The sequence below is a fragment of the Myodes glareolus genome, chromosome 10 (genome assembly GCF_982192425.1).
Source record: "Myodes glareolus chromosome 10, mMyoGla1.1, whole genome shotgun sequence".
NCBI lineage: Eukaryota > Metazoa > Chordata > Mammalia > Rodentia > Cricetidae > Myodes > Myodes glareolus.
The window spans coordinates 22,703,235-22,958,318 of record NC_142035.1 but is presented as its reverse complement, the minus strand read 5'-3'; the positions used below and the strand labels follow the sequence as shown (position 1 = coordinate 22,958,318).

Sequence of the window (255,084 nt, the reverse complement as noted above, 5' to 3'; positions counted from 1 at the left end):
GCTTTGCTGAGTGGAGCTTTGCGGTCTACCCCGGCTGGCGTTGTCTCCTCGCGGGGTGTGAACGTCCCCTCCTCCAACCCCTCACAATCGACCTCCCCCTACACCCGCCTCCCACCCAGATGGCTGTCAAGGTCGCCATAAGGCAACCTCTTTTATAGTACATAAGGGTAAAACGTTAGTTTCCTAATTCACTGATGGTGAAAACGCATGCAGACGAGAATAAGCAGGGGAAGTGGGAGAAGAATAAAAAGTACGATTGCCTTTTCTTTTCATTCGGTGTCACTGTTTAGATGCTTCCTCGATGGTGAAGCTTCGGAACACCCTCAGAAACTGAAGGTGGGCGAGGTTATAGAAGAAACTATTTCCCTCACCACTGTGTTGCTCTTTACTCCCTGCGTGTAGTCAAGCCATGTGTCACTATTTGCTTGTTACTTTAAAAGTATTCCTTCTTTTCCTTAGAATTTTGGCTATCCACGTGTTAATTTATTGCTTTTGTTGTTTATTAGGCTTTTATTTTGTTTGGGTTTTTTCCGATTTGGGGGTGGGGTGGGGTGGGTGATACTGTCGCAGAGGAAAAACTGCGAGGTCATTGTAAGATTTTTTTTTCCCTTTCATAGAAAAGAAAATGTTTAAAATAAAATTAAGTATCAAACCAGTCCTGAAACCTACCGACAGTTTGAGGATATAAAAGATTCAAAATGTGACACCTTGATTGGTGTAGTTGACCTTGGGCAAGTAAATTCAGCTCTCAGAGTATATATCCCATTTCCTCCTCATAAGGAAGGAGAACATAATTAGTAGCAAGGGGAAGCATGACAGTGATCAAGGCTGCAAATGTTTATATTTGAATTCCAGGTTTAGCGGGGAATGTCTATCCAGGTGATCTCTCCATGAAATGAATGAAGGCTCAGTGGGATGAAGAATAAATGATATGATGATTGAAATGCTAGAAAAACATTTTAATCATTGAAAACTTCTAGGAGGGTACTGGAGAGATGGCTCAGAGGTTAAGAGCACTGGCACTTCCAGAGGTCCTGAGTTCAATTCTCAGCAATCAAGGGTGGCTCACAACCATCTATAATGAGATCTGGTGCCGTCTTCTAGCTTGCAGGCAGAACACTGTATACATAGTGGAAAGAAAAGAAAAGAAAACTTCTCGGGGCTGGCAATGTAGCTCAGTTGTCATATTGCTTGCCTAGCATGCCTGATGGAGCATGTCTATAATTCCAGCACTTGAGAAAACAGAGACAAATCAGGCGATGGTGGTGCCTGCCTTTAATCCCAGCACTTGAGAAGCAGAGGCTGGCAGATCTCTGTGAGTTTGAAGCCAGCCTGGTCTACAAGAGCTAGTTCCAGGATAGTCAGAGTTGTTAAACAGAGAAACCATGTCTTGAAAAAAGAAAAGAAAACAGAGGCAGGGGGATCTTTGTGAGCAAGAGGTCAGCCTAGTCTATATTGGGAGATCCAGGCCAGTCAGAGTTGCATAGTAAGGCCCTATCTCAAACAAGACCTAGAGGACATGTAACCATAAAGAGGCCCAGCACTTGGGAGGCAGAGGCAGGAGAATATCTGTGAGTTCGGGGCCAGCCTGGTCTACAGAGCAAGCTCCACAACAGTCAGGACTACACAGAGAAACCTTATCTTATAGAGAGAGAGGGGGAGAGAGAGGCTTTCTCTCTCAGATATGGTAGAATACTGAGATTCCCATAGCTCCTACTGAAAGACTACACTTCCCAGCTTCCTACCCTATAAAGGTCCCTAATCCCATCTTCCTCTGTAGGCATTTTGACCATAGGGTGGGGGAGACAGAAATGGCCCCTCATATTGTGTAAACGTGGTCATGGCCTCGTCTTAGGTCAGTCTGTCTCTTTACAGCTTCCCTTAATTAACAATCCTGTCCTGGGCTGACAGTCAAGGCCAACTGTGACACTTAGTGAAAGCCTATGAAAAGGATAAACGATGCTGGAGAGAAAGCAGTTAAGGGCACTGACAACGACACAGCTACAGGGCAGGGTGACCTGATGCCCTCTCCTGACCTCCACAAGCATCACACACGCATTTGGTACACAAACTACACACAAGCAAAGCACATGTACATTAAGCATAAAAATACAATGATTTGTTCTTTAAAAGTTGAGGCTGGGATGGAGTGGTTAGAAAATTCCAGAAACTCAGCATACCAGTGGGAGTGGCAGGAAGATTAAGACTTCCAGGTGTCTGGTCAGTGGTGGAGGGCATCATTGACCCCAGCACTCCACTCTGGAGGTAGAGGCAGATGTAGAGGAGTTAGAGGCCAGCATGATCTACAGGGTGAGGTCGAAGACAGCCAGGGCTACACAGAGAAACACAGACTCAAAAGAAACAAAGAAGTCAGAGTTCCAGGTGGCTGGGCTATAGGGATATACACACGTAATTGCAGATTTGGGGTTTGAAAGCAGGAGGATAAGCAATTCCATGACAACCTCAGACGCTTGGTAAGTACACGGCCAGTTAGTATTACATGAAGAATACCCTCTCTAAAAACATAACAGGCATTTTGGTCCTGCCAAAAGGCTTCGTTCTACAATAAAGGACAGTTAAAGGATGCTTGGCCATGCCTGTAATCCCTGCCCTTAGGAGGCAGAAGCAAGAAGACCACCACAAGTTCAAGACTGACTTGCTCTACATAGCAGGATTCGGTATCCCCCCCTTCCCAAAAGAAGCACAGTTAAAATTTGTCTTTTAGAGATTAACAGATATTCACAATTGTAGGCCCATATTTTTACATGGTGTGACAGCCAGGCTCTCAGGCCATAGTTAGTATCTGGAGCAGTCACATACCCTTCCAAACAGGCTGCGGCTACCCTAACAAAAAGCTCATATGTTGCTCCTTGCTTTGTAATTATGTAGATCACCTGAGAAGAGGTGTCAATTCCAAGCTAGTGACAGAGCTACAGACATGACTTTAGTCCTGCTACCTGGAAAATAGAATGTTAATGAACTTCCACCTCAGCTTACCTTGGGGGATAAAAGGTGTTTGGATAATAAATGCGGGTAATCTTCAGGATTTGAATGAACCCTGAGACTTCCTTCTGATACTGCTGTGTGAACTGTGTCTCAATTATTCCCGTGCCTCCAAGCCTGTCCAGAAAGGGGAAAATCATTTATGTTGGGGTTTTGGACCCCAACACACAATAAGTAGTAATATTCCTTTAATCCTTTTCCTGAAATTCTATATTCTTCCATTTTATGTGTGTCACTTTGGAAAGAACACATAGCTTTACCAGTGCTAGGCATGATTTTGCCACTGCTGTAACCCCCCAACCTCATTCTCTTTATTTTACTTAGGGTCCCACATGCTAGGAATGCTCTACTACTAAATGTATGTCACCAGGCTCTCTTTTAACTTTACATTTTATATACTTTTTAAAAAGTGTATTTGCCACCTGGTGGTGGTGACACACGCCTTTGATCCCAGCACTCGGGAGGCAGAAGCAGGCCTGGTCTACAAGAGCTAGTTCCAGGGCAGACTCCAAAGCTACAGAGAAACCCTGTCTTGAAAAACCAAAAAAAAAAAAAAAAAAGAAGTGTATTTGCCCCAGGCAATGGTGGCACACACCTTTGATCCCAGCACTCCGGAGGCAGAGGCAGGTGTATCTCTGTGAGTTCGAGGCCAGCCTGGTCTACAAGCACTAGTTCCACGACAGGCCCCAAAGCCACAGAGAAACCCTGTCTCGAAAAAAACCAAAAAAAAAAAAAATTTAAAAGACTGTTATACAGAGAACTTCTATATCAAAAAACAAACAAATTTAATAAGTCATATATATATTTGAGACAGTGTCTCTCTATGTATTCTTGGCTGACCTAGAACTCAATATGTACAACAGGTTGGCCTCCAACTCACAGAGATCCACCTGTCTCTACTTCTGGGTGCTGGGACTAAAGGAGTCTCACTACCACAATCTACATGTCTGTTCCATAGAGAGCTTTCCTAAGAAGGATTTTGGGTGAATGGGTGAAATCTCCTATAGTAACTCAAGCTACCCACAGCAGAAGAGACTCAGGAGACCCAACAATAACCCACAGAGCAAAGAGACGGTCTGTTAGAGGTTGGTTGTCCTGGAACTCATTCTGTAGACCAGTATATGGCCTCAAACTCAGAGATCTGACATTACCCAATATAACTTTCTCTCCCTCCCTCATTTTATTTTTGTTTGTTTGTATGGTTGGTTTTTGTTTTGTTTTTTTTTTAAAGCAAAATTTCTCTGTAGAGCCCTGGATGTCCTAGAATTCACTCTGTAAACATGATTGGTCTGGAACTCACAGAGGCAAGCCTGCCTTTGCCTCCTGAATGCTGGAATTAAAGGTGTGCACCTCCACCACAATGCATAACTCTTAATTTTATTGGTTTGGAAATAATTTTACCTTAACCTGTAGATTTCTTACTTGCAAAGAAGAGATATTTAGGTTCTGGGAGTTTAACTCTGTTGGTTGGATGTATCCCAGTCTTACACAAAGTTCTATGTTTAATCCCTACACCAAGTAAAACCAGACTCCACGATGAAAGCCTGGATCCCAGTGTTCTGGAGATGGATGCGGGGAAGATCAAGAGTTCAAGGTCATCCTGATGCCAGCCTGGGTTGAGCTAGGTGAGACCCTGTTTCAAAAAGAGAGAAAAGAAAAGGGTGTGGTTAGAGTAGAATTTAAGGGCTGAGTCACAAAATAGCTTCAAGTCCCTTAAGTTGTTTTCTGAAGTTCAAAATAATGGTCATGAATTTAGCTCCAATGCTTGGGACAGAGAGGCGGACTGATCTCTGTGAATTCCAGGCCAACCTGGTGTAAATTGCAAGTTTCAGTCCAGACTGAGCTACAATGAGATCCTGCCTCAAAACAAACAAACAAGCAAACAAACAAACAAAAAAAACCCCTAGTGGTGGTGGCACATGCCTTTCATCCCAGCACTCCAGAGGCAGAGGCAGGTAGATCTCTGTGAGTGCGAGGCCAGCCTGGTTTACAAGAGTTAGTTCCAGGAGAGCTAGGGCTGTTACACAGAGAAACCCTGTCTCAAACCTCCCCCCCAAAAGACAAAATAATCATACTCAAAGCTGGAGAGAGGGCTCAGCAGTTAAGAGCACTTGCAGCTCTTCTAAAGGACCGAGGTTCAATTCCCAGCACCCACATAGCAGTTCACAACTGTTTGTAACTCCTGTTTCAGGGGATCTGACACCCTCATACAGACACAAACATACAGGCAAAATGCCAATGCATATAAAATAGGAACACGTTTTTAAATAAATAAATAAATAAATGAAATAGTCATTCACCATTCAGCAAACAAGACCTAGAGGGAAAACTAAGTCTCTGAGGGAAAAACATATAGAAAATATCAAAAACATCTCATCATGTGATTTTGCTTTTACACTGACAGTTTCTTTTTTATTTATTTTTTATTTCTTATTTTTGTTGTTATTATTTTGTATTTGAAGCACTAGCTTGCTTATTTGTGACAGGGTCTTAGTGTGCAGATCAGACTTCGCTCAAATGCTTGGCAATCTGCCTGTCTCAGCCTCTCTAGTGCAGGGAGTATAAACACAAGCTACCAGGTATCATCCCCTAAAGTCATTTGCTGTAAATACTCATTGGTCACCATGATAAACATCACTCTGAGTGACAGGTAAGTCTACTAGCCGAGCACTTGGGGAAGCAAGGGCAATGATCTGAGAGTTGAAGGCCTGCCTACGGTGAGTTCCAGGCTGCCTTAGCCTTGTTGGAGAGATGGCAGGGAACAGACACCTAGCAGGGTCTGTAGCACACCATCATAATCAGCACTTGGAGTTCATCAACTACATGAGGAGATTTTAGCTATACAGTTAAACTCTTTTTTATGATTTATTTATCTTTTATGTGCATTGGTGTGAAGGTGTCAGATCCCCTGGAACTGGATTTTCAGACAGTTGTGAGCTGCCATGTAGGTGCTGGGAATTGAACCTGGGTTCTCTGGAAGAGCAGTCAGTGCTCTTCACCGTTGAGCCATTTCTCCAGCCTAGTTAAACTCTTATAGTTAAACTATATAGTGAGACTTTTTATAGCCCCAAGGCGATGGACACGGCTCAGCAGTTAGGATTGCTTGGTGTTCTTGCAGAGGATTCAGGTGTTCTAGTCCCACCTCCCAAAAGGCTCACATCACAACCATGGGTAGGCATACATGTGGTACATACATTTCGTACATACAGACATGTACGAAAAATACTCTTGCACATAAATTTTTTTAAAAAAAGAATCCTGGAGAAATAGCTAGGAACATATGTTACTCTTTCAGAGAACCCCAGGATCAATTCCCAGCACTCACATGCTAGCTAACTACCATTTGTAACTCCAGTTCTGAGGGAATCAATCCAACACTCTCTTCTGGCTAACATGGACATTACACATATATGGTACAGAGACTAACATGCAGAAAATATACCCATGCACAGAAAAAAAAAAGTTAAAAACCAAAACTGAAGGTGAGTGATAGTGGCACACGCACCTTTAATCCCAGCACTCAGGAAGCAGAGGCAGGTGGATCTCTGTGAGTTTGAAGCCAGCCTGGTCTACAGAGTGAGTTTGAGCCCAGCCTGGTCTATAAGAGCTAGTTTCAGGACAGGACCCAAAGTTACTGAGTAACTGTCTCAAGAAAACATTAAAGAGCTGGGCGGTGGTAGCACACACCTTTAATCCCAGCGCTCAAGAGGCAGAGGCAGGCAGATCTCTGTGAGTTTGAGGCCAGCTTGGTCCACAAGAGCTAGTTCCAGGATAGCTAGGGCTGTTACACAGAGAAACCCTGTGTCTCGACAAACAAGCAAACAAACAAACAAAAATTTAAAATATTAACCCCCTCAAAGGAAAAGCCAAAACAAACACCTAAACTAAAACACACAAATAAACATAAAACTGGAAGTTAACATCACAGGAGAGTTTATTTTTAAAATTATTATTACTTTATATTTTTGAGTATTTTTCCTGAATGGATGGTTGTGTGTTGCATAATTCTAAAGTCTGTATATGCTGTGGTCCAATTTAGAATACACTTTGAAGGGGGCTGGAGAGATGGCTCAGTGGTTAAGAGCATTGCCTGCTCTTCCAAAGGGCCTGAGTTCAATTTCCAGTAACCACATTGTGGCTTGCAACCATCTATAAAGAGGTCTGGTGCCCTTTTCTAGCCTGCAGGCATACACACAGATAGAATACTGTATACATAATAAATAAATATTTTAAAAAAAAGAATACACTCTAAATACTTTTCTACTTTCAGCTTTCAGGCAAAAGTATGGGATTTTTTGTTGTTGTTGTTCTTTGTTTTTGTTTGTTTTTTGAGACAAGGTCTCTATGTAGCTTTGGAGCCTATCCTGGAACTTGCTCTGTAGACCAGGTTGGCCTCAAACTAACAGACATCCACCTACCTCTGCCCTCCAAGTGCTGGAATTAAAGGTGGATGCCACCACCACCTGGCTTTATATTTTATTTTTTGTAACTGGGTCTTCCTATGTAGATCTGCACTGGCCAGGAATTCTATGTAGACCAGCCTGGCTTAAATTCACAGAAATCCAACTACCTCTTCCAAGTGCTGGTTTTAAAGGGGTGAGCCACTCCCACGGCCCAGGAGACTGTAGATAGGAGCTCGGGAAACTAAAGCTGTTATTGTACAGACTGCAATTTTATTAATTTTATTTATTTTGTGCGGTGCATAGGTGGGCACTTAAATGTCAGTTCCAGGGCAACTTGTGCCAGTTTCTCCTTCCACCACATGGGTCCTAGGGAAGGGAGTCAGGTTCTTTATCCTGTGGTTTTTGAGTTTTGGTATTTTGTTTGTTTTCTAGACAGTGTTTCTCAGTGTAGCATTGGCTTTTCTGGAACTACCTTTGATGATCAGGCTGTCCTCGAACTGAGATTTGCCTACCTCTGCCTTCTAGTTCTGGGTTTAAAGGGGTGTGCCACCAGACCCAGGGACCAGTTTTTTTTTTTGACCTGGTGGGATCTCTTGTGGTTACATGGTCTAGATGTTAGAGAAACAAGTCTTCAGAAGTCAGCGGGCATAATAAACCTTTAAAATTTTCTCTTGTCTTTGGTTAATGTCTCTTGCCAGCAGATAATCAAGAATACCAGGACAGTTAACAACATTTGAAGGCTGCTTACATGGAAACAATATTACTTCTTTTTAAAGTTTTATTTAATGTACATTGGTGTGAAGGTGTCAGATCCCCTGCAACTGGATCTTCAGACAGTTGTGAGCTGCCATGTGGGTGTCGGGAATGAATCCAGGTCCTTTGTAAGAGCAGTGAGTGCTCTTAACCACTGAGCCATCTGTCCAGCCCCAACAATATTACTTTTACATATGATTTTCAATAATAGTAAAATAGCCGTGAACCATGTTTAAGGCCTGAGCATATATGCCTTGATGTGTGGCCGTATTACTTTCTCAGATACTTTCAAAGAATCTTACAAAGTAGATTAAACATGTGTTTATAGTTAATAAAAATAAAAAAATAAAGAAGCACTGCTCTTGCTCCCCTAGTCAGCCAGGGCTTCACCTCATCAGATGCAACTTATCCAGTGCACATTAGTGACTACCTATGATCTTATTTTCCCCCAAAAGAAAAGGTTCTTTTTAAAAATTATTTCTTGCAGCTGGGTGGTGGTGACGCATGCCTTTAATCCCAGCATTTGGGAGGCAGAGGCAGGAGGATCTCTGTGAGTTTAAGGCCAGCCTGATCTAGAAGAACTAGCTACAGGACAGGCTCCAAAGCTACAGAGAAACCCTGTATTGAAAAACAAACAAACAAACAAAAAAAACAAAAAAATATTTCTTGCTTTTTTTTTTTTTTTTTTTTTTGGAGGAAGGGTTTCTCAGTGCAGTTCTGATTGTCCCAGAACTTGTTTTATGGACCAAATCAGGCTAGCCTAGAACTCACAGAGATCAGTCTGCCTTTACTTCCTGAGTGCAGGGTTAAAGGAGTGTGCCACCATGCCATTCTCAAAAAAAAGAAAAGGTCATTTTGAAACCCCTTGAGAAATAATTTCAAAAGCCACAAAACACTATGGCTACCTTAACTATACTGAAAAGCTGTTCCCTATCACCTTTTAAAAACTTGTTTGTTTGTTTGTTTGTTTGTTTGAAGCCAGTGTCTCTGTGTAACTTGGAAGTCACTTGCAGACCAGATTGACCTCCGATGCAGAGATCCCCTGTCTCTGGCTCCCAAGTGCTGGGATTAAAAGTGTGCACCACTACTGCAGACTCACACATGCTCACCTGTGCTGTCTGTCTTTTCCTAAAGACCATCCCCCCCTTTTTATGAACTTGGATATGCTGATAATTTATCAATTTCAAATCTTATTTTTATTTTATCCATATGAATGTTTTGATAACATGTATATCTGTATACCATGTGTATGCCTGGTACTGTCGGAGGCCTGATCAGATCCCTTAAAAAGGAATCACAGCTGTGAGGGGCCATGTGGGTGCTGGAAGGTATCTAGGTCCTCTGTGAGAGGGGCCAGTGCCCTTAACTGCTGAGCCATCTCTCCAGAATACCCTACAAAAAGATTATTTCTCAAGTGTTCAACATCCTTAGTCCTTAAGGAAATGCAGGATGGTGCTTGCCTTTAATCCCAGCAGGTAGGTGGATCTCTGTTTCTGCGTGTGTCAGGCCCAGAGCTTCATAGTGAAAAACCTGTCTTTTTTGTTTGTTTGTTTGTTTGTTTGTTTTTTGAGATAGGATTTCTCTGTGTAGCTTTGGAACCTGTCCTGGCACTTGCTTTGTAGACCAGAATGGCTTCGAACTCACAGAGATTTGCCTGCCTTTGCCTATCAAATGTTGGGATTAAAGGTGTGTGCCACCATCGCCTGGCAGAAAACCTGTCTTTAAATAAAATGTATTCATCAAGCTTTTTTTAGAGAGAGAATAGAACTGATAGAATTATATACATATATACATACATACATACATATATATGGGATTTGTTATTCAATTAACTTATAAATTTAATTTGTAACAAATTCATAATTTAATTTATAATTTATTTAATATTCATATATGTATATGAGATTTATTAGCGTGTCTTACAGGCTATGTTTTGAGTAGTCCAACAGTGACTGTCTTCTTACAGTCTTTTTTTTTTAAATTTTATTATGTATACAATATTCTGTCTGTGTGTATGCCTGCAGGCCAGAAGAGGGCACCAGACCCCATTACAGATGGTTGTGAGCCACCATGTGGTTGCTGGGAATTGAACTCAGGACCTTTGGACGAGCTGGCAATGCTCTTAACCTCTGAGCCATCTCTCCAGCCCCCTCTTCTTACAGTCTTAAAGGTCAAGGACCTTCTAGTTGTTCAGTCCAGGAGACTGGCTGTCTCAGCAGTTCCAGTCCAATGCTGGGCTCCTAGGGGAGTCCCTGAGAGCTGCCAGGGTTTAGTCTTCCCTGGAACCCCGAAGAAGTAGTTCTAATACCACTGAGGAAACACCTTAGGAACTGGATAGATGGATTTGGCAGCGTGAGTGAGGGCAAGCAGGAACAAAGCAAAAACTTCCTTCTTCTAAGTCCAACAGAAGGTGTGGCCCAGATTCAAGATGGATCTTCTACCTCAGATAATCCAACCAAGACAAAACCCTGACAGACATGCCCAGTTACTTGGGTTTTAGTTACTATTAGGTGTAGCTGATGGTGTAATTAGCTATCAGAAAAAGAGAATAATCAAAGAAGACGTCTGAAGTTGACCCCCTGCCTTTACATGCTTGGGGACAATATGTGTGTGCACACACCCAGAGATACACCACACATTCTTGTACACAAATTGGTAGGTAAATAACTATAAAATCAAGAAGTCGGGCAGTGGTGGCACATGCTTTTAATCCCAGCAGTCGGGAGGCAGAGGCTGGTTGGTCTTTTTGTTGAAAACCAGTTTGAGCCAGGCAGTGGCAGGCAGAGCTCTGTGAGTTCAAGGTCAGGGTGGTCTACAGAGTGAGTTCTGGGACAGGCACCAAGGCTACACAGAGAAACCCTGTCTCAAAAATCCAAGCAAAACAAAACAAAACAAAACAGCTTATTCTAAACAGCAAGGTCCAGCCCATCACAGGACTACAACATAGTGAGACCCTATCACAGAAAACAAAAAACAACTTAACCTTATAGGGTGTTCTAATCTGCTCCCTTATTAGGGATCTAACCTAGTCTCAGAAAACCTGAGCAATAAACAAAGCAGAGACCCCCCCCTTTTTTTTTAGGACGTTGTATCCTAGGGGCATAAAACATGCCTTTGAGACAGATTGCTATACAACTTAGGAAAATTAAAGCTATAGGGAATGTGGACACTGAAAAATCAGAGCCTTTACCCTCAGGCATGTGGTGGGAGGATGAAAAACTCAGATCAAGGAGTGTTTCAAAAGGCCAAGTGGGCTGGGATCCACCTCCTCTGCCTCCCAAGTACTGGAATTAAAAATTTGTATAATCACAGAGGGCTTACTTACCCCATCTGTCTGTCTGTCTGTCTGTCTGTCTGTCTGTCTATCTATCTATCTATCTATCTATCTATCTATCTATCTATTCTTTTTTGTTTGTTTGTTTGTTTGTTTTCAAGACAGGGTTTCTCTGTAGCTTTGGAACCTGCCCTGGAACTAGCTCACAGAGATCTCTCCTTCCCAGTGCTGGGATTAAAGGCCCGTGCCACCACTAACTGGCCATTCATTGTTTTTCAACACAGGGTTTCTCTGATCCCAGCACTCAGGAGGCAGAGGCATGTAGAGCTCTGTAAGTTTGAGGCCAGCCTGGTTTCAGAGCAAGTTCCAGGACAGGCTCCAAAAACCACACAGAGAAACCCTGTCTTGAAAAACTAAAAATAGAAAAAAAAAAAAAAGAATAATCATTGTAGCTGGGCAGTGGTGCACGCCTTTAATCCCAGCACTTAGAAGGCAGAAGCAAGTGGATCTCTGAGTTGGAGGCCAGCCTGGCCTACAGAGTGAGTTCCAGGACAGCCAGGGCTACCCAGGGAAACCCTGTCTTGAAAAACAAACAAAAGAATAATCATCATTAGAGGAATTGTTTATTGCAGCATTGTTAAACATTTGAAATAAAATAAATGGCCCTTCTTTGCTACTTTTTCTTTTAATACTCTTTTTGTATGTTGATACTTGGTCTCTCTACATAGGACTGGCTATCCTGAAACTCACCCTGTAGACCAGGCTGGCCCTGAACTTACAGAGACTCACCTGTCTCCTAAGTGCTAAGATTAATAAGCATCACACCTAGCTTTAATGTCTTTTAAAAAATATTTAATTTGTATTTTATGTGTATGAATGTTTGCCTGCATGTATGTGCATCCTAGTGATGAAGGATCCCCTGGAACTAGAGTTTAGATGGTTGTGATCATCATGTAGGTGCTGGGAACTGGACCCTGGGTCCTCTGCAAGAGCAGCAGGTGTTTTTAAGCACTGAAGCACTGAGCCATCCCTCCATTCCCTTTGTTTTTTTTTTTTAGCCTGAGTTTTTTTTTTTTTTTTTTAGCCTGAGTGTTCTTTGTCTCATTGTACCATCAAGCTGGGCCTCGCTGGGTGGTGGCAGCGCAGCCACCAGTCTGGCAGGCGAGACCAGTCTGGTCTACTAGAGCTAGTTCCAGGACAGGCTCCAAAGCCACAGAGAAACCCTGTCTCAAAAAAAAAAAAAAACCAAACAAAAAAAAACCCCAAAAACAAAACAAACAACAACAACAACAAACAAAACAAAACAAAACAAAAGCTGGGCCTCAAAGTTGGTTAGTTTATTGTATTGTTTCATTTTGCTTCCTTTTTTCTTTTTATGACTTGCATATATGTCTGTACATCACAGATATTCTTGGTACCTTCTGAGGGCAAAATAGGACATTAGATTCCCAGGGGCTGGCAATACAGTTTTGAAACTTCATATGAGTTCTAGAAATAGAACCCAGGTCCTTTGGAAGAACAATCAAGGCTTTCAATCACTAAGCTGTTTCTCCAGGCCCATGACTTTTTGTTTTGCTTTGTTTTGTTTTTAAGACAGGGTCTCATTTTGTAGCTCTGGCTGCCGTGGAACTCACTACATAGAACAGGCAGGCTTTGAATGCTCTGCTTGCCTCTCTCTCCCTGGTGCCGGGATCAGAGACCTTAGAGCATAGTTTGTGCTCTTGGAGTGGAATGGGTAGATTTTCTCTTCTCAGCGGCTAGGAGAAGAATGTTTTCTTCCTCCTTTAGCACCCCTCCTTAGAATATTGCCAAATGCTAGAAATATAATGACATTCCATTTAGTTCTCCTCATCCTTAACTGGAGAATAGTTAAGGCTTGAAGAACTTTCCATCAACAAAGCCAAACTGGAAAGACCTCAGGGTCAGGTGAGACTCAGGTTGCCTGGGGCCAGGCACTGTGGAGCTGAAGCCCTAGGGGCTCTAGTCAGCTGCTTTTGTGGTTCTAGCTTCCTGAGTTCTCACGCTGTCTGATTGCAGAGCTGTCTTCCTGGGTCTGTTGTTGGGTGTTGGGCTGACATGATGAGTTCTGTATCTCCTACCTCTGAGAGCTAAGGAGCTTGCTTTTTTTGTTTTGATTTTTCCATCATTTTCATGACATAGTTAGTAGTCCTGAGGCTATGTACTAAAATTTGCCCAACTAAGTTTGAGAAAGATTAGTTTCCTAATTTTTGTTTGTTTCAAGACAGAGTTCTCTGTATATCCCTGGCTGTCCTGGAACTCACTCTGTAGACCAAGCTGGCCTCAAATTCCAGAGATCTGCCTGCCTTTGCCTCCAGAGTGCTAGGATTAAAGGCATGCACCACCGCTGGTTGGTAAAGTTTCTAATTTAGTATTTTGTGTTTGGTCGTTATTTGATGATTTTATTTATTTATTTAATTTTTTTCTTTTCCTTTTTTGAGACAGTTTCATTGTATAGCTCTACCTGGCCTGGAACACACTATGCCGATCAGGCTGGCCTGACTGTCTCCTGAGTTCTAGGATTAAATGTGTGGCTTACGTTTCCTAGAGATAACTTAAATAGGCTATACTCAAAATCAAGCAGGAAAACAAAAGCTCATTTGGGGCTGGGGAGATGGTTCAGTAGTTAGGAGCACTTGGTCTCTTCCGGAGGACCTGAGTTCAGTGCTCAGCATCTACAGGGGTCCAATAGCCATGGTAACTCTAGTTCCATGGGATCTGACGCCCTCTTCTGGCCTCACTGACACAGCATGCATGAAGTGCACAGACATACATGCAAGCAAGACACCAATATACATGAAATAAAAAAGAAATTTTTTTTTACAGTTTTTTTTTTTTTCGAGACAGGGTTTCTCTGTAGCTTTGGAGCCTGTCCTGGAACTAGCCCTTGTAGACCAGGTTTGGCCTCGAATTCACAGAGATCTTCCTGCCTCTGTCTCCCGAGTGCTGGGATTAAAAGTGTGCACCACCACCACCTGGCTCTTTTTTTACAATTTTAAGAATTTACAATTTGGTTTTTTCCTGTTATTAGTTGGGAGAGGTTAGTGATTATTAGTGAGTGTGTGATTGCTGGTGTCAGAACCTATAGTTGGAGTTTCTCTGGGTCTTGGTAACCAGTCTCAAATAACCATTCAGAGACTTATTATTAATTATAAATGCTCAGGCTGGTTACTAGCTAACTTTTCCATATTAAATTAATGCGTATTTCTTATCTACCCTCTGCCATATGGCTGTACCTTCTTTCAATACAGAACCTTCATCTTGCTTCTCTCTTTGCATCTCTTCTTTTTTTTTTTTTTTTGATTTTTCGAGACAGGGTTTCTCTGTAGTTTTTGGTGCCTGTCCTGGAACTAGCTCTTGTAGACCCGGCTGGCCTCAAACTCACAGGGATTCGCCTGCCTCTGCCTCCCGAGTGCTGGGATTAAAGGCGTGTGCCACCACCGCCCGGCTTCTCTTTGCATCTCTTGAGACTCCGGAGACAATGGCATTCTTCATCCCAGTATCCTCTGTCTGGCTGTCCCGCCTATATCTCCTGTCTAGCTATGGGCCAGTCAGCTCTTTTATTAAACCAATCAGAAGGTGCCTTGGCAAAGGTGCATCTTCACAGTGTACAAAAAGATTATTTCATAACAAGGGCCTGTCTATGGAAATCAGGGGAAAATTTTCCAAAGTTTGTTCTCTTCTTCCACTCAGGGTTCTGGGATCAAACTCGAGTCACCAGGCTCTCAAGATAAGCCCTGCTACCCATTGAACCACCGTGCCTTTACTTGTTCTGTTGAGAGAGTCTCATTATATAGCTGAGGTTGGTCTGGAACTCACCGACATGGCCAGGATGGATTATCTCCAGCCGCCCAACCTCCCAAAAGTAAGATAAATCAAAGTTTAGCTCTGAGGACACTTTGTTCATATCACTATCAGGATTTCTGCTGGTCAGTGTCTTTCTTCTTTTTCTTTTTCTTTTTTTAAATTTATTTAACTTTAATTTATTTGCCTTGGTGTGAATGTGTCAGAACTTCCCTGGAACTGGAGTTATAGACAGTTGTGCTTCCATGTGGGTGCTGAGAATTGAACGCAGGTCCTCTGGAAGAACAGCTAGTGCTATTAGCCACTGAGCCATCTCTCCAGCCCAACCTCCCTCTTTTGTATTTGGAAGAACTTCTATAGAGGCTGATCATTCCTCTTTCCTTGTGGCCCGCTCCCTCCACATGACCTGAAACTGCCTGCTCAACAGTGGCTCCTGGTCAAGACTTTGCTCAAAGATCGAAATCCTGTGCTGCCAAGGGCACCAGCTGCTGCCTCTGACTTGAGTCACTCGGGCTTCCTCGTTTCCCAAGCCTGCTAGCCTGTTGCTGTTCAGGACTCCCGCTATCCTTCCTACAGTCCTCATATTTGCTTATAATTACAGTAGTGTCAATGTTTGTACTTACAAAAAAATATTGTTTTTTTAAAGTTTTTCAAGACAGGGTTTCTCTGTGTAGCTCTGGTTGTCCTGGAACTTGCTTAAACTCAGAGATTCACCTACTTCTCTTTCCTGAGTCCTGGGATTAAAGGTATATACCACCACTGTCTGACAGATGAAAATAATTTTAATTTATAAATTTACATGCCGGGTGGTGGTGGCGCATGCCTTTAATCCCAGCACTCGGGAGGCAGAGGCAGGCAAATCACTGTGAGTTCGAGACCAGCCTGGTCTACAAGAGCTAGTTCCAGGACAGGCTCCAAAGCTACAGAGAAACCCTGTCTCAAAAAACCAAAAATAAATAAATAAATAAATAAATAAATAAAAAATAAAAGACTAAAAAAAAAACAAGAAAAAAAGCTTACAATTTCTCTACCAAGGTATGAAAATTCTTTAAAGTTATTATTATTATTATTATTATTATTATTATTATTATTATTGTGTGTGTGTGTGTGTGTGTTTGAATGATGTGTGAGTGCAGGCTAATTTACAGAGGTCAGAGGACAACTTTCAGGGATTGGTTCTCACCTTTCACAGTGGAATCTGAGAGTCAAATTACTATATTTTGGTTCATTAGCATCTGAGAAATTTCATTTTCCAGGCAGATGTAGTGGCTTATATATGGGAAGCTGAGGTAGGAGGATTGCCAAGAGTTCCAAATCACACCTGGTCTCTACTAATGCAGTTTAAAAAAAAGTATTCGTTTATAGCATTCTATGTTCTGTTGCTATAAAAGTCCATGAAACTACTTCCATGAAGTAGGTAATTTAAATTTGTGTTTTTCCAGGGCATGATCATTCACACTTTGGCCCCCAAAACAATCTCTTAACTTCCTTGGGCTTGAAAGCTGTGTTTTTACATGGACGATGGGCTTTAATCTCAGTACTCCAGGGGCAGAGAGATGTGGATGATTAAGGCTAACCTTGTCTATGTACTGAATTCCAGACTCGCTGCGGCTATACACTGAGACTGTTTCAAACAAACAGGAAAAACAGAGCAACAGAAAATGTGGTCTGATGAGCAAAGGCACAGGATACAGAAGGATAGATTGATAGGTTAAGGAGCATAGAGGAGTGATGTGATTAGACTTATAATTTAAGAAGCGCAAGTTTGATTGCTTCCAGTGTTAAATCAAGTCATGAGCGCCCTGTAAATAGCAATTTTAGCACTGCTTGTTGGCACTTGCTGAGTCCCACTGGGAAAACCTCTCTTTTGTTGTGTCTGCAGCTTGGACCTTGGTCCCTAGAGACAAAATACAGCTTTTTTCCCCTCCCTCAGCAGCCGGTGGAATCCTTTTGTAGGGGTGAGAGCAAAGCAAAGACAGAGGTGAGAAAGCTCAGCTGAGGACTTGAAAGAGGCAGAGCACGCAGGGCAGACTTGGATGTGTGAGACTGAGAAGGCCTGGTGACAATCGAGCTTGAAGACTTAGCTGTTCATCTGGAGAAGGGAACAAGGCGTTTTGAAAAGCCCTCGTGTGTGAAGGACGGACTGAAAAGATCACGATCTTCGTGGAGAGTGGTGACGGGAGCCTGAGGAAAGTGGGTGATTTCCAGACGCATTAAAGAGACGAATTAAGACGGCAGATGGGCAGCACCCAGGCCCCGGCTTCTAGTGACCTCAGCGGTCACGGGTGAGTGCGAACTTGGTGTTCCCGCGTCAGGGCGGTGGGCGTGGCCTGCTCGCGCTGTCGTCCCGGTGACCGGGTGGGGCGGGGCCCGGGGCGGGGCTGACGGGCCGCTGCGTCACTTGGTGGTGGCGATGGTGCGTGTGTGTAGGGGGCGGGGGATACGCTGGGCGCGTCCCCGGGGTCACGTGGTGCGCAGCGCGCACAGTCCTTCTGTCGGTTGATCCTGGAGCGGCGCAGCAGGAGCGGGGCCGTGAGGTGAGCTCGTGGTGAGGCGCGGCGACGCGAAGCCAGCTGGTTGGGGCCATGGCGGGGGCAGGCCCCGTGCCGCGCGCGCGCCGTGCGGGCGGGACCGGGGACGGAGGCCCCCGCTATTGCGGGACCCTGGCTCAGTCCCGCTCCCCGTCTGGCCCCCGATTACCCAGCCCCGGAGGGAGGCCCGGGGACCTCTGCTGCGAGCGTGGCGGGCGTGCGAGCGCCGCCCAATCACTGCGGCTGCCCGCGGGAGTGACGGCCATCACGGCCAATCAACGCGGCCCGAGGGGGCTGGGCTGCGAGGTGCGGGCCCGGGGCGCGGAACGGGGCTGTGGGGGTGGGGAGGGGTGCCGGAGCTGCACCCCCAGCTTGACCAGTGAGATTGGGGTGCATCCTAAACTGCTGCCTCTTCCGTGGGAACGCGTTTTTGTGTAGTGCCTTTCTTATCCTGCTATGGGAAGCACACCCTGTCCTCAAGACCCTGTACATGGGAGTGTCCCCTTTCTCTATAGTTTGTAAAATCTGGGCGTCGCTCCCCTTCTTTAAACGCTAGTCCTGGGTTTTTTTTTCTCAGTTTCTAACCATCCCTGAGAACGGGCTGAAGACATCCTCGCTTTTCTTTGCTCCCCTATTCTGAGGCGACACTCCCATATTCAAACCTAATTAACAGTACTCCCTTTTCAGTCTACTGATAGGTCTCTCAGAAGTCAGGTCAGTAACCAGAGTTTTGGAATACTTTTTTATATCCCACAACTCTGAGGAAAAGAATCCTTCTTTCCAAGCCCCAAAGCTGGTATGCTTTCAGAAGTTAGTAAATTTGAGGGCCAGTTTTTTTTTTTTTTTTTTTCCCGTCCTACAGTCTGAGGTGAGCATCCCTTTCCGGTTCTAGTCCAAATCCTGATGCTATGGCCCATAGTTTTCCCAGTTTCACCTATAAGGGGTTTCACTGACTTGTCCTTAAGTCTGTCCTTGGGGTTGTGATTTTTCATGTGTTCTCCAACCTAACTTGTTTCTTGGGGGAGACCCGCTTTCTTGTCTGAGAGTATGTTTACTTTCTGGACTTCAAGGTTTGAGATGCACCTCTTTTAGCAGGAAACATCATCCTGGGGGTGCAGCAAGTGACCTTTCTCTTGGATCCTTTCACTAGTAGATGGGGTCATTCTTGAGCACTCCTCCCCCATTTTCCCACCTAGTCCTTTTTTGTTGTTGTTTGGTGTGTGCCATGACATGCATGTGGCGACCACAGGACAACTTGAAGGATGTTATTTCTCTGCTTCCCCTTCGTGGGTTCTAGGAATCAACCTCAGGTGGTCATTCTTGGCTGCAATTGTCAAGCGGCCAGCTAGCCAACCCTCCTGTTTTGAGGCCAGGTCTTGCTGTGCAGCTCTCCTGGAACTCACTGTGCCACTGTGCCGTGCGGGCTGCCTTCCAATTCATGGTCCTGCTGCTGTGGCCCGGACTGAGATTACAGGTGCTTCTTCCGAGCCCCTCTTTTTTCTCTCTTTCTTTTAAGCTTTTCTGCCATTCAAGATAGTTTCACTCTTGCGTTTCCTTCCCTTTTTAGTACTTCATTCCTCTTCATGTGCTCTCCCAAGCTCTTTAGTGTGTCTCTTTGGTCTGTCTTCCTCTGTTGAGTGCATAGCTACAGAACGCTTTCTGTGCCCTCCCCGGGGCCGTTCTTTTAGTCACCCCTCCCAATCCTTTCTTCCCTGACAGGATCCCTTCCAGGCTTGCAGCTTTCATTGTTGTGAGGCCCTGTCTCACGAAGTCCAGGTTATCCCCGAATTTACTGAGTAGTCCAGGTTATCACTTATTGAGTAGTAGTTCAGTTTGACCTTGAACCCATGGGATCCCCTGCCTCAGCCTCACAAGTGTTGGGGTTCTGCAAGAATGCCTGGCTCACATGACTTTTTTTTATGTCGTTTATCTTTCTGCAAATAGAAATCCCTTTTGGTTCACTGCCTATCCAGGCATTTTTTTGGCTTCTAGTTCCTGTTGGACACTGTTTTGCTTATCTGGTGATGATAATGATTCTCCCCTCTCTTCCTCTTTGTTGGAGGTGGCCACAAGACCAGCACTTCCTGACCTGTTGCTGCAGTCAAATTATAAAGGAATCCCCTTGTAATTTTTTGGTTATTTGTAGTACTCTTTAATCTTCTGATGCTTTACTTTCTGTACGTTTCTGGTGAAGTTCTCAATAGTTTTTGTGGGTCTGACTCCTGCAATCGAGGCAGGAAATCTTGTTGCAAATTTGAGGGCTGCCTTGGCCATTTGATGAGTTCCAGACCAGCTAGGGATACATAGCCAGACCTTGTATCAAGCAAACAGATCTGAATAGGTAGGTTCTATTTTTCCTCCCTCCCCTCACAGGGTTTCTCTGTGTAGCTCTGGCTATCCTGGAACTCCTTCTGTAGACCAGGCTGACTCACACTCACAGAGATTGCTTGCCTGAGGGCTGGGATTAAAGGCATGCACCACTGCTGCTCAGTCTTCTTCCTTCCTTCCTTCCTTCCTTCCTTCCTTCCTTCCTTCCTTCCTTCCTTCCTTTCTGAGACAGGGTTTCTCTGTAGCTTTCAAGTTTGCCCTGGAACTCACTTTGTAGACCAGGCTAGCCTCGAACTCACAGAGATCCTCCTGTCTTTGCCTCTCAAGTGCTGGAATTAAAGGTATGTGCCACCACTGCCCAACTCCTCTTTTTTTTTTTTTTTTTTTTTTAACCTCCCTGTTCTGGATGAAGGCTTTAAAGATTTTTCTAGTAATGTATGCCTTGTAGCCTATAAACTACCTTCCATTAGTTCTCTATCAAGAAAAGAAGTCATAAGGGCTGACGGATATAGCTCAGTGGTGGGATACTTGCCTACCATGTGTGGAGGGCCTGGATTTGATTCTCTGCTTGAAAAACAGTATATAGCAGCCTGATGTGGTGGTGGTGGCGCCTTTAATCCCAGCACTTGGAGGCAGAGACAGGCAGATCTCTGTTAGTTTGAGGCCACCCTGGTCTACAGAGCGAGTTCCAGGGCAGCCAGAGCTGTATAGAGACTCTACCTCAAAAATGAATGAATGAATGAATGAATAGAAAGAAAAGAAAAACTGTATTTCTCTCTCTCATTCTTCTTGAATATCTGCCTGTCTTTTCTCCCAACCCCCACTTTAAAAATCTACAAACATCTGGGACATCTTGTCTCAATAGGTCCGCATCCCTAGTATTTCTTTTTTCCCCTCCAGATTTTTGCTTTTCATCCTTGAACCCCTGATTCATTTCTCCACAGCTGGAGTTTCACATGCTTAGGGGATAATGACTCCTCTGACCTTTCTTCCTTTTGGTAAGTACTTTACAGTGCAGCTGCAGGAGGCGAGGCTGGGGGAGGGCTTTGGGGTCTGAGAAGCTATACCAGTAGGACAGGGCAGGAATACAGCATTTCAAGACCCAAGTTCTGAATCTCATTTGGAAACTGGACATTTGCCAGGCACCTGCTTCCTAGGGATGCTGGGGGATTTAATGGTACCCCTGGGAACCTGTAGGAATTAATGGAGCTTGTGGGGAAGTGCCCCGAACTCGGTGTGAGAACTTGAATAAAATTGACCATTATTGTGTTTTGGAACAGCTAAGCTGCTTCAAATTTTTTGTTCATTAAAACCCTAGAACTAAGTTGTGTTATTTCAGAAAGGGAAATAAATCCTGTGTTCAGTATATTTCTTAAAAAAAAAAAAATTGGAGGTCTGTCTGAGTAGGTCGTAATAAAATATGATTGCTTACGTGAACAGGTAGTTTGTCTCTTTATTTGGCTGTTGCAGCTCTCTGTATAATGCTTTAAGTATACCCTTGAAGGGTCCTACATTCCTGCTTCTCATCTTGAATGTGCAAAGAATGGTCTACCTGTCCAAGCAGTTAAAATGCTTCTTGGATTTAGTAGGTGGGGGTGGGGTCTGAATATATGCCATTCTAGTTTTTGGATGGTGTTAAGATTAGGGAAGAACACCTTGAGTAGCTAGATCCCTATACAGCTGGAGTGCTCAATGAAAACAGAAATCCGATTGTTAACCAAATGCTAGGGTATTGCTTTCACTTTTCCCTTTGTCCAGACACCTTCTCAAAGTTGAGTCCATTGTTCTCAGACAGGATCTCGTCTTGAATTGTCTGTGCTGGGGTTGGAGATTTATACCAGTGTGTCCAATTTCTTAGTTCATGCTGGCCTTGAACTCACAGAGACCTCACCTCTGCTTCTGAAGTGCTGGGATTAGGGAGTGTGTGCCACCATGACTTGGTTTGCCCAATTTCTTTAATTTTTTTTCCCTCCGTTTTTTTCAGTTAAAAAAAAAAAAGGTTATTTTGTTTTATGTATTTGCCTGCATGTTTATATCTGTACCACATGCATGCCTAGTGCCCACAGAGGTCAAAGAGGGAATTAGATCACCTGGAACTGAAGTTACAGTCAGTTGTGAGTTGCTGTGTGACTGTTAGGAATTGAATTGGTGTCCTCTGAAAGAGCAGCCAGTACTCTTAATCCGTGAGTCATCTCTCTAGCCTCCAACCCTTCCTCCCACTTTTTGAGATAGTCTTGCTGTGTGTAGCCCAAGGCTGTCTTACCTCAAAGTCTGGTACTGTAGATAGTAGCACTGTTCCTGGCTAACCTTTAGCTTTTTAAACTGTCTACAAAATTACTGGTTTCTCTGTATATTGCCAGATTTAAGTGTGTAAATATATGTTGTTTAAAGGTGAACTTTTAAAAAATTTTTTTGGTCTTGGGTGCTGAGGTTTGAACCATGGTATTGTACATTCAAGACAAGTGTTCTTCTTCTGAGATCTCGTACCCCAAGTCTGATGGGTAATTTTTGACATGGAATCATTCTAGTAAGTACTGCATAGTCAGCTTGTTCCTGATTCCTCTCTTGTTACCGTGAGAAGGGAGTCAGGATTCCCCAGAGTCTCTGCAGTTCTCTTTGATTTTCTTTTTTTTCTTTTCTTTTTCTTTCTTTTTTTTTTTAAAGATAGGATTCCCCAGAGTCTCTGCAGTTTTCTTTTCTTTTTCTTTTTCTTTTTTTTTTAAAAGATAGGATTCCCCAGAGTTTCTGCAGTTCTCTTTGGTTTTCTTTTTTTTCTTTTCTTTTTCTTTTTTTTTAAAGATAGGATTCCCCAGAGTCTCTGCAGTTCTCTTTGGTTTTCTTTTTTTTCTTTTCTTTTTCTTTTTTTTTTTTTTTTAAAGATAGGATTCCCCAGAGTCTCTGCAGTTCTCTTTGGTTTTCTTTTTTTTCTTTTCTTTTTCTTTTTTTTTTTTTTTTTAAAGATAGGATTCCCCAGAGTCTCTGCAGTTCTCTTTGGTTTTCTTTTTTTTCTTTTCTTTTTCTTTTTTTTTTTTTAAAGATATAGTGTTTTTTTTTTTAATTTATTATGTATACAACATTCCTTCCATGTGTGCCTGCAGGCCAGAAGAGGGCGCCAGATCTCATTATAGATGGCTGTGAGCCACCATGTGGTTGCTGGGAATTGAACTCAGGACCTCTGAAAGAACAGTCAGTTCTCTTAACCTCTGAGCCATCTCTCCAGCCCCGATTTTCTGATTCTTCAAATGGACCTGAGAAAGGCCAAGCTGAAACTAGGTGCTTGGCCCTGAATGGAAGCTGCTGGTTCATCTGTAAATGCTCCAGAAGGCAGTCCTGGCGATCTGGTGACATTCTTGGATGAGCTCTTAGTTTGTGACACTCTCTCCTTGTGTTTTGGGGACATTTCTTCCCTTTAGATTTTTAAGCTAGGTTCTCTTATGTAGCCTAGACTGACTTTGAACTCCTGGTCCTTCTGCCTCTACCTCCCAGGTGCTGGAATTCTAGGCATCTGCTGCTTATGCCCAGCTCTCAGTGGGTTTTTCCGTTCTGAATCTCTTGATTCATTCGTAACTGTTTGCCTGTTAGCCTTCATGGCCCTTTTCCAGCCTGATCCTATTCCAGGCCCTAATCAGGACGAACCTGAATGACGAGACTGTTTTGTGTCCCTCATCTCCCTGTAAGCCCTCCATTCCTCACACCAATGTCAGATTATCTTCAGTGACAGATTTGATCTGGATCTGGCACTGGTCCCAGCTCTTACACTCACATGTGACCTCAGACCAATCACTTTGTGCTCTTAGGTCTAGGCTTCATTCTCCCCAACTGGACGCTGGGCAGTTGCTGATCTGTAGGGACCTTGTTTAGAAGCCCAGTTGCCTGCAGGAGCACTTAATAGCAGGTCTGATTTCCTGTACGTGCTTCTGTGGGCAGACTGCTAATGCTTTCCTTGTCTCAAGTCACTTTTGCTGGTACTGTCTTCTTTCTAGCCGAACAGCCAGCTTGTCTTAATGCCCAGTGTCAACATTCTTCTGCCTCTGTGTTTTCTTGTCAGTTGTAGGATGTATTTCATTCAGAACTACCCGATGTTCTCAAAGAAGTCTGACTTGTGTTCTCCATTCAATGATAGCTACCTGTCTGCATCACCAAGAGAGAGGCTAGGCTGATTGTTTTTCAGGCTGTAGTTTGTATTTATCCACATTTACTTGTAAATGCTTTTAAATAATGCTTATTTTAAGTGTACGCACATGTGTGTGCGTGTGCGCGTGCGTGTGCGAGTGTATGAAGTATGTGTATGTATGTGTGCATTTTTGGAATCAAGGTGGTTCTTCTATCACTTAGCACCTTTATTGTCCATTTATTTTTTTGAGGCAAGGTCTTACTATATAGACCAGGCTGGCCTCCAACTCAAGAGATTTGCCTCATCTTGCCTGGTACACACCCCTCCCCTTTTTAAAATTTTTTTTGAGACAGGGTCTTACCACATACATCTGGCTATCCTGGAACTCACAGAGATCCACCTACCTCTGCCTCCTGAGAGGTGGGATTAAAGACAAATACTTAATTTTTTCTTTTTCCCACCTCATTTATTCATTATTTTTCCATCTTAATTAAAGACATTTTTTGTGTGTGTGTTTTGCTTTCATGTATGTCTGTGTACTTTGTGTGTGCCCTCTGAGGCCAGAAGAGAGTGCGGGCTCTCCTGGAACTAGAGTTAGAGACAGTTGTGAGCTTCCGTTTGGGTGCTGGGGATTGAACCTGGGTCCTCTGGAAGAGCAGCCAGTTCTATTAACCAATGAACCATAGTTCCAGCCCTTATTTATTTTTTTGAGATGAGATCTCCCTGTGTAAGTCTGGCTTGGCCTTGAATTTGAGAGAATCTACCTATCTTTGCCTCTTAAATGCTGGGATTACAGGCATGTATCATCCTGCCTGTCTCCCTCTCCAGTCCCCCCCCCCCCCCCCAACGCGCCTTTTCCCCTTTTAATTAGCAGGGCAAGTAGCATGAAATTTTAAGGGTGAAAGGGCAATTAGCAACCAGATGGAGTGGATTGTGTTTAGAATTCCAGCACTTGGGAGGTGGAACCCAAGGGAATCAAGAATTCAAAGACGGTCTCTTGGCTGCATAACGAGGTCTGCCTAGGTAGGTTACAGGAGAATCCCAAACAACAACACAAGAAATAGTTAGTCTTTGCTTTAAGACTTGGAGGGAGTGGGTGGTAGCGCATGCCTTTTATTCCAGCAATCAGGAGATCGAGGCAAATGGATATCTGAATTCAGGTCAGTCTGGTCTACAAAGTTCCAGAACAGCTGGGCTAGACAGTAAAACCCTGTCTTGAAAAAACAAAACAAATAAAAATTAGTTCAAAACTGAATTGTAGTGCTTTTAGCTCCCCTGTTCAAAAATCAGTTACCTGATAATTTCTTCCTAGATTCTATTTATTTGTTTGTTTGTTTATTTTTAAGGCAGGGTCTCACCTTCTAGCTTTGACTGTCCTGGACCAAGCTGTCCTCCAAGGCATAGAGATCTACCAGTTCCGCCTCCTAAGTGCAGGGACTAATGAATCACCATTTTTCTGAATTTTAAAAGTGCTTAATATTGTGCTTCTGAATTTTGAAAACATACTAAGTGCAGACACCACAAACTATTCCAGAGGGCCTGGAGAGATGGCTCAGCTATTAAGAACACTGGTTGCTTTTCCAGAAGTCCTGAGTTCAATTCCCAGCAACCCTATGGTGACTCACAACCATCTAATATAGGATCTGATGCCCTCTTCTGTCATGTAGGCTTCTTGCAAACAGAACATTCATATACATAAAATACATAAATAAATAAATCTTAGAAAAAAAATGTTAAACCCTATCCCAGAACTGACACATTTACCTGAAATCCCATTGCTCCAAAGAGTGAGGCGGGGAGCTTGAGATGCAGAATGTTTAACCTTTTGACATTGCAATATGACTGACATAGTCATCTGCAAATGTATTGGGCCATATTCATAGCTATCCTGGGTTGCATCTGCCCTGTAGATATAAATTATATGTGTCTGATAGAGTTTGAGGCTCTTCTGGTGTATATATCAAGACTTTCCCTCTAAAAGAAGACAAACGGGCTGGTAAGATTGTTCAGTAAGTAAGAGTGCTTGCTGATGACCTGCGTTTGATTCCTGGAATCCATGTAAATGTGAAGGAAATTTATTCGTGCAGTCACAGATATCATATACACATGTACATAATAAAAATCCTTTCAAAAATTAGAGGAGCTGGGGGCTGGAGAGATGGCTCAGAGGTTAAGAGCACTGATTGCTCTTACTGAGGTCCTGAGTTCTATTCCCAGCAACCACATGGTGGCTCACAACCATCTACAATAAGATCTGGTACCCTCTTTGGGCCAGCAAACATACAGACAGACAGAACACTGTATTCATAATAAATAAATAAATCTTAAAAAAATAAAAAAATAAAAAAATTAGAGGAGCTGTGGGTGAAGCTTGGTGGTGTGTGCCTTTGATTCCAGCACTCCAGTGGCAAAATTAGAGTGAAGCTTGCTGTTCCGGGTATCTGTTCTACATAGGGAGTTCCAGGCCAGCCAGGGCTCCGTAGCGAGACCCTGTTTCAAAAAGAGACAGAATAACACGGCTCAGGTGGGTGGTTAATGTAGCTTGATGATAGATTACTTACTTGGGATATGGGGGTTCCTGGATGGATTCCCAGTAACACAAACAAAACTACTAGATTTCCAATGAGTCCCTTGAGAATGTCTTGATAACCATTGCTTATGGGGTCTGGAAATCAGTACTTGAAGGTGCATTTTTTTTTCTTGTTTTTTTTGTTTTTCAAGACAGGGTTTCTCTGTAGCTTTGGAGCCTGTCCTGGAACTAACTCTTATAGACCAGGCTGGCCTTGAACTCACAAAGATCTGCTTGTCTCTGCCTCCTGAGTGCTGGGATTAAAGGCATGCACCACTACCACCCGGCTTTCAAGGTGCATTTGATCTACTGATTTAGTGCCCTCACTTTTTAGGGAGGTGTATGGGGAAGATATCTGTATCTGTATATAATAATTGATGGTCCTGGGGCTGAACCCTGGAATCCTCTCATTCTTGGTAAGTGTTCTGTTACTTAAAAAGTTTTTTAAATTAGAAATAATTTTACTTATGTGTTAATTATTTATTTGTTTTTCTGAGACAAGGGATCACTATATAGCTCTGCCTATACTGGAACTTACTATATAGACTGGCCTTAAATTTACAGAGATTTTCCTGTCTGTCTTGGTTTTCAAGTATAGGGATTAGTGTGGTGTGTGCCAACATGTTCAGTGCCCCCACCTCCTTATATTAAAAAAAAATAATTTATTTGGTTTTGGGTTTTTTTTTTTGTTTTTTTGTTTTTGTTTTTGTTTTTTTTTTTTTTTTGAGACAGGGTTTCTCTGTGTAGCTTTGGAGCCTGTCCTGGAACTAGCTCCTGTAGACCAGGCTGGTCTCGAACTCAGAGATCCACCTGCCTCCTGAGTGCTGGGATTAAAGGTGTTCACTACTGCCTGGATTGGTTTTTGTTTTTTGTATGTGGGTGTTTTGCCTGCATCTATATATATGTGTGTCATGTACACACAGTGGTCGTGGAGGCCAAAAGAGGGTGTTAGATTCCCCTGGAACTGAAGTTACAGATGGCTGTGAGTTGTCATGTGGGTGTTGGGAGTTGAACCGGGGTCCTCTGGAGGAACACTGGGAAGAATACTGGCTGCTAGCACTCCCCAGTGCTATCTGTCTCTCCAGCTCCTAGCCTTTTTTTTTTGTTTGAGATGGGTTTTGTTGTGTAACTCTGACTGTGTAGTCCTCCTGCTTCAGCCTTCAGAGTACTGGGATTACACGCGTGTGTTTTATTTAGCTAGCCACTCAATTTTGATAGGTTACAAGCTTAGAGAAAGGAGGGGTGCTGCCTTTGGGCTGCTTTCTCAGGGACTGCCCCTATTTTGTCTGTTCTCAACTAACAGGGAGGTAAACTCATCAAAATCAAAACCTTTACTTGGAATAACGTTAATAGCTTTGTTGAATCTTTGCCTGGGTCTCTTCAGTTGGACCTTGGTTATTTGGCCAAATGGAACTACCAAGCTTTCAGAAGTCTTGTAAAATGTAAGAGTCTGGTGTTAGTCCCCAAGTGTAAATAGGAGGGTGTGGGAAAGGGAGGTGGTGCTTGAGTCAGTGGTCTTTGGGAAAGGACTCAGAAGTTCTGTTGGGGGAAGACTTTAAACCGAGGCCTTTGTTCCATGAGGGAACATAATCCTAGGAATTCAGGCCAACTCCTAGGTGTCTGCGGGGAGTGCATGTGAATGTCTTTTCTAGGAGAAGCATGTGATTTTGGAGGTCTCTTTCCTACATGAAAAAGGTCTAATCTTTAATTCTACTACACCTTTAATAATAGTCCTCAGGAGGCAGGCTCTGAATTTGAGGCCAGTCTGGTCTCCCTCCATAGGGAGTCCAGGCCAGCCAGGGCTGCATAGTGAGACCCTGTCTTAAAAAGACAGTGTGGTGATGTGTGTGTGTCTACAGTTGGGTGGATTAAGTTACCTTTCTTGCTTCTGTAGGTACACAGATAATTGAAATACCTAGGTGTAGTGATATTTCATTGATATTTTAATAAATAAAGCTTGCCTGAAGTTCAGAGCGTAAAACAGCCACACTGATCAGCCTTACAGATCAGACAGTGGTGACATATCTTTAATCCCAGTAGCCACACTAATTTGCCATAGAAACCGGGCAGTATTGGTGCAGTATTGGACCAGTGGGTTCCTGTTTAGAGAGTTTGAATGTAAGGAATATTTTGAAGTTATGCCAAAGTCTTGATTGACAGTAGAATCCTACAGATTGCATCAGGCATTTTTCCCCTTGGGAAATTCCCTGTGTCTTTATAGAAAGAACATTTCCATATTGAGCATACACTCTTTTCCTCTTTGTAAATTGAAGAATGGATGAATTAAGATTATTTTTATTTGTTAACTAAATGTAGCCGGGTGGTGATGGCATATGCCAATTACAGCACTTGGGATCTCTGAAGTCGAGGCTAGCCTGATTGATCTACAGAGAGTTCTAGGACAGCCATGGCTACACAGAGAAACCTCTTGAAAAACCTAAAGATAGATAGATAGACAGACAGACAGATAGCCAGGGCAACACAGAGAAACCGTATTGAAAAACCCAAAGATAATTATTCATATATATATATATATATATATATATATATGATAAAAAACCCTGAATAAAAAATATATTTTAAAATAATACTGCTTTGTTTTTTGGAGATAAGGTCTCTGTAGTCTAGGCTGGCTTGAATCTCTATGTAGCCTTGAACTGGGATCCTCCTGCTTCTGCTTCCCAAAGGCCTGTCTTAAAAAAAAAAAAAAAGTAAAGTCTCACTATGTAGTCCTGGCTTGCCTAGTACTCACCATATAGATTAGACTGGCCTTGCCTCCCAGGTGCTGCAATTAAAGACATGCCCCACCATATTTGTCTCTCCCCACCCCCCAACAAGGTTTCTCTGTAGCTTTGGAACCTGTTCCGGAATTCACTCTATAGACCAGGGCGATCTCAAATTCACAGAGTTCATCCAACCTCTGCCTCCTCCCTCCTCCTGAGTGCTGGGATTAAAGGCTTGCACCCCCTCACCACTGCTTGTCTCATATATACCTTCTTAAAAATTCCCATTTCTATGCTGATCTGATTGCAAATATTGTTATTAGTGGTAGAAAGATATTAATATTTTAAAATTCTTATTTTCTGTTCCAAAATTTGTTTTGATTTTTTCGAGACAGGGTTTCTCTGTGTAGCTTTGGAGCCTGTCATTGCACTCTCTGTAGGCCAGACTGGCCTTGAACTCAGAGAGATCCACCTGCCTCTGCCTCCCTTGTGTACTACCATTGCCTGGCTACAAATTTTTTTACATTTAATTGTTTTTGCGTTTTCTATGTGTTTGTGTTTGTGTTTGTACGTGGCACAGCACAGATGAAATGTCTTTTCTCTTCTCACCATCTGGGTTCCAGGGATCGAACTCAGATCCTTAGGCTTGACAGTAAGTGCTTTTATTCACTGAGCCATCTCACCATCTCATGTGAGACTTTTTTTTTTTTGAAAGATTTATTTATTTATTTTGTACACAGTATTTTGCCTGCATGTATGCCTGCAGGCCAGAAGAGGGCACCAGATCTCATTACAGATAGTTGGGAGCCACTATGTGGTTGCTGGGAATTGAACTCAGGACCTCTGGAAGAGCAACCAGTGCTCTTAACCATTGAACCATCTCTCCAGTCCCTCATGTGAGACCTTTTTAAAGATTAAAATTTAATTTAGTATTGTTTGAGCTAGGACCTTAACTCCGTAGCCCTGACTGACCTGGAACTTGATATGTATGTCGACCATGTGGGCCTGAAACTCACAGAGATTCCTTGGCTCTGCCTCTCCAGTGCTGGGATTACAGATATTTACCATCATACCTGGCCCTCAACTGTTCAACACCATGGAGACTTTTCAGGAGCTCCTGGAAATAATTTGATCATCTTCATTCATCAGTTTCTGCTTTATGCCTATATTATTATTTATTTTTCTCTGAAACAGGGCTTCGCAATGTAGTCTTGGTTGGTATTGAACTTTCAGTGATGCTCCTGCCTCTGCCTTCCTTTGATTTCACGCATGTGTCAAAACATCAGACTTGATGGCCTACTCTCTTTCTTTTGCTGTGCTGGGAATTGAATACAGGTCCTTGTGCACTACAGAATTCATTGAATCAAGTCTGGTCTAGAACTGAAACTTGAAATGTAGCTGAGCATAACCTTGAGCTCCTTTATTTATTTACACTTTTTGAGATATAATAAATCAGTTTCTGTAGCTCTGACTGTCTTGAAATTCACAGATATTAGCCTGCCTCTGCCTCTGGAGTGCTGGGATTAAAGTTTAGTTAAACGACTCATGAGATAGATCAAGCTGGCATTATATTCTTTGTGTTCCTTCTAGCTCAGCTTCTTTAGAACTCGGATTTTGATGGGTGCCAGAATGCCTGGCTTGCCTTTTTTTTAAGGATTAATTTTTATGTATGTGTATGTGTGCATGTTGGTGCCTGTGGAAGCTAGAAGAGGGCATTGATCTGGAGCTGGGGATACAGGTGGTTGTGATCTGTCTGATGCTGGGAACTGAACTTTGGTCCTCTAAAAAAACAGCATGTTAGTCAGGCCCCCCCCCCTTTTATTTATTTATTTAGTTTTTGTTGTTGTTTGGTTTTTCAAGACGTGGTTTCTTTGTGTAATAGCCCTGACTGTTATACAAAATTCACTCTATAGATCAGGTTGGCTTTGAACTCACAGTTTGGTCTGCTTCTGCCTCCCAAGTACTGGAATTAAAGGCATGTGCCACCATTGTCCTGCTTTATTTAGATGGTTTGTGAGACAGGGTTCTCTGTGTAGACCTGGCTGTTCTAGAACTCACTCTGTGGATTAGACTGGTCTTGAGTCCAGAGATCCACCTGCTCTGGAGTGCTGGGATTAAAGGCATATACCAACTGTATGCCGAAGTTTCTGTCTCAGGCCACTCCCAGATAGCCAACATGGAGGCTTAATATTAATTATAAATGCTTAGCCTATTGCTCATGCCTTCTCTCAGTATGGCATGTCCATCTTGCTTCTCTCTGCATCTGCTGGTGACTCCAGAGTCCTTCATCTCAGAATTCTCCTAGTCTGACTCTCCTGCCCAGCTATTGGCCAGTCAGCGTCTTTATTAAAGCAATCATAGCCACATATATCCACACAGTGTAAAGGAATATTCCACAGTATACCACCATGCTCAGCTTTATTTAGTTCCTTGAGATCACTTTATTTATATTTATTTGACGCTCACTGTGTAGTAGTGACTGCCCTGGAACTCACAGAGACCTACCTGCCTCTTCTTCTAGAGTGTTGGATTAAAGGTGTGCACCACCCTGACATACCCCCCTTCTTTCTTTAGTGCTGGAATGGGGCTCAGGATCTTGTGTAGCAAATACAAGGCAAGTGCTCTACTACTTGCTGAGGTGTGCATGCAGCTCTAGAATTCTCTGTTTCTTTTTCCTTGTTCTTTTTATGGTAAGGTCTCTGGCTACAAACTCCCTAGGTAAGAGGATGACCAGGAACTTTTTTTTTTGAGCAAGAAAAAGAGATTATTTTATATGTATCAGTGTTTTGAATGTATGTCTGTGTACTGTGTATGTGCTTGGTTCTTGCAGAAGCCAGAAGAGGGTGTTGGGGGGGGGTCTCTGAAACCTGAGTTACAGAAGGATGTGAGCTGCCATGTGGGTGCTGGAAATTGAACCCAGGTCCCCTGAAAGAGCAGCCATTGGCCTTGACCACTGTGGCATCTTTCCAGCCCTGGAAAGGAACAGATTTATTTATTTATTTATTTTTAAAAAGATTTATTTATTATGTATACTGTGTTTTGCCTGCATGTATGAATGTGTGCTACAAGAGGGTACCAGATCTCCTTATAGAGGGTTCTGAGCCACCATGTGGTTGCTGGGAATTGAACTCAGGACCTCTGCTCTTAATCTCTGAGCCATCTCTCCAGCCCAGAAACAGATTTATTAAAGAAAAGTAAGAAAATCGCCTGAGAGTGACAGATTGACAAGGGAGGAATACTAGCCCTCTGCCTTTCCTTGGTTTGAGTATAGGTGGGCCTGCATGCCTGGCTTTATTGAGTGCTGGGAATCCGACATAGGGCCTTATGTGTGCTAGGTAAGCACTCTACCAGCTGAGCTATGTTCTCAGCCCTGCAACTTGTTGTCTACTTTTCCAAAAGTAGGGTCGGGTGCCAGCAGTGTGTCTTTTTTTCATTCTTGTTTTGTTGTTCAGGGTTGGCATCAGGGGTCCTCTTTCAGCTTCCAGGGAGCCAGCACTCCAGGCTCAAGCCGCTGTTATTGACTCATGTCTCAGCTTACATTTGCTTCCTTTCTAGCACTTCACTTTTTATAGCAATTGCAGCTTTTGAACTGACTTCTCTTTATTGGCTACATTTTATTTTGAAGACTCCTTGAGGGTAAGAACTGTTCGCCTTTAGGTCTTAACTAAATCTCTGAATATATATTTGTTGAATGTGTCATTGAGTAGTTGAACTCGATCACGAGAGCAGTTATTTTTTTGGATTCTCAGGGGTGTACATCAGAGGTGAGCCTTAGAATCCTCGCTGAGAGAGTCTTCCGAGTTTTCAGAGCTCACAGGCTGCCCACGGTGGAGGAGTGCTGCTAGTGGAGGAACCCAATAGGAGGGGAGGCGCCAGAGAGGGCGCTGACAGGGTCATGGAGCTTGGTGTTTTGAATAATGCCTGCTTTTTTTTTTTTTTTTTTTTTTTTTAATGTGTGGTGATGATGCTACACGCTGGGCAGACTTTCCCAAGTTTCATCAATATTTAATTGGCTTTTTCAGGAGAATAAAAGCAGCCCTGTTGATGACTGAAAATGACAAAGCATCCACCTAACAGACGAGGAATCAGCTTTGAAGTGGGAGCCCAGTTGGAAGCTCGGGACCGTTTAAAGAACTGGTACTTTTATGTTTTTTTTTCCTGCTAATTAAAGCATTTGAGGGAGGGAGTGTCACTAGCACCGATAGAGTGGTGCCTGTGGTGTGTTCTCCGGCTTCTTCAGTCTCTGGAAGATGCAGGGAAACTTAAGTTTAGAAGACAGGTCCGTTCTTTCTCTTTCATAAGGGGGATCCCTGGGTCACACTTGTTCCCCCACCTTTTCTGTTTGATGAAGAGTTACAGGAAAGTGGAGCAGGGATTGCCCCGGGGAGAAAAGCTTTCTCACTCCTGGCTGCTTGTCTGAAAGAGGAACAGAAGCCAGATGGAGATGAGGGATGAATCTGGACAGCACCCATGTCATCACAGCCCCTCCTGTTTCCTAGGTGTGGTGTGGGTCTCCCTTCAGGATTATTAGATTGAGATGCTGAGGGTTTTGACTGCATTGCTGACTTTTGTTTGTTTTGTGTAACAAGGTGTCTGGCAACAAAGGCTGACCTTGAACTGATAGAGTAGCCTCCTAAATGCTGGAATTATAGGTCCCGGCAGCTGTGACTGACTTGCTTTAATTGCATTTTGTCCTCTGGCTGTCAGATACTTTGAATGTTCATGTCATCTATAAATGTGGTCACTGGTAATGTTGGCATCTGGTGATTATTTTAAGAGTCATATATTGAATATTTGGAGAGCATATACCTGTAGTCTCAGTAGCTGGGAGGCTAAGGTAGAAAGGTTACTGAGAACTGGAATAGAGCTAGGCATAAAGAGTTCCAGGTCAACATAAACTACAGAGTGAAATCCTGACTCCCCAAATCCAAACTAACCAGCTAAGATTCAGGTTCAGTTGGTAGAGTTGTCTAACATGCACAAAGTCCTGAGTTTGATTCCCATCACTGAATAAATAGAGGTGGAGAAGTAGAGGCGGGGGTATCAGAGGTTCAAGGTTATTTTACCTGCTGCATAGTGAATTTGAGGCAAGCTATGATTATGTGAAACCCTGCCTGAAAAGAAGAAAAAGAAAAACAGGACCGCTACAAAGATAGTTGTAGTAAGGACATCCTAGAATTTGGTTATTTCTTAGTGCTCCAAAGCACAGAAGTTTCAGAACACAAACCTTTTGAGTGTTTATAACGAGGAGCTTTAGCCCTTGTGATAGTTACCTCAGAATAGACTGACTGACTTCTGTGGTGTAGGAGGGTCAAAGGAAAAAGACTTGGCCAGAAACTGTCCATGCTGTTAGGATCAAAGACTCTAGGACTGGAGAGTGAGTTTGGTGAGAGAATGCTTGTCTAATATAGGTAAGGCCCTGGGTTCAGTCCCCAGCACCTCAGAAATAAAAGAAAATGTAGTTTGGTTGCATTTATACTGGTTGTGAACAGAATTACTGATTCTATAATTTTTTTAAATATTGGTTTCAGCTACTTATGTATTTTTTGTGTGGGGGTAGTATATGCATGTATGTGCATGTTTTCAAGTGCATTTGCTTATGTGTGCCTGTATGGTGGTCATTTGCCTGTGTATGCATGTGAAAGGAAGATTAAATGGATTCTTCTAACACTGCCCACCTTATTTTTGAGACAGTTACTCACTGCACCTGGAACTTGTTATTTTGACTCAACTGATTGGCCAGGGAGGCACCATGATCTGCCTGTCTCTTTCCCCTCCCCAAGTAATGGGTGCCGTGCCTAGTGCTGGGGATTCAAACTCAGCTCTCATGTTTGTATAGCAAGCTCTTTCTCACTGAACGATTTTCTCAGCCTTTCTGGCCACTAAGGGTAAATGGAGATTGAACCCAGGGCTTTATGTTCCAAGCCTGTGTTTCTGGTTTTGTTTGCTTTCTGCTGCTGTGATAAACACCTTGACCAGAAACAACTCAGAAAGGAAAGGCTTTCATGTCTGGATCATAGTTCATCCCTGAGAGAACCCAAGGCAGGAACTCAAGCAAGGCAGGAACCTGGAATCAGAAACTGGATGAAGCAGAGATCACAGAGGAACTCCGCTTACTGGCTTGCTCCTAGAGGCTACTTAGTTTGTTTTCTTACACACCCTGCCCAGGGATGGCATGGCCTAAGTGGGTAGGAGTGTCCTACATAAATTGTTAATCAAGAAACGTCCTCACATACTTGCCTCACAGGCCAGTCTGATGGAGGAATATTTTTGACTGAGGTTTGTTTTTCCAGATGTTGACAAAAAACTAACCAGTACAATTTTTTAAATTTGTTTTTTCTTTATTATTCTTGTGTGTGTGTGTCTAAGCTCAGGTCTGTGTACATCTGTGCATTTGCAGAAGTCAGAGGACAACTTGTGGGAGTCACTTATTTTACTGCAAGATCAGAGAAGCGCAGGTCATGGGGGATGCAGCAAGTGCTTTTATGAACTAAACCATCTTGCTGACTCTGGTTTTCACATTTTTGTTCATTTGTTTGTTTGAGACAGAGTTTCTCTAGAACTCAGAGATCTGGCTTCCTCTGTCTCCCCAGTATTGGAATTAAAGATGTTCACTACCATTTCTGGCTTTGGTTTGGCTTTTTTTTTTTTTTTTTTTTTTTTAATGAGCACATAGGTATTTTTCTGGCATGTATGTATAAATGACTGTGAGGCTGTTTGATCCCCTGGAATAGGAGTTACAGTTGTAAACTGCCATGTGGGTGCCGGGAATTGAACCCAGGTCCTCTGGAAGAGCAGCCTGTGCTTTTAACCACTGTTACCCCAGTTTTGACATTTGTTTAAGATCTGCTTTTACTGGATGTGATGATGTATGCCCATGTTTCTAATACTTAAGCAAAGACAAGAGGATCTATCAGTGGTTAAAAGCTAACCTGAGCTATCTGAGATCTTGTCTTAATAAACTATTAACCCAAAAATAAAAATGTTACTGTTAGTATTAGAGATCAAGGGATCAAGGGAAGCCTTTTTTTTTTTTTTTAAAAATTATTTATTTATTATGTATACAATATTCTGTCTGTGTGTATGCCTGCAGGCCAGAAGAGGGCACCAGACCCCATTACAGATGGTTGTGAGCCACCATGTGGTTGCTGGGAATTGAACTCAGGACCTTTGGAAGAGCAGGCAATGCTCTTAACCTCTGAGCCATCTTTCCAGCCTCCCCCCCTCCTTTTTTTTTAAAAGGGTCTGACTATTCAGGCCAGACTGGTCTTCAACTCACAGAGATCTTCCTGTCTCTGCCTCCTGAGTGCTGGGATTAAAGATATATGCCACCCTCACACCCCGGCAACATTTTAATTTTTAATTTGTAAAAAAAATCAAGATACAGATAAAACTAATTATAATTTACTTATATATCAGAATCAGTAAATGCATTTTTGTTTAATTTGCTTAAAAGTTTTTTTTTTTTTTTGAAATCAAGGTCTTATCCTCCTGCTTCAGCCTTCTGAATTCTGGAATTCATTGCTTTAAAAATATATTTATTTATCTTTAAAATTTTTAAAGTATTATTTTAAGTGTATGAGTTTTTTGGCTGCGTATCTGTCTATGTTCCACATATGTGCCTGGTGCTCAAGGAGGTCGGAAGAGAGTGGGGTCCCTTGGAACAGAGTTACAGAGAGTTGTGAGCCACTCGGTGGGTGCTGGGAATCCACGGGTCCTCTGCAGGAGCAGCCAGTTCTCTTAACTGCTGAATCAGCTCGGTTTTATTTGTGTATGTGTGTACTTGAGTGTATATGTGCAACACATGTGTGCAGGAACCTGTGGAGATCACAGAGGTGTTGTAAGTCCAGTGGTGGTGGTGTACATCTTTAATCCCAGCACTCGGGAGGCAGAGGCAGGTGAATCTCTGAGTTCAAGGCCAGCCTGGTCTACATTGTGAGTTCCAGGACAGGCACCAAAACTACACAGAGAAACCATGTCTCAAAAAACAAACAAACAAAAAGAATCAATTCCTTTTATTTGTTTGTTTGTTGTGTGTATAAGTCAAAGGACAACTTGAAGGAGTACTTTCTTTCTACTGTGTGGACGGAACTCAGTCATCATGCTTGGTGGCAGCACCTTTAATCTGTTGAGCCATCCTGTTGGCCTTTTTTAATTTTTAATTTTATTATTATTATTATTATTGTTATTATTATTATTATTATTAAATTTCTCAGCAAGGTCTTAATGTGTAATTCTGGCTGTCCTGAACTTGTGATTCTCATGTGCCATCTCCTAGGTGTTGGTATTATAAACGTGACCATTCTGTCTGGTTTATGCTGAGTGGAAGATCTAACCTAGAGTTCTGTGCATTCTAGGCAAGCACTCTACCAGCTGAGCTAATTCCCAGGCCCAGTTATTTGCTTTTAATATAGCAACCTTTATATCAGGCAGTGAATAGAATGTTCTCTTGCTTACTTTGGGTCTTAGTTAGGAGACCATTGAAGACTAAGGGGCCACTGGTGCCTAGAGTGGGCTTTTAGTGGAGTCTATTCTGTGTCAAGAGACAGCATAGGGTCTCAGGAAAAGGCAGACTGGAGCCAGGAGTAAAGCTTAATTGAATATTTGGGCACAAGCAGAATCTAAGGAAGTGGGGCGGGCGTTGTACCTGGTGTCAGTTGGTTGACTAGGTCGCTTGGGTGCAGGTGACTACTTAAAGTAAGTCCTTGCATCATGCCAGATAAGTTTACTGTCTTGTTTGCCCTTCCAAATGTCCACAGCAAGTCAGTAGAACAGCCTGTGAGCTTCAGATTATGGTTTATCACACTGTTTAAAATCCTGGTAGCTGGGTGTACACCTTTAGTTCCAGCACTCCACAGGCAGAGGCAGGTGAATAGCCGTTAGTTCCAGGATAGCTAGGCTACACAGAGAAACCCTGTCTTGAAAAACAAAAGCAAACATCTGTGTCAGGTACAATAAGAAATGGCTGTTTAGAGCAAGGTGCTCTTTATTCAGGTCTAAAATTAGCTCCCATTACTAGCTTAGTTTCCTTGGTGAAATTACTTTATTTCCCTAGTCTCAAGTTTCCATATAGGCAGAATGAGGAAATCCAGTTGATTGTTCCGTGGATTAGGTAGGATCATGCCCTAGTATCTGATTTTTTTTTTACTATTAGCAAGGAAACACAACCATAATCATCATTATTGTTTTGAGATAGGGTCTTGTACTATATAGTCCAAGCTACCTTCCAACTCACTGTGGAGATCCTCCTGCCTTTGGTGTGGTAGTGTTGTTTTTGAGATAAAATCTCACTGTAGCTCTGTTTGGCCTGGAACTCACAGAGATCTGCCTGCCTCTCCCTCCCAAGGGCTGGGGTTAAAGGTGTGTATCACCACACACAGTTTTTATTATCATCATTATTTTATTATATCGTAAGGATTTATTTATTTGTTATTTTTTATTTATTTATGTATATCGGGGTTTTGCCTGTATGTATGTGTGTTTGTGTGAGAATGCCAGATCCCCTGGAACTGGATTTTCAAACACTTGTGAATTGCCATGTGGGTGCTGGGAATAGAACCTTGGTCCTTTGGAAGAGCCACCAACCACTGAGCCATCTTAACTGCTGAGCCATCTGTTCATCCCCTATTTTGTTACCTTTTTTTATCTTGTGAGTGTGCACATGTATAGGGGGGTCAGAGGACAGTTTGTAGGAGTCATTTCTCGCCTTTTACACTGTGGGTTCTTGGCATTATGATTTTCATTGCAGGTTGGATTTCCACTTTTTAACATCTGCAAGATGCATTCTGACAGTGTTCCTTGGCCCAACATTTAAGTAGATCATTGCCTTTCAATGCTTTGGTGTAGATGGAAGTGGTTGTGCTGTGAGCTTCACGGCAGGGTCTCTGCCGGGTGGAGTGTGTGTCTTTTAAATAAGTTTAGTTGTTGTTTCTTCTCTTTCTTCCTATTCTGCCCGGGCTGGCCTAGGCTAGTCACCTTCCTGACTCAGTTTTCTGTGTGCTAGGGTTACAGTTGTGAACTATCTACTATACTTCAATAACCTATTAATTTTGACACATAGATTCTTGACAGCACTCCCCCCGCCTCCCCTGAAGAATACACATAACCCTAAAGCTTCTCACCCAGAAGGCTGAGGTGGGAAGTTGGATGTTCAATGCCGTCCTAGGCTACAGAGGAAGCTCAAGGTAGCCTGGGCTGCATAGGATTCCTTTCTCAGAAAACAGCAATAATCACCAAACCAAACCCAAAGAAGACAGAAGAGGGCTCAGCGGTTGAGCTCTTGGTTTAATCCCCAGTACAGAAAGAAAGAAATAAAGCAAGAGTGTAATTGGACAAAATTACAAATTTGCTTTAAACTTTTATGCTTGTTTTTGAGACAGGGATTCACTCTGTAGCCCTGGCTAGCCTAGAACTCATAGAGGTCCACCTGCCTCTGCCTTTGCCTCAAGTGCAGGAATTAATTAAAGGTGTGCATGGGCGTGTCTTGGTTCATTTCATAAGCCAGCCAGGGAGACATGACAGCAGAATAGCTGGTTCATGTAATGTGCTTCGTCTTAAGATCTCTGTTTTAGGATTAAGGCTTGTAGAGCTTCATTATTGTGCCAGTTGAAACTGGTCTGTGTGGGAAATCTGACTATTATAATTCCAATCTTGATTTCTTAGATCCATCTTGGTGACCTGGGACTTTACTGTGAGTGACTCCATTTTGATGTTAAGGTCAGGCTATTGGAGCCTCCTCCTGCAGTGGCTTAGTCTAAAACAATGGCCTTTTGTAACTTTGTGTAACAGATGGTGTTGACAGAGTAGAGAGAGAGTTCTCAAGACAAAGTTACCACCAGAAGAGCCTCCCCTTCCAGAAGTCTTGCTTATTATCTCTGCTCCTTGGTCCCTGCCTGCCAGCAGCCAGGGAGTTGTGCTGGCTCAGAGGCACCCACCCACAGCTGTGGTACTGGAGTCAGTTACTAGCAGAAGATGAGAATTTGATAGATGTGTTTTCAAGTCATCCGAAGGTAAACTATCTGCTTTGTTCTCTGATATCTCAGAGCTAAGGGCCTTGTATCCTGACTGCTGTGTCTGTGCCCTTAGAGAGAAAAAATTTTTTCCTCAGTACTAGAGATTAAATGCAGGGTCTCATACATGTTAGAAAATACTATACTATTGAGCTGTCCTCCATTCATCCTGTTTCTAATGTTGTAGAATTAGATAACTTATTTATAATAATTTTTCTCAGTAATCTAAGTGGTTGTTTATGGTTTTGATTTTTTTTACATTTATTTATGTGTGCGTATGTATGTGTCCATGTGTTTCACATGTGTGCGCCTTTGTGAAGGTGTGCCACAGTACACATGTGGAGTTAAGAGGACAATTTCCAGGAGTTATTCCTCTCCTACCATATGTGTCCTAGGGACCCAGCTCAGATCTCAAGTTTGGCAGCAAGTGCTCTTAACCAATTGTGCCACCTCAGTAACTCTAGAAATGAGGTAAGGGGGTTGGAGAGGTGGCTCAGTGGGTACTAGTACTGGCCGCTTTCCCCAAGGATCTAAGTTTGGTTCCCAGCAAATACTTTGAGTGGCTCACAACTGCTTGTAACTCAGTCCAAGGGGATCCTACACCCTTCTAGCCTCTGTAGGTACTGCACCTAAGTGACATATACATGTACATACACATAAACATACACATAAATAAAGACAAACCTTTTAAAAATAAATGAGGGACTAAACAAGAATCACAGAGGCAAAAAAAATTCTTCCCCAAATAACAGAGTGAGTAAGTGGTAGAGCTGGGACTTGAACCTCTGTTGATCTGACTCCAAAGGCACACTATACTTCCCAGGTGCATTCCTCTGCCTAGTTTCTGAATTTGCTTCTACTTTGCATAGGAATAAAAAGGTGGGAGGCATAAAAAATAAAAAAGTTAATTATAGTTTTCTTTCTTTTTTTTCTTTTTCTTTTATTTGGGAGGGGGGGAGGTGTTCCAAACATGGTTTCTCTGTGTAGCCCTGGCTGACCTGGAACTCCCTTTTAGACCAGACTGGCCTCAAACTGTGAGATCTTCCTGCCTCCTGAGTTCTGGAACTTAAGTTTGAGCCACCGCCACCCAGTTTAGTTATATTTTTCAATCTGTGTGACAGTAGAGCACGTGGTGAACACACAGAGGGGAACACACGCAACACATGTGGTTGGATGCTTCATGTATTAGTCTTCAGTTTAGTTTGTCTGTGTTGCTTATGCAGAGGCCTGAGTCTACCTCATCTTAGTGTGCTGTGTTAGACAGACAGCAGTGACAACGAGCGTGCTTGCAGGTTTGCTCTTGACAGGTCTGAGGCTTATTGACCCCAGTGGTTCTCCATGGGCTGTCTCATTTAGTTCTCCACAGAAATGCTAACTGTGTACTGGAGGTATTAGAGCTCACTGGTAGAGCGCGCATTTAGACTATCCAGGCCCAGGTTTCAATCTCTAGGTCTAAAATAAAGACATAAATAAAATAAAGGATTATTTGGAATTGAGGTTCAGAGGTAAAATGACTTTAGACACAAACTTCTTCTTCTTTTTTCTTTTTTTAAAAAGATTTATTTATTACATATACAGTGTTCTGCTTGCATGTATAATTGCAGGCCAGAAGAGGGAACCAGATCTCATTACAGATAGTTGTGAGCCACCATGGGGGTTACTGGGAATTGAACTCAGGACCTCTGGAAGAGCAGTCAGTGCTCTTAACCTCTGAGCCATCTCTCCAGCCCACAAACTTATTTTTTTTATACATTTTTTAAAATTGATTTTTATTGAGCTCTACATTTTTCTTTGCTTCCCTCCCTGCTTCTCCCCTTCTCCCTTCAAACCTCCCCCAAGGCCTTCATGCTCCCAGTTTACTCAGGAGATCTTGTCTTTTTCTACTTTCTACTTCCCATGTAGATTAGATCTATGTTAAGTCTCTTTTAGTGTCCTCGTTGTTGTCTAAATTCTCTGGGATTGTGGTTTGTAGGCTGGCTTTCTTTGTTTTATGTTTAAAAACCACTTATGAGTGAGAGTACATGTGATAATTGTCTTTCTGTGTCTGTGGTACTTCACTCAAAATAATGTTTTCTGGCTCCATTCATTTCCCTGCAAAATTCAAGCTGTCGTAATTTTTTCTGCTGTGTAGTACTCCATTGTGTAAATGTACCACATTTTCCTTATCCATTCTTCGGTCGAGGGGCATTTAGGTTGTTTCCAGGTTCTGACTATGACAAACAAAGCTGCTATGAACATAGTTGAGCACATGTCCTTGCGGCACGATTGAACTTCCTTTGGATATATACCCAAAAGTGGTATTATTGGGTCTTGAGGAAGGTTGTTTCCTAATTTTCTGAGAAATCACCACACTGACATCCAAAGGGCCTGTACCAGCTTGCATCCCCACCAGCAATGCAGAAGTGTTCTCTTTACCCCACAACCTCTCCAGCATAGGTTGTCATCAGTGTTTTTGATCTTGGCCATTCTTACAGGTGTAAGATGGAATCTCAGAGTTGTTTTGATTTGCATTTCTCTGATGACTAAGGATGTTGAACATTTCCTTAAGTTTCTTTCAGCCATTTTAGATTCCTTTGTTGAGAGTTCTCTGTTCAGGTCTGTACTTCATTTTTTTTATTGGATTATGTTTTTTATTGGATTATGATTATCTTTTAGTGTCCAGTTTCTTGAGTTCTTTGTATATTTTGGAAACCAGACCTCTGTCTGATGTGGGGTTAGTGACGATCTTTTCTCATTCTGTAGGCTGTCGTTTTGTCTTGTTGACCATGTCCTTTGCTTTACAGAAGCTTTTCTGTTTCAGGAGGTCCCATTTATTGTTTCTCTCAGTGTCTGTGCTGCTGGGGTTATATTTATGATGTGGTCTCCTGTGCCAATGCGTTTAAGTGTACTTCCCACTTTCCCTTCTATAAGGTTCAGTGTGGCTGGCTTTATGTTGAGGTCTTTGAACTATTTGGACTTGAGTTTTGTGCATGGTGATAGATATGGGTCTATTTTCATTTTTCTACATGTTGATATCCAGTTATGCCAGCACCACTTGTTAAATATGCTTTTTTCCATTTGATATTTTTATATTTTTTGCTTCTTTATAAAAAATCAGGTGTTCAGAGATATGTGGATTGATATCTGGGTCTTCTATTTGGTTCTATTGATCCTCCTATATCTGTTTTTATATTAATACCATGCTGTTTTAAGTACTGTAGCTCTGTAGTAGAGTTTGAAGTCAGGGATTGTGATGCCCCAGAAGTTCTTTTATTGTACAGGATTGTTTTGGCTATCCTGTGTTTTTTGCTTTTCCAAATGAAGTTGAGTACTGTTCTTTTGAGGTCTTTGAAGAATTTTGCTGGGATTTTGCTGGGCATTGCATTGAATTTAAATACAAGCTTCTTACTGTTGAGTCTAGGACTCACTTAGCTCTGTTTGACCGCAATGCTCTGGGGGCCTCATGAATTTGTTTGTAAATCACCCATGAAAGATTTTTTTTCATAATTTGGGGTCCCAAAGAAATAAAACAATTGATATTTTTACTTTTTTTGGGTCAGGAGGGGAACTGACCTCATATTTAATGAGATCCTTCTGCCTCTGCCTTCCAAGTGCTGGAATTGAAGGGATGTACCACAGCATCTGACTTGGAGTTAGTCAAACAAAACAGTTGGTGGGCAGAGGTGTAGCTTAGTGACAAGACACTTATCTGGCATGCGGGAAGCCTGGGTTTAGAGGTCTGCAGTGGGAAAAAGCAGCACACATACTAAGCTGGATGGAGTGGGTCACTCCTGAGGCAGGAGGATTGTCACAAATTCAAGACCATGTTTGGGTTATATAGTAATTTTCAGGCTAGCTTACAAGACTCTTTCTCAAGAAGTAAAATTCAATCCAAAAGAGATTCTAATTTTGGAGCTGCTGCTTCTGGGCAAATGTCTCTGTGTAGAGAGTAATTCTGCCTACCCTGCTCAGTCCCAGACTTGTGCAGATAAACTGGCTAAGTTGACAGGCTTCGATTTCTTAGTCAAGATGCTGGGTAGATGGAATAGAAAGTGCTTGCTTTGCTTGATGCTTCCCCCTGCTTCCTGTCATCTGTCAGCAGTGCACCATCTGTCCCCGCAGCAGGCTGGCCTTCCCTGTTCTCACAGTGAGGTAGCAACTCTGTCTGATGCCTTCCTGGTCCTTCTGCCACATTTTTCTCTACTGTATTTCTAGTTAAGTGCTCATAGTTTGTTTAATGTACAAAGAATTAAAAAAAAATCTGATTTTGCAATCTTTGTTTTCCTTTTTTAATTTGGTGTGTGTGTGCGCGCGTGTGCACGAGTGTGTGCACGTGCTCGCTCTCGCATGTACACAGTATCACAGCATGCATATGGAAGTCAGATTGAGTATCAGTTCTTTCCTTCCACCATGTTGGAATAGGGGCTCTCTTGTTTCTGACATTCTGCATGCTCCAGGCTAGCTAGCCTAAGAGCTTGTGAACTGTTCTTTCTCAACCTCCCACCTTACCACAGAAGTGCTGGACTTACAGATATGTCCTACCACATCTGGCATTTTTATACAGGTTCCAGGGCTCAAACTCAAATGTTCAGGTTTGTTTTAGCATTGAGCTATCTTGTCTACCATTTAGTTTCCTTTTTTCTTTAATTTTTGTTTATTAATTTTTAAAAGTTTTATGTGTATGTGTATTTTTCCCCTACATGTGAGTCTTTGCCTGCCACCCACAGAAGTAGGAAGTAGCTATCAGATCTCTTGGAAATGGAGGTACAGAAAGTTATAAGCTTTGTGTGGGTTCTGGAACTCAAACCTGGGTCCTCTAAGAGAGCATCTAATGCTCTTAACCATTTAGCCATCTCTCCAACCCCTGCTATCTCTTTTTATTAGAATTCTTTCCACTGGTCATGTTTTGGTGTGTGGTTTCTACCTCTTTTGAGAGGCAGGGTCTTACTATGTGATCAGGGTTGGTCTTGAAATAAAATTGCAATTGTCATCAGGTGGTGGTGGTGGCACATGCCCTTAATCTCATCATTCAGGAGGCAGAGGCAGGAGGATCTCTGTGAGTTCAAAGCCAATCTTGTCTGCAGAGCAAATTCCAGGACAGCCAGAGCTACAGAGAGAGACTGTCTTAAAAAACAAAAACCAAACAAAACATTGCAGTCCTCTTAGTATTCCAAGGCCTGTTATTACAGATGTGTGCTATCATGCCTGGCTTCTCTTCACTTGTTTTCTTTCTTTCTTTCTTTCTTTCTTTCTTTCTTTCTTTCTTTCTTTCTTTCTTTCTTTCTTTCTTTTTTTCTTAATATTTATTTTTATTATGTATACAATATTCTGTCTGTGTGTATGCCTGCAGGCCAGAAGAGGGCACCAGGCCTCATTACAGATGGTTGTGAGCCACCATGTGGTTGCTGGGAATTGAACTCAGATCCTTTGGAAGAGCAGGCGATGCTCTTAACCACTGAGCCATCTCTCCAGCCCTCTTTCTTTCTTTCTTTCTTTTTTTTAAATATGTGAATATGTGTGCCTGTTAAGTATAGGTGCCTGAGGAGGCCAGAAACATCAGATCCCCTGGAGCTGAAGTCGTATACAAATGGTTATGAGCTGCCCAACATGGCTCCAGCTCTCTGTAAGAACAGTATGTGCTCCTTGCTACTCAGCCATCCTTTCATCTTCCCCCACCTTTCTTTTCTTTCTTTTGTTTTTTTAGAGGTGAACCAATGTTTTCATTTGTTCATTGCTTGCCTTTGAGGTATTCTTCAGCGACATCTTTCTCTTGATTTTATGTCATGGTACTTAACCACAGCATAGCTGCAGCCAGTTCCTTCACACGGCTTCCTATCTGGGTCAGTTTTGCTCAGGCTTGCCCATTCCTCTAGGTTCTTTTTTCTTCAGTCCTAATTAGGTTATTTGGTGTTTAGAACAAAGGCTCTCCACACCATTCCATAATGTAGGCTTATCACAGATGGGTGCAAGCACACAAAGATAAACTGGGCGCTTGTCCAAGAGTTGGCAGCTTTCTGAATTCACACATCCAGTAGCAATGTCCCCTCTTTAGCCCGGTGGTGGGTTAGGGGAGAAGCCGAATCTTGAAAACGCCTAAGCTTATGCTTCTGTATGACTTGGCGATGACAGACTTCATTTCTTATGCTGTTTCATATATTTATTCTTTTAAAACAATCTTTCTTTTCTAAGAATTTTGTGTATGTTTGTGTATTTAAGTGTGCTTGTCTTGTTGTATATGAGAGCAGAGTGAATGTAGATTTATTATGGCAAAGTGAGGAGGATCTCCCGAGTGGGAGGGGCTACAAAGAAGGATTACCTTCTGTTCTGAGTTTTCCACAAACATATATCAAATGGCATTACACGATGGCTGTGGAGAGAACAGAACATACAGATCCCTGATGAAGTTGAGAGATACTCAAGGATCTGGTATTGGCCTTATTGGCCAACTGTTGTTAATCTTTGCATGCAACACTGTACAGTACTCTGAGTTGCCTACTTTTTTTTTCTTTTGATTTTTTTGAGACAGGGTTTCATTGCGTAGTTCTGGCTATCCTGGAACTTGCTTTGTAGACCAGGCTGGCCTTGAACTCAGAGAGATCCTCCTGCCTTTGCTTCCTGGGTGCTGGGGATTGAAGGTGTGCCCCAGAACCAGCTAAGTTACCTACTTTTTTATGCACATTTTATGTATGAGGCAACAGGCCCAAAGCATGTGACTTAAGGTACATGAGTTACAATTAGTTCAGTGCTAAGTGTGGGATCCATTTCTTTTTCCTTCCTTCCTCCTTTCCTCCTTTCCTTCTTTTATTCCTTCCTTCCTTCTTTTTTTTTTTTTTTTTTTTTTTTTTTTTGAGACAGGGTTTCTTTGTATAACAGTTGTGGCTGTCCTCGGCTCACTTTGTAGATCTGATGGCCTCTGCCTCCCAAGTGCTGAGGTTAAAGATGTGTGCTACTACTGCCCAGTGATCTATTTCTTATTTATTTGTATTGAGGGTCTCATGTAACCCAGGCTGGCCTTGAATTTACCATATAGCAAAGGATGCCTCCTTACCTTCCTGCCTCTATGTTTCCCAAGTGTTGGGATTGTAGGTATAAGTCTTCATGCCCTGCTTGAATTTGGGATTTGAGTATAGATAGTTTCAACTGGCCACAATGGTGCACAGTGGTCCTAGTATTCGGGAGGCTGAGGTAGGAGGGTTGCTGGATGTTTGAAGACAGCTAGTGCTACAAAATAAGACTTTGAGAAGTAAAAAAAGGCTGGAGCTTTAGCTCTCTGAGGATTGGACATAGAAAACAACATTAACAGTAATAGGTAGTCTGGCTTCTGACTACGTACCCGTGCCATGACTACTTTTATTATTATTATTATTTAAAAATATTTTATTTTTTATCAGTATATATGTGTGCTTGAGTGGGTTTGTCCACCTGAGTTTAGTACTCTAGAAAGATGTTGGAGCTCCTGGAAAAGGAGTTACAGGTAGTTGTGAGCCCCTTGATTGTGGGTTCTGGGAACCAAACTCCAGTCTTCTGCAAGAGCAGGGAGCGCACTTTACAATGACTGCTATTGCTCTAACTTTGGCCTTTTTTGTTTTTGTTGTTGTTGTTGTTGTTTTTTGTTTTTTTTTTTTGTTTGTTTTTTTGATTGCTAGGTAGGTCTGGTACTTCTTGTAGCTCAGTCTAGTTCAAACTCACAGTAATCCTCTTGCCCTCCTGAGTGCTGGGATTAGATATACATCTGACTCATTTTTGTGTGTGTTTGGTCCTTTGTTTGAACCCAGCATTGAATGTGCTAGACTGGACTCTGTCAATGTGCTGTGCCTCCAGCCCCTAGGTATGGCTTTGAGCCCATGTTGTACCTGGAACAGAGAGCAAAGTCCCTGCAATTAGTTATCATGGGAAGACATTTACTTTGTACAAAGTTCATGTAAAAACCCCTGTGAAAAAACAGGGAATTTCATAGGGGGCATGTCAGAAGTTCACAGAGATGACATGTGAAGTCAGTTGTTCAGATACTGCCAGTTGAGGTGGCTTGGTGGGGATTGGACATGCATATTCATCCAGTCTTTGGGAGTTGCCATTCCAGTGGAGGGAGCAGACCACAGAAAAAAGAATGCATGGAATGACTTCAGTTGGGATCAACTGATGCTTTTTTCATGGTAGGTTAGCATTTACTGGAGGAAGCCCTCAAAGATGAAGTGCCATTGTCATCACATCAACATGTTTCCCTCCCTCTGCTGATGTTTACCCTGGGCATCTGTAGGGTTTCTCCAGTATAAAGTTTCCTAGTTCCTTCACAGCTTGTAAAGAACTTACTTTCTTTGGCACACAATTAAAGAGTGGAAAGTTTTGGTCCATTCCATTATCCATCCATCCAAGAAAGTGGGGGCGGGCAGAGCATGCATGGCTGTGGTGCATTTGTGGAGGTGAGAAGCTAATTATTTAGTCACTTCTTTTCTTCCACTTTTATGTCAGTTCCAGAATTGAACTCAGGTCACCAGGCCTCAGAGCAAGTGCTTTTATGCCTCTGAGCCATCTTTCCCTCCCTGGTTCGCTATTTGAGAGAGGAATACCTACAAAAATTATTTGCTTGATTGCTCGATTAAGGGTCTCACTCAGTGCCAGGCTCACCTTAAACTATCTTCCTACTTCAGCTGAAACTATAGGCACATGTCACTGTACCCAGCCTCCTTTTATTTCGTTCTGTCAGTATGACTGATGTTTTTATTATATATCTTGTGTTGTAATCCAGCAGTACTTTATTTTCTTGTTCACATTGTTTCCCGGCAGCTTTCAGTTGACTTCTGTATCCTTTTGATGTAGTTCATCATTTTTTGTGTCTGTTTTGTGTGTGTTTAAGAGTTTCTTTTTTTCAAAGCTGTAGAATAGCTCAGTGGTTAAGTGCACTGACTGTTCTTCTAGAGGACCCAGGTTCAATTCCCAGCACCCACGTGACAGCTCACAACGGTCTCTAATTCCAGTTCCAGGGAACCTAAGATCCATGACAAAACACTGGTGCACATAAAATAAAAATAAATAAACTTTATTTGTTTATTTTTTAAAAAGTTTCTTTTTTCTGGCCCTGAAAGTTATGATAAGCTCGTCTTGGATATTTTCTGCCCCAGTCATTATCCATTTCTTCAAGTCAGACAGGAAGATCTGATTTGTTTGTTTATTTTTGAGGCAGGCTTTCACTGTATAGCCTCCCTGTTGTCCTGGAACTGGGTCTGTAGACCAGTGCTGGGATTACAGATCTGCATCATACTTGTCTTTTTTGTGAGTTCTGGGAATCAGAACTTAGGTCATTGTTTGCATGGGAAGCAGTTTACTATTTGAACTGACTCCTAGCCTGGTAAACTTGTTTTTGATATTAAATTTTGTATCATTTTCTAGATGGAAGACATTGAATAAGAAAGTAAAAGTAATTTTTCTTGTTAATTTGAGTTAGGGCCTTCCTCTTTAGCCTGTGCTTGCCTTGAACTCACGTTGCTCCTTCCACTCAGCCACTTGAGTGTTGGGATTGCAATTGTGATCCTCCACATCTGTTCAAATAGACTGTTTATATTTTTATTTTGTGTGAACTACTCTCCATTTGTCTTTTGATAGTTTTGTGAAACCTAGGCTAGCCTTGAATAGGTTTGGTAGCAGAGGATGGCCTTAAATTCCCAATCTCCTGTCTTCACCTCCCAAATCATAGAGTTGCAAGCATGTACCACTATTCTTGGCTCTTGTGTTTGCATGGAGGTCAGAAGACAACTTGCAGGAAGCAGTTCTCTCTTTCTACTGTATAGGTATGTGAGAACTGAACTCAAGTCCTTAAGTTTGGCAGCAAATATTTTTGCTCCCTTGAGCAATCTTGCTGTTTCATACGTTTATAAATGGAGACTGCTCTTTAGTTCCAACTGCCCAGACCCGAATAATCACACAGTAACTATATTAATTGCAACACTGTTTGGCCTATTAGCTCAGGCTTCTTATTAACTAACTCTTATATCTTAAATTAACCCATTTCTATTAATCTATGTATCTGTAGCCTATCAGTTAGGTTCAGTATTCTCCTTTGGCAGCTATATGATGTCTCCCTGACTCCACCTATTCTCTCTCTGTATCTCTGTTCAGATTTCCCACCTGGCTTTACTTTGCTGAGCCATTGGCCAAAATAGCTTTACTGATCAACCAGTAAAAGCAACACATATACAGAAGGACCTCCCATATCAACGAGTGGCTCTTTTTATTTTATTTTAAAAGTCTTATTGAGCTAGGTATCCCTCTGTAATCACAGTGTTTACGAGGCCAAAGAAGGAGGGTTATGAATTCAAGGGTAGCCTGGGCTATATATAGCAAGGCTGTCAGGGGAATTATTTAGAAAGGACTTTATCAGAGTACACACATCTTAAGCTGAGGCTGGAAGACCTTTTACACACAGACATGTACCATGCTTGAGATGATATTGGATCCCTCAGAAGACTGCTTGCCGCCTCACTGAGTTGCATAGCTCCTGCGTCCCCAGAAGGAAGCTTTTTTGTAGCCCTCCTTTTCAAGTGAGTCCTGGAGGCATCAACAGCTTATTAAGTGTAGTTTTTTTTTGTTTGTTTTGTTTTGTTTTTTTGGGGTGTGTGTGTGTGTGTGTGCCTGTGATTGCAGGAGTTGAGGACATGGAGGGTCTGACATAACCAGGGTCACAAGGCAGTTATGACAGAGGGAGAAGGGCCAGGAAGTTGAAGGGTATTTTTAAGGAAGTGAACAAGAGGATGAGATGGTTTCAGGATATGAGAGTGAGAGCTGGAGGAGGCTGAAGGACATCAGCAGTATTCTAAGCTTGAAAACCCCGTATGTTAGGAGAGTATAGAAAGAGAACTAAGCAGGAGTGGTGGGAGAAGGGGCTGGCAGGGGAGGTTTGAATTGAAGAGAGATGTATTCAGATCCCTGGTAGGAGTAGGAAAATGATACTGTTTTTTTGGTCTCTTTTTGTTTTGTTTTTGTTTTGCTTTTTTAAGACAGGATTTCTCTGTGCAGCCCTGACTGTCCTGGAACTCACTCTGTAGTCCAGGATGGCCTCAAATTTAAGAGCTCTATCTACCTGCCTGCCTCTGCATGTGCCATCATTGTCTGGCTCTCTGCTAATTCAGGCCTGTGCTGGTACTAATGGGAGGATCTCAGGGCTTGCTGTACTATACTGAGCATTGCTGATGAGTGAACTAGGATAGAGTGGAAAGATGGATTCAGGATCAAGACCCTTCCTGAATTGAAGCTATCAGGTATTGATTAGCAGAGCTGGGAAAGGGGTAAGGAAGGCTTACCCCAAGACCAGTAGAGTTTTCCCAAAGCTGGCCCTTTCTTTTTGCCAAATGTATTTCCCATCCCCATCCTCTCTCCAGCAAAGGTTGCTGATGGCTTGGAGTGTTGCTTTTGTGCATAGAAATGCCTGGCTTCTGCTGTGTGTTCTGAGCCAGGAATAGAGGCATGCTTGGATTTCTGAAGCACGAGGAGTTGCTATATGTTTGCAGAAAGACTATTTATGTAAGGAACAGTCTGGAAGCAGCCTGGATACCCAAACCCAGGACAAAAAAAAAATGAGGCCAATTCTGGGGTAGCCACTAGATAGACTACTAGGTAGCTATGAGGAGAGGCCCTTTGTGGATATGTCTGTCACTACTGGATAGCTGAAAGGACAGACTGGTTATGTATGTGCCACTACTCAGTTATATACATGTGAGTTCATAACACGAGTATCCTTGATGGGTTCAGCTGTTTCAGGAGTTAGATGCTGCTCTTGGTGTACTCCTGCTAATCACTGAGTTTTCTTTTCCTCAGATGTAAAATGGATGTAGTGATGGTAATGACTGCTAAGTCCTCATGGGACTGTGGTAAAGTCATGTGAGATTCCTTACATAAGGGTCCTTTGTGAACTCTGTAGCAAGCCATGCACATGAGTGTTTTTGTTTTTGCTTTTGTGTTTTAGAGATCTCACTATATAGTGTTGGCTGGCCTGGAACTCAGTCTGATGACCAGGCTTGCCTCGAACTCTGCCTCCCAAGTGCTGGAATTAAAGGCATTCACCACCATGTCCTGTATTATTATTATTATTGTTGTTATTAAATTAAAAAGATTGTTCTTTAAACCTAGCAATTGGGAGGCAGAGGGAAATGGATCTCTCTGAGATGGAGGCCAGCCTGTCAAAGAGTTTCAGGACAGTCAAGACTGCTAACACAGGGAAACCCTGTCTCAAAAAATAAAAACAACAATAACAACAACAAAACTAGTTTGTGTGTTTGGAGAGAACAACTTGCAGGTGTCATTTTTCTCCTATTACTGTGTGGGTCCCAGGAATGTAACTCAGGTGTCATGCTTAGTCTCCTAAGTCATAGTCATCTTGAGGGCCCTTGTTTGTTTTTGAGATAGAATTTTACTTGCTCTGTAGTCCTGTCTAGCCTCAAAATCTGGGCAGTCTTTTTGTCTCAGACTCTTCCAATGCTAGGATTTTAAGTATGAGCCACTACATCCAGTTTACACATGTGTTATTCATAGTTCATGATTCCTGTTTACTCCAGGAATTATAAACTAGTGACTGTTGTCACTTGGAGCAGGTCCCAATGTTTTTGTTTTTTATCTTTGCAGCACTGGGGATGGTGCCCAAGGGATTGCACGGGCTAATTAATGCCTGCTAACTGGGCCACATCCCTGGAGTAGGCATTCCAAAGGAAATCTTCACCCAATACCCCCTTTAGGTCCTTCCTTCATTCTCCACCTTGCTGCTTTTTTTGCAAGTTCATGGGTGTGGGCGGGACCAGACCCCCACCCAGCATTGCCAGTTGTTCTTCTGTGAGCAAACCTGAGCATCAAGCCAGCCTTCTTGAGATTGGGAGCCTACAGTATGAACTAGTCAGCATTGTATCCCTGAACTAGACCTGTCTGCTTCTGTCCGGCTGGAGATGCCTGTGGAGTCAGCTTTTCCCAGTACTTGGCAGGAGCTTTGGGTGTCGTCCTCCCTCCCCCCACCAGCCCTCTCCTTTTCTTGGTGAGTTTGTCTGGTAACTTTCAGAAGTGTTTCTCAAACTGGAAAACCCCAGGTCTGGAGCCTCCGACTTGCAGTCTCTAATTTTAGAAAACCACAGAGTCCTGCAAATGCTACGTTGTTAGTTCTTAATTGTATTCTAACAAGTCTTCTTAGAATTTAGTGGTTTGAGGTTTGAAACAAGGTTAAACATTTATTTTTCTCCAAGTTTCTGTGGGTCAGAATTCAGTTAACTGGGAGGTTTTGGTTCAGCCTTGCAGTTGAAAGTGGCTTGTTCATAGAGTCGGGACTTTGGTGTGATTCTTGAGGGGACACCTTGATTCCCCACCATATAGGCCTTTCCATAGGAATTTATACTGTTTTCACAATGTATTACCTGGTTGTTTTTACCCTTCCCCAATGGGAACCCAAGAAAGACTATATAGGCAAAAACAACAGTACTGTGTGTACTAAAATACATATAATTTGCTGGGTGTGGTGGCACATGCCTGTAATCTCAGCCCTCAGGGGGCAGAGGCAGGAGGCCAGCTAGATCAGTTCTCGGCCAGTTAGGGCTACACAACAAGACCCCTCCAAATAACACCCCCCCCAAAAAAAAACCTCAAGTAAATAAGTTGATTATGTTCTCTCCAATATTTAAGTTTTAGGGATTAACTCAGGTTTTTGGGCTTGGTAGCAAGTGCCTTTACTGACTGACCCATCTCATCAGCCCCAGGTTACTTTTTGACCATTTTAAATTTGTAGTTCTATAATCATTTATTTTATGGTGAAGATGTTTAGAATTAGGCAGTGTAAGGCACCTAGATGGTGAGATGAAAATTATCTCAACTATAAATCAACATACAGCAAACATGCAGGACCTATTATTTACTTTATAATGTGTGGGTGTTTTAACTGCATGTGTATTTGTACACCATGCCACTTGTGTGCCTGGGGCCCACAGAGACCACCAGATCCCCTGGAGCTGGAGTTACAGATGGTTGTGAGCTGCTGAGTGAGTGCTGGAATTAAACCATTGTCCTCTGGAAAAGCACGAATGTTTATCCAGCACCAACAGGAACTTTTATGTGACCCAACTTTGAAAGTCCCATACCATTCCTTCTGCCATATTCAAACAGTGGATAATGAGACCTCATGTTTTGAAGGCAGGGGTGTGCACCTTTTGTCATAGGTTCTGTTTTCCTCTGGTGTGAGAGCTTAGGTAGTGAAAATGTTGCGTGTTCAGAGGACTCCTGTGCTTTAGTGTCCATTTACAGTCTTGATGATTCATCTCTAGTCTGTTCTGAATTAAGGTCTGATTAGAAGAATTTGTGGTCACCCTGGCTTTAGGGCCTGGCTGTTCTGTTCTGCCTGACATTGAGTTCAGCTGCCTCTGGAGCATCAGGAAACAGGATCTCTCAAAGTCCATGTGCATGTATTTTAATATCAGAGGATGTCTTACCATGATTTTTTTGAAGAAAGCTTATATTCCCTCTCTCACACTCATACATACAGGAGACCGAGAGAGGTATAGTTGTACATGTAGGGAGACAATTTAAAGACCTTTGGGAAGGAAAGCCAACTTTATATGAAGAGGGTTTGGGGACTGGCAATCCTGCTGGGAAAGGTAGCTGAGTTGTTAGATTAATTTTTCTGCTTTGGTCCTAAGTAGAGGAATTAAGCTATAAACAAATGTGGAATTGTACTAAGCTTGACTCCTGCTGCCCAAAGATTACAGTATGTTTTAGAAGGGGCTAATGCCTGCAGCTGTTTTCACCTTTGTAGTGTTCTTTAAGATGAGTCTGTTCTGCCGTGCATGTTCGCCGAGTTTTGAGTTTCATGGAATGGAGCTTCTTCATGCGTTAAAAATTGCAATGAAAGTAGTGGTTACAAGCAAAGTTTTGCCTATCTTAAGCTCACAGACGTTTTGAAACCATTGCAGTGGCTGTTGGCAAGAGGTCACACGTGCAGGTTGATTGAAGACAGTTGCTTCAGTTGTTCTTGATTACGTGCTGGTGATATGGCTTCTTGAACTTTTTTTTATGTTTTCTTTTTTTATAGATATTTATTGAGCTCTACATTTTTCTCTGCTCCTCTCCCTGCCTCTCCCCTTCTCCCTTCAGCCCTCCCCCAAAGTCCCCATGCTCCCAATTTACTCAGATCTTGTCTTTTTCTACTTTCTGCTTCCCATGTAGATTAGATCTATGTAAGTCTCTTTTAGTGTCCTCGTTGTTGTCTAAGTTCTCTGGGATTGTGATTTGTAGGCTGGCTTTCTTTGCTTTATGTTTAAAAACCACTTATGAGTGAGTACATGTGGTAATTGTCTTTCTGTGTCTGGTACTTCACTCAGAATAATGTTTTGTGGCTCCATTCATTTCCCTGCAAAATTCAAGCTGTCATTATTTTTTTCTGCTGTGTAGTTCTCCATTGTGTAAATGTACCACATTTTCCTTATCCATTCTTCGATCGAGGGGCATTTAGGTTGTTTCCAGGTTCTGGCTGTGACAAACAAAGCTGCTATGAACATAGTTGAGCACATGTCCTTGTGGCACGATTGAGCATCCTTTGGATATATACCCAAAAGTGGTATTATTGGGTCTTGAGGAAGGTTGTTTCCTAATTTTCTGAGAAATCACCACACTGACATCCAAAGGGGTTGTACCAGCTTGCATCCCAACCAACAATGCAGAAGTGTGGGGTTACAAAGGCAGTTCAGTGACTCGTAGTTACATTTTGAAGCTGGACATTCCATCTTCCTTTTCCTGTCTGTGAATGGAACACTCACAACTCACCTGCTAATTCCTGGCCCCTCTAACCTCCTTGTGGTTGTCCAAATGTTGAGGCTAAGCCTGATGAAATTATTTGGTGAAAGCAGTTATTATCACTAATCTGGAGTTTAACCTGATATGTGAAGCTTAGTCAGCTACTGAGTCTAGTTTGCCTTGAGGGTGGGGGGTGTGCTTGGGTATGGGTGTGTGTCAAAGCACGCATGTGTATGTTCTCTTTGGGGGCCTGTAGTTGACTGACTATATCAAAGGCACTTAATAAAGCCCTGTGAACTAAGCTGTGAAAAGGTAGGTAGCAACTGTGATCTTCCAAGTTCTACTGGATCAGTCTCTAATATTAAGTCCTACTGGATCGATGTTCAACATGGCCACTTCCTGTTTTCTTGATACACAGATAGGTCCCCTCACCCAGAAATGACTTTCATCTTGTCACTTATTTTTAATTTTTATTTTAAAAATATTTATTTATTTAATGTTTTGTTTTCCAAGACAAGGTTTCTTTGTGTGTCCCTGGCTGTCTTTGAACTAACTCTGTAAACCAGACTACCCTTGAACTCAGAGATCCACCTGCCTCTGTTTCCCTGCTGGAATTAAAGGTGTGCACCCCTACTTCCTATCTTTATTTTATTTTTTATGGGTATGTGTGCACCTGAGTGTGTTTTAAGCCAATGGAGGAGTCTCTAAGGTCAGAAGAGGTGCACTGGATCCCCTGGAACTGCAGTTCTAAGTTGCTATGTGGTCTTCTACAAGAGCAGTAGGTGCTTTTATCTGTGGGACAGTTTTTCTAGCACCAGTTCTGTCACAGAAGACAGAAGCACTTTCAGGAAAGTGTCCCTTGACTACTGTTGAGTTTCCTGGAGAGTTGTCTATAGGGCTGCAAACAGTTGGAATACCCCAGCACAATACACTTTTCTTGTAATTCCAACACTTGAAAGGTAGACTGCAAATTCAAGGCAGCCTGGCAATAGTATAAAACAACAGAAACATTTTTTCTATGAATTTGAGGTCAGCTTGGATCTTTCCAGGCCAGTTTAGTCTGCATAGTGATCTCTGTCTCAAAAAACAAAAATTTTAATTATGGTTGGAGAGATGGCTCAGTAGTCAAGAGACTGGCTGCTCTTCTGCAGGACCTGGGTTCAATCCTAGCATCGATATTGCAGCTAACGACTATAATCCCAGTTCAGGGGATCTAGTACTAGTACTCTCTTCCGACATTCATGGGTACCAAGTGCATATGGTGCACACAGACAGATATGTGTGGGCAAAACACCCATACACATAAAATAAAAAGAAATACATTTATTTAATTACTTAAAAATTATGTATATATGCATGTGTCTGTGTCGTTATGTGCACATGTGAATGAGTGCAGGTGCTCTCAGAGTTCAGAAGGTATTGGATCCTTTAGAGCTAGAGCTAGAGTTTCTGGTAGTGATGAGCCACCCAGTGTTGGTGCTGGGAACCAAAGTTGGGTCTTCTGCAAGAGCAGTATGAGCTTTTAACTGCTAAACCAGGTCTCCAGGGCCAGCAGAGTCCGATATAGCCCAGGCTGGTTTCCAATTTGCTATGTGTGTGGTTGAAAGGGACCTTGAATATTCTTATGTATCTCCAGAGTACTGGATTACAGACTCATGCTATCACATCCAGCTTTGTTTTGTTTAGAGACAGTATTTTGCTTTAAAACACTTTATTAAATTATTTATGAAAAAAAGATATTGCCAGGTGGTGGTGGTGCACACCTTTAATCCCATTACTCGGGAGGCAGAGGCAGGTGGATTTCTGTGAGTTAAAGGCCAATCTGGTCTACACGAACTAGTTTCAAGGATAGGCACCAAAACTACACAGTGAGATTCGGGCGGTAGTGGCACACGCCTTTAATCCCAGCACTCGGGAGGCAGAGGCAGGAGGATCTTTGTGAGTTTGAGGCCAACCTGGTCTACAAGAGCTAGTTCTAGGACAGGCACCAAAGCTACAGAGAAACCCTGCCTCAAAAAAAAAAATATATATATATAAAGATAAAAACAAACAAAAATTATTTATGTTTCTGTGTACATATACACAATGGTATACATGTGGAGGTCAGAGAACAACTTGCTGGAGTTGGCTCTCCTTCCATCATGTAGGTCTCAGGGATTGAATTCGGGGCATCAGGCTTCTTGGTGGCAGGCACCGTTACCTGTTCAGCCATCTCTCCAGACCAAGTCTTGCTTTGTATTTCATGCTGGCCTTGAACTTGCAGTGGACCTCCTGCTGTAATTCTTTAGTGCTTGGAATACAGGTATATGCTACAGTACTAGCTTTTTCGGGTTGGGGTGGAGGTTGGGGTGTAGGCAGTATTTGAGTGCTAGGGTTACAGGAGAGTGTCACTATGCTCAGCTTCTTTGAGCATTTAAGCCCCAGAAAGATTGAACACAGGGAAAACAGGCACTTACAAAACAGAAAGGATTGAAGTTGTGAGACTCAAGGAGGCTGTCCTTAGGGTCCCGATTTGAGGGTCTATCACTGGAGCCTCGACAGCTAGGAAGCCATTATTGTCATTGCCACCCACCCTACTGCCCTTTAACACTGAAGTAGCAACTGGTGGCCAGATATTTGCTATTGAAAAGCAGCAATAGTCACATCCAGGAACTCCTTAGTGTTCTGGGATCAAAAGCCATGTTAAAATGTAGTCAGGAGCTACATTTTAACAAACTCTCCAATGATTTACTTATGTGTGGTTGGTCTGCTCACAAAACTATGGGTCATCTTGATTGCTTTTTGGAAGGGAATGAAGGACTATTGTTTGTTTTCCCAACTCAATCAGGAAAGGTGGAATGGGGCCTCAAAGAGCACATAGACTGAGCGGGCTACACTTCTGCACCTCCAGATATGATGTAAATATTCACCTTTTTTATCTGTTTTTCTTTTTTTCTCTTTTTTATTTTTGATTCATAGTCACCTTTTTTTTTTTTTTTTTTTTTAAAAAAAAGCAAGTAATAGCATGTGTGATGGCACATGCCGTGGATCCCAGCACACCGGAGGCATGGGTAGGTAGATCTCTGTGAGTTCAGGTCCAAGTCAGGGCTACTATGTAGTCCTGTTTCAGAAAAACAAATGAACAAAAAATATACAAGTAATAGAACCTGTGAGATGATTCAGCAGCTCAAGATACTTGCCATCAAGTTTGACATCCTGAGTTCTGTTCCTGGGACCTACACACTGGAAGGAGAGAACTGATTTCCAAAAGTTGTCCTTTGACATCCCCTTGTGTACTGTGGCATACATGAATATACACAATTAATACAATGTAATAACACATTCAACACTTCATATAGCAGTACATCACGGGAGCATTCTGCATCAGGGTCTGCAGAGTCATCTTATTCTTTCCAGTATCTGTGTAGAACTTCACTATGTGGCTTTAAAATCTCAGGAACAGCTTGACATGCAGATACTCACATAATCCTTGCACTTGGAAAGCAGAGGCAGGAGGATCAGGAGTTTGAGGTAATTTTTAGTGTTTGAAGCTAATGTGGGCCATATGAGACCCTGTCTCAGAAAATCAACCAAAACAAGCAAACAAAACTAAACAAAAACGAACCTGATGAGGCTGTTGTTATAGTCTATGGGCACATCCTAATAGAACTAGGAGTTCACGTTTGCTTCTTGCCTCCTTCGTGCGCAGGCCCTGTATATATGTCATCTCTGGTACTATACCCAACTTCACATGAGTGAACTCAGGCTCTGAAAGGTTAATAGTCCATCAACTAAGAAAGTGCCCTGTTGAGATATTTTTAAAGGTCTAAGTGTGTGCCCGTAGCAGCATGCACATGGAGGTCAGAGGTGAACATTTGGAGTTTCTTCTCTTTCTAGTGTGGGTTCTGGGGGTGGAATTCATCAGCCTGTGTGGCAAGTGCTTTTACCATCTTGTTTGCTTCAGATTAAGACTTTTATTATTTATTGTTTATTTATTTCTGAGACGGGTCTCTGGTTCAGGTTTCATGGGACTTCCTGGGACTCATGCCACTTCCTCGTCCTCCCCCTGTGAGGAACCATAATTGCAGGTGTGCCTCAGCCTTGCCCCATGAGACTTGAATCCAAGTCTGCTATCTTCTGCTATCTTCTGTAATTTATTTGACATAGCATTTCAAAGTGTTAGGAGTGTTGTTTTTGTTTTTGTTTTGTGTCTTTTTGAGACGGGTCTTCAAGAAGCCCTGGCCTCAGATTTGCAGTAATCCCTTTGCCTTAGTCCCCGAGTGCTGATACTACAGGCTAGTACCCATGCCTGACTTCAAAATGGTGAGACTTTGGTGCTGGAGAGATGGCTCAGTAGTTAAGAACTCTTGCTGCTTTTCCAGAGAACCTGTGCTTGATTCTTTAGTACTTGTATGGTGGCTTAGACCCATCTGTAACTCCAGTTCCAGAAAATCCCACTTCCTTTTTATTTTCATGGGCTCCACCAGGCACCCAAGTGACACACAAACATACATACAGGCAAAAATAAGTAAGTAAATCAATCTTTAAAAGCAAATATCAAAATTAAAAAAGAACAGCAAAATGGGCAGCCTTAAATACTTTGTCTTACGCTCTGTGAAAAGAGACTTGGTTGTTTTGGTAAGCATTTAGGTAATTTTCCTTTTTTCTCACTCAGGTATCCAGCTCACATTGAAGACATTGACTACGAAGAAGGGAAAGTTCTTATCCATTTCAAGCGCTGGAACCATCGTTATGATGAGTGGTTTTGCTGGGACAGTCCTTACCTCCGCCCTTTAGAGAAGATCCAGCTGAGGAAAGAGGGCTTACACGAGGAGGATGGCTCTTCTGTGAGTAGCAAATTCGTGGAGTTCTGTAGTGTAGACTGCTGAATCTCAGGAAGTGTGTGTGTCTGGTCTTTGCTCTATAATGAACCCACTGGTGAGCAATCCTTGACTTGGCTTGTGATGGTAACCATGTGCAGTCTAGTTTTTACTTGTTTGATGCAGTTGATGTGATAGAAGCTCACTTATATTGGGTTCCATCCATATGAATAAGGTTTTATGTCTCTTTCAGAGAACACTGTTTTCCTAGTGTCCGAAGTACTATCGGGTTCATAGTAAGTCTTCAGGAAATATTTCTGTAATAAACCAGGTACTCCTAGTACTTAGGAGGCCAGGGTTCATGGATTGCTGTGTGTTTGAGGCCAGCATGGTCTACAAAGTAAGACCTTGTCTTAAACACTCCCACACCTCCTCTGCCAGGAATGATGATACATGCTTCTGATCCCAACCCTGAGGATGTGGAGGCAGAGGGGTATCAAGAGGTCAAGGACTCTGTCCAAAGAACTAAATCAAACCAAACCAGTGGCACTCATATCTCAGAGGCAGGACACTTCCATAGCTAATGAGACCCATCTTAAAACCAGCAATAGATAAAAATATCCCTCCACCAGACTGTGATATAATGAATGGATGATTGAAATCTAGAATATTGTATACTAGATAAGGTAGCCATGAAGATCCTTTGCTGTGCTAATCTCTAGTTAAGTAGCCATTTTATATGTGGATCCTGAGCTTGTTATACAGTCTTTTATTAGCCCTGGAGAACTTAGATTTGATTGGACTGTTTTGGCTTTTCTAAATTTCCTTACTGCTCCTGAAACTTTGACTGCCTTCAGAATGACACACAAACCTTTACTTTTGTTTAAAACAGACGTTGAGACATTTGTGGTAGCCCTTGCTTTAGGATCTGACTCAGCCTGGATTCTGGTTTCCATTTTAACCTCAATGAGGAACTTGAACTCTGGCTGGCCTTTTCGTTTTGCTTTTTTTCCCCTTTGAAATTAGGATTGTTGAATATTGTTCCATTTGATCATTATGAATGCAAACTGTGTACTGAGAAAACAGCACAAAATATGAAAGTTGCATGAGCGCCTCCCTTGGTCTGGGGCCTGGCAGTAGTGTGGGTAGCATGAAATGCCGTGAATGCTGCTTCCTTGAAGAGGAAGTAGCCTCATTCCTCCCAGCTCCTAAACTAGGTATGTTCTCTGGTAGCACTCACTGGTCTCTCAGATTCCCTTTCATTATGAATACCAGATAGGGGAAGATTATCTCAGTGCTGCCCTGTACTTGCCCAGTCCTTCCTGACTTAGATACTCTTATGCTTCAGCCTTCTTATATAATTTGTTTGTTTACTTTTTTATTTATTTACTTAGTTTGTTGTTTGAGACAGGGTCTCACTATGTAGTCCTACCTATTCTGGAACTCACTATGTAGATCAGGCTGGACATGAACTCACAGAGATCTGTCTGCTTCTGTTTTCCAAGTGCTGGAAATAAAGGTGTGTGTAACAATGCCCAGCTATTTTATTTTTTAAGATATATTTATTTTAATTTACGTGTATGGGGTTTGTATGTGTGTATGTATTTGATGCTTTTGGAGGTCAGAAAAAGGCATCAGATCTCTTGGAACTATAGTTTTTTTTTCCCCTTTTGGTTTTTTGAGACAGGGTTTCTCTGTATAGTTTTGGAGCTTGTCCTGGGACTAGCTTTTATAATCCAGGCTGGCCTTGAACTCACAGAGATCTGCCTGCCTCTGCCTCCAGAGTGCTGGGATTAAAGGTGTGTGCCACCACCTAGTGCTTGGAACTATAGTTATAAATATGGTTGTGAACCACCATGTGGGTATTGGGAACCAAACTCAGGTCCTCTGCAAGAGAAGCAAGTACTTTTTTGGGGGGGTCGGATGGACAGGGTTTTTCTATGTAGCTCTGTCTGTCCTAGAACTCACTCTGTAGACCAGGCTCACAGAGATCTATCTGCTTCTGCCTCTAAAGTGTTTAGATTAAAGGTGTGCCACCACTGCCTGGCTGAAGCAAGTGCTCTTAACCCCTGAGACGTCTCTCCAGCTTCCACCTTCTCGTTTTTGGCTCTCTGCTCACCGTCATGTATCTCAATAGTCCATCCCAGGCCACTCTTGTTTGTCTGTGTATGTGTGTGTGTGTGTACACTCATATATATATTCTCATATGAGTGTTATATGTACTGTGTGTGTGCTTTGTGCCTGAAGAGGCTAAAAGAGAGTGTTGGATCCCCTCCAAATGGAGTTAAGACAGTTTTGAGCTTCTGTGTGGATGCTCAGGTCCACATTCCAGTCCGTTGCAAGAACAGCAAGTACTCATAACTGCTGAGCCATTTATCCAGCCCCAATTGTTATTATTTTTTAATTAAAAATGATATTTGTTTGTGTATGTATGATACACGTGCAGAAAAACTTTCAGGAGTTGATTCTTTCCACATGTGGGTTCTGGGAATTGAATTTAGATTGCTGGGTTTGGGGGTAAGTGCCTTGACCTGCTGAGTATTTTGACTAGCCCATTTTTTTCATAATTTGTTGCTATTTTATTTATTTATTAAAATTTTTAAATGATTTATTTAACTTTATTTTATGTGCGTTGGTATAAAGGTGTCAGATCCCCTGGAACTAGATTTACAGAGAATTGTGAGCTGCCATTTGGGTGCTGGGAATTGAACCCAGGTCCTCTACAAACCATTGAGCCATCTCTCCAGTCCCCCCTTGTTGCTATTTTATTAAAATTATTTATTTGTTTATTGGTTGATTGATTGTATGTGTGCACTTATGCCACAGTATAGGTTTTAGATGTCAGAGGACGACTTGCAGGAGTTGTCCCTTGTTCCAGCATGTATATTCCAAGGATAGAACTCAGGCTATCAGGTCTGGTAGCACTTGCCTCGTCCATTGAGCCATCTTGCCAGCCCTTTGTTTGTTTTTGAGAATTAATCTTTCTGTGTGGCCAAGGCTGACTTCACAGTCCTGATCCTTCTGCCTTAGTGTTCCCAGTGCTAAGATTGCTGGCTCTCATCACCATACCAGCCCTCCCTTACCACTCACACGCATCCAGCTGCTTTTATATATTGGGCTATAATGTGCACCTATAGAATTGAGTTGGTAACTGGATATTTCCTTTTTTTTTTTTTAATAGGAATTTCAAATAAACGAGCAAGTGCTTGCTTGCTGGTCTGATTGTCGATTTTATCCAGCCAAAGTCACTGCTGTGAACAAGGATGGTAAGGTGTTACAGTTGCAGTTTTTTAACTTCTGCTGTAGGGGAATTTTACAATATGAGTATTTGATAGTTGTTAGTATTTATTGCCTAGGAATAATTATTTCATGTTAATCTGCCTGACAGTAGAGCGAGATTATAAATGGAAAGAAAGCTGGATACGAAGGATAGATTTGCCCTAGGTTCAATCCCCAGCATCAGAAATAAAAGAGAGGGAGGGGATTAATTCTTTGCTACTAAATTCCAGACATTATTTCGTCAACCAGTCACATTGGACTCTGGTGAGAAGTCTGTGGGTCTATTCTGTCTAGAACTTCTTGATATTTTGGTGAAATAAGCACCATTGTTTACTTTATTTATTAGTTAAAAGCTTGCAAATTAAATGGACACCAACAAATATTTGAAAATATGCTGTGTGAATGCAAGGTGATTTAGGGTGCTGGGATACAGAATCTCGAGTGTGGTGGTTACTTTGCCAGAGTTTTGCACATGTGGGAATCCAGGGCAGGGACTTTGATCCAAAAACTTGCATTTTTTTGAGTGCAAGGAAGTGGTATGGGGAATAGTTTGCATGATCAGAAGCGACTTTGGGTCCATGTGGTTTCTCTTCCTTAGCATAGTCCAGCAGGGTGTCTGTGCTGTGACCGTGATCTCTGGAGTGAATGTTTTGAGCAATCAGGGCCCTTCTATATCAGGTCAAGAGGCTGAAGATGTAGCTCACTAAGAGAACCCTGGCCTAGCACACATGGGACCCTGGACCAATCCAAAACACTGAAAAGGAAAGGAATAGCAAATTAAAACAGAACAGAAAACCAACAACAGCCCACGTTACTTTTTTGTTGTTGCTGTTTTTGAGATCTCACTATGAAGCCTCGGCTGGCCTGAATCACTATGTCGACCAGCCTGGCCTAGAATTCATAGAGATTCCTGTTTACTTCTACCTTCTGTGCTGGGATTAAAGTCATGCACACCATGCCTGGCCCATACTGGTTTTTCATTCCATGAAGTTATTTAGCTGTTTATTTAGTACTCTGCCAAGTGTTGGATGATAAAGTTTTGTCTGAAAGAGGTTGACATTGTCTAAAGAAACCTCCAAAGTGAGCTTCCATCTTTTGAGCTATCTAAGTAGCAATTGATTTTTCCAGTTCACATCAAGTCCATTTGGATAATTCCATCTTTTCCTGGGTTATGTTTTTTATTTATAAGCCCATGTTCAAAATAACATCTCTGATTAGTGGTTTTCCTCTATATCTTATCAACAGACAGCTTGTTTGGGGAAAAACTCACATATTAAACCACTGCAAGTCCTCTTAATGACAGACATAGTTAGGTCAAGATGTATTCTGTCTCTCCAGATTCTTGTTTTCAAAATTTTCTTTCTTTCTTTACTAGCTTTTGTAATCATGCATTCTTTAAGTTCATAAATGACTGGAAAAACTATACGGTGATTAGTGCTGGTCAAGAAATGTTCTCCCCTCCAGTAAGATAAATGCACTGGAGATACTTCCTTGGGGAACATCAGTCCTTCAGCTGGGATGAAAATTAGAGGGGTGTTCCAGGAGTCACTCCTTAGATAACAGCAACCGTTAGCAGGAGCATCTTTAATTCCCAAGATGGCCGAGTCCATGGGGATAGAATTGGAATAGAGTGACCGGGATCAGATACACAACAAGGAAAGGACAGATGGAGGAAGGGGATTTTAGGAGCTTTGTGGTGATAATGGGGGGATGATCTCTTAGAAAAGTAGAGGATGGTTTCATAGAGGTCACAGAAGTCTTAGAACTTACAGTTTGTGTCTAGTGTTTACAGAGCCCTGAACTTGGCATATGACAACAACCAAAAGACCTAGTAAGGCAGAGCAAAGCCCATGTACATAGGGGCTGGAGGACAGTGCAGTTGCAGGGTGGTGCCGATGATCCTAATAAGGATGAAAAGGGTGTGGGTATGTGGGGTGGCTGTGAAAACTTTTTGTAGTAATTATTTAAGGAATAAACATCATTGACTACATTATTGGCTATAGCTAATTAGTTTTAGAAGACTCTTAAACTAGGCGACTACAGTTGGGCATGGTGGCACGTGCCTGTAATTCAACATAGGCTAGAGGATCTCCCAAGTTTGCAGTCAGTTTTGGGCTACATACTGAGTTAGAGGCCAGCCTGGGCTACATAGTAAGACTCAGCCTCAGGAAAAAACACAACCAATCAAATCAAACAGTATTAACAAGATAAATGGGGTAACTAAAGTATTGCAAATTTAAAAAGTCTTTCCTGTTGTTTCCTTATGAGTTCATATTATAGGAAGGAGAGTTGTCAGACCGTGGGCTCCTGAAGTGGTCATGGCCACTTTGGTGGATTGGTTCTGTAGCTCTGAATTAATTCCACCTGCTTCATTTACTCAGTTGCAGGAAATGTTGACTGAGTGCAGATTTCTTTCTGCCAAGGCCTGTTTATGTTGTACTGCCAGTCTTGCTCGTTCTTGAGGCTCACTGGAAGAGGGCAAGAGGATATAAAGTGGACTAAATCCTGTAGTGGGAAGTTATCAAGGCATGCTGGGGAAGCTGGTCTTGTGGGCACTCAGACCTGTGCCTAGTTAGGAAGTAAAGACACTGATTTCTTTTCTGTGAGCTGTGCCCCCCAGTCCACTGATTCTTAGGTGCTGTCTCCAGACTTAGCCTTTATTCTTGGGTCTGGCAGAATAAGTAGGTGATTCCTACTTCATACTGCTTCATTCTAGGCCTTGTGGGCTTATTTGTCTTGTTTTGTTTTGAGAGCAGGTCTAGTTCTGGAACCTGTAGTACTTATTTCTCCAGCCTCAGCCTCCCAAATACAGGCATGTGTCATCTTGCCCCACACCTTCTGTCCTTCTCCCCGTTTGTCCATCTTTCTCTTTGTTTGTTTGGGGGGCTGGGATTAAATAAACCCAAGGCTTCATGCATGCCAGGACAGTGCTTTACCACTGAGCTGTATTCCAAGCCCTTGACTTTCTTTTCACTCCTACCTTGGATTTTTCTATCTGCCTCAGTTGCTTTTCTCAGGCCCTGTAAGGAGGGGGCTCTCTACTGCCATGGTGCCCTTTGATTTCCTCTAAGCTACTCTGTCTAGCCTGTGCTGATAAGGGGAAGCTTATGCATTCATCTTTGATTTAACTTTTTTCCCTTTTACTTACTTTCTTCCTTCCTTTTCTTCCTCCTCCTCCTCCTCTTCTTCTTTTTCTTTTTCTTCTTCCTTTTTTTTTTTTTTTTTTTTTGAGAGACAGAGTTTCTCTGTGTAACAGCCCTGGCTGTCCTGGAACTAGCTCTGTAGACCAGGCTGGCCTTGAACTCATAGTGATCTGCCTATCTCTGCCTTCCTAGTGCTGGGATTAAAGGCTGCACCTTTACTGCTCAGCTGGTTTACCTTCTCGTTGCTCTTAGTTTCCTCTGAGGTTTTCCTGAAGCTGAGCACTGACTGAGCAGGTTGTGGGGACTCTGGGCAGAGTAGGGAACTGCAGCTGTTGTCAAGAGGAGTCTGGCATGATTTATAATCGCTAAGTAACAACTAAAGAGTTTCTTAGGGAAATTGACTAACACTTGGAGAAGAGGGAGAATAGTACTTGTACTTTTTTTTTAATTTTTTTTTTTAAGGAAGATTTCTGTATCTCAAGCCAGCTTTGAATTTACTGTGTAGCTGAGGATGCCCTTGACTTGGATCCTTTGCCTCTATCCTCAGAGTGCTAAGACTGTAAAATCCTTTGACCACACCTGGTTGTTGTTTTGGTTTTGAATTAAGATCTTACTCCATACTCTTGGCTGTCCTGTTCTTACTCTGTAGCCAGTGCTGGCCTCAAGCTCATAGCAACCCTCCTATATCAGTTTCCCAAGTGCTGAGATTACAAGTGGGGTCACCATGCCCAGCTTTTTTGTTTTGTTTTGTTTAAAAGATTTATTTATGTACACAGTGTTCTGTCTGCATGTATGCCTGCAGGCCAGAAGAGGGCACCAGACCTCATTACAGATGATTGTGAGCCACCATGTGGTTGTTGGGAATTGAACTCAGGACCTTTGGATCAGCAACCAGTGCTCTTAACCTCTGAGCCATCTCTCCAGCCCATGCTCAGCTTTTTATTGGTTCTTTGGCATTGGAAAAATAACCTCATGTAGTGTGAAACAGCCTTAGTTGGTAACTATGTTAGGCCCCCCCCATCCCTCAGTGTAGGAGTGAAAGACAGGATTTTGGTTTCAGTGTGTGTGTTTGTGTGTGGGTAGCCTTCTTTGGTGAGCTGACTTGGCTCTTATCCAGGGTTCTTGACTCGTCTTTCAAATATTTTTTTTTTTTCTCCTTAAGACAGAGTCTGGTTACGCTGTGGAGGCTGACCTTGAATTTTTGAACTTAAGTGCTCCTTCTCCCTCAGACTCCCTAGGAGTATATATTGCCATGCCCACTATCTCCATTTTTATTTGGGGAAATCAGAGCCACGTGACTGCTAGGGCTCTGTGCCTCAGTGGAACACCATTGCTCCTAAGGGTTTCTCACTGAGGAAACTGCAAGTGGTTAGCATTCACAACAAGATGGGTGGTTCTTCCTCATATTGACCTTTTGTTACCCAGGCTGATCTGGGACTTGCTATTTAGACCAGGCTGGCCTAAATTTGAAGTAGTCCTTGTGTCACTGCTTCATAAATGCTGGGCTTAAGGATGAGTGAGTGTACTAAGCTAGTCTCTTCCTAATTAGATGCATATTTCTAGGTCACATGCTCCCCTTTCCTTCAGCTCAGTCTATTTTGGACCAGTGCCTGGAGCTTGTATTTATAGCTGGAAATGGTCTCAGGTTTCTGGAGAGCAGTTCTTTTCTGTATTTTCTTTATGCTAGCATGGAACCTACATTTTGAGTATGGGGAGTTTGGTACCTTGTGAGCAGCTTTGCAGAGAGGATAACAAAAGGAAGACTTAGGTACACATGTGCAGGATCTGACTTTGTTCTCATTCTATTGTCTGTGGAGGGCTCTTTTTACAGCGTGAATTGGTGGTGGTGATAATTAGAGCTACTTTTTGATCTTTTCTCTGTGACAGTCTCTGGGCTAAATTATTTCCATACTTTGTTGCTTTTAAGACAGGGTCTTACTATGTAGCCTGAGTTGGCCTAGAACTCATGACTTTCTTGCTTTGCCTCCCAAGTGCTGGGTCTGTACCACTCTATCCAGTGGAATTTGCATGTTTATCTCTTTAGTCTCTCACAGATGTGGAAAGGTCATTAGCATCAAAGTCGTCCTTATTTTATAGGTGAGAAATTAAGCTCACAGTAGAAAATGAACATAAATGAACACAAAGAACATAAATAGAGCTGAGGTTTGAGGTCTGTGAGGCTCTAGAGTTTCTGAACTGCATCTTTGTAGTTCGAGCCTGCGTCTGCAGAGCATGCCAGCAGGATTTTCCTGAAAGGGCACAAGCTGTCCAATGTCTTAGTTAAGTTTCTGTTGCGGTGAAGAGACACCATGACCACGACAACTCTTATGAAGAAAACATTTAGTTGAGGGGCTCACTTACAATTTCAGAGGTTTAGTCCATTATCATCATGGCAGGGAGTATGGTGGTGAGCAGGCAGTGCTGGAGTAACTGAGAGCCTTACATCTTGCAGAAACAGGAAGTCTACTGGTACAGTGGGTGGTGGTATCCTGAGCCTAGGAAACCTTAAAGCCTGACCCCCAGTGACACACTTCCTCCAACACAGCCATACCCACTCCAACAAAGCCACACTTTGTATAGTGCTACTTCCTATGAGATTATGGGGCCAATTACATTCAAACTACCACATTCAGTATGCCTAGGTGTTCACCGATCACCGATGCCAGGGAGAGGGTGTCAAGTGGTGTCAAGTGTGCCTAATCTCTCTCTCTCTCTCTCTCTCTCTCTCTCTCAAGACAGGCTCTTATTGCCAGGCGTGGTGGCACATACCTTTAATCCCAGCACTCAGGAAGCAGAGGCAGGTGGATCTCTGTGAATTCCAGGCCAGCCTGGTCTAAAGAGCAAGTTCCAGGACAGCCAGGGCTGTTACACAGAGAAACCCTATCTTGAAAAACAAAACAAGACTAGTGAAAACAAAGTACTTTTTAACATATAATTAAAGAGACATCAGCATAGAGAAAAGGCAAAAATGAACAGCATGCTGATTTCACGCAAAAGACAGTGGTTTCCAAAGTCCCCAATTGCTTGAAATTCTAATCTTTTCTCCTAGGCTAGAACCCCTTCCCCAATTAACTGTCTTACTGGTATAGGTCACAAGCCTTGTTTATTGACTGATTTGGGGTTCGAGAGTGCCCCATGTTCTGATCGTGGGCTCAGTTATATAGCACCAAACATGTAGCTTTCTACCTCTAAATTTTTTCTTTTAATTTTTTTATGATTTATTTATCTTTATTTTAATGTGCATTGGTGTGAAGGTGTCAGATCCCCTGGAACTGGATTTTCAGACAGTTGTGAGCTGCCATGTGGGTGCTGGGAATTGAACCCAGGTCCTCTGTAAGAACAGCCAGTGCTCCCAACTGCTGAACCATTTCTCCAGCCCCTCTATGTCTTAAATTTTTTTAAAAAATATTTATTTATTTATTATGTATACAATATTCTGTCTGTGTGTATATGCCTTCAGGCCAGAAGAGGGCACCAGACCCCATTACAGATGGTTGTGAGCCACCATATGGTTGCTGGGAATTGAATTCAGGACCTTTGGAAGAGCAGGCAATGCTCTTAACCTCTGAGCCATCTTTCCAGCCCCTCTACCTCTTAAATTTTGAGACAGGGAGGACCTAGTGCCTCCTGCCTTATCCTTAACCAATGAACTCTAAGCATGCCTCATACTGAAATGGACCGTAACAATTTTTATTTCTTACACTGGGCATCTTAGTGAGACCCTGTCTTAAAAAGTAAAAAGGCTGGGTGAGTGGCTTGGGAAATTTCCTGTGGCAGAAAGCAAGTCCAGCATGTAAAATAGCTCAGAAGAAAAGGTTTGGGGAAGGAAAGCCCTCATGTCATATGCATGTCTTGTGCTTAGATGCTGAAGCACTTCTCTGGGTGCTTTCCAATGGGCTGGCCTTGTTCCCACCTCCTGAGTTCATGGGCCACCATACCTGGTGGGAAAACATGTGTTTTTTGCTTGTTTTCACTTCTGTTTTTTTTGAGTGAGTCCCACTGTATAACTAGCTCTGGCTGCTCTGGAACTGGCTATATAGGCCTTAGAGGAGAAAAGCTTGCAGAGCAGCAGTAACTGGGTTCTCACACCCCTTCAGCATTCTGACTGCTTCCAAGATCATCTGATTGCTGAGTTCTTAGCCCCAGAGAGCAAGGCTTTCCTTTGTTTGACCTGGCACTGATAAAGGGCTGCTTAAACTCACCAAGGTACTAGAGAAGATAGGACAGGCTACAGTTTTGTTGTTACTGGAGTGAAACTCAGCCTTCTGAGTGCTTTGCATGTGCTGTATCACTGAGCTGTATCCTCAGGCAGCTATATCCTCAGGCAAGGATGTATTTATTTTTTTACTTCTCTCACATATTTACATGTTATTTATTAGATGTGATTTGTGGCCAGCACAATACTCTATTTTCAGCCACCCATGGAGGAGTTCCTTGGGGAAATGTTCTTTAAATTTTTTTTCAATTGTGTGCATATGCCTGCAGAATCCAGAAAAGGGCGTCAGATTCCCTGGAGCTGGAGTTCCAGGCAGTTGTGAGCCACCTGATGTGGATGCTAGGAATCTGACACTGACCTTCTAGAACAGCAGTGCCTGCTCTTAACCACTCTCTATCCCTTGGGAAAATGTTTAAGTTCTATACAATCATCATGAAAGTAGATTTGGGGCCTTGCTTCAGACGTGGGACTAGGCCGTTGTCATGCCTTCTTTCCTCTGATGTATTCTTTAGGCTGTTGAGTGTGAGCCTGGAGAAAGTTTCAAGGTGATAGCTCTTTCCTGGATGTTGAAAGGGTCAGGAGTGGGTGGGATATGGCTTCGTAACAGTGGGGCCTCCAAATCTTTGGCCAGAGTTTGGGTCATTTCATAGTGGCCAGCTAGTGTTCTGGATCTGTGGTTTGGACTTAGGCATCAGTGCCTTGGCAATGGACAAAAGGAAAAGAACTGGTCAGAGGTCAGTAGGCAGGTGTGTGTTTTAATTCTAGCTCGTTGTTGTTTGTTTTTGAGACAAATTGTTACTTGGTATCCCAGACTGGGCTTGACAGCCTACTGGATGCCTACTGATTGCAGGCATGAGGTGTTCTCCCTAGCTTTAAGTCCTGTCTTAGACTTAATGTGCAACTTGGGTTCCCTCTCATGTAAGGCTTCTACCAATGGGGAGAGTTAACTTCAAAGTGAACCCCAAACAGCTGAAAATGTGGTCCATTCTTCTACTACTTTTACAGCTTGAAAATATCTCTAAAAATGGAAGGCCTCCTCTCCCGCTACTTTCTTTTTTGAGTCAGTCTATCACACTATATCTCAGACTGATCTAGAACTCAAGGCAGTCGTCCTGTCTCAGTCTTCCAGGTATAGGTACATAGGTACCTACATGTCACCGTATTTGACAACTGTTTCTCTCTCACTCCCTCTCTCCCTCTCCTTCTTCCCCTCTCCCTCTCTCCCTGAGATGACAGGGTTTCTCTGTGTAACTCTGGCTGTCCTGGGACTTGCTCTGTAGACCAGGCTAGCCTTGAACTCAGAGTTATATCTACCTATCTCTCTGCCTCTGAAGTGCTTGAATTAAAGGTTTACACCCCCACCGCCTGACTGACTGTTTTCTTTTTAAATGTACTGTATTTTCTTTGTTAACTGTATTGTCCAGCGTGGCTTGCCAGCACACTGAGTATTTAAGATTAAAGGGGAGGGCTGGAGAGATGGCCCAGTAGTTGAGAGCACTGGCTGCTTTTCCAGGAGACTTGGGTTTGATTCCCAGTATCTATATGTTGGCTCACAACTGTTTATAAAACCAGGATATCCAGTACCCTCTTTGGTCTCTGTGAATAACAGACACACAGTAGTACACAGACATACATACAAACACCGATACACATAAAATAAAATTAAATTGAATTTAAAAATACTGAAGGAGAGCTTAATCTTGATGTTGCCATTTCTCAGCTTTATCCCTACATAGCCAGAGATACAGTGTACCGTGTTGCTTGAGAAGTCTTTATTTACTTGTTTGTTTAGTATATATGTATCTGTACATATGTCTCCCCACCCCCTCTCTGCTCACTACCTTATCTTTTCAGATAATGTTTCTTACTAAACCTAGAACTTGATGATTTGGCTACAGTAGCTGGCCAGTAGAAGCATCTCCTTGTGTCTGCCTCCTAAGTGCTAGGATTATAGGCCTCGGAGTTAGTCTTTTTCATATCAGTACTGGGGCCCTAAACTGAGCCATCTCCCTAGCCCTTGAGAAGTCTTCAAAGGTTGGATATAGTGTCACTGTTTGTCCATAATTCCAACATTGGTGAGGCAGGAGACTACAATGAATTTGAGGTCAGCCTCAGCTACCTGTTAAATTCAAGGCCAGCTTGGTCTACAGAATAAGACCCTATCTCATACAACAATAAGCAAACAAGAAAACCCCACCCACCCCCACAAAAATATAACACAAAAAATCAGGAGTGCCGGAGAGATGGTTCAGTGGTTAGCAAACTGCCTGTTCTTTCCAAAGGCCCAGTTTTGATTTCCAGCAACCACACGGTGGCTCACAACCATCTGTAACTCCAGTTCCAGGGGATCTGACACCCTCTACTGACCTCTCAGACACTGCAAACATATGGCACACAGATATATATGCAGGCAAAATACCCATATACATAAAGTATAAATAAAAGAAAATAATTAAAAATAAGTCAGTCTTAAAAACCCAAAGAAACAGCTCTGTTTAGCACTCTTTAGCAGTTGCTCTTCTGTTAGATATCACCCACACTGAGTGGGCAGGGGAAGAAAGACAGGAGCTTAAACATTTGCTGTCATGGCCTAAGAATGACATTGCTGAGCCGCCTGTGTAGAGAATAGTTATTTTGTACTATTCTGTGTCTAACTGCTGCGCGCTGCTCTTTTACTTGGCCAAGCCTGTCTGTGTTCTGAGAGGTTCCTAGTCAGTTTCCTTCTGTGTTGGTGATATCTGTTTGATAATGGTCTACAGTAAAGGTCTAGAGGTAGCTGCCAATTGCCTTCAGAGGGGTTTCTCAGCTTTATGTCATTTGAACCACCTGGAGGACTTGCTAAAAGCCCCCATGTGCCCAGCTCCTAGCACTTCTCATTCCGTCTCTCCAAGGTAGGGCTGGTGAGCTACACTTCTCAGGAGGTTGCCAGTGTCACTGGTGTGGTAGCTTTGAGCACCGGACTGTTGTGTGCTGTGTACTGTATGAGGAAGAAGTTGAGACGTTCTCTGATTTTGAAGTTTCCGCAGGTGGCAAATGAGGATTTCAGAGTAAACTGTAACTGGAAAGCCAGAAAACCTTTACCGATGTTACATGGTCGCTCTTTGAGCTGGCTGCCTGAGGCTCACTGAGTGTTACTTTCTAGTTAGGAAGATACTTCTGTTGCACTGTGTGGAGATAAAACTGGCCATGGTGGCTGATGCTTATAATCCCAGCACTTGGGAGGTTGAGTAGGATAATAGCTGTGAAATCAAGCCAAACCCTGCTACACAGTGTGTTTCAGGCTGATTTGAATTACATTATGAGACCCTGTCTCAGAAAAACAAAACAGCTTGTGAGTTGGTAAGAGCCAGCATCAGCATGCAACTGCTATTTTCAACTACATAATTAAAAAAAATTACTTTATTAAAAAATAAGAGGAGATGGAAATGTTACAGTGTTTCAGTGGGTAAGTAGTGAGTCACTCTGCTCTGGTGGAGATTTGATTGATTGAGAGGTTAACATGTACAAGGCCCTGGGTTCAATTGCCAGCACCAAAAAATCCACAAACAAACATACCCCGATGTATGGGTTTCTATTTTTAATATTTCACAGGATTCCTATTGAACAACTGCTGGACAGCATTTAGCATTTTGGCCAAGATAGGTTCACAGATTTTAAGGTTCACACAACCTCTAAAAGACTTGATTACTGGCCTTCAAGACAGAAAATCAAGTAAAGATTAAATTGCAAATGCCACTCACCAAGGAATTAGTAAGTCTGTATTTTTTTATTTTTAATTGTTTTACTGTTCTTTTTTCCCCTTGACTTAAATTCAGTGTACATACTTCTTATTTTAATCAAACAGCATAAAATTTTTAAAGTGAATTTTGAGTTGCTTAGATTTAAAAAAAAAAAACCAAACCAATCTGACAAATTAAATAGGAAGCTAAATTTGCCTTTGTGTGTGTGCGTGCGTGCTAGGAATCGAACTTAAGGTCTTGGGCATGCTAAGTAGGTACTTTGCCACTGTGAATCTGCCCTCAGTGTGATTCTTCAACTTTTTTTAAACACATTTATTGTATTTGGAGCTCCTTTGTGTATATTCTTTAAAAATTGCTGCTTTCATGAAACAGCAAGTTAAAATCATATCTTCTTGAATTTTAGGTACTTACACTGTGAAATTTTATGATGGAGTAGTTCAAACTGTCAAACATATTCATGTCAAAGCTTTTTCCAAAGATCAGGTGAGAAATGTGGTTTGTGCTTTGTGTTCTGAACTATGCTAACATTGTACTTTTGTTTCTCAAATAAAGACATTACATGTGTTTATGATGACAAGTCTTTATTTCCTCCATCTGACAGTTTGACCAGAAAGTAATAACACAAGTTTTCAAAAGTTGTAATATTTGTATTTCTTTATCTTTTCCTTTTAACACAGATTTTCTTCTTTGAAAATGCTAAGTATATTCCCCATTGTTTAATTTTTGTTTTCTCATCTCTTTTCAATTGTTCTGACTGTATCCTCTTCCTGTACCCTCACCCAACACAGGAAGTTTGAACTCTTGAGCGCTGTAACAGACTTTCTCTCCAGAGCTCTGAGACCTCTTGAAATACTTTCCTTATGATTTCTCCCTCTTTAGTGTCTTTCTTCCTCATGTTTAATCGAACCAAAGTTTGTATATTGGTGTTTTTTGGGCTGCTTATAATCCTGATAGTTACTGATGAAACAGCTAAAGCAAGTTAGCCAAAGGTTTTTGGTTCTGAGACATCCTCACTGGTTCCTCTGCTTGGGTGGAAGTGGGACTGCGGGTGCTGTAACCTGCAGGTTCTCTTCTTGTGATGATCAAGTGCTTCCACTTGGCACAGATTTCAGCAGATTTTCTATAAATATTGAGGGCTGAAGAACTTTCAAGGAGCCTCAGGAACGTTTTTGCCTTTGCTGGTTTTCATATAGAGAGCATTGAGAAAATGCTGACACTTTGCCCAGATGACTGATGCTTTCTTTTTCTTTGCTTGCCTCTCAGGCATCTAAAAAGTGGCCCTTGTGTTTGACTGTGCCATTTTGTCCTTAACTTTGCCATTTTTGTGGTGAAGTTTTGTGGAATGAGTTGATATAGGCAGAGGAACTGAAATACAGGCTTGAATGGAACAGGTAGATAGAGAGGTCCTGAGACTCTGCAGCTAGGGAAGGTTCAACTTTTTAAAGAAAATAGTATTTTGGAACAGATTCTTACTCTGACCCAGGCTATCCTCTAACTCATAGTGATCCCTTACCTCACCTCCCAGGTGCTGGGGAATATATGCACGAACCATGAACCCCATAGAGTTTAACTGTTTATTCAGTAAGTTGACTATGGCCTGGAGGTGGGCCTTGCTGAGGGAAGATTTGCAAGCAGTTCCCTTCTCAGTTCCAACTCCCTCTGAATGTCTCACCTTTTCTCAGTCCCAGCAGGCCACCAAGACAGACCGGGCAGCTCCAAGATGTACGTGTGTAGATGAGATGGACAGACAGACAGACACACAAACAGAGACAGACAGACACCCTACACCTACCTGCCAAGAGGCTGTAGTCCTTTGACTCAAGATGACTAAAAATTTTTTATAAAGTATTGGAATAGGTGAATTTTTACTGTAGAATCTTGTTACTCTAAATGTTTTGATAATTTACTCTTGAGTCACATTTATTTTTCTGAGTTTATAAAATGAATATTTACTTGTAGGAAATCTGGAAAGTGCTGGAAAGCAGAAGGAAAGCAAAACTACCCAATTCAGATGAAGGGCTTGTTTTGTGTTTGACACTTTGTGTCTGTCCTGCTGGTTTGTTGTTGTTAGAAATGTGTGTGCTAGTCCCAAAATTAGTGTCAAGTGCATGTTACTGTCTATAGCTTGTTCTTTTAACAATTTAACATTCCCCAGAGTTCCTTTGTCTGAAGTTCCAGCTGTTTGGTAACTCTACAGTGTTCTGTAATATGCATGTAGCTATCCCTGAAATGACTCGTTTTCAGGTGCGCATCAGGGTGTTTGTACCCACTGTGAAGTCTGATTATTCTGTTAGCAAAGTCTGTTTTAGGAAATTCGTTTCTGTTCAGAAGTAGGAACTTTCAAATCTTTGACCTGAACTGATATTTACCCCCTTCTAGAAGGGGGTACAACTGCATATGTCTGTTAATTGTTACTCTCAGTGTCTGGCTTTTTTCAGAATAGTATAAGAACTAAAAAAGAAAAAAAAAAGGAAAGAAAAGAGTCCCACTGTTTATAACTTTTCCCTGTGGGACAAATTTATCTTTGGTTGCTGAGCATTTGAGGATTCCGTTCCTGCTTCTGGAGAAATCAGTGCGCCTAGAATGTGTGTGCTAGGGATCCCTGTGATGTTAGGACTGTAGAAGAGGGATTTATGCATAAACAAACGTAATTGTAATCTTAGAAATTCTAACGTTTAGAGTCAACTTTATTAGGAGACAGTCACACTAGGACACAAGATTTTAGGATGAATTTTAAAGTAATTTAGTAACAAATTAGAAACAATACTACTTTTCAGTGGAGAAAACACCCAACAGCTCAGGAACCCAGTAAGTGGCTTGCTTAACTGTTAGCAGGAAGGGAGTTGAGACCTGAGTCCTTGGTCTGTCTTGGGCATTCTGAACAGTGTTCTTATTAAGCCTCCAGTTACCAGTTGGTTTTCTTCTTCATAAAACTGGGCAGCACATACACTGGGCCCCTGAAAAGCCCTGAATAAGAAAGTGAGAACACTTCTGTTAGAAACACTGCCTCTAGTCAAGAGTCCCACTAGTTGACGTCCCTTTAACTCATCTCATGTGCTCCTTGTCATAAGGGAGATTGTAGAGTCTCAGAAGGAAGCTTAAATACAGGGTTGGTTCTCAAAGCTCAGATACTTTCCTGGTGCTTTGCATCGTGTGACCCGGCCTGTGTCCTCTTAGTGTCTTCATTGTCTGCATAAGTGTGCACGCAACCTCCTGATTGTGTATTTGCAAGTAATCACAAAGTGTTTCATCGCTATTTTGCTCATTTTAGAATATTGTGGGTAATGCTAGGCCTAAAGAAACAGATCACAAAAGTCTTTCATCATCTTCTGAGAAACGAGAGAAATTTAAAGAGCAGAGAAAAGCCACGGTCAACGTCAAGAAAGACAAAGCGGAAAAAGCCTTAAAGACAGAAAAACGACCCAAACAGCCTGACAAAGAAGGAAAGCTGACCTGCTCAGACAAGGGCAAAGTGTCAGAGAAAAGCCTTCCCAAGAACGAGAAGGAAGACAAGGAGAACATCTCGGAGAATGACAGGGAGTACTCTGGCGATGTCCAGGTGGAAAAGAAGCCTGAAAATGACCTTGTGAAGAGTCCACAAGAGAACCTGAAGGAGCCAAAAAGAAAACGAGGCAGACCCCCTTCCATAGCTCCTACTGGTGAGTTTCCCACGCGGGCTCTGCAATGGGTGATGCCAGTGTTCTCCTGTGGCCTTTGTGGTTCTTTATACCTCTGTACTTCAGTCCTTCGTGTTTGTGACTTACTTGTAGCCTGAAAATGAATCATGCCTGTGGAGCTGAATTTCAGTGAGGTGTGTGTCCAGGTGAACATGTTGGGAGTGTGGCCGTTGCTGAGCTTCTGGGTAGACAGCCTATCTTCCCTGAAAGAGCCAAGGGAACTGAGGCCTTCTCCTTGTGCCTGCTCACATGACGTCAGTCTAAGGAAATAACATCCTAGTGGGCAAACATGACAGGGGAGAAGAATGGGAGCTGAGGCAACAGAGGCTGGAGGTACAAGTAGCAGTAGGGCACACTCAGAGCCTGCATGACACCCTGGGTCCAGGCCTTAGTACCAGAATGAAGCACACATAACCATGAGCCTCTGAGGGAGGCAGCCCCCCCCCCCAAAAAAAAGAGTTACAGCTGGAGTCAAGGGCTCTTTGTGGCTCACACCTGTAACACTAACAATTGGGAAGCAGAAGCAGGAGGATGATTAGTTCAAGACTAGCTGGGGCTTTGTGATGATGAGACCCTGTCTCAAAAAAAGACATTGAGCTTTTAAAAGATATTTATGGAAGGGGACATTTCAGTCTAAATAGAAAGATAATTTGGAAATTAAATTGGAAAGAATTAAGTATTCAATATAGATTTAAGGAATAGTATCCAATTATTTAAAGGAAGTATAAACTCTGAACTGGGGGATTGCCATGAATTCAAGGCTAGCCTGGGCTACATAGTGAGTTCCATGGTAGTTCATGTTAGAATGAAACATTGCCTCAAAAAGAAAAAAAAAAAAGAGGAAGTATAAAAAAAAGAGGAAGTATAAGTTTGGAATTCTTCTAGAATAACCAAGAATGAAACAAGTTTTGAGTTCTTGCCAAACCAGACACGCATTCTTCAAGTGGTTTGGTAGCAGGAAGAGCAGTCCCCGGATGTCTAGATGGAACTCACCCATGACTGAGTGCATTTGTGCTCTTTAGACTTTCTTCTTTGCACATTCTCTGCATGAACATTGAAAAACTGTAACTTGATCACATTTTCAAGCAATGCCTATATATTTTGGCCTGGGAGCCCATAGCTTTGCACATAATAAACGCATGCTTCACCACTGAGCTACATCCCTAGCCCACAGTATCTCTTTTTTCAGTACAAGTTTAAGCAGCTTCAGTATATAATTTAAAATGTAAAATTTGACATGAAATGTATTTTGTCAAAACTGGAGTAATAGCCCATTCATTGATACCTAGTGGAAAAGTCTACCTTAAGTTACTTATGTAGTAGTATATCCTCCTCAAATCTGAGTTCTAATTTTATAGGAGTCTAATTTTATCAGGAAATAACAGCCTGATTTGTCTTCAGGTGAAATACATGATTCACCTTTTAAAACACCGGGTAAAGCCCTTGTTGCATATGACTGCTAACTTGAGTTCGACTTTTCGGACCCCACATAAGGGCAGATACTTTAGTGCATGTCTATAATTCTAGATTGCCCATCCCAGGAGATTCACTGGGAGTTTGTGGTCCAGCAGCCTTGTCACATACAGCAAGGGATGGGAAGAGAGACTTTATCTCAAGATATAAGACAAGGACCGATCCCCTGAATTGTCATCTGATCTCCACACTTGCTCTGTGATATGCAGGACTTGTATTCACACACACACACACACACACACACACACACACACACACACACAAATCAAACAATGTAAAAAGTCTTTTTTCCTTTGGTTTTTTGATTGTTTGTTTTTTGAGACAGGATTTCTTTGTTTAGCCCTGGCTGTCCTGGAACTCACTCTCTCTGTGTACTAGGGTGGCCTCAAACTCAGAAATCTTCCTGCCTCTACCTGTTGGAATTAAAGGTCTGCACCACCACCAACCCCTCTCCCCTTGTTTTTAAATTGGCCATGCTGGGGATCAAACCCAGGGCCTTCTGCATGATAAACAAGTGCTGTGTCTGCTATTAAGCTACACCCATAGCCCTCTCTCATTTTTATTTTTCATATTGACTACATGTTGAAATATTTTTTTTAATATTTATTTATTTGTTTATTATGTATACAGTATTCTGTCTGCAGGCCAGAAGAGGATACCAGGCTTTATTACAGATGGTTGTGAGCCACCATGTGGTTGCCGGGAATTGAACTCAGGACCTTTGGAAGAGCAGGCAATGCTCTTAACCACTGAACCATCTCTCCAGTCCCCGATGTTGAAATATTTTATAGATGGATTGGTTTGAATAAAATAAATATATATATATATTTAAATATTTATTTATTTATTATGTTTACAATATTCTTTCAGCGTGTATGCCTGCAGGCCAGAAGAGGGCACCAGACCTCATTACAGATGGTTGTGAGCCACCATGTGGTTGTTGGGAATTGAACTCAGGACCTTTGGAAGAGCAGGCAATGCTCTTAACCGCTGAGCCATCTCTCCAGCTTCCAATAAAATATATTTTTAAAGTTAGTTTTTAATTTCTTAAAATTGCTTAAAATTTCTTAAAATTGCTTAAAAATTTGGTCACATGTGGGCTTACGCTTGTTGCTTTCATTGTATTTCTATTGGACAGCATTGTCCTTAAGTTTAGTTGCTGTCTTGATTGCCTTTCGAGAAAGAATTAAGCACTAATACCAAGGCCTGCGTGACTCCTGATGAACTGAGCTCTCTCTGCATTGAGAGTGGTACTAGTTGTATACTGTCCTTAGGAAGATTGAGACGGTATCCCGTGTGTCTGTGTTCAAGGATGAAGAGTGAGTTGGAACCGTCTAGAGGTTTGAACCATCCCGGGTTCAGATAGGGAGTGAGAGGCAAGCTCTCCTCCCCTCTTTAGGAATTGAGCCCAATGTTTGCTCACACAAATGCTTCATACCATGCTACATCTTGAGACCCCAAAGCAGACATTCTCTTGCAAGTTGGAGAAGAGCAGATATGCAGGGAGAAAGAAGAGATGGAAAATGGGACTTGTCTGCAGCTCAGTTTAGTTCTTCTTGCTGCAGTTTGGAGTCTTTGGAGTATGTACTGACATATCTGTGTCCCAGGTCACATGGAGCCATCCAAGGCTTCAGTCTGCCCTACATTCATTTATTGCTTTTGTAAGTATGTGGTTGCATACCAGCTAGAACACATTTTAGAGAGGGGCATTCCCAAGTTTTCCCATTACTGGACTGAGGCATTTGTAAGAACAGGACGCACTTGTGCCCAAGTACTCCCTGGTCAGTATCTGTGGAGACCTTGGGCTCATGGCTGTTAACAAGCTTCCTAGATGAAGTGTTCTGGGGAGAGTTAGGGGAACACTTGGGTTCTGTATAGGTCCGTGTTTGTATGTGTTATCAAAAGGAAGAAGGCTTCTCTGATGCTGTGTATAGTTCAGGCACCCTTAAGAAATCAAGTAGCCTGGGTTCATTGACATGGTGGAGTCCTGAGCTCCCTAGATTACACAGATCTGATGGGGAGCAGATTCTGAGCTGTGTAGAATGGACTGGTTTGTGTTGATGTTTAGCTTAGATTCAACCTTGGAGCCAAGATTCCGCCACTTGGAATAGAATAATGTTGATGTGTTGGGAAGATTGAATATAACAAGAGCCAAGAATGGGGGTTGCCTCCTCAGAGCTGGGCTTTGCCTCTCTTCTTCTGCCACACTGAAGCTGCTGATCGTACCTGGGTCTTTTCTCTTTTTCCTCTCATTTGCTTTCTATCCTCCTTTTCCTGTCCATAGTTCTCTTCTATCTTCTTTTGCCCCTCCTCAGATTCTTTAGTCCTGCTTTCTTGCCAGGATCCCTAATCTTTCTTGACTCTTTTTGGATTTTCATCTTTCAGATTTGAGGAGAGTGTCTTATGCTTTAAGCTTAAAAATAGAAAATGAAGCACCTCCAGGACTTAGTGTCTACCCTGCTGGGTTAGTGATCTACAGCCATGTCTGAGGCACTGAGATTTGTGTTGGTTTTTATTTAGATCTTCAAAACAATACAAAACAGAACAAAAACACCGAGTAGCAGGTAAACAGTGAAAACAGTAATCAAGCCCTAACCCTGACACAGATTTTAAGAGTGAGCCTGCATGGGTGGGTTTTCTAAGTACTGGGTAGGTCAGGATTTGTTTAGTTTTAGTTCTTTTCTGTCTTTGGATTGGGCAGCAGGTTTTGAAAAGATTTGATGCTCAAAATGCCTGTGAGTCAGGCACTGGTGGTACAAGCCTGTAATCCCAGCACTTGAGAAGTGGGGGTCATTTTTAGCTACACACGGAGTTCAAGGCCACTGGTTCTCAACCTTCCTAATGCTGTGATCACCACCAACCATAAAGTTATTTTCATTACTACTTTATAACTATAATTTTGTTACTGTTATAATTGTAATGTAAATATTTTTGGAGATAAAGGTTTGTCAAAGGGATTTCAACCCATGGGTTGAGAACCACCGATCTAGACTTTGTGAGCTCCTGTTTTCCTACAGTACCCTTTCACAATACTGCAGGAGCCCTATATGATAGTGACTGTCTGTAACCCCAGGAGGTAGAGGCAGGAGGATCAGGAGTTTCAAGTCATCCTCTGCTATATATCTAGTTTGAGACCAGCCTCTGAGGTACTACACTGTCTAAATTTTTTCTTTCCTCCAATTAAAACAAGACGACAGGAGCATGTATAGTAGTGCATGCTTGCAATCCCATCTACTCCAGAGACTGAGGCAGGAGGCTTACAAATTCCAGGCTACCCTCAGCAATTTAGCAAGACACCATACCTCTCCTGTCCTCTGCCAAGACTTTTATATTGCCTACAAACCTTTGTATTATTTATTTATTTGGTTTTTCTCTGTGTTGCTTTGTTACCTTCCCTGAACTAGCTTGTAGACCAGGTTGGCCTCAAACTCACAGAGATCCTCCTGCCTCTGCCTCCCGAGTGCTGGGATTAAAAGCGTGCGCCACCACCGCCCAGCGAACCTTTGTGTTTTTAAGAGGTCATGTTGGAATGTGGTGTTTTAAAGAGGTTTTAAAAGTGCTAGAGCCTAGGCAAGACCACAAAAAGAAATTGAGGAAGTCAGTCTGCAGAGTGTGTCAAATCTTCCCAAGGAAACAGTTTGTCACTCAATTGTCTTGTCTTTTTCCTTAAAGTATGAATATTCATTTTCAGAGTTTAATAATGTATCTTTTTTTAAAGTTTTGAGGCATGGTCTTGCTGTATCTTAATATCTATAAGGATATCTTTCTCCTCTCTCTTTCTCTCTCTCTATAAATTTGTTTTACTTGTAAAAAGATGTAGTTAGGCACTAGAGTTAAATATTTTTGTGTGCTTTGTATATATTACAGCTGTAGATTCAAACTCTCAGACTTTGCAACCAATAACATTGGAATTGAGAAGGCGGAAAATATCTAAAGGAAGTGACATTCCATTAAAACGTCCCCGACTTGACAAAAATTCATGTGAGTCTCCAATTTATGTATATGTGCCTAGAATTTGATAAGTTATTTGGATCAACCTCTGTATCTGTCTGTCTGTCCAGTTTCTTATGAGTGCTAATGACTGTCCTTGAGCTAATGTGAGTGGAATGTGCTTGTGTCAGTAGGTTTTTGCTGGAAGCATCGTGATCTTTATTTGTGTTGGGCTCACTGATAGCATATCTACCTCCTTAAAGTGTATTTGATTGGGATTCCTTCTGAGATATTATATGACCTAGTAAGGATGGACTTCATGTGGTAAGAAAACTTTTAGCCATTAGCCAGGCATGGTGGCACGTGCCTTCAACTCTAGCACTAGGAAGGCAGAGGGAGGCTGATCTCTGTGAGTATGAGGAGAGCTGAGGCTACGTAGAGAGTCTCGATCTGAAAAACAAGCAGAACAGTAGAAATTATATATATATATATATATATATATATATATATATATATATATACTAGAAATACTATATGTATGCATATATATGTTTACTAGAAAGCAAACATGTTGTCTTCAAAAAGGATTGTGATGGCTTTTTTAAAAAATATTCATTTATTTATTATGTATAGAATATTCTTTCTGCGTATATGCCTGAAGGCCAGAAGAGGGCACCAGACCTCATTACAGATGGTTGTGAGCCACCATGTGGTTGCTGGGAATTGAACTCAGAACCTTTGGGAGAGCAGGCAATGCTCTTAACCGCTGAGCCATCTCTCCAGCCTGTGATGGCTTTTAAATACGGTTCTCGCAGCCCTTACTTTGGGGGTCAGCATACAGTCTTTTACACTGGAAGCTCCAAAATAGAGCCATGGTCAAGATTAGGACGTGCCTCTGCATATCTCTTCAGTCTGAATTCTTGACTTTTGGCTGTAAGCTCTCTAGCTCAGATTAGGAATTCTTTTTTTTTTTTTTTAAAGATTTATTTATTTATTTCTTATGTATACAACATTCTGCCTCCATGTATGCCCGTACGCCAGAAGAGGGCGCCAGATCTCATTACAGATGGTTGTGAGCCACCATGTGGTTGCTGGGAATTGAACTCAGAACCTCTGGAAGAGCAGCCAGTGCTCTTAACCACTGGGCCATCTCTCCAGCCCCCAGATTAGGAATTCTTAAAAAAGTAAAGTAACTTCCTAGCAGAGGTTTTAGTTTTGCTATAAGCTAGGAAAGGCTATCAGTCTAGCATTCCAGAAGTCTCTGTAGAAAAGCTCTTGTAGAATTGAGCAGCTCAGAATCTGCCTTAGTGGAAGTCTTTCTTCCTGTTGGTTTCTGAGTACAACTTTCTGAATGGTTTACAGCCCAGGAACAGTCCAAAAACCGCTCTGAAAACAGTGACAAAGACTTGTCCAGGAGACGGTCCTCCAGGCTGTCTACTAATGGGACCCATGAGACCCTAGATTCCGACTTGGTTGTACCTGATCTGGTTCATACGGTTGATACGAATCCCCTACAAGACAAGGCATCCAGTGCGAAGGAATCTGCTGAAGGTAAGTCAGTGTCTGTTTAGTGTTTAGCCTGCCTGGTGCCTATCTACTAAAAACCAGTCTAGATTTTTCTGTATAAGTTTCTCCTTTCCTTTCCTTTCCTTTCCTTTCCTTTCCTTTCCTTTCCTTTCCTTTCCTTTCCTTTCCTTTCCTTTCTTTTCCTTTTTTTTTTTTAAGTTTTATTTATTTATTATGTATACAATGTTCTGCCTGCATGTATGCCTGCAGGCCAGAAGAGGACACCAGATCTCATTACAGATGGTTGTGAGCCACCATGTGGTTGCTGGGAATTGAGCTCAGGTTAAGCAGCCAGGGCTCTTAACCTCTGAGCCACTGTATAGGTTTCTGTGTTAGACTGTATTGAAGTTTTTTTTGTTTTGTTTTTAATTTATGTGTATAGGGCTGGAGGTATGGCTCAGTGATGCTGCTCTTGCAGAAGAACCACGTTAAATTCCTAACACCCAAGTTTTGCGATGCATAACCACCTGTAACTTCTGTTCTGATGTGGCCTCTGCAGACACTGCATGCATGTAGTGCACAGATATACTTACAGGCAAAACACACATACACAGCTGGGCATGGTTGTATATACTTTTAATCTCAACTTTGGGGAGGCAGAGGCAAATAGATCTTTATGAATTCCATGCCAGCCAAGGCTCCAAACATACAAACCCCCACCAAAACCCATAAATAAAAAATAAAATGGAATCTAATAATAATAACTCTTTTTAAAAAAATGTTTGTGTGTGTGCATACCTATGTGTGCCACAGCAGTATGAGCCATCTCTCCAGTCCCAGGTTAGATTGTGATAAAATCCAAATGTTGAAGGTGCTGCAGTGCTTGATGGTGTATTGTTCTTCCCAGATGGTTCAGATGCTTTTGTGGTTGTTTTTGCTTGTTATTCTGTACTGCATGTCAGACTGGAGGCACATGGCTTGGGGAGCCCTGTTTCTATGCCTTTTTTGATACTGCCTTGCTCTGTGTGCATTTTTGCCGACTTTCTTTCACTTTAACCAAATTCTTTTAAGTACTTATAGCCCTGGCTGTATGGGTAGAAGACCTTTTCTTTTTTTAAATTTTTTTTTAAAAATTACATTTTACTTATTTATTTGTGTGTGTATGTATGCACATATGCCACAGTATGTGTGATAAAAAGATAACTTGTGGAACTCTGTTCTCTTTGTCGTGTGGGTACTGGGGACTGGCTGCAGATTATCTGGCTTGGAAGCATCTTGTTGGCCCTCCTTTTTTTGTTTTGAGATGGGATTTCTATGTAGCATTTTGGCTTGGAACCCTATATAGATCAGGTAAGCCTCAGACTCTTTATTTCTTGATTATATACATACGTATTTCCTAAGCACTCTTTATTTCTTCCTCTAGGTCAATTGAAATCTCCATTGGAGGCTGGCCAGGTCTCATCTGTATTAACTTGCCACTCCTTTGGGGATGGACTAGGGGCTGCAGACTTGGAGTTGAACTGCAAGTCAATGGGAGAAAACACTATGAAAACAGAACCACTCTCTCCTCTTGCTGAGGCCCAGGAGGTTTCGACTGTTGAAGGTATGTGTTTAGAATTAAGGTAACCATGCTTTTATGTGTATACTTGCACTTTTACTTCAACTATAAGGTGTTTGTTTGTTGAGACAGGGTTTCTTTGTGTAACAGCTATAGCTGTCCTGGAACTTGCTCTGTAGACCAGGCTGACCTTGAATTCACAGAGATCTGCCTCCAGAATGCTTGTACTAGAGGTGTGCGCCACTACACCTATAAGTTGTTTTTTTTTTTTTTTTAAAAAAAAAACCCTTATTCTAAATTGTCTTATTTGTGAATGTTATGCATGTAACATAGAGCAAAGAACAGATTCATGTGGTTTCTAGATCAGTAGCTGTAACCCATGTAGTCTTGGGTTATAAAGTGAAGAGAGGCTGGAGAGATGGCTCAGCTGTTAAAGCTAGGCTCATATCCAAAAATATAAAGTGAACATATTTGTCAGTGGAGTATTAGAAGCTAACAAATGTTGTGCTTTTAAGTTAAGTAGGTTTTTATGCTTTTTGTTTGTTTGAGGCATGGCCTCTGTAGCCCAAGTTGGCTTAGAAGTCACTGTGTAGCCCAGGCTATCCCCAAATTCATGGCAGTTCTTCTGTCTCAGCCTCTGAGTGCTGGAATTGCAGGCATAAACCACCTGGTTCTGTTTTCTTGAGTAGAAAGTCTTAGATCTATAATCATTTTACTTTGGGAAGTGATCTCTACAGCCCACTGTATCACCAAGTGGGCTTATTTGTTTTATGCTCTCTTTAGGTCTTTCTATCTAACAGAATGGCTAATCAAAATGTGGACTCCAGAAACCCTTAAAGTATTGAGAATAGACTGCAGCCTGTGTAGAGGAGCTGAACTCAGCCCCTCTCTGGCCCTCCCTGTGTGCTGGAGTTCTAGCTGTTGGTTCTGCACACATGAAGGGCACACTGGTCTTAGTGTTCTTAACGCCTCTGACAGGGAGGTGGCGTTTAGTTAGGGTTGGAGGAAGGGTCTTAGAAGGTGGGCAACAGGTAGCCATTTGAGGATGGGGGCCCATGAAACTATCATGTGTGTGCCTTTTGACTTCCTAAAGTAGGTTAAGACCTAACAAGGAAGTTGCTGTCAGTCTGAGGCCATTTGCATTGAGGAATTTGATGGTGTTCTTTACTTTCAAGTTAAGTCTAACTTTACAGTAGACAGAGGAGCCTGATAAGTTGTAAGAAGATGCAGCTCATCCATAGCTGTGCCTATGGATTTCCAGTGTGGGCCCAAATCCTGCCCTCCTGACATGGCCCAGTCCCATCTGATGTGTTGCTGGGTGCTGTGGGCACAATAAGAAGAGAGCAAAATTACTGCCTGGAGGGACTTTGTACAGTGTGAGGTGTGGGCCCATCTGTTTCCCAGGTCCTTGTCCCATTCTGGTGTCTGCTCTGAATGAGGGGCAGCTTGCAGTAGATGATTAGGACTTGGGGATGGGTAGCCTTTGGAATTCTGTAGCTAAAGTGGAGAAATACTTGTCCTAGAAGCAAAGAGATGTTCCTGGGGTTTGTTTTGGAACAAGGACTCTGTGGGAAATACAGATGATACAGAAAGATTGCCGGGAAATAGGCTGCTAAAGACTCATACACCAGGAATGTGTTATATAAGTGGGCAGGAAACAGGCTGAGTTGACAGCAAAACAGCCACAGGGAGCAGGGGTGACTAGAGGCAACACAGTTACTGGGTAGTGACTGTTCTCCAGGCTGCTGCCACAGATTTGGTCTTCCTAATCCTAGATGGAGAGTCATGACTGTGTGACTCCTAGGCAGCAGTTGAAGCTGGCATAAACAACATATCGGGTTCAGAGAAGGATGGCAGCTGGGGCAACACTGCCACCGTATGGAATAGATGTTGAGTGTGTATTTGTGTAGAAATTTATATTCTGTGGGAAAGCCAGGAACAGGAATGTTCACTGGGATCAGATGAATGAAGGTCTGGGGCCAACTTTGTGGGCCACTTCTCTTTTCTTTTATGTGGGTTTGGGAAGCAGAATCACATGGCAGGTGTATGCAGCAAGCACCTTTACTCCCTGAACCCCTGTTGACCCTAGATATTTTTCCTGAGCACACACATGCATATGTCTTTTTTCTTAGTGCTAAGGACTGAACCACAGATTCACCCCTATTGAGAGTACACTCTGCTACTGAGCTACTCACTTAGTCGTGCCTTCTTTTCTTCTATGGTATTAGATTGAACCCAGGGCTTTGTACAAGTCAAGCCAGGGTTATACCACTGAGTACACCCTCAGCCCTGTGTATATTTTTAAGTAAGTCTAATTTGTACTTATCTCAGGCCCACAAAAATTTTGTAAATACAGTACAAGAAAGAGGAGCATGATGGCTCACACATGTAATCTCAGCATTTGGGAGACTGAGGCTGGTGGGCTACACTGGGCTACCCAGTGAGTTCAAGGTCATCCTGGGCTACAGAGTTTGTTCAAGGCCAGTTTGGTACACGGAGTGAAATCCTATCTCAACAATAGTTACAATTTCCGTAACTGTCTTTTACAAAGCAACACCTGGTAGGATAGGAGGTGGTTCAGACCCTAAAGGAGCACTGCTATAGTTTCTGAACAGGTGTGTTCTTCTCTGCTTGTGTGTGTGTGTGTGTGTGTGTGTGTGTGTGTGTGTGTGTGTGTGTGTGTGTGTGTGTGTGTGTGTTCAAGCTTCCCTGTGTAGCCCTAACCAGTTGCAAACTCACTATCCCCCAGCTTCCTTCTGTATGTCGGGTACTGGGATTACAAACAGCTGCCACCACACCCAAATCAGTGTTTTATCTACTTTTCATTTTTCCTGTGTCCATGGTTTTAAAGTTGATACAAAAAGGACAGGATCCCTTTATAATTTTGTTGTGGTTGGTTTTTAGTTTTTGGAGACAGGGTTTCTCTGTGTAACACTTCTAGCTCTACTGGAACTCTGTAGTCCATACTAACCTCCAACTCACAGAGGTCTGCCTGCCTCTTCCTCCTGAGATTAAAGACATGTTCACCCCACCCGACCCTAATTAATTGATTCTGAGACAGAGTCCCTTGTATCCTAGATTGGCCTGGAACTTGCTGTGAGGATATCTTTAGCCCCGATCCTTCTATCTCCACTTGCACTAAGCTCAGTGTGTTCAGTGGTGGGGGCAAAACAGGCATTCTGTCGGCTGAGTCAGATCTTCTCCACCCTTTATAAATTTATTTTAGGCAGGGTTTTACTCTACAGTCCAGGTTGCCCTTAAACTCAAAACAGTCCTCCTGCCTCAGCTTCTAAGTGCCGGGATTATAGACTTGACCCATCATACCTTGCTTTTTCACTGTATTATTATTTTTGTTGTTGTTGTTTTCAATTGTAAACATGAATGGGGTCATTCCACATGTGTGTAGTAATAGCTTGTCATTTTCACCTAACAGTGTGTCTTGAGATTAACCAGGTTAGTAAATGCAGATCTACTTCATTCTTTGCTATTTTTCTATTTTTGGGTGGGTCTTGCATGGCCCAGCCTGCCAGCCTGACTTCGAGCTCACTATGTACATGAGGATGGACTCCCAGTCCTACTACCTCTAACTCCGAGTGCTAGCATTACAGGCCTGTACCACCATTGAGCCTAGGGCACGCACACACTCCCCCCCCTTCATACTGTTGGGAATGGAACTACTGCTTCTCTGAGTGTCCCCCCCCCCCCCCCCCCCCCCGTTCACTCCTTTAATACCCAGTGCTTTAGAGGCAGAGATAGGAGGATATCTATGAATTGCAAGCCAGCTAAAGTTACTTAGTGAGACACTGTCTTTAAAAAAAGAAAAGAGGGGCTGAAGAGATGGCTCAGAGGTTAAGAACACTGACCACTCTTCCAGTGGTCCTGAGTTCAATTCCCAGCAACCACATGGTGGCTCACAAATGAGATCTGGTGCCCTCTTCTGGCATGCAGGTAGAACACTGTATACATAATAAATAAATCTTAAAAAGATAAAAAAAAAAAGATAGATAATGCAGACTTGTTTAACAGAAGGAGCGGGCTGCTTGTTGTCCTGGACGTCTGGCTATCTTATACCCAAAATAATCACACAGAAACTGTATTCATTTAAACATTGCCTGGGCCATTAGCTCTAACTTCTTATTGGCTAATTCTTACTTCTTAATTTAATCCATTTCTATTAATCTGTGTACTGCCACATGACTCCGGCTTACCGGCAAGATTCTAACCAGCGTCCGTCTCAGGCAGGAGATCCATGGCATCTGCCACTCTGTCCTTCTTCCTGGCATTCAGTTATGTCTCCTCCGCATACCTAAGTTCTGCCCTATCAACTAGGTCAAGGCAGTTTATTCAGTACCCAATGAAAGCAACACAAACAGAAGGAACTCCTACACCAGACTTGCCATAATTTAGCTGATAAATTCTCGAACATTTAAATTTATTATTTTGACTGGGATTGTGAATTGAAATCTTTTGGGTCTCTTTTAGATTGTTTTTCATTACTTCAGAGCGGAGAAAGTTATTCTTTCACAGACCTGTAAAATACTTTATTATGGCATTATTGCACAATACATGTTGAAAAATACGAATGCACAAGGGCCATATGGTTTCATTGCCAACAAAGAGTTCCAGCTGTATTAACAGATCTTGGTGCTGAGGCAACACCAGCCAATGAGAAGTGGCTCCTTTGCTAGAGAAGTAACAGGTAACAGGATCCAGCAGCAGATGCTGAGTGCCAGTGATTAGGTGTAGCATGTAATCAATCATTGGGCCAGCAGTGGATGACATGTGCTCCCTGCCAGAGGAGGTCATCTGGATCCCTTCTTACATGCTGAGTGAGCTGGGTCTGGATAGAAATGAAGACTTGAGTGAACTAGAGATGAATGGCAGGGAGGGAAGGCACAGGATGAGAGCCCTAAGTGGTCACTGGGGCCAGGTGGTATTGGCTGAGGTAGGAACTGAGGCTTGCTGAAGAACAATGACTTTAGAAGACAAGATAGTGCTAAGGACCCAGAATTAGGCCAGTCTGAGTGTCATCCACCTAGCTTTTGAGATATTGGCAATGGGCATACCAAAAGGGATTAAAGTATGTCTAGCATTTTTATTAATTTTGTGTGTGTGTGTGTGTGGGGTATTTGCCTGTATCTGTCTGTGCTTTACAATTGTTCCTTATGTCTGTGGTGGCCAGAAGAGAGCTTCAGAGTTCCTGGAAAAGGAGTTACAGACTGTCATGAGCTACCACCTGGGTGCTGAGAATCAAATCCAGATCCTATGGAAGAAAGCAACCAGAGCTCTTAACTGCTGAACCTTTGCTCCAGCCCCTAAAATTGACTTTTACAGTGAATAGAGTTTGAGGACTGGAGTGGTGTACGGTTCTATCTTGCATGAACCTTGGGATTCAACCCTGTAGCCCTGCAGCAGTAAAATAAAACAATAAAAATGCTAACCTAGTTTAAAAGCTTTTTCAGAAGTATGAGATATGTTTGTTATAATAGGAAAAGTATAAATCATTGCCCAGGTAAGTGTGATTTATAGCAATACTAGCCTCCAAGGAGCTGAATGCTGCCAATAGCCAGAAAGCCCTGTCTCTCTCCCCAGAGGACACAGATGAAAACAAAACCTGGCCAAACCATTGATTGCTCTGCATACAGGACGGAGTCCAGATGGCCCTGGCTCTTGAGGACCACATGCATGCATATGTCTATATACATATACATATACATATACCAATTTCTCTGTTACAGGTCTATAGGAATAAGAAGGCCACTGATCCCACTCTGTATTCTCTATTACAGTGTGATAGGATTACTCCAAATGCAGAGACTTGAAACATTTTTATTTTCTCTTAGTTGATGTGGGTGACTCAGCTGGGGGTTGTCCAGGACTGAGCTCTCATCTGAAAACTTTCAGGGGAGGAGCCCAGTCTTCAGCTCCTTGAAGATGGTGACTGAAGAGCCTTAACATTTTGCTGGTACTTCCGGGTCCTCTGTGCAATGGCCTCTGGGAAGTGGCTCAGAACATGGCCTGTGTTTTTAAGCCAACAGAGAAGTCTGTCTGCCAGGAAGCTCGTGTTACAACCTCACTAGCAGGAGATGGTACTGCCTTTGCCATATTCTGTTAGAGATGATTCACGGGTGCTGCTCAATTTGAGGGGTGGGATGGAGGAGTACACAGGGGCATGAAGACCACTAGGCTTGTTGGAAGCCCAACTGCCTGAACGCCAGTGACTGAAGATTTCTAGTGTTCATATCAACCATCTTTTGATGTAGTGCGTACTCTGCCCTGTTAGCGTCACCATCCTTGAAAAGAGCTCTTAGTTTGGCTGGCTGGGGGCTTTGTCCTAGTGATACCTGGCAGTGTCTTTTCCATACAGAGTTTCCTTGCCTACCTAAGCCTATGTGATTTTGGCACTGCCATCCCTCAGAGGCACCTAGGTGCTAGGCTTGCTTCTCCTGGCAGTGTAGCTGTCCCACCTTCTACTCAAATAGAGAGAAGAATCAAATAGAGAGGGATTTTGATTTGAGGGAATTTTTTTCCTTCTGAATTGACTTTGTTGTCTATTGAGAGAGGCCGCTTGTAGGTTCCCAGATACTCAGCCCTGAAATAGTCACACAGAAACTATATTATTTAAATCACTGCTTGGCCTATTAGCTCTAGCTTCTTATTGGCTAACTCTTACATCTTACTTTAACCCATTTCTAGTAATCTGTGTGTTGCCACACGGCTGTGGCTTACCGGGGTCAAGTTCTGGTGGTATCTGTCTCCTGTGGGGTGACATGGCTTCTCTCTGACTCTGCCTCCTTTCTCCCAGCATTCGATTTAGTTTTCCCCACCTACCATTATTCCCTGTGCAGGCCCTAGACAGTTTCTTTATTAACCAATGGTATTCACAGCATAGAGAGGGGAATCCCACATCAGTTGTCTTTTCAAAAGCTTGCTGTAGTGGCAGGCTGTCAGGTCCCATGTGTCCCTAGTTAGCCTATAGTCAGACCACACCTTTCTTGGAATCTGTTCATAAATAAGGAGATAGTAATTAGGACATTGGTAGGCTCTAAAGATGAAATTGAGTTGTCTCAGGAAATATTGCATGTAGAATGATTGGTTAATGTTGGCCTAAAGGCAGTTGGGAGAGTTTCCCGTAGCTACTGGACTATTCTTTCATTGACTTGGGTATAGACCCAAGAATATATGAGTTTGCACATTGAGAATTACAAAGTTCTTGCTGATCATATTGCTGCAGGCCTGTAATCCCAACATTTACAATGTGGAGGCAGGAAGTCTAGAGTTTATACGTAGCCTCGCCTACATAGCAAGAACTTATCCCCCCCCCAAACAACCAAAATTGACGAAAAAAAAATGTTATTAAGGATTTAGACTAAAACAATCAGATGGGGTTCACTAAGAGTAATTATAATTTATCATATAGTTTTTTTTTTCCTGGCTGGTTTTATATCAGTTTGATACAAGCTAGAGTTATATGAAAGGAGGAAACCTCAAAAAATGCCTCTATAACATCAGGCTGTATGTAAGCCTGTTGGGCATTTTATTAATTAGTGATTGAAGAGGAAGCATTCATCCCATTGTGGTTTGTGCCATCCCTAGGCTGGTGGTCTGGGTTCTATAAGTAAATAAGCTAAGCAGCCATAGTGGGCAAACTAATAAGCCCCACTCCTCCATGACCTCTACATCAGCTCCTTTCTCCAGGTTCCTGCCTTATTTGAGTTCCTGCCCTGACTTCCTTTGATGATGAACAGTGATATGGAAGTGTAATCCAAATAACCCTTTCCTCCCCAAGTTGCTTTTTGGTCATAGTGTTTTATCGTAGCAGTAGATACCCTATATAAGACAAGTTTAATAAAACTGGGGAAAGTTGGGGTGTACTTTGACTTATGGTTTTATGTTTTGATGTTTTAAAAAAGATAGTTTATTGGAAGTCAAATACTGGGGACACAGAGGTTGTTGCACCCGCAGATCACTAGGGAAACCAGGAATATTAAACACCCAGGGACCTCTCCCTAATAGAGGAAATCAAACACCCATTTTCCAGCTCAGAAGGCTGAGAGTGGATATTGTTAAGGACCTGGTGACCTTTTAGCTATCCTCACCCACCTTTTGCTTTAGAGGCAGACCTCACCTAAATCCCCCAGAATGTTTATCCCAGACTCTCCCTCCCGAGACCTTTATATTTAATGGAAGCCCATCCTTACAGGAGGTGTAACATGTTTTATAGCATGCTGACCTCTTTGCTATCCATCAAAGACCACACTGAATTCTAGGCCTTTTACATGTAGACCTCACCCTCATGGTCACATTTACTCTGTAAAAGAGTTTATAAGTATTCCCTTAAGCTTTATTGTGTACCAGGGATGGGAATGATTGTTGCCTGGAAACCTTTTCCCAAATTATATTGTGTTTTAAATATGCTGACAACAAACCACCTGGTATTAGTCTCCCCAAAGTCTGATCCAGGTTGACGGAGTCAGTCTGAACTTAGTTCTCATTCTCATCTCTCTGTGGATAACTATCTGCATGGATACCTTGCAGGGTCCCCCTCAGTCAAATCCAGTGTTTCATGTATGCTAATCAGGCATTCTACCACTGAGGTACATCCTCAGCCCTAATCTGCATTAAAAAGATAAAATGTGCCAGACAGTGGTGGTGCACGCCTTTATTCCCAGCACTTGGGAGGCAGAGACAGGGGGATCTCTATGAGTTTAAGGCCAGCCTGGCCTACAAGAGCTAGTTCCAGGACAGCTAGGGTTGTTACACAGAGACACTGTCTCAAAAAAACAAAAACAAAAAAAGATGAAATGGAGCTGGAGAGATGGCTTAACAGTTAAGAACACTCATTGCTCTTATGAAAGCCCAGGCTCCATTCTCAGTGTCAACGTGACAGTTCACAAACACCTGGAACTCCATTTCTGGAGGATCCAACAATCTCTTCTGGATTCTATGGGTACTGGATAAGAACATGGTACACATGGTACATCATGCAGACAGACCACTCACACATACATAAGATAAGATAAGATGCATACATACACACACACATTTTAAAATTAGGCATGGTGGCATATGCTTTTAATCCCTGTACTCAGAAGGTGAGTTTCAGGACAGTCTGGGCTACATAGAGATTTCTCCACTCCTCCCCAAAACTTTTCACTGTCCTAGTAAAAGATGCTGCTCATGTGGGGGTAAGGATTCTGCTGGATGGGCACACTAGGAGCTTTGTGGTTTATTTTGGATTTCACTTTTTTAGGAGTATGTAGACAAAATTGAGGGCTTTACAAAGTGATCTGTCCCCCCGCCAGGATGTGTGAGAGGTGATTGGGGAAACATTTTACATTTTGTTGATAATTACAATAACTGTCTCTGTCTGAATTTTAGAGACCCATGAGTGTGCTTATGGAGATGTTTTACACTGAAAAAACATCTTCCATTTATTGATCCCTGTACATAGGTTATCTTTAACTCTCCAGCTCCTTGGAATTGATAGTATTTGTCATTTTCATGGCAAGAAACTGAGAAACCAGACTGACTTAGGCGGCTTAGGCATGTAGCTAAAAGGGCTACATATAAAGGGCTGCCCTGGTGTGACTATGCAGTGAGGGCGCAGAGCTGCGCTGGTGTGCCTATGCAGAGTGGGGGTGCAGAGCGGCGCTGGTGTGACTATGCAGTGGGTGTGCCTATGCAGTGGGGGTGCACTAGCCAGTGCTGCCCAAGGTCTGTGAAACCCTGAAGACATAAGGCTGTTTCAGATAAATGTGTCAGTCTCCTCTTTCTAAACTGAGTCAAGGTTGTTTCCTGGATGTTGGATCTCCTCTCCACACAGTGCTTTGGGAGGTAGCAGTGTATTGATGTCCTGTGCAGGAATTGCTTGCCAGTGCCACGTTTTCTGACTGTGCTGATGCACACTCCATAACAGATAGCACAATTCATGGCTCTTCACTTTTTTTTTTTTTTTACAGTTCCAAATACTTTGAGGAAAACAGATGACTTTGTGACATTGAATGTGCCAGCTGTGGACCTAGACCACAAGTTTCGATGCAAGGTTGTGGACTGTTTGAAATTTTTCCGCAAGGCTAAGCTGCTGCACTATCATATGAAGTATTTCCATGGGATGGAGAAATCACCAGAGCCAGAGGAGAGCCCGGGGAAGAGGCATGTACAAACTCGGGGTTCTGCAGGGCCTGACAAGGCCAGCCAGGAGAGCCTGACCAGGAAACGGGGCTCTGCTAGCTCCCCAAGTGAGTATCTTGCTTTTGTGGTGTGTCCTGGAAGGACTCTGACATTTCTTAGATGAAAAAGTGACGTAGGTTGATTGGTCCCCTTGAGGAGATGGTTCTTGGGACTGAACCCATCATAGAACTGAAGCCCTCCTGGAGGAAGCAGGAAACTCTGCTTCTCTGTGTTCGTGTGACATTGAGGGAGTTACTGTGAAGGCTGTGGTGCTCCCAGGATGAGTGGGGACCATCAAGCAAAGGAGCTCTGAGATCAGCAGAGGATGGATGCTGCCCTGGTACCCCACAGACTCATGTCCTGTTCCTGCCAGGACAAATGTTGAAAAGATATAAAAGTGAGTTTGAGCCTGTCTGTTCATGGGTGCAGATGTGAACCCTCTAACCCTCGCACCTCAAGACACTTTCTAAAAGCTGCTCAGTACAGAAATCACGATGCACAAGTCTCCCTTCCTACCTCAGCAGAGAACCCCCCGCCTTGAGATTTCTTCTAAAACTTAAAAAAAATTGAAAATTATACTTCCAAGGGTATTTCTGCTTTGCTTTTTAGATAGAGTCTTATTTATGCCAGGCAAACCTAAGTATTGAGAATGACCCCCCCCCCCCCCGAGACAGGGGTTCTCTGTAGCTTTAGAACCTGTCCTGGAACTAGCTCTTGTAGATCTGGTTGATCTCGAACTCACAGAGATTCGCCTGCCTCTGCCTCCCGAGTGCTGGGATTAAAGGTGTGTGCCACTACCGCCCACTTACTATTTTTTATACTTTATTTTTACTTTATGTGCATTGGTGTTTTGCCTGCATGTTAATCTGTATGAGGGTCTTGGGTCCTCTGGAACTAGAGTTGGAGAGAGTTGTGAGCTGCCATGTAGGTGCTGGGAATTCAACCTGGGCCCTTTGGAAGACCATCTGAGCCATCTTTCCAACCCATAGTTTATTATTTTTGAATAGGCACATTTTTAAAAATATGAAAAGAAACAGTGCTTTTAATAGTATATTTAGTATATCCAAAATAGTCTTGTGGCACCATGTGGTAATTTGGTCAGTGACAAATCATGTATATAACCACAGTGTCATAAAATTATGTTGTCTGTGATATAGCAGCTGTTGGAGTTTGGACAGCGAAATTAGCTAAGGATGAATTTCTCAGAACATGTCCTGTGTAGTGGACATATGACAACCATCATAGTATGTGAGCAACATGAAAACCGTGACTTATATATTTTACCTAGAAGTCAATCTTTAAAAATTGTCCTGTGTTTTCTTTTTCTTTTTCTTTTTTCTTTCTTTTTTTTTTTTTTTTTTTTTTTTGATGGGGGGCGTTCAAGACAGGGTTTCTCTGTAGTTTTGGAGCTAGTCCTGGAACTAGCTCATGTAGACCAGACTGGCCTTGAACTCACAGAGAACCACCTGCCTCTGCCTCCCGAGTGCTGGGATTAAAGGTATGTGCCACCACTGCCCGGGTGTCCTGTGTTTTCTACCTAAAACACAGATCAATACAAACTAGCCTTACCTGTGAGGTGACCAGTGCTGTGAATGGGTGGCCAATGGTATTCCATTTGTTGGCCTGTGTAGCTCTCTTTCCTTCAGCTGCTATATTTGCTGAGACTAAAGGCTCAGTTAGAATGAACTGCCCAAGAAGACCAGTTGTCAACAGACCGCTGGAAAGAGAGTAGCTGTATGAGGTACAGCACAGGCACACCCCATCCTAGTGGCTTTACTTTAGTCTTGTCCAAGCCTCAGCAGGGGATGGCTGTTTTTCAGAGTGGGCTTGTATGAGCTGGACTGTGTCTAGATTGAACACCAAAGTCCATGCCCTACTTTATAAAAACAGAGATCACCTACCTCAGGGCAAGTTGCTTATTGAGCAGGGGCTCCAAATGCTGGAGTCAGAATTGCTCCAGGCTAAACTAGATCAGCCTGTCCACTTTGCTAGGATTTATTGCCATGCTCTGGCCTGGGCCCTGCTAAAGAGACCTAAGTCTTCTGGGAAGTGCTTCTGGTTGTGGGTGCTCTGGAACAAAGAAACAAAGGTCTGGTTCATTTCTTTTATCTAAGCAATACTTGATACATTTAGGGTCAAACACTGGCTTTTTTTGAGACTGTGTGGTGCTGACTGGCCTGGAACTTTATATATACTGTGTTGATCTATAGAGATTTACAGAGATCTACCTGCCATTGCTGGGCATTGTACCTAGCCAAACACTGAGTCTTTAGGGATATTAATACTCTTCAAGGGGAGAAAGGAAGCGTCCTTGCCACCAAATTTTCTAGCACCACAATAATGTGGATGGCAGCAGAAACTAACACTCTAGTGCCCCAAGGTTCAGTTTAGTCTAAAGCCAAAGTTTTCCCAGGGTAAGAAAATGGCCCAGGTGGGAATGGCAATAGATAGTAAGCAGGAGCGGATTTCTTTCTCTTCCATTCCATGGTGTTCTTCCTAGGTTAAACCTCTGTGTGGTAAGCTCAGTGGAAAAGGCACTTACTGCCGAGCCTGATGGCAGGTGTTTAGTCCTGGGGACTTATGTAGTAGAGAATGGCTACCTCTACATGTATGCCAGCATTTCTCTCCTATGATTCTAGGGGCTGGGGATTCCTAGATTAAAGCATCACTAGTGTGGCTCCTGGTGAAGAATCTTTCTTCTGCATCCTCACATGCATCTCTAGTTAGTTCTAGAAAGACACTACTCCCATCAGGAAGACCCCATCCTCATGATAGGTGCCTCCCAGAGTTTCCTTTTCCATATAACATCACATTGCAGGTGGAAACATAACAGAAATTTTAGGATTGGGGCAGAGTTGCTTGTCAAGCATGCAGAAAGCCCTGTGTTCAATCCCCAACACTGCCAGAAAAATACCAATTTTAGGGATGAGGGATCAAGAGAGCACATAATTTAGGTATATTAATGTAGCTTAACTGTCACTTTCTTTTATGCAGTGGAAAAGGGGCATGACAAACCCTTTGAGTTCAAGCGTGTCCACCTTTGTGATACTGAAGCCTGTCATTGCTCTCTGCAGACATGCTGGCCTCATTCATAGCTGCCCTGTGATGCCTGTGACTAAGGGCACCATAACAGGTTGGACACCTGCTAGATACTGCGAAGTAGTGGAAGTTTACAGAGATACTGGGGACACAGTGTCTACTTATGTAGCAAGGACAAATTGAAGGGAGAAGTCTGTGATACTGGGAAGGTGGGGGTAATGTTGAGAATTAAATCTGTGTCCATTTGCATTTCCCATTTTGGTACCAGTTCATGTCCCAGGACTTCCAGTAGATTGTAGTTACACACACACACACACACACACACACACACACACACACAAGTTTTGTTTTGTTTTTTTCCTATTCCTGACAAAGTTTCACAATGTAGCCTTGGCTGGCCTTGAACTTTATTATTATTATTTTTTTATTTTTATTGTTAATTGAGAGACATTCTCACTCACCCTGGCTTGCCTGGAACTTGCTCTGTAGACCAGTTGGTTTGAACTCATGAACTCCATCTACCTCTGCCTCCTGAGCATCAGCAAGCTTTCCTATCAAGGACCAGATAATCTTTGAGGGCCCTAAAGTCTCTGTCCTCATGACTCAGCTTGGCAGATGAAGCAGGAAAGCAGCTGCAGACGCACAGTAAATAAGTGCTACACATTTCACCCAGACCCAGAGGCTGAATGAAGGAGGTGTGGTCTCACCAGCTCCCCTCTGTGTCTCCCAGGGGCAGAAAGGGACCTTCCCAGAGAGGACCAGGTCAGAGACTGTGTTATTTTTTTGTCTTGCGCATACTTGATTACTAAGAAAAGAACAAGATCTCAGAACTGAAGTAAAATATATTAAAGTAACAACTCTTGAACATGTGTTAATTCTAGCTGCAAAAGAGAAGGACAAGAATAAAGAGAAGAAATTCAAAGAGCTTGTGAGAGTGAAACCAAAGAAGAAAAAGAAAAAGAAAAAGAAAACCAAGCCTGGTAATTTTCCTTGGATGGCTTCCCTGCTTAGGAATAACCAGTAGGCCTTTCCTAGGGCTTGTGGGCTCGGCATGGGCCCTGGAAGAGGGTGCGGGTTGATGCTGAACACTAAGCCAACTCAACTCACTCACTAACATAGCTCAGGTTGTTCTCAGACTGAATTCTTCAGCTCCAGCCTCCCAGGCACTGAGATTACTGCTGGGCATGATCTCCGTAATTTGCTTCATAACTGTTAAACATCCAACTCTCAAGAAAAGCTTCAGTTCTTGAAAAGGGTGTTTCAATTCCAACAACAGTGTTTGAAAAAAAGTCTCTGTTCAACCTTGGGAGCTAAAGAGGTGCCTTGTTTTATTCTCAGTGCCCCTTTTGGCTTACAAAAGCTATTTTACCAGAAAAGAAGGAAGGGCAGGATGAGGAGGAAGTGAGTGCCCTTCACCCCTTTCTGTGGTGTACTTCCCCAGGCTCGTGAGCTCTTTGAACTGCAGGCTGCTATTGGGTTGTCTGGGATGCAGGTGGTGTCTGGGGTTTGCTCATTTGTACTTGATGCTGTTCTTGTAGAATGTCCCTGCAGTGAAGACATCAGTGACACCTCCCAGGAACCTTCTCCACCCAAAGCATTTGCTGTCACCAGGTGTGGGTCCTCACACAAGCCTGGGGTCCATATGAGCCCACAAACTCATGGTTCAGATAATGGAAACAATAAAGGGAAACTGAAAGCATGTGGTAAGAGCCCATTCTCACCTGAACACCTGTTAGAAAGTGTGTGGTACATAACCAGTGGGTGTGGTATGGAGGAAGGACTCAGTGACCATAAGTAGTCAGGCACCGAGGTCTAACCTTATCCCTGCAGTTGGTCCTGCCTCCTTCCCTGTGGTGTGCAAAACTCTAAAGGTGGCTGTGGATAGAGATGGCTATGTGCCAGGTCTTGGCTGCCTAGGGGCAGCTAGGGAGCATTTTAGAGTCTTTACAACAATGGTGTGTGTGGTTCACAAGAAGTCACTCTTCTGATAGTGAGCTCGGGGATTCTGGGAGCCCCTTCGTGGTCCTTTAGTGAAATGAGGATATGTAGTTCAGCCCTTGGCAAGCAGCATGTTCCAGTAATAAGCCCTGCATGAGAGCAATGTCCTCTTGCCAGACTGTGGAAGTCCCTGGAGGAGGGGGCGGAGACAGTGTGGTGTACAGAAGCATTATCTGTGAGTTTAGAGCATTGACTATTGACCTCCCTTTCCTTCCAGAGGAGGATAATTTGAGTGAGTCCTCTTCTGAGAGCTTTCTTTGGACTGATGAGGAATATGGTCAAGATGTTGATGTCACCACCAACCCTGATGAGGAGCTTGATGGGGACGACCGCTATGATTTTGAGGTGGTTCGTTGCATCTGTGAAGTCCAGGAGGAAAATGACTTCATGATTCAGGCAAGTAGAGCTTCCAGAACACAGGACAGAGGAAGATAAACTGATCTCCCGAGAGGATGTAAGGCCAGCAGCGATAGTGAGGCATGTCAGCAGCCTCCAGTGTGCACTGCTCACAGCAGCAGACCAAGTTTGCCTTTTGATTCAGCTTTCTGAGAATTCTAGGCTGCTGTAGAATAGAATGAGAGAGGAGTCAGAGGCTAAAGGGGACGGCCTGGCCTGTAGTCCCACAGTGAGGAGTGACAATTCAGTCTTCTTTATGGACTCCTCTTCTCTTTGACATAAATCTCCCTTGTGGCCTGAAGAAGTGGAGTCTGGGTTTATAAAATGTCTGTTTCTGTCTGCTACTTGGTGTTATGAGGGAGAGGGTGGTATCTGTCTGTCTGTGTTGGTGGCAGTAGGTGTTCCCAACAAAAGGACTGGCAGCTCACCATGCATTAATACTCTGCATTGGCTGATGTCCATTGAGAGCAATAGGTCCAGCCCTTTGCTTTGCTTTTGTTTTTATGTACATGGCATCAAATTTTGAAATTGACTTGATTTAATGTATGAAGTTGAATTTATGTATTTTATCCTTTAGTTGACTTTTTTTTAGGTGGAGTCTCTGTCATAGCTATTTTCTATTGCTATTATAAACTATCCTGACAGTTGCAACTTAAAGGAGAAATTACTGTGGTCCATAGCTCTGGAGGGGTAGATAGGACACAGCATGGCATAGTGCAGGAGCTCACCATAGTGCATCAGCTGTCAGAAGAGTGGAACTAGTTAATACCTGCATGCTGCGTGCTTACTTTCTCTATTCTTAAAAGATTTAGCGGGCTGGAGAGATGGCTCAGTGATTAAGAGCATTGCCTGCTCTTCCAAAAGGTCCTGAGTTCAATTCCTGGCAACCACATGGTGGCTCACAACCATCTGTAATGAGGTCTGGTGCCCTCTTCTGGCCTGCAGACATATACATATACAGGATACTGTAACATATTAAATAAATAAATAAATAAATTTTTTTTTTTTTTTGGAAAAAAAAAGTTTAGCATTCCCTGCTTAAGGAAATGGTGCCACCTACAGTGGGAGGATCTTCCACTCAACCTACTCAAGATAATCCCAAATAAACAGACCCACAAACTAACCTGATCTGGACAATCCCTTGTTGAGAGACTCCTCACAGGTGATTCTAGATTAAAGCAGATGAAATTAACCACAGTCTCATTCTGGTCTCATTTGTCCTTGAACTTTCTTTCTCTGCTTCCTAAATACTGAGTTTACAGTCACATGCCACCACGTATCTCTGCTTCCTAAGTGTAGACTTTTGTGGTTTCTTCTAGAGCTTCAGAGATTTTAAGAACCTCATGCATCTCCGGCATTTGGGAGGCAGAGACAGGCAGATCTCTGTGAGTTTTTGGCCAGCCTGGTCTACAGAGCAAGTTCCAGGACAGACTCCAAAGCTACAGAAAAATTCTGTCTCCAAAAACAGAGAGAGAGAGAGAGAGAGAGAGAGAGAGAGAGAGAGAGAGAGAGAGAGAGAGGGAGAGAGGGGAAACAAACCTTATGCATGTTTAGCTGGGTGGTAATGGCATGTACTTTTAATTCTAGCACTCAGGTTGCAGAGGCAGGTGGATCTCAGTTTGAGGCCAGTCTGGTCTGCAAAGCAAGTTCCAGAACAGCCAGGGCTACACAGAGAAACCCTGTGAAAGAATTCAAAAAACAAAAAAAAAAAACCCTTATGTCTGTTTTATCCTTTTGCAGTTTGTTTAGGTGTGAAATGGGGCTGTGGCTTCCTAGCTGACCTGCAGTAGAAGCTGAGAAGGGAAGTGACAATAGCCTGTCTGGAGTCAGTACTATCCAGTTAATGTAAATTTTGGTTTTGAGACAGATTCTAAAGTATCCAGGCTGGCTTTGGCCTCACAGTGTAACTGAGGCTCGCCTCATGTTCCACCACACCTCACATCTAAATGTTCTTCGTGTGTTGTGGCCTCTACCAGAGCCGATAGCCTCATGAGCACTTCAGATATGGCTCTTGGGACTAAAGAATGCAGAACTCTTTAACCTAATTTGTTCACTTATGTGTAAGCCTCCATGTGGTCAATGGTGGGCAGGAGTCAGTAGGGAGTGCTCCCTGCCGTTTCCTCTCACCCTCATGCTTCTAGGGGGCTTCCTGCCTTCTAAGTTGTGTCTTTACTTTTCCCAGTGTGAAGAATGCCAGTGCTGGCAGCACGGGGTCTGCATGGGATTACTGGAAGAAAATGTGCCTGAGAAATACACCTGCTATGTCTGCCAAGACCCTCCAGGTAGAAACTTCTGGAGCCGGGGTGCTAGCAGTATGTATGTAACTTCCTCTTAGCGTTGGCAGCTAGTGACACTCTGTCCATGTTCTTGGTGAATTTCTTTGCGGATGGCTAGGTGACTCTCGTGAGCATTTTGGAAGCCCTTCTGGTGGCCAGCTCTCCAACCCAGCAGTGAGGGAATGTGTATGAAGGTGTTTACCAAGCAGCAGGCTCGACCTTGATCTAGAACATGTCTTGGAATGTGGTGAAAACCATGCATGATCTTGTGAATGATGAGCACAAAGCGGGACAGCAGTCTAGAACTCCGTAGGTCTGGCTGAGACTGTCCACAGTGTTGTCTGCTCCGTGAATTGGCTCTTGCTCAGGACCTTGCTGGTTTCTTGTTCCAGTTTCAACAGTGAAGCACTTCTTTCCCTGAGAAATCTGAGGATGTTCTAGGCATTTCAGGGATGTTGGAGGGTATACCTGCCCTCTAGTGCATCACGGCCCCTAGAAGGGCCACGGCATGGTGGCATACAGCTTGTCACCATTCCAAGCAGTGTCTTGCTCAGTTCCTCAGCAGTATCAGTTGGTTTTGTGGTTTCCAGGGGTTATCCATGGCTCTTGGCTGTCCTTTCCACCACACCCAGCCTGTTGTGGGGTTTTCTAGTGACTGAACAGTGACTTAGTTTCTTTGTAAAGTGCTGTCTCCTGAGCTTTTGGGGCATGAAGTAGTGCTGAGTCCCTGAGCTGTTTTCTTCCTTTCTAAGGAGGCTTGTAATGAGCAAGACCCCTGGAGCTATCCAAGTCATGTTACAGAGCAGATGGGAAGCATCTGTCTAGTTAGGGGCAGGTACTGTTGGAAAGGGGCTTGGAACCTTTCATTCATTAGATAAGTCCATTTGGAACCCTTTGCCAGGCTCTGGAACGGCAGCCTTCAATGAGATGGTTCCTGGTCTTCTGACTCTTAATAGGATTGGGAAAACCAAAGTTGAAACAAATTAAACACAAGACTGTGTGCACAGGTGAAGCTAGGAGGGGGAAAGTGATGAGGGAGTAACCAGAGACCCTGAAAAGGCCCATTTGAGGAGATGGCGAGGCTCCAGTACTGGAAAGGTCTAGGGGTATAGCGCTTCAGACAGAGACTCATGAGAGGAGAGGTCAACGTGTGTGCGTGTGTTCCCAAAACTCAGGAAAACCATAGGGTGGAAGGAGGAGAACAGGAAGGAATGGTCCTGTGAGCCATAAAGAGTTAGTTAGGGGTTTGGGTTATTCTTCTGTAAGTTGTTGAAAGCTGTGGAAGGTTCTGACCAGAGGAGGGAAGAGTAAGTATCTCTTAAATGTAAGAGATAGTCCAGCCAGCCATTGTGGCGTGCATCTGATCCCAGGTTTTTTCTTTTGGGCCACCAACCAGCTCCCAAACACAATGCAGAAACTTATTATTAGTTTTGAATGTTCAGACTAGCTTATGCTCGTTTATGGTTAGCTCTTTTACCTTAAATTAATCTGTTTCTCTTTATCTGCTTTTTGCCTCAGGGTATTTTACTGTTCTTTTTTTTCTGTATAACTTACTTTCACTATTTCTCAAGTCTAGCTGGCTGGTGACTGCTTGGCCCTGTGCATCTCCCCTGTTCCTCCTCAATCCTAGATTTCTCCTCTGATTTATTTTCTCTCCATGCCAACCCTGCCTGTCCTTTTCCTGCCTTGCTTTTTATTAGACCAGTCAGGTGCCTTAGGCAGGCAAAGTGAAACAAATGCAACATAAACAAAAGTAATACACCTTTACACAGTTCAAGTAATATTCTGAACATAAACAAATGTAACACATCTTTACATAGTTAAAGTAATGTTCCACAGTACTAGAACTCTCTGAATGAAAACAGGAAAAACAGGAGTTCAAAGCCAGGATAAGTTATATAATCGGTTTGTGGATAGTCTGAGCCACATGAGACCCTGTCTAGAAAAACAGAGGGAGAGAGGGTAAAGAGAGAAGGGACAAGAGTGGAGATAAGGAAAGAGGGAAGAAAATATATCAGAACTGTGCTTTGGTTACCCCTGGGCCAGTGGAAAGGACCATACTGTAGTCCTACCTCATCTCCAACACCTAGTAGAGACCAAGCATAGAGCAGGTGCCAAGTAAATGTGAACAAAAGGAGCACAGTAATCAGTCCATCGTGGAAACATGGTGATTGGACCAATGATGGGGCAGCCTGGGTTTCCCTCAGGCCATGCTTGATCCTCTTTTAATGTTACTACTTTAGGTCAGAGGCCTGGCTTCAAGTACTGGTATGATAAGGAGTGGTTGAGCCGGGGACATATGCATGGCCTGGCATTTCTAGAAGAGAACTACTCCCATCAGAATGCCAAGAAGATCGTGGCCACCCATCAGCTTCTTGGTGATGTGCAGAGAGTGATTGAGGTGCTTCACGGCTTGCAGCTCAAGATGAGCATCTTGCAGTAAGTGTGGCGCCTGCAGCTTTGGTAATAATCTGCTTTGGCTCTCAGTTCTCTTAGGTTTGGGGAGAAAGTGAAACGCCTCAAAGACAGCCCTAAAACTGATAAGTTCAGATCTGTACCAAAAATTCTGTTGCTATGCTGAGCATGTGGCTCAGGGGTAGAGTGTTTGCCTAGCATGTGTGTGTCTCTGAGTGTGATTGCCAGTACCCTTGCTCCATCCCCCCTCCAAAAAAGATCAGTTACATAATAAGCATTCCTTTGTAAAACAGTTGACTTTATTGAGGAATATTTTACATATAATTAAGTTCATTTATTTTAAAGACTGAATTTGATAATTGTATAAAAATCCATGTAACCAACACCACAACCAGAATATGGTGTGTGCATCTAGATATCTAGGTTCTCTCTTTTTTTTGTTTGTTTTGTTTTGTTTTTAAGGCATATTGTTACTCTGTAGTCCAGGCCAACCTCGAATTAAGTGTATAACCCTTAATTTGACTCATAGTGTTCCTCCTGTTCTCAGCCTTTTGAGAACTGGGGTTACAGGTGTGGGCCACTGTGGTACGGTATACACATTTATAGTTTGCTTTGTGCTATCTTTGGGTGTACAATTTTGAGGAATTTTAAAATTGTGATAAAATATACATAATGCAAATTTAATTTAAACTTTACCATCTACATCTATTTATTTGTTTATTTATTTTCCCTTCTTGTGACAGGGTCTCTCTATTTAGTCCTGGCTATCTTGGAACTAGATATGTAGACCTGGCTGGTTTTGAGCTCACAGAGATCCACCTGCCTCTACCTTTCTACGTGTAGCTCTTTTATTTTGTCTTTGCCTGTTCTGATTTTGAATTTCTGAGCTCAAGCAGTGTCAGTCTCCAGAACTTGTCATCCTGCAAGATTGATTTCTCCATTCATTAATTAATCTCCAGTGTACCCGTCCTCCCAGTTCCCCCAACCACCATTCTGCTTTCTGTCCCTATGAATTCAGTTCTCTAGATACCTCACAGGAGAAGTCATGCAGTATTTACCTGTTGTTTATTTCACACGGCACATCTTCAAGCTTTATCTATATTGTATCAGAATTTCCTTACTTTTAAAAGGCAAAATGTATATGTATATCACATTTTGTTTATCCTTTCATCCTAAACACCCATGATTTATAGACATCTTTTTTTATTTTTTTCAAGACAGGGATTATCTGTTTAGCTTTGGAGCCTGTTCTGAAACTTACTATCTAGACTAAACTGGCCTCGAACTCAAAGAAATCCACCTGCCTCTGCCTCCCAAGTGCTAGGATTAAGGGCATGTGCCACCACCGCCCAGCATAGATAAAGAATTTTAAATCTGCTGTCAGAGGGACTGGAGAAATGGCTCAGCAGTTAAGACCTCTGCTGCTTTTCCAGAGGACCTGAGTTCAGTTCCCAGCACCAGCATTGGCAGCTCAGAACCACCTGTAACCCCAGGTGTAAGAGATCAGTACTCTCTCTGGCCTCAGAGAACATCTGTGTGCTTTTGTGTATATATACACAAAAGGTTCCATTCCTAGGATGTGCACATGTACACGCATACCACCACCACCTCAAAACATTAAAAACAAATACACAAAATCTCAGCATACTTGTTCCTGCTGAGAACAGTAAACTGTGATGTTTTTCTCCTCTGTTCTTTTCCCTCTTTTCCAATTAATTATGGTTTGACAAATGAATGTAATGACCATCTGTAGGATTAGAAATCCAGAAGGAGTGGTTCCAGGGAACAGTGACGTCCTTTACAGAGTTCTGCATATACTTGCAATCACCCCTTGCATCAGATGCAGAGGACACTGTGCTGTGTGATCAAACTGTGCTCTTTACTTACCCCAGCTACTTTTTTCTTTGGAAGGATGAAAATAGAAAACTGTAAAAATTGTGCTCGGCAGTGGTGGCACACACCTTTAATCCCAGCACTTAGGAGGCAGAGGCAGGCGATCTCAGTGAATTGGAGGCCCTCCGTGTCTACAAAGCAAGTTCCAGGACAGCCAGAACTGTTTCACAGAGAAACCCTGTTTTGAAAAGCAAAATAAACAAACAAACCTGTAAAAGCCTCTTGTTACACATACATACTTAGCCATCTGCAGCACTGAGTGTTTTTGCATGTCACGGTTATTGTGCCAATTGATTGAGTGTATTTTTAGGAAGCTACATTTGTTTTATTGCATTTTATTTATTTATGTGTGTGTGCACCACAGCATATGTGTGCCAGTTAGAAGAACAACTTTTGGTAGTTGGTTCTCTCCTACCATGTGGTTCTGGGTATCAGATTTAGGTTGTCAGGTTTTGGCTTCAAGGATTATTACCTGCTGAGCCATCTTCCTGGCCCTTGGAAGCCACTTTTGAAGAATACCTTCACATCAACAGAATACCTCCATTCTAATGTCTTTACTTTCTCTTAAAAGTCAGAGCTGGTAGCTGACAGATGATAGCACTAGTTTCCAAAGGAGGAAGCCAGAAGAAGCCTGAACTCGCTCACTGTTGCTCAGCAACCCAAGCCCAGTTCTACCCACTGTGACTGTGGTGAAAGACTAGGGATATGGCTTCCTAAAAAACTGAGGCTCTATACCTCAGTGTGCCACGTGGGTAGATATCCCAGGTAGAAGCCTTTCTCCCTTGTGGGAGAGAGTTTGTAAATCAAGAAGCTTTGCAGTGATCCTTGCTGCCCTCAAAACTGCTTCTCTGTTTACCACTCCACAGAAGCAGGGAGCATCCTGATCTGCAGCTGTGGTGCCAGCCTTGGAAACAGCACTCTGTGGAAGGAAGAGTGCATTCCAGACACATCCACATCACAGACTCTAGGAGCAAGGAGGAGTCCCCGAGCTATAGAACTTTGAATGGGGCAGTGGAGAAGCCGCTACCCCTGCCCCGGTCTGTGGAGGAGTCCTATATCACCAGTGAGCACTGCTACCAGAAGCCCCGCACCTATTACCCAGCTGTGGAGCAGAAGCTGGTAGTAGAAACAAGAGGCTCTGCCCTTGATGATACAGTCAACCCCCTCTGTGAGAATGGAGACGATCCCCTCTCCCCTCGCCTAGGCTGGAGCAGAGGGGACAGTGATCCTAAACCCAGCTCCCCAAAGGTATGTGGCTTGCCTTCTCTTACTCTTTACTTAGTAGCTGACTGCTTCTAAGTCCTCTTCCTGGGCAGTCCTGTGGAAGACAGAGTAGAACTCTGTTTAAATTTGCTCATCAGAGAGTTTCTGGGGTTTTTCTTGTTTGTTTGTTTTTTCTTTTTTCTCCTGTTAAGATGGATACAAAGACAGGGCACCCACTATAGTCAAAGATCGTCAAAATGGCACAATGTGAAAATCAGGGACAGAAAGAGGAGGTTAGCAGGCAGAGAAGCTGATTCTAACTTGGAAAAAATAGAATGAAGATTAATTAGGTTTTTCTTTAGTATCATTTATATCACAGTTGCTCCTGGGTGCTAATTATTAATATGAGCATAGTCAAGCACATTATGTTTCAATAAAACTACATATTGTTGTTTTCTTTTTTTATTTTTTTTAAACTTTATGATTTATTTATCTTTTATTTTATGTGTATTGGTGTGAAGGTGTCAGGTCCCCTGGAACTGGATTTTCAGACAGTTGTGAGCTGCCATGTGGGTTCTGGGAATTGAACCCGAGTCCTCTGGAAGAGCAGTCAGTGCTCTTAACCGTTGAGCTATTTCTCCAGTCCCTATGTTGTTGTTTTCTAACCCTGTCATAGGAAGGGTTAATTTCATTAAAGTATTTGCCACTTAGAGCCAGCCTTTTGTTTGTTATTCGGTTTTTGTGATTTTTATGTTACTCTGTTCTGAGTCTCCAGTGTCATACCAGTGTCTTCCTCTTTAATTCTCTGTGTCTATCTTCTGTGAGTGAGGCCTTGTGTGGTTTCAGAGCTCTGCCCTGGTCCCTGGACATCCTTATTTTCCCAGACTATGGGGCGGCATCAGCAGCATAATTGCACTGCTGTGTGTTGCCATGAGGGAGGGAACGTCCCCACCATGCTTCCAGAGTGGGGATTGTACCTTCAGCCTATATACCTGCCAATATCTCGGCAAGTCTGGTCAAGGTGGGAAGGGTAGCTTTTTTTGTGGCAGTTCATTTCCTAGCCTAGGTTTAGCCACTTTGCTTCTGGCTTTCCTCATCAGACCCGTGGAAGCTTTCAGGACATTGCTTTGTACTTGAAGGCCCTAAATGTTACCTTGAAATGTTAGCATCTCAAGGCTAACAGTCTTGTGTTCTGTGGATTAAGCAGACTTCTAAAGTAAACATGTGTGAAATCTAGAAGTTCTTTTCCTCGTCGAGGCAGCTCCTGGTGAGCTGTATACTGGCACCATATTTACCCTTATGAAGCTTCAGAATACTACATCCACGCTGCTCACAAGGGAAATAACTTGTCAGGGCCACATGTTCACCCAGAGACAGCCAGGACTTGCTAAACACGACTATAAATACCCTAATCATCCTCTACAGTAGCCTTGCTCTAGGCAGTCCTCAGGGTTCTGAAAGGCCTACTTCATGTTGGGGTACTGGGGCAGGGCCTGCTGAGCCCGTGGGTGCCATCCTAAGGCAGTAGATGGGGATTGAGGACATTCAGGTAGGGCAATGCTTTTTCCTGGGGTTGTAAATACTGGCCAGTTGGAGAAAGCTGGCTGTCTCTGCTTGGTGACTTAAACATCATTGCATGTCCAGGTGAAGGAGTACATTTCCAAGGTCCTGCCGGAAGAAGCCCCTACTCGGAAGCTGCTGGACAGAGGCGGAGAAGGCCTGGTGAGCTCGCAGCACCAGTGGCAGTTTAACCTGCTGACGCATGTGGAATCTCTTCAGGATGAAGTAACACATCGGATGGACTCCATTGAGAAGGAGCTGGATGGTAGGATTCCTTTCTGGGCATTGCTCTTGAGCTTCCCTTCCTGTGTTGCCTTCTGAAGCCCACAGTCTGACTGTCCAGGGTCTTCTAGCCTCCTTTCACTTAGCTCTCCCCTCAGTGAGGACAAGCCTAACTGTTTGCTTGCTTTTCAAGATAGAGTTTCTCTGTGTAGCTGTGGCTGTCCTGGAATTTACTCTGTAGACCAGACTGGCCTCAAACTCATAGAGGTCCACCTACCTCTGCCTCCCTAGTGCTGGGATTAAAGGCGTGCACCACTACCATCTGGCTAATAAAGTTCTTATCTGTTACATATCAACTGGGGTTCTTGGGTTTTGGAGTTTGGTTTGCCTTGAATGCTGAGATTAAAGGCGTGTGCCACCACTGCCCAGCCGGCTGACAAGTCTAACTCTAACACATATTAGGCATTATGAAATCTGGGGCTATCAGGGGTCTTGCCCCACTTGTCCAGTCTTCTCTGCAGTGCTGACTGTGAAGGGCTAAGAGTAGGTAGCTCAGGGGCAGAGTGTGTGCTCAGCAGGAGGGCGCTCTGTTCAGTCTTCAGGCAAAGATGAGGGAAGGCATCGCCATAGGAGAACAACTGGAGTCAGCTGTTGGGAACATCTGAGCACGTTTTTATTGAGTTCTATGGGGAATTAAGACTTTTTTCTAGGGCTGGAGAGAGATGGCTCAGTGGTTAAAGAGTACTGGTCCAGCTGGTTCTGGTGGCTCACACTGGGAGGATTTGCTGAAGGAGGCAGGAGGATCACAAGTTCGAGGCCAGCCTTAAGAAAAAAAAAGAGAGAGAGAGAGAGAGTACTGGTCTAGAGGGACCTGGGTTCAATTCCCAGCACCCACATGGCAGCTCACAACTGTCTGTAAGTCCAGTTCCAGGGAATCTTGCACTTTCACACAGACATACATGCAGACAGAACACCAGAGCACATAAAATAGAAATAAGTAAATCTTTTTTGTTGTTGTTTCGTTTTCTGAGACTGGGGTTTCTCTGTGTAGCTTTGGAGCCTGTCCTGTAACTGGCTCTTATAGACCAGGCTGGCCTTGAACTCATGGAGATCCACCTGCCTCTGCTTCCCAAGTGCTAGGATTAAAGGTGTGTGCCACCACCACCTGGCCAAAAATAAATCTTAAAAAAAGGTTTTTTTTTTTCAGATGTGCATTTAGTGTGTCTGTGTGTGTTGGTGTGTGAGCCAGCTCTGTGTCACAGCTGTGGAGGTCAGAGGGCAACCTTGGGTGTCAGTCCGCATCTTCTGTCTCGTGACAGGGTCTCTCGCTCATCACTATGTAAGCCAGGCTAACTAGCTGGCAAGCCTCTGGGGACTCTTGTCTCCCACTTCTGCCTCTCATTCCTCTGTGGATTCTTTTGTGCTGCCACATCTGGCTTTATATAAATTCTGGTTGTCTAAACTGTGGTCTTAAGCTTGTGTGGCAAGTTTGTTATCTCCTGAGCCATCTCCCCAGCCTAGGAAACTACTTTGTGCTTTAAAGAAAAAGAAAAAAGGAAAAAGAAGAAGGTGTTTGTTTTTTGTTTTTGTTTTTTTGTTTTTTGTTTTTTGAGATAGGATCTCAGTATGTAGTCCTAGTTGTCCAGGAACTCGCTTTGTAGACCAGGCTGTCTTCAAACTCTCAGAGATCTGCCTACCTCTGCCTCCCCAGTGCTGGGTTTAAAGGTGTATGCTACCATCGCCTGTCCGGATTAGTTTTTTGTTTTGTTTTGATTTTTCGAAATAGCATTTCTCTGTGTAACATCCCCAGCTGTCCTAAAACTAGTTCTTGTAGACCAGGCTGGCCTCAAACTCAAGGAGATCTGCTTGCCTCTGCCTCCTGAGTGCTGAGATTAAAGATGTCCACCACCACTGCCAGGCTAGATTAGTTTTTGAGACAGAGTCTCTCTGTATGGACTAGGCTTTTCTCATCTCTGCCTCCTGATTGCTGGAATTAAAGTTGTCCCCATCACACCAGGCTTACACTAACTTCTTAAAGGGCGAAAAAAGTATTTTTTGTGCTGCTAATTATGTATCACATACTAATATGAAGCAAATCAGAATTGACGGATTTAAAAAAAACCAAACTTAAAAGTCCCTGTAGACGCTTAATTTTTCTAGCAGCCCCGCCCGCCCTATTTATATGGAAAAGCTTTAGAAAGACTGGTCATGACTCGGGTTGGTCTTCAGGGCCTCTGGACTCTGCTCTGGCACAGTAGCAGCTAGATTGTGTGACTAGTTAACATAATTAAAAGTGAATACAACTCAGATGCATTCTTTAGGTGCACTGGCACCTCTTTAAGAGCTCAGCAGCTGTGTCTGATTTGGCTGGTGGCCACTGTATTGGGGAGCATAGATGTAGATCATTCTTTCCACCACTAACTAGGACTTGGTGCCCGTACTGTCAGAAGCATTTATATTGTCATTGCTGTCACCAAATACCTGACAAACCACTTGAAGGAAAATTTGCTTAAGTAGCGTATGATTTCAGAGAGTCCAGTTCATGGTTACTTGGTCTTATCATGGCACCTGTCTATGTCTTGGCATGAGAGAGGATGGAATCCAGGCACACCCCTAGTGGCCTACTTCCTCCCCAGATAGCATCGCCAGCTGGGGACCAAGCATTCAACACATAAGTCTATGGGGATAGTTCACTTGCTAGTCTAAACATTAGAGCTTTGTGCCCTGGCTCAGTACTTTGTGGGGTGCTAATACTGAGGGCAGCATGGGTTGAAATGGCCTTGTGATGAGGTTTTTCTAAGCCAAGTTCTAAGCCTTCACTGGATCTTCTCTCTCTCTTCCACCTGCAGTACTGGAGAGCTGGCTGGACTACACTGGGGAACTAGAACCCCCAGAGCCATTGGCCAGGCTTCCACAGCTCAAGCATTGCATCAAGCAGCTGCTGACTGACCTGGGCAAGGTGCAGCAGATTGCCCTCTGCTGCTCGACATGAAATTGGGCACCCAAGACAATTGGAGCACAATCCTGGCCATCTGCCAGGGGAGCTTCGCATATTTAAGTAAATAAACTTAGCATGCTGAATGCACGTGATACTGACTGACTTCAGGGATTTGGCCAGGAGTGTGATGGACACTGGGACAGAGACCATTATGAGTGCTGGAGGACAGGAGGACAGGGCACTCTTGATCTGGAAGCCGACTACGAAGGCAGTGCAGTCTTAGCACCCCTTTCTGTCTTTCTGTGCACATTGTTGAACGAAGCAAGTCTTTGCACATCTTCCTTGGAATCGTGCCACTGATGATAAATGGAGTGAGAGCCAAAAAAAAATCTAGTTGGAAACAGTTGTAAATTCAATTCACGGTTTATTTAACTGACTTTTGTGTCAGGTTGAGGCATGTGCCAACCCCTCTGGTTTCTCTGCCTGACATGGTGTTTGGGCAGCAGGCAGGCACCATTTTCATCCTTCAGCCTCACTGGAATGTTGGGACCTCACTGTGCTGCACAGTTTGGAAAGGAGGAACAGGGGCCTCGACAGCACTGCTCCTAAGACTTCACTTTCTTGCCACGGCTCTTGCAGGATTTCACGGTACAGGGGACAAGGTTTTATGTTTATTACCCCAGAGTTGACTGGGCTATGGCTATGGCAGCGAAGCCAAAACGTCTGAAGGAAGAGGTAGAATCTTGTTGCAATGAGAATTGACAAGGAATTCCAGAAGGAAGCAGACAGGGTCTGGAACCCAAAGGACAGCATTTTCTATACACTTGTTAATTTCAACATCTTCCCGCTTTTATTTAAAGTTAAAAATGTTTCCCAAGATTTTGAACTTTTACTGTAAAGATTTGTTACAAAGAATGTGGGAATTACCTTTATTTTCTATTACCATCAGCAGTGGAGATTCTGTGTGCCACTTTCCTCCTGGAGGCCAGCGTGGCCGCCGGCATCTGCAGGGTTGCTGATGCACTCTTAACACTTTCAGTGTCCTGGTTGTATTACTTGTAAAATCAAGGTGATTATGCTGCTTAAGGTCCAGGTACAACCTGTTTGTACCTTCGGAAAGAATATTTGTGTTATTTTGCAGGTCTGGTTCCATGTGTAATTGCTGTATTGTTTTGTTTTACCTTACTAGACAATGTTTAAAAGGTTCCATGCTTTGAGGACTTCATTTTACCAGTTTTTGCATCACTAAAGGCAAATATCAAAGTACATTTATCCATCAACACCCACAGGTTCATCATGAGTTTTGGAATCTGTAACTTTTTAGGTTGCAAATATTTACTATATAAACATCAAGGAGCCAGTCTCAGTAGCTAGTAACAGCATCTCCCTGCCTTGGGAATGAGTAAGCTCTAGGCACAACAGGTCATTGAGGCCTGTGTACAGAGAAGTTTCAGGAAATGAATGCCCTGTCTAGTGACTTGTTCACCATCTGCTCTAAAATGAGCTGCAGGGCAAGCATGAGTTGACCTGGCACAGCTTAAGGAGTGTGTGGCACATAAAGAGTGTAACATAGCCCCTTACAAAAGGCTGCTTCCCGCTGCCAGCACTCATGTTTCTGTTGGGGGAAGAAATGCTCCATATGACATTGATGTTCTGGGTGATTTATTAGATGGCTGCATCTTGAGAACTGGATGGTGATTGTCTGAAGAGCCAAGATAACTATCTATTGCTACAACTGTATGAGGTATGATGATTGTTATATTAGGTACTGATTTGGGGGCCAGAAAGATGGCTCAGTGAGCAAAGGTGTTTACTACCAAGCCTACTGACCTGAGTTCGATCCCCAGGACCCACACAGTAGAGAGAATTGATACCTTGAAGTTGCCCTCTGACACACATTCACACGCTAAACAAATGTAATAAAGGTTTTTAAATTGAGGTGTTTTCTTCTCTGTACTGCCCTAGAAAATTCCATCAGGGACTAACTCTGAAGGCAGCCCATTGCGTCTTGTTCAAACATGGAAGCAGAAGCTGGTGGTCCTGATTCTGCGATGTGGTCGTTGCTGCGTTTATCATTTAGGTTTTGTGAAGGAAATGATCTGGTTTCATTGTGACTTTTGTTCTTAGGGAAACAAAGCAAACTCCCCGTGTTCTAATAACCGCAGTTCTTCCCTAAATTAAAGCCATGTTGAGGGGCTCCACTCCCAGTTCCTGGGTCACAGTGAACTAACTCTTAAGTTGGAGCACTAGAATCTGTTACTTGCAAACAATGCAGATACCATTTAGGAAAACGTGCATGAAGTTCTGTCTGTTTAGAAAGCTGTCCACCTATACAAAGTTGCCTTCACACAACAGTTCTGGTTTGATAGTCATTTAAGTATGTATGCAAGGTGGATCCTGGCTGAGCCAACATTGCACTGTGGATACGTACTGTGTTTACATGCTATTAGACAGAAGGCACTGTACATAGGAGTGTTGCTCTCAAGCAATATTTGCAAACCATGCAAACTTCTGTATCTGGAAAAAATAAAACAGGTTCTTGTTGCTATGTGTCAGTCACATATTACTGGAATATAAAAGGTTGTGATTTTTTTTAGTTTGGAGGCAAGGTCTCAGGATGTAGCTGACTGTTCCAGAACTCCCAGAAATCCCTTGCTTCTGCCTTAAGTGCTAGGATTAAAGTCTTATGGCACATGCCTGGTTGTTTTTTAGACAGTCTTGCTGGTCTCAGGCTGGCCTTGAGCATGTCATCTGACAAGCTTCAAATTTGAAGTCATCTTGCCTTAGTCTCCTGAGTACACCACCATAACCCAGCAAGAATCAAATGTTTCACCCTACTTTTAAGATATATAATCAATGTTTTATAGCATGCCTGCTCTTCTGTGATAATCTTGTACAGGGAGACAGACACAGACTCTGTCAAGAAATTCCAGGAAAGCATAACCAGATGCTTTGAAATCATCCAAAGCTAGACGCTCATATCAGCTTCTACCCAAGTCTGGCTCATGCATTGTGGTGGAAGCTGCAGATTTACCAGTTTTGGTTGCTGGAAGTAATGCAAGGGCCTTGCCTTCTCTACACTGAGATTCACCCACCACTCTAGAATAAACCCAAGCTTTCTATAGACCCAAACTATCCCCTCCCCCAACAAGTCTCAAGAAAACCCGGATGTTTCATTCCTTGAAAAATTTCTTCTCTTGGTAGAGTTGAGGATTAGAGAAAAGTGTTAAAAACAGGAGCTCCCCTGAATACATTAAAATGAGGACTTCCAGTAATGTTAACACGTTCCAAGGTCATTCCATGGAAAACCATTGTACAAATGGAGCATTAGGGGTTGAGAAAGGTTTCTGTTTGTGCTTCACTCCAGGGAGCAGATGCTCTTCATAGTATACAGTATAGGCTCTGGTCATGGTCACCAATCTGCTCTTAACAAAGGTCATGAACCCTCTATTAGTTTTAGTCAAAACATTTCTCTAATGATAATCACCTACACATGCAAAGCCAGTAGACCCTGACCAAAAGGAGACAGGGGCCAAGCCCTTTCATCCGCGTTAGTTACTGGACACCTGTATACTGTGGTGTGTGTGTGTGGACATATATAACATGTAACAGTGTTAAAGACAATGTCCACTGTGTGGATTGCAATCACTGATCTTTAAGCCACCAAACAGAAAGCTTTAAGATTCATTTACAAGGAAGTGAAGCTTTAAGATCCATTTCATTTTCCTTGTTAACATCAGTTGTTGCCTGATCAGTTTTTTGTTTTGTATTTTTAGAGGGTCTCTACATAGCCCTGGTTGGAACTCACTATGTAGACCAGGCTGGGCCTAGCCCCCCTTCCAACCACCTCCCCCCAGTGCTGAGATTAAAAGCAAGAACCACAACACTGAGCTGAGCTTTTAATAGGACCACCCATTTTATTGCTCAAGCTCGATACTAGCTAGTGCAAGGGAGAGGGTGGTATTGAACACTAGGTGACGACAACCATCATTAGCATTCTGCAAGACAACTCAGGTTCAGAAAAACTGCGAACGTGGTAGAGGGATGGCCTAGAGCTAATCAACAGGGTGAGATGAATTTCCTGCCTAAGGGCAAAGTCCTGCGCATCCCCCGCCCCCCACCCAGGGGTCCAGGAATAGTATGTAAAGCTACTCTAACAGGCTCCCGGAATCCTCTTATCAACTGGAAAGATGGGGAACACGCTCGGGAAATGAGCCCAATAGAGGACGAACGACACACCAGATCACAGAAGCTGTCAAAATTCAACTTTCATTAACTCGGGGTAGGGTCCAAGGAGCCCCCGGCTCCGCTGCTCAGCCAGTGATGCGCACGTCTGCGCGGCGCCGCAGCCGCCGGGCCCGGGCCGCCTCGGGCAGGATGGCCTGCAGCTGCTCCTGCACCAGCATCTCCACGATCTGCTCTTTGGTGCGGATGTCGGGCCGCAGCCACTGGCGGGACAGCTCCCGCAGCTGACGGAAGGCCTCCCGGGGACCCGCCGCGTCCTGGTAGCGGAACTGCCGGAAACGCTGGCGAAACGTCTCGGGGCCCGGCCGAGACACGCCGGACCGCGGGGTGACTTCAGCCTGCAGAGCCGCGTCCGAAGCTGCGGGCCTGCCGGGGAGTTCCGGGGCCGCGGAGCTCACAGAGTCGGGCGCGGGGTCCGCACAGTCGCCGGCTCCTTCCTGCTGTTCCGGCGGCGCCACGGGGCTCGGGGCGGCCAGGCCGGGCTCCGGCGCCGCCATGACTACGGCTCTCGGCGTCACCCTCTTTGTCCCGTAGCTACAGGCTGGCTCTGCGTCTGCGCGAAGACGGGAAAGAGAGGGATGGGCAGAAGCAGCGCTGCCCTTGGGGAACGCGGGCTCAGGAGAGGGCGAGGGAGAGCCGAGCTTACCTCCACCTGCAAAGCTCCGTAGCGGCCGGAAATGGGCGACTCCGCGGGCTTCCCTAGGAGCGGACCTAGGCGCACGATCCCGGAAGCCCCGCCCCCTGGCAGTCACGTGAAGTATGACCTGGCCAAGGCCTTTTGGAACGCAGAAGTCAGCTCTTCCGAAAGTTCGGACAGCACCTCCGAGTATCGTCTGTTCCGGGAGGAGCGGCAGAAGAGGGAGGCAGGGAGAGCGGAGACGGAGACTGACCAGGAGTCGGAATCGCAGTCGAAATCTGGGTCTCAAGAGGATTCCAGATTGGAGAGGAAAGAGATAGAAGGAGAGGCGACTCTGCCGACGGGCCACTTAGGCTTGCAGGTGACCTGCGCCTGCTAGGGCGGGTGCTGGACCAGGATCGGGGCGGATCGTCAACAGTCCTGGGTCAGTGTGAGGACTGACCAGGGCCTTGGCGGAGCTTGACGGATCACCCGGGTGGGACAGCGTGATAGGGGCTTCGACTATTTTAAGAAATAACGCTCAGTCAGGCGTGGTCCCAGCACTCAGGAGGCAGAGGCAGGCGGATATATGTGAGTTCGAGGCTAGCCTGCTCTACACAAGAGCATTCCAGGACAGCCAGAGCTACACAGAGAAACCCTGCCTCGGAAAAAAAAGGAAAAAGAAAAAAAGGGGGGACAGAAGGAAGGAAAGTAGAGAGAGAGAGAGCAGGCAGACTCAATCCTGTAAACTTAGAGGCTGCAGAAGTGCACACACACACACACACCCTCCCGCCTGCGTGAGTGCACTAGAACTCACCTTATTTTGAGGATGACAAAATACTTGGGCAAGATTCTTAATATACTTCCTGGCACAATGCAAATGCACGAGGGTTCTTTGTCATTATTTTTGCTTGTCCTCTAAAATCAAGAGACAGGTGGTTCTGTGGGTACTGCTTTTTAATTTTAGGATTAGTGAGTGAACTGTAATTACTGTAATGTGTCCATTAGCCACATGTATTTATGGAACCTTTGAAATGTAAATACCCCGAATTGAAATGTATTATAATGTAGAATACTCGTGCCTCTGTGAAGGTAAAGAAAAAGGTTTTATATTTATTACACGTTGGAACATGTTATATTATTTTGTGTATTTTGAGTCAAATAAACTATATTATTTTAATTTTACCTGTGTCTTTTTTGAAATACAGGTGCTATAAAATTTGTAATTACACATACAGTTTGTGGTATATTTGTGTTGAACAGCTGCTGTTTGGAGAGTTGGAGTCGGGCTGTCTGGTGGCATCCTCTTTGCAGGGTTTCTTTGCTTTAGCACCCCTAGCAGTAAATAATACCTACCGCCCAGTTGTTGGGAGGAGTAAATAAAGCTCTGGGAAAGACTGGGCTTTAAAAAGTGTCTTCAGAGCGAGGGAGGTGACTCGGTAAGGGTGCTTGCTGCAAAATCATGAGGTTCTGGATTCTCCTGCACCCATGTGAGAAAACAAGGTGTGACTGAGCTCACCTATCACCCTAGTGTTGGGGGCCAGAGGGAGGTGAATCTAAGAACTGGTTCCCCAACGTAGCCAAAACCCTATGCGCTTCTAAACTCAGTCGGTGGCCCTATCTCAAGGCAGAGCAACAGTAAGACGCCCTCCTCTGGCCTTCTCACACACCTGTACACTCATGTGCGCATGTCACACACACAGAGACACATTTTCATTAGTCACACTGCCTACAGCCTCTCAGCTACAGTTTTCTTATCGAAAATACGAGATCTAGATGTAAGAGAGCTGACCTCATGGAAGTTTGTGAAAATTCGGAGATGATACCAGCAAAAGTGTAATCTCTGGCAACTTCTGGCAGATGGCGTATTCTGTTTGACAGCTTGCTCACAAATAAGGTTTGTATCTCCATCTTCCAGAAAGGGACAGAGGTTCCATATGATATGTTCCCTGGAGCTAGAGAAATGGCTGGTTAAGAGTGAATGCTGTGGTTGGGTGGTGGCGGCACCTTTTATCCCAGCAAGCCGATCTCTGAGTTCAAGGCCAGCCTGACCTACAGAGTGAGTGCCAGGACAGTCAGAAACCCTGTCCCGAAAGAGACAGGTATAGCAGTGCTCTCCTTTAATCCCAGGAGTTGACAGGGGCAGGCAGATCTCTGTGAGTTTGAGACTAGCGTGGTCTACATAGTGAGTTCTAGGCCAGTCAGAGCTACATGGTAAAACCCTGTCCCCACCCCAGCTCCAAGCTTCCGGTTTTCAGCACCCAGGTAGGTAGGGTAGCTCACACCACCTGTAACTTCAGGTCTAGAGGATTTAATGTCCGGCCTCTGCCAGCATCTGCACTCTGTTTTGCACAGATGAACTCTCCTCTCTCTCACACACACCCACTTAAAATGAAAAAAGTCAGAGGTGGAGCTGGAAGAAGTTACTGGCAGGAATCAATGACTGTTATCAAAAACATTGTATGCGTGTATGAAATTATTGAAAAAATATATTAAAATATAATAGAATCCTTTTTCTATGATTCCCTAAGAGTTTTCTAGAAGGTGTTGTCTGTATAAAGTCCTATGCTAAGTAAAGCCAAAACTTAAATTGCAGGCTAGATTGGGAAGTGGGTAGGATCTGGAGAGAGGCTGAGAAGTGGAATGGGAGAGTTGGCGAGGGTAAGGCACAGAGCACAGGGTTCCGGGTTAGAATTAACCCTTTTCCTCTTGGGAAGGGATGTCTGGGAATCAGCATCTCAATCTCTGTCCCATTTCCATCCACAGTGGAATCATGGGCTGTTAGAGATGGAAGTGGGGACCTTTGAGGTTTATATGAATCATGGAATATTAGAAAGGAGAGGGAATCTGGAATTAAATTGAAAAATAATAAATTCATTTCTAAAGCCTTTATGATTTAGCCAGCATAGGGTCTAGAAAAATTCTCTTCCTAGGAAATGTGCATATACTTATTTCAGGTAATTTATATGTATCTTTGAATACATCCAGAGGCTCAGATTAAATATATAATATATATAACATATAATATGTATATAGTATATATATATTATATATATACACATGCATACATGTATTATTCTATTTTGCAGATTGGGACGTCAGTACCCCAAAGAGTAGAAAGTTGGAAGACTGTCAGACAATTCGTAAGTGATGCCATGAAGGAATTTTTAGAATGCTATGCCAAGGTTGTTATCACATTAGCCCTTTTTATTATAATTTCAGTTTTTCTAGGAGGGGATCTTAAATCATTAATTTCCTAGCTTCCAACACAAGCCTCGGATCTCAGTAAACCTTCTATAAATATTGATTGGTGAAATAATAAATAAGCATTGATTCCATTCCTTTCCTATGAAGGGAAAACTTGACCATAATTCTCTGACTTTGCCAGAGCTTTCCAGGCGTTTGAATTAGTGTCCAGTTAGTATTACTTATCAACTTAACACAGCCTACAATTACGTGAAAAAGGAGCCTTAATTGAATGTCCTGTCAGGTTGGTGTATGGGCATGTCTGTGAGGGACTGTTCAGATTGTTAAAATTCATGGCACAGTACCTAGACCACCACAGGTGGGGCCATTCCCTGGACAGGTGGTTCTGGGCTGTGTGAAAGCATACCCTAAGGGGTTGGAGAGATGACTCAGTAGTCACACACAGGTACTACTACTCTTCCCAAGGACCTAAGTTCACCTACATCAGGTGACCCCCCCAGCCACCTCTAATTCCAGCTCTAGGGTACCCAGTATCTCTGACCTCTGTGGACGCCTGCACTCACATGTCCATACACACATAGATACACACACATGCACATAGTTAAAAATAATAAAAATAACTTAAAAAAAAGTCAGCTAAGTGTGAAGCGGAGATTGAACCAGCAGACAGTATTCCTCCATGCTTCCTGCCTTGACTTCCTGCCCTGACTTCCCTCAGTAATGGGCTGTGACTTGAAAGTGTAAGCCAAATCAACCTTTTCTTCCCCTAAGTTGCTTTCCCCAAGTTGCTTTTGATCACAGTGGGATTGTTTTTGTTTTTTTATGAATTTTAATTCCCTTTTTTTTGTTTTTTAGTTTTTTGAGACAGGATTTCTCTCTGTGTAACCCTGGCTGTCCTGGAACTCACTCTAGACTGGGCTGGCCTCAAACTCACACTCACCGAGATCTGCCTGCCTCAGCCTCTCAAGTGCTGGGATTAAAGGTGTGCACCACCACCACCCGCCTAGTCAGCAGACTGTTTCAATGCAGTAACAGAAAGAAACTAGAGCAGAGAGTGTACTCTTTTTAGGGGCTGTGGAAAGGAAGCCTGTAACTATTTTTTTCTTTAACTTTCTTTTTACTTGCTGGGTGTGGTGACACATCTTTAATCCTGTCACTCACTGGGTATGGTAGCACGTACAATCCTACCACTCTGGAGGCTGAGGGACCAGGTATTAAGAGTTTGAGACCAACCTGAGACCTTGTATATGGAAACAAGTTTAGACCCTGTACATGGAAATAAATATAGATTCATAGATAGTTGCAAAATTAGTAGAGAAATTATGTGTCGGGTGGTGATACACACCTTAAATCCAAGCACTTGCTAAGGCAGAGGCGGCAGATCCCTATGAGCTCAAGGCCAGCCTGTTTTACAGAGTGAGTTCCCAGACAGCCGAGGCTACATAAAGAAACTCTGTCTCAAAAATGAAAAGCAAAAGGAAAAAAGAATAGTAGACAAATTGTATTCTTAATACAGTTCCTCAGTAGTAGCATTGCTGGCTATTGTGTGAATCCTGAAGCTCCCCACAGGGTCACGTGCTAAGATGCTTGTTCCTCAGGCAGCCACGCTGTGAAGGCGGGTCTAGCTGATAGAAGTTTGTGATTAGAGAGGCCAGAACTTGCTCAGGGTTCCTGCCCCACCCTTCCTGCTGCTTCTGGGCTAGAAGCACTAAACCTCATCTCTGTTCTCACTGCCTGCTCTGACCTCCCCATTAGGTTAGATTAAAACTGTTGCAATGATGTGATCATCTTTGAGTGCTAAAGTTTTTCCATATTTAGAGTGCAAATATCTATTTGCTACTTGGTTTGCGAGTTTGGACAATCAGGGACACCATACCGCCTTAAGCCCAAAGAGAATTAAATGGAATTAAACATTTGATTGTTTATCACCACTTTTTCTCTCAGAAGTATCTTCATTGCTTTTGCATCACTGTAACCAAATAGCAAGGACAGCTCGAAGGGAAGGATTTCTTTTGAATCATGATACTCAGGCAGAAAATCACAGTGGCCACAGTTTGCGGCAGGTGGGGTAGGGGTCGGGTGGGCTTCTTCAGTTCCCAATGGCCAGGAAGCAGAAAAAGAAGAAAACAGAAAGAAACCAGGGTAAAACGCACCCCCACTCACCCACAACCCCAGTGACCTTCTCCTCTCAGACACCCCCTTCCACAGCTCTACCATTTAATAGTACTGGGATGTCATGACTCCATCAAAGGATTAACTCATTCATTAGGATTCATTAGGATCAAAGCCCTCAGAACCTAATTGTCCTTAGATAGCCATCTCATAGACAACCATAGCTGAGCTGAGCTTCTAGGTGGTTTTTGTTTTTTCAAATCTTAAAAACAAACAAACGAACAAACAAACAAAAAAGACAGTAAATGGTGGTGCATGCCTTTAATCCCAACAATCAGGAGGCAGAGACAGGTGGATCTCTGTGAGTTTGAGGCCAGCCTGGGCTACAGAGCGAGTTCCAGGATAGGCTCCAAAGCTACAGAGAAACCATCTAAAAAAATTAATTAATTAATTAAAAGATTTATTATTATTTTTATTAATTTTCAAATATTTATGGGGCCAGGTTTAGACCTAGCACTCAGAAAACAGAAGCAGGAGGATCTCTGTGAGTTTGAGGTCATTTTCACCTATGTAGAATGCCACTCTGTCTCAAAAAAAAAAAAAAAAATTGAGTATGGGTTCTTTGCCTGCATGTATGTTGGTGAGCTATGTGCATGCATTGCCTCTGGAGGCCAGGAGAGGGCATCAGATCCTCTGGAACTGGAGCTCGTGATGGCTGAAAACCACCATATGGGTTCTGGGAATCGAACTCACTGAGCTGGAAGAGGAGCCAATCACTTGACTGCTAAACCCTCTCTCCAACCCCTATTTTTATTATTTTTAATTATATGTATGTATGTGTGCACATGTGGATATGTGTGCATGAGTGCAGGTGTCCTCAAAAGCCAGAGGCGTCAGATCCCCAGAGATGGAGTTAAAGACAGTCATGAGCCACCGAACGTGGACAGTGGGAACCGAACTCAGGTCTTCCACAGGACCAGGGAGTCTGTCTAGGTGTTTCTTATTCAATCAACAATGCTTAACCCTCAGAGATGTGCTTGGTTCCTGGACCCCAGGACAGCCTCTTCGCTTCCTAAATGAGAAAGCTACAACTCAGAGAGTAGACAAGCTAGCCAGTGTGGGACCAGGACCTAGGACTGAATGTGTCCTTCCTATTACTTGATACTGTTAAGCTTTGAAAAATATTACTAAATTTGGGCGTAGTGGCACTCACCTTTAATTCTAACAGAGGCAGATGGATTTCTGAGTTCTAGGCCGGCCAGGGATTTTTTTTTTTTTTAAAAGGTCAGGCTAGTAAGTGTTTAGTATTATCTCGCTGTAGTTTGTCTTGTTTTGTTTAGTTTTTTTGTTAAGACAGGGTTTTTCTGTGTAGCAGTCCTAACTGTCCTGGAACTGGCTCTGTAGATCAGGCTGGCCTTGAGCTAACAGAGGTCCTCCTACTCCCGAGTGCTGGGACTAAAGGCCTTCACCATCACTACACAGCTATGGTTTTATTTTTAATTTCTCCAATAACTAATGATATTGTATATATTTCCATTTGCTATCCCTTTCTCTTTGTGGCAAAATGTTTGTTCAAATCCACTGTACATTTTTACTTTTGGCAGTAGCTTTCATTTTAGTTTATTTAATGCAGTTTTTAAAATTGTGGTAAGATAGTATATACATAAATATTACCATGTTAGTTATTACCCAAGCTGGCCTCAAACTTGCCAGGTTGGTCTTGAATTCATAATCCTCCTGCTTTAGCCTCCCAAGTGCTGGACTTATAGGTATGTGTCACCATTCTGGCACTGTTTTTATTTTTTAGAGATAGGGTCTTCTCTGTGGCCCAGGCTGGCCTCAAGCTTGAGATTCTCCTGTGTCTCTCCTGCCTCCTACTGATCATTTTAGTTCTTGGGTAGGGTTTTTGTTTTGTTTTGTTTTCCCAAGAAAGGCTTTCTCTGTGTAACAGTCCTGGCTGCCCTGGAACTCACTCTGGAGATCTAGCTGACCTCGAACTCACAAAGATCTGACTGCCTCTGCCTCCCAAGTGCTGGGATGAAAGTCGTGTACCACCACAGCCCGGCAGTTGCTGATTATTTTGAGAAAGAGTCCCATGTTTCCCAGGTTGACCTCAAACTTGTTTTGTAGTCAAAAATGACATTGCACTTCTGACCCTTCTTCCCTTATCTTCTGAGTCCTGGGGTTACAGGTGTGTGCCCAGTGTGCCCAAACTTATTAAGTGTCCTCTTCTGTGGCATTCAGTTTATTCACATGACAGGGCAAGAGGTGCTGTCTATCCATCTCCCAAGCTTTCCTCTTTTTCTCATCTAAAGCAAACTCATCCCATTAAAAGAGCAATTCACCATGTATATATTCATAAATGCATATAGAAATAAGTATGTATATATTTGATAATATTCCATTCTCCTGGATTTTGCAGATTAAGGTACCAAGGAAGAAAAAGATGAAGACCTGGCAAGAAATACAAAACCTAGTAAGTGGGTCCATTTTAGTAATTGATTCACATGTCATGAAGATATTGGTCGTTTCTACTCTTTGGCTATTGTGGATAAAATTACTGTGATATTGGTGCTTGAATTTCCATTTTCAGTTGATTTAAGTATGAACCCAGAAGTGGGATTGCACGGTCAAATAGTAATTTTGTGTTTAACTTTGTAAGAATCAACCAAACCAGCTGGGCGGTGGTGGTGCATGTATTTAATCCCAACACTTGGGAAGCAGAGGCAGGCAGATCTCAGTGAGTTCGAGGCCAGCCTGGTCTACAGAGTTCCAGGACAGCCAGAGCTACACAGAGAAACCCTGTCTCAAAAAGAAAGAAAGAAAGAAAGAGAGAGAGAGAGAGAGAGAGAGAGATAGAGAGAGAGAGAGAGAGAGAGAGAGAGGAGAGAGAGAGAGAGAGGAAGAAAGGAAGGAAGGAAGGAAGGAAGGAAGGAAGGAAGGAAGGAAGGAAGGAAGGAAGGAAGGAAGATGTCTCATAAGTCTCATAAGATCAGCCTGTAGGGTATTTTCTTAGTGATTCATGGGGAGGGCCCAGCCCATGTTGGTGGTCATGGGTTTTATAAGAAAGCAGGCTGAGTAAGCCATGTGGAGCAAGCTATCAAGCAGCACTCCTTCATGGCCTCTGACTGCAGTAGCTCCTGCCTCCAGATTCCTGCCTTGTTTGAGTTTTTGTCCTGACTTCCTGAACAGTGCTTTAGAAGTGTAAGTAGAACTTTAACTCTTCCCTCCCCAGCTTGCTTTTGGTCATGGTGTTTCATCACAGAAATAGAAACCCTAAGACAAGTTGGTATAGGATAGAGGGGTATTGCTGTGACAGACCTGATCATATTTGTTTGGGAAGCATTGTGGGAGGATTTTGGAACTTTGGGCTAGAAAAGCCATTGAATGTTGAGAGCTCAGTGGGCTGTTCTGTAGGAGCCTGGAAGGTCAGGATGTTGAGAGCAGGGCAGACAATGGAGGCCTGTGTTTGTGAAATTTCAGAGGGAAATTTAAAGACTCTATTAAAGCTGAGTGGTGGTGGTGGTGCACACCTTTAATCTCAGCACTCGGGAGGCAGAGGCAGGTGGATCTCTGTGAGTTCGAGGCCAGCCAGGTCTACAAGAGCTAGTTCCAGGACAGGTCCCAAAGCCACAGAGAAATCCTTTCTCGAAAAAAAAAAAAACAACCCAAAATAAATAAATAAATAAATAAATAAATAAAGAAATAAAGAAAGAAAGAAAGAAAGAAAGAAAGAAAGAAAGAAAGAAAGAAAGAAAGAAAGACTCTATTGAGGTAATTTGTTATTTTGGATTAAGATTCTGTGGTCCTTGTTCGCTGGGGCTAAAGAATCAGTTTGAATTAACAAGATCCCAGAACTGCTAAAGCGAAACCTTTGCTTTGCTGAGACACCTGATGCTGGTCGGCTGGAGCTGAGAATTTAACAGCGGTTGAGAAGAGACCAGCAGGAGGTGGTGGCACACACCTTTAATCCCAGCACTCGGAAGGCAGGTGGATCTCTGTGAGTTCGAGGCCAGCCTGGTCTATAGAGTTCCAAGACATTTAGGACTACACAGAGAAACCCTGTCTCAAAAAACCAAACAAAAAAGAGATCAGCATCATTGAGGTGAAATCTTCTGGAAGTGTTTCATCAGGGCCAACCTACAGAAGCTATACTGTGTTCTAGAGGTGGCCAAGGCTATACCTCATGCTGGCAGCTCCACTTGGTACTGTGTAAGGGTCTCTCAGGTGGTACTGGTTTTGAAGGCATGAAGGGGTCATGGAGAGCTATTGAATGGAGAGTGGGTCCCTGTTCCATCCCGGCCGCGTGGCTAGTTTACACCCGAAATAACCACACAGAAACTGTATTATTAAATTACTGCTTGGCCCATTAGCTCTAGTTTCTTATTGACTAATTCTTACATCTTAATTTAACCCATTTCTATTAATCTATGTATTGTCACATGATGTGGCTTACCAGCAGGATTCTAACCAGCGTCCATCTCAGGCAGGAGATCCATGGCGTCTGTCATTCTGCACTTCTTCCCAGCATTCAGTTCTGTCTCCTCTGCCTACCTAAGTTCTGCTCTAACAGGCCCAAAGTGGTTTCTTTATTCATTAGCCAATGAAAACAACACATAAACAGAAGAACCTCCTACACCAGAGAGCAGTTGAGGTTTGACAACGTTAGAAGCCAGGACTGTTGGTGAAGGTGCAGACTCAGTACCAGTTGAAGCTCCAGGATTGAAGGTGTCATGAAGAGAAACTGAGGCTTGGCACCATGAAAGAGCCCAGGAGAGGCTATTGGTTAAAGTGCAATCCAGTTGCAGCAGAAGACTCCAGCATTTTGGAGATGCCAGTACCATGGGATGACCCCTTAGGTCAGCAGCAGAGGTGGAGTGGAGCCTGTCTGAGCCTAGAAGACAAGCTGTGTGTGCAGCAGAGGGCAGAGCTGGAGAAGTGACCCAAGCCCAGAAGATAGGGAGGGAACCCAGAGAACTGGTCATTAAGTTATTTAACTGTGGGAGTTTGGTTTTGCTTTGCTCAGATTCTGACTGTGTCCTGGTTCTTCCCTCTTGGAAGAAAGTATTTAACTTAATTTTAATTTTTATAGGAGCCACAACTGAAAGTCTTTGAACTTTGAAAAGAAAATTTAACTCAGTCAATAGTGGTGAATTCCTTAAATCCCAGAACACAGGAGGGAGGCAGATGCAGGCATATCTTTGGTCTACAGAACAAGTTCCAGGACAGCCATGTCTACACAGAGAATCCCTACCTTTGAACAAACAAACAAACAAACAACTGGGTGGTGGCACACACCTTTAATCCCAGCACTTGGGAGGCAGAGACAGGTGGATCTCTGTGAGTTTGAGGTCAGCCTGGTTTACATACTGAGCTCCAGGACAGGCTCCAAAGCTACAGAGAAACCCTGTCTCGAAAAACAAACAAACAAACAAACAAAAAAGAAAAGAAAAGAAAAGAAACCCTAGCTAAGACAATCAGCTTCTGCCTCCAGGTTCCTTCCCTTTTAGAGTTCCTGTCCTGACTTCCTTCAGTGATGAAAGATACAGAAGTGTGAACCAAATAAACCCTTTCCATCTTGCTTTTGGTCATGGTGTTTTATCACAGCAATAGAAATCCTAACCAGGACAGTAACTGTTATTATTATTAACTGAGCTATACTCCCAGCCCTGTTGTTGTTGTTATTGTTATGTGTGAAAGATGTGTTTCTATAGAGGTTGTGATGGTTTGAATGAAAATGGCCCCATAGGCTCGTCATCAATTGGTGGTGAAATTGTTTGGGAAGGATTCAGAGGTGTGGCCTTGTTGGAAGAGGTGTGTTACTGGGGGAGGGGCCTGAGGTTCCAAAAGCCCATGCTGTTTCCAGTGTCTCATTCTCTGTCTCCTACTTGTGGATCAGGATGTGAACTCTCAGCTGTTCCTGCTGCCATGTTGTTACTCTGCCATCATGAACTTTAACCCTCTGAAAGTGTAAGCCCAAATAAACACCTTTAGTAAGTTACCTTCGTCATGATGTCTTATCATAGCAATAGAGAAGTAATTAAAATGGAAGTCAAAGGACAACTCTGTGGAGTTGCTTCTCTCCTTCTACCCTTATTTGTGTGTCAAAGATTGTCAGGAATATTATTTCCAGGTGTATGGTTTTTGTTTACACTGCATTTATTTAACTCTGTGAAGCTGTGTTACTGTGTCTGTCTGAAACACCTGATGGTCCTAATAAAGAGATTAATGGCTAATAGCGAGGCAGGAACATGGATAGGTGGGACTGGCAGGCAGAGAGAATAAATAGGAGAAATGAGAAAGGAGCAACAAGAGAAGGGAGAGGACATCAGGGTCCAGTCACCCAGCCAGTCACAGAGTAAGGAGAGAAAGGTATACAGAAATAGAGAAAGATAAAAACCCAGAGCAAAAAGTAGTCAGGATAATTTAAGAAAAGCTGACAAGAAACAAGCCAAGCTAAGGCCGGGCATTCATAATTAAGAATAAACTTCTGTGTGTGTATTTGGGAGCTGGATGGCGTTCCCCCCAAAAAGCTAAGAGTAAGATACCCTACAACAAAAGGTTGAATTCAGGCTGCCAGAATTACACAACAAGCACTTTCTTAGCCGCTGAGCTATCTGGAAGGCTACCTGTTGTTGTTATTTAATTTTTTTTTGACACAGGGCTTCTCTATAGCCCTGTCTTGGAACTTTCTATGTAGACCAGGATGTCTTTGAACTCACAGAAATCCGCTTACCTCTGCCTCCTGCACGCTGAGATTAAAGGTGTGCATCACCACCACCTGGCTGTTGTTGCTATTATTATTATTGTTATTATCATTATTATTTGAAAGGAGATCTTACTATGTAACCCTGGCTGGCCTAGAACTCACAGAAATCTGCCTGCCTCTGCCTCTCAAGTACAGGGGTTAAGGGCACATGCCATCATGGCCAGTTGGTGTTATGAATATTTTTTGAGACAAGGTCTCTCTATGTAGTCCTTGCTGTCTTGAAACTTGATATGTAGACCAGGCTAGCCTCATAACTCAAATTGATCCTCCTGTCTTTGCCTCCCAAGTGCTGAAATTATTGTCCCACCAAGCCTGGTTGGTATTATTCTTTAGTGTGAAGTAGTAAATAGATTTTTTTTTAGTTTTCATGAACAGGAAATGTATACTAGTATATATTAATTATACAAAGTGGTGAGTTTAGTTGTGACTAAAATAGAAATCTTTATAGCAAAGATTCAGGTTTCCAACAGATTCAGTCCTGTGACTTCATTTGCACATAGATCATTCCAGGGGGCCAGCTGGCATCCAGATGAGGCACAGGTGACTTTAGCTAATAAAAATGCCCTGTGATACTGGGTAGTAGTGGCTCATGCCTTTAATCCCAGCACTAGGAAAGCAGAGGCATGCAGATATCTCTGAGTTTGAGGCCAGCCAGGGCTATACAGAGAAATCCCATCTTGAAAAACAAAAAAGTAAGCAAACAAAATCTCCTGTGAGGTGCTGGAGAGCTGACTCAGTGGCTAAAAGCACTGGCTGGTCTTCCAGAGGATCCAAGTTTGAGTCCCAACACCTATGTGGTGTTTCACCACCATCCATAACTCCAGTTCCAGGGTCTCTAATGTCCTTTTCTTTCCTCCTCTAGCACCAGGCACACCCAAACATACTTGCAGGCATGTGGTGGTGTGAGTGAGAAACCCTATAAGGTTCATGTGTTTGAATGCCTGGTCCTCAGTTAGTGAAACTTTTTGGGAAGGATTAGGAGGTGTGGCCTCTTTGAGGAGGTGTTGCCCTAGGGATGGGCTTTGAAGTTTCAAAAGCCCATGGCAGGCCCAGTGTTCCCTATCTGCCTGTTGCCTGAGGATTACAACATAGCTCTCAGCTACTTCTCCAGCACCATGACTGCCTGCCTGTTACTACATACACTTTCCTCATGAGGACCATGGATTAATTCTCTGAGGCTATAAACAAACTCCTAATTCAATGCTTTACAAGTTGCCTTGGTCATGGTGTCTTTTCATAGCTATAAAACAATAAGACAAATACCCATATGCAAAATTTTAAAAATATTCCCTATGAGATTCCATTTTCTGCTTTCTTCCCCTTGTCAGTGCTGGGGATAGAACCCATACCTTTGTGTGTACTAGGTGAACATTCCACCACTCAGCCACAGTACTTAGCGGATCTTTGTGAGTTTGAGGCCAGCCTGGTCTACAAAGTGAGATCCAGGACATCCAGGACTACACAGAGAAAAACCTACTTAGAAAAAACAACAACAAAAAAGAGTTTGTTTGTTTTTTCAAGACAGAGTTTTTCTGTATAGCTTTGAAGCCTGTCCTGAACTCAGTGAAATCCATCTGCCTCTGCCTCCTGAGTGCTGGGATTAAAGGTGTGCGCCACCACTGCCTGCCTTTTTTTTTTTTTTTGGAACTTTGACTATTTTATGTGTTACGGATAGTTTACCTGCATATATATCTGTGTACAAGTGTGCATTATGCATACAGTATTTTGCTAGGCATGTCAGAAGAGGGCACTAGATCTCATTACAGATGGTTGCAGACCACCACATAGTTGCTGGGAATTGAATTCAGGTCCTCTGGAAGATTAGGCAGTGCTCTTAACCTTTGAGCCACCTCTCCAGCCCCAGAGCATGCACTACCAGTGCAGAGTACCCTAGTTCCGTTCCTAGAACCCACTTCAAGGGCCTAAGAACCACATGGAACTCCAGTTCCATGGACTCCAGTGTCCCCTTCTGGACCCCACAGCACCTGCACTCTAGTGCACTTACCCACCTCCCCACGTACTTACGCATAATTAAAAATAAATCCTTGAAAGATACTTTTGTCTTTCTTTCCTTTCGCTTACTTCCATTTTAGGCAAGTCTCTTGCTTTTTAGTTTTTTTTTTTTTTTTAACTTAAGGGTGTTTTTCCTTCATGTATATCTTTTTTTTTTTTTTTTTTTTTTTTTTTGAGACAGGTTTCTCTGTAGCTTTGGAGCCAGTCCTGGAACTAGCTCTTGTAGGCCAGGCTGGCCTCAAACTCAAGAGATTCGCCTGCCTCTGCCTCCTGAGTGCTGGGATTAAAGGTGTGCGCCAACACCACCTGGCACACATATATTCTTGATACTCTCAGAGGCCAGAACTGGAGTTATATATGGTTGTGAACCACCATGTGGGTGCTGGGCATAGAATGGTATAGAAGACCAGCCATTGCTCTTAACTACTGAGCCGTCTGTCTACCCCTCTTAATGGGGTTGTGCGTGCGCGCGCGCGCGCGTGTGTGTGTGTGTGTGTGTGTGTGTGTGTGTGTGTGTACCCATGTGTGTGCCCATGTGTATACAGGTGCAGGTGTGTGGGGGAACATATGGAGAACCAAGGTTAAGCTTGGGTGTCATTCCTTGGGAGCTATCTATCTTGTTATTGTTGTTTTAAGATTTATTTATTTTTATGAATATGGGTGTTTTGCATGGTATTTCTGAACACCATGCAGAAGTCAGAAGAGACCAGCAAGCCTCAAGAATCCACCGATCTCTGCCTTCCTGCAGGCTTTGGGATGGCTATCATGTGCTACCACCTGGTTTTTTTTATTTTAATGTAGCTTGGTTTTGGTTTTTTTATTTTTTTATTTTTTTAAATCAAGCTCAAGTCTCTGTGCTTGTTGGGCAAGCACTTGACAGTCAGAGCTTCCTTAATGAGCCCTTGGTTTAATCCTAAATACCACAAAAAAGAAAAAAAAATCAAAGAATCCTTAACCTCACATCTCTCTCCTCTCTCTTCACTCCCGTACGTATTGGCTCCTTTAATGTTTTTCTTTTGCAGGTCTGGGAATGGAACCCAGAACCTTGTATGTACGAGGCAGGCTGTCTACAGGATGCTACATCCCAGGATCCTGTCAATCTTTCTAATTTATTTCTAGCTCCTTTGGTTGTTCTTTGCAGTGCTATCTTTTGTTGTCAGCAAGATGAGTGGTTTTGATGTTTCTGAAATGTCTTTCACTTTCATTTACCTCATCTATGGACTATTGTGCCCTTGCTTTGGTCATTGCTTTCTTGTTTTAAAATGTGCCAAGCCTTTTGAGCTCTTTGTTGGTCATGATTAGCATCTGTTTCATGTTAATTGTCTCTCTAGTTTGTGACTTTCGTCTGACATTTACTTTTCGTGTCTCTTACCTCCTCTTTTTTCTTATTTTGTAATGTTTATTTTTTTAACCATAACTGCTCTTTTTGTCTTTCTGTGTATGTGTGATGTGCATATTTGTATGTGCATATATATGTATGTATACACATGCACACACACATATTTACCATGTATGTGCAGAAGCACACAGAGGCTAGAAGAGGGTGTGGGATCACCAGGAACTGGAGTTGCAGATTTTGAGCCACCATGTGGGTGCTGGGAACCAAACTCAGGTCCTCTGCAAGAGTAGTGAGTGCTCTTATCTGCTAAGGCATCTCTCCAATGCCACCATAACTCCTGTAGATAAAACAATTACAGACTCCTAGACAGTGGTAAAAGTGTGCTTAGTTAGGGTTTCATTGCTGTAGAGAAACACCATGACCATGGCAACTTTTTTTTTTGTTGTTTGTTTTTTTTGAGATGGCTTCTCTGTGTTACAGCTCTGGCTGTCCTGGAATTCACTGTGTAGACCAGGCTGGCCTCTAACTCACAGAGATCCACCTGCCTCTGCTTCCCAAGTGCTGGGATTAAAGGTGTGTGCCACCACACCCAGCACACAGAACTTATTCTGATTTTTTAGTTCTCTCTCTCTCTCTCTCTCTCTCTCTCTCTCTCTCTCTCTCTCTCTCCCTCTCTCTCCCTCTCTCTCCTCTCTCCCTCACTGTGTGTGTGTGTTATGAATAAGGTCTACTATGACTCCTTTAGATGCATGCTAGGCATTTGCTCTGCCAGGGGGCACACACAGCCCTGCAGCCTAGGCCTTTATTCTGTCTTCACTGCATTCAGTGCTCTTTATTTTCTCTGTTGGCTGGGGGTGGACTGCAGATGTACCTGGAAAGAAAGGGTGGTATGTCATGTGATGCTTGCAAGTTCAGCTTTTCACTGAAGATCTTAACGCAAAAACAAGTTAAGGCAAGAGCTGTTGTCACTGGGAAGTGTAGCTCCCTAGGAGAGGGTTGGACGGTAACTGCCGTCTTTTTCTTCTCCACCCTCAGGACCACAGAGTCATCTACTTTACCAAGGTCCTTTCAGCATTTGATCTTGAAGTTGTTTGGAGGATTCCCTGCTTGTACTGATTTAACCCAACCTCTGGGACAAAACCATGGGCCCATTCCCTAGTGTCTCTTCAGACACCGGATCGCTGAGTGTTGAATGTCCTTACCTGTAGCTGAAAAGCTTTTACCTTCTTCAAGATGGTTTGATGACTCTGGCAGTCAGTTAGATATTTTGAGCCCCAGGGTCTTCATGAGTAGGGTTGGGTTTAAGGTCCGTCATGGGGGTTGTAAGGGTAATGCCCATGATAGCTCAATAAATACTAGATTCCGTATCATAAGTTGCCTCCTCTTCACTCCAGAATTTTCGCTTGTGACATCAGTAGAGTCACGGAATAAGATTTTTCTCGGAATCAGGCTTCCAGCAGCTCTTGGCAGAATGTACCTTGCTGTTGAAGGGGCTATTTCTTTCTACTTTAACGATTTCGTAGGGGAAGATTTATTGTCCTCCCTGTGAAAGGCAAAGGGCCCAGTTGTGTCCTTTGCCAATTTAGGAACCATGAAGAGAAGTGTGAAGTCTCGTAGCTGGCAGTTCATGAAGGTGAAAGAGGTGAGGCAGGCCACAGGCTCTGGGAGGGGATCCCTGAGTGGAAGATTTGAAGGAGCAGGCCTCGAGGAAGGAAGAAGCAGGTGTGGGTGAGGCCGCTGGTGGATGGTGGCAGGCTGTGCCTCGAAGCATTCACAGCCCCCTGCTGGTGTTCTGTCAAAACACCCGTGTACATAAAATACACAAACAAAATGAATTGTTTGGTTTTCAAGACAGATTTTCTCTGTGTAGCCCTGGCTGTCCTGGAGCTCGCTCTATAGACTAGGCTGACCTTGAACTCAGAGATCCACCTGCTTCTGCCTCCCAAGTGCTGGGATTAAAGGTGTGCACCACCACTTGGCAATAAAATGAATCTTAAAATAAACAAATAAAAATGTAAGAGCCTTAAACATGACTCCTGTGTGTATATGCACATGTATGTGCATGCATGTGCTGTAGAAGGAGAAGGTGCGTGCCATGGGGGGGGGTTGGTCAGAGGACAACTTTGTGAAATTTCATCTCCTTTCCCCTTTATGTGGGTTCTCAGAATTGGACTCAGGCCATCAGACTTGCTGGCAGAGCACCTTTCCCTGCTGATCCAACCCTTGCCCACAAATTGCATATTTTTATGGAATTAAAAACACACTATTCCATATAACTACAGTACCAGTATAATACTAAAAACATGATAAATTGTACTCAGTGAATACAGTGCTTGCGTAGCATGCATGAGACCCTGGATTAGGTCCCAGAACCCCATAGACTAGGGGTGGTGGCACATACTATAATCCAGGCACTCGGGAGACAGAGTTAGGATTGGAAGTTCAAGGTTATCGTTAGCTGCATATCGAGTTTGAAACCAATCTGGACTACATGGTACCCTCCTTGGGAGAAAAAAAAAATAAAGAAAAAAATGCCAAATGTACTGAAGTCATGTACAATATAGTCTTACTTAGTTTCTTTGTTTGCTTCTTAAAAGGTCTTTATAGTTGTTGTTATTATTTTATTTTATTTTTGAAAGAATCTGGCCTGGAATTCATTGTGTAGTAGAGTAACTCCTGGTCCTTCTGTGTCTACTGTCCAAGTGACATATACTGTCATGTCCAGTTTCATATAACACTGGGCGCTGGGGATTAAGCCCAGGCCTAGGTATATGCTGGACAAGCCCAAATAAGTCACATCTGCAGCCCTCAAATGTGTCATTGCTTTAAAAAAAAACTGTGTTTGTGCATGGTATGGAGTTAGTGGGGGAGCAAAATGGCTTGGTAGTTAAGAGCACTGACTGCTCTTCTGGATGACCCCTAGCGTCTACAGACAGCATAACCATTGACAATTCCAGTCCCAGGGATATCCTACACCGTCTCCTAGCTTCTGTGGGCACCACACACACACAGGGCACACAGACACACATTCAGTCAGAATGCCCATACACATTAAACAGAACAAACAAAAACACAAATGTTAAAGTCTGTGTAGGTAGGGTGTGGTATCGTAGGCCTTTAATCTCACGTTTGGGAGGCAGAGGCAGGTGGATCTCTGTAAGTTTGAAGTCAGCCTGATCTACATAGCAAGTTCTAGGACAATTGGGGCTACACAGTGCAACCATTCTTTAAAAAAAAAATGTGTATCAGGGTGGGTGCCTATGTGTGTTCATGTGTGTAGAGGTCAGAGGTCAGTTCTGAAGCACTGTCTACTTTGTTTTTCCTGACATGGTCTCTTATTGGCCTGGAGCGTGCCACGCTGGCTGGCCAGTGAGGCCCAGGATCTGGCCTGTCGACATCTTCTCTGAGCTGGTATCACTAACACGGGCTACCACACTTGACTTTTTGATGTGGACTCTGGAGACTGAGTCTCATACTCACATGGCATACTCACATGGCAAATACTCACTTTTGCTACTGAGTTTCCCTCCCAGGCCCTTTGTAGTTTGTTATCATGGACTCGAAGGCTCAACAAATGTCTCTTTAGAATCGAAAACATCCTCCATTCCTGCATTCCTTGGGAGATTGACTTTCTGAAAGCATGGAATAGTGCTTGACCTCTAGATTGTTCTGCATTCTGGATTTCCCACCCATTCTTCACATTTGCTTGTCTAGTAGATGCTGCCCTGACTCCCCAGTTCAGTTTGGGATGGATGGCCTGTTTGTCCTCAGTTCAATTCCATGTCCTCAGGGAAATGACAGGTGGCTCAGATGAGATAATAGCTTTCTATTGTTGATGTAACAAATCACCACAATTTAATTTTTAAGTTGCATTTATTTATATATGTGTATATTTATTTGTGTGTGCTCCTGTCTGTGTATGCCTCTTTGCCCACGTGGTCAGAGACAGGTCATACCAGTCAGTTCTCCCCTTTCACCCTTTAGGTCTGGATGTCAAATTCAAGGCTGTGGGTTTGTCATCAAGTGCCCTTACCACTGAGCCAGGCATCTCTCTGGCCCCATTACAATTTAATGACTTAAAATAATGCAGATGTATTAGCCTTCAATATAGTAGAGATCGTCTTAGGCTAAAATCATGATGTCAGAAGTTCGGAATATGGCTCAGTGTAGAGTCTTTAACTAGCATATGCAAGGCCCTAGATTTATTCAGCAAATAAGCAGGCAAATGAACAGCACACTAATAAACAAAACAAGAATCAGTGTCGGCAGGCCTGCATTCCTTTTGCAAGGCTCCAAAGACTCGAGGTGTTGATGTCTCTGCTTCTAAGGTCTCTCACCCTTCTTTTGTGATGTTTTTCTCCATGTTTAAAGTTAGCAATTTTTAATCTTATTGATCATTTTCCCTTCAGATCCATCTGACTCCACAGTTTTTTATTCCACCCTTGTCCCAGCACACACACACACACACACACACACACACACACACATACATGCACACACATATACACACATACACGTACACACACACGTGCACGCATACATACACACATGCACACACGCATATACACACATACATACACATGCACACACATACACACACATATGCACACACATGCACACACATACAGTTATATTCTTTATTTTCTCCACAAAAATAAAAGTTAATGCATTGTGACTGTTTAACAATTGGCTCCTGGTAGGGAGGATGCCCTGAGTGTTTACACCCAGCCCGGGACAGTTTAAAGCTACCCACAAAATTTCAACTGGCTTTCAAACTTCCTGAGAGGATGGGGTGGATGCTGAGCAGTAGAACACATGCTCAAGGCCCCAGGCTTAATCCCAGCACCCCAGCCCCACTACCCAAAACAAACCTTCTGACTGTGTAACCACTGTTCCAACATATCCCTGCCTTTCACCTCCTTTGATTCCGCCTTTTGTAGGGCTGACCAGCCCAAGGGCAGATGACTTCATTGCCCTGGTTTGCTCTGTTTCTACAGGGGCTGTACCAGCTCGTCATGGACATAATCATCATGATCCGCGTGTGTAAGATGTTCCGCCAAGGCCTCAGGGGCTTCCGGGAGTATCAGATCATTGAGCCTGTTCACCGGAAACAACCTGTCTTCTCTTTCTGGGATGTAAGTAGCCCCACTAACCAGGGCTGCTGGCATTTGATGAGTACACACCACATCTCCCAGGCCTCAATCCAAGCCAACTATGGGAGAAGACAATAGAAACCTTGGCCTCTGTTCATCCCTGTCTGGCATTGGAGAGGCGACATCACTGAGCAAGTGGGGTACCCAAGGCTGAACCCTGTATTAGATATCCTTTCATGGCCTTGTGGTAGGCAGTGCTGGCTAAGGCAGGCCTTGGGTACAGACAGTAGCAGGGCCCACTGCCCTGAGTTTAGGGCAGAACAGAGAGTAGGGAGAAAAGGGGGACTCCTGTCTAGATTCTCCTTCCAAAGTTTGCGGCTCCTTCTTGTGGAAATAGAAGCCAGTAGTGTTCTGCTCACACATCCCTCAGGTGGAATGAAGCCCCAGGGCTGAGGGAGGCTTGGCATGCTTTCCAGCTGTAACCACTGTTAGCACGAGGGCCAGCTTGTTGGGGTACCTGTCCCCCCTGGTACCCCACAGCCGGCAAGCTCCAAGGAAAATCAATCACACAGAGATCTCTATAAGTTATAAAGCTGATTGGCCCATTAGGTCAGGCTACTTATTAGTTCTTATAACTTGTGTTACCCCATTATCCTTATCTACGTTAGCCACATGGCTCAGTACCTTTCTCAGCTGGGCGAGTTACATGCTGCCTCTTCGGTGGTCTGCGCAGGAGTGGCAAGAGAGCTTCCTGTGTCCCAGAATACTCCCAGTCTCTTTGCTCCACCCCTACTTCCTGTCTAGCTTTCCCGCCTATACTGCCTGCCTGGCCAATCAGCGTTTTATTAAAATATGATTGACAGAATACAGACAATTCTCCCACACCATTTCCCTCTTTTTTTTTTTTAAGATTTATTTATTTTGTATACAGTGTTCTGTCTGCATGTATACCTGCAGGCCAGAAGAGGGCACCAGATTTCATTACAGATGGTTGTGAGCCACCATGTGGTTGCTGGGAATTGAACTCAGGACCTCTGGAAGAACAATCAGTGCTCTTAACCTCTGAGCCATCTCTCCAGCCCCCCCCCTTTTTTTTAACAAAGGAAAATACCCATAGTCCATTTGTTGGGAATGTGGGCGTAGTATTTCAGGCTACTTCCTGCTGGTTGGGGGCGCTGATGATCTTATGAGGACCTAAAGAAAATTTAGAGTTATAATCAAGTCCTGACTGGAGTATCCTGTGAGTCTTGATCATCTCAGGCAGCAGTCTTGAATCTGTTCTGGATGTAGAACTCAGACATCTGGGCCATCTGTTCCTGTTGGAGATTTCTCAGGTGGCCTCCCTTGATCAAAGCTGATTTTTCTTAAGTCAGAATGAATCCACAGCCTCTCATTTTCTGTGGAAACAAAAGCTCTTCTCCAAAGTAACATACCTTTTGACTTCAGTTTTGAAGCCAAGGTATTTTCAAAATACCTATCTTGGGTTAGTTCAGCAGCATTTATAAACAAAAGTCTTTTAGCAGCTGTTGCTCCTTCCTCAGCATTCAAACAATTCAAAGAGAGAATAATAGCATACAGTATCAAGATTCTCTGTTTATTTTCCATCTTTATGCAGCTTTATTTCAACCTCTATTTCTTTTATTTTTACTTTTAACTTTTGGCTTTTTGAGACAGGTTCTCTGTATATATCTTTGTCCTGGATTAACTCTGTAGACCAGGCTGTACTTGAACTCACAGAGATCCTCCTGTCTCTGCCTCCCCATTGCTGGGATTAAAGGTGTATGCTACCACACCTTGAACTCACAGAGATCTGTCTGTCCCTGCCTCCCAGGCATTGGGATTAAAGGTGTGCACTACCACACCTTGAAGTCACAGAGGTCAATCTACCTCTGTCCCTTGAAGTCACAAAGGTCAATATACCTTTGCCTCCCAGGCATTGGGATTAAAGGTGTGTACCACCACACCCTATGTCTCCCTTTTCTTCTTTTTTATTTTTAATGACTTTAACCTTTAGCCTGCATATATTTTTAACATATTGTAAACCAGTTAGAGGTTTTCTTCCTCTTTGAATCTCTCTTTACTGTATATCTCTCTTTTTCTGACTACATAAGCCTTTAATTTACTAAGCAATATGGAGAGCCGTGGCTTTGACGGCTAGATCCAGCCCATTCCTTAGCTTTCCAGCCTCATGGCTGAGATACCAGCCAGAGCTGCAGTTCACTGCCACAACTCTATGGCATTTCAAGGTCCTTGCTAGCAAGCAAGCTGTAGTATTCTGCTCACAGACCACACTCAGTTGAACTGCCTGCCTAAAAGAGTCAGAGTTTGCCCTGGCAGGACAGCCCAGAAAGCCAGCATTTTAAAACAGTGCAGCTTTTTTCCTGCTATGGCTGAAAACCGAAAAGCATGCATTCACCTTTTCATCAACACTGTTTAAGTGTTTCGTGGCAGGACCTCTTAAAAGAGCTGCAGGTTTTGCAGCTAAAGCTGAGTCAGGAAGCTTCTCTTAGATGAGAACATTTGCTTGCCTCTAGCAAGCAGAGCAGACCCGAGAAATTGCTGCTACCAACAAAACATGCTTTACTCTATTCTTTCCCAAACTTTCTCAAGCTTTCTGTGGATTCAGTTATCCACGTCTGGGTGCCATATGTAACATGATGGAGGTCGGCTTGTTGGAGTTTCCGTCCCGCCCGGTACCCCACAACCGGCAAATCCCAAAGAGAAAATCAATCACACAGAGATCTCTATAAGTTATAAAGCTGATTGGCCCATTAGGTCAGGCTACTTATTAGTTCTTATAACTTATGTTACCCCATTATCCTTATCTACGTTAGCCACATGGCTCAGTACCTTTCTCAGCTGGGCGAGTTACATGCTGCCTCTTCGGTGGTCTGCGCAGGAGTGGCAAGAGAGCTTCCTGTGTCCCAGAATACTCCCAGTCTCTTTGCTCCACCCCTACTTCCTGTCTAGCTTTCCCGCCTATACTGCCTGCCTGGCCAATCAGCGTTTTATTAAAATATGATTGACAGAATACAGACAATTCTCCCACACTGCCACTGGGCTGGAGAGATGGCCCAGTAGTTAAGATCACTGACCGTTCTTCCAGGACCCAGGTTTAATTCCCAGCAACCCCATAGCAGCTTACACTATCTGCAATTCCTGTTGCAGGGATCTGCTACTCTCACACAGACATACAGGCAGGAAAAATGTGAATACACGTTAAAAGCAACAACAACAAACAAAACAAAAACTACATTCTGCCAGCAATCACAAGAGCCTGAAGAAATTAGAGGGGTCACAGCAGAACCTGGATTTTTCTGAGTGTTTTAAGGTGCCTATGCTCTCTTTACCAAAGGAAGGAGACATTTTCAGGACCCTGTTTGCTGTGCTGATCCCATTTTCAGGATAAAGAAGGTCCCAGCTTAAAATACCTTATCTCAATAGTAAATCATGAACTCTTTTTTTTTGTTTGTTTTAGAAATAGTGGTTGGTCGGCCACTGTCTTATGTTTGTGTTGCTGTGATAAGACATAATGACCAAAGCAACTTACAGAAGCTCATGGCCATCACGGCAGGGAGCATGGCAGCAGGCAGGCATGGTGCTGCAGCAGGCAGGCAGGCAGGCACCATGCTGCAGCAGGCAAGCAGGCATGATGCTGCAGCAGGCAGGCAGGCAGGCATGGTGCTTGCAGCAGCTGCTGAGAGCTCATATCTGATCCCCAAGTAGGACACAGAGACAGAGCACTGGAAATCGCAGGAGTCCTTTTGAAAACTCAAAATCCCACTCTCAAAGACCCACCTCCTCCAATCCTTCCCAAACAGTTCCACCAACTGAAGCCCTTGTATTCGAACATACAGCTCCACGGCAGCCATTCTCAGTACAGTCACCACAGCCACCATTCTGATAAATTTTCCATTTCCCCAAAGATATCTTCATAGGTATTTGGTGTGTCTCCATTCACTCCAGGTTCAGTATTTTCCCAGCTCAGTATGTAGACCAGCCATGCCCATTTTCCTCTTGAGCCATGACTGACTAGACCTAACCCTCCGCCTTCTGCAGCTAACATTATATTCCAAGAAATGCCCCAGAATGATTTCTGAAGGATGGAGGGCAAGGAGATGGACAGTGAGGGATAGGACTTTCACCTTTTTTTTTTGAGACAGTAATCTAATTAGTAAATTAAGCTATAGTAGGAGCTGGAACCTCTGGACTGGCTGGAGGGGCAGGGCACACTCTCCTAAAGACATTCCAATGTGTTTATCTGGCTGTGCTGGTCAAACCCAGCAGGTCTTCAGGCCTGTCACTGGCCATGAGATAGGGAGAGATAGGATGAAACTCAGCTTTGCTTTCAAGGTTGCCCTACTTCTCAGGGTGACAGCAGGAAAGACTGGGGCTGACACTTGGTCAACGGGAAACAGAAGACTCAGAGCCGGGGCTGATGCCAGGGGAGTATGAGGTCAGACCTCACCACAGTACTCAGACAAGTGGCCTCCAGCAGAGAAGAAACCTTGAGGTGGCCACTAGAGGGGTCACGTAGCTGTCAACCAAAGAGCTGGGCTGGAATACAGGGCCAGGTGAGGAGAGCCAGAGGCTAGTTCTCTGTGGAGTAGGTGATTGTATTTCTGAGCATCTCTCTCTTCCTTCGTGAGCTTCCCTGAGGAGTGCCGCTTGAGTTTAGTAAAGAAAAGGGGACGTGGGGAAGGCTGTGTCACGTAAACTTCTCCTAGAGAGACACAGACAAATGCCTACCTGCTCTAGTTAGGAAACCAACAGCAGAGCAAAGCACCGACCGACCCCACTCAACAGTAGCTTGGTGAACCACTGAGTTTATCTGAGCTTACTTCCAGAAACAAGTGCTAGGATTAAAAGCATGTGCCATCATCACCCGGCTGGCCACTTACTATGTGTTTTTTCAGTATAGGACTTGATAAAAACAATTCTTTCCTATTGACAAAACCAACTTTCACCTGTTGATTAAACGGAGGGATAGATGGAAGATGTACCATGTTTGAGTTACTATAGAAACTTAACAAAGATTGGGGGCTGGAGAGATGAATCAGCAGTTAAGAGCCTTGCCTGCTCTTCCAGAGGTCCTGAGTTCAATTCCCAGCAACCACACGGTGGCTCATAACCATCTGTAATGAGATCTGGCGCCCTCTTCTGGCCTGCAGGAATATATGCAAACAACACTATGCATAAATAAATAAATCTTTGAAAAAAGAAAATAAAATGTAAAAAAGAAACTTACAAAGCTTGACTTCACCTGCCCCAGATTTTGTTCCTTTCTCCCACTTCTGTGCGATCCAGTATGTTTGTTTCTTTCCCCTCTTCCTTTTCTCTTATTCTTGTTTTTCCTACTGCCATTTCCTTCTCTCTACCCCTTCCTTCCCTCAGATGCTGCCTTAGGGCTGAGTAGGGGGTGTGGGGGTTTGGGACAGAGGTGATAAAGGGCCAGCTGGTTGGAGGTTTCCCATAGCTTCCTTCTACCACGGTGACTCACTTAGACAGGGTTTCCCGTGCAGAACTCCAGGGGCAGTTTTACTGTTTCTTCATTCTCTACTTCTTTTCTTTCAGAAAAGGAAGCAATGCCGGATCTCGTTTGATACCTTGGAATTTGCTGCAGAGGAGGTGTGTGGGGCGGGACTTCTCCCTGTGTGGGACTTGGGAGGGTCTGCCCTTCTGTCTGTTTCGGTCCGGAAGAAGCCCCGCACGAAGATGGTTTTAGTCCAGGTTCTGTCAGCACTGGCGGCACTTTGAAGGAGCCATTCCATTTCTGATCACAGCGATCCTGCCCCCCTCTTCCCCAGCCCTGGCATACCAACCGTGTTGCCACTGTTTAACTGGGGAGGGCCAATCTGGGGGAGTTTCTGGGTTTGGACTTACGGGAAATCAGCAGAGAACAGAACAGACTATGTGATAGAGCCAATCAGAGAACAAAACCAGGTGGTGGGCCTGTTGGTGAATTCTGGCTTGGCGCTGAGCTCTCTGAGGGATGCTGACATACATGTCCCCTCTTGTGTTGGATGTCCTTTAAATGGTAGTCCTGCTCTGACAAGAGAAGGCCTGTATATCTGTGTGGGTCTTTGCCTGTGTGATGTGGTCTTCTTCTTCTTCTTCTTCTTCTTCTTCTTCTTCTTCTTCTTCTTCTTCTTCTTCTTCTTCTTCTTCTTCTTCTTCTTCTTCTTCTTCTTCTTCTTCTTCTTCTTCTTCTTCTTCTTCTTCTTCTTCTTCTTCTTCTTCTTCTTCTTCTTCTTCTTCTTCTTCTTCTTCTTCTTCTTCTTCTCCCTCTCCCCCTCCTCCTCCTCCTCCTCCTCCTCCCTCTCCCTCTCATTCTCCCTCTTCTTCCTCCCCTCCTCCTCCTCCCTTCCCCCTCTTCTTCTTCCTCTTTCTCCTCCTCCCCCCCCCTCCTCCTCCTCCTCCTCTTCTTCTTCTTTTTTGGTGCTTTGAGACAGGGTTTCTCTGTGTAGCCCTATCTGTCCTGGAACTCGCTTTGTAGACCAGGCTGGCCTTGAACTCACAGAGTTCTGCCTGCCTCTGCTTCCCAACCCAAGTACTGGAATTAAAGGCATGTGCCACCACACCTGGCACTTTTCTGTCCTCTAACCACCAAATCCTGAATATTAAGTAAAAATTTAGTATCCAATTTTAAATATAAAGGATCCTGTCTATTTATAGGAACCAGTCACATTCTCCCTGGTTCAGATCTGACTTGACCGAGGTCTGTAGCCCATGTGGGCTCTTCTCTGAGAAAAGAGGGAGAATAGAACTTCTTAACTGGTGCTATTGCCACCTATGCCCATCCCATGGCCACACCCCTTGGAGGTGTGGGTTCTGTTCCTTGGCTCTCTTGGACACAGTCTAATTTCTCATGTTCCCTCATTGGTGAAGCATAATAAGGAATCCTAAGTTCTGTGTTTCTTCAGAGGAGCCAATGCCTGACACTAGGCAGGAAAGGGTTACCAAAATTTTGCCCTGATTCACACAGGGGAAACCAGGTACCTCTCTAAACACCACAGAACTCTAGACTTGAGGGACACACTGTGCATAGGAGTCAAGAAAAGGAAGAGGACTTCAGAAGGGATACCCGCAGTGGCTGGCAAGGCCTATAGACAGTGGCAGTCCAATGAGACTTGACTGCATAGAACAACATGGTAGCTGAGACAAGGACAGCTCTGCCCCAGCTGCAGTGTGCTTGTGCTGGGGACGTGACGTCCTGAAGCAAGGACCGCCCCATCCCCTGCCTTGGCAGGTGACAGATCTATCTGGGGGCCATGAGGTCCTGAAGCAAGGACTGCCTCATCCCCTGCCTTGACAGGTGACAGATCTAGCTGGGGACCATGAGGTCCTGATGCAAGGATAGCCCCATCCCCTGCCTTGGCAGGTGGCAGATCTATCTGGGGACCATGAGGTCCTGAAGCAAGGACCGCCCCATCCCCTGTCTTGGCAGGTGGCAGATCTATCTGGGGATCATGAGGTCCTGAAACAAGGACCGCCCCATCCCCTGCCTTGGCAGGTGACAGATCTATCTGGGGACCATGAGTTCCTGTCGCAAGGATAGCCCCATCCCCTGCCTTGGCAGGTGGCAGATCTACTTATTTTCTGAGTTTCTTCACCAAATAGGAGCTGGTGATAGGATTCTTGGGCTAGGTGCAGATGCAGTGAGATGGGTGTATAGATGCTCACTCCAACGGTTGGCACATGATTCTCAGTCCATGTTAGGCGTTACTGTGCATAGAACAGGCGAGCATGTAGCAAGATTATGGAGAGTTGCCAACTAAAACCCTCTGGCCATGTCTCCCCAGGGGCACTTCCCTCCAAGGGCCATTTATATCACCCAGAAGAAGCCATCCTGGAGGACAGATGAGGAGATCCAAGCGCTCTGCAATGTTCTTCAGGTTCTAGATTGCTACCGCAACTATACAGAGGCCCTGCAGCTGCTCCTGGCCAAGGTCATGCGCTTTGAAAGGTCGGTGAGAGGCACAGGGCCCCTGGCTCCTAGACTAGGGTGGGACTAGGCAGGAGGACCCCAGGTGGGAAAGGCGTGGCTGGTCACTTGGTGAGGCTCCTTGGTGAGGGCAGCAGAAAAAGCTCAGTCACTTGCTGGGTGTCATGGGATCTGATGATTTGACAGGGGCTTCTGAACCAATCTAGTCCAACTCCAATACTTTTCAGATGCAGAAACGAGGGGCAGGGAGGGAGACAACTCAATCGAGTCACTGGGTCTTAGTCCATTCTCTGTGGCTAATAATGCTACCGTTGGGCTAGTTACAAAGGAGAGAGGCTTTTGGCCTATGGTCTGGGTCAAGGACAAGGAGCCACATTTGGCTGCCAGAGCCCCAAACATCATACGGTGAAAGTCAGGGAGCCTATACATATATCCTTTGGTCTTGCTTCTTAAGAAGCTACCATTATTTGATCATGAGGGCTCACCCTACTGATTTAGTCCAGTCCTTTTTCCCCTTGGCTTTGGAGATTGAATGCAAAGTCTTATGCGTGTCAGGGCAAGCAGGACTGGGTAGGCCCTGTTTATCTTCTAGTCCTGGGGATTGCACTCGGTCCTCACACTCTTGTTCTGAAGAATACCCCCTAGACCTTTTCATACTTTTTGTTTTGAGACAGGGCCTTTGGCTGGCTTTAAACTCACTCTGTAGGCCAGGCAAGCCCTGAACTAGAGATTTTTGCCTCAGCCTCTTGGTAGCTGGGATGACTGGCCCACATCCCCAGGCCCAACCTTCCTCCCCGTGGTGCTAAAATGGTTGCCATGGTCATAGCTCCAATTTGCACTAGGCTTGGGTGTCTGTACCCTAAGTGGGGGGGGGGGAGGTATAGCGCTATTAGAGAGATTCTCTCTCTCTCTCTCTCTCTCTCTCTCTCTCTCTCTCTCTCTCTCTCTTTCTCATTTAGGAAGGGCACACACAGCACCTGTGTGGAGGTCAGGAGACAACTTGAGGGAATGAATTCTCCGTTTCTGCCACATGGGTCCTTGATCATAAGCTTGGGTTGTCAGTCTTGGCATCTAGTGCCTCCTCCTGGGAACAGTCCCCAGCCCTTCGTCTGTTCCTAGGCAGGTAACCTGTAGTTCAGAGACAAGAGAGTCTGAGGTTCAAAGAGGAGATGACCTGCTCAGAGTCACACAGCCAGGTGCAGAACCATGCGACCCTAGAGGCAGCGCCGATCGCTGCTCAGTTTCTCTAGAGTCTGTTGTGTTGGGCAACGCTGGTCTTTCGAGTGCTCACAGATGCAAAGCTTCACCAACAGTGAGGCAAACGGAAGCAGTCGCTGCTTCCAGGAAGCCCCTGCTTCGCAGGAGACTGGCTAGGTGTGAGGGTCGGGTCCAGCGTGACAGACAGGGCTCGGCCATTCTGAAGTCTCCTCTACCCCAAGGTTTGTGTCTTCGTCTCAGAGCACGCAGCCTTGAGTCGGGAGCACTTCTTAATTAGAAGTCAAACCTTTCCCAGGTTTGGTCGCAGGCGTGTGATCGTCAAGAAGGGACAGAGAGGCAATAGTTTTTATTTCATCTATCTGGGCACGGTCGCCGTGACCGAGGATGAAGATGGGAACAGTGCCTTCCTGGACCCTCACCCAACGCTGCTGCACAAGGGTGGATGTTTCGGGGTGAGTCAGGGGAAGGGCCTCACTTCCTGGCCTGGGGTTGGGGAAAAGACAGGGCTTCTGCTCCAACCTCTTATCCAGGCCCTGCCTGCCTTGTCCTCGGTGCAAGTCACTGGCCCTCGGTGCAAGTCACTGGCTCCCGTGCACCCTAGGACCCTTACCTGTGAAATGCTGATGAGTTGGCCTAGGCAATGTGCAAAGCTGACCTCTTTACCTGATACTTACGGAGTATATTCCCTGCTCTGCCCCACAGACACAGGGACGCCACAGACCGCACAGAGAGGCCTTGCCAGGTCCCCCTTTCCTCCGGTCTGTTCAGACCTGGCTGTCGCCTCTTTTCCGCAAACAGATAACGCGTGTAGTGGCGGGGTTGGGGGTGAGTGGGAGTACGGAAGGCGCTGAGGCAGGACTGGGTGTGGCTTCACACTTGTCTTTGGCCCTGTTCACCCACCAGGAAATGGGCCTACTGAGTACTGCAGTAAGGAGGGCCACAGTGGTCTGCATGGAGGAAACTGAGTTCCTGGTTGTCGACCGGGAGGATTTCCTCGCGAATAAGCTGGACGATGAAGTTCAGAAGGAAACTTACTATCGCTACAATTTTTTTAGGTAACTTGCCCGCATTCAGTATCTTTCCTCTTCCTTGTGTTTGGCACTGCCCTTGGGTAGAAATATCCTGGTGGTGGCTGTTAGCCCGAGGTACTCTAAAATACCCATTTCTACCCAACTTCTCTATCTAGCCAAACTCCAAGTACGCCTTCAGGTCTCAGCTCAGATATCCCTTCCTTGTGGAACACTAAAACCCAAGAGAGGAGAACTTAGATCGAGCACTTGCTGGGCCAGGCAGGGTGCTTGTGTTTTGTACTTGTTTCCTATCTCATATCTAGTCTCACATTCAATCCCGTGAGGTTGTTTGGTTTATTTTCTGTTAAGCATTTTTTTGACTGACAAGCCTCTCTGCCGATGCAATAATTCCAATCAGACCAAATTAGACTGAATTAGAAGGTGCCCAGGTTTAATGAACGCCAGCACTCCCAGGTGGCCCCTGGGGAAACAAAGTGGGGAAAGGAGAACCAGAATGACCACCGAAGAGGAAAAAGAGGAGACCATTCTCTGGGGGGGGCAGTTTAATAGCCTGTGGGAGTGGTCTTGACCCTCCCTGGGGAGGGGACACCATTTGGCAGGCTTTCTCGGAGGTAGAGTTTGGACTGAGGCAACTCTCAGGGGAGGGGGCTTGGAATGGAGTTTTCTGCCCAACATTCCAAAATAGATGCCAGGGGCTGGGGTGGAGCCCCCAACTAAACATTCCAGATTCTTTGTATAAAGGGGTGTCAGGGGGCTGGGGTGAAGCCCCTCAACCAAACATTTTCCTCAGTGTGTAGATGAGAGTGTCAGGGCTCAGGATGATGACATGCCGTCTCTGATTTAAAAGTAACAGGGTCTCAACATCCTATTTCACTGATGTACCCCATCTGTCATCACCCAGATAGACAGGGTGCCCTATCCACTGCTGCACCCTGTGTTCCTTAAAATCCCTGTCCATACTGTGACTCTTCATTGTGTACTATTTTTTTTTATAGTTTGCATGCCATATCTGACAGTAGTGTGCTGACAGGGACCAGATTTAGCCACCATCGTAATCTTCCCGTTGTCATGGTGCTAAGCACACATGATGCTCATCAAATAAATGTTGACTGAATGTACTGATGGAGGGCCTAGCCCCTGTGGCTGAGCCTGGGAGGTAGCATCACCGAGGGGATGGAGCCTGGAAAAGGCAGGAGGTCCTGAGAGGTGTGCAAACTGTGGGTAAATGGGTCTGACACTCAACCTCCACTCTTGGGCTTAGAAAAAGGAAAATTCCATGGACTAATTAAATTTAGCAGGGCTTATTTGAACTGAGCAAAGCAAAGCAAAAATAAACAACCTGAGACTCATATAGATCTCAGAACCAAAGCAAATTCTGAGCGTTCCAACTAGCAACATAATCAGATGCAATATGAGACAGAGAAATGGATTACTACAGCCTAGCTAGTAATATGTTATAGCTTAGCTGTTTGTGATTTAGCAGCTCACTGTACAGGAGTGGTTGTATCACTTTGTTCTGAGCCCAGGACATGGGCCCAGCACAAATCTACAACCTTAGCTTCTAAGGTAACTCTGGGTAGACTTCCCATCTTGGGGTTTAGCTTCTTGCTTCACAAAAAGGGGACAGTGCCCAGCTTCTGTCCCAGACTCTAAGGGTGGTGTGGGGTGATGTGACAGAGGAGAGGGTCCAGGGCATGGTACGCAGTCGGTGCTGTGCTCTTCTTGGCATGTTCCTCCTCTTCCTTCTTTCTAGATACCCCTCTGAGGTCAGGCTATGGACCCTGCTCCCATGTGATGCTCAGAATTGAACTCATTGAACTCGGCATGTTTGATGCCTGAGCCACTTGAGTTAGCCAGCTCAGTCAACCTGAGTCTGTTGAGTTTGGAGCCCATCACATGTTAGAACCAAGGGAAGTCTGTCATTGTTAGCAACCCCATGAAGCCACCAAATAGAGAGAAGCAACTTGTGTGACTCATGGTGCCTGAGGTCAGGGAAGAGATGGCCACTTTGGAGTGAGCCTTTAAACACCTCCAAAGGGCTCTAGTCATCTCCCCTCTCCCCAGGCTCTGAGCTAAATGTTTGAAGCTCAGGGGCCAGAGGCAGCTAGAGGTTTGTGTAACCCCTGGGACCTAAAGTTAGGGCAACACTCCTTGACTGGGAACCAAATAGCCAGTGTGCTGAAGTAAAGAATCATCTGAGCTGATGGTCCTTGCTATGGGGAGAGCTCATGAGCCAGAGTTGCAGGGAGTAGCAGAAACGGAGCCAGCAAGAAGGTTCCTGAATGGTGGAACAGAGTGCAAGAAGCCAGGTTCTGGGCAACTCAGGGTTGTCTGGGTGGAGACAGGGAGGGGGCACTCAGTGGAAGAGGGGGGCCTTGAGGAAATGCAGGATGCTGACCACAGTCTGGGGTGAGGCAACATGCGACGTGGTGGAATCTTCCACCCCAGGCATTCTCTCGAGAGTCCAAGAAAAAGGCTCCTTTCTGGACTGTTCTAATATTGGGTGCTAAGGTCTAATAGGCTTCCCTCTCCCCCACCCCCAGGAAGTTGGATCTGTTCCAGTCCTGGTCTGATGAGAAACTCTGGCAGCTGGTGGCCTTGGGGAGGATAGAGAAGTTCTCCCATGGACAACTGGTGTCAAAAGACTTTGTGAGTTCGTCATTTATCGTATTCATCTGCAAGGTGAGAGTCTGAGCAGGCGGCAAAGCTGGGAAGAGAAGGGCCAACTTAAAGCCCTTTGGCCGGGAAGACATGGTTTGGGCCAGGTCTACAACGCGAGCAGCTCATGTCCTTGTCTGACCTTCCATGCTCCAGCTTAAGGTCTACTGCAAAGCATGGCGTGCTTGCCTCAGAGGGTTGCTGTAAACTTCGGGGTGCAGCGTGACCCTGTTGTTGGAGGTAGGGATGGGAATGCATTGCAAATGTGGAAACCATGTGTAGGATCTAACTCTCTGTGGGCTGCCTCTTTCTCTACATACATGCCTATGTTCAGATTTATAAGTTAGGCACAGTAAGAGATTTAAGTTGTCATGAAATAGAACTATTACGTACTGAAATACTCTACCCTCACCCTTTTTGTGATGATGTAAGATGAAATACAAAGAAAACAACTTATAGCCTTTCTTTAGCATATTTGTATCACAAAACCACAGATTTTATGTTTTGGGCCACTGTTAAGTAGAATAAAGTTACTTGACCGTAGTACTTGACATTCCAGCAGTTGAGCTGATAATGGAGAGCTATCAAACACCTCACAGGTAGTAGCATATACAGCATGGATACATTGGCCATGGTTCATGTCCTAGGCAGGACAGAGTAGGCTGGCAAGAAATATACCCATGCTACTCAGAAGGGCACGCAGCTTCAAACTCACAATTTGTGTATTTCTGAGGCTCTCCATTTGATGCTCTTAGTCTTGAAGATTACAGATGACTGTAGCCACAGCTAAGTTCTTGTTTATGATGCACATGCTGCGTCTCATTTTGGTCTCACAGTCACCTCCCAAGTGTTGGTAGGGTCCTCTTCTTTAACAGAAGAGTAAACTGAGGCACAGGGCTATGAAATGTTTGCCCACAGTCACAGAGTTGGGGCAGGGGCAAGCTTCACTTCTGGTCTGTCTGACTCCAAGGCCTTTCTCCAGAACTGGGATTGGAGTTGACCTGCCAGTTCCTTACACTGTAAGTCACCAAAGAGATTTGGTGCAATTTTGTCAAGGTGATGTTGGTCCAGGATGTGAATGGATACAAAGATGGAGAAGACTCATTTTCTCCGTCTGTCTCCTCCACTGGATCTGGAGCATGGTCAAAGTTGTCAGCGCCAAGTGCCGAGGGATAGGTATATGGGAGTGATCTCCAAGGACTAGGGAAGGGGAAACTGCAAGGAATGCACAGGATTGACATGCACCAGAGCTGGCTTGCATGGCCTGGCCTGAGCTGAGTGTCACATTTTCAGGCATTTTATGAGTTTACACATATTATTTTTTATTTAATTGATAACTTTATCAATAATAACAACATTTATAGACATTCTAGAGTACACAATAGGACACACAGGGTAACAGCTGAGCTTTGTTGGATTCACACAGCTCCTGCAAACAACTCCGGAAACCTTTAGTCAAAAGCAGAGCCCCAGCCTGGTCTGGTTCCTGTTGTGGGACTGCAGCACACTGGCTCTTCGTGTCCACGCCCTGATTTTCCTGGTGAAGACACTAACAGGGAGCTGCAGTCCCACGTGTGAGACAAATGCATTTGTCCTTACCCAGGAGGAAACAGAATCTGGTGGGATCACTGCAGAACGGGGGACCAAGGACATGGCCCATCTGTGGGAGGAGCGCTCACCTCAGCTTGTCTTGCAGAGACTTTGGAACAGTCAATGATGGTGATTCTACAGTAGAAGGTCATCTCAGTGGAAAATAGAAAGTCAAGATGGGGCCGGGAGTGGAGGAGCACACCTTTAATCTCAGCACTCAAGTGGCAGAAGCAGGTGGATCTCTGTGAGTTCGAGGCCAGCCTGGTCTACAAAGTGAGTTCCAGGACAGCCAGGACTGTTCCACAGAGAAACCTTGTTTCAAAATACAAATAACAAATAAATAAGTAATGATACAGAAATGAACCTGCTGCTTTCAGACACCAAGAGGAGGACGGAACAGGCAGGTGGAACAAAGCAGTGAATTCCTGAGCAGATGACTTGGAAAGTTCTCTTTATGATGACCTCTGTGCCTAAATCTAAAATGACCAGCACCTTCAATAACCCGGGGCCAGCGTTAAATACAAAAATGACCATAGGGTCAGTGAGAAGGCTTAGTGAGTAAAGGAGCTTGCTACTAAGCCCAAGGACCGGAGTTCAGTCCTTGAATTCACATGGTGGAAGGAGAGAGCCAACCCTCAAAGTTGTCCTCCGACCTCCACATTCGCGCTGTGGCAAGTGCCCCTCTATTGTCTGAGTCATCACAGAACGCGCACCATTGATGAGCAGGTGTGAAAGCTACCAGCGGTCTCAATTTGCTGAGCGCCATTCATGTGAGGGTAAGCATGGGCGAACAATAGATGGCCTAGGAGATTTTGATGAACTCACTGGGGAAATGCTGCCTTCAGCTTTCTTTGTCAAATCAAGGCTGATCTGTGAGACAGCTCCGTCAAAGGTGACTGAGAACCGGAGGGCTGTGTGGGATTTCTAGAGTGTGCGTGTTTTATTTTGTACAAGTGATCTCAACTCCCCTACCTCTGCCGTGCTGAGAACTGAACCCAAGACCCGTCACAGTAGGCAAGGGATTTACCATTGAGATACATCGCCACCCCCTTTAAAAGGTTAGTTTGCAATAATTGTACATTTTCTACATCCACCATTTGTTTTATTCTGGAGACAGGGTCTCCCTGTGTAGCCCAAGGTGGCCTTGAATTCTTCATCCTCCTGTCTCTACCCCTGAAGGTAACATTTACTTACGTGGTGAACATGTACATAAATTTTCCCTGTTGTTAGGCTTAGCAGCACCACTAGGGGGAGTGTTGTTCTTCAGGGGCCAGGCCCAGTCACGGATAATTAAGGCCAATTAACCTTCGGCAAAAGGGATTTATGGAGGGCTGGTAAGTAGGCAGTGGATTTGTGGAGCGATGGAGGGTGTGGAAACCTGCAGAAGCAGATCCTGAGCTGCAAATACCAAACACAGGGCAAAGGGGAAGGCGCTCCCACAGCCAGTGTAGAAGTAATAGGGTAGGTAACTGGCACCTCCCGGAATCGGCCTCATTAAGCGTACCCATCAGAAGGGACCCAAAGAACCCAGGATCTTTGCTGCAAGGAGCTGGAATTAAAGCGACTGGCTTCCAGTCTCAACACATTCAAAGGGACTGGATTAACGGTTCTGTCCTCTGCCCCAGGCTCTGGAGCACTGAGATTACAGACCTGAGATGACAGATTACATCAGTGCCGCTATGGCCAGCTGGCGTGTCTTTTTTTCTATTTGCATCTCCATTTTTTCATCTGTAAAACGGGACCACTGAATTCATAAAGTCTTGCAATAAGAATTAGGTTAATAGCCAGGCGGTGGTGGTGCACGCCTTTAATCCCAGCACTCTGGAAGGCAGAAGCAGGTGGATCTCTGTGAGTTCGACACCAGCCTGTTCTACAGACTGTTCCAGGACAGGCTCCAAACGCTACAGAGAAAGAAACCCTGTCTCTAAAAACAAAAACAAGAACAAACAAACAAACAAAAACAAAAAAAGGGAAAAAGAATTAGTTTAATATTAAAATCTTTTTTTAAAATAGAAGGTGGGCTAGAGAGATGCGTAAGCAGTCAAGAGCATGAACTGCTCTTGTAAAGGACCTGTGTGGGGTCCCAGTGCCCGCGTAGGGTGGCTCACAGCTACCAGTAACTCCAGTTGAATTGGTTTCTTTTTAGTGTTGACTAATATTTCATTGTCAAGATGCACCATAGTTATTTCTCCATATATTTATATAAAATATATGAAAATTCTCAAGCCCCCTGCATCCCCTGAGCTATTAAATCCAAAAGTTCAGGAAGGAGGGCTGGTAGTTGACAAAGCTTGAGTTTTCTGAAGCACACTAAATTACTTTTTTAAAAGGGAAACTCCTCTCTCTCTCTAAAGATTGGTTCACCACACAACCTGCATGGGAGTTAAGTGCCACAGGTAACTCTCCAGGGGAAATAATACACAGGCCAGAGTGTGGCTGCGGGCAGGGCACCCTGGGCCAGCAGTGGAGTTCAGCTTATTCCTTACAGTGTTTCACTAAAATCTAGCCTTTAACAGGAAGGTTTATGTATCAATTCTCAACTGTGGCTTCGAGAATTCAGAAGAGGCACCCGCACACCAGATCCTGTGTGTCCTCTAGCAGGAACTGAGCCGCCCCTGCTTTTCTGACTTTCATTCGCTATGTAGCTGGCTCTTCGCCTGTTCAAACTTCCTCAGCACCCAGACTCCTGTACTTCCTGCCATGAGAGGATGGAGTCATCTGCCAGCCACTGATTTCCTATAAGGGAGGTTCGGGAATACAATTCCCACTGGTATCTCAAACGCAATTAATGCCCACAATCAATCCCTTCTGGGCCACTTGGCACACATGGCTGGACCTCTCTCTGCAAGCATCAGAGGCAATAAAGACTTCTGAGAGACTCTTCTGAGAGGAACCACCGCTTCTCTCTTATCTGCGGTTCTTGGGTGAGACGTATATGGTGAACGAATGTTGGCAAAGCCCTATGGACAGTGTTGGCACACAAGGACTTACTAGATGTCTGTCCCCTTACCAATAGTAGCCTGCCTTTAAGTTCAACCTTTCTGTATTTCTTAGACTTCCTATTAAGAAGCAAAAGATTTCTAAAAGATAGGAAATAAAAGGAATATAGCAGTTTTTTCTGGTGCCGGGATTCAAGTCTGGGACCCCCACATATGTTAGGATTGCTTTGTTCTTGTTTCTTCTTCTTCCTTTTTTAATATTTATTTATTCATTATGTATACAATATTCTGTCTGCATGTATGCCTGCATGTCAGAAGAGACCTCGTTACAGATGGTTGTGAGCCACCATGTGGTTGCTGGGAATTGAACTCAGGACCTTTGGAAGAGCAGACAATGCTCTTAACCACTGAGCCATCTCTCCAGCCCTGTTCTGTTTCTTCTTGAAGCAGGGGGTCTCTGTGTATCCAATGCTGACCTCAAACTTGAAATCCTCCTGCCTCAGCCTTTTTGTGCCGAGACTACAGCCTGTGCCGCCATTCTTGGCCTAGAGACCCATATCTTGATCTAACCTCTCAGAGCAGCAAGGCAGGAGAAGGGGATGTTGGGAATTAAAGACTGGCTTCTAAAGTTCTTACTCTGACCATCACAAGTTCCCTTTCTAGGAAACTGATCCAAGCAAATAAGGAGGTTGTGTCCAATCTAAAACTGAGGAAGTCCCATCCCTCTGCCTGCCCCAGGAGCTGCTTTAGTGACCTCTGTAAGAATTAGAAGATGGTGGTAGCACACGCATTTAATCCCAGCACTAGGAAGACACGGGCAGATGGATCTCCGTGAGTTCGAGGTCAGCCTACTCTACAGAGCAAGTTCTGGGATAGCCAGGACTACACAGAGAAACCCTGTCTCAAAACACAGAAACAAAGAGAACTGAAGATGTATGTTAGTTGCTTGCTGTGCAGGGCATCAACAATCAACAAATATTGCCACTTTTTCTCAGTCATCTGGGAGTAGCATAAGTCTGTAGGTTGAGAACAGAGAAGGCAGGACAGCGCTCCCCTAGTTCTATCCAGCATTTTCTACTGACTGTTAGTTACCTGGAACTGAGTCATCCCCACTTCCAGAACAGAGGACTTGGGAAAGGTGAAGGCTTCCGGGTTAATTTAAATTGGGGCTTTGCTATGCTGAGCAAAATAAAACTTACAGATAATGCTGACAAATTTGAAACAGCCAAATCTGAATCTTTTAGAAAACGTTTTCTGGGGCCTGGAGAGATGGCTCTGTGGTTCAGAGCACTGACTGTTCTTGCAGAGAACCTGAGTTCAAGTTCCCAGCACCAACATCAGGCAGCTCACACCTGCCTACAACTCCAGTTCCATGGGATCAGATGACATCACCTGGTCTTCTAGGACACCTGCATATGCAGATACAGACAAGCAAGCACACTCACATAAAACTAAATAAGCATAAAAATGTCTTCTTGAATTAGAACTTTCCAATCTGAGCTATTTTTCTCTTGAATTCAAAACCTGACAATCATCAACCAAATTGACGTATTGAACATTTCCAACCTCCAGAAGATGTCCTTGTGCCCTTTCTCAGACAAAATTCCCCCAAAGATGCTCCTGTTACAATATCATCACAGGTTGCTTTTGAGATTTATTTTGTGTGATGGATGTTTTGCCTGCATGTATGTCTGTGTACCACCTGTGTACAGTGCCTGTGGAGTCAGAAGAGGGTGTTGGATCCCTGGAACTAGAGTTTTGTAGATAGAGAGTTGTTAGCTACCATGTAGGTGCTGGGAATTGCCCCAGGTCCTCTGGAAAAGCAGGGTTCTTAACCTCTGAGCTCCTTCTCTAGCCGCAAACTGCCTCTCTAGCCCCGAGCTGCCTCTAACCCAACCATAGAGTACTTTTACCAGTTTCTGAACCTCCTAGAGATGGAATAACACTAGTACATACATCTGATTCTTTGTTACTCAGCCTATGTTGAGGAGAGACAAGAAGATGCCTCTGGGCTCCCTGGTCAGGGAGTTGATATAAACACTTTGCATTGGTATGGATCTTGGTCTATTGATACAAATTTAAGGTCAATTTTTTTATACTGTGTATATGTATTTCTGCTCTCATTTAAGGTATCATGTTTGTACAGTTCACTAAAAATGTATAATTAGGAATTACAGATTGATAGTCATTTATAATAGTCAAACTTGTAATCATGTTAGGTTTCCTAGATATACAGAGATATATTTCAGTTTAGATAATCTTCAACACTTCAAAGACCTACAGAATATGGCATTTAAAAGGTTTTAAGAACTTAGACATTTTGTTGCCAATGAGACAAGTCAGTTTTGGGCAGCACCAATCTGCTTCAAGAGGTTGATATACATTGAAGAAACTCGTTATGGAATTTGTCTTCAATGTGACAAGGCTATCCATTTGGGCAAGAAATTGCTCTTGACTGGACTGCTTGATGGTATGTTATATAAACTGGACATGCAGGACCCATAGAAAAGTGACTGCTGAACTTGCCTAAAGAAGGTGAGTCAGTCCTTTTGGGTTCTGCTTCATGAAAGAGTCTGTTAGACATTCTGCAGGACACAGAAGAAAGTGACTGACAAACTGCCAATATAGGCAAAACAACCTTCAGATTTCCTGCTTCATGGAAAAGTCTGCTGGAAACTATGGGCTTGTAGGCTGAAGATGGGTGCTCCAACATTACAGAAGAACTTTGGGTTACTGTCCCAGCACCCAAACTCTGTCAGTTCTAGAGTTTTGGAAGTTGCTTACAATGCATTTCCTGTTTACTTGGATAATATTGTATCCTCCTGGGGTCTTTGATGGAGATGAAGACAGATAGTTATAGTTTTTCTTAGGTATGATAAAAGATAAATTAGATATGAAACTTTAGACTTACAAATATTGTAACTAATTCTTGTTGAAATCTGTTTTGTTATATGTAATTTTACTATGTTAAAGCTGAAACCTTTCTTTTTATTTAGACAGAAAAGGGGAGATAATGTGGGATTCCCCTCTGTATGCTATTAATATGTTTTATTATCATTGGTTAATAAAGAAACTGCTTTGGCCTATGGCAGGGCAGAATAAAGCCAGGTGGGGAATTTGAACAGACATATAGAGAGTAGGCAGATTCAGAGAGATGTCATGTAGCTACAGAAGGAGAAAGACACCAGAACCTTACCGGTAGGTCACAGCCTTGTGGTGCTATACAGATTAATAGAAATGGGTTAATTTAAGATGTAAGAGCTAGTTAGAAATATACCTGAGCCATCGGCCAAATAGTATTGTAATTAATATAGTTTTTTTGTGATTATTTGGGTCTGGCTGGCTGGGAAACACAGGCACAATCTCCGCTTACAGGGAGTCTAATGAATCAGCTCTAAGCTAACTGAGAGACCCATCTTGTAAAAATATGGTAGAGAATGACTGAGGAAGACACCTGATATCGTCTTCTGGCCTCCACATGCTTGAGCATGTGTGTGCAGATGCACACACACATACATATATACACACACAAACATGTACACACATACAAATAAAGAATTAGCATAGACTAATATTCTAAGCAATAGTATAGGATTATATGTTTGGCCAGATGTCTTTTTGTTGGTTGGTCTTTTGAGACAAACTCTCACTGTGTAGCCCTGGATGGCCTGGGATTTGCAATATAGATGAAGCTGGCCTTGAACTCAGAGATCTGACTGCCTCTGCCTCCTAAATTCCTGGATTAAGGGTGTACCACCACACCTTTTCCTCTTCTTCTTTTGTCTTTGCTACAGTTAGCTGAGAGGTGAACATCATCCTTGGGAATCTAGGTGGTTTGTTTTTGTTTGTTTGTTTAGTTTCAAGACAGGGTTTCTTTGTGTAGCTTTTGGCTGTTCTGGAACTCACTCTGTAGACCAGGCTGGCCTTAAACTCACAGAGATCCATCTGCCTCTGCCTCCCAAGTGTTAGAATTAAAGACCACCACCTGGCCTTTTTTGCTTTTTGTTTCTTTAAAAAGAGTTTTTTGTTTTGTTTTGTTTTGTTTTGTTTTAATGTGTATGGGTGTCTTGCCTGCATGTATAGAAGTTCACCATGTGTGAGGCTGGGGTCTGCAGAGGCCAGAAGAGGGCATTAGATCCCTGGGAACTGGAGTTATAGCTGGTTTGAGCTGCTGGGTTTGTGCTGGAGACTGAGCCTGGCTAGTCCGGAAGAGCAGCCAGTGCTCTTAACCACTGAGCCGTCTCTCCAGCTCCACAGGTGATTATTTCAAAGACCAGAAATTAACTGCAGAATAATTATAAAGGTCCCTGGGCAATGGTGGTGCACACCTTTAACCGCTGCACTCCAGAGGCAAAGGCAGGCAGATCTCTGAATACGAGGCCAGCCTGGTCTACAGAGTGAGTTTCAGGATGGCCAGGGCTACACAGAGAAACTTTGCCTTAAAAAGCTAAAGTGTGTGTGTGTGTGTGTGTGTGTGTGTGTGTGTGTGTGACTGTCAGTATCAGCAGGATGTGTAGCCTGTAGTTAGTAGTACCACTGACTGTCTCGTTACATCCTCAGTGATGACTTTCGTCAGTATCAGTACTGTGTGTAATTTCTATGCTTCTTTAGGTGCTTGAATTTGCTATGAGACAATAACAATTTTATTAAGGAAGACACCTGGAACGATATACATTGAGCAAATAAAACAAAATGGGGTTAGGTCAGGTGGATATAAAGCGTCCTTTCAAAGCCTGTCCTGCCTGGAACGTCCAGGTTTAACCCTTGGCTTCTATCTCTTGATGTGCCCAGGGCAGCTGTGAGATCGTGCGGATGATAGACCTGGGAGCCTCCAGTACCTATTATAAGTGGGTCTGGCAGCAGCTGGATCTGTTGGACCACAAACCTCTGGGAGTTCACCGCGAAAGTAAGTCACACGGCCACATCTGTTGATAGCATAGCTGGCAGGGGAGAGGTGTGTCCCCTGGGCCCTGTTCGGGTTCCAGGCCCCAGTCCTTAGACTCATGGATGTCTGAGCTCAAAGGGGGGGGGGCAGGAGATCTGCTTTGACTCTCCTCTTCTACCAGCTCGAAGAGCCTGATCTTGGGCCCTGCCTGCTGGCTCCTCCCTCCCTCTCTGGATTCTTCCATGTAAGCACTACTTGTGCCTCATGCACCCCCACCTGTCTTTCCCCAGCCCTCTTCTGCTTTTCACATCTTAGATGACGCATCCTTATTCTGAGAATTCTCCTAGACTCCTCATGCTGAAGCAGCATCTTCCCCCCCAGCCCTCATTACAGCCCATTTGCATCTGTGTCGTGTCTGCTCCACTGCAATCACTGAATCTGAAAGGGTTATTAAATGGCTGCCTCCCTAGAATTTAAACTCTAGGATCCCAGGGCCTGTGGCCCTCCCAGGCATCTGATGTATATTCAGAGTGACTCACAGGGTCAACACTCACATTTTAGCTACTGTGGATAGTTTTGAGTATGTCCTGAGTTGTGACTGTACCTGTGTATTCTCCGATGCCTATCTAAATTGATATATTTGTGGCACGGATAATTGCCATCATTCACTGAATTCTGCATAAACTCAGTGGTTTGTTTATACAGAAGTGTAATTCATAACAGATGTATTAGTCAAGCCTTTCTAGAGTAACAGAACTTAAAGAATTAATAGCGCTCTCTCTATATAGAAAGGGGCTTTATTAGAATGGCTTACAGGCTGGGGTTCAGCTAGTCCAGCCATGGCAGCCTGTGAGTGGAAGGTAGTTGTGAACAGTCCACAGGCTGGATGCCTCGGCCATTCTTCAGTAGACGCTAGAATCCTGAAGTGGGCTCCAATGCCAGGGAAGGGATGGACTAGCTAGCAAGGTGGGAACAGCAGGCAAACAGCAATGCTTCTTTTCTCCGTATCCCTATATAGGCTTCCAGCAGAAGGCATGGCTAGGTTAGAGGTGCTGCCTAGCCCAGATCCAGATTAAAGGTGTATCTTTCTACCTCAGAGATCCAGATTAGAAGTAGATCTTCCCACTTCAAATTAAGCAAAAATCCCTCAGAGGTGTACTCTCCATTTTTAGGCTTTAGTTAATTCCAGATGCAGTCAGGCTGATAACCAAGACTAGCCCTCACTGCAGATTTCAATAAGATACAATTGTATCTCCGTTTTACAGATACAGAAACGGAGGTTCAGAGAACTGAAACTTCTGTCTAAAGGCCATACAGATACTAAGTAATGGAGGGCTGAAGAGTGCAGGCCTGCACATTGAAAGAAAGGCAAAAGCTTTCATATTTGCCAAAGGCTCCAGGCATGCTCAGTCTCTGTTTCTTGGTATTAAACACAATCAGTGTGAGATAAAAGCTTGTAGAACCTGCCTGAGGTGACAACTTCCCGACTTTGGGTGGTGTTTCTGTTTACAGGAGGCTGTATATGTGTGTGCATGCAAGAGCATGTGAGTGTGTGTGTGTGTGTGTGTGTGTGTATGTGAGAGAGAGTGTGTGTGTGAGTACATGTGTGTGAGTACGTATATGTGTGTGAGAGTGTGTGTGTGTGAGTGTGTGTGTGTGTATGAGTATGTGAGAGACTGTGTGTGTGTATATGAGAGAGAGTGTGTGTGTGAGTATGTGAGAGAGAGTGTGTGTGTGAGTATGTGAGAGAGACTGTGTGTGTGTGTGAGTATGTGAGAATGTGATTGTGAGTGTGTGTGTGTGTGTGTGTGTGTGTGTGTGTGTTATACATTTGGGTAAAGAGACCCAGCCCTCAACAGACAGCCGCAGTGACTCAGGGATTGCATGTTTACTAAGTACCAGCACTGGCTTCCTCCCAACAATCCTTTGAGATTATAATCCAACCTCTCCAAAATTATTTTGTGGATGTGGCCAGTTGTTCTGCTATTAGAACTGAAGCCAACATTGGTGGCTGGGCAGGGGAAAGGGTGTGTGTGGGGTGGGGGCGTGACAAAGAGAACTTTGGAGCTTTACAGAGCCATGTTTACCCCACATAGTAGGTGGTGTTGGTTAGTACTTAAATCGTTTGACCTGGCTTCTCCATCACCCTTACAGATAGTATCACCATTAAACATGGTCAGAGACAGCGTGTTCATTCCCAGACCCAAATAATCACACAGAAACTATATTAATTATAACACTGCTTAGCCTATTAGCTCAGGCTTCTTAACTAACTCTTACATCTTAAATTAACCCACTTCTATTAATCTGTATATAGCCACGAGGCTGTGGCCTGCCTACAGTAAGGTTCCGGTGTGCCGTCCTCCTTTGCCAGTTACACGGCATCTCTCTGACTCCGTCTATGCTCTCTCTGTATATATCTCTCTTCTAACCTGACTATATTCTGCTCTGCTATAGGCCGAAGCAGCTTCTTTATGAACTAATGGTAATAAAACATATTCCCAGCATACAGATGGGAATCCCACATCAGTTAAGAGTCTATGCTCATGCAAGGTGGTGACGGTGCACATCTTTAATTCCAGCACTCGGGAGGTAGAGGCAGGTGAATCTCTGAATTTGAGGTCAGCTTGGTCTACAGAATGAGTTCCAGAAAAGCCAGGGCTACATAGAGAAACCCTGCCTTGTGGGAAGAGAGAGAGAGAGAGAGAGAGAGAGAGAGAGAGAGAGAGAGAGCGAGAGAGAGCACCTAGGCTTAGACTCCAGGGTCCTGTGTGACACTGGACAAATGGCTATCTCTTTGTACGTCAGTGTCCTCGGGTCCTGCAAAATGTAAATCATGTTCCCTATATGATAGACTCATTTGGATGTTAAGCAAATGAACATACAAAACTCATAAACCACTCCCTGGGTGCATGAATTTATGGTAGACACTTGTCAACATTACTGCAAGATTACAGGCAGGCTGAAAGGATGTCAATTTTCATGTCAGCCACCCCCCAACACCAGTCCCCTAGGTATAAGGTCGTATTGCACAAATTTGGATATGCTATGTTTCTATCGTGGACCAGTTCAAAATATTTTTAAGTTTCTCTTTTGATTTTTTTCTTTGACCCACTGAATATTAATCAGAGTATTATTTGGTTTCCAAGATTTGGGGACCATCCAGCTATCTTTCTCTTTATTATTTCTATGATAAAACATTCGGGACAGTTTGGATCCTCTTGAATGTGTTGAATGTTGTTTTATGGCTCAGAAAGCAATCTATCTTGGTAAATGCTCCATTTGCATTTGAAAAGAATATGCTGTCATCGGCAGCAGCGTGCTGTGAATGTAAGTCAGCTGGGCTGGTGATGGGGAGGAGGGGTCGGTGTCCTTCCTGATTTTCCTCATCTGCTCTATCAGCTGTTAGTACGGAGCTGAGAAAATCTCCACCTACTGTTTTCTCTCTCCCCCCCCCACTCCGCCCTCCTTCCCCTCCCCCCTCTGTATCCGAGGTTGACTTTGACCCATAGAACCACAGGGCTGAATTCTTCAAGACAAGGAAGCTTGGCTTTGAGGTGTCAAGACTGAGTCCCAGACTGCAAGGCTGGGTGCTCTACCATGAGCTACATTCTTGACCTAAGATGAACTTCCTTGTCTCTGGTAGGAGTCTTTGCTCTAAAATCTACTTTTTTCTGATGCTATTTTAGCCACTCCTTTTGATTTAATTTAGCTTCCTTTGATTACTATTAGTTTGATATTTCTCTTCCTATCATTTTGTGTTTGGGGTTTTTTTTGGTATCTTTTATTTAAAATGGCTTTTTCTGTTTTTGTGGCACTGGGGATCAAATCTAGGGTCTTACGCATGCCAGGGAAACACTATACCATTCATCTATCACCACGGCCACAAAGATGAGCTTATTTAAAAAGTTTTAAACATTTTTGTTTATTTTTTTTTAGGCTAGAAGTGTGCGTACTTGGATAGACTAACTGGCTACCAGACCCCAGGGGGCCTCCCATTTCTACACCTCTAATGCTGAGATTATAGACATGCTGTCACATACACATGTGCATGTTTGTGTCTGTGAGTGAGCGTGTACACATGCCATGGTGCACATGTGGAAGTCGGAGGGCAAACACAGGTGTTGGCTCTTGCCTTCTTCCTTGTTTGATGAGGGTCTCTTGTTTGCCAGGAAGTATGCCAGACTAGCTGTCCCCTGATTGGTTTCTGGTTCCATTTGTTTGGAATACACTTTTCCATCCTTTCATGCTATGGTGGCCTCTTTCTTTGATGGTGAGGTGCATTTATTGAAGGCAACTTATAGATGCCAGCTGTCTGTCTGTCTGTCTATCTATCTATCTATCTATCTATCTATCTTTCAAGACAGGGTTTCTCTATGTAGAACTGTTTGTCCTGGAACTCACTCTGTAGACCAGGCTAGGCTTGAACCCACAGAGATCTGCCTGCATCTGCTTCCCAAGTACTAGCCAGGATTAAATGTGTGAGCCACCACCATCAGGCAATGAAGTTTGTTTTTTAAAGCCAATCTACTACTCTATGTCTTTTGATGGAAGAATTGATACATTAAGCTTCAGAGTTGTTATTGAAAGTTGTGTATTAACTCCTGTGTTTGTGTTGATTTTGTAGCGTTTGGTGTTTTCCTATTCCCCTTGTGCTTACTGTTCTAGCCTGGTTTCTTCTTTCCTTTGGCCCCTGGATGTGTTTACCTTTCTTTCTTTTTTTTTTTAAGATTTATTTGCTGGGTGGTGGTGGCACACAACTTTAATCTTAGAACTTGGAAAGCAGAGGCAGGTGGATCTCTGTGAGTTCGAGGCCAGCCTGGTCTACAGAGCGAGTTCCAGGACAGCCAAGGCTGTTAAACAGAGAAACCTTGTCTTGAAAAAAAATTTTTTATTACTTTACATGTATGTATGTGCTCTGTGTGTGCACCCTGGGATCCCCTGGTACTAGGTTACAGATAGTTGTGAGCTGCCATGCGGGTGCTTGGAGTCTAACCCAGTCCTCTGCAAGAGCAAGATCTGCTCTCAGCTGCTGAGCCACCTCTTTAGCCAAAGAAGATAACAAGGATGGGTTAGTGCTCACGGATTCCTTTAGTTTGTATTCATCGTGGAAAGTGTTTCTTTCTCCTTAATTATGACCGTTTTATAGTAATGTAAGTTGGCAGTTACTTTCTTTCATTACTTAAAATTGAGATCTCCCTGGCTGTACCTCCCAAATATAGAAAAAGTCAAGGTGTGAGCCAAGATGCCTGGCCCACCTTGTTTCCTGAGGCGGTCTCTCACTAGGTCATAGAGTTTGCCACGTAGGCTGGGCTGTCTAGCCCACCAGCCCTGAGGTGCTGCCTGTCTCTCCCTCCCCAGTGCTGGGGTAAGTACAAGCTGCCATGCCCAACTATTTGCATGGGTGCTGTGGGTCAATCTCAGAGCCTTGTGTGTGCTAGGCAAGCCCTCTACCACCTGACCTGCATCTCCAGCCCCTACGATCTGGCAGTAGGAAGAGATGGACTCTGAATCGAACAGAACTGAGTTCAAATTAAACATCAGTCTTTTAGCAGGCAACTGAGATTCTCTGCTGTTCACCTCCTCTACCCTAGGCTAACTGTGCACCTAGATGTAGTAATGGAAGGATCTAAGGCAGGGCTGCCCCTGAGGGCAGTTTATGGAATCTGCCTCCTTCTTCCTCCTCCTCCTCTTCGTTGGCTCTGAAGCCTTGGCAGACCTAGAAGTTGCTATGTAGGCCAAGTTGGCCTCAAACTCATAGAGATCTACCATCTCTGCCTCCCAAGTGCTGGGATTAAAGGCGCATGCCCCCACGCCTCCTGCTTTCTTTCCTCCGCGTCTCAGACAATTTGGGCAGGTTCTGACAGGGTTCTTTCACCGTCTTTGGACTGCCCAAGGCCCATTGCTGTGTTTTTCTGTGCTTTCTCTTAATAGTAATCTCTCCTATGGAGAGATTTAAGGAATTCCAGATCAGATCATATCCTCTACAAGACTTCAGCTATTTGAAACTTCGGCATCTCCAGGAAGTCAGCGGACAAAAGGGAAAAACCTTCCATGGGAAGATCAACTCAACAGAAAATAGTCTCCCAAAGTTGCTGGGCCCGAAGGTCAGGTAAGACGAGCTCTTAGCTGATAGAGTAGTCTGGGTGTGGGTGTTAAAGATTTCGGAGATGCTGGTGAGGGGCAGAGGCGGCAGGCAGGTCATCCTAGGTTGATGGGTATGGCTGGCTAAGGCAGCCTAGGGAAGTCCTGGGTTTGTCCTCCAGGATCTGCATTCATTGTCTCTGTCTCACTTGACTACCTAAGAACAACCACCATTCATTTCCTCAAGGCCACAGTAATGTTTTTAAAAGGTAGAAAGGATCTTCTGGCTTTCTGTGTCCACGTTGCTGGGTCCTTTAGACTCAGTGTCTTCAGAAGATTGTCCACCTAGGGGAGCGAGCTCTAGCATGGCAGGTGCGAACTTGGCTTGCAGTCAGTCCAACCCAGGTTCAAATCCTGGCTTGGTCACTTGCTTTGGCTGTGTCCCTGGCCAAGGGATCTGACTTCTCTAAGCCTTATGCTTTGTGGGTTTCTGAGTTTCAAGGTCATTATAAGCCAGTGGTTATATGAAATATTGATAGATCATACTTAATGCTGACAGGATGCTTAGTATCTGGCATTACGTTATCTAATTAATATCCACAATGTCCCTAAAGGTGCTCTGGTCATCACTCAGTTTCCAGGCGAGAAAACTAAGCTTCACAGAAGGGTGAAGTTGCTTGTTCAAGGTCACACATTGTAGAAAGTGGTAAAGCCAGGATTCAAGCCTGAGCAGCTGGTCGAACATCTGTCCCGTCTGCCACAGGTCTCGCTGGCACGCGGCAGAGCCACAGTGAGACCTGTGCTCTTGCCTTAACTCAGGGACCTGAGGAACAGGAAAAGATTGCATCAGGAGCTCCGCTCACTCCCCCTCCTATTTGAAGCTCAAATGTCGTGAGACGTCTAAGCCAGGTGGTGGTAGAGGCAGGTGGATCTCTGTGAGTTTGAATTCAGCCTGCTCTACATAGTGAGTTCCAGTATAGCCAGCGTTACATCATTGAAAAAACAAAACAAAAACTAAAACGGTATCAATAATGGGGTTAGTATCACCGTCCTGTTTCTTGATGGTCTCTTCATTTATCCCTTAACGCTTCCAATCTGCTGGCTTCCATAAGAAGCAACCCATGACTTACAGGTTGTCCCCCCCACCTTTTTTTACAAACAGTATTTATCTGTAGCTTTGGAGCTTGTCCTGGAACTCATTCTGTAGACCAGGCTAGCCTCAACTCACAGAGATCTTCCTACCTCTGCCTCCCAAGTGCTGGGATTAAAGGCGTGCGCCACCACCGCTAGGCTACTTGTTTTTCTTCTGATGGAATATTCCCACTTCCAGTTTCCCCACAGGTAGAGACACACTTCCAGTTTCCCCAGTGTGTCTGTTTTGAGCCAGTAAGGGAGATGGGACAAAGAGAGCCCAGAAGTAAAAGTTACGGGGCATGCTGGGTACACACCTGGCTCATGCTCTTCTTGGAGGGGCAGGAATGAAGCCAGCCTATCTTTGTATGAGCTAAGCGACCCCCAGCTATCTAAAGCTCATAATCTTTTCTCTATTTCTAATCACCTGCTTTGCCTCTCTCCTGCTGCCATAGACAGAAACCAAAGACAGCACAACAGGGCTGCCTTTGTAAAATTAACCTCAATTTGAACAGAGTCTAGGGGCTGCAGGCCCAGCAGGGGAACTTATCTTTATAAACAGAGAGGCCAGCCTCTGCTGTGTCCCTAGGTGCCTAGAGCCACGCCTTTGAACAGTCATTCTGTTTGTAAGCATCTCTGGCTGATGGGAATTCTTGTCCTTTACTGGGCAGCCTGAACTTTATGCTTGTACTTCTTGTCCACCAGGCTGCCTGACTCAGCTGCATGGGATCGTCTGCTCTTCCGGAAGCAGCCTTCTGGTGGCTAAAAGGTCCCTAGTTCCTTTCTCTCCCAAGTCTAGGTTCTCTGACATTTCTGTGACCCCAGCCAGCAGCAGTCAGACTCACTCAGGATTTGGTTTTGAGGTTTTTTTCACCTTCTTCAGAGGTGCAGATTCTCGGGGGGGGGGGGGCTCTCGTCAGCAGAACCGCGAGGGCTGACTTCTTGGGACCTGACTAGCTGACTATTTTATGGATCAGTTCTAACAAGCTGTTACATTTCAGATCTAGGTTTGGTCACCCGGTCAAATGTCCCATGGCCAACACCAAGTTCGGTGAACTCCCCAGGGATGCCATAGTGGGGGTCTACATGAAGGTGCACACTCTGAAGGAAGGTGACATGGTGGTAAGTGTACTAGGAGCTTTGTTCACAAGCTAGTGCACAGCATAGATGGGCTGGGAATACTCGGTAACGAGCAAAAAGGCTTAGAAACCCATCTTTCTATATTTGATGGTATAAGAAATTGTGCTGGGCTGGTAGATGACTCGGGGTGAAAGCGCTTGTAGCTGAAGCCTGTCAACCTGACTTATGCCCGAAGATACAGTGAAAGGAGAGAACTGACTCCTGAAAGTTGTCCTTTTAACACATATGCACACACACATGCAGACACACACATACACACATGTACACACATGCACACACACAGATGTATATACACACGCATACACATGTGAGTGCATATACACATGCACACACACGCATGCACACACATACGATAAAATAAAATATTTTTTTAAATTTTTGTTTAAATTTTGTTTAAAATTTTTTTAATTTTTTAAGAGAGGGTTTCTCTATGTAACAGTTCTGGCTGTCCTGAACTTGCTTTGTAGATCAGGCTGGTCTTGAACTCAGAGCTTTGTCTGCCCCTGCCTCCCAATTGCCAGGATTAAAGGCATGAACTACCACTGCCCAGCTTAAATTAAAATTAAATTAAATTCAAATTAGAGTAAATTAAAATTTTTAAGAAAAGAAAGAAATAAAAAAGAGAAAAAGAAAAGAAAGAAATAGTATTAGTTTTCAGATACAAGGGCAAAAAACTGGGTGGTGGTGGCACACACCTTGGGAGGTGAGGCAGGCGGGTCTTTCTGAGTTCGAGGCTAGCCTGGTCTAGAGAGTAAGTTCTGGGTCAACCAGGATTACACAATAAGATCCTGTCTCAAAAAAAGTAAAACAATAAAATAAAGACATGACAAAGATACTGTGGTTGATCCTTTAGGAATCTATATATTGGGGTTCATGAAAGCAGAGGGGAGACTTTAAGAGAGTTACGAAATAATGTACAAAATAATGTAAAGTTACAAGATATGGGAATGTACTATCTGACAAGGCAGCAGAGGGAACTGGGAGAAAAAAGGAGCCAGCTGGAGATGACGAGGCCAGGGTGACGGGTGGGGGAAGGGAACGACTAAAAATAACCGTCACACATAGCTGTGGCAGTGCGGTGCGCCTGGGAGCTGGGAACAGCCTGAAAGATACCCAATTCAGTTGGCAAGATGCTAGGTACGAGCATGGGTAACGGAATTTGAGCCAGAGCCCATGGGAGAAAACTGGGTGTGGTGGCTCTGGGGAGGCAGAGGCAGGTGAGCCCCTGCTTGGAGAGCTGTGTGGTTTGAAAGAAAATGGCCCCCAAAGGGAGTGGCCCTATTAGGAGTAAGCGTGGTCTTATTGGAGGAAGTGAGTCACTGTGGAGGTGGTCTTTGAAGTCTCATATATGTTCAACCCGTGTCCAGTGAGACAGACCACTTCCTGCTGCCTATGAGACAACATGTAAGCACTCTCAGCTACTCTAGCATGTCCGCCTGCATGCTGCCTTGCTTCCTGCCTGACAGAAACAGACTAAACTCTGGACTGTACGCTGCCAGCACAATTAAATGTTTTCTTTTGTAAGAGTTGCCGTGGTCAAGCCAGGTGGTGGTTTCTCACGCCTTTAATCCCAACACTAGGGAGGCAGAAGCAGGTGGATCTCTGGGAGTTCGAGGCCAGCCTGGTCTACAAGCGCTAGTTCCAGGACAGACTTCAAAGCTACAGAGAAACCCTGTCTCAAAAAAAAGCATAAAAAAGAAAAAAAAAAGAGTTGTGGTCATGGTGTCTCTTCACAGCAACAGAAAACCCTAAGTCATGATCTTCAGGCCAAAGCGCCCCTGTCTCAGAAAACAAGGTGGATGGCTCCCAAGGATGATTCCTGAGACTAGCCTTGGTCTTCCACATGCATGCACACATAGAAAGATGCACGATGAAATAACTTCCAAAGCCTTTCTAAAGAAAAATATAAAACATAAAATGTCCTTATTTCGGAGATACCAATAAAAATATTTATGAAGAAGTCTGGTGAGGTGAAACATAATGCCGAGACAAGAGGAGTATGGATTTGAGGCAATTCTGGGCTGCACAGGGACACCCTGCCTTAGAAACAAACAAACAAATTTGTAAATGAGGCTGCAGATGCTGCTCAATGATGCACACTTGTCTGGGTACCTGGGTTCAATCCCCAGCACTGTCGTGAGGGACTGGAGAGAGAGACAGAGTGGGAGAGAGAAAGAGGTGGGGAGAGCTAGAAGATGGCTCGTTCCTTTGGAGCTCTTGCTGTTCTTTCAGAGGACCTGGGTTCACTCCCAGCACTAATGTGGCAGCTCACAGCCACCTGCAATTCCAGTTCCAGGAGATCCAACATCCTCTCTGATCTCCGTGGGCAGCTGAATATACATGCACTCAGGTGCGCACGCGTATACAATAAATAAATAAATCTGTTTTAGAAAGCAAAGAAAGGAGAAATGTCTAGGTGAAAGTGCTGGCCGTCCTTTAAAACAGCGGAGAGATAGCAAGCCAAGGATGCCGCCTCTTAGTAAGCTTTCTTAGCACTCTACTCGAAAGTCCTAGTGTGCAGTACAGTAAGAGGAGAGAGGGAATAAAAACACATAAAGATTGAAAGCTGGGCCTTGTGTTACAGACCTGCAGTCCCAGGTCCTTAAGAGGCTGCAGCAGAATTGCAAGTTCAAGATCAGTTTGAGAGAGAGAGAGAGAGAGAGAGAGAAAGAGAGGAGAGAGGCTCTTGTTATTTTATTATATAGCTCTAACTGACCTGGAACTCAAACAAGATCCATCTACCTCTGCATTCTAAGTGCTGGGGTTGATTGACTATGTCTGGCTAAAAATAAAATATATATATATATATATATTATATTAGCCATATATATATAATTTGATATATATGTTTTTTTGAAACAGGGTTTCTCTGTGTAGCCCTGACTGTCCTGAAACTCACAATGTAGACCAAACTGGCCTTGAACTTGGAGATCAGGCTGCCTTTGTGTCCTCAGTACTGGGATTAAAGGCATGTGCACCACTGCCTGTGAAAATACTTATTTTTATTTTATGTGTACTTTTTGCCCAAATGTCTGTGTTATATCATATGTGTGTAGTGTCTGCAGGGGAGAGTACTGGGTCCTGGGTACTGGGAGGTACAGGTTTGAAACCGCATGCCCAGGTCCTCTGGAAGAGGAGCAAGTGCTTTTAACCACTGAGCTGTTTCTCCAGCCCCTAAAACAAAATCTTAAAAAGAAGGACTCACTTGGGCAGTGGTGGCATACCCCTTTAATCTCAGCACTCAGGAGGTAGAGGGAGGCAGATCTCTGTGAGTTCGAGGACAGCCTGGTCTACAGAGCTGGTTCCAGGGCAGCCAGGGCTACACAGAAACCCTGTCTCAAAAAATAAAAGCAAACTAACTAACTAACTAGAAGGTCTTGGTATGAAAATGTAAGAATTTAGCCAGGTGCAGGCCACACACCTATAATCCAGAATGCAGGGGGCTAAGATGGGAGAATTGTGAGTTCAGTGCCAACCTGAGCTACACAGGACTGTCTTTAATTATATGACTTCAAACCTATGACAGGGAAAAGGTAAAGCTTTAGTAAAATGTTAGTGATCACAGGAGACTCAGAGTTCAGGGTACGGGGTGAGCTAGCGATGTGTAGAACATTGTCGGGCAGAAGGGTGTTGGTTTAGACTGTAATAGACAAAGATTTTAGATATTGTCAACACCCATAGGACTCTGCAGCACACAGACATGGCTGGCCTCTGGTGGTTTTTAAATGTTTGTTTATTTTTGTCATACTGGAGATCAGAACCTAGGGTTTCACACATGCTAAGCAAATTGCTCTGCCACTGAACTACATCCCCCAACCCAAGAGTGAATCTTTTTCCTTTCTTTCTTTTTTGATTTTCAGAAAGGGTCTTACTCTGTATGTAGCTCAGGCTGGCCTGTACCTTACTATATAGCACAGGCTGGCTTTGAATTTTTGGGTGATTCAGCCTCCTGAGTGCTGAATACATACATACGTACATACATAATATGTACATACATATACACATACGTATACTTGTAATATATGTATACATACACACATTATATATACATATAATATATATATATATATATATATATATATATATATACTGTTACACCTGGAATTAAGAATGAATTTGATGTGGGATGTCCTTCTGTAAATGTGTTGCTTTTATTGGTTAATGAATAAAGCTGTTTTGGCCAATGGCTTAGCAGAGTACAGCCAGGTGGGAAATTTGAACAGATTAAAGGGAGAGAGTAGACAGAGTCAAGGAGATGCCATGTAGCTGCTGAAGGAGAAAAATGCCAGAACATTACTAGTTAGCCACAGGCAATACATAGATGAATAGAAATGGGTTAATTTAAGGTGTAAGAGCTAGCTAGCTAGGAATATGCCTAAGCCATTGGCCAAAAAATGTTGTAATTAATATAGTTTCTGTGTAATTGATTATTCAGGTTTGGCCAGGGAAACAAAAGCAAAAGCACAGCCTCCATTTACAGCCCATGGAGAAGGTTGGGGATGGCTGAAAAGGGGAAGGCCTAGAAGATGATTAGTTCTTTTTTTCCTTTTTTAAGTCTTAAGAGCAAACGGGCAGGGCAGTGTTGGTGCACGCCTTTAGTCCCAGCACTTGGGAGGCCAGGCAGGCAGATCTTAGTGAGTTTGAGGCCAGCCTGGTCTACAGAGCGAGTTCCAGGACAGCCAGTGCTACACAGAGAAACCCTGTCTCAAACAAACAGACAAACAAAAAACAAACAAGAAGAAGGAAAAACAAGGAAAATGACAAGAAAATGGGTTTACTTGGCAGAGAGAGGTGTTGGAGGACCAGGCATGGTGGTGTCATACCTGTTCTGGCACTGAGGAGGCCGTGGGAGGGCCATCACTCAGACCCGGGCAAGCTTGGGCAATAGAGCAAGACTCCATCTCACAATGAATTAATGAGGATAGATTTGAGATTGGACATGGAGAAAGTTAAAGCACAGTGGTGTGAGAAGCCCTGAGAGCTGAACCTGCTGTATGGTGGCGGGACAGAGGACCTCGAGGGCCCTGCTTTTCCAGGACTGGGTACTGTGTTGGTGTTTCTACACCCCAAGAAGCCTCTTCACTGATGCAGCAAGCCAAATCAGATCAGATCAAACCGAATTAGAAAAAGCCCAGGTTTAGCTGGGTGGTGGTAGTACACATCTTTAATCCTGGCACTTGGCGGGCAGAGAGGCAGGTGGATCTCTGTGAATGAGTTCCAGGAAAGGCTTCAAAACTACAAAGAAACCCTGTCTCGAAAAACAAAAAACAAAACAAACAAACAAACAAACAAACAAAAAAAGAAAGAAAGAAAAAAAACTCAAAACCCAGGTCTAATGGGTAAAACGCTCCTGGATGATCTTCTGGGAACCCCAGAGAGGAGAAGGGGAAAAGAGATTGAAAAACCATGTGTCTGTTTTCTGTGGGGGCTGTTTAAATATCCTGTGAGAATGGTCTTGAGCATCTCTGGGGGAGGAACCATGTTTGCAGGACTTTCTGAGATGAGGTAGGGTTTGGGGAGGAGAATTGAGGTGGAGCTTCCACCAGAACATTCCAGACTCTTTGGATATATGGATGCCAAGGGTTGGAGTGGAGCTTGCACCAGAACATCCCAGACTCTTTAGGTATATGGATGCCAGTTTATGTCTGGCTGCTTCCTGCGTGCATGGGGTGATGTTAGGGGAGGAGGGGACCTGGGAGTCTGTGGGCTCATGCAGAGTTGGAGGTATGGGTGAGGAAGCATTCAGTTAGCTGCCATCCTGGAGACCTCAGGCATCCAGATCTAACTTACATGGTCTCAAAGTTAAGCCTAAGCAACGTTTGTTAACTTGGATGTACCTAACAGTGGGTAGCAAATGGAGCCCTGGACTGGCCCTCCTTGTTAGCAGACAAAGCCCCAGAAAGACCCCTCCTCCTCAGGCCTCATGTTTCCCATCTAGAATCTGCTGGCAGATCTGGCTGCTGTGTGAGGTTTAACTTTCTGTCACTTCTCCCTAGGGCACTCACCAGGCCTTTCTTCCAGAAATTCAGCGTGACCTCCGACCTCTCATCCTTTTGAGTATGGGAACAGAGCTGATACGGGTGAGAAAAGAAAAGTTCTATGAGTTGATTGATGGGGAGACGAAAGAAAAGATATTAAAGATGGACGTGGATTATCCCAGGTCAGTGCTGGAAATGTACATAAGTCCTTTGGATCCACTGAGCGAGGTTTTCCATTAGTGAAAGAAAGTGTGTGTATATACGTGTGTGTGCGTGTGTAGAACTGGTATGGATAAGGGTGAACTGGTGTTGATGGAGGTTTCTGTCCCACCTGGTCCCACAGTTGTTCGGTCCCAAAGAAATGCACAGAGGCCTGCATTAATTATAAACTGATTGGCCTAGTAGCTCAGGCTTTTTTATTAACTCTTATAACTTACATTAGCCCATAATTTTTGTCTGTTTTAGCCACATGGCTTGGTACCTTTTTCAGTGAGGCAGTCATATCTTGCTTCCTCTGTGTCTGGCTTCCTCTGTGTCTGGGTGACAGCTGCAGACTGAACTTTCCTCTTCCCATAATTCTCGTTGTCACACCTCTACTTCTGGCCGTTGCCCCGCCTATACTTCCTGCCTGGCTACTGGCCTATCAGCATTTTATTAAAAATAATACACATGACAGGATAAAAGACCATTGTCCCACAGCAAACTGGGTTGTTATTCTACTCAGAACAGTTGCATTTTCTGATGCTACTTTTAGTACTGTGTTTCAAAGAGCGAGCTCTAAAACCTTCTCTTCCCTCTGAGTCATCCACTTGTGAATTTGTCTTTAATAAAGCCAGAATATGGGGGAAGCTACATACATTAAGATGTGCACAGCCCTCACACGCACAATAAACATCGACAGACACCCACGTGTGTCACCCTGAGGAGACAGCTTAGCAAATGGTGCTGCTTGAATAAAAGGTTACATTGGAGCTAGAGAGATGGTCTGGCCCTCCAGGTAGAGTCCAACAACAAAACAAAGGAATTTGGGACTGGAGAGATGGCTCAGCAGGTCAGAGCGCTTGTTGTTCTTGCAGAGGACCCAAGTTTGTTTCTCATAACCTTCTGTAACTCCGGTTCCAAGAGATCTGATTGATGCCTTCTTCTGATCTCAGAAGGCATGCACATGGTGCACAGACATTCACATAATATAAATAAATCTAAAAGAAAAATTGACTAGATAGGTGTTAGAAATATTTCCTAACTGAGCCACTCCACCGATGCAAAATAATCCCAATTAAGCCAAATCAGTCTAGATTAAAAGATATCCAGGTTTAATTAGACACCTGTGCTCCCGGGTGGCCCCGAGAGGAAAAGGGAAAACCACGTGGTTATTTTCTGGGGAGCAATTTGAATAGCCTGTGGGAGTGGTCTTGACCTTTCCTGGAGAGGGGTCAAGGTTCGAGGGGCACAGGGGAGGGTCCTCCAAAGATGGAGACCAGAGGCTGGGATTACAATAGGTATTTCTCCTATTGTAGGTCAGTTGTCCTTATAAACTTAGACCATGAAACCAAATATGGACAAGTTCAACCGAACCGCCACGCCCACATACCATTCGGGCTACCCATGCATGCTTCAGCATTACCAGGGCCTAAATTACATTAAAAAAAAATTAAGGATACAGGCGTAGTTAGATCTCAAAGAAACCCAGGACAAATGGCTAGTTGAGGTGTCTTTTTAGCACATCAAAGAAGACACTGGCTAGCTCTCCCAGCATGCTCAGAACCCGTAGCTCCTCCCAGCGTTTCTCACCCTGCCCCCTACCCTAAACCTCTCCCAGGGGCTTGGCTTCTGTGGTCTCTGAGCCTGCAGGTCCACAGGTTTCCCTCTTAGCTCCTTGCTTCTCTTCCTCTTTTGCCCTCACAACCCACTCCTGACCATGGTCTGGTTTATTCTGCTGGCCATGTTCAGTCCGGACCCTTCTAGATGCCTTTGGCTGTTCTTTCCCTCATATCTGTGAGTCTTCAGTCATACGTAGGAGCTGTCACGCCTCATCCTTTTCACTCAGGCTGAGGGCAGGGTGTTTCTGGGTGTATATAGGCTTTGTGTGTGTGTGAAAATTTTAGCCGTTTACTTTCTAAATCAGTGCACATGCATTAGGTTTCACTGTAACGTTTTCAAACAAGGGAAACGTTTTGTTAATTCCCTTTATTTTCTCCCCATCCCTCTGTCTCACCCTTGTCCCCTTCTGCCCCGCCCCTTGTGTAGTCTTGAGGCTATGTACAGATTCTAGTGCAAACTGGAGAGACAAGATGAACTTACTAAATCCTGGACTGGACTGACCTGTTGCTCAGGGCAGTTAGGCATTTAAGTCGGAGATACTGAAGAGGGCATGACAGCTCATGCCTGTGATCTCAGCACATGGGAGGTAGAGGCAGGAGATTGGGAGTTTAAGGCTATATAGTGAGTTTGAGACCAGTCTGAGCTACACAAGGCCCTGTCTCAAAATTCAAAAGAAACTGGGTGGAATTAAGAAAAGTCATGAGCAAATCAAAGAACAGTTTTTACGTAGATATGGCTGTTAGGTATAATCTTAAAAGGAGCCTCTCCACCCACCTACCCCCCCAACACACAAAAAACCAAAAATCAAAAAAAACCCAAACAAACAAACAAACAAAAAACCCAAAAAACCCTCCAATTAAACCAGATTAGACTAAATCAAGCCCACATTTAATGAATGCAGTGCTCCCGGGTGGTGGGGACCATGGAGGTGGGGACACCATGCAAAACCCATGACCATGGCACAACCCTAAATAGCCTGTTGGAGTGGTCCTGAGCCTCCCTGAGGATGGGTTGGGCTTTCTCAGAGGTAGAGTCCGGCCCAAGACAACTCCTAGGGGGAGGAGACTTGAGATGGAGCTTTTTTGCTCCCTTGGCGCCCCAAGGGTGACTGCCAGAGACTGGGGTGACGCTTCCAATCATCCAGTGGCTAAACTTGGGGCTGCTGGTGAGAAAAACAAGTTGAAAATCGTTGGCATCTTCTTCCAGCTTCAGGGTGCCATTCTCTTCCGGATTTTGAGTATGACTCTATTAAAAATGGTCTTCTGGCTGGGCAGAGGTGGCGGATGCCTTTAATCGCAGCACTAGGGAGGCAGAGGTAGGCAGAGCTCTGTGAGTTCGGGGCCAACATGATCTACAAGAGTTAGTTCCAGAACAACTATGACTGTTACACAGAGAAACACTATCTCAAAAATAATAATAGTAATATGGGCTTCCGAACCAACCTCCTGGATGAGTGATCTAAGGAGCCTCAACTCGTTGTATGGTGTATGATGCAAGGGGCAGGGCAGTGTCTGTGAAGGTCAGATTCCTGAAGGTTTTCCTTAGCTGCCGTGTGCAGCTGTTTGGAGCAGTTGCCCCTTGCACTGCTGGGCAAGTGCCGCTTTGTGCCACCGCGATGCTGCCAGACAGGATTCTGCATTTGCTAATGGTTGAACTTGTGGTTTCCTGGACAGCCCCATCACACGGGAGATAGAGCCATCGTGTAGCTCAAATACCTTTAAACTGTGGCGCCCGTCCAGTGAATGCCATAGGTTAGACAACCTAAAATTACCCTTCACGGCCCAGGTCATGGCGCACTGGGTAAAACAAAGAGCTGACCACGGTGGCATAGTCACAGTTTAGGAGAGGCTGGGGTTTGGAGCTAGACGCTCGTTGTTCTGTTTACTCAAAAGAATAGACTAGAAATCAGTGTGACCCTCAGTGTCCGTGGGTGACATGTGGTTTTATTTGTCTTGGACTCTGGGTCCAAATATAAGTAGTCCTGTAGGAATGTATAACTATGTGCTTATCCCTCATAGGTTTTGGCAAGTTCCTTTGGCCTCTTCAAGCCCATAGTTCACATCTGTGAAATGGGTTAGTTGTGAAAACAACAACAACAAAAAACTCAGCCCATGTAGCTGGGCGTGATGGCTCATGCCTTTGATCTCAGCAAAACAAAAGAAAATGGAACTGGAGAGATGGCAGGAGGTAGAGGCAGGCAGATTTTTTGAGTTCGAAGCTAGCCTGGTCTACAAAGGGAGTTTCTAGGACAGCCAGAGCTGTTAACACAGAGAAACCCTGTCTTGAAAAACAGAAAAAACAAACAAACAAAACCAAAAGAACAAAACCAAAAAGACTCAGTCAGTGTATGGGCTGTGGGCACGTGATAAATGCTAGGTCAGAGGCAGAAAATATTCTGTGTTGTGTAAGATGTGAGTTCATAGAACTTTGAAGAGGAGACTGTCCAGTCCATGCTCTAGTAAATGTCTGCCAACCAGGTTGCTAGGAGGCAGGGGACAATCTTGCCAAGGAACGTGCTGATTTCTGTAGTGTGACTATATTGATCAGCCAATTTCCAGCTACCAACACGATGTCACTCAGCACAGATAGCACTGAGAAGAGAGGCCCACAGTTAGCTTTCAGGAGGGGGCAGGGACGTTACTGAGACCTGGAGGACCTTGTAGCCCATTCTGACTGCTGGGTGTTTCCTTAGGTTGAGTTCTAGGGATCACAGTTGTTTCGTCCTGATCAATATCGTTTAGCCGGGACCATTCATGGTTACCAGTGAGGTGTTGGGTTTGCGCCCTCGGACAGGTGAGGCCAGATGAGTCAGAGGAAGTTTGGAATGCCCTTGCCTTGCTGAGGAATCAGAAGGAATGAGCCAATAAGCACTGAGCCCTGCTGCTCCACCTTCTCACCCTCAGATGCTGCAAGGGGGGGGCCCAGCTAGGATTAGGACACCAGGACCAGCCCAGGGCAGCCACTGTCTATTTCTCTCAGATTTTTCTGTTCTGGACATTTCATATAAAAGAATTATTTTGTAGCTAGGCGGTGGTGGTACATGCTTTTAGTCCCAACACTTGGAAGGCAGAGGCAGGCGAATCTTTGTGAGTCTGAGGCCAACCTGGTCTACAAGAGCTAGTTCTAGGACAGGCTCCAAAGATACAGAGAAACCCAGTCTCAAACAAAACAAAACAAAACAAAACAAAAAACCCAAAAAACAAAGAATAATTTTGTGTGTGTGTGAGAGAGATATAGAGAGAAAGAAACGGAGAGAGACAGAGACAAAGAGAGACCATCTATCCATCAGCTGATAGATATTTGGATTGTTCTCCTCTCCGCTGTTATGACTGATGTGTCGCTGAACATTTTTGTACAGGTTTATATATGAACATATTTTCGTTTCTCTCAAGTATACTTCTGACGGCAAACTGCTGAGTCATGTGGTAACTGTATGTTTAACCTTCTGAGTTGTCAAACTATTTTCCAAAGTGGCTGCACCAGCTTACATCCTTCAGCCCTGTGGGGACCCTCCCTCCAGGCTTCCGATGGTAGCCATCTTAGCGTGTGTGAGTGGTCTTGCCCCGGTGGTACCCTCCTCCCACTGTAGCTTTTATTGACATTTCCCAAAAGCTGGTGTTTAACAGCTACATTATTTTTTTCTGATAGGATCTTGCTTTGTAGCCCAGGCTAGCCTAGAACTTGCTGTGTAGATCATGCTGGCCTCAAACTCATGACCCTCCTGTCTCTTGAGTGCTGAGATTACCAGCCTGTGCCATGACCAGTTTTCCAATAGCTTATGTTTATTATTTTCATTTATGTGCCATAGAACTCACATAGGGGTCAGAGGATAACTTTGTGAGTTAGTGTTCTCTTTCCACCTTCACATGGGTTCTAGGAATTGAATCCTGGTTACCAAGATTGCATGGCAAGCACTTACCCACTGAGCCATCATGCTGGCCTTGGTTTGTTTGGCGTTTTTGTTTGTTTGTTTTTATTTTTCAAGACAGGGTTTCTCTGTGTAACAATCTTAGCTATCCTGGAATTTACTTTGTAGACCAGGTTGGAACTCCCAGAGATCCACCTGCCTCTGCCTCCCAAGTGCTGGGATTAAAGGTGTGTGCCACGAAGGCCCAGTTTTGTTTGGCCTTTTTGAAACACAGTTTTACTAGATAGCCCAGGCTACTCTCAAATTCACCGTGTAGTTCAGCCTAGCCTCAAAGTCAGTGATCCTCCTGTATCCGTGCTAGAAGTACTGAAATTCTAGGCATATACCACCATCTCCATTTTATCCACCAAGATTAGCTTCAATCCACTTTATTGGATTCAGTATATCAAAAGTATTCTTTCGACACAACAATTTTAAAAATTAATAATTCACATTTCTTTTTGTTGTGTGTCTAATTCATACTGCCCACATTTCCGGCACTCAGCAGCTCACCAGTGACTCTTGGCCTGGCAGAAGGGCAGCATAGACTTAAAGGAATGAGTTGGTAGAAAGGCAAAGAAGGTGGAGGATGTGGGAAAGCGCAGGGCCGGGAAGCAGGGAGTGTTTATTGTTTGAAAGGAAGGGTGGAAGCCTCCATCCAGGTGGAGGAGCCCTGCAGTGCAGCTTCTGTGTTTGCCCTTCAGCGATGAAGAGCTGTGTCAGAGATTCCTGAAGGAAAACAACTGGAATATCTTCCGGAAGGATCTGCTGCGGCTGCTGGTGAAGCCCCTCAATGAGCAGCCATTTGTCCCGATCCAGACCAAGAAGAAAGAGATCTACGACCCGAGGTCTTTGATCCTGGATTTGTGTAGCCTCGACAAGAGGGTGAAACAGCGCTACCCTGTTTTTATGGTGCCTCAAAAATACCTACCCCCCTTGAGGATTGTCCAAACTGTTTCAGCACCCCGTCGTAAAATCCAAGAACTCCTTCCTCAGTATAAAAATGCAGGAGTCCTTCTTTAGAATCAATAAAGTACATTAGGATTGGCTTCTCTGTTTCCTGGATGTCAATAAAGTGCATTAGGATTGGCTTCTCTGTTTTCTGGATGGTCACAGGGGAGTTGCAGGCTTAGGATGGGCAAGACTGGAGGACTCAGCCAGTAACTTGAGAGGCATGGTCTTCCTTAGTACTGTGGGATACAAAGAGACATGGATGCCCAGAAGGCTGGGGTGTGTCTGTTACTAGGGAACCAACGTGACCATTCCCCATCTAGACAGAGCTCCCTCACCTCAATCAATGGACACAGCACTGAGAACCAACACAGGCCAGTTGTTGTCAATATACTATGTAAGGAAATCAGGAAACCCACCATTTTAGATTATCCCTACTGTTTTTTTTTTAAATATGAGCAACTAATTTAAAATATTTTAAATAAAGCATATGGAATGTGTTGGGCAGCAAGCTGCGGGCTAGGCCTCTCTGGCTAAGTCAGCATCCTGTGGATAGCAGAAGCCCACCAGCAACAAACAGGCTGTGAGAACGGAGTTCCGGGAAGACTCCTTGGTTCCTCTGGTACTCCTTATTTTGGGGCACCTGTTCCCATCCAGCCTTAATACCACAGATGAAGCACCTTGCCACCTCTCCACATGAGCACTCTGAGGCCTGAGAGAGGTCATGACAGCGCAGGAACCCTCTTGCACCCCATGGCTAGGGCCACTCACCTGCAATCCAGCAAAGAGGGGCCTGGGCTGTGGACTTTGAGTCAGGAGCCCTGGCGGGCCTGGTGCTGTCCCACCCTGGGGCCCCCTGAATGAGTCATTCCAGTGCCTACACTTTGTATCCCTAACAGTGAGCAGAGAAAGTTGGCAAGTTCAATGGATTGCACAGACACAGAATTGACTATAGTTTTAAAAGATATGTTCAACAGTAGATGTTTTTGTATTAAAAACCATTTTCTTGTGTACTAAACAGGAGGACTAGGATTTTTTTTTTCCTCAGAAGAGAGCATAAATGTTATAGGGAAATGGTGAACTGGGTTTTGCCTTCTCCGGTGACTTGAGAGAGTCAGGAAATCAGAGACACCTAAGCTGGCTGAGGTGGCAAATACTTCCTTGATCCTTGCATTGGTGAGTATAAGGCTAGAGGGACAGGGATGTCCTAGTTAGTTTTCGTTGTCAACTTGATGCACCTGGGAAGAGGGACCTTAACTGGAGGATTGCCTTTATTGGGCAGGCCTGCGGGCACATCTGTGGGACATTTTCTTGATTGTTAATTGATGAAGGGGTCCAGCCCTTGGTGGGTATTGCCATTTCTGGGCCTGTGGGCCTGAGCTGAATAAGAAAGGTAGTTGGCTATGAACTTGGGAGCCAGCCTGGGAGCCAGCCCAGGAGTCAGCCTGGGAGTCAGCTTTTCTCCATGGCCTCTACTTCATTTCCTGCCTCTACTTCAGCTCCTGCCTCCAAGTTCCTGCCTTTGGTATTCCGGGATGATGAACTATATAACCTGTAAGCCAGATAAACCCTTGCTTCCTCAAGGTTTGTTTTTATTTATTTATTTTTTTAAGATTTGTTTATTTTGTAGACTGTGTTTTGCCTGGGTATATGCTTGTACACCAGAAGAGGGCACCAGATCTCATTGAAGATGGTTGGGAGCCACCATGTGGTTGCTGGGAATTGAACTCAAGACCTTTGGAAAAGCAGTCAGTGCTCTTAATCTCTGAACCATCTCTCCAGCCCGCCCCCCTCAAGTTGCTTTTTAGCCATGGTGCTTATCATAGCAGCAACAGAGACCAAACTAGGACAAGAAGTTCACGGTCATCCATAGCACCAGAGTTGGAGGACATCCTGGGCTACATGAGACCTATAGGACATCCTGGGCTACATGAGACCCTGCCAAAACACAGCACCATACACGAAGTCCGAGGCATCCTGCAAAGACCAGGTACCACTGTTGGGGGGCTAGGGAAGTAGGGGTGTCTCGCTAGGGAGCTCTTTGGGCTGAGGGCAGTGGCTCCAAAATGGTGGTACAGAGGTGTACTTATTGGCTGTTGCTTTGAGGTAGGCTCAGAGGATGAAGCACTCTGTTCTCCAGATGAGGGCTCTGCAGTTGGAAAGAGCCAGATGGTACATAGTCTAGGCTGCTTAGGTCCTGGGGTCCCTGTCACAGCAGTCGGTACCACCTCAGGAAAGCAATGGTAGAAAATATGTAAACAAGTAGGCGTGGGTTGTGATGCAATAGGCGGTCGTTCTGACCTTTCTGTTAGGCCACAGTCCGCTGATCTCTGGGCCTTGAAGGTTCTTGAGTGGCTGTAGTCCGACCAGCAAAAAGAAGAGTGGCTAGTAAGAACTGAACACCCACAGGACAGCTATCTTTCTAAGTACCTGACCATGGGGTCCAAGGACCTGCTGGGGCCTGCCAGCTCTGCCGCTTTGGGCTGTTGATGTAATAAGTGTATAACAAGCAGAAGTTTTTGTTTATCAGGAAATTTGGATCCCACTTCTTGAGAAGTGAGAAAAAAAGCTTCCAGAATGTTCTTGTTCTTCCACATGTTCTCTGTGAGAATGATGGGTAAGAAACAAACCTTAAGCAGTGTGTGGTGGACATGCCTTTAATTACCAAACTCCAGATGCCAAAGACGGAAGACCATTCAAGGCCTCAGTGGGCTATACAGAGGCCCTGCCTCAAAAACCAAAACGAGGAGAGAGCTGAGGGGAAGGGCGGGAAGGAGGGGATGAAAGAGAGGAGACAGACAGAGATGTGGGCACAGAAGGGAGGAGAAGATAGAAAAGGAAGGGCTGTTTGAAGAGGACCGTGGGACAAGGGCCCTGAGGGGGAGTGGGCTTCGGGAACTCAAGCAGCAGAACACAGTTCTCTAAGGCCCCAGCGCAGCGGAAGGGATTGAGAAGAAGGAAATCTGCAGTGGTGTGCTCTCCACAGACATGGGGAACTTCTGTGTGGCGGCTCCTACGAACTCAGTGTCCAAGCATGCACGGCTGGGTAGTGTGAGCTTCCACTCTACGCCATCGTATCAAGGGCAAACACACTGGAAGTACTTGCTGCACACCAGAGTTGTTAACATCGTTTAACCGTGATCCACATCGCCAGGGACAGTTTCCTCTGCCAATGGAGCTGACATTAGAGCTGGGCCTCACAATCAGGGACAAAGGCCATCAGCAGGTGGTTTGGGGTGCAAGGGGCCAAGTCAGCACCTCAGTCCATCCCTCCCTCTTCTCTGATGACCTGGCTGATGTCAACGCTAAGGGGCAGCCTGGCAGGAGGAGATCAGAAATGTCACTCACCTGTTGGTAGACAATGGAAGAAGGTGCTACTTAAAAGGAGATCGGAGGGGCAGGGGACAGGGGACAATCAGGGAGGGACAACCTCTGAGCTTCCAGGCTGAGGACTGCAGGAAGGGCAGTTTCCCAAGCCCCTTTGCACCTGCCCCACCCGAAACACTCAGCAGCAGCTCTCAGGGGTCAGCATCAATCGGGACCATAATTCAGGACTTATTTGGGAGAGTTCATTCAGAAGGTAGATATGCTGACTCTCGGCACAAGTGTTAGCAAGAGATCATGGTTTCCCACTGCAGAGACCTGAGCACAGACCTGCCAGCAGACAGGTCTCAAGTTCCAGAATGCCCATATCCTGTTCCTGAGTAAAGGAAAGGGGTGGGACATGTTGAAATATGACTACATTCAGGAGGCTGAAGCGAGAGGCTTACAAGTTTGAGGCCAGTCCGGGCTATAAAGGAAATCCAGGCCAGCAAGGGCTACACAATGAGACCCTATCAAAGATAAAAGGCAAACACCAGAAGAATCTGTGCTCAAGCATGACTGTGTGGTCCGCGTGTGTTCTGGTCTGGTTCCGATCATTGTCATTATTATTTCTGAGACAGGTTTCTTTGTGTAGCTGTCCTGACCTAGCTCTGTAGATCAGGCTGGCCTCGAGCTCAGAAAGATCCACCTGCTTCTACCCCCTCCAAGGCTGGGATTAAAGGCGTGCGCTACCACTGTCCAGCCTGGTTGTTGTTATAATGAAACATTCAAGGCTGATTTATAACAAGAAGTAGCTCATTTAATTCATGGTTTCAAGGGAAGTCAGAGAGTGGCATGCTGTCGACTCGGGTGAGGTCCCTGGCTGCTCACGTTACAACACTGCAAGTCCACGTGGGAGGTCACATGATGAGACACGAACCTAGAGATGGCTTTGTGATAGGCTACTCTGGACAGAACAACTGGGGCCCATGACAACTACCTTCATACCAGACGTGGTGACACACGCCTGTAACCCCAGCACTGGGAAGGCAGAGGCAGGTGAATCTCTTTGAGTTGCAGGCTAGCCTTGTCTACCTAACGAGTTCTAGGCCAGACACAGCTATATAGTGAGACCCTATCTCAAAAACAAAACAAAACAAAACATGGCTGGAGAGAAGGCTTAGTGGTTAAAAGCACTGGTTGTTCTTCTAGAGACCCTAGGTTCAATTCCCAGCATCCACATGGCAGCTCACAACTGTCTGTAACTCCAGTTCCAGGGGATCTAACACTTTCACATCAGTGTACATAAAAAAATTCAAATAAATTATTTAAAAATAAAACCAAAAAACCACGATCTACTTTAATCCCTTGAGGGTAGCACCTGCCCAAATAGTCCAAAGGCCTCCCACGTGACCCTACCCTTTTTTTCTTTTCTTTTGGTGGGGGGGGCAGGGCTCCTGGAGCTTGGCTTGGAAACTCACTGTGAAGTGAGGATGTGACCTCCAATTCTACTCTCTTGCCTTCACCTCTGAGTTCTGGAACTATAGCCTATGCCAGAATGCTTGGTTGTATGTGATACTAGGGAATCTAACCTGGGGCTGTGGGTTAGCCAAACACCCTACTACTAAGCTACAAACCCATCCCAGGGTTTCTCTGTGTAACTATGAAACAACCTTAGCTGTCCTGGAACACACTCTGTAGACCAGGCTGGCCTTGAATTCACATAGATCCACGCCTCTGCGTCCCGAGTGCTGGAATTAAAGGCGTGCGCCGCCACCACCGCCTGTCCCTCTTACTCCACTCTAGGACCAAGCTCCCAACACACGACCCCATGGGACAAACTCCAACTAAATGATAGCAAAAGGCTGACACTTACCCTTTAAGTACATCCCGGCTGTCAATCAGGAGGCACTCACTATTCCCTTTGTTAGGGAGGGAGCCTGAGGCCCAAGAAGGCAAAAGCCTTGTCTCACCCCACTTGCCTGCTAGGTGGCTGATGCAGGCGGTCTGCCTTCTCTTCACCCTGCCCACTCCTGGTTAGTCAGCTTTGGAGTGTGTGTACTGCTTGTTACACCACTGTTACTCATCTCTCCCCATCCAGCCACCTGTTTTCCATAGAGAAATGCTGTGTACCCAGCCTTGCTATTACACTAAAGAGAACACTCTCGCCCTCTGCCATGATTTCCCATATGTAAGTAGGCACACCCAGTCAAAAATAGAGCCCCCGGCAGTAAAAACTTCCACTGTTTGGGGAAAATGGAAAAACCCATTGGAGAAACAAAGGGAATGTTGCCAGTGTTTATTATAGAAGACTTTAAAGAGCCCATCTTGGGGTTGTAAGCAAACAAATCAGTAAATCTCCAATCCTTTCTGTGGGGGAATTTCACCTTCCGTTTCTGGCAACCCTAAGGGACGAGACGGAGGGATGTGACATGAAGGTGACACTGCTGGATCCCAGAACACTTTGCCCTGGTTCCTTGCTGACGTTTGGGACGTCAAGACTGAAGTCTTTAACAAGGAACTTAGTTGCAAGCCTGTCCCTGGTTCAGAGCAGACCGTGGAATGCCCACGGTTTCTAGTGGTAGAGGAAGAGAGGTATTCATGTCTGCTGCAGGCCTTGGACTTTGAAAACCAATGCAGGAGAGAGCTGGTGGTAGTGAGAGGTGGCACTTAGCACTCCATGACTTTCCTTTCTAGAGATTGGGTTCATCATCTTCCTTGTTTGAAACAAGGTCTTATTATGTAGCTCAGGGTGGCCTTTAACTCAAGATTCTCCTGCCTCAACGTCCCATGTACTAAGATTACAGGCATGGATCGCCATACACAGTGTCATATTAATAATTTTAAGAATACAGCAGCATTAAGTAATTCAGTTCTCTCAGGAAATGAACGAACAAACAGGAGCAACACCCAAACAAACAACAAGACACTATAATGGTGAATACACACCCTTATATAACTGTCCAGACCCATGGACTGGAGTGCACAGCACCAAGATCGAGTTCTAATGTAAAGTATGGACTCTGGTGTGGATGATTTATCCTCTTTAAAACTGTTCCATCTGGTAAGAAAACGCTGATGAAAGGATGTGGTGGTTTCAATGAAAATGGCCCCATGGGCTCATAGCAGATGGCACTCTAGGAAGGTATGACCTTGTTGGAGGAAGTGTGTCAATGGGGGTAGACTTTGGGGTTTCAGAAGCCTAAGTCAGACTCATGGCACTCTCTTTCTGCTGCTTACAGATCTTGATGTGGACAAGTTCCTTCCCCTGCACCATGTCTGCCTCTTTGTTGCCCTGCTCCTACCATGATGACAATGGACTAAGCCTCTGAACCTGTTAAACCAGCCCCAACTAAATGCTTTCCATTATTACTGTGGTCATGGTTCTCTTCACAGCAATAAAGCACTAAGACAGAAGTTAGTGGACTCTGGAGAGGTGGCTCAGTGGTTAAGAGCACTGGCTACTTTTTCAGAAGTCCTGAGGTCAATTCCCAGCAACCACATGGTGGCTGACAACCATCTGTAATGAGGTCTGGTGCCCTCTTCTGGCCTGCAGGTGTACAGAGACAGAATGTCGTATATATAATAAATAAATAAATAAATATTTTTTAAAATGTTGATACTTAAAAAAAAAGAATAAAAGAAAGAAGTTGGTACCAGGAGTGGGGTATTGTTGTAGTAGGCCTGACAGTACTTTTGTTTGGAGGAATGTGGATTTGAGACTTTAGTTTAGAAAAGAAATTAAATGCCTTAGGTAGGGTTTAATGGGCCATACTAGTAGGAGCATGAAAAACAGTGGTATTGAGGGTAATTTGAACTGTGTGGGCCTGGCTCAAGAGATTTCAGAGAAGAATTTTAGTATGTGGCCTAGAGACTATTCTTGTGATATTTTGGCAAAGAATGTGGCTGCTTTCTACCCTTGTCCAAAAAATTCTGCCTGAGGCTAAATTAAAGAGTTATGGATTAACAGCTTTAGCAGAGATTTCAAAATAGCTAGTATTGACTGTGTCATGTGGTTATTAGTGGCTGGTCTTTTTTCTTTTCTCTCTCTTCTTTTTTAAAAAATACTTATTTATTATGTATACAATATTCTGTCTGCATGTATGTGTGCAGGCCAGAAGAGGGCACCAGACCCCATTACAGATGGTTGTGAGCCACCATGTGGTTGCTGGGAATTGAACTCAGGACCTTTGGAAGAGCAGTCAGGGCTCTTAACCTCTGAACCATCTCTCCAGCCCTTCTTTTCTCTTTTTTCCAAGACAGGGTTTCTCTATATAACTTTGGAATCTGTCCTGGAACTCGCTGTGTAGATCAGGCTTGCCTTGAACTCAGAGATACACCTATCTCTGTTTCTGCAACACTACCACACAGTAAGTGACCAGTCTTATACAGATCTGTAATGAAGCAAGGAAAATACAAAATGTACAGTTTGTGGGAAAAGGGGTACCTGGAAGTATAAATACATCAAAGAAAAGTCTGATGCTAATTGGAATAAAGGGAGTGGTGTCCTCAGAGCAAGACCCTACTCAACTAAGCTTCCAACTTGTGAAAAGGAATTCAAGAAAAGCTTAGGGCCGGGCTCAGCAGCATGACTTTAATCCTGGCACGCTGGAGGCAGAAGCTGGCAGATCTCTGAGTTTGAAGCCAGCCTTGTCTATAGACTGAGTTCCAGGACAGCTAAGCTTAGACAATGAAGTAAACTACTGAAAACAGAAAGCTTGTGAATATGTATTTGAAGGAGGGCCATGTTCCAGGCCTAGTAAACAGAACTTGGCAGCGTTGGTCACATGATTCTGGTTTTAGAGTCAAGAAAAGGGTAATGGAATCTTTCTCTGTGACTAAAGAGAGCTGATGAGTCCAGGCATATGTCAGGAGTGTCCTTGCATGGAGGCCTGGAAAGGCCCTTGCGTGAAGCTGTGAAGTTGAAACTTTGATGGCCTTGGAGATCCCAAAATGTTGGAGATTCCAGAGCTATAGGATACCTGTGGAGGAAAGCTGCTAGCAGGGAGTGGAACCAGCCCAAGAGAGAGAAGTGTGTTGCAGTCAACAAAGATGAAAGGAATTGGAGATCTGAAGAACGCTTTTACATCAGCTATGGAGGTGCAGAGTTTGTTTTTTCCTGTCAGTTTTCGGTTCAGTATTTCCTCATTATGTTCCCCCTTTGCTCCTTTTGGAACAGTATGTTGGAAGTTTTGTTTTTTGTTTTTTTTTTTTTATTTTATAAGTGATTGCAGTTAAGAGATTGCCATGGTCTCAGAAGAGACTTTGAATTTTGGACTCGTAAACAGGATTGAGACTGCTAGACTATACGGACTTTTAAGTTGGACTGAGTGCTTTTTCCATGAAGATGTGGCCACAGGCTTATCAGGGCCAAGGAAAGGAATGTGGTGGTTTGAATGAAATGGCCCCCATGGGCTCATAGGAAGTGGCACTACTAGGAGGTGTGGCCTTGTTGGAGGAAGTGTCGCTGGGGTGGGCTTTGGGGCTTCAGAAGCCCATACTAGGCCCAGTGGCACTTTCTCTTCCTGCTGTCTAAGGATCTGGATGTAGAACTCTCAGTTCCTCCTCCAGCACCATGTCGGCCTGTGTGCCACCACGCTTCCTACCATGATGATAATGAACTAAATCTCTGAAACTGTAAGCCAGCCCCAAATAAATATTTTTCTTTATAAGAGTTACCATGGTGGGGGGCTAGAAAGATGACGGGGCTGGAGAGATGGCTCAGAGGTTAAGAGCACAGGCTACTCTTCCACAGGTCCTGATTTCAATTTCCAGCAACCACATGGTGACTTACAACCATCTATGAGATTTGGTGTCCTCTTCCGGTGTGCAGGCATACATGCAGGCAGAACACTGTATATATAATACATAAATGAAATTTAAAAAAAAAAGGGTTGCTGTGGTTATGGTGTGTCTTCACAGCAATACTATACACAGATATACACTGGCAGGGCAGGGAGTGTGGCGAATCCTACACTGTCCACTCAGTTTTTTCTTTTTCCTGAATACTAGGTAACTGTGACCTTTAACATCTAAACAGATAAATAGGTCTTGTAATTATAGTATAAAAATGTCTATAAACAAAAATAGATAGTTTTTTATTTTTGGTCAGAACTTTTCTGGGGTCTGGAGAGATGGCTCCGAGGTTAAGATCACTCGATGCTTTCCCAAAGGAGCAGGTTTGGTCCCACTGCCCACACTGGTGACTCACAACTGTTTGGAACTCCAGCTCCGGGCCTCTACAGGCACCTGCACACACGTGGTGCACATAGATCCACTTGTCTGTCATATCCCTTTGGTTTCCCGTGTGACATTTCCTAGTCTTGTTTTGATGTCTGTGTTCCCAATACATTTGTAGATTACAGAGCAGTTATTTTGTAGACTGTTCTTTGATCTGGGTTTATTTGGTATTCTTACGTGATTACATTTAGTGTCTGCATTGTGTGGCAGTGTGTGCTAGGCAGGGGTCCTCTTCCTCCATTCCATGTGTCCATCCCCACAGAAGCAACCTACTTGGTTAAAAAGATGACCTCCCTCAAGAGGACTGGTCAGTCAAGGGTGAGTGAGTAGCTTCAGACCCTCCAAACTCTCAGCAACAGTCACAGAATTGGTCAGTGGAAGCCATTTTAAGAGCTGGCTCCTATGTCATTTTGGTGTATCCCCATTCCCCGTCCCTGAAAACAATGTCAGGATGGCCTTGGGCTTTCCCAGCTGTAGGCCTACAATTAGCCTTTATTCTGCGATCACCCATTTTTTTGTTGTTGTTGTTTTGGTGGTTTTTTCTTCTTCTTTTTTTTTTTTTTTTGAGACAGGGTTTCTCTGTAGCTTTTGAACTAGTCCTGGAACTAGCTCTTATAGACCAGGCTGGCCTCAAAACTCACAGAGATCCACCTGCCTGTCTCCTGAGTGCTGGAATTAAAGGTGTGTGCCACCACCGCCTGGCCTGATCACCCACTTTTTAGTATAAATACTTAGGAAGTTTGGTCCTGGCTTCTGTCATTAACGAAAGGTGGCTTTTAGCTGGGCGGTCAATTATGGTGGAGACTTCCTGTTGGGAGAACCCTGGCTCTTGGTACATATACCAGCATACTGCACAAAGCAATGGTCCAAAAAGCCATGTCCAGCAACTGCACAGACACTACTCAACCCTTCGTCCCTGCCAGGTAATGTGCTGTATCCTATAGCTGTATTGCAATTTAAAGGTGGCTTTAAGGACAACAGGCAAAGGTGGGTTCCAAATTCAGGAGGTAGAGGTCAGGACTGCTAGGGAGAGGGCACACACTATAGGGGGCCAAGTTCTCACATTCAGGTCTACAGAAGCATAGGGAAATGTGAAATGCCAATGAAATTTCACCCTGATTTATCCAGGAAGGGGAAGCCAACACCTCAGAGGGAAGGAGAGCATGGAAGATGAGACCTCAGCTACATGAATGAACACTGCTTCCATGGGTGACGTTCTTTATTACCAAGCAGCAGAGACTCCATGTTAAACTTTAAAAAGAAGCTTTTATTTATTTTGTAGCATGTGCATTACAGGAAGCAAAACACAAGAAGCCAAGAACAGTCACCCAGTCACATGCAGCTCAGCTTGCTGTGCCCCTCTGGATGCTGCAAGTGTACATACATTAGGCAATTGAGGTTACACAGTATGTATCATGCTTGCCCCCATACTGTGATTATTCACCATCTAAAACCCCACACTACATGAGTATGTTGATAACCAAGAATACACCACGCCATCTCAATCTGTCAGACAAAGCTGTAATCCTGTCTTCCTTGGCAACAAAAATTTCATAGAAGACAAAAATGGCAGCAGGCCTCTAGATAGAAGTGCTGGCGACGTTACAATTAAAATTCTGCATTCCCTCGGCTTACAGGGAAACACAAAGCAACAGAGCACACTAAGCACAGCATTCCTAAGTTTATCTTCAGATCTACACACTAAAATGTGAGGGCGTGTTCCTGCTCAATACATGTATTCCTATGGAGCACTGAAGATGCACCTACGGCAGGGGTTCTCAGGATGTCATTCTCAACACAGCGCAGGGCTACAGACCTCACCTGTGAGCCTCCCTCCACAGGGAGGGAGTGTGTGTGTGTGTGTCCCTCCACAGTCAACCTAGCAATATGTCCAGACACGGCTCAACAATTCCATATTCAAGAGGAACCTTTTCTGTCATTCTGTCAAGCTATACCTTTAACCATATCCACTCCTTTAGGTCATTTATGAAGTTCAGATGTTGTGGAATGAACTTTGAGCACAATAAACACAAGTATTTTCCCAGCAATGCACATATGGATCCCTGGGTACAGTTGAAATTGTCTTCTAGATGTGGTGGTCCTAGCCAAGAGCTCTTCCCTCATCCGTCCTCTTCCCTGTCCAACTCCAGTTCAGGATGATGCTAGTCAAAGTATGACAAGTGTCACCTCCAGAAGACAGCCCTTCCAAAAGACCAGCAGGACATTTATACTGACTGTTCTACTTCTAACACCTGTTGGGCACTGGGACTTACCCTCTAATACTTGGCAAAATTAAAGGAAATGCAGACGGGAACAATGGCAGGACAACCGGGAACCAGCCAACAGGCACAGCACCTTACTCTGCACTATTCTTTCCCCTGCCCACCTCCACCGCCTGGGAACAGCATCTGCTCAAAGAGCACGTCTAACAGTTCATTCCCAGCGTAACCATTCCTATGAAATAACAATTCTTAAAAGGTGCTGTTAACCCTCTATTTTCACCGTGTGTTCATTTTTTACATTATGAATTAGTGTAGGCACATGATGCCACTTTATTTGTATGGAAGCTAGAAGACAATTTGTGGATCAGTTTCCTCCTTTTATGTGGATCCTGAAGATCACATTTGGGTCACCAGTTTGCGGCAGGCGCCTTTACCTGCTGAGCCACCATTGTGCACATTTTCTTACTGTGAGAGAGAGACAAAGCCCTGGCTTGTAGCTCTGGCTGGCCTGGAACTCACAAGATCCACCTGCCTCAATATAGGACTGAAAAGTTTAAAGACGAGATGTTTCCAGTAATACTTCCGTTTCCCCAGCACATGTACAGTGCGGGGCAGAGAATAAACCGCGCATCCCTAACAGACCTACGAGAGCATCGCTCTGGTCTAGAACCTCCCTCCTCTCTTAACCTGTCATGGTTCTGTGGGTATAATAACAACTTCACTTCCTACATGGTTTTAAGAGTTCTTTCCTATGAATTTTAACACAACTTTAAAACACTACTCTACTCTGCCACATATTGGCAGCCTCTTTCCCTTCTAGAAGACTAGGTGCTGCATATTTGGACTCGTCTGTCTTCTGCATACATGATATACTGCAAAATAAGCACAGAAGAAAGGGATAATGGCTAATCTTACATTACTATTAGGTCTTCATACATCTTCTTTCTTCCTCCCTCCCAATCCAGCACAAGTCTGTATTGCTCAGAAGTGATTTTATCATTCCATTTCCAAAAGATGGCATTTCACCACGAGTTTAAACAGGAGAATCTACAACATGTATTATTTACTACATCTACCTTTAACATACTTTGTGCACTTCTAAACACCTAGAAGGACTAGATGTTTCAGGTGAGGACAAAAATTTGTCCCCTATATACACAGTAGTGTGGAAACCACACACATGTAACAATGGTTAGATCTCAAAGTGTCTTCTGCTGAGAGCATTCTGGTCTCCGACCTTTTTCTTCAGCCCCTCTCCTGTATCCCAAGACACAGGCGCCTGTCACTTGAATGATACTTTCACAACTCTTCAGAAGACAACCTTGCTGTGAATTTTAACACGGAGTACACAGAAGGTGTTAATTTACTACTAACTCTACTTTTGTCATATGCTGGCAATTTAATACCTAGAAACTAGGTATCATAAAATGAGGACTCCTTTGTCCAGTATGTACAGTATGTACAGCATAGCAAAGTTAAATGTATATAACACACAGGGTGATGGGAAGCTAAAAAGGTCTAGCACACTAATGGGATCATTTTGCAGTTCCTTCCCTCCCACCCCCTCAGTCCACTGGACAAGTCCAGCCAGTGCACTGTTCTGGGAGGTGGGTTAGCAATTCTACTTCTAAACATAGTATCTCAAGTTTTTCAAAACTATTTACATAAAGTATCATTCTACTACTTCTACTTTTAAATGTATCAAACACTGAAAATACCTAGACAGACCAGGTATCTCATGTAAGAACTTATCCGCTATCCATACTGCACTGGCAAATAAAATTGTATGCAAAGCAATGGCTGTTATCTGAGGTATCTTCTAAATATAACCATCCGGGCTTTGACCCACTTTCTTCTCCCTTCTCTGCCTTCAAGCCAGCAGACAAATATAGACATACGCAATGCCTAGAAATAGCTGAATAAATTCATATCCCCAAATCATTTACAGAGCAATCTTTCCTATAAATTAACAGTGTATACAATGTGCTAATTTTACTACTTTGTGATACATTGGCAACCTCTATACCATCTAGAGATGAGAAGCTGAAAATTTTAGTCATGTGTCCATTATATACAGACTACACACAGCAAAACTAAAGGCAAATATACAGCAATGACATCTGAAAAGGTCCCATATAAACACACTAGTACATGACCGTGTTGCTTCCCATTACTTCCTCCAGACCCTGAGCAAGTACAGACAGTACTGCTCACAGAGGGCTCCAGCATTCTACTTCCAAAAGACAGCGCTTCATGAATTTTAGCAAAAAGATATTTACAAAGCGATATTTTACTACCTCTACATTTAACATACGTTGGGCACTTCTAAACATCTAGATAGACCAGATGTTTCAAGTAAGGACTGTTGTCCACTGTGTACACAGCAGTCCAGTAAACGGCACACGTGTAACAAGAGTAGTAATTAAAACAATTTTAACACAAAAAGAAAAAATTTTAACATAAAAAATAGAAAATGTATTCTACTACCTCTACTTTGTCATACACTGGCGACCTCTTTGACACCTAGAGTGACTAGATGTTGTAAATTAGGACTCCTTTGTCCTTTATATATGCTATGTACACGGCAAAGCCAAACACAATGGAGCACAATGGCTCAGAGCTCTGCGTTTCCTTCCCCTGGGAACCAGGGCACAAACACAATGTGGTCAACTCGGGAGGGGTTTGGCTCTTCCTCACCAAACAATATTTCAAATGAATCCTAACAAAAACGTATTTACATAATGTGTTGTTTTCCTACCACTACTTATAAAATATGTCAGGCACTTTAGAGCATTTAGAAAGATAGTTCCAAAAAACACTCGGCATTGACACACACACACAAACGGGGGCGGGGGTTGAGAAATGAACAAAATGTGTACACAATACAACAGAAAAAAAAAAAAGACGTCTTCTTCACACGACCAATCTGGCTCCGGACCTCTTCTTCCTCCGGCTGGGTCCTCTAACCTATTGAATAAACACGGACGAGTGTCGCTCCAGGGGTCTTTCTAGAGGTGGCCTAAACAATTCCACTTCAAAGTCACTTCTAGAAGACACGTCTACGGTGTTTTTTAAAGACGACGGGGCACGCACGTGTGGTTTCCTACCTCTACCCTGCGTCGGCAATCTCTACAGATACGTGTCCAGATTTAGCCAAGGTCTCTCTAAAAGGGTCGGGGGAAAGGTTGAGAGCAGCTTTTTCATATTATATACAAAGCCTTCTACGGCGGCGGGGAAATCTTCGCCAGCGTTTCCGACTGGCCGCTTGCGATGTCAAGTCCCGGCTTCTCTCGGGTGGAAGGGGGACCCCGCGGCCCTACGATCGATCGTTCCTCCCGCTATGCTGGACAGCGCTCACCTTCCTCCAGGGCCGTCGAGGCCTCTGTTCATCCAAGTCCGAGGGCTCAACAGGGCGGTCCCCTCCCAGTGATGGCCGAGTGTTCCGGCGCAGACCCGCCGCTTCAGGCTGCAGAGGCCCTCAAGGGCCAATCTTGGCCTTCGAGTGGCCGCCATTCTTTCCGCCGTGCCACGCTCGCCGACACCAGGAGATGTCCTCGAAGGCCTGGTTGGGGCTTCTCCACGGGCCCGGCCCTGGAGAGGGGGCCGGTGGATGGAGGAGGCCGTGCGCAGAGGCCACCGCCATCGAGGCCCTTCGTTAGAGGGAGAAGGGTCGCAGCAGGATCGCGGCTCGGCCGGATCGGCGGCTGCTGGGAGAGCTCGGGATCCTGAGGTCCGCAGGACCGAGACCAAGGCTGCTCCCGGGCCCCCACTGCTCACCCGGCGCAGGCCGGAGGCCGTGGGGGCCCGGAGGAAGGAGGCCGCACACCCTAGCTCGCCACGCTCTCTGCCGGAACTGACTTGGCAGTTCTCCTCGCTCAGACGGGAGCGGCACCGGAAGTCTCCACAAACACCACCGTAGAGCTACAGTTCCCCAACTGCAAGGTTCCGGCCAGGGGCGGGGTACCTTCTGCAATCCTAGTGGAAAATGACAGGATGAAGCAGGGGAAATGGGGGGAATTTTTGATCTCTTTAACCCCTCTGTAGAGACCAGAAGGCCAGAAAGAGGGCGGGGGGGGGGGCGGCAAAACGAACTAGCAGACCCAGCAATTAGGGATGACTAATACAAATAGTTGTAGCCAAACCCCTAACAGTCAGAGCACTTCACAAGGAACAGCAAGTCTCACCAGAAATGGTGTTTTAAACTGGTTACCTAGTTTGCCTCTTATCTATTCAAATACAACCTCGTATTGTTCCATGAGACTAGGAAGGTGAGTCAGCCCCCCACCCCATCCTCCTCCCACTGTGTTTCTGTACAGTGTTGTGTGCGTGCATGCTTGCTTGCTTATCAACCCAGGATTTATTATTATTATTTTTTATATACATTTGTGTCTTTTGCCTGCATGTATAGCTATGTGAGGGTTGCCAGATCCCTGGAACTGGACTTACAGTTTTGAGCTGCCATGTGGGTGCTGGGAATTGAACCCGGGTTCTCTGGAAAAGCAGCCAGTGCTCTTAACCAATGAACCATTTCTCCAGCCCTATTATTATTATAATTTTTTTAAAAGCTAGGGACTCTCACTGTCAAGAAATTTACCAAGAAGCCTAGGGTGCCTGGCCAATGGGCCCCCCGGGGTCTGCCTATTTCTGCTTTACCAGTGCTGACATTATAAGCATGTTCCATCACAACTGTCTTTTTTTCCCTTAGATGCATTCTGGGGCCTAAACTCAGGTCCTTCTGCTTTGTAATACAAACACTCTACCAAATAAACCCGTAGTTCCTGATGTGACCTTTATATTCTAATGGGTAAAACAGACACTAAACATCCTTAAAATGCGTCTAAGGACAGGTAAAGTGCCTTGGACAAATAAGAAGTAGGGAAGGGACATAGATGTAAGATATACATAGTGAGAGATATTGAGGTGATGGACCCTGACTTTGGAACAGTCTTTGGTTTTTCTTTGTTTGTTTTACTAGTGGTTTGCTCTCTATGTAGCCATGGCTTTCCTGGAAGTTACTATGTGGACCAGGTTGGCCTCCAATGCACAGAAACATTTGTCTCTGCCTCCTTAGTGGTACGAAGTCTTGAAGGAGGCAAGGAATGAGCAGTCATGGGGGGTGTCAGGGAAGAGCCTTCCTAACAGAAGAGAAGAGCAAACAGTTAACTGTTTGAAGAGCTGTCCTCTCTTCCTGACCTAGGGAAGAGAGGACAGCCAGATATGTCAACGTGTACAAAGACAGAAGTGAGAGCCACCGATGGCTTTGCACTGCACCGTGAAAGACGGTGAAGTGAGGACACGAGCAGACACGGGGAGATATGATCCTTGCCATCAGCCTAGTGAAGCATGGTCAGGGCTTACGCGGTGGTCCTCCTGACCCTGGCTTCCCTTTCCTAGTTTCAGCTACCCACAGGTGAACTGCTTCCCAGAAATACTCGATGGATAGTTCCCCAAACAAACCATGTGTAAGCTTTACATTATCTGTGGTTCAGAGTAACATGTAACATGCTTCTCTACCTCACACCATTCATCCAGGATATAAATTGTCCCTTGTCTAGCTTGTCCACTCCTCGATCTCTTCCTTACCCTCTCAGTTATCAGGTTGACTATTATCAAATCATATAGCAAGTTCCAAGTCAGCCAAGGCTACTTAGTAAGCACTTTCCACAAAACAACAAAACAAAATCAACAATCTCACTATAGTTAGGACTGGAGAAATGGCTCAGCAGTTAGTGCTTGCTCTATCTAGTGGACTAGAGTTTGGATCCCAGCACCCACATCAGGAAGCACAAAATACCTGTAACTATAGTTACATGGAATCCAGAGTCCCTTTTAGCTTCCACTAACACACACACACCACACACACACACACACACACACACACACACACACACTACTGTGCTGAGGATGGAACCCAGTCTTGGACTTGCTAAGCACTTGCTGTATCACTAGGCCACGCCCATTGAGCCACACCCCCAGCCCAAGCTTAAGACTTTTGATGGATTACCAAGAGGACAACCAGACAGTCAGAAAGACCTTTCTGATGGAAGGCTGTGAAAGGCCACGGATGGATGACAAGAGCCTGAGACAGGGGAATGACTCGAGGACCAGAAAACTGGTGAAACAAAGGTTTCTAGCATTGCAAAAGAAGCTTCTGGGCTTAGTGTCTGCAGAGGAGGAGTAATCCTACCAGGATTTCAAGCATTAGGACTGAGTTAGCACAGTGACAAGCCACGGAATAGGAGATCAAGGTCTCCTTTCTGAACTCTGGCTTCCTCGGCAGCCGAACAAGCTGGTATTCCTGGAACCTGGAGAGGACGGTGGCACACATTTCCTGCTTTCTTTCTTTCTTTGTTGATTTCTTTCTTTGTTGATCCTGTTGAAACAGGATCTCACTATACTATCCTGGATAGTCCGGAACTCATTCTGTATACCACATTGGCCTTGAACTCATAGAGATCCACACGAGGGTGCCTCCCAGGTGCTGGGATTAAAAGCTTGTACCACCTCCACCAACAGTAGTTCTTATACAGATGAATTTGTTGAGCACACACTCTGGGCCAGGCACTTCAATAACTGAAGGCTTTGGTTAGGTTGTCTAATTTAATGCATAGAGTAACCCTGTAAGGCACGTTCTATCACTCTCTTCTTCTTACAGATGGGAGGCTAGGCAATCTGTCTGGTTCTCAGGAGAAGCCAGGGGTCGTATTCAAATCACCTAACTCCAGAGCTCCCTGAAGGGCACTGTGGAAGATCTCAAGGCCTGAGTAGACACTTGCACATGGAAACTCACAGCTCAAACTCAAGCGAGCAGAGCAAAGGAAATTGTGAAGGCCTTTCTATTTCAGACCAGGGTGGAGATTCTGGGATGCAGGGCTAAGTCTAAATGATGCAGTGCAGTTCTGAGTATCCTGGAGGGTGGGGTACGTGGGTGCAGAGAGTCTAGAACTGTGAGTCCAGGGTGAGCCAGGTCTGCCTGCCCTATCCTTCTGGCTGTTTTACTTCAAGGATGACATGGAGAAAAAGTCGCGAACAAAAAGAATGAGCATCTCTAACCCTTCTTGGGAGCCATCACATGCCAGCCCTGTGACACATAGCGGCTTTATTAGGGCAAAAGCGCTAAGCTCATTAGCACGAAAGAGTTCTGTGCTTCAAGCCGCCTACACAGCTTGCCAGGGAAACAAACAGGGCAGCAGCCACCTTCCCAGGGCCTAGACACGCAGTACCCACCCACTTATCTCCTCATCAACCGCAGTGTGCCTCTGCACCCAGCCAGATCTCATTGGCAGCAGGACCCTGGAGACCAGTTGTGTGGAGGTGTGTACAAATAACCTGATCATAACCCTCACTGAATCACTGTATGGATTTAGGAATCTGTTCTGTTCTAGGCCAGAATTTTTCAAACTTCAATCACCCCCAAAGCAGCTTAACAATGTCCTCCATATCCGTGTGTCACAGTGTTAGTCTCTTTAGGCTACTATAGGAAAATATCATCATGCCAGATAGTAGTGGCGCACCCCTTTAATCCCAGCCCTCAGGAGGCAGAAGCGGGTGGATATCTGTGAGTTAGGTCAGCCTTGTCTGTTTAGAGAGGTCCAAGATAGCCAGGACTACACAGAGAAACCCTGTCTCAAAAAAAAAGGGGGGGGGGAAGAAAGAAAGAAAGGAAGGAAGGAGGAAAGAAAAGATTATAAATAAAATTTGGCAAGGTGTGGTGGCATCTGACTTAGTCCCAGCACTCAGAACCAGAGGAAGATGTATCTCTGTAGGTTCCAGACCAGCCTTATCTATGTAGAGAGTTCCAGGGCAGCCAGGGCTATGTAGAGAGACCTGCCTCAGAAAAACAAAACAATATCCACACAACAATAGAAGCTTATTTCTCACCATTCTAGGGGCTGAGCTGTTTGGGATCAAGGAACTGATAGAATCGGTCAGTGTCTTGTGAAGGTTTGATTTCTGGTTTATAGGGGGAGCCTTCCACTTCTGTCCCTTCTAGTAGAAGGGGTCAGGAATCTCTCTTGGGTCCCTTTCATAGGGACACTAATTCCATTCATAAAGGTTCCATCCTCATGACCAACGGTCTCTCAATGGCTCCGCCTGTAATTCTGTCACCTTGAGGAGGCACTGAAAGCATCTCAACTGTGAATTCCTAAGGAGCCCAGGACCAGCCTAGGCTTAGTATCCCTTTGTTCTTGGGAAATCACCCAGTTGACATGCTAGTCAAGTTTTCTTGAAGTAAACACATAACGCTTTAAAAAGAAGGTTTTTTAAAAACCCATTTACTTGGCGTCTGTGCGTTGTACACCTGCCTACAAGTGTGGCGGTCACAGGACGAGTCAGTTCTCTCCTTCCGTCACGTGAGTCCTGAGGAACTGAGCTCAGGTTCTCATCAGTCTTGGCGGCAAGTGCCTTTAGTGGCTGAGCTATTCTGCTGCCTCAAATATTTAACACTTAAAAAGGTTCATCTATATGACTTTTGAGATCATATTGATACAACCAGGGAACCTGAGTCATGCTCAAATGATGTAGGATTCTCCTTTGTAAGCTGTGAATTTATTTTATTACTGTTGGTTAATAAAGAAGCTGCTTTGGCCCATGGCAGGGCAGGATAGAACCAGGCAGGAAAACCAAACAAAGATATATAGAGAGTAGGCGGAGTCAAAGAGATGCCATGTAGCTGCTGAAGGAAGACGCCAGAACCTTACCAGTAGGCCACAACCTCATGGTGACACACAGATTAACAGACATGGGTTAATTTCTATTAATTCTAGCTAGGAATATGCCTAAGCTATTGGTTAAATACTGTTGTAATTAATAGAGTTTCTGTGTGATTTTTCTTGTCTGGGCAGCCGGGAAATGAACGAGCAGTCTCTGTTTACAGCCAAACAGCTGGTATCAAAAGGACATAGGAAACAACGTGAAAGAGCTGCCAATGGCCAGAGAGAGAGCTAGGACCATCTGAGCAACAAAATAAACATCATAGTATTGAAATATAGGTGAATGTATAAGCATCCTCAAGTCTGTGTTGATATTAATTATTGAATAAGTAAATATATAGGAATTGTATGAGAAATTCTTTAAAAATTTTTAAATTTTTATTTATTTTATGTGCATAAATGTTCTGCCTGCATGTGTATATGCGCACCATATGCCTGTCTGGTACTCAGGGAGCTCAGGAAAGGTCAGTCTCCTGGAACTAGAGTTACTGGTAGTTGTGAGTCACTGTGTGGGTGCTTGGAACCAAACCTGGGTCCTCAAAAGATCAACAAGTGCTCTTAGCTGCTGAGCCCTCTCTCCAGCCCAAGAGAAATTATACTTATGTAAGAATTCCAGGGCTGGGCTGTAGCTCAGTGGTAGAGGACATGGAAAACACTGCAGTGTGGAGAAACATGACATGCACCAGCTTGCTGAGGTGGTCAAGCCATGCGAGCACACACCGTGACATAATGTGGTGACAGGAACGCTCTACCTTCCCCAACTACATGACCCCAGTCTAAACAGGAGAGAGACATCAGATGAACCCAAACCCACCCGGGGCTCCCTATGAAACTTCTGACCAATGCCTCTCAAAACCACAAGGTCAGAGACAGGTGTGGTGGCTCAGACCTTTAACCCTAGCACTCTGAAGACTGAGGCAATCAGATCACTATGAGTTTGAGGCAAGCCTGGTCTACATAACAAATTCCAGGCTAGTCAGGGTGATATAGTGAGACCCTGACTCAAAAAAAAAACAAATAAACAAACACCTACTAGGTCATGAAAACATAAGAAACTGAGCAGAGGGGATCAAGGAGAGGAAATGACGGAAATGCAGTGTGGGGTCCTCCACAGGACTGAAAAGGGGTGTTAGTGGGTGTCCTGGCTGCTTTTATGCAAACTTGGCACAGGCTAGAGTCCTCAGAGAGGAAGGAGCTTCAGTTGAGAAAATGCCTCCATAAGATCCAGTTGTAGGGACTATAGAGATGACTCAGTAGTTAAGAGCACTGAGTGCTCTTCCAGGGGATCTAGATTCAAGTCCCAGCACCCACATGGCAGCTGTCTGTAACTCCAATTCCAGGGGACCTGACACCCATGGCAAAAACACCAGTGCACATAAAAGTAATCCAGTTGTAAGCAAGACTGCAAGGCATTTTCTTAATTAGTAATTGGTGTGTAAGGGTTCAGTCCATTGTGGCTGGAGCCCTTGGTGCTCCAGGGTTCTTTAAGAAAGCAGGCTGAGCAAGCCATATGGAGCAAGCCAGTAAGTAGCACTCCTCCATGGCCTCCGCATCAGCTCCTGCCTCTAGGTTCCTGCCCTGTTTGAGTCCCTGTCTTGACTTACTTTAATGATAGGGAAGTGTAAACCAAATAACCCTTTCTTTCCCAACTTGCTTTTTGGTCATGATGTTTTGCCAAAGTGATAGTAACCCCAACTAAGACAGTGGGGAATGCTGAAGGTTGAATAAAGGATGGATGTAGGTTAATTAGGACACATGTCAGAGGAATGTAAGAGAGGAAACTGGCCCCAAAGACTGGAATCAGATGTCTTTGGACAGCCGTTATTTAGCCTACTACAACATGGCTGAATGACACTGAGGAGCCTCCTCTAGAATTGAAACATTTAAAAACTGTTCTTTTGGGCTCTTCCTGCAGTCATCTTGGTGTGACCCAGAGTGATTCCAGTTCATGTCAGAGGTTGAGGTACGGCCCGGAGGCCCTGGGCTCCATCAACAGTGAGGACAACAGTGGGCGTGGCAGGAAAACACAGCTCTGAGACATCAGAGGGTCTAGACTTAAATCTGGCTCTACAGCAAACAGCTTGTGACCTTAGTTAAGTCACCATCCTTCTGTAGGGCCTTTCCTCATCTGTCTAAGGAGGGACCCAAACCCTTCCTCAGAGACATGCTCCCAGAATTCCCGGAGACTATGTGGCAGATGCCCAGCAAGCCTTGAGTCAGCGTTTTCGCTTTCCCCTCCATTTATAGACTCTGCCACACTTCCCATGTTTTCTACAGATAGAAATGTTTGATCAACATAAAATTTCACACTGTGAGATGAAGTTTCCTTCTCATTATATCCATGGTGGAAATCAGACTCTGTTAACTGACTTAGTCAGCACTGCCTAACCAGAGGGCTAGAGGTAGTGGGTGACTGAGGACACGATACGCTTATTTAGTTAGAGACGAGGTCTTACCTTGTACTCTTAGCTGGCCTGGAACTGGCTGTGTAGACACAGACTGACCTCAAACTCATCGGGACCCACCTGCTCCTGCCTCTCTAATGCCAGGATTAAAGGGCTAGATTGAAAGACATGTACCGCCACACCTGGAGCACACGGCCCTTTAGATGGAGCAGGTTTGCTGATCTGACCCTTGACTCAGTTTCATGATCTCATTACCTTTGTAGATAGCTGAGCTTTTGATCACATGTTCTTAGCTCCTGGTTCTTACCGCTGGAACTTATCACAGTTGTTAGGATCTGAAGCCATACTCTGGTTTCTTTGGTGATGGTACCTACCAGCCCGGTTTTCCAGTGGCACCTGATCTCACAGGCTTCCCAACTTTAGAGTCTTGAAAGATAGATTTATAATTTGTTCCTGGTTTAACATGACTTCTCAGTCTTATTTTTTTCCTTTCTGGTGCCAGGGTTCAGCCTTGTGCATGCTGGGCATAGAGCTCTACCACTGACCTAAATCCCTAACCCCTCGCTTCTCCATTCTAACAGATTCTTATACCAATTTCCTGAGGCAGAGAGATGCCCAGGACTCAGCAGAGGGTTGGGTTTCCTGAAGCGGAACAAAGAAACTTGCTAATGGAGATTTATGATGGCCTTCAGGAGTCAGGCTTATAATAAAAAGGTGTAGGGTTATTTTTTAGCTTCTTTTTGAGATAGGGTCCTATGTTGACCATGATAGTCTCCAATGTGTAGTCTCGGGTGATCCTCCATCCTTCCGGTAGCTGGGCCTATACCACCACATCCCCACAGAGTTTAGTTAAGAACTCACCTGTCAACATGTCAAGGATTAGATTACCTTGAGTCCCATCTTGGCTTTTGCCCCTCAGGACAGCTGACCTCGTGCAAGACATGGAACCCCTTTGCGCTTGATTTCCTCATCTGTATAGAAGCAGCATTGTGAGGCTCAGATCAAATATCTTAGAGGACCTCCATCCCCTCCATCACAGGCTTGACACTCAGCCTTGCCGTCATTGAGGCCAGCATTGCTGATCACCTCACTCCATGGGCTGTTCTTGTGGACATGCCCTTACTGTCGAGAGAAACTTGATTACTCCTAGGGATGCTACAGGGCCATGGTATACATCTGGGGGTCAGGGGTTTCTACATCACTATCGCTCTTATTGTGTAGCCTTATGTGAGTCATTTCCATCATCCCTATGAGAGTAAGATTTGATAAAGTGGCAACCTGACAGTGGAGAGTGCTGTACTCAGTGTGTGTGTGTGTGTGTGTGTGTGTGTGTGTGTGCAACCTGACAGTGGAGAGTGCCGTACTCAGTGTGTGTGTGTGTGTGTGTGTGTGTTTGTCCCGCTGCCACTGCTGCTTCTTCTGCACAGTGTTCTATCTTTAGCGTCTGGTGGCCCCAGGGCCAGGGAAGAGAATTCAGAACCAACTAGCCAGAGCAAGAGTAGAAAAGCCAGGTTCAGCTGCAGGCTGGGATCAGGTCCCAGCTGCTATGGCAACACTAAAAGGCTGCTGGGAAGGCACTGTCTTCAGGCCTGGCAAGACCAGGTCCCACCCTTAATCAGTCAAGGCTCCGCCCAGAACATAAGGGACCTGAAATCTAGCGTTTGTCTGGAAACAACCTGACTGGCCTCCTACAGATACCATCGTTGCCCTGATAATCCAAGTGTGCTTGGCTGTCCCACTGGACGTAGATTTCATGGGTGTCTGACAGGCCAAGACTGCTTGCTCTGTCCATCCTACCACAGTTGACTGACTGCCCTACCTGACTGATGGCATCTCTCCTGACAGGAGGGTTTGTCTGAGGTCACCTAACTGCAACCGACTAAAGAGACCCTATCCATGCTTGACAAGCTACATCTGACTGGTGTCAGCCACCTGTGTCTGACTGGCCACAGTCAGATTGAGTCTATCTGTGCCTGCTGACCAGACCCTCCGCCCAGTCTGTCAGTCTGCATGGCTGCTGATTCTGCCTACCCCAGAGTGTACATGTACCTCACAGACGGGGTACTCCGTGTGGCTGGGTCTGTTTGACGTCCCTTGCTGGCCACCTGTGCCTGAGCTGACTCGATTCACAGCATCAGTGTAGAACTCCCTCTGCTAGGAGGCCATGATGGCTCACCACTCTGGCTTCATCTGTCCCTCATGCCGTAGCCGTCCAGTAAGCAACAGTCCAGTCCAACTGCTTGGCTGGTCAGCGGCATCAGGTTGAGTGGGCCCATGAAGTTCCTCTCCATGACCACGATACCCCTCACCACAGACGTCCATGATGACTCCTGCATGTTTGTGCAGGGCCTGGGACCCAATCGTTTCTAATAAGACTGAGCCCCGGAGGAGCCAAGACAAGTGTCCCAACAGGGAAGGGGGCTTAGGAACAGCCTGAGGTGGAGCAGGCAGCAGGAGTAGGAGTTGGGGGCCAGGTGAGGACCAGCTAGAAGAAAAAACAGGGCTGGGGAAGGGTCTAGAGGCTTCCAGATCTCCTATCTCAGAAATCTAATTCTGTAACAGAGTCAGGATCTCAAGGAGCTGGTTTGGTGTGTGACCTTCTGTAAGCATGTGACCTTGTGCCTTTTGTTCCTTCAGATTTGTGGGAAATCTCTGTCTCCTGCTTCATGGAAGGGATGTCCTTCAGACCTCCCGACTTTAAATCTTCCCTGTCGTGTCTGAGTGAGCCTGCCAGGCTGAGCCCGTGGAAAAGCTTCTTCTCTGGAAAGAAACTCTCTCCTGTAAGAGGGAAGGAAGTTCTGGTTAGAGAGGCTTTTTTTTTTAAGTAAGTATATCGATTGCATGGGTATGCTATGAATTATATCCACTGCTATTAATGCTAATAAAATGAGCACATTGGACTAGCTTCTCTCAGCGGAACTCTAGCATGCTAAGATGTTGTCTCTCCATTAATAACAGGGGCCTGGCTGCCTCACTGACTTCATTATAAGTCAGAGGAGTGATGGGATGGAATGACCAGCTTTTCTCCAAGGGCTCGCAGAGCATGAATTTGGATCTCAGCCAAGGTGGGCAGTGGGGTTTCCCAGGGGGCTAGGAAAAGAGGCAGCAACAAATTGGATGGAGCACTTCGTACCTCATTTATTTCTGTGTTCATTCTGCAAGTATTTATTGAGCACTACATACCAGCCCGGTTCCAGATGCTCGCCCTGTCTACCTGGAGTGTAGGCTATGGGCTCCAGGAAGCCTTCCCTACGTCTCAGCTCTGGTCCCATCAAGGCCATGTGCAGAGCACCAGCCATTTGCTTTCTGACCTAAATGAACAACTGGGGTGGGAGAGATCATGGAGAGTGAAATTATCCAAAGTGTGCTTGTAGCATTGGGATGACCTAGGAACTAATTTGAGACACAAAGCCATGGGCCCTGTAGTAAATGACTAAGAAATTCTCAGGGTTGGTGGTAGCCCTGTATTTTAACAGGTCCTCCAGGTGATGCAGCCATGTGAGAATCCCTGGTAGAATGATTGAGTTTGTCAGTTCTAGTGTCAGAATTCCCAGAATGCCTCTCTGGGAATTTCTACCCTACCATATAAGAACTGTGTGATTTCGACTTACCTAGTTGTAGAGTTTTTTTATGGCTTGATTCTCCTCGTTTGTACAATTTGCATAATTATGATTGCTTTAAACTGTTGTATTAAGTGATATAAAGAACTTAACACATAATTTCTATTCTGGGATTGTATCCTGGAGACATATTCCTACATGTACTAAATAATGTATGCACAATAATACATTGTCTATAATAGAAAAAGAACACCCTAAATATCCAACAGTGGGGTTTAGGGTGTTCAATATTGTTTTACCATATAAAGAGCAAGGTCTCATTTTAGTTCTTACTTTCATGCTAAAGATTGAACTCAGGACCTTGGGAATGCTATACACATGGCTTACCATCAGACTACACAGGTAAGGGTAACTCTTGATATACTCATATGATACGAACTTTTAAATTAAAAAAAGGTGTAGAACAGCATGTGTTTGCAAAGAAAAAGAATTGGGGTGGGGAGCAGATACTAGGGAGATGGCTTAGTCTATACAGTGCTTACCATGTAGGTTCTACGTTTGGATTTCCAGTACCCATGCGCAAGCAGAGTCAAACACTGGTGTCGGGAGAGGAAGAGATGGGTGGGATCCCTGGAGTTTGCTGGCTAACCAGTCTAGCCAATCCATGAGCTCCAGGTTCAATGAGAGACCCTGTCTCAAAAAGTAAGGTGAAGCCAGGCCGTGGTGATACACGCCTTTCATCCCAGTTCTTGGGAGTCAGAGGCAGGTGAATCTCTGAGTTCGAGGCTAGCCTGGTCTACAAAGCAAGTGCCAGGACAACTAGAGCTGTTATATAGAGAAACCCTGTCTTGAAAAACAGCAACAACAACAACAATAAAATCAGGTGGAGAGCTGCTGAGGAAGACACCTAGCTTTGATCTCAGGTCTGGACATGCATGTCACATACGATGCTATGCACCTGCCTCAGGTCTGGACATGCATGGTCACATACGATGCTATGCACCTGCCTCAGGTCTGGACATGCATGGTCACATACAATGCTATGCACCTGCCTCAGGTCTGGACATGCATGGTCACATACGATGCTATGCACCTGCCTCAGGTCTGGACATGCATGGTCACATACGATGCTATGCACCTGCCTCAGGTCTGGACATGCATGGTCACATACGATGCTATGCACCTGCCTCAGGTCTGGACATGCATGGTCACATAAGATGCTATGCACCTGCCTCAGGTCTGGACATGCATGGTCACATACAATGCTATGCACCTGCCTGCAGAAGTGCACACAGACACAAAATAATCTTAGCATTTTTAGGCAGCTGTGGGTTTATATATACATATATTCTTTCTGAAATGATAGTTTAAAAAACTGGCTAAGTGGTGATGATACACGTCTTTAATCCCAGTACTTGTGGGGCAGAGGCAGGTGGATCTCTGAGTTTGAGGCCAGCCTGGTCTACAGTGCAAGTTTCAGGACAGCCAGGGCTACACAGAGAAACCCTGTCTTGAAAAATCAAAATAAGTTGGGCGCTAGTGGCACATGCCTTTAATCCCAGCACTCAGGAGGCAGAGGCAGGTGGATCTCTGTGAGTTCGTGGCCAGCCTGGGCTACAAGAGCTAGTTCCAGGACAAGGTCCAAAAACTTCAGCAAAACCCTGTCTTGAAAAACAAACAAACAAAACACTGATAATGGGGGCTGGAGAGATGGCTCAGTGGTTAAGAGCACAGGTTGAGTGAGGCAACCTGGAAGGGTCCCCAAGCAGTCAACGGAATCAGAGACAGCCCCTGCTCTCACTGTTGGAGTCCCCACAAGAAGACCAAGCTGCACAACTGTAACATATGGGCAGAGGGCCTAGGTTAGTCCCATGAAGGCTCCCTGGTTGTGGATTCAGTCTCTGTGAGTCCCTATAAGCCCAGGTTTAGTTGATTCTGCGAGTTTTCTTGTGCTGTCCTTGACCCCTCTGTTTCCTACAATCCTTCCTCCCCTGCTTCCACAGGATCCCCAAGCTCCGCCTGATGTTTGGCTGTGGGTCTCTGCATCTGTTTCTGTCAGTTGCTGGGTGCAGTCTCTCTGATGACCATTGGGCTGGGCACCAATCTATGAATACAGCAGAATATTGTTAGGAATCATTTCATTGAATTTCATTAACTTTTTATTTTAATTTCCAGTCATGTTTGGTTCTATTCTACATCTCTGGGCTATTGGTTTGGGTCTTGGCCTTTGGGTCTTGGCTTTCAGCCAATGTTGGGGCTTGGTTCCCTCTCATGGTATGGGTCTCAAGCTGGACCAGTCACTGGTTGGCTACTCCCATAATTTCTGTGCTACCTTTACCCCAGTACATCTTATAGGCAAGGCAATTTGTAGGTCAAAAGCTTGCGGTCCCAAATAGGAGTGGGTGCTGGGAATTGGACCTGAGTCTTCTGAAAGAGTGGCCAGTGTTCTTATTTCAATAGCAATGATATTTGTTAGTAATAGTAATATAATTAATCACATAGAGGAATGGATTTCATTATGACTGTTTCATACATGCAAATAGCATGCTTTGATTACATTAACCCAGGGCCCTCCTTGCCCTCTCCTCCCTACTCGCCTGGTACCTCCCCTCTCGTAGTCCACCTTCCAGCTTTCATGTCCTCTCTTCGCTCGCTCTTATGATTTTTTAATTAATTTTTTTTCAGCCCAATCTCAGTTTCCCTCCCTCCTTTCCTCCCAGTCCCTTTTCCCCAGCCTCCAATATCCACTCCTCTTTTCCCTTCAGAAAAGTGCAGGCCTTCCATGTATATCAGTCAGCCATGATGTTGCAGTAAGATTAGGAACCTGAAGCTCACCGACTAGCTAGGCCAGCTTGCCAGTAAGCCCCTCAAATCCTCCCATTTAGTCTGCCTCTGCTGGGATTCCAGGCATGGTACCACACCCAAACGTTTCCATGGGTGCTGGGAATCTGATCAGGTCCTCATCTTTGTGTAGCAAACGCTTTATCAACTGAGCATCAGCCTTGAACACTTTTATTTTTAAAAAGAAACCAAACTTCAGAGTGAGGCCATAACAAGTCCCAGGTTTTTCAGAGAAGCAGAGGTCAATCTATGGCTCTTTCAGGACATCCTACCTTCTCTAAAATTCTGCTCCCCACCCCTTCCATTAATTACTCTGTTTAGGACGTCTCTATTCGGTCCAAACTAGTTGTGGTTTAATTTCCAACCAAACTTTACAGACTACTGTTCTACCCTTCCCTATGTGAATTCTCTATCGTAACCAAAAAGATGTCATCTCTGTCCCCAAGTGCTCCTGCTTCCTCAATGCTGTACCTGGCCTGTGCATTCTGGCCAAGGTACCTTTCTTCTTGTGCAGTTATGGAGACTAAACTGAAGTCCCAGTCTCTCCAGCAAGTATTCCCTAATTTCTCCAGCTCACAAAACTCCCTCCCACCTCTGAACTAACACAACATCTTGTAAAACCCTTGCATTTGACAAGGACTGTGGGATGGTTGTGCCCTCAGCAGTGGCAAGTGCCAGGCAGAACAGGTCCCTTATCTCCGATTCTCCATTTTTGTAGCTATAAAATCAGGCAGATGACCACAGCCATCCTTACTGTCTCTGGATGCCCTGGGTGAGCATGCTCCTGAGCTTGCTGGAGCCGGGAGCTAGACTGCAGAAACTGCTGGGCCCCTTCCTTCCCTGATGTTTACTTGGCCCAGCAGCCTGGCCTGATGAAACCCAGCCCTGTTGCTGAGCACCTTGGGAGGCCTCCTTCCAGGGTCCCTCTGTGCTCAGACAGTGGCCCTTTGTGGAGGAGAGGACGGGACTGAAAGAGGAGCCTCTGGAAACCTTTCCCTCCCCCTGCCTGCAGCAGCCTTCAGCGGCAGCCCCATCCTCTGTGCCTGGGTGGCCTCTGCTTCAAGTGGTGGGGTGAGATAGGGCCTCCGAGCAGCCAGCTAGGCTGCAAGAGGAAGGGTCCCACCTACTGAACCAGAGACTAGTTAACTCTCTGTGGCTGCTTATTATAGACTCTCCAAAGCCTGTCCCCCTACAGGCCAGACGGACACCTGCAGCCCAGAGCCACAGACGCCACCAGGCTTCTGGCTAGGATAGAATGTTGTGCTTTGTCCTTTTTATCCAAACCGTAGGGATTCCTGTTCCCAGTAAAGAAACGGAGAATCCTAACATGGACTAGAATGCCTGGCATGGTAGGAGCCAGGAAGAAGGGAGGGGGACGAGAGTCCTAGGAGTACAGGATGGCAGTGTGGTAGTGAAAGGCGATCCCTCAGCCAGGCGTGGTGGCGTGCCTGTCATCTCTAATCCTAGCACTTGGCAGGCGAAGGCAGAAATATTGTGAGTTTGAGGCTAGCCTGGGTCACATGATGATACCCCTCTCAAAGCCCCACCCCAAGAGGGCCAGTCAGCTGCTGAGCAAGCCTACTTACTTGAATTTGGACCCCCAGGACCCACGTGAAAAGTCAGGTGTGGAAGTGCACGTCTCTAATCCCACTGCTGCTACAGCGAGACCAGGGAGAGACAGAATCTCTGAGAGCTATCCTGGAGTGCTCACTGAAGGAGCAGAAGCAAGAAAGCACACACACACACACACACACACACACACACACACACACACAAAACAACAACAACAACCCACAAGCAGACAATTAAACCAAACATAAAGTAGCAGCAGGAGGCTTGGAGTCCAGTCCCTGCCAAGCCACTTTCTGGATGACATTAACCAGAGGCTTTCCTTCTCTCTACCTCAGTTTCTCAGTGCAGAATTATGGAGGTGGGATAGACGACTATCAAGGACTTTTGCAATCTGATTTTTTGCCCCTAATTCTTTGATCAGAGAGAGGAAAGGGAGGAGCGGGTGGGTTGGAAGTCTATGACTGGCATGCTCTCTGTGGATGCTCCGGGATTCGCCAGCAGTCGCTAGGCAGCCTCCTCTCTGTTGCTGGGATCCCCTCCCCCTTCAACACTCCCCCTCGCCTTTCCTACCCACTCTGAGGGCTTCTTGTAATGAGGTCTAGCAGCTGTTAGATATAGATTTGTCTTGTTCTATCTTTTGTTCCCACAGAGAGGGACTCTGAGTGACCATGGATGTCACTGACAGGTCCCTGGTGGAGTGGAGAAAGGAAAGGAGTCAGAAAAATTAGGAAGGAAGGTGGGACGGAAGAGGAGGAGCCTAGAGGAAAAAGAAAAGAATGGAGAGCAAGAAAGAGGGACAGATAAGATGAAAGTCCCAAAACCAGGTGTGGTGGTGACTGAATTTAGGAGGTAGAGGAAGGAGAATTAGGAATTTAAGCCCATCCTTGGCTACATTATGAGTTTGAGGCCAGCCTGAGCTACTTAAGTTTCTGTCTCAAAAAGTATGAGGAAGGCCAGGAGGTGGTGGCGCACACCTTTAATCCCAGCACTTGGGAGGCAGAGGCAGGTGGATCTCTGTGAGTTCGAGGCCAGCCCGGTCTACAGAACAAGTTCCAGGACAGGTAGCACTGTTACACAGAAAAACCCTGTCTCGAAAAAGAAACAAACAAACAAAAGTGTGAGGGATGGGGTTGAGGACACGGTCCAGTTGGTAAAGCACTTGCCTGGCAAGTATGAGGGTCTGAGTTTGATCCCAGGTCATCTGTAAAAATGTCAGGGGCAGTACACACTGATAATGCCAGCTCTGGGAAAGCCGAGACAAGCAGATCCTTGGGCATGCAGGCCTAGAAGACTCTGTGTGTTCCAGCCCATGACCATGAGAGACCCCGTCTCAAAAAAGGGGTGAGGGACACCTGAGGAACAACACCTGAGGTTGTCCTCTGGTCTCCAAACACATGTACATATATGTGCATCAACACACAGACACACATGAGGAGAAAGGACCAAACATATGTACATATATGTGCATCAACACACACACACGCACACACACACACACACACACAAAAGAAGGAGAAAGGAGACAGAACAAAGAAGGCCTGGATGGGAGAGAAACAGAAAGAGACGTGGGAGAGTACGCAGCACACACCCTGGTAACACATGCAAGTGGGGACAGCTTGGGTTGTTCCAGGACCACAAACAGTTCAGTTTGGCTGGAGGTAAACATGTAGACAAAACTACAACCAGACTGTCTGTAGGAAGTCTGGAAGGCATGACTGGCAATTTCAAATCTTATGTCTCATTTTCTTCTGCTCACATCCAATGATTAAACTGGGACAGCCCAGAGAGCATTTCTATCCATCCATCCAGTCCTTCAGCTAGGGCTGGTGTCCTCTCCAGCTCCACGTCCCTGGAGCAGAACACAAAGCATGACTCCCGGAGGCAGTCAGCAAACGAGTGCTTGGAGAAAGGCACAGAGAAAGGGGAGTAAAAAGTTCCAGGTTCCCTGAAAGAGGTTCTTACTTGATTATAGGACAACCAGGCATGGTGACACACATCTTTAATCCCAGCAGGTGTGAGGCGCAGGTAGATGAATGCCCATGAGTTTCAGGCCTGCGGTCTAGACAGTGAGCTCCAGATCAGCCAGGGCTGCATAGTTGGACCCTGTCTCAAACAACAATAACAACAAACCCCAAGAATTATGAGACCAGAGGAAACTAGACCAGATTCCCTGTGACTTTAACCAGAAAGTGCCGAAGATGGAGGCGTTGGCCAGTTTAGGTCACTTAACTGAATCCCAGTGGCCTGAAGGACTGTCTGCTAAAATTCACAGGGTTCTATGTGTGAATGAAAAGCAGGGCTCCCTAAGAAAAGGGGGTCCTTACTAGAAAAGGGGAAATTTACCTTTTCTGTATGTTAAGCAGAACCTTGTTGTTCTTGTTGTTATTTGGGGGGGTGTGATTTTGCAACAGGGTTTCTCTGTAGCTTTGGAGTCTGTCCTGGAACTAGCTCTTGTAGACCAGGCTGGTCTCGAACCCACGGAGATCTACCTGCCTCTGCCTCCCAAGTGCTGGGATTAAAGGTGTGCGCCACCACCGCCTGGCTGTTAAACAGAACATTTAAAGGGTTTCCCTATTCTTATTTTATGTGTGTGGTGTTTCACCTGTGTGCATATATGTGCCACATGTGTGCAGAGCCCACAGAGGACTAGAGGATCCCTGAAGCTGGACTTATAGACATGTAAGCTGTTACATGGGTGTTGGGAATTGAACCCAGGTTCTCTATAAGGGCAGTAAGTGCACCTAACTGCCGGGCCATCTCTCCAGCCCCGTGCTTTCTTTTTATTGGTAACAGGGATACAAATCAGGACCTCCAACACTGAACATGTCCTATTCTGAGCTACATACCCAGCCCAGAAAAAGGGAAAATTGTCTTTTCATTTTTAAAATTCGAAATTGGTACTAAGGATCAAACCCAGGGCTTCAGATGCACAAGGCAATCGTTCAACCACTGAATACAGCCCCTAGAAAAGGATATTAGAACCATGGACATTGCTGTCAACCATAGTGGAACATGGGGAGGCTTGTATAGGGACGAGAAAGATAAGGATATGTTTAAGAGTAATAGGTTTCGGGGGCTGGGCTAGAATGTCTGCATGAAGCCCTGGGTTTGATTCCTAGTGCCACACACACACACACACACACACACACACACACACACACACACTCGCAGAAAGTGGTAGGAATTGAGATGCGGAGCTGAGCCACAGACAGCCGCAAGCCCCAAGCTGCAGAGCTGGAATTTTCTCTTGAATTTGAAAGGTTCTTCGCTGGACCTGTACTGTGTATGAACTGATCAGGATGCCAAGGTACAGAACGGAGAGAAGGTTTGCTGTTTGCTCGTTCGTTTGTTGCTGGTAGTGCTGGGAACAGAGCCCAGAGCCTCACACATGCTGGTACATATCCTACCGTGAGTCCCAGCTCCAGCCCTGGCCGAGGTTCCAGCCTAGGAGCAGAATGGCCGTGTCAGAGAACTTTTTCTGCTCCCACCGAGACTGCCTCATGTCTATAACTAGTGAGTGGAAGGGCTTACTAGACATTCATATTTCTGCTTCTATGACTTTCTTGTTCACATTCTTTGCCCATTTGCTTAATATCAATTATTAGGAATTCTCTGTGCATTTTAGATTCTTGTCCTTTGTCAGCCAAAAGCACGGCTGATCCAATTTCCCTTCAGTTAGTGGCTCAACTTTGTCTCATGTCTTCTTTTGATACACGAAATTTCTGTCTTTAGTGTAGCTGACTATATAGTTCAAAAGAATTGAATCTGGAATTGCATTTGCTTGTGTGAGTGCATACATGCTCACATGGCACAACACATATGTGAAAATCAAGGCTGACTTGCAGGAGCTGCTTCTCCTTCCACCACATGGGGTCCAGAGATTGAACTTAGGTCTTAAGGCCCTCGCTGAGCGGTCTTACTGCCCCCGCCCCTCCTTTACGGGTCTTTGAAATAAGCCCTCATTCTGGAGCTTATGCTGGCCTGGACCTTGCTATATAGCATACTGTTGGCACCCAGCTTCCGATCTTCCTGTCTGCACCTCTCAAATGCTGGGGCACGTGCCCTACCACACCTCATTGGAAATGAGAAATACAGGAACTATTTCTCCCACCCACACACACCCTGTTGGTCTGTCTGTGAAGAACGAAGACTGATATGATTTGTAATTGTTTTGGTGTCTTGATGAAACTAATGTTTCACTCATCTTAGTGTCCTGAAGATAATGTGTTGTTACTTTGTTTAAAAGGTGTGTGTATATCTGTGTCTGTTCATGGATGTGTGCTTGTGAGTGCAGCTGCCTGCAAGGTCCAGAGGAGGGCGCTAGAGACCCCAGCCTCGTGCTGGGTATGAGCTGCTTGACAAGGGTATTAGGAGCTGAACTTCGGTGTCCTGCAAGCTCACTACACACTCAACCACCCAGCCATCTCTCCAGCCACAATTTTCCTGATACATCTAAAAAGTTTCAAGTTTTACTTTCCAAATTTAGGTGTTTAGTACAACTGAGAGTTATGTTCACGCTACAAGGCAGGAAGCCAGTTTTATTTTTTTCCAGATGAATAACCAATTGTTCAAAATTATTTTTAAAATAATCCATCTGTACTAGTTTTCCAGGGCTGACATAACAAATTAGTACCAACCTGGTGACTTAGAACAATTGAAATTTATTTTCCCACAGTCCGGGTGGTCAACACTGCTGGTTCTTTGAGGGACTCTGAAGGAGGAAGCACCTCTTGCCTCTCTCCTGGCTTCTGATGGTGGCCACCATCTTGGCGTTCCTTGGCTTGTCTACAGACAAGCCTCTTGAGTGTGGCCTCCATCTTCCCATTGTTGTCTGAGTGTCTTCATGTGTCCTTGGTTCTGGACTTAGTGTTTTGAGGGCCACCCTAAACCCAGGATGTTTTGTTTGTTTTTGTTGTTGTTTTTAGGACAGTGAGAAATTGCACATCTTGCAGCTCTACTGACCTCCAACGGGCCTCAAACTAGCAGTTCCCCTACCTCAGCCTGCTGAGTGTTGGGACATGCCCACACTACCATGCCCAAATTGGGACAAGCTATTCATGAAAACCTTACCTAATTGCACCTGTAAACCCCCATTTCTGTTTTGCTCTGGGGGCCTCACTTTGTAGCCCAGGCTGGCCTGGAATTCACTGTGTAGTCATACAATCGTACTCTTGCTCCGTCCTCTCAAGTACTGAGATCCCAAGTGTGAGTCACTGCGTCCAAACTTCAACCCTATTTCCAACGAAGTTAATGGCTTTAATTTTAAAGGGGATTTAAGTTTGGGGGTGACACTACTCAACACACTGTTGCCATACCTTTACTTGTCTTTTGCAAATACCATTTCTGATATTCATCAAACTTATGTTGGGGGCAGAATCACTATTTTATTTTCTTTAATTTGTATGTGTGTGTTTGTGTGTATGCAATATGCGTGCACAAACACATACATGGAGGTCAAGGGACAATTTTATTCTTTTCTTTTTCTTTTTGTTTTTTGCTTTTTCTCTGTAACTTTGGAGCCTGTCCTGGAACTAGATCTTGTAGACCAGGCTGGCCTCGAACTCACAGAGATCTGCCTGCCTCTGCCTCCCAAGTGCTGGGATTAAAGATCTATGCTACCATGGCCAGGCTTCAGGGAACAATTTTCAAGAGAATCTTCTCCCCTTTCACCTTGTTGAAGCAGGGTCTGCCACTCTGCCCCGGGGCTAGCTGTGTCCTCCAGCCTAGCAGTCTTCCTGGCTAGCTGGCCCTCAGACTTCAAGGCGACTCTTCTGCCTCTGCCTCCCGTTTCCCCGCAGTAGTGTGAGATCACAGATGATCACCACACGTGTCTTTTGTGTGTTCTGGAGACAGAATTTAGGATTATCAGTCTTGGGCAGTGAGAGCTTTGCCGGCTGAGCATCTTGCCCCTGCCCTGCTTTATTTTCTGAGATAGGATCTGTCTTACTGTGGGGCCCAGATTGGCCTCCACCTCCAAATCTGCCTGCATTTGCTTCCTAAGTGTTGGCCTATCAGCTAGAGTCCTCATTTTATATTAGGAAGCTCTGATGAAACGGTTATACATTTTTCATGTGCTAATCTTATTTGATACTTGCAATAGTACTTTGAGGTCGATCCTTCTAAAACCACCCACATTGTTAGGGGATATACCTGTCAGCGTTTGCCAGCTTATGATATATGATAGCAAGCATCCCCAAACCTTCAGTGGCTTTTACAGCAGTTTTCTCCTTTGAATCCACATCAGCAGCAGTGGGAGGCTGCTGTAGGTCATCTTTAGCTCTCTGTGTAGCTTTTCATTCCTGGATGCAAAAGACAGGCACAGTTCCCATACAAGAGGCGCTGCTCCCGCTGGCAGGAAGAATTAGGAGTGAGACTTTAGACTCAAACACGCATGGGCCTTCAGCTTTCCAGTTCCTATTTCGCTGGCCAAAGAAATTCCTGTGGTCAGCTATGACAGGGGCTGGGGAAGTGCGCTCCTCCTGAAGGGTGCTCAAGCCCCAGGGCAGCTCCCTGGATCATTTCAGCAATCCTCTCACTAGCAAAGAGGAAGGGCAAACGGTGAAGAGCAGTACTTGGATCATGGGGGCTGAGGAACCAGGCCAAATAGCTAGGAGGTAGTAGAGTCTGGATTCAAACCCAGTCCTCTAAAGCCATAGTATGTATGTATAGGGTCTCCACTGCTTGCTGGATGGAATCCACATAGATACATATATGATGCTAACGTGTGCTGCTCAGCCTCTTTCCTTTTGTGTATGCTGGGCTTTCTGTTCCAGAGGCCAGTCCAGTCTCAGTTCTTCTGAGAGAGTCCTGATACGAGTCACACAGGTCCTTGTAAACGTAAACGTATACAGTCAACCCCTCACATTGGTGGGGGCTGCACATGCAGTCAGCCAACCCACAGATCAAACGTCTCAGGAAAAGGGAGCTGGAGAGATGGCTTAGAGGTGAAGAACACTTGTTGCTCTTGCAGAGGACCCTCTGATCCCCAGCACCCACAGGGTAGCTCACAACCAAATGTAACTCCAGTTCCAGAGCATCTGGATGTTCTCTTCTGACCTGCATGGGCACCAAGCACACACATGATATACTTACATATATGTAGTCAAAAACACTCATACGCATTAGATAAAAACAAATTTAAAAATACTTCTTGTTTGTTTGTTTTTTGAGACAGTGTTTCTCTCTTTGTGTGTGTGTGTGTGTGTGTGTGTGTGTGTGTGTGTGTGTGTGTGTTTGAGAGAGGGTTTCTCTGTAGCTTTGGAACCTATCCTGGAACTAGCTCTTGTAGACCAGGCTGGCCTCGAACTCACAGAGATCCACCTGCCTCAGCCTCCTGAGTGCTGGGATTAAAGGCGTGCGCCACCACCACCTAACCCAGTGTCTCTCTTTATAGCCCTGGCTGTCCTGGAGCTCCATCTGTACCGGAGGCTACAGCCTTCATCTCCTGTCTCCTCCTGTCTTGTATTCCTTTCTCCACCCAGCCATAACCCTTCCTATCTCCACCTCCCTAGTGTTGAGATTAAAGGCGTGTGACTCCCAAGAACTGGAATTAAATGTCTGAGCCACCACCACCTGGCTGTTTCTCTTTGAGACTCCATCAATCTAGTGTAGCCCAGGGAGGCCTGAACTCACAGAGATCTGTCTGCCTCTGCTGGGATTAAAGGTATGTGCCACCACTGCCTGACTTCTATGGCTAACTAGTGGCTTGCTCCACGCTCTGATCCTCAGGCAAGCTTTATTTGTTAGAACACAAACAAAATATCACCATGAAACATCACAGTATAACAACTGTCTACATACAACTTACATTGTGTTGAGTATTATAAATAACCTTGAAGTCGTGTATGGTTTATGCAAATGGTATGTCATTTTATATAAAGGACTTGAACATCTACCATGTTGGTACCCACAGTGGGATTTCCTAGACCCAAACCCTAACAGATCCAGAAGGATATCAGTCTAAGTTTGTCCTTTCTCTTATCCTCTCTGAAGGGTGGGAATACACTCTCCTTTGTCACGGGCGCTCGGCCCCTGATGGCTTGCTTACGTGGTACCGCTGGGTGGGTGAGGTGAGTAGGGAGGCCATGCTGCAACTGGACCGTTCTCTCAAGGATGACAACACTTGTCCTACTTTCCACCTCTCTAAACTGAGCTTAGCACCTTGTGCTTAGGTGACTCTGACAGGTCAGCACCGCATGACTCACCTCGTGAGCCTGCCACACTGTCACCAGTGGGCCCTGGGCTAGGCAGGGTGTGTGACGCTGGAGAAAGGAAGTGGCAATAACTTTTGCCTTCTGGAGGGCTTTCCCTTCCCCCAGGAAAAAGATAGACAGTCCTTCCCTCAGGTTGGTTGGGCAGTTTCCTCCTAGGAGGAAGAGGGGTCCGAGGGGTCCCCGGAAGTGCAGAATCAAGAGCTGAGAGGGGGGAGGAGCACCCACCATACCAGGAAAGGTTGGCTAACTGGTCCAAAGGCTGCACTTACCCTCTGGGAGTCCCTTTTCCATGCTGAGAACTGGGGGTAGCAGCCTTCTTGTTCTCCTTAGTTAGTTTTAAAACACTCAGCAGAGTGCTGGCTCTCTTCAGGAATGCAGCCTTGAAATCACAGGCTTCAGAGCTGGACTGCCCTGATAGACCAAGAGGCTGCAGAAGATTTAGAATTTCTGCAAGCCACGGCGTCCTCTTCTATAAAATGGAGATAATAATTAGAGCTATCTCCCAGGATGAGAAAATTATGTAGGTGCCTAGCATGCACCAAGGGCTCAATAATGTTGGTTATTTCCAAACAAGATAATGATGCTGATTATGTAAGGAACAACTCAAGGAAGGCTCATTGGTAAAAAGAGGTCTGGGGAGGTAGTTGTGGGGTAGACTGTGTACTCTGAATATGCAACACCATGGGGTTCAATCCCCCAAAGTGAAAGAAGAACAGAGGGACAGAGTCAGCTTCTGAGAACTGGTGGATTCCTTTAGTTCAAGAATGGGGTGTGGCTCTCCGGAATGAGGAAGCTGTCCAGGAGGTGACCAGGCACACAGCACAAGGTTTGAAGATCTGGTGGCGGGAGGGGGAAGGTTATGTTTGCTGACCCTTCCGAAAGCTGGGGGGGGAGTTGGGGGGGCTTGTTCCTCATCTCCCTCCTACTTTTGTCATCTCCTCGTCTCTTCTCTGGCGTCCCCAACAAGCTCGGTTACCAAACCCTATTGCGGCTTCTTTGAAATGATAATAATGATACTGAGTTGTTACTTTGACAATTATACAGCTCTTCTTCTATGCTATGCTAGCCTAGTAACCTTTTGTTCCCTGTCTCCGGTTCAAAGGATCCAGAGGTAGGAGGGGCCAGGGGATCACTCTGCATGCTGCCCTTGGAAATACTGAAACCTGGGAGAACAGTCATCCACAGGCAAACAATAGGCTAGTGGCAGAGGCAGGATTACAGGAATGCAGAGGTCCTAACTCCAGCCCAGGTCTCCTTTCAGGTCACACCTGATTTCCTGGGCTACTGCAATCTCCAAACAGATCCCCCTCTCCCCACTCTGGCCTCTCCCTATGAACTTGTTCTGGTGTGGTAGTGTCCCCATCAGAAGGTATAGGACTAGAGGTGAGTTCCTTGATCCTGCTGTGGCCCAGCTAGGGCAGCGCAGACCACCCATGATGGTCTAGCAGGATGGCTCTGATCTCGACTTTCTCTACTATTAGAACTGGCTTGTTTCCACCTAGTTCCTGCCTCTCAGTGAAGATGTGGTCTTTGAGTAGGGGTATTGACAGGAAGTTGGTCAAAGTGACCCTTACCAAATTTGGGTTAGCTCTAAATACTAGAGAGGGTTTTTGTTTCTTTGTAGGCCTTTCTCTTTACCCAGTGTTGGAGAACAGAGCTCAGGGCTTCCCACAATGCTAGACAAGCGCTCTACCCACTGAACTGCATCCCCAGCTCTAGAGAGTTCTTTATGGTGAGTGGACCTCGTCCTCCTGGATGTTTATCCACAGGAGCCAAATGTAACTCCTTCAAACTCAGTCAGTCAGAAAAATCTGTAGCAATGCTTCATCTGACCCAGGTCTTGGGTGGACTACGTGCTGAGGGGAAAGCACAGAGATCTGTTCCACACAGATCCTTCCTTCAGAGGAAGCCCGAGGGTTCATGTATACAGATAGTTTGTCTTGCTTAGTAGACATAAACGTAGTAATAGGGAACAGATCACATCCCCTTTCTGGGTGTCAGCCTACAGATGGCTGGAGATAGCCACCACACCCTTTTCCAGGCCACTTACAGTACATTATATCACGTGATGTTCAGGTCCTCAACATTCTGGTCCCCTCCTTTAGACATTTGTCAGCATGACAGTGTTTCTTTCAGATGTGGGGCCTAGAGCTAAGTCCCGGGGCCTAGCTAGGATCTCTCTAGGACAACAGGCAAAACTGCTTTGCCACTGGTTTCAGTTGATAGAATATAGTCACATCTTGTCACACACACCCCCAACTGCATCACTGAGCTGAAGGTCAAGTAAAAATCTTGGAAACTGTTCTTAATCTAGATTCTTCTGTACTGTGTTTTGTGCACTTGGATCTCATGAGACACTCTGTAGTTACCAGCCCCTCACATGGCCCTTAAGTTCCTTAGCCACCAGACACATCTCAACTGCTCAGTAGCCACGGGGAGCTAGTGGCTACAGACAGCGTGGTCAAAGAACGTTTTCTCAGACATCTGTGGTATGGACCTAAGGACAGGACTTTATACTTACTCTGGTGGCAGCTCATTTTGTTAGTTTCAGCTCAGTCTTCAAGCCTGATGAGGCCTTCTGGTTTCCACAGTGCTCTCTCTCTCTCTCTCTCTCTCTCTCTCTCTCTCTCTCTCTGTATGTGTGTGTGTGTCTTTCTCTTTCCTGTTGGAGGCAGCAGATCTGATTAGCAGTTCATATCTCCTCAGCTTCACCTAAACCCACTGAGAAAACCCCTCTCCCAGTGCAGAGAGCATAGGAATCACCACGCCACCAAATAGTCCTGTAATAAATCAGGTCTCTGAATCAGGGTCTGAGCTGGGTACCAGGCAACTGCAGGGAGACAGGAAACACTGTAAGCAGAGTCCTGTGAGGGTGGATGCTGACTTGATAGTTCAGTTACCTTCACCTCATAATCCGGGCTGGCCTGACGATTAAGTGTGGGAGTTCAAAGTCAGCTTCCAGGGTTCAGCTCCTGGCTCTGCCGCTTTTCAGCTAGTGATTTTGCGGTAATTTCTACTCTCTGGTGTAACTCTAGAGATCAAATGAGTTAATGCAAGTATGACTTGTTTTGTTTTTTAGAGACAAGGTTTCTCTGTGTAGCCCTGGCTGTTCTGGAACTCACTTTGTAGACCATGCTGGCCTTGAGCTCACAGAGATCCGCCTGCCTCTGCCTCTTGAGTGCTGGGATTAAAGGCCTGCACCACCATTGCCTGACTAGGATGACTCTTAAAACAAGGCCTGGAACATAAGTGTTTCGAATAAGCGAGTTGTTAGTCCCTGTGATAAACTTAATTTGCATCCTGGACTTTTTGAGCCTTGCTATGGAGGAAAACTGTTGGGCCCTTTGGTTTCCTTAGTTTCTTGCATTCTTTCTTAGTTTATCAATGTCCTTGGAGGTCCGAGCTGTGCCTCCCCCTCTGGACTTATCCATTCAGCAATTGGCTTCCAATCTGCTCTTAGTAGCCTGTACTGATGGGGGAGGGGAGTTGGGTGGGAGTACAGCAAAGAACCAGAATTACTGGCCTTGATTTTGACTCCGTGCTACCGGGGGCAGACCTAGATGGATCACAGCTGCCTCTTGAGATATGGTTAGGGCCAAGTGAGACCAGGCAGTGAAGGTGTTTGCATTTAGGAGTCTTCCCATGTTGTCACCTGCGTCCTGACTTACAGTAAAACGCTGTAAGTTCTCACATTTACTTCTTTCTCATTTCTTCCCTTCACAATCTAATAAAGGAGGCTCAGGGTTCCTGGCCTTACTGAGATCTGACGCTTGCGCTGAGAATCCAAGGGCAGGAATTCTCTCGGTTTCTTGTCTATGTCCTGGAGTACTGGTAGATGCCCTACCTTCTCGGGTGCTAGTCTCGGTTCACTGTTCTGGTTAGTTGCCCTTTTCTGTTTAGCTTTAAGTGTGTTTGAAGCAGGACTTTTGGCAGGAGCCCGCTAAGGACCAGGGAGGATATAATCCTAACTCAGGGAAGCGCTTTACTTTGGACATCCTTGATCTGTGGGTCCTCGGGTCCCAGGGTCCCAGGGTCCCAGGACTAGAGGCCCAGCCCTTGCTGAGTTTCCAGAGAGAGTGCAAAGGGCTGCCACCTGAGACTGGCTGGATAGAGCTGCACGGCCCTTAGCAGCTTCGGCCGTCTGAACAATAGGAGGACAGAGGCTGGAGGTTGGTGGGCGTCGGCCAGGTCCCCGTCAGAGGGAAAGGAGACCGGGTGGAGCTGCTGGGCCACCAGGTTAGTTCAGGCCACCCGCCTGAAAGCTGAGCGGGCTTGGTGCCGGCGGCGATTCTGGAGGAGGTGGGGTAGGGCCAAGCCTACGGGGCTGGGACCTGGAAGGAGAGAAGGCTCGGAGTGGTGTCTCCACCTCCCGGTCCCGCTGCTGGCCCGGGCCTCTGAGCTAGACCGAGGTTCAGGTGGGCGCCTGGCCCACGTGGGGAAGCTAGCGGCGTGGGCTCGTGAGGCGCACCCCCTCCCCCCAAGCGCCCCTCCCTGGGACCGGACGCGGCTGCTCCGGGGCTGCTGGGCTCTCGGGGCCAGTGGGTTGCGCTCGCCGCTCGCACGTCCTGCGGCCGCTGCCTGGCCGGGATCGCAGCCGTCTCCTCCCAGGGAGCCGCCGGGGCGGGGCAGAGGGGGAGAGGGGGTGTGCGGATCGCGCGGGGAGGGGGCTGAGCGCTGTGGGAGGGAGCGAAGGAGAGAGCGAACGAGCGGGGCATTCTGCGCAGCTTCTGAGCGCCTCGGAGCCCGCCAGGGCGGCCACTGAACGCAAGGATCGAGAGACCGACAGACAGACGGCTCCCGGAAGCCGCGCCGCCACCGCCAGGTTAGCAAGGCGCGGAGACCGCGCAGGCTGTCGCTGCGTCCCGAGCCTCGAGTACTGGAGGACGTGCGTGGCCAGAGCCGCGAGCTTTGATTCGTGTCTTTGCGGGTACGTGTGTCGGAGTCCCGGTCTCCGGGTGTGCGTTGAGTGTGAACACGCGTGTATCAGTGGATCGGTACAAGTGGTTGTTTGGTGTGTACGCGCGTGTGCATCTGTGTAAGGGTGTGCTCCTTAGGGCTGGGTGGTGTGTTAATCTGGGTGAGGGTCTCTGTGTGTGTCTGCTTGTGCTTATCCGCGTAGGTGCCTGGAGAGGGTGTGTCCCAATGTGTAGCAGTGTGTACATCTGGATGAGGGTGTGTGCCTGTATCAATGGCTTCGCTTGTGGCTGAAGCCTATGGTGTGTGTGTGTGTGTGTGTGTGTATGTGTGTGTGTATTTCGCTGTGTGCACGCCAGTGTGACTCCCCGTGTTTGTGTGTGTGTGCGCGCGTGTGAGGGCGGGTGTGCACCCGCGTAGCCCCTGTGTGCGTGTGCTCGGCTTTGTCTCCGCACTGCCGGGAGGAAGGGGGTGGGGGAGGCGGCCGAGGCGCTGGCGTTGCCCGGAGCCCCGCACTAGCCGGGGAAGTGGGTGTCAACCGCGATGGGGGCATCCTAGCTGAGTGGAGATTCCATGCTGGCAGGTGGGCAGCCACGCCCGGGGTACTGGAGAGAGCCCTACTGACAGCAGAGCCAGGTTCCCGGCTGAGCTGGAGCGGAGGGCGTGGCCTGCCTGACTCCCGGGTGTGTGCTTGTGAGGGGAGGGGTGGGTGATTGGGTGTGAAGGGGTGGGTGTGTGCTAGCGTGGGTGTGGGGTACTGATAGCAACAGCAACCTCTCGGCTAGTGACCCAGCGGGCTCTGAGATCCGTTTCCTTGTGGTATAAGGACCATCACTCACCTAGAATCAGAGGCAGCCCAGCTTGATCAGCTATACTTACACCCTCACCCTCTTACTGGGCAGAGCAGTAGCCTAGGTACCCTAAAAGGACTAGTAAGACTGATCACTGTCTTAAAGGGCCAGCGCCCCATTCCAAGGAATCCCCTCTCAGGAGGCCTCTGTACTTAGAGAGATGTGTCTGTACCTCTTTCCCCACATACTAGGCACTGCATGCATGTCCAGTCTGTGTACGTTCTCTCTGTAATAAGAAAATTCTACATTTATATGTGCATCTGTTTTGATGAGTTCTGGAATATTTGTTTTTATGTGTGTGTAGCTGTTTGTGTGTTGGTGAGCCTGCATGTGGGGCTGTAAGAGAAATGCCATTTTGCTGCTAACTAGAATAGAACCACCACCCCCATATTTGAAAAACAAGGTGAAAAGGAAGTTTGGGGATTTGGGCACTGGCTTCGCCGGTTTCAGCTATTGGTACTGAAATGTAGGTAGGTAGGTTGGGTTTGACAAGGATCTAGAGAAACACTCTTTCAGAGGGAAAGAAAGAGAAGGGCCTGCAAGCTCGCTCAAACCTTCTCCTGGCTCTTCTCGATAACTTCCCTCCTCCTTGTTGCTTGGCTTGTGTACAAGGATAAGTGTGCAGGATTTGGAGTGGAAAGGGGAGAGCTGGTAGTGAGTGAAGAAGGAAGACAAGCGGATGGTGATGGGAGTGGGGGCACAGGCAGATTTCTGCAACTCTTAAACTGTCTCCCTACCAAAGGCAGCAGAGGCAGAGAAAGCTGGGGTCCATATCTCTTTCCCCGAATACACATCTCAGGAGACGTGCTGGGGATGCCTCTCAAGGCACTGCAGTGTGGTTCAGCATCCACTTTTGACAACAGCCAAACGCTTTTTGTGTTGATTTGTATTGAGCTTCTTTTCTCTTAAAGACTCAACTTCCTGAGCCTCAGTTTCTCTGGTTAGATGGCTGGGGGCTCAGGGTTGGGTCATTGAGGCTGGACTTTTCTCAGAGTGCTAGACTGGTCTCATTACTACAATTTAGGAATTCACTGATCTTAAAAATTTTGTTACATTTTATATGTATGGAGGGGGCAAAGGTCAGAGGATAACTTGCAAGAGTCAGTTCTCTTCTTTTACTATGTGGGCCTCAGGGATTGAACTCAGGTCGTCAGACTTGGTAGGAAATGCCTTTACCCACTGAGACATCTTGCTTGCCAGGAATTCACCCTTCTTGCCCCCGGAGAGCCTGGCTGTCTCCCGTATTCACTATCTGCCACTCTCCTCAGGAGAGCCTATTGCACTAGACCCCGGCATGGTCAGTTTACCACCTGCAGCAGGGTTACCAGCTTCTTAGAAATGCAAATTTGGAGCCTCACGGTAGACCTACCTGATACGAAAATCTGGGGCTGGAGCCTGGCAATCTGTGTTTTAACAAATGCAAATTCTTCTGACCTGTTCTGCAGCTCAAGAAAGGAACCAGGAACTTCTAGGTTGAACAAGGGCAAAGCCCTCCCTTTCTCCATTCCTCATGCACGTACCTGAAGTAGCCCCAAAGCCTACCTTAGTAGATTAGGGGTTCTGACTTCAAGCCCTGGGTCTTCCTTGGGATCTTAGGCAATGATGCCTTTGCTGCCCCAAACAAAATCTCACCCTGCAGCTTCCCACTCTGCTCCTTTTCCCCAAACCTTACTTACTTTGACTTACAAAAAGGCAGATAAAATCCAGTCCTTGCCCACTTGACTCTGGCTGGCATTTTGTGCATGCAGGTCCCTCTGTGTAGCACACCAGTCCTCTGTCTTTTGGGGGGAGGGGTGGGGCTTTGCCAACTCCCTAGGTTAGGTGAGTATTTCCCTTTCTACATTCTTAGAGCTCCTGTCTCCCATAGGGCTTGAACTTGTTAGTCGTTTGTCTCCCTCAACTAGACTGTAAACGCCATCTGGGCAGGGACTTGCTTGTTAATCTTCCTAGTGTCCCACATAGTGTCTGGCTTTTGATTTGTGTTTAATAAGTCTGTCAAGTGGACTAATGTCTAAAATAGGAGATGATATTAACTAGTGTCCTTTCTTAAGCTTCTCCTTAAGCTTTGGTGTTGTACTATGCAAGCAGGGCACGGATTGTTCTCAGACAGGTTCGTCTTTTCCCTTCTGCATCTCCTGGCTCTGTGTGCCCCAAGCTGTGCTGGCTCTGCCTGGGGAAAGCAAGAGGAAGCTCTTGGGAGACACAGCCTAGCTTGTGTCCTGTGTCCTCCTGGAGTAGGATCCTATGATACTGTGCAGAGGAAGAGCGATGAATGAGGGATCTAAAGGTGCAGGGTGTGACTGGACATATCACTGTCTCTCCTTTGCACGTTTCTTCTGCCATCTAGTGAAGGTGTGGGGATGAATGGTCTGAGTGCAGCAACCCTTCCTGACCAAGTGAGGGTTCGGCCCAAGACGCCCTAGGGGATGTCGAAAAGCGTGACAATACTGAACCCTGTACATACCATATTTTCTTCCTATTGAGTTGAGAATTGTCATCGTCTCACTTAAAGGAAATGCCATGTAGCTTCTCCGGTACACCTCCATTGCCAGTGTCACTATTCTCATGCATTGGGGCCACTGTTGTGTGAAAAATAAGGATTGGATGCACGAGACAGGATCCCAGTGCAACAGTTGATCTGATAACTGAGATGGCTTGTGTGTGTGTGTGTGTGTGTGTGTGTGTGTGTGTGTGTGTGTGTGTGTGTGACTAACTGGTAGGGAACAAACAGACACATGGGACAAAAAGTGATTCATGTCTTAAGGGAAAAAATGGCTTTATCATGCCACTCAGAGCGGTCTACAACTTAAAATGTATGGGCTGTGGTTTCTGGAATTTTGCATTTAATATTTCCAAACCGTAGCTGATAACTGGCTCAGCTAAGGAAGGGCTGTTGTGGACATGGACACTGGCACCGGAGTCCTTCAGGCTTTGCCTTATACTCTTCACCTGTAAAATGAACCACTAGAAGTCTCTGTTTCACGGGGTTGCTTTAAGAATTAGAGGAGAAAACACATATGGAACGCCAGCACAATGTGGGCACACATTTGGTAAATGTTAGCTGTTATTACCGCAGTTTGGGTCAACCTGCTTGAATGCCTAAACGCCTAAGTGTGGGGCCCTGGGCCTATAGAAAGAAAAACAAATACAGCCGGGTTCACACACAGCCTGGGGTGACAGCAGATACCAAAGCTGCCATAGCACACTGACAATGTGCGAGGTGGGGAGCAAAAGGCTTTATGGGAGATGGTGTTTGTGTTAGACACAGTCTTGTGGTAGTTGGGCCAGTGTGGGAAAAGGCAGTGTCGCTTTTATCCCAAAGAGCTTCACGTGGTTGAAACAAAACCTTGTGGGTGGTGGGGGCAGAGTGAGTGACTGCAAATTCGGAGAGGCAGAATGGTCCAGATCTGTGGAAGAGCCTGGCCTTGTCTCGCTGGGGTGGGGATTGGGAAAGAGAATTAGCTGACCAGGAAGGATTTGCATTTCAAAAGCAGCTTTCCAGGTGGTGGGAGATGCTGACTTAGGGTAGTGGAGGAGGATTGTTGATCAGGATCGGGTCAGGGTCCGGCCTGATAAACTCAAGGGGAGCCAGGTGTGTGTGTGTGTGTGTGTGTGTGTGTGTGTGTGTGTGTGTGTGACTTCTCTTGGACTTCAAGATTGTCTTGTCTTAACTGGAGAAGAGTGGGCACCTGGAATCCAGACCTGTAGACTCTGTTACCTACCTGAGACCCCAGTCCAGGGAGCTCATAGTCATAGATCTGTATTCTCTCGGTTCTGGAGGCTGGAAGCCCACCGTCCACAGTCATCCAGGTGGTACCGTCTGCTTCTGGAAGTCTGCTGCCTGTTCCATATTGGCTTCTGGAGAAGGCCAGCTGTGGTGCCTTTGATGTGCTGCCAGGTCTGTCTCTGTCACCACTGACTTTCTCCCAGTCTTTGCAGCTCCTCTCTTTTAAGGTTTAGGACCTGCCCTAATCCTCTACATTCTCATTTTAATTGAACTAATCTATCTGCAAAGACCCTATTTCCAAATAAGGTCATATTCTGAGGTTCTGCTTAGACAAGATGGGAAAGGGTGGGTGTCACTACTCAACCTACAGTAGACAGAAGACAGGAAAGAGCATAGGCCTTAGAGTTCTCAAGCTCAGATCCAAATTTAGGCTCTGAACAGAGTGGCCATGAGCCTTAGGTAGGGTGGGTCAGTTATGTTTTTCTCGGTCTTAGTTTTTTCACCTATGAAATGAGGACAACAGTTCCTACAGTATGTTAGAGAGGCAAGAATGATCAGAATGAAATTATGAGCACATTAATTGAGGTGGTGCATAGTAGGTACTCAATTATTACTTCCTCTGCAGCTCCCTCTTTTCTGCCCTGAGTAGCTGAGAAAATACTTAACCTTGCTACATTTCAGATGTGAAAAATTATCTTCTAGAGTCTAGAATTGGTCTAGAATCGTCTAGACCAAGCCTGCCAGATTCCAAATCTCAGGAGATAATGAGAAAGCCCTTTGTGAATTGCTTGAGGGTTTGTTGTTGTGATTTTTTAATCATAACCTTCATCATCATAATAACCCTTGGCCATTGCCACATCCGTTGCACCTCCACAGAGCCCAGCCCAGCCCACTCTTCTCCCAGGAGGGCCTCTTCTCCCTGACATAGAGGCTTTGCCTGTGAAGTGCTACCAGGCTCAAAGTTGGGGAAGCCACGGACATGATTCTTCTTGTTTCCTTCCTTGGCCTGGGGAGGGAAACTTAGGCTAAGAGAGAAGTGATGCCCCAAAGTGTCAGTGGCAATTGGGATACCTTATCTGTGGCTCCTGTTTTTCCCCAGCTGCGACTTCCATCTCAGAAGCAGTTTAGGGCATGTCAATGCCTAGAGGGGGTCCTAGACAGAGGTCAGGGTTCAGCTGGGATGGTCAGCATCAAGGAAGAGGGCTCAGGAACTGGAGTGACAAATCAACTGGTGAGAGTGCTTGCTGGACTTGCCAAGGACCTGGGTTCCATTCCCAGCACCCAGTGGGTGGCTCCTAAGCTGTAACTCTATTCCCCAGAGATCCAGCACCCTCTTCTGGCTTTATTGGTCAGCAGGCACACACATGGTATGCGCACATACAGGGAGGTATATACTCATACAGATAAATCTCTAAAAAGAAAAGAAAGAGGTGCTTGGGGCTGAAGTGAGCCAGCAGAACCTGTGTGGCTGACCTGGCAGGTTGTTTTATTACCAGCCTGGTAGTGGCTGCCACTCTATGCGCTCCAGTGGGCGAAGAGAAGGCTTCCGCAGCAGTGTGGAAAGCCAATGATACCCCATTGGCAGGCCAGTGCTTCCCTGCAGACTGGGTCCTTGTGCTCCTTGCCTTGGGAAGGCCCAGGACAGGGGTGAGGGGAGAGGGTTTATCCTCTCTTGGCAGTTTCTGAGAAATCATCTTCCTTTTCCACCTCACTCCTCTCCTCCTTCCTCCTCTTGTTCCCTCTCACTCTCTCCACCTTGCCGCTCTGCCTTCCTCTCCACCTTCTCTTGAGACTGTAAGTCTAAAGATAAAGTCAAAGTCCGCAGAGTCACTTCAGGTGACTGATTTGGGGCTAGGGAGGATTAGAAAGCCTGGGGCTGTCAGAGACTTGGAAATCACTGCTGTCACTTACCGGCTTCTGCTTCGCATCAGGTGCGGTGCTGAGTTTCCTGGGGCTTCTGACTCTTAATCCTTGCCACTACTACCCAGGGACACAGACTACAATCCCTGTCATGTCAGAGGAGGCTAAATAACATGCTCAGGACATACCTGGTGCACAGCCAGCAAAAGGCCCATCTGGGATTCAAATCTTGATCTGGCCAAAGCCCACAGGTATATTTTGAGGCCAGTGAGACCATTTAGGGGTCCACAGAGGTGCATACAGTTGATCACATTCTATGAGCAAATTCTTCATTCTAAGCACAGGGACTTCAAGACAGGACTTCTGCCCCGAAGCCTGTGCTTTGCCACAGTGTTGGGGACTACAGGCCCCAGGACTTCACGGCTGCGTCCACTGTGTTCTGGGCAACTGCCCATCTCTAGGAGAGATATGGCATCAGAGGAAGGACAAGACAGATTTGAAGGTCTTTTGATTTTATTTATTACTTACATATTTATTTTTGAGACAGGGTCTAACTCTGTGGCCTTGTTTGTCCTGGAACTTGTTATATAGGCTGGCATCAAACTCACAGAGATCCTCCTGCCTCTGCCTCCTGAGTGCTGGGATTAAAGGCATGCATCACCACCGCCCAGCCCAGTGAGGGTTGCTTAGATGTGGCCCTAGATGTCCAGCTCTTCTCTATGCAGGCTGGTGCTAAGGATGCCCTAAAGTGGTCTTCAGTTCTGGGCCTTTGCAGAGCCGTCTCTGTACCTGGCCAGGGTCAGGATGTGAACCCCGGTCTGTCTGAGTGTAAAGTGAACATTGACCCCAGAAATGTCAAGATCTCTAAAGATCAGAAAACTGGCAGAGGAAAAGATCTGCCCCTCACCCCCTTTCCCACATAGACTAATAGGTGTGAACCGCTATGCTCAGCTTCAGGACTTTTATGGAGTTAGAACTAAGGTCTAGAGAAGGGCCAGCAGGAAGCCAATGGCAGGGCCATGTGGAGAGAGTGTTCCTAGCTCGGATCTTGGGTACACTGCTGACTAGTTTTGCTATAAAGGTGCCAAGTGACTGTGGATCAGTCCCTTCCTTATTCTGAATCTCAGTTTTTTCCATGTAAAGATAATTCAACAAGATAATATCAAGGCTTCATGCAGCATTGATCTGGGGTTCTGGAAAGCATGTCTCCTGCTGCCCAGTCTGTCATCTCCTTCCGTGCCTCTGTATCACCTCCTCTGGTGACCTGTCCTCAGCATCCATCTCCTGAGACTCTGGACAGAACCACGTGTCAAACCACATGCCCGGGCCCGCAGGTCCCAGCTCGCTCTCTCCCACCATGCCCACTCGCCAGAAGTGCGGCAGGTGCCTGCGAGTCTGCAGATCTGTCTGGATACCAGTGCCGAGCAGAGCACAGGAAGAACTCCTGCTCATGGGCCACGGCCCCTGCTCGCCTAGATCAGTCTTTGCCCGTGTTCCTTGTTTCCCCTGCCAGGAAGGCCAGCTTTGCCTTTTCAAATCCCTGTCAGACTCCTGCACACCTTTTTCAGGTTTCTGCTCACGTGCCAGCCTCTAGCCCACAAAGCCTCAGGAGCCCTCCTCCACATCACAGTGAGATTCTCCTTACCTCCTCTACATTCCCATAGTGGCTTATCTATTCCCTTCCGGGGACAAGTTCTGCTGCACCTTAGCTTTATCTGAGAGGTGTCTGATCTCTTTTCTACTGAGGTCTCATTCTCTGCTTCCCAGCCTCCTGCACAGAGCAGGTACTTAATCCAGTCCTGAAAGTTTTATTGGAGTTGCCTTCCAGCCTCGAGCTAGGCTGGTTTCTCTGGAACCCCTGTGGCCCACATCAAACACTGGAGGCCACAACATCTCACGTAGCTCCTCCTTTATTTGTGAGTTGGAGAAAGGCCAAGCAGGGCAGTAGCTAAGAACTTAAATTCCACTCCTGATACTTCCATTTGCTGGCTGTGACTTCCTCCCAGCAAGTCCTGATTTTTCTCAGGTTAAAACAAAGGGATAAGGCTGGGCGTGGTAGGTAGTGCACACCTGTAATTCCAGCACTAGGCAGACCGAGGCAGGAGGATTGTGAATTTGGAGCCAACATGGGCTGTATAGAAGTACTGTCTCAGTCCCTGCTTCCCCTCCAACAAAACAAAACAAAATCAACAAGCCAAATCAAAGAGGTCAGGATGGCAAATACGTTGGGGTGTGGAGAACTAACTGGAGCCCCCGTGTAAAGTGCCCAGAGAACACTGGCCGATATACAGGTATAATCCGTTATTTTTATATTAATGATGATTGCTCCAGCAAATAAAGGACTTTCTCATGGCCAGAGTGAAGTCTTTCAACAGTTCTAAGGTCTTCAGGGTCTTAGGTCACTGGGGGCCGGTGAGACTCTCTTGTAAGGAGCTAGTTTCCAGCCGAGAGGTATCTGAGTGAGTGAAGGGGTGGCCTGTGGGGAACAGAGGTGCTGCTAGACTGGAAGGGCGTGAGCTAGGAGAGTGATAGGAGTCTGGAGACAGCAGCTTCCTGTGCAGCATGCGGGTGGGGGGAGGGAGTGTGTTTATGTGCAGGAAAGAGCAGAGTGGAAACACAGCCCCAGAGTCTCCCTGTGGAGGGGCTCAGGAGGAGGGGGAGCAGCAAGCTTCTTTTTGCCAAGAATAATAATTTGCAGGACTGATGGCTCTTGATGCCATTGAGAGCACAGGGCAGGGGTGGGGCTTGGGAAGTGGGACTGGGAGGGGAGCTTTTGTCGCAGGTAATGGGAAGCCAGTGAGGGTTGCTTAGAAGTGGCCCTAGATGTCCAGTTCTTCTCTATGCAGGCTGGCACTAAGGATGCCTTGAAGTGGTCTTCAGTTCTGGCCTTTGCAGAGCTGTCTCTGTACCTGGCCAAGGTCAGGATATGAACCCTGATCTGTCTGAGTGTAAAGTGAACATTGACCCCAGAAATGTCAAAATCTCTAAAGATCAGAAAACCGGCAGAGGAAAAGATCTGCCCCCCGCCCCCCATTAGACAGAGGGAACAGAGGCTCACTATGTAAGAGCCTTGTGGGAACTTGCTTCTGAGCCCTTGGTGGGCTGTGGATCTAGGTCTGTGTTAGGGTTTAAGTGAGGTGGGTGCCAGGGAATCCAAGGGTCAGAGATGCTAATCCGGTGTCAGGTTGGCAGCAATCTGTTGCCAGGGGTGTGGGATCCAGGTGAGTGGGATGTGCGCGGGCTGGAGCGTTCCCTGTTCCAGGTCTTCCTTCTGGAAAAGGAGAAAGGGCTGGGTAGGTGGGAGCTGGAGGCATGTTGAGATGTGGGGGAAGCCAGAGGGTGGCCCGAGATGAATGAGGAGGCTGTTGCCAAGCAGCCAGAGACTGGGGAAAACTGCAGAGCCACTCTCACTGTGGGGCTGGCCCTGACCAGCCTGTGCTGCGGTGGGATCTCGCCTGTGCCGTGGCGGGGTCTAGTCTACCTGTGCCATGGTGGGGTCTAGCCTACCTGTGCCGTGGTGGGGTCTAGCCTGTGCTATGGTGGGGTCTAGTCTACGTGTGCCGTGGTGGGGTCTAGCCTGTGTCGTGGTGGGGTCTCACCTGTGCCGTAGTGGGGTCTTGCCTGTGCCGCTCAGAAATTAGAGCTCCCAAGGTCATGGTAGGATGATTAGATCAGGAGTGGCTTGCAGGGCTGGAGACTTCAAAGCCGTGTTCCTGACGTGCCCTGCCTGGCTGTTGTTCTAGGTTTTGTGCAGTCCCAGTCTAAGACAGTCCTTCCGGATCTCTTCTGACAGTCTGCCCACCTACCCAGGCCTGTTTTATTCCAGTTTACTTTGACTCTTTATTTGCTTGTTAAAAATATTTATTGATTGGCCACCTACTATGCATCAGGCATTGCCTCTGATTTGGAGGAGGGGACTTATGCCCACCCCACTTGGCCTCTTCTCAGCCTCTAGTCTTTCAAATCCCCTCGCCTTCAGGTAGGACTTTTTGCTGGATTTGTCTTCAGGTGAACTGAAAGCCAATCAGAGTTAATTGTTAAACCTAATGGCTGCTGAGTTTCACCCTGCTGGGCTGGCTGGAGGGGGCTGTGCTGGCCTGGCTCCCCCGAGTGGGGTGGAACCTCCCAGGTTTTTCTGGTCTATACATGCTACCTCTTCCCTACTATGAGGTGGTGGTGGGGGCTCTCCTTCCCAGGGGGGCAGCCTACTACTTGGACCCTCTCCCCTGCCCCAACAGAGGTGAGCCTGGGTCATGTCTGTATGAGTCCTGGCCCTGGTCCGAGGCCTTACGCTTGAGTGCTCTTGGGAAGGCTGGGAGATTCCAGGGTGCTAGCCCAGGGGACCCAACATGCAGATAGTCAGTGTACTGCACCAGCTTTGTCTGCTGTGGGTCTTTGATGAGGAGAGACAAGGAAGAGGTGACAGTGGTCCAAACCCTCTGTACTATCAAGTCTTTAGGGGGTCCACTGACAGCTGCAGCGCCCTGGGCCACCACCGCCCGCCCCCAGCCTTTCACTGGGTTTCTTGTTCCGTGCCCTTCCTCCCTCTATACTTTAGACACAGACCTCCTTGAGTATAGGCAAAGGCTTATTTTTCTGTAGCCTGAGGCAGGCCCCTGTCAAATTTTAGGGACAGTTCAGTTAAAACTTCTAGGTCAGCAGGCCCTGTCAAAGCTGGTGACCTTCGGCAAATGGACGCCTCTCTGAGCTACGTTGTCATCCTCTGAACTCTGGTCCCTCTATCACCAACACTGTGGATGTAACAAGCTGCGGAGGTGGATATTAACATTGGCCTCGGCAGGGGGTGTAAAATGAGTAGCTACGGCTCTTTTCTGACTTGGCTGTTCCTCTGAAGCATAGCTCTGGGCCAGACCCAAGGAGGTCACCATTTTACACCCCAAGGACCTGCTGTAGAGTGCTAGCTCCATCAGAGTGGCTACTGAGCATTCCAAATGTGACTAGTGAGGCCAAAGAACTGATTCTAAATTCTGTTAATAATTTCATTTTAATCAATTAGACATTTAAAGCAATATTCCATTTAGTTGTAGACAAACTTCTGTGAATGTTTGGGAAGTAAGATTTATCAATGTACTTTTTTCAGTTTTAAAAGCTAAATATTGGGCTGGAGAGATGGCTCAGTGGTTAAGAGCATTGCCTGCTCTTCCAAAGGTCCTGAGTTCAATTCCCGGCAACCACATGGTGGCTCACAACCACCTGTAATGAGGTCTGGTGCCCTCTTCTGGCCTGCAGACTTACACACAGACAGAATATTGTATACATAATAAATAAATAATCTTTTAAAAAAAAAGCTAAATATTGGGGGCTGGCAATATGGTTCAGAGGTTAAGAGCACTAACTGCTGGCTGTTCTTCCAGAGGTCCTGAGTTCAATTCCCAGCAACCACATGGAGGCTGACAACCATCTATAATGAGATCTGGTGCATTCACGCAAACAGAACATTGTATTCTTTTTTTTTTTTTTTGATTTATTACGTATACAACATTCCTTCCACGTATGCTTGCATGCCAGAAGAGAACACCAGATCTCATTATAGATGGCTGTGAGCCACCATGTGGTTGCTGGGAACTGAACTCAGGACCTCTGGAAGAGCAGTCAGTGCTCTTAACCTCTGAGCCATCTCTCCAGCCCCCTGTATTCTTTTTTATTTATTTAAAGATAAATTTAAAGATAGATAAATCTTTACCCTGTAAAAATCTGTCACTTGTATTGGTTTAATAAAATGCTGATTGGCCAGGAAAGGGTTTATTTGGCTTACACTTACACGTCACTGTTCATCATGAAATGAATTCAAAACAGGAACTCAAACAGGGCAAGAACCTAGAGACAGGAACTGATGTGGAGGCCATGGATGGGTGCTGTTTACTGCTTGCTCCCCATGTCTTGCTCAGCCTGATATGTTACAGAATCTAGGCCCACCAGCCCGAGGATGACATCATCCACAATGGGCTGGGTCTTCCCCCATCAATCATTAATCAAGAAAATGCTCTACAGGCTTGCGACAGCATGATCTTATAGAGGCACTGTATTTATTTGTTTATTTATCTGTCTATTTATCTGTTTTTTGGTTTTTCGAGACAGATTTTCTCCATGTTAACAGCAACCTTGGCTGTCCTAGAACTTGCTTTGTAGACCAGGCTGTCCTGGAACTCTGACCGCACAGAGATCCGCCTACTGGGGTTAAAGACAGGCGTCACCAAGCCCTACTGTAGACGCACTTTCTTATTTGAGGTTCTTTCCTTTCGGATAGCTCTAGCTTGTGCTAAGTTGACATAAAACTGTCCAGCACTATTGCTCCTCCTGCCTCAGGCTCCTCAGTTAGCTATGATGGCAGACACCTGTCACTGTGCCAGCTTTAGGTCATCCTTCTACTGGACAGTGTGGTTATAGCCAGTGTTGAATTGGACACATTTGAATAACACTACAAGGCTCTGGAAAGACTAGCTGTCTGAGGGACTCTGGGGAGACATCAGGCCTGATATTCCTTATCTCACCCCCAAACCCAGAGGAATGCTTCTTGGTGAGACATCACGCTGGATCATCCCAGAGCCTCCAGACTACCGGTGCTTCTTGTTTTGGCCCTGCCACTTGCCCTGCGTGATACTGGGTCCCTTACATCTGTGAGTGAGACTAATGGCACTGACAAAGTCATCCCAGGAAGCGGCTAGCACGCCCGATTCAGGCTGGCAGTGACTGCTGTTTCCTCTTTGGATGCTGCTACCACTGCTGCATCCACTGCTTGGGTTTGATTGTACCACATGTTTGGGTGAGAAGTGGACCAGAGGGACGCATGGGAGCTGGGATGGGGAACTGGGGGTGTTTTGTGTGGTACCTCCATCAGTGGCTTCCCTTTGGGGGACCTCTTTGGATCTCCTTTTATGCTATGCCAGTGATCAGGTAAAGATAAGTCCCCATTTTGCAGATGAGGAAAATAGAGGCCTTTCCAAGGAAAAATTCCTAGCCACATAAACAGAGCACAAGTCCAGGACTTCCCAATCCTGTGTTGGTGATGTTGGGGCCGGTGTCAGCAAGGCCTCTCTTCTTTAGGTTGCTATAGGAGACAGGGGCAGCTGAGGAACAGTACTGTTCATCTCCTGTGACAGGAGAGGGTTAGCCCAGTTTGCTTGCCATTGCTCTGGTAGAAACCATAACCAAAGCAACTTGGCGAGGAAAGGGTTTATTTGGCTCACACATCCTAGGTCACGGTTCATCCCTGAGTGAACTCTAGGCAGGAGCTGAAGCAGAAACCATGGCGGAACACTGTGCACTCACTGGCTCGTTCCGCCTGCTTTCCTATACAACCCAGGACCACCGGCCCAGGGGTGGCATCGCCTACAGAGTGTTAGGTCCTCCTAATCACTAATCAACCCCCCCCCCCCGCCAGATTGCCTACAGGCAAATATGATAGAGACAATTCCTTAATTAAATTCCCTCTTCCCAGATGACCCTAGCTTGTATCAAGTTATCAAAAAGCCAATCAGCAGAGTGTCTTTTTTGTTTGTGTTTGGTGTGTGTGTATGTGTGCATATGCGTGTGTTTGCCTGTATTTGGAGGCCAGCGGATAGACTGTGGTGATGTTCCGCAGGTGCCGCCCTCTCGCTCAGCCCCCTCCCGTACCCCCAGCCAGGGTCTCATTACATAGCCTTGGCTGTGCTGGACTCTGCTATATAGAATGGGCTGTTCTTGAACTTCTGGTGATCTTCCTGCCTCTGCCTCCTGAACGTTGTGATTACAGGCTTGTATCACCCCTCCTGGCCCTGAGAGAGTCCTGACACTGTTCAGTGTAGCTGTGTTGTTCTGGAGTTGGAGATACAGAGGGGAAAGGGTGCAGGGAAGAGAGGGTGGAAGTGCAGGAAGCCAGGCTGGAATCACACAGAAAGATGGTGGCCAGTTGGTGCGTCTGTTTGTTTAGATCCAGCCCTCTGCTCAGCCCTGCCAGGACTGTGGCCTCCTCTGCTGTCCGGTCCCCAGAGAGAGCTTCTGAGAAAGAGGCTTTGGCCACCAGCTCTTTCTGTTTTCTTCCTAAGGTGGTTGCACATGCGAGTGCCCTTGGGTGCATGCGCGTGTGGGTGCTGTGGGGTGCATGGCATGCAGCACGCACTGCCACTGCTACCTGACGTCATCCCTACCCATTCCACGTCCTGAAACCAGAGCTTTTCGGTAGCCATCTCCTTTCTGGATAGCGCTGGGAGACCACAGGCTTTCTCGCCAAGGAGTCAAAGTCCTCTCCCGCAGTGAGTTTCCCTCTGACCTTAGGCAGGTCATTTGGAATTGTTTCAGCCTCACTTTCCTTATCCAAAAAGAAACAATGAAGACAATGTACTGATAGAAGGGCAGTGGTGGTGCACACCTTTGATCCCAGCACTCGGGAGGCAGAGGTAGGCAGATCTTTGTGAGTTCGAGACCAGCCTGGCCTGCAGAGTGAGTTCCAGGACAGCCAGGGCTACACAGAGAAACCCTGTCTTGAAAAACCAAATAGTACACAGACAACCTGGGTAGTTAAGATCCTGGATCCGAGGCCCATGTTGTAGGGCACATCTTTAGTCTTGCTATTGGAGAGGAAGAGGCGGTCTGTGAGTTCAAGGCCAGCCTGGTCTGTACAGTGAGTGCCAGGCTCGCCAGGGCGAATTGAGAGATAACTAACTCAAAGAAGAAGTAGGAGAAGAGGCAGCAGCAGCAGCACCATTCTCGCCCCCTCCCATCCCTACCCTCCCCCCATCCTCCCCCATCCCCACCTCACACACCGTCTATGTCCTGTCGTGATATTTTGTGCTCTAACAAATAAAGCTTGCCTGAGGATCAGAGTGTTGAGTCAGCCACTAGTTAGCCATAGAGGCCAGGCAGTGATGGCTCACACCTTTAACCCCAGTACTTGGGAGTCACAAGCCTTTAATTCCAGCACTGGGGAGGTGGAGACAGGAAGGGATACAGCTGGGAGGAGAGAGGAATATAAGGCAGGAGGAGGCAGGAATAAAGGCGTTCAGTCTAAGGATGTGCAGAGAAGGTGGCTGTTGTGGGGGGAGCGATTGTCTCAGCTCTGCCACTCACTACTGTGGTCTCCATGTGTCAGCTCACTCCCTCCCTGGAGCTCAGGATGTTCATGTCATACAGAGTCCCGTTAGAGAGGATGGACCTCTCCATAGGATCATCCTAATCCTCCATTGGTTCTAGATGCTGATGCAACCACTCACACCTCTAGATTAGGAGGGAAGTGACTGCCCAGACCACAGAACAAGCCAGGTCAGTGTGACTCCAGAGCCCAAGTTCACAGACCATTGTCTCTTTTCTCCTGTTCCTCTGATCGTCATGTCCCTTATGACATGGAATCATGGAGGTTGGTGCTCCTGAGTGCATGAGGACTCCGGTCTCTCCTCCCGACTACACTGCCCATTGTGGACCAGGCCAGGCCTGTGATCAAACTCAAAGAGGAAGCAAAGGGGCTTGAAACCTCCATGAACAGAGTGTCAATGTTAGAAAGACTCCGAGAGATGCCCTAGCCCAGCCACACTGTGTCACAGATGGGGAGACAGAGGCAGAACAGTCAGGAGGAGACAGTGATAGGTGTGCTTTTCCCTGGGTGCTGGAAACCTCTGGGCTGCTGTGGAAGAAAGCCCTGAGGAGAGGGCCCTCCTGTCTGACCTCAGGGCACTGTGAAGTTTGTGGGTCCCAGGGCACTTTGTTTTCTCTCTGGCTGCTCAGCCCAGGCTCCTTCCTCCTCATTAATTGTTCAAAAATTGTCCCACAGTTAGTTTTGACTTCTTTCCTTTCCTTTCTCAGGCCTGTGGCTTCACAGTGGCCTTAGAATAGAGGCTCATCCTCACAGTAGCTTCCAGACTCCCCTCCTGACCTCTGGCTCTGTGTGGCTCTCGGGCCTTTCTGTTTAACAGGTTCCACAACTTCCCAGGTTTCTTGGACCCTCCTGTGCCAGCCTCACGTGTCAAGGGGCTAACACTCTCTTCTCATTCCAGGTGCCTGGTGTAGAAGGCCTTCCCCAGGGAGCCAGTGTACAGAGGAGGGGTGAGTGCCCCAGAGGCTGTCTCCTGCTTCATCTGAGGTTGGGCCCAGAGGTTCTAGATTGTTCTGTTACTGCTGAGGCAGCCTGAAGGTTTGTCTAGGTCTCAGATTTCTCTAAGGCTGGCAAAGGGGGCAGTGCTGAGGCTCTCCCTGTGGAAGCAGAGGCTGAAGCCTTCCTTCACTGGGTTCTCTGTTGGCACTCTCTGCCTGAGCCCCTTGCCCACCAGGGGTGGAGACAGCAGACTGGAAACTGGATCTAGCTGGATCTGCAGGCCCTCGGCCCTTGCTTACTCTTGCTCAGTCACTCCTGGGTGTAGATTAGACCAGTCAGAAGGCAGCTCTGCTCGGCTTTGCCACTGAGCACAATGGAATCTCCTGTTCTGTTGATCCTAGAATCATGTATTCGTGGTCCAGGCAGGTGTTGGGGAGCCTAGGGTCAGGATAAATGAGATTTCTTGAACTTTCTGGCAGGAAAATTCTCTTTTGTTTTGTCTATTTTTTTGAGACAGTTTTTTTTTTAGGGAAATATTTGTTGGAAATGAACCTCAAAGAATCTTAACATACAGGATAGCTAAGTGGGTTGCATCCCCTTCTGCAGTTGAGGTAAGGCTAGAGAATTGGCTAATTCCTCAGGACAGGCAATACCACAGACCTTTCTTTGACTTTACAAACCATTGGTTCAGCTAGGCGCGGTGACACCAGCCTACAGTCCTCCACTAAGGAGACTGAGGGAATGGTCCAGACCAACATGAAGGCTGGACTCACAACAATAAAGCAAAATAAGTCAACAAACAGAAAAGAGAAATCAGAAGTACTACTGGCTCACAGTAGGGTGAGGTTGCAGAGCGGGCAAAAGCTTCGTGGACTGAGAAACTGTTGTCACGTGCTGATGTCACTGTGGGGCTGTTAGGCAGGATTGCTGCAGCTGCAACGTTAGTCTATAATCTCCTAGTTTAGTTTTGGTTACATATGAGGTATACACACACACACACACACACACACACACACACACACAGGGTCTGTGGTGGAGGGGCTGGCAGTGATGTTGAGCCAGGCTGGGGCAGGTAGAATGAATGGCTAACAGAGCTGGAGTGTGTTATCCCTGAGTAGTGGGGGCAGGGGTGGCTTTAGCTCCATGTAAGAGGAGCGATTTGGTTCCTTCCTGCCAGCACTCGGCCCCACGGAGATCTCTGGGCAGGAAGCACTGGGAACAAGGAATTCTCTGTCTGTAACCAAAGGGCAGCCCAGACAGCAGGGGCGGTGGATTAGGAGTCCCCAGGAGGGGGCCTGCACAGCAGTTCCTGACATTTGGGTAAGCTCCTGTGTGCGGAGAGAGGTGGGGGCACAGTAACAGGAGGCAGAGGTCTGTCCGTTTAAGCATCCATTCTTCATGTTCTTCAAGCCCTCCCAGGAGCCAGGTTCAGAGGCCACTCTGCAGGACTCAGGGTAGAGAAAGAAGAGACAACAGGTATTAACCACCATCTGTTTACTGAGAGAGCCAGGGGATGTGGGGGAGAGGTTAGTTTTCTCAGGCTGCCTGCTGTCCAGGAGGCCACTGGCTTGCTACGTCCCATATACTTTCTCTGAGGTCTTGACCCTGCTGTTTTTCCTTTCTGAACCTCAGCTCCATATTTAACAGAATGTGGATGAGCATATTAGACCTGTTGAAGGGTTCCCAGCTGGAAGAGGCTGGGCCTAAGTGTTCAGGGGCAGTCCCTACCTTGGCGGCACAGACTTGCTCCTCTTGCCCGCTTGACCTGAATCAGATCATAGGACCGAGGATGAAAAATCAGGCTAACGCACTGTAAACCCACTGTCTTTCTCCCACTCCTCTTGTCTCTTCTCTTCGAGCTGTCCCCTGCCTCAGTTTAGATGTCCGACCCTCAAGAAAGGACTGATTTCCTTCTAGGGTTTCTTTGCCAAGAGAAAGACTCTTGATTGGTTCCATTCTTGTTAGACAGGAATATTTTGAGTTGCTTGGCATAGGTCAGGTCCCTGCCCACGTGCCTAATGGAGGGATGAGGCTACCACCAGACCAAGGTCATAGTGACCGCTGCACAGACACCCCTGGACCATACTAGGGTTTTTGCTAAATCCTGGTTATAGGAAGATGAACAGTTCATAGCCTGCAGAGGGCAGAAATGCCCCTCTTCTATGTTGGGTATAGAACATCAACAGTGATAACAATCGCTTAATGACTGCATCACCCTCTGCCTGTGACCCGGGCAGCCAGTCTCCTCTCTGAGCGTGTTTCTGATAACAAGTGGGGCAATGATGGTACCCCCTCTACTGATATGCTGGTGTAATTACATGAGGGGATATGGCTAGCACAAAGCCCTGAAGGAAGCAAAGGCCCAATAATGCAGCCTTGGTGACAGAGACCTGATGTGCTTTCAGGCCCCACGGCTTGGTGTGCGTTATCCTCATAGTGGTCCTTTGGTGAGTACTGTCATCAGCCCATTGTATAGGTGCAGAAGCAGAGGCGCAGCTTAGTCCATACACTGGGATTCAGACCCATGGAGCCTGGCTTCAGAGCCCAGCTTCCGATTCGTTCTGTTTGGTAGGTCAAGTGACCATCATGTGTCTGCCTGCTGCTTAGTGGCACAGTTCACGGCCTACAGAAGCAATCCAGACCCCAGCTGTACTGTTCTGACTTCCTGCTGAGGTCCACAGTCTGTCTCCATGCAGATTTATTTGTCCAGCATGCAACTCTATGCCAAGTGTTTCCAAAGTGAGGAAAAACCATCCATGAACCCGCCTAAATGATCTCCCAAACCAAGGCTGCATCATTAGGCTTTGCTTTCTTCAAGGTTTTGTACTGGACATATTATCTCATTTAATACACCAGCCAATTAGTAGAGGAGTACTGTTATTGCCCCGTTTGCCAGCAGGAACATGCCCAGTGAAAAGAGTGGCTGACCCAGGGTCCCAGGGCTGAGAATCCACAAGCCATTGTCTAATCTGCTGGGCTTCAGAGCCTTTGCTGAAACGACCATCATCCCTGTGTCCTCCGGAGTGGGGTGGAGGTGTGCAGCTGTCACGGGGACACTGTGTGCAAACTGCCACTAAGAAAGATGGGCAAAGCACAGTGAGGATTCAGAGGAGAGAGATCAGGGAAGAGGGGAGGAGGGATGAATGGAGCTGGGCTCTAAATGTTTGATTCAGGAAGGGCTCTCCATGAGAGGGGAATGCCCGAGCAATGGCGGGGAAGGGAGAAGCAGGGGTCCTTAGGTTTCCCTGGGATTGGAAAGCTACGGGCAAAGATAGTGACCAGTCGTGTTTCCGACGTCCTCCAAAAGTGCCCCTTCCTTCCATTTTGTTTTATTCAATAATGAGAGAGAAACACTCGGTATGCTTCCCCTCATTCCAGATAGGAGGAGGCTAACCCCATCAGGGTGGTGGACCCCCAGGGCATACTTACTAGTAGGTTTTAGAATTAGCCTTCCTTCACTCCAGTCGGTGGGAGATGGTCCATTTCCCAGAGTTCAGAGCTCCAAGAGGCAGGGTGACTTCTAGTGGTCTTTCTGGAGAGAGGGCTTCCTAGCCTCGCTCTGAACTGCGGGTGGAAACAGGTGGCTCTGACCCTTGAAGAGCTACCTCTCTTACTGGGCACACAGTTGAACAATACCCGTCTCTGGGATCAAGGAGAACCGAGGAATGAGTTTGCTGTTAGTGGCAGTCATACTTACTAAGGAGAGTTTACAGTGTGTTATTACATCTCCATTTTATAGGCGAGGACCCCAGAGTTCTAAGGAAAGCAATGGCGTATCTGTGTCACACAGAAGGTAGCTGTGTCATTTTCTCCTGAAGGAGGGAGGGACTCATGGGAGACTCAGTGAGGAAGCCTGCACTTCCTTCCGCTGCTTTTGCTACCTTATGGTCCCCCTGACTCCCCATGCTCCGCCTGTTCCCCAGCCTCTCTCACCTGCAGTAACAGGTCATCCCTTGACTTACTGCCTGCCTGCAACCAGAGAGACTGTGTAGGAGAGGTTCCTCTGTCCCGCCCTGTCCTGCAGCTGCTTTTAAATAATCACCCAGAGACTTAATATGAATTACAAAATATTTGACCTGTAGCTCAGGCTTATTGCTCTTACATTTAAATTAACCCATTTCTATTCATCTATATATTGCCACATGGCCATGGCTTTACTGGTCCTCTGGCATCTTGCTTCTTGGGCAGCTGGCTCACATCTCGCTCAACTTCTACCTAGCTTTATTCTGCCTGGCTATAGGCCAATTTAGTTTTTATTATCAATCAATAAGAGCAGCACATTCATTGCATATGGAAGGATTATCCCACACCAGGGCTGTTTGGGGGAGGGTCCTGGCTCTGGAATGTTCCCCAGATAAGGCTCAGATATCCAGCATTCCTCTGTGGCTCCCAGTCCTGGAGTTTCTCTGATCTTCTCTAGCTCACATACACTAGAAGGCAAGTACCTTAGATTTTCCCATAGAAGGATTCTCAGTCTCTCTCTCTCTCTCTCTCTCTCTCTCTCTCTCTCTCTCTCTTTCTCTCTCTCTCTCACACACACACACACTTTCCTCTATAGTCCTGAAGTACGGGACAGAATTGTTTTGTTTTGTTTTGAGATAGTCTTTTGGATAGCCCAGGCTGGCCTTAAATGTGCCAGAAAACTTAGTATGACCTTGAACTTCTGACTGCTCTCCTGCTGGGATTTCAGGCTGCCTTGCCACCACACCTGGTCTCTGTAGTGCTGGGAACTGAGACTGGCCTTTTACCTTTGTCAAACAAACAGTCTATCAGCTGAGTCATATCCCAAACCTTAATAATCCCTTTTTGTGGGTAGATTAACCGAGGCTCAGAGAAGGCAAATGACTTCTCCAGGCACACATTTAGCCTAGTAGAGCTAGGTTTCAGTGCACAGGAATCCAGCTCCTCCTTCCCATTGCCTGGTGCTGGCAGCTATGGGGAGCTTTGGGGGCGTTCTCTCAGTTCCTCCCCACTTTCCAGTACTCCCTCCTTGATCCAGGCCAGTGTGTGTGCGTGCTTGTTGTGTGTGTGTATGTTTGTGTATGTGTGTGTGCACACTCACACACATGCACACGTGGGCATGTGAGCATCTTGCCTCCAACTTCCCTGGAATAAGGCAGAAAAAGGCCTCCTGTGTTTTCAGGTCCCATAGCTCCATCTCCAACCCACTGCTTTGCCTATCTTAGCTGATGTAACAAGCTGGGCTTCCTTTGACAACCTGAACAAGAGTGACCATTTGATGGGTTTGGGGTTCCTTCTATGAGATGCTAGAAGCATGGGTTGCTGCCTGCTATCCAAGTAGTAGATGGGGAAACTGAAGCCAGGATTGGCAGTTGCTGCCATCCTGTTACTAGAGAGGCCCAGCTGGGAAGAGGCTGGGCCTGGGCTGATAGGAGTGGGCTTTTCCTGGGGAAGCCCAACACACTGAGTGCGTTCTCTAAGACAGTGTGTTCAGTGTTTACCTTGTGCGCACTAAGGAGTGCTTTGGATTTTTCCAGAAAAGTAGTGCCATGTATGAACCAAAGCTAGAGATTTGAGCTTCTGAGAGCACTGGACTCTTGTAAGCCCAAAAGGAATCCTGGGATCGTTGTGCAAGTCTGGAAATACTCTAGAAGGCTTTTAGTTATATGAAAAGTTTTATGGCAGGTGGATGACCCCTCTCATAACTCAACACTGGGGGTGCTTGAGAAATGGCTCAGCATTTAAGAGTACTGCTGCTCTTGTGTGGGACCCTGCTTAGTTCCCAGCACCCACATGGTGGCTCACACCCATCAGTGACTCCATTCCAGGGAGTCTGGTGCCTTCTTCTGGCCTTTGTGGGCACCAGGCATGCATACAGCACACACACAAACATGCAAACAAAAGACTCACACACATAGAATAAATATAAATCTCTTTTTTAAAAAAGAATAGTCTGGATTGGAGCATACCTCACCCGTTAGAGCTCAGCAGATGTGTTGAATAAATCATTAATGAACATCACATCTTGTAAAGCACATATGTTTGCTTCTCATAACAGCCTTGAGAAGAGGTAGGCCAAGAATAGTCCCCACTTAACAGGTAAAGAAATGGAGGCCAGGGAACATGAAGTGGCTCGTCTTGAGCAATTGAATGTGAGATTTATAGAGTTGGCAAAGATTTTCCCCCCTGCCATTTAACCTTTGCTTCACTAAGGCTTGACTGAATACTTTTTCTACAGTTTGCACAGCCACTGGGGATGCGCCATTTAGCATGAACAACCGTCCATTTCTTCCTGTTGTCCCCAGACTTTGTCAAACAGCAGAGATAACGTGATTGGTGCTGGGCGGTGCACACCAGGACTGTGGGTGGCCACATGGGTACCCAGGACGGGGGATCACAAGGCAACTACAGCCCAGGAGGATGACAGATAACTGTGCAAGGACAGAAAACACGGCCACATGGCTGGTTGGTGGTCCCAGCTACTTGAGACAGAGTTGTGCCCTCTTGCGGTTACTACTGCAGGAGTCAGGGAGGTGACTGCCTTAGCATGTCATGCTCTGGCTGCTGGAGTTGCCTCAGCAGTGGATTACAGTTGAACTTGTGCTCTGTCCAAACTCAGGCCCACATGGAGACCTCGTTCCACTACTGTGAGTTTCTGTGAGATGCTTTTTTCCCCCTGTGCCTTGTTTTGACTATCCATAAAATGGAGTCAGTAACAATTCTCATTTTGGTGAGAACACAAGCAACTTTACTCAGTAGGTAGTTCCTTCTACTGTGAACTTGAAACCATGATAATGGTTGTTGATATTTAGATATTGGGATCGGATGTGGTCAGCAAGGCCAGTGATGATTGTGTTCTTGTTGGTAATTTCATGTGTTCAGCCCTTTGCAGTTTACAGACTATGAGCCCATCCATCACTGTACATGCCCTTTGGGAGGCAGGGGAGGTGGCAACATCTGCATTGTGCTGATATATATCAGGCAAGTGGTCCCTCATGGTTTCAGCTTGGGTCTCCCTGCTTTGAAAACCCCTGTTGAGGTGCTGGGGGACCTGCCTCTGGGGCTCCACCAGGGAAGGGCAGGGTGAATTTGACCCTGATTTTTACTCTGTGAATGTCATAGATAGGGTGAGAATTGGGTGACATGCACAGGCCTAAAATCCAGATGTTCAGTGTGGCTGGCACAACTGTCTCCCACAACCTTTGGGCTCAGGACCTTGGGAGCTCGGAGCCCACGGTATCTTTGTTTGTCCCATGGCCAGACAGCCCTCAATTCCTAGATTCGGGTTTCCTTTTCTTGTCTGTTTTCTGTTTTCCCACTCCCAACCCCGGTGACTGTGCCTAGAAAAGGACCGTGTCTCCGACTGCTGGCACGTTCATTGAGCTCTCACCACGCACCGGTGTCCTGGGTGCTGAGTGCAGGAGGCCAGTGCTGTGGGTAAACACGTGCTGTATTTATGTCCCCAGGATCCAAGTGCTGGCACATAGCTCTGGGTGCTAGTTTTAGGGTGGGGCCTTTGGGGGTGAAGGCTCCTTCCTCGTGAACAGTGTGCCTGCTCTTACGAAAGATCCCGGAGAGCCGGCTTGTCCTTCTGTCATGTGGGGACATGCTGGAAGGTGCCAGCTGTGTGCCAGAAAGTAGAGTCCTTACCGACACCACGTCTGCTGCCACCTTGGCATTCTAGCCTTTGGAAGTGTGAGGAGCAATGCCAGCTGTGGGTGGTATTTTTGTATAGCAACACTCAGGGATTGGCAGTACCTGGCTGGTAAAACGAAGGGAACTTTCCCCCAGCCTCTGGGTTCCTGGGGGACTGTAAGAAAGGGGTCTCTTGGTATGAGGGATTTTGAATCTGGGAAATATGCCTGTCCTATGGAAGCTTCTGTGTTCTGGGAAGTCAGTCTTATGCTGTGCTCCCATCTCTGGTGAGGTCTTGCTGTGCGGCCTTGGGCTAGTCTCCCCATCACCCCTCTGAGGGTTTGTGTTGAGATAGGAGTCCCTTGCAAATGTGAGACACTCAGGTGGCCCATGTGTCACATGCTCACAGGAGCCCAGCCTTTTAACAAAGTCTTTCCTGTCTAGAGGGCGTTTCTTGGTCCCACAGGATCTGAGGGCAATTTCTGTCATTTTCCCACCTTCCCTGCCCTCTGTCTCATTTCTCAGATAAGCCTCTGGTTTCTTGCTCAAGTGACACAGCTAGACAGAAGGTTGACTGTCCGAGCAGAAGGGGAGGGACCTGGGGGACAGTCCTGGTTAGTCCTGACGCACAGCATTCCAGTGATAGAAGGCTCAGCAGTGAGCACCTACCCTGTCCCCAGGCAGTGCAAGGACCTCTGGCCGGGCTGGCAGGTTGGGAGGAGCCTCTTTGAGTTCTTCCGGTCCCAGACTCTTGCTGGCTGCTGCCACAGCTCTGGGCTCTGCCATTTGGCCCTGGCACCGGGACTGGTTTGGCAGGTTTTGCCACACCCCTGAGCAATGGGAGGGCTGGAACTGGGGCAGGCCAGGCCAGAGGAAGCAGTGCTGCCCTGCCCTTGACCCCCACCCCCAAAGCCCAACCTACCCTCAGTTACCTTTTCTACCTGGGCTGGAGACTTCCTCAGTCTGTCACTATGGGTAAGTCTAGTCCTTCCTTGAACATCAGTCTCTTTATCTGTGGGCTTGGGGCTCAGTGTTCTCCAATCATACTATCCTAATTAGAGTTTTGCCATTCATTCCGATCTGTTCTTGGACAAACTGAGCAATCTTGACGGCCCTAGGCTCCAAATGGGAAGACAGGCTGTGCCTTACGGTTGCTTCCTGCAGATGTTGACAGGATCAGCTAACGTCCTAGTGAGTATCTAATGTCTCTGGGAAATAGCTTCTTTCTGTACTGTGACCCTCTCCAAATGGGAGAGATGTTGTGAGTGCAGGGGTGGGGGAAGCTTTCCCTAGGCACCTCCCTTACCTACTTACCCAGCTCATAATTGCCAAGAGCCAGACTTCCTGAGCATCTCCATGGGTGCCAGATAGAGAATGAGAAGGTAGAGGGAAGTCCCTGAGTTTACTGGCTCCTGTTTCTCCTGATCTGCAGTCAACCCAGCGGCCAGTTCAGGGGGAGGGAGGAACAGTCCATCTCTGCTACAACCTCACTGTGTGGCTGAAGTATACAGGACTGTCTCATTGGACCATCTCACAAGAGTATGCAGATTAATTATCCCTCATGTCCTCAGAAAATGCAGGTTTTGACAATATCTAGGTTAGAAGAAGGAGTAGGAATTAGAAGAGGATGTTCTCCACCTGGGATGGAAAGGCTGGTGGAGAGGAGTAAACCGGACTCAAGTTTACCAGGTCTCTGCTCTGGGCTAGCACGGATCAGTTACTTTGTATGCTTTGCATGCAGGGGAGCGGATGAGTTACTTTGTATACATTGCATACTGGGGGGTGGTGGAGCAGTTACTTTGTATATATTGTATACTGGGGGGGTGGATCAGTTACTTTGTATACATTGCATACTCGGATAGATCAGTTACTTTGTATACATTGCATACTAAAGCGTGTCTTCCAAACACACAAGCCACTTCACTGTCTCTTTTGTTCTTATAATAAAATCTAAACTTCCCAACTGGGCCTGGTGGCACACGCCTTTAATTCCATCACTTGGGAGGCAGAGGCAGGCGGATTTCTGAATTTGTGGTCAACCTGGTCTACAGAGCAAATTCCAGGACAACCGGGGCTATATACAGAAATGCTGTCTTGGGGGAAAAATTAAAATCAAAGTCTAGGCCTGGAGAGATGGCTCAGAGGTTAAGAGCACTGGCTGCTCTTCTAGAGGTCCTGAGTTCAATTCCCAGCAGCCACATGGTGGCTCACAACCATCTGTAATGAGATCTGGTGCCCTCTACTGGCAAGTGTATATATAATAAATAAATAAATAAAAGTAAAATAAATTTTTTAAAAAAATCAAAGTCTAAACTTCCCATGAAGGCCCCTGAGGAAAGGGAGCCTCCTTCCCCCACCGTGTTTCTCCCCATTGGTCACTTAATTGAGCCAGAGGAATCTTCTGTTATTTGTTCAACAAATTCTCACCTCAGGATCTTTCTATAGGTTGTTCCTTTCTTTCACTTGGAGTTCTTTCTCTGACTCTTTGATTGATTTTTGAAACAGGTTTCTCTGTATAGCCCTGGGTGACCTGGAACTCACTCTGTAGACCAGGCTGGCATCGAACCCAGAGATCGGCCTGCCTCTGGGCTTGGATAAAAAAAGGCTGTGCCACCACACCTGGCTGCTTCCGCTGGCTCTTTATGGCTTTGGCTCCTTACCTTTTATGTCTCAGTTTA

At 45.2% G+C, this 255,084-nt stretch overlaps 3 protein-coding genes across 11 annotated transcripts; 2 read left to right on the top strand and 1 right to left on the bottom strand.

The window, feature by feature from the left end:
* The first annotated feature begins 17,519 nt into the window (after positions 1 to 17,519).
* On the top strand, positions 17,520 to 118,240 carry Phf20 (PHD finger protein 20). Of its 7 annotated transcripts, none has more exons than XM_048431606.3 (18): positions 17,520 to 17,540; positions 33,543 to 33,657; positions 60,913 to 61,084; positions 64,239 to 64,323; positions 75,839 to 75,918; positions 78,707 to 79,094; positions 84,453 to 84,566; positions 85,878 to 86,066; positions 87,445 to 87,624; positions 97,542 to 97,820; positions 101,673 to 101,771; positions 102,330 to 102,494; positions 103,007 to 103,185; positions 105,368 to 105,467; positions 107,705 to 107,900; positions 110,636 to 111,017; positions 112,617 to 112,797; positions 115,604 to 118,240. In XM_048431606.3, the coding sequence occupies exons 2-18, from the start codon at positions 33,575 to 33,577 to the stop codon at positions 115,744 to 115,746; spliced, it is 3,015 nt and encodes a 1,004-aa protein (XP_048287563.1). In that variant the 5' UTR covers positions 17,520 to 17,540; positions 33,543 to 33,574; the 3' UTR covers positions 115,747 to 118,240. The 7 variants fall into 7 exon arrangements, with proteins under 7 accessions (XP_048287563.1, XP_085553283.1, XP_085553286.1 ...); XM_085697157.2 differs by lacking the exon at positions 17,520 to 17,540 and adding an exon at positions 17,646 to 17,792; XM_048431607.3 differs by lacking the exon at positions 17,520 to 17,540 and adding an exon at positions 27,171 to 27,213.
* Positions 118,241 to 119,584: 1,344 nt separating this feature from the next.
* Scand1 (SCAN domain containing 1) lies at positions 119,585 to 120,729 on the bottom strand. The gene is made up of 2 exons (XM_048431614.3): positions 120,584 to 120,729; positions 119,585 to 120,490 (listed from the first exon to the last, which is right to left on the bottom strand). The coding sequence occupies exon 2, from the start codon at positions 120,432 to 120,434 to the stop codon at positions 120,006 to 120,008; it is 429 nt and encodes a 142-aa protein (XP_048287571.1). The 5' UTR covers positions 120,435 to 120,490; positions 120,584 to 120,729; the 3' UTR covers positions 119,585 to 120,005.
* Positions 120,615 to 184,462, top strand: Cnbd2 (cyclic nucleotide binding domain containing 2). Of its 3 annotated transcripts, none has more exons than XM_087911070.1 (14): positions 120,615 to 120,935; positions 123,643 to 123,696; positions 128,295 to 128,348; positions 140,991 to 141,128; positions 146,661 to 146,714; positions 148,889 to 149,052; positions 150,545 to 150,701; positions 151,153 to 151,304; positions 153,824 to 153,929; positions 163,259 to 163,373; positions 169,287 to 169,464; positions 171,569 to 171,689; positions 177,704 to 177,867; positions 184,118 to 184,462. In XM_087911070.1, the coding sequence occupies exons 1-14, from the start codon at positions 120,615 to 120,617 to the stop codon at positions 184,434 to 184,436; spliced, it is 2,097 nt and encodes a 698-aa protein (XP_087767196.1). In that variant the 3' UTR covers positions 184,437 to 184,462. The 3 variants fall into 3 exon arrangements, with proteins under 3 accessions (XP_087767196.1, XP_087767195.1, XP_087767197.1); XM_087911069.1 differs by having other exon boundaries at positions 153,824 to 153,962; XM_087911071.1 differs by lacking the exons at positions 120,615 to 120,935; positions 123,643 to 123,696; positions 128,295 to 128,348 and adding an exon at positions 137,446 to 137,635 and having other exon boundaries at positions 153,824 to 153,962.
* The last annotated feature ends 70,622 nt before the right edge of the window (positions 184,463 to 255,084 follow it).

Coding starts and splice junctions, on each gene's coding strand:
- Phf20 (XM_048431606.3), top strand. CDS start 33,575: ATGACAAAGCATCCACCTAACAGACGAGGAATCAGCTTTGAAGTGGGA. Junction 103,186..105,367: donor AAAATGACTTCATGATTCAG/GCAAGTAGAGCT, acceptor TACTTTTCCCAG/TGTGAAGAATGCCAGTGCTG. Junction 112,798..115,603: donor CATTGAGAAGGAGCTGGATG/GTAGGATTCCTT, acceptor TTCCACCTGCAG/TACTGGAGAGCTGGCTGGAC.
- Scand1 (XM_048431614.3), bottom strand. CDS start 120,434: ATGGCGGCGCCGGAGCCCGGCCTGGCCGCCCCGAGCCCCGTGGCGCCG.
- Cnbd2 (XM_087911069.1), top strand. CDS start 120,615: ATGGGCGACTCCGCGGGCTTCCCTAGGAGCGGACCTAGGCGCACGATC. Junction 123,697..128,294: donor GGAAGACTGTCAGACAATTC/GTAAGTGATGCC, acceptor TGGATTTTGCAG/ATTAAGGTACCAAGGAAGAA. Junction 146,715..148,888: donor TGGAATTTGCTGCAGAGGAG/GTGTGTGGGGCG, acceptor ATGTCTCCCCAG/GGGCACTTCCCTCCAAGGGC.